This window comes from Drosophila hydei, unplaced genomic scaffold, assembly GCF_003285905.1.
Source record: "Drosophila hydei strain 15085-1641.00,03,60 unplaced genomic scaffold, DhydRS2 tig00008122-arrow-pilon, whole genome shotgun sequence".
NCBI classification, from domain to species: Eukaryota; Metazoa; Arthropoda; class Insecta; order Diptera; family Drosophilidae; genus Drosophila; species Drosophila hydei.
The window spans coordinates 5,376,478-5,659,012 of NW_022045833.1; the positions used below are offsets into that span (position 1 = coordinate 5,376,478).

General features: G+C 39.2%; 33 protein-coding genes and 1 long non-coding RNA gene across 47 annotated transcripts; 20 read left to right on the forward strand and 14 right to left on the reverse strand.

Moving 5' to 3' along the window:
• The first annotated feature begins 1,055 nt into the window (after positions 1-1,055).
• LOC111593846 (leucine-rich repeat neuronal protein 2) lies at positions 1,056-3,159 on the forward strand. Its single transcript, XM_023306892.2, has one exon. It carries the CDS (start codon positions 1,107-1,109, stop codon positions 2,538-2,540), a length of 1,434 nt encoding a protein of 477 aa, XP_023162660.2. The 5' UTR covers positions 1,056-1,106; the 3' UTR covers positions 2,541-3,159.
• An 822-nt stretch (positions 3,160-3,981) lies between these two features.
• On the forward strand, positions 3,982-5,189 carry LOC111593877 (venom allergen 3). Its single transcript, XM_023306942.2, has 4 exons — positions 3,982-4,175; positions 4,236-4,633; positions 4,704-4,858; positions 4,932-5,189. Exons 1-4 carry the CDS (start codon positions 3,990-3,992, stop codon positions 4,955-4,957), a joined length of 765 nt encoding a protein of 254 aa, XP_023162710.2. The 5' UTR covers positions 3,982-3,989; the 3' UTR covers positions 4,958-5,189.
• Positions 5,190-12,546: 7,357 nt separating this feature from the next.
• LOC111593883 (AF4/FMR2 family member 4) lies at positions 12,547-53,926 on the forward strand (the record flags this gene model as incomplete). The annotated part of the gene is made up of 7 exons (XM_023306949.2): positions 12,547-12,604; positions 35,484-35,882; positions 36,905-36,990; positions 37,057-37,805; positions 41,248-41,638; positions 41,695-42,088; positions 53,902-53,926. Coding segments are annotated over 6 exons (2,070 nt in total), but the record flags the coding sequence as incomplete, so codon positions are not given.
• On the reverse strand, positions 22,223-24,044 carry LOC111593852 (cytochrome P450 9c1). Its single transcript, XM_023306898.2, has 2 exons — positions 23,197-24,044; positions 22,223-23,133 (listed from the first exon to the last, which is right to left on the reverse strand). Exons 1-2 carry the CDS (start codon positions 23,923-23,925, stop codon positions 22,270-22,272), a joined length of 1,593 nt encoding a protein of 530 aa, XP_023162666.2. The 5' UTR covers positions 23,926-24,044; the 3' UTR covers positions 22,223-22,269.
• A 2,957-nt stretch (positions 53,927-56,883) lies between the features above and the next one.
• Positions 56,884-62,183, forward strand: LOC111593901. 2 transcript variants are annotated; one of them, XM_023306972.2, is made up of 3 exons: positions 56,884-56,973; positions 57,057-57,123; positions 61,764-62,183. In XM_023306972.2, exons 1-3 carry the CDS (start codon positions 56,911-56,913, stop codon positions 62,102-62,104), a joined length of 471 nt encoding a protein of 156 aa, XP_023162740.2. In that variant the 5' UTR covers positions 56,884-56,910; the 3' UTR covers positions 62,105-62,183. The 2 variants fall into 2 exon arrangements, with proteins under 2 accessions (XP_023162740.2, XP_023162739.2); XM_023306971.2 differs by lacking the exons at positions 56,884-56,973; positions 57,057-57,123 and adding exons at positions 58,223-58,718; positions 58,791-58,851 and having other exon boundaries at positions 61,764-62,180.
• Positions 58,916-61,598, reverse strand: LOC111593895 (uncharacterized aarF domain-containing protein kinase 1). Its single transcript, XM_023306963.2, has 4 exons — positions 61,369-61,598; positions 59,941-60,622; positions 59,331-59,882; positions 58,916-59,257 (listed from the first exon to the last, which is right to left on the reverse strand). The coding sequence occupies exons 2-4, from the start codon at positions 60,592-60,594 to the stop codon at positions 58,916-58,918; spliced, it is 1,548 nt and encodes a 515-aa protein (XP_023162731.2). The 5' UTR covers positions 60,595-60,622; positions 61,369-61,598.
• A 39-nt stretch (positions 62,184-62,222) lies between the features above and the next one.
• On the reverse strand, positions 62,223-64,138 carry LOC111593896. The gene is made up of 6 exons (XM_023306965.2): positions 64,069-64,138; positions 63,885-63,965; positions 63,552-63,818; positions 62,794-63,494; positions 62,501-62,722; positions 62,223-62,442 (listed from the first exon to the last, which is right to left on the reverse strand). The coding sequence occupies exons 2-6, from the start codon at positions 63,933-63,935 to the stop codon at positions 62,238-62,240; spliced, it is 1,446 nt and encodes a 481-aa protein (XP_023162733.2). The 5' UTR covers positions 63,936-63,965; positions 64,069-64,138; the 3' UTR covers positions 62,223-62,237.
• A 98-nt stretch (positions 64,139-64,236) lies between these two features.
• On the reverse strand, positions 64,237-66,335 carry LOC111593900. The gene is made up of 4 exons (XM_023306970.2): positions 65,889-66,335; positions 65,297-65,597; positions 65,114-65,232; positions 64,237-64,725 (listed from the first exon to the last, which is right to left on the reverse strand). Exons 1-4 carry the CDS (start codon positions 65,936-65,938, stop codon positions 64,515-64,517), a joined length of 681 nt encoding a protein of 226 aa, XP_023162738.1. The 5' UTR covers positions 65,939-66,335; the 3' UTR covers positions 64,237-64,514.
• A 59-nt stretch (positions 66,336-66,394) lies between these two features.
• On the forward strand, positions 66,395-68,574 carry LOC111593898 (peptidyl-prolyl cis-trans isomerase FKBP8). Its single transcript, XM_023306967.2, has 7 exons — positions 66,395-66,576; positions 66,665-67,183; positions 67,249-67,331; positions 67,399-67,540; positions 67,611-67,778; positions 67,848-68,078; positions 68,144-68,574. The coding sequence occupies exons 2-7, from the start codon at positions 66,671-66,673 to the stop codon at positions 68,219-68,221; spliced, it is 1,215 nt and encodes a 404-aa protein (XP_023162735.1). The 5' UTR covers positions 66,395-66,576; positions 66,665-66,670; the 3' UTR covers positions 68,222-68,574.
• Positions 68,575-68,654: 80 nt separating this feature from the next.
• Positions 68,655-70,123, forward strand: LOC111593899 (lysosomal aspartic protease). The gene is made up of 2 exons (XM_023306968.2): positions 68,655-69,686; positions 69,746-70,123. The coding sequence occupies exons 1-2, from the start codon at positions 68,784-68,786 to the stop codon at positions 70,004-70,006; spliced, it is 1,164 nt and encodes a 387-aa protein (XP_023162736.2). The 5' UTR covers positions 68,655-68,783; the 3' UTR covers positions 70,007-70,123.
• Positions 70,124-71,647: 1,524 nt separating this feature from the next.
• Positions 71,648-74,141, reverse strand: LOC111593897 ((Lyso)-N-acylphosphatidylethanolamine lipase). Its single transcript, XM_023306966.2, has 2 exons — positions 73,744-74,141; positions 71,648-73,031 (listed from the first exon to the last, which is right to left on the reverse strand). Exons 1-2 carry the CDS (start codon positions 73,822-73,824, stop codon positions 71,709-71,711), a joined length of 1,404 nt encoding a protein of 467 aa, XP_023162734.2. The 5' UTR covers positions 73,825-74,141; the 3' UTR covers positions 71,648-71,708.
• Positions 74,142-74,609: 468 nt separating this feature from the next.
• On the forward strand, positions 74,610-76,645 carry LOC111593832 (tubulin--tyrosine ligase-like protein 12). The gene has a single exon (XM_023306870.2). The coding sequence runs from the start codon at positions 74,673-74,675 to the stop codon at positions 76,569-76,571; it is 1,899 nt and encodes a 632-aa protein (XP_023162638.2). The 5' UTR covers positions 74,610-74,672; the 3' UTR covers positions 76,572-76,645.
• A 934-nt stretch (positions 76,646-77,579) lies between these two features.
• On the reverse strand, positions 77,580-85,727 carry LOC111593819 (activin receptor type-1). Of its 5 annotated transcripts, none has more exons than XM_030225153.1 (7): positions 80,090-80,154; positions 79,736-79,853; positions 79,354-79,429; positions 78,635-79,293; positions 78,167-78,577; positions 77,877-78,102; positions 77,580-77,816 (listed from the first exon to the last, which is right to left on the reverse strand). In XM_030225153.1, exons 1-7 carry the CDS (start codon positions 80,130-80,132, stop codon positions 77,667-77,669), a joined length of 1,683 nt encoding a protein of 560 aa, XP_030081013.1. In that variant the 5' UTR covers positions 80,133-80,154; the 3' UTR covers positions 77,580-77,666. The 5 variants fall into 5 exon arrangements, with proteins under 5 accessions (XP_030081013.1, XP_023162618.1, XP_023162617.1 ...); XM_023306850.2 differs by lacking the exon at positions 80,090-80,154 and adding an exon at positions 80,226-80,268 and having other exon boundaries at positions 77,581-77,816; XM_023306849.2 differs by lacking the exon at positions 80,090-80,154 and adding an exon at positions 80,360-80,479 and having other exon boundaries at positions 77,582-77,816.
• LOC111593818 (protein kintoun) lies at positions 82,192-86,165 on the forward strand. Its single transcript, XM_023306848.2, has 4 exons — positions 82,192-83,619; positions 83,698-84,856; positions 84,930-85,083; positions 85,720-86,165. The coding sequence occupies exons 1-4, from the start codon at positions 82,395-82,397 to the stop codon at positions 85,936-85,938; spliced, it is 2,757 nt and encodes a 918-aa protein (XP_023162616.2). The 5' UTR covers positions 82,192-82,394; the 3' UTR covers positions 85,939-86,165.
• A 1,080-nt stretch (positions 86,166-87,245) lies between these two features.
• Positions 87,246-94,574, reverse strand: LOC111593881 (DNA polymerase zeta catalytic subunit). Its single transcript, XM_030225152.1, has 14 exons — positions 94,359-94,574; positions 94,064-94,293; positions 93,752-93,996; positions 93,449-93,690; positions 92,942-93,380; positions 92,767-92,886; positions 92,294-92,707; positions 92,145-92,232; positions 91,976-92,083; positions 90,005-91,919; positions 89,142-89,941; positions 87,988-89,082; positions 87,700-87,927; positions 87,246-87,633 (listed from the first exon to the last, which is right to left on the reverse strand). The coding sequence occupies exons 1-14, from the start codon at positions 94,476-94,478 to the stop codon at positions 87,246-87,248; spliced, it is 6,432 nt and encodes a 2,143-aa protein (XP_030081012.1). The 5' UTR covers positions 94,479-94,574.
• A 596-nt stretch (positions 94,575-95,170) lies between these two features.
• On the forward strand, positions 95,171-95,687 carry LOC111595314 (sapecin). The gene has a single exon (XM_023308969.2). It carries the CDS (start codon positions 95,306-95,308, stop codon positions 95,678-95,680), a length of 375 nt encoding a protein of 124 aa, XP_023164737.2. The 5' UTR covers positions 95,171-95,305; the 3' UTR covers positions 95,681-95,687.
• A 2,117-nt stretch (positions 95,688-97,804) lies between these two features.
• On the reverse strand, positions 97,805-100,201 carry LOC111595319 (calcineurin subunit B type 2). The gene is made up of 4 exons (XM_023308976.2): positions 100,178-100,201; positions 100,002-100,041; positions 98,163-98,461; positions 97,805-98,096 (listed from the first exon to the last, which is right to left on the reverse strand). Exons 1-4 carry the CDS (start codon positions 100,178-100,180, stop codon positions 97,926-97,928), a joined length of 513 nt encoding a protein of 170 aa, XP_023164744.1. The 5' UTR covers positions 100,181-100,201; the 3' UTR covers positions 97,805-97,925.
• A 1,214-nt stretch (positions 100,202-101,415) lies between these two features.
• Positions 101,416-103,561, forward strand: LOC111595325 (kynurenine 3-monooxygenase). Its single transcript, XM_023308982.2, has 3 exons — positions 101,416-101,505; positions 102,197-103,255; positions 103,316-103,561. Exons 1-3 carry the CDS (start codon positions 101,416-101,418, stop codon positions 103,559-103,561), a joined length of 1,395 nt encoding a protein of 464 aa, XP_023164750.2.
• A 2,849-nt stretch (positions 103,562-106,410) lies between these two features.
• LOC111595321 lies at positions 106,411-108,564 on the forward strand. The gene is made up of 2 exons (XR_002751184.1): positions 106,411-106,894; positions 108,523-108,564. It is a non-coding gene; the product is annotated as an uncharacterized LOC111595321 (long non-coding RNA).
• A 37,954-nt stretch (positions 108,565-146,518) lies between these two features.
• Positions 146,519-177,045, forward strand: LOC111595322 (terminal nucleotidyltransferase 5C). Its single transcript, XM_023308980.2, has 2 exons — positions 146,519-146,700; positions 175,234-177,045. Exons 1-2 carry the CDS (start codon positions 146,569-146,571, stop codon positions 177,004-177,006), a joined length of 1,905 nt encoding a protein of 634 aa, XP_023164748.2. The 5' UTR covers positions 146,519-146,568; the 3' UTR covers positions 177,007-177,045.
• Positions 177,046-181,633: 4,588 nt separating this feature from the next.
• LOC111595320 (protein GDAP2 homolog) lies at positions 181,634-205,311 on the forward strand. Of its 6 annotated transcripts, none has more exons than XM_030225111.1 (13): positions 181,634-181,888; positions 191,589-191,667; positions 191,744-191,895; positions 191,962-192,104; positions 192,165-192,297; positions 192,371-192,480; positions 193,282-193,542; positions 196,238-196,365; positions 196,436-196,536; positions 204,448-204,601; positions 204,670-204,809; positions 204,903-205,101; positions 205,164-205,311. In XM_030225111.1, the coding sequence occupies exons 2-13, from the start codon at positions 191,593-191,595 to the stop codon at positions 205,206-205,208; spliced, it is 1,641 nt and encodes a 546-aa protein (XP_030080971.1). In that variant the 5' UTR covers positions 181,634-181,888; positions 191,589-191,592; the 3' UTR covers positions 205,209-205,311. The 6 variants fall into 6 exon arrangements, with proteins under 6 accessions (XP_030080971.1, XP_023164745.2, XP_030080972.1 ...); XM_023308977.2 differs by having other exon boundaries at positions 181,654-181,666; XM_030225112.1 differs by having other exon boundaries at positions 181,873-181,951.
• A 3,262-nt stretch (positions 205,312-208,573) lies between these two features.
• Positions 208,574-210,817, reverse strand: LOC111595315 (2-acylglycerol O-acyltransferase 2-A-like). The gene is made up of 6 exons (XM_023308970.2): positions 210,536-210,817; positions 209,865-209,962; positions 209,666-209,797; positions 209,260-209,601; positions 208,970-209,169; positions 208,574-208,901 (listed from the first exon to the last, which is right to left on the reverse strand). The coding sequence occupies exons 1-6, from the start codon at positions 210,659-210,661 to the stop codon at positions 208,744-208,746; spliced, it is 1,056 nt and encodes a 351-aa protein (XP_023164738.2). The 5' UTR covers positions 210,662-210,817; the 3' UTR covers positions 208,574-208,743.
• A 1,496-nt stretch (positions 210,818-212,313) lies between these two features.
• Positions 212,314-213,363, forward strand: LOC111595316 (S-adenosylmethionine sensor upstream of mTORC1). Its single transcript, XM_023308971.2, has one exon. It carries the CDS (start codon positions 212,451-212,453, stop codon positions 213,351-213,353), a length of 903 nt encoding a protein of 300 aa, XP_023164739.1. The 5' UTR covers positions 212,314-212,450; the 3' UTR covers positions 213,354-213,363.
• Positions 213,364-213,460: 97 nt separating this feature from the next.
• LOC111595318 (transcription factor grauzone) lies at positions 213,461-215,788 on the reverse strand. Its single transcript, XM_023308975.2, has 4 exons — positions 215,545-215,788; positions 214,251-215,482; positions 213,797-214,187; positions 213,461-213,730 (listed from the first exon to the last, which is right to left on the reverse strand). Exons 1-4 carry the CDS (start codon positions 215,662-215,664, stop codon positions 213,461-213,463), a joined length of 2,013 nt encoding a protein of 670 aa, XP_023164743.2. The 5' UTR covers positions 215,665-215,788.
• A 147-nt stretch (positions 215,789-215,935) lies between these two features.
• On the forward strand, positions 215,936-221,214 carry LOC111595317 (apolipoprotein D). The gene is made up of 5 exons (XM_030225103.1): positions 215,936-216,037; positions 217,427-217,830; positions 219,965-220,119; positions 220,755-220,827; positions 220,942-221,214. Exons 2-5 carry the CDS (start codon positions 217,657-217,659, stop codon positions 221,212-221,214), a joined length of 675 nt encoding a protein of 224 aa, XP_030080963.1. The 5' UTR covers positions 215,936-216,037; positions 217,427-217,656.
• Positions 221,215-221,247: 33 nt separating this feature from the next.
• On the forward strand, positions 221,248-222,114 carry LOC115483381 (apolipoprotein D-like). Its single transcript, XM_030225104.1, has 3 exons — positions 221,248-221,258; positions 221,617-221,689; positions 221,804-222,114. Exons 1-3 carry the CDS (start codon positions 221,248-221,250, stop codon positions 222,074-222,076), a joined length of 357 nt encoding a protein of 118 aa, XP_030080964.1. The 3' UTR covers positions 222,077-222,114.
• A 1,524-nt stretch (positions 222,115-223,638) lies between these two features.
• On the reverse strand, positions 223,639-226,376 carry LOC111595330 (tyrosine-protein kinase transmembrane receptor Ror2). Its single transcript, XM_023308990.2, has 4 exons — positions 225,674-226,376; positions 225,336-225,615; positions 225,030-225,272; positions 223,639-224,968 (listed from the first exon to the last, which is right to left on the reverse strand). Exons 1-4 carry the CDS (start codon positions 226,013-226,015, stop codon positions 223,710-223,712), a joined length of 2,124 nt encoding a protein of 707 aa, XP_023164758.1. The 5' UTR covers positions 226,016-226,376; the 3' UTR covers positions 223,639-223,709.
• A 53-nt stretch (positions 226,377-226,429) lies between these two features.
• Positions 226,430-227,745, reverse strand: LOC111595331. 2 transcript variants are annotated; one of them, XM_023308991.2, is made up of 3 exons: positions 227,561-227,745; positions 227,274-227,360; positions 226,430-226,603 (listed from the first exon to the last, which is right to left on the reverse strand). In XM_023308991.2, exons 1-3 carry the CDS (start codon positions 227,657-227,659, stop codon positions 226,502-226,504), a joined length of 288 nt encoding a protein of 95 aa, XP_023164759.2. In that variant the 5' UTR covers positions 227,660-227,745; the 3' UTR covers positions 226,430-226,501. The 2 variants fall into 2 exon arrangements, with proteins under 2 accessions (XP_023164759.2, XP_023164760.1); XM_023308992.2 differs by lacking the exon at positions 226,430-226,603 and adding an exon at positions 226,703-226,810 and having other exon boundaries at positions 227,561-227,742.
• Positions 227,746-227,811: 66 nt separating this feature from the next.
• LOC111595328 (tripeptidyl-peptidase 2) lies at positions 227,812-233,408 on the forward strand. Its single transcript, XM_023308988.2, has 14 exons — positions 227,812-228,275; positions 228,341-228,460; positions 228,522-228,858; positions 228,914-229,219; positions 229,284-229,527; positions 229,782-230,336; positions 230,406-230,527; positions 230,588-230,744; positions 230,801-231,006; positions 231,069-231,232; positions 231,287-231,398; positions 231,463-232,458; positions 232,518-232,848; positions 232,906-233,408. Exons 1-14 carry the CDS (start codon positions 228,015-228,017, stop codon positions 233,276-233,278), a joined length of 4,284 nt encoding a protein of 1,427 aa, XP_023164756.2. The 5' UTR covers positions 227,812-228,014; the 3' UTR covers positions 233,279-233,408.
• A 292-nt stretch (positions 233,409-233,700) lies between these two features.
• LOC111595326 (activated Cdc42 kinase-like) lies at positions 233,701-244,482 on the forward strand. Of its 2 annotated transcripts, XM_023308985.2 has the most exons (8): positions 233,701-233,737; positions 234,729-234,798; positions 235,128-235,533; positions 235,616-236,701; positions 236,768-237,501; positions 237,565-237,799; positions 242,149-243,627; positions 243,692-244,482. In XM_023308985.2, the coding sequence occupies exons 1-8, from the start codon at positions 233,734-233,736 to the stop codon at positions 243,881-243,883; spliced, it is 4,206 nt and encodes a 1,401-aa protein (XP_023164753.2). In that variant the 5' UTR covers positions 233,701-233,733; the 3' UTR covers positions 243,884-244,482. The 2 variants fall into 2 exon arrangements, with proteins under 2 accessions (XP_023164753.2, XP_023164751.2); XM_023308983.2 differs by lacking the exons at positions 242,149-243,627; positions 243,692-244,482 and adding an exon at positions 238,043-240,054.
• Positions 244,483-246,031: 1,549 nt separating this feature from the next.
• LOC111595327 (condensin complex subunit 3) lies at positions 246,032-251,833 on the reverse strand. 2 transcript variants are annotated; one of them, XM_023308987.2, is made up of 11 exons: positions 251,698-251,833; positions 251,422-251,573; positions 251,021-251,358; positions 250,759-250,935; positions 249,873-250,693; positions 249,162-249,810; positions 248,602-249,097; positions 248,162-248,541; positions 247,445-248,104; positions 247,222-247,371; positions 246,032-246,771 (listed from the first exon to the last, which is right to left on the reverse strand). In XM_023308987.2, the coding sequence occupies exons 3-11, from the start codon at positions 251,291-251,293 to the stop codon at positions 246,070-246,072; spliced, it is 4,308 nt and encodes a 1,435-aa protein (XP_023164755.2). In that variant the 5' UTR covers positions 251,294-251,358; positions 251,422-251,573; positions 251,698-251,833; the 3' UTR covers positions 246,032-246,069. The 2 variants fall into 2 exon arrangements, with proteins under 2 accessions (XP_023164755.2, XP_023164754.2); XM_023308986.2 differs by having other exon boundaries at positions 251,021-251,573.
• A 73-nt stretch (positions 251,834-251,906) lies between these two features.
• LOC111595329 lies at positions 251,907-255,082 on the forward strand. The gene is made up of 4 exons (XM_023308989.2): positions 251,907-253,437; positions 253,684-253,916; positions 254,035-254,428; positions 254,480-255,082. The coding sequence occupies exons 1-4, from the start codon at positions 251,974-251,976 to the stop codon at positions 254,987-254,989; spliced, it is 2,601 nt and encodes an 866-aa protein (XP_023164757.2). The 5' UTR covers positions 251,907-251,973; the 3' UTR covers positions 254,990-255,082.
• Positions 255,083-255,365: 283 nt separating this feature from the next.
• Positions 255,366-256,375, forward strand: LOC111595324. The gene is made up of 3 exons (XM_023308981.2): positions 255,366-255,536; positions 255,615-255,856; positions 255,918-256,375. Exons 1-3 carry the CDS (start codon positions 255,458-255,460, stop codon positions 256,233-256,235), a joined length of 639 nt encoding a protein of 212 aa, XP_023164749.1. The 5' UTR covers positions 255,366-255,457; the 3' UTR covers positions 256,236-256,375.
• Positions 256,376-264,731: 8,356 nt separating this feature from the next.
• Positions 264,732-267,951, reverse strand: LOC115483382. Its single transcript, XM_030225105.1, has 6 exons — positions 267,862-267,951; positions 265,707-265,881; positions 265,464-265,632; positions 265,251-265,388; positions 265,029-265,161; positions 264,732-264,860 (listed from the first exon to the last, which is right to left on the reverse strand). Exons 1-6 carry the CDS (start codon positions 267,949-267,951, stop codon positions 264,732-264,734), a joined length of 834 nt encoding a protein of 277 aa, XP_030080965.1.
• Positions 267,952-282,535: the final 14,584 nt, after the last annotated feature.

Genomic DNA, 282,535 nt, shown 5'->3' on the forward strand with positions numbered 1-282,535 from the left:
GACAATGACAATGACAATGACAATGACAATGACAATGACAATGACAATGACAATGACAATGACAATGACAATGACAATGACAATGACAATGACAATGACAATGACAATGACAATGACAATGACAATGACAATGACAATGACAATGACAATGACAATGACAATGACAATGACAATGACAATGACAATGACAATGACAATGACAATGACAATGACAATGACAATGACAATGACAATGACAATGACAATGACAATGACAATGACAATGACAATGACAATGACAATGACAATGACAATGACAATGACAATGACAATGACAATGACAATGACAATGACAATGACAATGACAATGACAATGACAATGACAATGACAATGACAATGACAATGACAATGACAATGACAATGACAATGACAATGACAATGACAATGACAATGACAATGACAATGACAATAACAATGACAATGACAATGACAATGACAATGACAATGACAATGACAATGACAATGACAATGACAATGACAATGACAATGACAATGACAATGACAATGACAATGACAATGACAATGACAATGACAATGACAATAATAATGCTAATGATAATTCCAATGATAATGACAATTACGGTTCTCATTTATGATATTGTCAATAATAATGATAATAATAATGAGTACAAAATTGAAAATGATAATGATAATAATACTGAATAAATGCCAATTATAATCATAGAGCCAATTACACTGCAGACAACTCAATAAGAACAATGCTTCGGTTAAGTTTATTCCACATAAGACTTCTATTGAGCCCTGTCCCTATGTCTGGCTCTCGCACTCGCTCTTTTCCTCTCGGTAATCGAAAACCTTAAACTATTAGAACAGCATTAAGCACAAGTATTTATATTTATATAGGTAAACATAACATTTATTACTGTCGCTCTGCATTCTTATTGGGCTTTCGGCGATTTGCCGTGGGCTGCGCTGCAAAGTCGCAGAGCTTTTGACACCGAACGATAAGATAAAACACTTATCACCAAATCGAGTGGCAGTGTCGCAGCAAATGAATCCAATACCTGATTGCTGGCAGTAGTAGTTCTGTCAAACTCGAAACTCCATGACGAAGCCGCTAACGTTGACAATGACGCACAGATCGAACTTTGGTCGCAGTCTGTTGATGCTAATCTGCCTGCTCTTGCTGGGTGCAAGCCGCAGCGAGCTCATCGATGCCAACGATGAGGATGTGGATCGCTTTTGCTATCCGGCTGCATTTAAGAATACTCGCCGCAGCTGCGAGTGCAGCAATGTGAGTGCCTCGCCTTGGGGCATGCGAGCTCTGCACATCGATTGCAGCTACAAGGACTTCAAGGCGGACGATTTGACAGAGCTGCTGCCGTTCTACATTGATACGTTGGATCTGTCGTGGAACAAGCTGAATCGTGCGCCCGCCTTGAACAGCGATAGCCTGCGCTTGCTCAACTTGATGCACAACAACATTAGCAGCATCGCCTCGAGCAATTTCGCTCGCGTTTTCAGCCTAAAGGAGCTGTACCTGGGCTGGAACAGCATCCAGCTGCTGGAGCCGCAAGCTTTCGCAGGCTTGCCACATTTGCAGGTCTTGAATTTGGCTCACAACAATCTGCACGCGCTGCCCGGCCAGATCTTTGCACCGCTGCTGGTGCTCCAGACGCTGGAGCTCTCCTGGAACCGGCAGCTCAATCAAACCAATGGCGTCGAGCTCTACAGCAGCTATGACATCAATCCGAAACTGAACACATTGCGTCTGGATGCGTGCGGCTTGAGTGAGTTGAAGCTGCCAATTGAGGCGCCTTTGCGTGAGCTTTCGCTGCGTCGCAATCTCTTCGTGCGTGTGCCCAGCCAGCTGCCCAGGCAGCTGGAGCGCCTGGATATAAGCGAGAATCTGTTGGAGCATCTGCTGCCGGTGGACACGGCCCGTCTTAGCCAGCTGCAGCAGCTCTATGTGGAGGACATGCCACTGCTGCAGAGCATAGCAGCGCATGCATTCGCCCAGCTGCAGCACGTGGAGGAAATGAGCTTCCAGAACAGTCGTCGTCTCAGCTGGCTGGATGGGGAGGCCTTCGTGCCGCTCGATGGCAACTTGACGCTGCCTCCGTTACGCACGCTCAGTTTTCGTGGCACTATGTTGCGTAATTTTAATGTCACTTTGTCACCGGTTTTTAGGCAACTTACCCAGCTGGATCTCAATGGTGTGCCGCTTCACTGTGACTGCCAGCTAGTCTGGCTAAAGGATCTAGCCATCCAAACGAATGGGCGCTGCCTGCGGCCGGCCAGAGTCAGGGGCTTGCTCATCTCCTCGGTGCGTCGCGATGAGTTCAGCTGCGAAAGGTGGCCCAGATGGGCATACGGCATGATTATTCTCGCTCTCATCGCACTTTGCTCCGCGGGCGTTTATCTAATTGTGATGGGACTGCGACCACATCGAGGTGTCACCATGCGCCGCAAGGTGGGCGCCGGCAGTCCCTATGCTCGTGTCACCATCGAACCCAATCGCCAGGAGAACTTTCACTAAAATCCAAGCAACTTTCTGCCTAGACTAAGCTCCAACTAAATAACTTAAGTCTGTGTTACATTTTTTCTACATATATATAAAGTTTAATAACTAAATGTTTGTCTAGACTTAGTATTTTCTATGGAAACAGGTGTTTAATCTTTGATTGATGCGTGGGCTGTTCCAGAAGTTTGCTGAACTGACGAACCTTAACATTAACAGTAACGGTGTTAACATTGGCAAGTGACGCTCTGCTTAACATTCAATGATTCTGTTAAATAACAGCGCTGGAAATAACATCTTAATTCAAATAACCATATTCTGCTAACAGTATAAAATATCAGAGTCTTTAACATTTGAGATCTATGTTAACTAATAGTACCACTTAATGTTATTAGATCTAAGCCTAACTGTCTGTTACAATTGTTTGCAATGTTAAATAACAGCCTCTGTATCATGGTCTGTTAATAACGTTATGAAGCTGCAGTGTCTAACTTACAATATCTATGTTAACTAACAGTACCAATTGCTCTCCTTCAATATATAGACATAACTATATTAACATTAATTTCATGTAGTCTACTGAACTTGTTTCACTGTAACATTAGTTAACTATGTTAATTAACAGCAGCCAAATTAGGAGCTATTACTAACATTACCAACTGATGCTCTCTTTAATATTCGACTTCTCTGTTCCATAAAAGTGTTTACTTGGGCAAGAGTCAATAACATTATGTAAACATTTGTTTGCTATGTTAATTAACATAGTTTATATATTCTATTTTTAAGTTATGGTATGAGGTATAAGCTGCATTGTAAAGAAAATATTAACTTGAGAAATGTTATTCTACAAACAATGAAATCAGTTTCTACTTCTATCTACGAACACTCGAAAACTTTTCAAACCACCTCTAGAAATATATTCAAACTAGCTTATCTATTGCATGGGCTTATCTTGGCCGCCGATGACTGTTCGCTATTTGATAATGGCTACGAATATTTGATTCTGAGTTCATTAGGTAAACAATATGGTAAAATGTTTGTGCTCAAAGAGAGAAATGAGAATTTCCAAAAATGAATTATTTCAATAGATGCAGTTAAAGGTAGCAACACCTAAAGTTGTTAACTTTTTGGTTTTTAGATTACAAGTAAAAATTTCAGATCAAATCTTGAATAGAGTCTAAGGCGAGTTCTGCCTAGCATTGAGTTCATATTAGATTATTAATATTTATGAAGTTGTTCCGAAGTTGTTAACAACTTTAGGTGTAAGCCACGTGAAGGCTATTGAGGCTGACAAAAGTATTGTGGCAATGTTTAGTTCTGAGCCTTAAGAACATTCTTCTCACTAGCATGGCTTATAGAATTATTAATGTCTAAATCCGTGTCTAAAAGCCGTAGGTGGCTCAAATCAATTCGGATGGCTCGGCGAGCCATGCTTATATAGAGCCCAGCTGCGCAAGATTTGGCTTAATGAGACTTGTAGCTATGCAGTGGCGCCACCTGTTGTTGTTGACTTGCAGTGCTGTGATCCTTGGCTGTGTCCGCTGTGATTTCAGGAATACAGGAGACTGCCACTCGAAGCATCCGCCCAAATACGATTCACCTGAGTACTGCCATGAGCCGCAGCAGCCGCATTTGGGCTGCAACAATAACAACGTGAGTAAAATGCATTTAATAAGCTCCATTTGGACCGATCGAAGCAACTTGAATTCACAGCAATGGGGCGCCAAATGCAAGGATAACGCTCAAATGGTTAATATCTCAACGGGCATGGCGACAACAATCGTGCGGCTAATGAATACCTATCGCAACATTGTGGCCAGGGGCACGTTTCATAATTTGCCGGCAGCTGGACGCATGAATAAGTTGGCTTGGGATGAGTCTTTGGCCGACTTGGCCCAGCTGGCGGCAAAGCGTTGCGTCATGGATCCAATTAGGAAAAGTTTCACAACGACGCTCGCCTCGAAGCCCGGTTACACGGCGATCCTGAACAAATATCCCAGTGACCAGAAACAGGATGTACTTAAAATAGTGAAATCACAATTGAAGACGTGGTACGACCAGTACATCTATGTGGATGCGGCGAGTCTGCTGTCGGGCACCACGCGCGCCGGGTAAGAAATATGCAAGTAACTGAAAATATGATCAAAATGAGTGAAATTGATTTCATTATTGATGCGGCAGTCATGAAATATCCCACTTCTTGCAACTCATAACCGGCATGAATAGTCGCGTTGGCTGCGCCATTTCCATCTTCAAAGAGGAATCATGGAATGTCCAGCTGATGATATGCTTATATGGTTGCAGTAAGCCCAAAAACTCTTTTACCTATGCCATAGGTAAGACGCCTGCCAATTTCTGTAAGTGCGGCGCTGCAGATAGCGAATTCAAAAACCTTTGCCCCTTCACCAGCGTCAAAGAGGACTGCGGCCTTCTGAACGAAGAGGGTTTCACAACTACAGAACGCGGCCAAACAACTACAGATCAGGACTATCTATATTGAGGGGTTGAGCTTGGCTGGTTAAGCTCCAGACACTCAAAGGGGTTGGTTACCTAGAGAATTACACTTGTGGCTTACACATTTTAAGCTAAGCAATTTACGCAAATAAATCCAATAAACAAATCTATAGACATCAATATACACAGCACAAAATCCCAAAATTAGACTCACGTTGATCTAGAGATTCAATAAGTTTTCTTTTAAATGACCAAGTGTAACGAATGTCTTAAGAAGTGTAACGAAAAATTGAAGAAAACGAAAAATCGAAGTGCCTCAGCTCAAGTGAAATTTGTGAGCTTAAGTGACTGTGGCGCCATCTATTGTTGAGTTCGTTTAGACATCTTATCTGACTTCCGCATGCAGCCCTATCTATGGCGCAGCAGGAAACTAGTTATGTAGTTTGCTATACGACGACTAGTGATTAAAGATATACGAGAAAGTATATACGAGGGTTGCTTAAAAAGTATAAAGTAAAGTAAAAATAGCTTGACTTGCTTGTTATATAATATAAAATGTCGTAATTCCTTTAACAATTATTTGTCTAGTTTAGCCAGTGGCAACTTTTCGTGCCAATCATCAAGAATAGCAAGAAGCAGAAGTAAAATCTATAGAGAGCTTAGACTGCTAATAATAGAATCGGAAAGTTCTTCAAATATATATATATATATATATATATATATATATTGTTATGTATGAAATTCTATTGTTCTAGAGTAAATTGAATTCAACTCATAAAACATTAACTAGATATTTATGCTGGGCTTTAATTTGGCTTTGCTGACTTTTATGATAAATGTTTTGTGTATGTGTGCTTGGTGTGCTTGTTGACTGTGAAGTGTTTTATCGATCACTGTTAATTGCATAACAGGCATTCAGCATTAATAATTGACGCACTCATTATTGTCATCGATATTTATTTATGCGCATTCCCAAGTGCTTCGACGGCTCATAAATCTTTTCAGCTACGTTCGCTCCCTCTCCCACTCGCCCCCTCCTTGTCGGTAAGGACTTCACGTCCTGCCAGTCTCTCTGCCTGAGTGTCTGTCCATTTTTGTATTTACGACCGAGGAGTATTAAAAACTTTATTATTATTAATATTGCGTTTCGATTCGTGCACAATTGACTGAACTCTGGCCCAATAAATTGTATTTGTTTGCAGACCACGACTGAGTGCGATTCCTCAATCCAATCCAATTGAATTCAATTCAATTGATTCCCATATGCCGGCAGTCAAATATTTGTTAATCTGTGCAACACAACTGCGTTTCCAATTGCAACCGACGCATGCAACGCACATTTCAAGCGAAAATCGCTTCCATAAATTTTATTCAAAAATTTCATTTTCATATGTTTTTAATTTTCATGAAATAAAAACCTTTTTCGCAGTTGCCATAAGTTTTTATTGAAAATAGTTTTACCTGAATTAAGTACATACTTCTTAAAGGCCAGCGAATAAGGTCTTCAAAATAAAAGAAAGAAAAGATTGACTTAAATTAATTGTCAAGTTCATTCTAGTTTAGGAAATTTATTATTTTTAGTAAACATTTTTCTATCAATGCAGTTTTAATCTCAAGGCAAAACAAGAGCTTTGGGCATCAAATGCCTAAAATAAACTTTTTGCAATTAGTTTAAGCACCCAAAATTCCTTAGTTTAAAAACATAGGTAACCTGGATTCGATAAAAGTTTTCAGAAACTTGCAGTAAAAAATTTCACTTACATTTTTTTAGAATACAAGTTTTTTAAAAGTTTTTTTTATTTTGAGTTTCAGCATAAGTAGTTTTATTTAAAATATTTATTATGTTTAGTCAACTGAATTAAAATATGTTTTAGCACACAAAATCTCAAGTCGATTGTGAATATTTAATAAAAACTAATTTTTAAAGGAAATGATTCCTGTGAAAAAATATAAGATATGAAGAAATATAAGATATGTTATTTAAAATTAGTAAAATTCTTTAAATTGTATTTTAATGTTTTGAAATATAATTTCTTTTAAAAACTTCTTGATTTAAGTAGTATTCTGGGTGCTTCAGGCAAAACTTTAATCCACAAAAAAGATTTAATTTAATAATTTTTGACACTTAAGTTTTACTGTGAAATGAGTCAAGCTACAAATGTTCTTAAAGACTTCGCTGCAAATATACCTAATATACCAACATATATATTTATATATATACATATATATGTATATACATAAGCGCCATTCCGTCTTTCGACAGGGTTATTTGCTAATTAAATTAACGCCAAATAGCATTAAAATTCTTGAATTTAATTAAAATTCACGTCTTAAAGCTTCGACTTTGGCTTGTTATTGTTTTGTTTTTGGCTTTGTTTTTGTTGTTGTTGCTTGCTGCTTAAGGCTGCGACTTAACTATAAGTAAATTTAGTAAAAGCTCTGTTGCCATTCCAATTGATGGGTATCTAGACGAGAGCGAGAGAGCCTTGCGTGGAGTGGAACACATTGTTGGTAAAACAATTGACATTTTAAATGTCAATTTTGATGCGTTTTTAAACCAAACACAATTCAAACTGAACGCAAACTTCAACGACAGTTTTTACGACTGATGAGTGCCTGTCTGTCGCTCTCTGTGCATGTGTGTGTGTGTGTGACACAGTCGTTGCGCCTATGTGTGCGTGTGTGCGTGTGAGTTCGTGTGAGCATAGGCAGCCCTGGTTTACTGTTTACTCCGAAATGGGCACAGTTTACAATCAGAGTGCACAGTGGGGTCAAAATAGATAATCTAGCATAGATATTTTTATACAATTTTACAGGGTATACAGAACTTGCTGCGCTTATAGAGATCGTTTGTTTTATAGGGTATACAAACCAAAATAATTTGTAATTAATATTGTTTTTACAGGGTATATAAGCAGCTGTTTTAGTATTAATAGGGTATATAAGCAAATCGCTTAGGGTAGCTTTACTGAACATATCAATAAGACTGAATTCATGTACTGCATGATTATTTTACAGTTTATACGCAAGGCCTATTTTACAGGGTATATGCGTGTGTTTTTTGATAAAGAACAAATTTTTAAAAATTAATTTCTTGTGGGATTATCTTCAAACTTAATCATTTTACAGTGTATATAAGCTCGTATTTGTTTTCATAATCTGACATAATGTCAGAAGACTTAAGCTTCCTTTACAAGATACTTGTTTAATAATAAATTAATAAAAATATAAATATATTTATTCCCTCACTTAGCCCTCATTTTACAGGGTATCAAGCAATAAATCTTATATACATTAGTCTTCCAATTTTTTTAGTAATAATATCAATTGCTTTATATGGCCTACGCTTAGCCCAACTAACCTAGTACCCTGCCCACCCCGCTCTGCTCTCTGCCATATTAAGTGGCCTCTCTTTGCGATTCTCACGAAGCATGCGCAGTGCTTGGCTGTGCCAGTGCCCCAGTGCCACGAGTTGCATGCACCGAAACGAGACGTGAGACTCCGAAAAATAGTAAAGGAAGAATGTTGGCAGCACCAGCAGCAGCGGCAGCGGCAGCAGCAGCAGCAGCAGCAGCTGGAAGCAGCATCACATTCAGATTCATAATTTGCCACAATCAGTTGAAGGCAGCACGCCAAAGGCAACGCACGCTAGCGCTTACGTCACGCTCTACGTTACTAACGGTATTAAATTATTACGTTTCGACAGTGCTTATGTTTACGTGTTCGTGTGTGTGTGCGTGTGTGTGTGTAAGGATAACGCGTTAGCCTTTAGGCGAGCGTGGTTGGCTTTAGGCCACGTTAATTGCGCACCTTCGCCCCACACCCAAATACCCTCTGCCTCCCACACAATTAGCCAGACATTTGGTTGGCTATAAAGCCGCTTAGATTGTTATTCATCTATAAATTATTATCGCTTAATGCCAATTGACAGCTGAGCCAGCATAAATAATACACGATAAAAAATCATTTTTCGCCCTGGCTCAAAGTAAAAAAAAATAAATTTAAAAATACAGCTTTGAGCTCTAGGGCTCTCTCAGGTTCTTATCATCAACATCAGGACAAACAAAAAAGAAGAAGAAGAAAACAAAAAAGACAATTCCCTGATGTCGCTTGTAGCGTTCCCGTTTGGGGAACCCCATTTGGGGAACTCTTGTCAGCCCGTTTCAATTTATCAGCAAAAATATCTGAGGAGCGTCGAGCCGAACATTATTAAAAATATAAACAAAACGAGTTGAGCCTTTAGTGACTTGTTCAACATACTCCAATTTATTTCTGTCAGTGCCTTATGATCGCATTTTGCATGTTCATTCGATTCGATTTGACTTTAGCTTTTAAATATCAGAAAAATTCTTTAATTTAAATTCACTTTTTTTTCCAAATTTCAAGCAAGTTTAACTTTTAGCCAGAATTCCAGAATATCTACTCAAATTTCAAAGTTTGAAAAATCAAGTTCAATAAATATTAAGCTCAAGCTTGTGCATATGTTAGATATTTTTGTGTAAAAAATTAAATCATTTGATTTAATTTTTGGGAAAAAAAATCTAAATTGCTTAAATATGTAAATAAGAGCTTCATATTTAAACTGAAAATTAAAAACCTTTTTATACGTTTAATAATAAAAAAATAATAAAGCAACTTTAGTTTACACCTTTAGATAGTTAAAATTTGATATAGCTAAATTTATTCAATTTTTTTTTATTTTTTAAAAGGCATTAAAAATTATAGAAATATACTTTAATCAAATAGATAAGATTTGCATAAATAAAATTTTTAAAAACTGATAGATATAGAAATAGATTTTTTATTTGATAAAACTAGATTACAAATTAAATGTGTTAATTTTATAGAGAACTTTAAGCCCAGCTATGATATTGATGTTTATAGACTTTCGCTATATATATAGAGATGGCCACCTTATAAAGTATTAAATTTTAAATTTACTCAGATATTTTATAATAGTTTCATGCTGACATTCCAAAATAGTATTTTCGATCAATCAACATATACATTTTTGTATATGTACAGTTTTCAGTCTAGAATCGAAAAGAAATGTAGCAAGTAAGGATATTCCGTTTAGATAAAGATACAAATATTCATATTTCAATATTCCACATAAAATAATTTTAGTATCATATATCTCTGTTTATATATATAATAGATGTAAATAGAGTATAGTATATATCTAGTATATTTATTTATTTTATATATAGTGTATATCTCTATACCTATGTAAAGCAAGTAAGATTTTCACCAATTCCTATCAAGAGCTATCCATCAATCAATAGATAGAAAATATATAAAAAATTTTAGATACAAATTTATATAGACAGAAATATTGATGATATCATATGCAAAGTACTGACAGCATCTATCTCAGATTAGTTACTTTTAGTCGCATTTAATGCCATATCCAATAAACTTGCTTACAAACCTGATATAAAGACTTATCTGCAGATAAATCAGCTTTTATTTAACTCTAGCTGAGCACCAAATTTGCATGTGTTTTCGAAGAGTTTTTTAATATACTTAGACCGATTTAAATAGGGCATTAGTTTATATATAGTCAGAGCTATTTTTGCTTTGCAGGCTGTTGGGCGCGTTTCACGTTTTAATATTATCCCTTTTTGCATTTATGAAATATTCAACGTTTATACGCATTCGTGAGTCGCTCTCTCTCCCACTCTCTCTCTCTGTGTCTCCCCGCAAATCTCTGCTACTTCCACTCTTACTCTTGCTGCTTGCTGAAGTCCTTGGCGACTGGCGGGCAGCTTTGATGTTGTTGCTGCTCAGCTTAGCCCCAATGCCAAGAGCGTGTGTATATATTGACAATGTGGCCAGGCTGATACAAAGTACACACACTCGCACACACACAGCTGTCTGCCTGCCTGCCTGCCAGGCTGCCTGATTATCTGTGCCAAAAAAAAAGGCAGCAACAAAATTGGCGCTGTGGCGCGATGCTAAAGTCAAATCGAGCTGCCAGATCCGATTCTATCTCCAACTGCGGACTCCGAGTCAAAGTCATGTTTATATAATGGCGCGCAGAGCAACTATTAACTGCCTGCGAGTCGCTGGCTGCGTGTTGTTCCGGCTGCTCTCTGCTCTGTTTGTTATTTATTGTAATGCCGCAACAGTCATAACACGCCCCCTTTTATACACACCCGTCAGCCCCACAGCCCACAGCCCACAGCACACAGGCAGCAACCACAGCAGCCATTAGATTTAATAAAGCAGCCACTGGAAAAGGAGTCAGACGATATCAGTTAGTCGCTCAGTTACGGGCATAATTATCCGACTGTCTGTCAGAGCTGAGCGACTGTTGGCCTCCAGCTTCCCCTGCTGCTCAAATGACACCAGCTGAAACTCCTAACTGAGGCTAAGATTAAACTTAAGTGAAATGGCATTCGAAATTAAGGCATACGAGTTGAGCTTACTCTACTTAAGCACGAGTAACTGTCTAGCATGTTAAGCCATGTCATTTTATTAAGCTTAAAGCTTCCAAAAGTCACTTCAAAATAATTTTAAATTCTACTTTCATCAGCATAGATATTAAAATTTTGAAATAAAAGCTACAAAAAAGTCATCTTAACAAGATAAACTTGATAAGAGCTGTAGTAGAACATATATAAATGCTTTCTACGACACTTGCTATCAGCATTGAGCTTAAAGCTTCTTAAAGTGGGAACTGAACCAGTTCAAGTACTGTTTACATCTGCACAGATGTCGAACTCCAACTTGAATGGCTCGAAGTTACATAAAATCTTCAGCTAATCTTAACAAATCTGAGAATAAATAATGAAAGCTGCTTAAAGCAATGATTAAACTTGAGTTGATAACTTGAAGTGATAACTCTCTTTAAGAGACTAATGAAGCCTAAAGCTTAAGCATTGTGTTCATACTTGATCTAACTAATTTGAAAAGCTTCGTAAAGCTTTTATACTAAATAAAAGCTTAGCTTAAGTATTATTAAAGCAACATTAAACAAGATTAAATTCAATTCATATTTATAGGATATTGCAGCTCAAACAAAAATCTTCTTAAATGCAGTAAAGCTCATTAAAGCTTCGTTAATATAAATAGAAACTAATACGTTTCAGTCAAGGCACAGCCTGCTAACTATCAAGCATTTAACACAACTGAGCTACAGGTAGTTAAGTTGATTGCTGCTCTGCTGCGACTACTTTGTAGGATTAATCCAATTAGGTTAAGCTGAATGACATTAGATCTTCATTAGCAGCTGGCACAAACGCGCCTAATGAAAAGTTCGTAAAAAAAAGTCGTAGAATTTAGGCCGTTAAACCGAAATGCGAATTGAGCTCAGCTGTCGCATAGAGACTCATTATACTTATTATCACACCTGCATTGGCCTCTCCCACACACACACGCACAGCAATTGTCAACGAAATTTGGTCCAGTTCCAATGCAAAGTGAGAAACGATAAGCAAAAGACAGTCGAAAGCGGCTAAAGGAGCTGTCGCTGCCAACGAGAGCAAGGACAGCCATAAAACGCCAACGCCAACGACGAAGACGACGACGACGAGGACAACGTCGAGGACGAAGACATTAACTTCATTTACGTCTCGCCACAGTTGAAATAAACGACTTTACGACACTGGCGGATTTGCTAAAAAGTAAGTTGAACCACGCCCCCTTCCATGACAGCCGCCTCATCGCAATCGCCAAATGGCACTTGGCCAAGCGATTTCTTTGCCGCATTTCTTACATTTTTTTTACTTTCATACTTTTTTTTACCTTTTCCTGCTTTCACCTGCCACAGGCTGCTGTTCATTAACGGCAGTTGTAGCAGGGGAGGCCAGGGGCACGGCGGGCGGCTTGCTGAATGATGTTAAAAAGCAGCGCCAGCTGCCAGTAACAACAACTTGAACGAAGTCTACTCAGCGACTTCCGGAACGCGACGCCATTCACGTTGACCGTTGCGCCGGATGTGCCGAGTTTTAGGTGTGCGTGCGCGCGTGTATGTGTGTGTTTGTAGATGCGTGTGTATTTGACTTTGAGTTCGAGTTGAGCGAATTCCACAAATTCGCTTTGTTGTTGGCCATAAATGCTTGACATTATTGCAATTTGCTGTGCGTTAGGCAAAGTATGCAGCTTACAATTTCTTTACTTTCTTTTCTGTCGTTTGCTTTTCTGCCTACAAAAGGCCAACTGGCAGCAGCAAAAAAAACTCAATTAACAAGTCATAGAAGAGTCAACAGATTGAAATTAAACTAGTTTACAGATTGTATAGCAGTTGCTGAGATGATTATAGCTAGCTCATTGAGCGTGTAACTAGCTCACCAATTGATTTACAGTTCATTTTAACTATATCAAAAGGGAATTTGTTAGTTGATTTACAGTCAGCTTTTATATGAATATATTTCCCTTATATTTCCCCACAAAACATTACATTTAGTAATTGCCCAAATAAATACCAGTTCCAACAAAGTACTTTAAATGTCCCTGCCTAACACAGCTGCTTATAGCTGTCATATGGTACTTTTTTATGCCCAGCTAAAAAAGTGTTTCTTCATTGACTTGGGAAATTTTATGTTCCTTATATTATTTAATTGCAATGTAAAGGAAATTCGACAATCTAGTTGGCATGTTCTATATGCCCAATTGGAACATCCAACAATCTTATCCGTTTGGATATTATATTTCCCTAGTCAAATCCAACTAGATCATAGCTATTAAGCTACAATTTGATGGTCTCGTTATTTACGCATGCACCGTTACTCATGCGCCCGCCCGCAGTGCTGATAACAACAAAAAACGCTTTGTTGGCCTTTGCGTTGCATACTTTGCGGCTGCGCTGTAAGCAAAACCGAATGCACAAAATGCATTTTAGCCCGTTCGCCTAGCAAATTGCCGCGGGCACACACAAATCACGCAACACCCGCACAGCACGCGCACACACACAACAATACTAAAGCCCAGCAGCAGCTGATGCATAAATATGCGGGGCAACTACTGCTACTGTGGCTGCTACTCTTGCGGCATTTGGCATTAAAGCAGCTTTGGGGCAGCGCAAAATAGAAATATTAAAAGCTGCTACCTGTCTGCCACATGCCACATGCCACATGCGCGCACCGTAACTGTGAGACCATGCAGCCAACAACAAAACTGTCACACAAATATGTGCCACATTCCACCTATCTCCGCTAGCTGCCCCGCCCACATATATATCCCTCATATAACATAGAACAGCCATCATCAGCCTGGCCCGAAAAGGATTTATGCTTTGCAACAGCAGCAGCAGCGCTTTTCATGCCATGACAATGACAATGCCACACACAGAGGCACAACTTTATGCTGGGCCTGGCTCAATGTGCATTAGACAATAACAATTACAGCGAAATTTGTACATTCCGAGTTTTTATGCTAATATCCAAGAGTCCATAGACTAGGCTACGCTGCGTGATCTTTATAAGTTCAAGTCTTATGTCATCATATATTATATAGCAATACCTAGTAATACTAGATACAAAATTCTAGCTATTTTTTTAGTGTTACATAAGTTTAAGTTAAAACAAAACAATGAAATATATTTTTAATATGCATGAAATGGGCTTAATTCAAGTCAATATCTTATGACATTTATATTGAAGCATGATTGATTTGGTTCAAGTTATAAGCTGAAACACAATACTATTACAGTCAACACAATCATGACCAAATTCTTATTAGAACAGATCTGAATCAATGGCTCAACTCTTATACAAATGAACTAGTTCAATGCTGTACTTTAACCTTATGCCTAAAGTTCTTAACTCTTAACAATTCTATATAGAAATTTGATTTTTATATACATTTTATTCTATATAGAAAATTATTTTTTTAGTCATTTAAGTTCATCAAAATGAACTACAAAGCGCAAAGTTCATTTGAACATGAATTCATTAAGACTTTAACTTGAATTTCAATTCAATCTGCCTTAGTCAAGAGCTAATCACTTTATATGTATCTAGTTCCTAAACATACCAAGCTTAAGAAATAAAGTTTCTCAAGCCTCAAAATAATTTCCCTTCAATATTAAGTAAAACAGACTTCACTGAAGTCCAAACACGCGCTATTCTCTGGCAAATCCATTTTGGTTTTTAAATGCAATCACTGTCGGCTGTCAGTGGCACGAAGTCAGCTAAGTGTGCTCCACGTGGAAGTGCCTGACTCGAAGATACCCGGAACACTGCAGACGAACTAACGAACAAACAGTTACAGTTACAGTTACAGTTTCAATGGACTCTAGGCATGGATAGTGAGAACTAATGTATGTAACCGACTAGCTAATACTTGTTCAAAGCAGCTAAATGTATATAAAATGCGAAGTCAAACAAAGCAAGCTGCCTTAGCACTCTATAAGCTGCGGCTACACTTGAGTATATAGAATGGCAAAGGCTCTAGGCTAGCCAATATACTCCCACTTTATGCACAACCTGAGGCAAGCCACAAGCCAGACCAGGAAGCAGAAATTTGTTGTCAACCAGCTGACGGGCAACATTTGAAATGTGTTTGCATTAAATAGAAGCCACGACTAAATAAAATTGTGTTGATTTTAATGCAAAACAGGAACTCTATATATATATAAATATGTATATATATATATATAATATATATACCTTTGTATGAAAACTTGTAAAGAAACTTGTGCTTCAGAATGCTTCAAATTATGTTGCTCCGTCAAGAGCGCCTTCTTCATATATGTTATATTTGCCTGCGCGCAGTTGCTTGGGTACTTATTGAATGTGCAACTTTAAGAGACGTTAAAAGCGGCCATATATGTATATGTATATGTATGTATATATATATATATATGTATATACATAATAAGCTGGCAACAAGCTGAAGAAGTAGTGGAAGCAGCAGCAGAACAAGAAACAATATTTTCAAGCCAAATAAAATGCTTAAAGCATATACAAAAAATAAAACACACACAAACACACACACACACACAATCAAAATAAAGCAAAACACAATATTTTCTTATAAGTGAAAGGCGAGGCAGTCGTTAGAGATGTGCGTTTGTGAGCTTAAGTTGCTAGGGATGGCAGCGCAGCAGAGGCAAATGCCTAACAATTTTCTTGGCTATAAAACTATAGCTAACATATATAGACATATAACCACCAAGAGATAGGCGAGCTGTGCTCAAAAAGTTACGCAAATTTCAAGTTTTCTCAACAGTTATTGATTTACTCACAAATAGCTATGAGCTGTTGCCTCTGTTTGTTTTTGCCATAAGAAAATCATTTTTTGTGATCTTATTCAGCTGCAGCTTTCGTCTGCTGACGTCAATTGTGACGTAGCCTCGTCCATTCTTGAGCCTCTTCAGTTTCATAGCACAAGAGTAGGTAGTACAAAGCACAGCTATGAGCAATAGGCATATTTTATGTGTTATATTTGAGCTAGAATTTGATACAGATTCTGTGCTGAATTTTTGGAATAGACAAAAATCGAAAACGAGTCCTAGCAAAACAGCATTCAAAATAGAACATAATGCCACAAGAAACTACGAAAGTAGAACATTCGTAATACTGTTTAAACAGAGCTTGTATTAAGCATGTATATATATATCGTATTATGTATATATATAGACATACATACATATATTTGTATATTTATAAATAGTCAACTTTACCATATTTTTTATTTTTTTTAATTGCTGTCTAGACAATAAACCACTTTGTTAACAATAACATTACGTAACCGGAGGGCTTGGGCTCCAATGAGATCAATCCATATATTTACCTACTTTACATATTTATCTATTTCTGTGGGGTAGGACATGAAATCTTTTGAGTCGCCTAGAGCATTGTCGTGCTTATGTAGTTTATTCATGTATCTGTTTGCATATAGTTGTATTTCTTCTTTAACAAGGGGCAGTTTAACATCTTTGGGAATATTATAATTAGTCACTTACCAGGGTGCACAAGTAATCATGTAATCTGAGAGTCTTGTTCTAGTATTGCTGTATAATTTCGATATTTATTTTTCATATCAAAACCATTTTGCGACTTTAACTTAAATATTTCAAATATTTTGATCATTTTGTGTACCACTTATAGATTATATATAGCTTCAAGTATACATATAGGAGATGAACATGATTCAGATAAACATGATTCACATCCATTTGTCACTGTTTTAATCCTTTTTATCCTGTGCTTTTCTTCATTTTTCTTGCATAACGCAAGGCTGCTTCGCAGCTCTAAAAATTAATATTTTATGCACATTTAATGTAAATCAAATAAATCTCTATATATGTGAAATATTAGCTCATATTCAAAACCTATAAAATATATATTTTTATTTATTAATTAATTTATCTACAAGACTTTTCTACACTTATTATTTCTATCTTCACTAAACAGTTTTCAACAGTCCAAACTCACGACTGCTAATGAGCTTAAGTATAATCAATATATCAATATATAATATATCCCGTTTCAATATACTATATATATGCTATTTACATGCTAACTTATTCAGTATGCATATGCTATATATTTATGGCAGATATATTGCCATAATATATTGTCTTGAAGCCATTCACAATTTAAGCTATTGATCACATGCTCCTATATGCAGCAGCACACCCCAAACAACACACACACAGATATATATATGTATATATATATATTTACTTATATATAGTAAAATGTTATCATATCGTGTTTATCGCAAAATGCCATGCACAGGGACAACCACAGCGCGGCAAGGGCTGAAGCCCACGCTCGCAGGATTTTGGCGACAATTCCCATTGTGGCCAAAAAAATGGTTGAAGCCAAGCGAGAAGCTGCCGCCTCTCTCTCTCTCACTCTCTGGCTGTCTGTCTCTTGCTCTCTCTCTTATTGTTATTGTTGTTGTTGCTATGATGACGCCGTTTTGGCTGTTATTATGCTTGGCATTATCATTGTATCGCCCTCGCCCTCGTTCTCTCTGAGCTGCCTTCCATGCCCCTTTTGTCTGCCACAGCTGACTTTAGCAATTTTTATTGTCCAAGTTCTTGTTATGCCCGTTCACAGCGTGACAGAAGCAGAGTGTATTGGTTGTTGCTAAAAGCTATGACATTTTTTTATAGATACCCAAATTGCTTGGTCCACTGAGACATCGAAGAGAACTCGTGTGAAACCTATATCTCCCACAGAGTTCAACTTCTCTTCAGGCCAGCCGGTATACCTCTTGGCTTATTGTTTAAGCCAGCTTGAGCATGACTTAACCTTCTCTTCCAAGCAGCCTGAATACCTCTTGACCTACACAAATTTTTGTACAATTTTTTAGAATTTATCTTTCTCACACCATGAACGCGCATTGTGCAGTCGGCTACGCCCAACAGCAACTGGCTTCGTTTCTCGTCAGTCTCAGTCTTTAAGGGTTGCAGGATATGCTTGGCGTCTGTCGGTCGCGGCGCCAAAGTTTTTGCCTTTCTTCTTTTTTATGACCTCTGTCAGCTAGAAGACGTTCCCCCAGCTGCTGGCTGCGCTAGGCTGATGCGACTGCTGCTGCTGCTGCTGCTAACCAGAATTGATTGATAAGCTTTTTGTAAACAGTGTCGAGTTTTGTTGCTTAGATTTGCACAGATTACGCATACGACGCGTTGACGGCGACTCTGCAAGCTAAACAAGTGCGCGAAGTCAGAGTACTCTAATCGGACATGTTCAACAACGAAATACCCTTAATGCCATGTCGAGCCGATATAGAAAATATTCTAATTTTTTGTAAGCAGTCTGCCAACTGTGAAGCACTTGATGATTGTGTAGTCTTGGCTTAATTTTACTAACTAAATTTGATGACTTCAGAGCTAAAGACGTGCAGATACTTAAATAAATGAAAATCAAATCGATTTTTATCGATTTTTGTAGAAATGTTAAAAACAAACTTGAGCTGGACTATAGGAGAGAGAAGTTAAGTTAAGCACTTCCAGCTGTCTATAAAGAGCTGCTCGAGGAACGATCGTGGGTTAGGCACAGACGGAGGAGCGGACATGTGGAAGGACAAACGGATGGATCTGTATATGGATGGACGAATTGAATAGACAGAACGACCAGGAACGACGAAGGAAACGACAGGCGAAAGAACAATCGGCTGGATAGATGGACGTAGAAAGAGACGAAACAGATAGGCGTAGGGACTCAGCTGTTGATCCTGATCAAAAATCGATGTCCACATCAGGCACATTCGAGCTCAGCAAGCCAATATGCCCCATGACAGCACACTCACTGGCTGCACAGGGGCATAAAAAGTAGCCCAGACTTTTGAGTTATCCTTGCAGCAGCTGCAGGTCTCTGACAAGGATATTAACATACTTCGGTCATAAAAACAACAAACAGCAAAACGGCAACAACAACTGAAAGAGCTTTGGCAATAAAAAAAAAAAAACAAAAAAAAAAGAAGAAGCAACAGCAACAAAAATTGCGCCACTAATTTGAACCACGTTGAAAGTTTTATGAACCAGCGGACCAAAGTTAAATATGCGGCTAATTACGTGTGTTACATTGTGTGTGCGAGTGTGTGTTGGCGTTGGTGTGTGTGTACAAGCTAATTGCATTTTTTTATCGCGCTATACGACTCTTTAATGACCCAACGCCAAGCAAAGCACTTGACCCCCAGTGAATACATCGTCCAAATGGCTAACTGGACGGCAAGTCCAATAAATCAAGCCGTGGAAGTTTATGAATTTTACGATTTTAACGAGTCCTTCAAGCAGTGAAATTATCTTAACTTTTGCAATAAGAACAGCAGAAAACTCTAAAAAAATAAATGTTTACTCACACTTCGATAGCTTAAGAAACTTTCACGACGATGTCAAACGTTTAAGAAACACAACAAAAAGAATTGCTAAAGTCGAGAAATTTACTTAAGAAATAACTTTGCTTTTCAAAAATAACAGAAACTAGTTGCCAAGGCTTGAACTTTTGCTGAGAGCAGCTTATCGATAGTAATACTAATCGATAGTTGATAGATAGAGATACTCTGTATCAGTGCCTCATCAATTGGTGAGAAGAGCGAGCTCATAATCAATAATTAGCAGCATAAGTATAATTCACACATCATTAGACTATCAATTATCGATAACTTTTATATATCGATTAAGAATTAATACTAATCTGCATATGCACCTCCCGTTTTGTAGCTGCACTCAATGGCAGAACTTTTTATACATAATGTATTTAGGCTAAGAATAAAGAAGAGTCATTACACAACTGAACGATACCACAGTCAAGTGTATTCACAATATTAATCGATATTTATATTTGTATATTGGAAAAGCAGTAACGAATCAGAAGCACGCTTCAGCTTTGATCTAATTCAAATTCTCTAAAAGAAGGCACCCTGAAATAATTTATATATATATATAAGCACAAGACAACTTATCGATAACAACATCAATGGATTATTGTAGACAATTAATATGCGCATCATCAATAAAAACAACTCTTTTGACTTTAATAATGAACCAGCTAATACCAGAGGGGCAAATTCAGCATTTAGTAAAAGCCAATTATTAAACAAATTTATCGATAATAGCTGCAAAACGATGAATGTATATTGTTACACAAAAAAGCAAATGAAAACAAATAAATCTTGAATAGCATAAAATAAAACACTTAACGACAAAACAAATCTGTCCAATGCCCAGCAAATTCACAAAGTCTAAAGTATATCGATAACATCAAATCAATGAAATGTTGAAATTTAATAAAACTACTTCACATATTCAATTTGCCTTTCAATTCGAAAAGTCTTTACATATTAGCAACAAGCGTAGAGCAGCATTTATGTAAATTTATCGATAACAGCCACAAACGATAGGCGCTAAAGTCAGCGTAATATATCTGTCAGTGCCGCGTTTCAAGCGCCAAAGTTCACGTCAACATATTAAATATTTTATAGACGCGAATCAGTTTATGTTTTTAAGTTTCCAGCGTGCGCATTTCTGTTGCTGCTGCTGCTGCTGCTGCTTCCATGCTGTTGCAAGCGCATTTTTTACGCGGTTTATGACACAAGTGAAATATAATTCATATTGTAACGAAAAAAAGCCAAAAAATTTTAATGCCGCCTGAAAAATAACGTCCAATAAATAATCCTTAATGTGCCTTTGTGTCCCATGTCCTGCGCGAACAACATGACTGTGTGTGGGTGGTCGTAGGTGTGCGTGTGTGTGTGACCCATACCTCAAACTTCAGCTCTTGCTCTTCTTCTTCTCCATCTTCTTTGCCACCTCCATACATTATTTTGCGCTGGTTTGTTGGCCCGCGTGTGATTTCGTTTTACACGTCTCTTGTTTTCTGTTGCGGCTTTTATATTCTTGTTGCTGTTGTAACCACAGTCGCCCAGTCATATATTCACACACACACACACACACATAGCTCTTGTCAAGTCGTGACAGTGTTATGACTCGCCTTGTCGCCGCTGCCACCAGCCATGTGCAACATTTGCCACGCCAAATTTGTCAGCTTTTCATCGCGAACAACAGCAAGTAGAAGAAGAGCAAAAAAAAACATAATAAATTGCCCGATTTTCCGGTTATATTTGTTTTTAATATATATTTTTGCATAATTTTATGCATGACTAGCCTTGAAAGCACTTAATGGGTTTGAGATTTAACCGCAATACGTGTTTCATGCGGCTTTAAAGGCACATCAAAGAATAGGCTGAGGTAATATCATATTAAAGGTTGCATGAAATGAACTGTGAAAGCAGCTTAAAGCTTTAATCCGACATAAGAGCTTCGAGCTCATAAAGCTTGGATTCGAAATGAACTTTGTGAACAGCTTAAAGCTTTTATTATCAGGTCATAAAGCTTGGATTTTAAATGCAAATATTAAGCAGCCTACAGCTCTCATTTAAAGAAAAAAATTATATAAAGTCGCTATGAGCTAGCAATAAAAGTAGATTGATTAAAGATGGAATATGAAAGAGCTTTTCGCACAGCTTTAAGCTTATATCGCTTGCTGAAAGTTCTTCCGCTTTATAAAAGAAATTGGAAAGACACATAAAAGCAAAGCGAAGCAGAAATTTTAAGTCTGAAAACAGCTTTTTAAAAAGCTTAGTTTAAAAATATCGACGAACAATCAACTTAAAGCTTTAATTTGATTAAACTACTCGAAAACATTAAGCTTTAAGCTGACTTGAAAATGAACTGTTTAAGGAATTTCAATTAAAATTAATGAAAACAAATTATTTTATTTATATTTTTATTGATTACATTAAAAAACTAAGAGCAAGCTGATATGCAAAGAGTATTAAAGCTTCAAGCGAAGCTTTAATCAGTTTGGGCTCAACAATCTGTTACTGCTGCTCAGTTTGACTTTTTCCTGGTCTCGAAGCGACACCAGAAGAGTTCACGTGGCTCCATGCGAAAGCCCTCGATGCTGGCCATCATGTCGCGAACAGTTCGCTCGGCGGGCCGCAGATGGAAGCGCAGCACCATTTGGTAGATGAGCGATTTGACTTCCATTAAAGCCAGTCGATTGCCAATGCAGCTGCGTTGACCCACGCCAAAGGGCACATACGTATTGGGTCGTATCTCATGTTTGTGCTCCTCGTCAAAGCGTTCGGGTCGAAACTTTTCCGGCTCCTCGAAATTATCCGGATCGTAATGGAGCGCTACAATGGGCACATGGACGAGGTCCCCCTTGCTCAGTTTCACGATCAATGCTCCCGCCTCATCTTTCAGCTCAAAGTCCGCCGAGCACATGCGATCAATGACAATAGCAGGCGGCCATTTGCGCAAGGATTCGGAGATAATGCAATCCAGATACTTCATGCCCATGAGGCTGTCGTAGTCCAGTGGCTTGCCCGCTAGCTGCTCCTCCACGGCCAGAATTTCCTCGTAAAGTTGCTGCTGTACTTCGGGATTCATGAGCAGCTCGTATGTGGTGAAGCTCAGGCAGGTGGAAACGGTCTCAAAGCCAGCGGAAAAGAAGAGCAGACACTGTGCCAATAGATCCACATCACTGAACGCAGCTGCATCCTGACTCAGCTGCTGACCCTGCTCCTCCTTCAGCTGCTGTTGCTGCTGTTCTGCTTGCTGCGCCTCCATCAGCAGCTGAATCATGTCAGGGCGCACAATGTTTTGCTCCCTGCGCTGCTCCATGGCGCCAAAGACCAGGCGTTTGAAGTAGGCCACATTATTCAAGTCGATAACAGGCACGCGCAGAGCCTGAAGAGAAGGAGCGGAATAAGTGAATAGAAGTTACAAGCCAATTAAAGGTCTTGGCCTTACCTTCATTATCTTGGGCATTACGATGTAGAGAAAGACCTTGATGCCGCCCCAGAAGCTGAATTGGAGTACCCGCTGGCCAAATGTGAAGAATTCATTCTGTTCATCCACGTAGCTGTTCACCTGCACGCCGAAGGCCGTCGAAGCAATCACATCGTTCGTATAGCGTGTAAAGAATTCCTTGAGCTCCAGCTCAATGCCCTCGCCTTCGCTCGTCCGTAGCTTGCGTTCCACATACTGCACAGCTTCCACATTGCAGCTGTTAATCAGTTCGAACATTAGACGAATTTTAACACCTGTGAAGGCAGGCGTCAAGGTTTTGCGCATCTGTTTCCAGCGTCGATCGCGCAGAGATAACAGCGATTTGGACATAACAGAAATATCGCCTGTGTCGTGCTCGTTGCCAATGCCCGGGCGATGATTGGTAAACGTATCGAAATGCTTGATGAACACCTGGCCTATCAAATCGCTATCCGATAGATAGTAGAGCGGCTCTCGTAGGTTGTATACTCCGTAGACCTTGTGCTGCTTCAGCCGCTGATGCAGCTGAATGCTGTGCCTCACATACGAATCGTTTCCAAGCATAACACTTAACGGCAAATTGCCGAAGAATGGCAGTGGCCGCTCATGGGCCACGCCCCGTCGCTTGAAGTATGCAAAACTGGATACGGACCATTTGTAGAACAGCGCGCCAAGAAACGTCAGCACAAAAAATAGCTCTACGAGCGCCATTAGAGGAGGGATGAAGCAAGCAGAGGATGTGAAGTCGAAGTGCGCAGAACTCAATTACCCAAACACTTTTCTTTGCGTCTTACTCAGCCGCCCGCTGAAACGCCACTAACCATAACAGCTACTGAGACGTGCGCTCAAACCGGCAAACTCTGTGCTTATGTGGGTGAGAGCGAAGCACTAAACGAAACGAACGTTAAGAGCATAACAGCTGGAGCGTTTGTCAAAGAGAGTAGCAGTGCGAGCGTGAGTCAAAGAGCATAGCAGCACGAGCAGTTGAAGAACTGAACAACACAAAAAAAAAAGAAAGAGCGCAGTAATGCGAACACTCAACGAACGTTAAGCACAAGCACGTGATGAGTGAGAAACTGAAAGAGAGTGCGAGTCATACAAGGGCAAAGTAACTCAGAAAATTAGCAGCAAATAACAAAACTTTGGTGTGTTCACTATGGCTAGCGCATATATAACAAACAATAACTTATTTAGACAACTAATTATATAAAGATTTTGATTGATAATCAATAAGGCAAAGATAGATAGAGAGATAGATTGATATTTATGTATATTTAAAATATTTAATATTCATATTCTTGTAACATTTCGTGTGATCAAATGCAGTCGACTCTCTTAAATTCTCTTTAAACAATCTACGTTTGTGGTGAGAGTGGGACATTTGAGGTGGGAGTCAGGCGCTGAACAGCGCGAAGCACACAATGTTATGACGCATGATATGAGTGTAAAAGAGACTGCACATTGTGCATTACATATAAATGTTTGACACACACACACGCAATTGTATAAGAAGTAATGCAAGCTTGTGTTCTCTTAAGGAAATTCTTATATACTTGGTTGGGATTTCTCTTTAATTTTTATGGACAATTTTTTTTCTTTTTGACAATTGACAATTATAGAAAAATAAATATTAAGAAATTGAAAACCTTATTCAAAAATTAATTAAGTCATTATTGTCTTGCATTTTAAACTTGACCAACTTATATTAGGCTTAATCAAAGATAATCAGGCTAAGTATTGTTCCTCTTTCATTTATCATAATTATATAAAATACTTAACGCAGTATTTGTCTCATTGCGACTCTGCACGCCAAATCAAAAATTTTAAACCACTCTCTAATTCACTTATGGCTTAAATATAACTTAATTTCAAAGCATTTCATTAGAAATGTGTTTTGAATTTAAAATGTCATTTGCAAAGCTGAAAGCTTTCTATATAAATCCATTTTGCAGTTTATGTCAAAGGAAAATTACCGCAAATTATGAAAATCTTCTGCAGTTGACAGACTTCATTTCGAAAGCAATACAAATTAATCTGTTATTCTGTGGTAAATCTAATATTCAGCATGTGTGGCTGATGCTGATGCTGCTGCTGTCACTCGTTGAGGAGTCCCAACTGATTTGTCATCAGAAACTGTCAGCAAGCAGCATCAACTAATTTCAACATTAATCCCCCTAAGTGACTCAACTATTTATTATAAAGGACTTTGTCAAACAAAGAAAACAAAATACAACAAACTCACAGACACACACTTACACCCATGTGGTTCAAGCTGTTGACAGCAGATGCACCACCATCTTGTGGGTACGTGCCCAAATCCAAAACCGAATCCAAATCCGTTACCTAAGCGACGACGACCTGTGCTCAAATGAAATAAAAGTTCGAGCAAAGCTTTGACACTGATCCAATACCTGAAAATGAGTGGGCTGCAACAAAAGTTTATCAACAAAGCAAACTGTTATACTTGACAATTCGAGTTTCAGAGTTGCCAACTAACTACATTTTTTTTTGTGTTGTAAAAATAATTCTAAAGAGAAAGACTATAAGAGTTGTAAAAGAGATAATATATTATATTATTATATTTGAGTTTCCAGAGTTGCCATCTAATGACAAAATATAAAAATTTTTGAAAAATTCTATATATTTGTATAACAGTTGCCATTGCAAATAAAAAAAACTCATATTAAAAAAACTGTTATACAATTTATAAATATGATATAATAAATTAAATTTTACAGAGCTCTATAAATTACCAAAGTAAATTTTTTGCATAAAAATTGAATTGACTAAAACGTAACGTTCTATACGATGATTAAATTTTTCCCTAGCTACAAACTTTAGGCACTTTTAAGAGTTTTTATATATAGTTCTACCATAAAAAGTCAAACTGTTATACGCATACTGTCAATTGTAAACCATTATACCATTAAATAAATATGTAAATGAAACTTTAAACTTTTCATAGACATATATTGCAAACACAATTCTTCAGGATGTCACAACCATTAGACGTTTGAGGACAATATATCTTAGCTATAACTAAACAATTGTGCCATAAATTTGCTGCTTATTTAACTGCTATAAAATAAAATTCATATTTCAGTGCACTTCATGACAAAATTTATCTTGTTATATAACTGCTTCGACTTACCCTCGTATATATTGATAACTACTTTAAGCAGTTGGCCTTTGTGGCAGCCACACAGCACTAATTCCAGTCGCAGTAGCAATTCGGTCAGCTTTAAGAACTTTTTGGCAAGCAAACTCGAAAAATCTTCGCTTTTTTATGTAATCAAATCACGTCTGAAACAAATGACAAAATTTGGTTGCATTTAGTGAATATTTAGTGTGTGCATGGGAATGAGTGTGAGTGAATGAGAGAGAGAGAGTGTGTGTATGTGTAGGGAGGTTAATGGAAGCGCTCGCCTGTATGTGTGTGGCAATTGGACACGCGCCAAGCGGTAGAAAATGAGAATCTATTGCCATGATGGGCAAGAAACGAGCGCAATCCAAAGGCAAATCTACAGAAATGCAAATGTCATTTGATTTGTCTCTCCCTCTCGCTCTTGCATTTGATTGCTGGCTCGCTCCTGCCTTGGCGCGTGCTTGGCTCAATCTCAACTCAACAATCCAGTGAAAAAGAAATGCGTAAAAATGCAAAGTAAGTGCGTTCAGCACACCGGCAATAAGTGATTGTCTATTGTGTGCCGAACGCATCCAGTTGCCAGCTGCCTTTATTGTTAGGCAAATATATATTTCTGTGAAATAAAACTTTAGCTACAAATAGAGCCAGCTCGCTCGTCATGAAAGAGATGCCGACACAGATAGCGACAGGGATAGAGATATATCTAATGTGTTTACATTGCCAGCAAACCAACAAAGAGCACGAAAACTTGCTAAAAAAAAAAAAATAAAAAAAAAACAAAGCAAAAAAATAAGACAAGAAAATTTCATCGTGTACTTCAAGTATTCTTCCGTTTTTTTTTTATGCCAATGCTGCTCTTGTTGTTGTTGCTGTACATTTCATCGCCATGTCCCGTTTGTGCCGTCTGTCCATATCCATGTCCTGCCGGCTGTCGCACGTTGTCCTCGGGGCCAGACCAATGCGAATTGGCTCCGGTTCTTGTTTTTTTGGTTTTCCCTTAGTTTTGCTGTCTTTTTTTCTTGTATACCCTGAACCCGCTAGAAGTGAGTAAATCGGGCATATTGCTTTTTGTAAGTTGATAACTGGGAGTAGTAGGCGTGGTCTACCTGTGTAAAGTTTAGATTCCTGAGAAGCAACGACTTCCCATTTGCTTCAGCTATGGTTTGTCTATCTGTCTGGCTATACCTCAAGCCATCTATTCGTATGCAACCTGGAATCTAAAAGAGCTAGAGCGCTAGATTAGTAGCTAAGTGGATGAAGGCTTGTCCGTTCGCCTGTCTATCCATTTGTCTGTCCTTCCGCCCGTCTGCCTATTTATCAGTTCTTCCATCTGCGTGTCTGCGTGTCTAAGAACTCACGCAACTCGGAGTCTATAAGAGCTAGAGAACTAGGCCATATGGACTTAGACTTCTTCTTGCGTCCATTCGTTTATCTGTCAACCCGTCAAAAAGCTCTCGTTGATCTCAAATACCAGAAAAGCTAAAAACTTGAGTTGAACTTCCTAAAACATGCGCATTTTAATTTCTTCACTTTCTTACATCCAAAGACAGAAACTAATGGGTATCTGCAAGTCAGACATGTTAACTGCCAGTCAGGCACTAAAACAGTCTTACTTGTTTTCTTTTTCTTGCTGTTTTATGTGCCATTTCCATTAGAATTCAAGTGCCGCAAGACTTGAAAGTGAACTGGCCCTCAAGGCTGCTCGTTAAGTGCGGCCACCTCTATCCCATTCTGGCTATCTCTCATGCTCTCTATATCTGTAATATGCGCTTTTATCAGCTGCTACCACACATTTGCTTTCTGCTTGGTTTTTAGCCAAATCAAACATCGCATCGCATCGCATCGCATCGCATCAAAGCAGAGCAAAGCAAGGCATTTGCTCTGTGGTATTTATACCAATTAGTCCAAATGTTTTGCTTTAATTAATTACGACTAATAACTGCTCTTCAATACGAGTAAACAACAGCAACAGCAACAACAACAACAAGCCACAACATAACAACAAATTCAACAACAAAACATGCGACAGCGCAAACATTTGCTTAGCTTCATGTAAATTTTACCCTCAGGCTAAGTGACTGTGCCTGTGTGTGTATGTGTGCGTGTGTGTGTGTGCCTGAGTGTGCGTGTGTATGTCTTTATGTATAAACACGCACTTGGCATATTTCTTAAATAATGCTTATCTGCTTTCGAGTGCCAGCTGGCCTTAAACATTTATGCCTCACAGTTCCGCCCGTGCCACCGGCTACTCGCCTCACCCCCGCCTCCCAGCCAACTTCTGCATTTAAACACAGCCTCCTGTATAATTTATTTGTTAGATTTTCATTAAAAAGTGTGCGCCGAAATCTGCGCTTGGTCAAAGAATTTAATAACTTTTGCTTGATTTTCGAACGAAAAATTCGTGTTTAACCTCACTTATGGCACAGCAGTTTTCCTTGCTGTGAGGGCTACAGCTGCGAAAGAATTTTAGACTTTTACTGTTTAGGCTGTAAATATTTGAGTCTTGCTAGCGTTTGACACAATTACCTTGCTTATTTAATGCATTTTCTAAACGTCACTAATTTATTACTAACCTAACCTAACTTTTTGTTTATTGTGCATGCTTGGACGTTTGTGTGCTGCTTAAGGCTATATCATTTGTTTATTTATTTATATTTCATGTTTCAATTATTTAGTATTTTTCGTAAGCCAACTTGAACTTAAGTAAATTATTGTTTATCTTACCTAACCTAACTTTTTACTCAGTTGGTACGAAGCCGCCATTTAGAAGGCATTTTTTGATAAAGTTCTTCTATTATTAAATATTTAAATAATAAATTTTTTCACTGGTTTTGACGATAATACCTAAGCTAACTTTTATTTAAATTGATAGGTAAATCAGAGCTTAAGTTTTGATGTTGGTAATTAATTTTTAAGTATTTGAGATAAAATTAAAATTTTAGTTATATTATATTATATATATATATATTATCTAAAATTATGCTTCTCACAATTTAAACAAAATTCTAACTTTAGCGCTTTATTTGAAGTAGATATAATACTTCTGCTATTTGGTTATACAACAACTAACGGATTTTAATTTAGCCTTCTACCTTCTGCACCTTAACTTATTTCAAATAAGTGCGAGTCATTCAGAGTTAATATTGAAATATATTGCTTATTCTTTTGTTCCTTCATTCATTTCCTTTCTATAACAAAGTTTCTCAACAAATTTGCTTCCCGTTACACTACACCCAATTCTCTAAATACAAATAGTCAATAGCCTAAACCACTTCCAGTTTACTTCAATTTCTGATTAGTCAAAGTCACAAGAGTTACTTATAAAATCATCTACAATTGCAACTTATCAAAGCGAAAGTTATTTGATTGCAATTTTCTCTATTTTTCCTCTATCAATTTTTCACCACTTTCTTATGCAGCTGCAAAAAGCAGTGAATCGAGCGCAGTTCTTATGCCCTTTTTATAAGCACATTACGTATACGCCAAGTGTTGCGCTGAGATATAAAATAACAGCAAAACGACGAGCCATGCTCCAAATCTACTTTGAATAACTGCTTATTGGAATGCCAAAAAGGATATAAATGTATTATATATACACACATACATATATATATATAAATTTATCTGGTTAGATAGATGTTTCAATGATAATCGCACCATAAAAACCTTGCAAACTGCAGACTAAAAAAATAAACCCTTTGCACTAGAGAGAGAGAGATATATATAGAGAGGAAGAGAGATAGGAACTAGTGTTGTTTGTATAGAAAAATAATTTATGGCTCGTTGTGGCAATTTTGTCGATATATACACACATATAGATATATATAAATCGCCGACAAACAAAAGAACAGCGCAAAATGCCAAAATTGCTGCATTTAAATGTTTATTTGGGGTTTTGAATTTCAAATTTATGATGCAAAACAAAAGCCGAACGCACAGACCGACTTAAATGATTGACCACATATTGTTTTCATATAATACTCTAGAAATGCCAGAAGTGGGCATAACTTTGCTATACATAAAAGACTAGCAGAACTAACAATGAACGAATAAAAGCTCTGACTATGCTGAGCTACCTAAAGCTAAGCTTGTCGTTGCCTTTTTGTCAGTACTCCACAAGTTTGGAGACTATTTAAGACCCATTGTTCACATTGCCATTCAAAATTAGCAAGAAAACATTCAGTTGAATGAATTATTTATAATAAGAATTAAGAAATATATAAAGTATATATAGGTATATATATATTCCCAAGGATTACTCACTAATATCTGATGTAAACAAATTCTTTGCGAGCTCCAAAGTTCTACAACTTCTTAAACAATCGCGCAACAAATCCAAAAACTTCTCCAACGACGTTTTCCAACACTAAACAATGACAATTTCATCCATATTCAGCTATTGCATGCAGTTGCTCTGACAAATTTTCTAATATTCTAGGATATTTTCCAGCACTCAAAAAAGCCAAATTTCATTTTTAAGCTTTTCTGGTTGCGCAGTAAATCCTGCTTTGGCAATAAATTGAATGCAACATTGCCAAAAACATCTGCATTAAAATATTAAAAACGCAATTTATAGTGTACGCTATATGTTTTGGGAGCTTCTTATTGATTTGTGTGGAAGCGGGAGGAGCAGAGCTCACTTCTCGACTGGAAAACACACCTGTGAATACGTGACCTTTCAATTTATGCGGGCAGCGAACCAAATCGAAAACATTTTTTATGTTCCTCCCATCAAATTTATGACCACTTGCTGAGCCTACACAGCTGCACACATGTGCGCCTCCTGGCCGCCACCAGCCCTCATTCATGCCAGATTCGATTTTCCCGGTTTGCCTGCAGCATTTTCAAAAATTTGTCTGACAAATATTTGCCTGCCAGGGCAAGCGCTGGCCATAAAGCGTTTTTCAAAACGGAAAAATAAAAATAGAAATGCTGTCATGGTCAGCGAGTTGAAAAGCGCCGTTAGAGTGAACAGCTTGATATAGCTGAAATTATGGCAAGTTTGCCGAAGCAGAAGCTAAATTTTCGCTTACAATTCTCAATTGGTTTTTGGTCACGCTAAACTAGTTTGCTTCAAATTGACATTTGGTATGGCCCAGTTGACTAGTTGTGGCCTGGCTGCGTTAGTTCGAGTCACAAATCACAGTCACATAGCTGGCTTAACTGCCCAACACACACATACGCACCCACACACTCACGCACATCACAGCTTTATCATACATCTGCCAGTCACACACCACATATGCGTCCGTCTCTCTCTCTGTGTGTGCACACTCATTCAAATTTATGCCTAAGCGCTGATTATGACAAATATGCCACGCTTCACTGGCTGCGACTCGCTGTCAGGTTTTGGTGGGGGCCTACGACCCAAAAAGTCGACCCCTTAAAGCGCTTATTGTGTTTCGCTTGGCCTGTTTTTTGCCTTCTGCTCGGTCATTTTACGCAAATCCCAAAATAAATACAAGTCCTTATTATTAGCATCAGTATACGCACACACACACGTACTCACACACGCCAACGCAGCCGAGCCCCAAATAAATAAAATAAACCAAAAGGCAGCAGGTCTCCCATGCTTTCCCAGTAATGACACATCAGCTGGAGTGAGCCGCTACTTCTTCTTCTTCTCGTTCTCTGGGCATCCCTCAACATGCGAGGCGATGCGTGTCAACAATTATAATGTGCAAATTGTTTGATGTATGTCACCTGCCACATTTGCTTTATTGCCGCTCATTAGAAATGCTCAGCCATCAGCTTTGCCAAGGCAGACAAATAGAGAGAAGAAAAAAAATAAATACAAATACAAATAAAAATACAAAATACGAACCCAAACACACACACACTCACACACCCAGCCACACCCACAGACGTATCAACAACGACTGACAACAATGACACCTTCCATTAATAGCTGTTCCGTTGATGTGTGTAATACTGACATACACTGTGAGAAAAGAGGAGTTAACAAAATTATGGAAAATATTTAAATAAATAAGCAATTAAGTCAAATATGTTAATGGTGTATATATGAAACAAATATAAAATGTTAAACATTTTTAAGAAACACTCTTAAAAGTAGGCTATAAATTTTGTTATTATCACTAGTCTTTGGCATATTTAAATACTTGAAATCTCAGATTACAAATTACAATTGATAACTAATTAAAAATTAAATGATCTTAAAACAAAATTTATTTTTTTCTTGGAATAAAGTTGAATTTTTTAAAATGATTATAACAAAAAATACAAAAGTAAACAACAAATCAATTGATATTTTTTTTATTTGCATATTGAATTATTATTATTGTTATTCAGTCTGATTGAAACTCATTAACAATAAAAATATATGAATATAGTACAAGTTTCTTATACTAAAATCATATAAACTCTCAATTGGCTTATATACTGAGCGCAAAATATATGATTTGAAAAAATATAAATAAATAAAAAATTAAACAATACTAAAAAAGAAATAAACTAAATAAAAAGTATTTTATTGAAATAAAATAATTTCAAGTTCATATTTTTTAATTTGATTCATATAGTTAATTCAATTAATTTAAAGTCTGGGAAGTCTCAATATGTAACCCTGCTCTAGAAAGGCGATAAAAATAATATAATATAATAATAAAATAATAAAACAAAATAATATAATAATAATGCAAAATTTGCATAAATAAAAAGTGATTTTAATATTATAATTAGCAATATAAAACAAGTATAATAAGCAGACTAAGGCTTCAGCTTCTATAAGTGTTTATAAACCGAACACATTAAGCAGATTTTCCTTAACATTATTCGAGCGACTTCTCTAGCAATTCCAGTGCATTTCTGGACAGCAAGAAGAAGTCTTTTAGCTTAACAAATTTTTGGCTTAAATACAAATTCGCTTGCTCCACTGTCTGCCTCTCTGTCTCATAGAGGTTTTAGCTGCGATTAATGACAGCGCATCACAATGATTTTGTCTGAATGCGAGCATAACACGGTATAAAATGGACGGAGTCAACTAGCTGTGACATTTTGATGAATGGAAACAGAATTCAGATGTGTTGTGTGTAGGTTGTGTGTGTGCTGTGCCGGAAAGAATAACCAAATAGCAATTTGGACACATGATTTTGCTTACAAATTGTTTTGGCTGGACAATTGTTGCGATATTTCAGTAATTTGTTGACTCTTGTCGTGTGGCTCTTGTGGAGTGGGCCCAAATATAACGTAGACGCATTTGCTGGCCATGAAACCAATCAGCGAGCTTAGCCGAATGATGAAAACCAAAAAATATAACAAACAGCCCATGGTTGCCAGCAACAATGGCATCCATAACTAAGCTCGGCTCTAAAAACCCAACAAAAGCAAGCAGAACAAACGAAGCAAACAGAACAAACAAACAAACAGTGCGAAACACGCCTGCTGTTGAGCATCAACGACTGCATAATACTCGTTCACTGAATGAATTCTGTTTTTCTACATCAAATTTATATGATATTTGCAGATTTATTTGCTGAAGAGTTGAAAACGTTTCCGTACTTCCCCATTCCTGACAACTAATGTAGGCATGGTTACATAATTTTAGATCTATTTGTAGAGAGCCTTAACAGTGATTCAAGCTCTAAGCTCTCTTAAATTGTGCGTATAGTTTTCTAATGAGTCTATATAAAATTGTAATTCTGCAGCTTAATTATATTAGAGATTAACTTCCAATGTGGCCAAAGAATAAATATTCCAAATTTCAGCTGTCTAGCTTCCAACTGTACACAAAAGCCAATATACTTCCTTTGCTCACTTATACTGAGCGAGTATTGAAAAAGGGGGGCAAAAGGATTATTTTTGATGATTTTGCGTGCCACAAAAACAAATTTGTAGCTTTTTTTACTGTTGTTGTTGTCTTCTCTTCTTTTTTTGGCTATTGTTAGTGCTCGGCCTGGCCATGGAGAGCAAAGCCAGATAACATTTAAACCGACTTTCTGGCTAAATATAAAAAAGGAAATAACGATGTATAGCGCTTTTTAATGGAGCTGGTAACAAGCGAAATGAATGAGCCGCAATCGGACTGCTCTTCATTTCAATGAACCGCCTTTCAAACGTAATTTCATTCCAGACCCACGCATTATCTGCGTCTGCCTTTGATGCCCTCTAAATAATGTTCTTATCAAAGGGTCGTTGCTATCTTAAGTGTTGTTCATCATTTTTTTGAAGGTTACGCAAAGTGATGCCATCAACTTAATTAATTGTACTTGGAAAAAACGAATCAAATGTTGACTACTGCACTAAAACAGTTGGATGTTGGACAGACTGAGCTGAGTAATTGTATACACAAGACATGAACTAAAATGGTATATAATATATTTATTATATAATATATTTATAAGCTTGAAATATACAAAAATTAGAGCTTGAATTGAAGAAACAAATTTAACGTTTTTATTTATATATATATAAATACGTTAAATATAAATATATATATATATATATATATATATATATATATATATATATATATATATATATATAAGCAGCTTATCAGCTTCTATAATAAAAACTTATCGCCATCGAAATTTCTTGTCCACAGTAATAAATTGACAAGCTTTCAAAGCTCATTAAAGCTATAGTCATGTATATAATAAGGAATAAATTATGCTAAGCACTTTGAGCTCTTTCTAAACTTTAAGGTTGAGCTTAAGCGTACATATTTGAAGTCTTCCTACACTTTACTGACACAATGTATATAGTTATACAGAAATTAGATTTCTTCTAATATAAATCAAAGGTTTTGATCCACACATAATAGAAAAAAGCCCCCGTACAGGGTATCTCTCAGTTGTCTTAATCTTGTTTCACTTCAGCTACAGAAGAGCTGAAAGCCAGCCAAGTAATATGAATAACAAAAAGTCCTTATGCGTGTCGACTCAGGCGGTAAGAAATAACAATAGCAACAACAGCAACAGCAACAAATACAAGCAGAAGAAGAAGCAGAAAATGCTCAGCATGTGCATTAAACAAATCTAAGACAACATTTCATGGGGCATTCATGAAACTTGTTTATTTTGGCTCAATATGCTAAGGCGCTCTAACCCACCTCATTCACTCACACTCACACTCACTCTCTTTCTCTTTCCATTTCATCCTTTAGACTTACAATCCTTGTGGCTAACGAGCTGGTTTGGCTCCTCCAACAACAACAACAGCAGTAGCAATAGGAGCAACAAGAAAAAGACGCAACAGCAACAACAGCGACGAGACGGCTTCGACAACGTCGATGCTGGCGTTTACACGCTACAGCAGCCGCATAAATTTCCGCTTCAATTGGACGTGTACGGCGGTAATTGCAGCTTTGATTACCAGCAACACGAGCTGCCATCCGGACATTACCAGCAACAACAACAACAACAACAGCAACAAGAGCAATCAACACTTTTCGTACAACAGCAAAAGCAGCTGAAAAACCGGCACAAAAGCCAGCGGGAGCAGTGGAAATTTTTAGGAATATCCTCAAATATCAACGAGACGAGATTTATTGAAAGTTCAGCGGGTAATGCAAAATAATAACAACCACAACAACAACAGCAACAATAATAATAAGAAATCACAGCTGTAGCAGTGCCTTCACGCCTTGCCATCAATCAAAATCCAAATTAATTTTCTTTTATTTTCACTTTCGTTTTCAATTTTCATTTACATTTTCTTCTGTTCTTTTTTTGTTCTTCTTATGATAACAGCAGGCGTTGATATTCGGCATCAGAAACAATTTTTTTGATTTCTGTGGCTAACAGAAATTTGCATACTTTTATTATTTGCTCGCATATTAAATGATTTCTCAGTTTGCGGCGGCTGCGCCCCAAAAAGTAGGCTACAATATTTTCAAATATTTAGCATATGAATTTTAAAAGCTGAAAAATGCAGCTTTAAAGTTTGTGAGCAGCTTAAAGCGCAGTACAAAGGAGATAAAACATTTTGGTAAGCAGCTTGGGCGAAGCGAGTGCGAAAGAATCAATTTAAACTTCTAGTGAGACAATTTAAAGAGTTTTTACTTTTGGCTATTCGTGAAATTATATAGAGGGTACATTATATTCTAACCAGAAAATATTAATTTTATATAGAATAATTGAGAAACATTTAATTTAATATATAATAATTGAGAGACATTTAAGCCGCCTTGCGAAGATATAAAAAAATGCATTTACGGATGAAGAACACTCAAAGAAATAAATTAGAAAAACGAAAAAAAAATTAAAAAAAAATATATTAAAAACTAATTAAAAAAAATAATAACAATTTAAAGAAAATATGTGACTTAGTAAATAGTTTTAAATACATTAAAAACAATTTAAAAGAAAAGGTATAAAAAACTTGTTGGGAAACAAATATTATATTATAAGATAATAGATTGTCGAATCTAGGTATAGGGATTATAGACAGCCTGAAAGAGTTATTATTTTAGTAAGATTTTTAAAATATAAATTTAATGCATTTATTATTATATTATTATTGTTATATTATATTTATACATATATGAAATATATATAAATTAAATTTACATTATTTATTATATAGCTTCAACAATGGACGATATGGTTTATCAGTGCAGCAATCAAAATTCTATTTACGTACTCAATGCCAGCTACAATCCAGCATTTGGCGTAAGTTTTCTTCATAAAAAATGTTGTAAGGTCGAATTGGTGTGGTCAAGTGTCGATATGTTGCAGAACTTTGGAGCAACAGCAGCAACAGGGCGTGAAATGAATGGCAGCAGCAGCAGCAGCAGCAGCAGCAGGACAACGGGCAACAGGACAAACAATTCAATTGGGGCAAGTTGTTCGAGTGCCGCATGCAGTTTGCAGCATAAATTCAAAAGTTTTGGCACAGCCAACGGCAACGGCAACGGCAACAGTTCGTCAGGAGCAACAGCAACGGCAGCAGCAATAGCAGCGGCAGCAGCACAAGCAGCAGCAACAGCAACAGTTGCTGTTGTCACAGCAACAACAAATCCGGTCGCTACATCAATGTCAACCGCAATGTGTTCACCGGCAACGGCAGCGCTACAGAAATTGTTCAATTGCAATGTGGCTTCCATTGGCGATGCCTGCCAAAATGTCAGCCACAGAAATCAGCAGCAGCAGAACCACAATAACAACAGCAACAACAATTGCCCAGTTGGGAGCCATAACAATGGTTGCCTGTCAGCGACAGGCTTGCATAGATGCCGCTGCGATACGCACGAGGGTGCTGCAGCTGCAACAGCAACAGCAACAACAACAGCTGCAGCAGCAGCAGCATCTGTTGGCGCTGTGGCCAATAGAAAGAAATGCACCAATGTCAAATCAACGCTTATTGCCAAGAAGACAAAGTTTCTGAAATTTCTCGAAGAAGAAAAATGGCGCAGCATCCAGCAGCAGCAGCAGCTGCTGACACCGGATGAGACGGAAGCTTGCGGCACCACACAGCAGCCCAGCAGGTAGGTGCCCTGTGCCCTGTGCCCTTTGCCTTTCACTACTCTGCGGCGAAAACTTATAAATTCTCATAAATGTTATAAGGCATATTGCGGTGCTAAAATTGTGGGCAACTTTTTATGGGGCACAAGTTTATTGGGCCAACGGAATTTGCCGAGTTTTCCCTCTCTATCTCCCTCCCTCACTATCTCTCTCTCTCTCTCTCAGCAAAGTATGCGCGAGCATGACAACAACTTTGTCATTAAGTTTGCCACGCAGATATGAAACTTGGTCCAAGTCCAAGTGAAGGCTATGCTTGCAAGAGCAGCTAAAGAAATCGAAAGTAAAATGATTTATCGAATTGAAAGCTTATCGATAACAGCACTGAAATGGAACGCGATTACAATAGAGAGAGCAAATTAGTTATGAACTATATGAAATATATGATACAATGAATTATTATATTATATATACTTTCGATTAAGCAATATGAAGATAAGCTATCGAATGGAAGCTCATCAATATCTAATTTGAAATGGAAAGTCATTATCGTAGGGTACGAAATATTGACAAGATAGGGACAAAGAGGGAGATATATAGAGAAGAAAACTGAGAAATAATCAATATAAAGATTCCAGAAATATTTTTATTATATGAGTATATATTTTTATAGTGTTGAATAACATAAGTAAACCAAGTGCTTGACACAACATTAACTGAAAGCTGTGTGTTTAAAATAAAGAGCATTAAAGTGTTGTTCAACACTACAAGCTGGCTATATAAGTTTATAGTGTTGAGCAGCACTTGAATGCTATTTCGTAGCGTTGAACAAGACTTAAAGCAGCTGATTGTAAGCACTAAACTAGCACAAAGCTGTCGTGTAAGCTCATAACAAATTCATTTTTATTTTGAGCACCATTTTGTAGTGTTGAAAAATACGAAAAGTGGCTGCTATTCAATATTGAGCGCACGTACTGCACTTTAATCTAATATTTATTGCTCATAAACTCTATTTTAATAGCGAAGTCATCAAATTCCCTATAAATATTAACTTTAAGCGAACGATTTAATATTTATTCGCATTGCGTTTGCCGCAGTAGCTGAGAGCGAGAGAGAGCTAGTGACAGAGAGTGAAAGCAAGTAGATGCTATGGTCATCATCAACACGTCTTGTGCCTTGGGAAAACACATCGCTTATGACAGTTTGTGCCGCAAAAATGAGCACAACTTGGGCGTTAACTTGTTTGCAGCTGAGCTGTCAGTTCACGTGGAGGCCCACTGCCGCCCTTAACGGCTGTTAAACGCATTCAATTAGCTGTTCACGGCCACATCGTGAACTCTAAGCCCAAGCCCCATACAATCTACACCTGCCACGCCCCCTTTTTAGCTGCGCCTCGGCTGTGTTGCATTGTTCATGAAGTCATAAGTTTTGATCACCAGCGCTTAACAGCGAGCAAAACTTTGTGCAGCTGGGTGGACGTGGGGCGGTAGGCGTGGCACCAAGTCCATGCTTTAGTTGGCTCAGCCATTTGTGAAATTGAAAAATTAACGCGCTAACTGAAAGTCGTTGAAGCGCTTAAAATGCCGATACCCTAAACTAAAAGCGAGAAAAGTGCTCCAGCTCGAGGCTCATAAAGTTGATTAAAATGCATGCCGCACACATGTGGCAGCTAGCAAAACTTGCAACAGCACCAACGTCGATATATTGAAGTGCAATAATCATATTTCAATAGCTAACGAGCTGCAGGGGATTGCTGGGCGTGGCAGCCATGAAAAGTTGCCAGCAAAAAAAAAAAAAATAAAAAAGTGACTGAAAAAGTGTGTCAGTCGGGCGTAATTGACTGCCTTATACCCGGTCTCTTTGTTGTTCAAGTGCAACTTTAATATAGAGACAGCCTTGCTTAAAACGTATATACTCTACCCACTTTGCGAACGAGTATAACAAAAAAGGTACAAATAATAAAATGTAAAAATTGCACTTTTCTAGCAGTCAAGCCCGCTGGCGTCTCCTTTACCTTCTCTGCGTTTCGCTCTCCTTCACACAAAAGGCCCAAAAATAAATTTTCCCTAAAGAAATGCCAGCGAGTCCTTGCGTAATAATGATGTCAAAGTGCAAAGCGTTGAATATTTCATTAATTGCAACTGAGTGGAGGAATATCGAGGGCGAGAGTGCGGGCAGCGGGGGCTGTCAGCAAAGTTCCTTTGATTTATTAGCAACTTTAATTAGAACAGAGCCGCTCTGCTGGGAAATGCAGTTGCCGCCTCATTTTCTTACAGTTGATCACAAGAGAAATTTCGCCACGCACATTCATCAAGGCAGAGCAGGGACCTGGCGACAACTCCATCAAGCTGCTTTCAAGTGTGCCCCAAAATAACTTTCTTCATATTTCTTTCTCTCTTTTTTTGTAAAGGAAAAATATTTTACGCAAAGTTTTGTCACTCACTTTTAGAACTATTTTGCATTTTTACGCAGCACCTCGCTGGCCCTCCTTCTCCTTCTCTCTCCGTCTCTATTCCTGATAAGAGGCACTTAGCATTAGGACAGGCAACTCCAATTTATAATATGCTGCAATGCAGTTGGTTTTCTTTTAACTAAATGGACCAGGTGTAACGGGCAGACAGGCTTAAAGTTCCAGCTGTCATGAGCAGCATCTGAGAGTGCTTAATAGCCTGGCAACCCAGAAGATGACCAGGATATGTATACGGCAAAAACTTAAGCTGAACTAAGTGAATTTATGGAATATAAGTGAAATCGATTTGATTAAAAATAAGTTAAATTTTAAATAAATTTAATTTTATAAATATTTTAATATTAATAAAAAAAGTGTATAAATATTAAAGATAAAATTAATAAGTAGAAAGAGAAAGCTTCTAACTTTGAGACAATTTTAAAATTGTCTATAAAACACGTAGAAGAACTTCAAGATACCCTGAAGCCTGAGCACAGGCACAGCTAGAATTCCTACCATTCAGACGAACATGGCTGATCCACAATATATATTTTCTAGGATCTGCTACGCCTCCAGCTGCCTGTTACAAACAGTTTCACAAGCCCATTATACACCCATTTCCCATTTCCAATGAGCAGAAAGAACAGAGATGCATAAAATAATAACTTACAATTCTATTTTACCTTCAATAACGTTCTCTTTTTTTACAAATTTAAAGCTATTTATATATTTTACTCAAGCCAAAAACAGTTTAAGTTCCCTTTGACTGTATTTAAATAGATCGACTTATGGCTGGGCTTAAATTAAATTGCGCTGAAAAGTATGCTACGTTTTATTTCAATTTGCATAGCTCCGTTTCTCGCGTGCCGAGTTTCCCTCTCTCCCTCTCTCTCTCTCTTGGGCTTCCTCATCTGCTACGCTTCCTGTGCTATGCTAGGTTCCTGTTCATTTGTGCATTGGGCGTTTAGTTTAGTCAACCAAAAGCTAAATACAGGACGAGAAAAAACTTTTCATTTCAGGGCCAACAGCAATGAGGCGGAGCTCAACAGCACAGCAACCATGTCGACGTCCACTTCAGCGGCCGCATCATCATCATTTGCGGCTCACTCAGCCAGCAAGGATAACAACAGCAACATGAAAAATCACAACAGCAACAACAACAACAGTCAAACAGGAGCAGAGCAAAATAAATTGAACAATTGGAGCATGCATAATGAGAGCAACAACAAGTTAGCTGAAGCCGAACGGAAGTTGGAGAGTCATAAACAACAACAACAACAACAACAACAGCAGCAGCAGCAGCAATTGACCAACAACAGGTCCTCGAGCTATGAACTGTACCAGGAGGCAGCAGATATACTAGGACTTAGCTGCAGCCTCTGTGATAATTGCCGTTGCTTGGACTGCCAGGTGAGTATTCGAATAGAAGTTTTTTAGTCCAAAGTACTCACTACGCATTTACACAGAGCGGCTATTTCGATTGCGCCGACGATGATGACGAAAGCTACTCGGAGCACTCATTGATGGATGAATACGATGAATACGACTATGGCTATAGCTACGAAGAGCAAATGCTGCTACTAGCTAATGCACATCATCAAGCTGAGCAGCAACAGCAGCTAAAGCTTTGTTATGCCGTCGATTGCCAAGAGAATTGCTGCAGCAAAGTTGAACAGGAGCAGAAGGATGGGGACGATGGGGAGGCGGAGGAATGCAAATCTTCTTCCGAGCATCGTTTGGCTATTGATTTTGATTTAATTAATGCAACCAGCAGCCAAGTACTGGAAAATTGTTCAACATTCAACGATTTAAGCTTATTGGATGCTGAACAGCAAGTGGAGCCATTTACGTAAATTTCAGGTAGGTCTAGACTCTAGCTCTATCTCTTTTATCTCTCTGTATGCCATCTTTTGCATGCCAAAAATACTATAAGCCATAATCCTCTGGCAAGGCAGCAGTGTCTATACAAGCTGCACACAAAATCATGTTTTGGGTTTTCCTTTCTGTCTTGCCTTACCAGGTGTTTAAGCCACATAGCTGTTTTGTAAGCCATTTCATACAATGTTCGTTTCGCAAAGCGCACTTTAAAGCTTTCGAAATAGTTTTCATCAATTTCGTAAAATTTAAATTTCATAACATACTTTTATCCAGCGGCTATGGAAGAACACTCTCATGCACTCGTAGTTTGCATTTGTAATTCGATGCTGGAACTAATTTCGAATAATTTATATGCGCAAAAATGTTTGCATAGCTTAATAAAACCAAATTTATATTTTTTGTAAATTAGTTTGTGTGCGCTAATGAGCTAAAGTTTGCTTTGGCGTATGCAACTGCATGTTCGAGCTCAAATTACATTTACAAGGGGGATAGCTGAAACTATTAATTATAAATAACTATTGCTTTTATCTGTATATAAATCAGCACTTCATATAATTTGTGTTCAGCTAATCTGATCTGATTTTTTGATAGGATGGATAGCCTATTGAGTTCATCATAAGTTTTGCTATACAAAATCAATTAGTTTCACTTTAGTTCAAATTTTGTTTATTAATCTGTCAATTTAAAGTTAATTTTTAAAAAAGTTTTGTTGTTTACTTTTTTATATATTTTTCTATGTATTTTTTTTTTATTACTTTTATATATTCTAATGATAAGAGCATTGTTCCTAGTCTGGAGTAAATTCTTTTTTTTTTTGCTTATATATATTTAAAAGCACAAGCTCAACTCATGAACCTTAATTACACCAATTCAATTAAGTCTTTTGTGAACTAGTTCCTTGTTGCAGTTCATTTAGCAGCAAGCTCAACTGCAGAGTAAACTTTTTTTACATTTCTCAAACTGAATTTGAAGTGCTCAACACAATTTGAAACAATTCACAAAAAATATGCTGCATAATAAAAATTTGCTAAATTTGCTAAATTTGCTAGGGCCAAAAATTCATATACCCCTTAATCAACGCTTTATAGAGTATGCCAACAACAAGAACAATGAGGTTTTTATGCAAAAGTAGCAAATTGCATTTTACACAAAACTAAATGCCTGCTGAGTTGGCAAAGCGCCACTTCTCAGCACGGCCAGCGGCGCTCTATGTGGGCGTGGCAGTGGTGGGCAAACGGGAACCGCAACACTGGCAATGCCAAAAAACCACTTGGCCAACTCAACCAGTTTATTGCTTTTAGCCCAGTTGTGCTTTCTGCTTGTTGTTGTTGTTGCTGTTTTTATTGAGGATTTTTAGCCGATTGTAGTATACGAGACGCAACAAAATTTTTGGCTGCACCCACAGTCCGCAGCATACGAACACCACTCGCCCAGCATCCACCGCCCCCCCTTCCCGACCCCCTTGGGCAAGGTCAGCAAATTTGATTTTACATAGTTCCATGGACAAGTGCCATTTCCATATTTGTGCGGAGCGCCACAAAGCAATATGCAAAAACAATTTTGATGTCCAAGTGCTGCGCTTTTTCCCCAAAATAAAAATACAAAAAAAAAAAAACGAATATCGTAAAAGCCATTTTCAAATTTATAATTTAATTGAGAGCAGCAAAATCAGTGAAATTGCATAGTGCACTAGCCAAATGAATATTTTAACAAAGCTTAAAATCCACAGCAACAAAAAAACTATAATCAAATAAATTTTCAATCAAGCTGCAACAGACGAGCTTTAGATGAATCCATTTGGAGCAGCAGAGTCAAATTATTTGGAATTGCAATCAAGTTGATGAGGTCATTTCTGTGTGCGCTTAGTTGTGCAGCAATTTAATCAGCTTTAAGCTCTAAAGAGCTTTTGGCATGCGTTCTTTACTCATTTTAGCCGGATTTATATTTCGATTAATCAATCAATTTTGGGTCATACATAAAAGAAATAGGAGTTCAAATTCCTAGAATTTGGAATATGTTTTCATAACAGAATACACAAAACACAATATTTTGTCGTAGAATGTTAAAAGTTTGTCGAAATCGATTTCTAATATAAGCTAACGCAGTTTAAGCTCCTTTTTTGTGATCTTAGTTTAAATAGAAATAGAAATTCAAAATTCAAAATACTTTCAAAGACACTTTAAGCCATATTTATTTATGGAAAAAGAAATAAAATAGGTAAGAGATATGCATTTTATATTTATTTGCTGCACTTTGCTGCAGCACAATGAACTAAAAGCTTGAAGTAGAGAAGAAAACTGAAGAAGGAAAGAGAAAAAATCTTAGCTATGAAAAATTCATTGCAATTCTCTCACAATGGCAAACGGCAAAAAGCAAATGGCTAAAAGCAAATGGCGAATGCCTTAAACTTAAATCGAATTACATTTAGCAAATGAAATTTCAAGCGTTCAAGCGCGCCGAAATCCTCGCCAGTGAAAAATGGCCTCAACAAGAGGCGCAATAAATAGAACGTTGTGAACGTTAAGCCCATTTAAGCCAAAAGAAAAGGGCGACGCTTCACACTGTGCATGAGAGTGCGTACACATGTGTGTGAGTGTGTGTGTGTGTCTCAGTTGGCTGGAGCGTGTGTGTTTGTGTGCCTTACCCAACCCACTCAACCAACAAAATGCCTCTGCGAAGTGCATTTGCTGTTGTTTAAACCAACAAGCGCAGCTGGCAAACCTATTACATTTTTTGGACTTGGCCGGCTGCCAGACATTGGGCAAAGACAATGCATTTTGGCTAGTGAAAAAAATGCACTTGCACACATAGGAGAAGAATGTAATAACAAATTTTTTGTTGTCTTTTAATTTATACGTGCTTAAAGTAAATGTCCCGAAAAAATTCCCCTCTCTCTCTCTCTCTCATTTGGGCATTTCTAACCTAAGGAAAGAATGCAATCGCGATCAGTCGTTCGACCTGTAAAGACGTGAATTCGAACAGCCTTCGCTTAAGCTCTACTGCTGCAGAGTTCTAAAAATAGAACTTTGCGGTGCATTCTTCAACGCAACAGCAACAAAAACCGCACACGCAGCGTTTTCTTATCGCTTGCTTCCGCGTAACTCAATTGCTTTAATTGCAATTTACGAAATTTCGTCGCTTGGCGCGAGTGCGCCTGCACTCAAAAGCACAATCCGCGATGACATCTAATGTCAATAACCTCGCTACAGCTGTAAAGGTAAATGCAGAAATGCAAGCCCAGCTTAACGTTGTGATGGCAAATAGGCAAGCCTCCATCATGCCAATAAACTCAAAAATAGATATCGCCTCCGTGCAAGGCATCACTAACAACAAAAACACGAAACGTAAACAGCCAAATTCACCAAAAACCATCAAGAAAAGGCTCATCTTCGACGAACCAAGCACCAGCAATGCAGCATTAATATCAGAAAATCGATTTTCACTGCTCGTAGAAGAAGATGAAGACTACAGCGAATCACCTGTAGCTCCAGAAGCCCCAGTATTGACCGACCAGCAAACTACACCGAAACCTCGTCCGCCCCCCATATGGTGTCCAAACATCAAGTCTGTGGCCCTACTTCAACAGATAATAGATAAAGTAATTGATGCTAAATCATACGTAATTAAGCCAAAGAAGAATAACATAGGTGTATTAACCCAATGCAGTGAGGACTATCGCAGAGTTATAGACCACTTTACTAAGCTGGAATTGGAGTTCCACTGCTACCAGCTTAAGGAGGACAAACCATATAGAGTCGTGTTCAAAGGGCTTCACTCCAGCACTGATACAACACTAATTAAAAAGGAATTGGAAACCAAAGGCCACACAATTACAAATGTGCACAACCCACTGAGCCGTATGGACAAAACACCGCTAAATATATTTTTTGTTGACGTGGCTCAGGCCCCCAACAACAAAGAAATTTTGGACATTCGAGTTGTCTGCAGGCAACGCTGCACAGTGGAACTGCCAAGAAGATACAACGACCTGACACAATGCCATCGCTGTCAAGAATTTGGACACACACAACGCTACTGCCACAAAGCTCCCAGATGTGTGCGTTGCGCCGGGAAACACGCATCCAAAGACTGCACCCGCGAAAAGGACCAGGCACCAACTTGTGTGCACTGTGAGTTACAGCACCCAGCCAACTATAAGGGCTGCCAAGTATACAAGCGGTTGCGCAAATTGCAATCCCCAGCACAAAAAAGGAGTCCCACACAAACACCGTCTACGGGTCCGAGTACTGCTTCCGAAATTACAAGGCCCCGGAGCATTACCCAAGCCACGAGCTTTGCAACGCCTATTAGTGGTGTTTCTTACGCACAGGCCGCTAGAGGTGGACCGTCAAATAAGAATACCACAAGTGACACTTTGTTCACTGAAATGCTTCAGCAACAACAACGTCAGTTTGACGCAATTAATGCCGAGCTCAAAGCGATGCGAGAAGTACAATCCCAACAAGCAACCATGCTAAACAGTTTAATGGCCATCATAACCAAGCTTGCCTACAAATAATGGCTTTACGTGTGGGTATCTGGAACGCCAATGGCCTGAGAAACAAGACTCAGGAACTGGCTGCGTTTCTCTCACAAGAAAACATAGATATAATGTTAATAACAGAAACTCATGAGTGCCCCACTACACAAATTTTCGGATACGAACACTATCAGGCTCATGGTGAAGGAGCAAACTGCTTTGGTGGATCCTCAATCCTCATACGAGCAACAATACCGCATACACCTTTACTGCCAATTTGCAACGCAACAATGCAGGTCTCAGCCATCACCCTGCCTACGTCTATTGGAGCGATCGAAGTTGCGTCAATTTATCTTCCGCCAAACACTGGTCTGTGTGATCATCACATGGAACAGGTTCTAGGCCAAAGGTTGAATAAGACCCTCATCGGCGGCGACTGGAATGGATGGCACCCATTTTGGGGAAGCAATAGTGCGAATCGTCGCGGAGAAGTCATATTTGAGGCGATTCAAAACTTACAATTCAGCATATTGGCGACTGGAGCCCCCACCCGTTACCCAATTAATGGACACAGGCCCTCGGCAATCGACTTCGCTGTCTACAAAGGCATCTGTGACCGGCAATTGACCATTGAAGAATCCTTGGACCTATCCTCTGACCACCTGCCACTAATAGTCACAATCCACGCGCAGCCACAGCCCTTGCCCATTAGGAAACAACTACTGCCAGCAGGATCAGATTTAGGAGTCTTTAGGCGCGAGCTCCATTACTCTTTGCACATAGAAATGGAACTTAACACTCCTGAAGACGTGGACTACGCAGCAAACAAACTGCAGGAAGAAATAGTCAAAGCTGCGCACCAAGCCGCCCCACCATCTTGCCAAACAAGACAACAGTCTCCGTACAACATCCCCCTCACCTTGGAGGCCCAACACCTACTAATACACAAAAGATGGGCCAGGAGACGCTGGTTAAGATTACGCACGCCTGATGCCAAATCCATGTACAACGAAGCCACGAGGCATCTTAAAGCTGCTCTCGCCCTGCTTCAAAAGAGGTGTATCAGCGATGCGCTGGTACGAGCTGAATCGCCCACTGACGCAGAGTTTCAATTATGGAAATTTACAAGAAAGCTCAAACGGCAGCCAATACGACGTCATCCCATTCGGAGCATTTCTGGTTCCTGGCACATTGGAGACGAAGCTCAAGCTGAGGCTTTTGCAAACCACCTTCAAGACCAATTCACGCCGGTGATTACCGCAGAGGCCTCAGAAATCGAAGCAACAGAAGACATCGTTCTCTCGCCCCTCCCAGCTGAAGACCAGATAACTGGATGTACAAAAGAAGAGGTTCTTGAACACATCAGAAGAGTGAAGGCAAAAAAATCCCCTGGATATGATCTAATAAACGGCAGAGTCCTTAGAGCACTGCCTGACTCCACCATAGACTACATAACTATGGTGTACAACGCCATGCTCCGCATCCGGCACTTTCCAGCCTGCTGGAAGCGCGCCGTGATTGTGATGATTCCTAAGCCTGGCAAACCCGTGGGAGAAATTGAGTCGTACAGACCAATTAGCCTGTTGCCAGTACTCTCCAAAATATTCGAAAGAATATTTCTGGAACGAGTACTGACACATCTGGGACGCCAGGAGGCCATTCCAAACCATCAGTTTGGCTTCAGGAGACAGCATGGAACACCGGAACAGGTTCACAGAGTTGTGCACCATATCCTTGGAGCCTTTGAAGAAAAGATGTACTGCTCTGCCGTCTTTTTAGACATCAAACAGGCGTTTGATCGAGTTTGGCACCTGGGACTGCTGCAGAAAGTGAGGACCACCCTTCCAGCCCCATTTTTCGCGTTGCTATCCTCATACCTTATTGGAAGAACCTTCCAAGTGTCAAGGGGGCAAACAGTATCCTTGACTAGACCAATTATGGCTGGAGTACCACAGGGTAGTGTTCTAGGCCCAACACTTTATACTTTATTCACAGGAGATATGCCAACTCCCGAGCCAAATATAGGAAGTACAGATGCAGTACTCATAGCGACCTATGCAGATGACACCGCCATCTTATCACGTCACGTATCTGCGCAAGAAGCTTCAGACTCACTACAAAAATATCTGGACTCTTTCGGACGCTGGGCAAAACGGTGGTGTATCACCATTAATGCACAAAAGTCTGTACATACTACCTTCGCCACTAGAAGAGGAGATTGCCCAAGCGTTGCATTGGGGCCCACTATTCCCAAAGCCTCAAAAGTAAAGTACCTTGGTATCACTCTTGACAGAAGGCTGACTTTTAAAGCGCACATAAGTCAAGTAACCTCAAAATGCAAAAGCAAGCTAAAAACCCTCGACTGGATGCTGAGAGCTTCAAGCAAGTTGTCTTACAGCAGCAAGGCCGCCATCTACAAGGCAATAGTTGTCCCAACCTTCGTATATGGTATCTCTCTATGGGGCTCCTCGGCGAAGACTACAAGGAACAAAATTCAGACCCTGCAGAATAAAGCACTACGCAGATGGACTGGAGCCAGCTGGTTTGTAAGAAACTCAGTCTTACATAGGGATTTAGCAATTCCCACAGTTGCTGAACTCATTGGGCGACACAGTTCAAGATACGCGGACAGACTTGCAGCGCATCCTAACCATCTCGCAAGCAACCTGGCTATAAACAACAATAGGCGAAGACTGAAGAGATTGCATCCTCTAGACAATATTAGAACTAATTAAGATAGTAGCTACAAGTGCAGAATAATTGGCATATCTGCCCTCCCATTAGTTAAGGTTTAGAGCTAAATGCGCTATAGAGTCTAAGACAATAAGCTGCAACAAAATAAAGAAATAAAAACGAAAAAAAAAAAAAAAAAAAAAAAGGAAAGAATGCACTTGCATTTAATTTATGCATGCTTAAACAAAATGTCCCGAAAGAAATTCCCAAATTTCCTTCTCGTCTCTGTCTCTTTTAGACATTTATGAGCATGCTAAAGATCAAGCATGTGTACGTATGTATATTCATACTAATTAATTTGGCGAGAGGAAAAAGCACTAGTCTATCAGAGACATAACTACAAATTAAATTTCCCTTCGCTCTCCAAGCCATTTATGAGCAAACTCATTAATCATCATAATTATGTACGTGTATGTTTGTTTGTAAGTGTGTATGTTCGTATATTTTCAATCATTTAATGATTAGAAATTACTTTATATATATGTATATTACCTACTTTCTTGTACGCCTTTCAAACAGCCTTAGACTAGATGAGTAATGATGTCGGCGTTGCTTTTCGAGTCCAATTGAGCACTTAACACACACTTTAATAGACACTACGCTATAAACAACAACAGGCAATGCTATAAAATTACACTTAAACAAATGAAATTTTACGTAACAAGCAGCGTCGAGGTTTGCAATTTTCAATTACACACGGTTGCACTGTGGTCGCAAAAAATAAAACCACACCATAAAAAAAATAAATTACACTTTCAATTTGAGATACGCGGCATTTTCTGTCTATTTACACACAACGCGTTGCTGCAAGAATACAAAGTAAAGAATACACAAATAACAGGATAAGCACGCTGGATCGAGATCGTGTGTGCGAGCGAGAAGAGAAAAAAGACTAAGAGAAGCGTCTGAGTAAATGCAAGTACTGAGCATAAGTATCGATAGGTAAATGACACTCAGTGCAATTCAGCGGGTTAAGCTCGATCAGGCTGTGCGAGTGAGATGGCAAGCTAGACTTGGAAACTATGGCATATATTTAATGCTTATATCGATAGGTTATGGGATACTTAGTGTAAAATTAATCATCGTTTGCGCACTGTGCGCCACTTGGCGGCAAATCCAAATGCACTCAAGGACCACAGCCACGCCCACGCGGTGTCTGCTGCCACAGTCGCTTAATGATGCTTGATTTAATTAATGCCACATTGGCCACGTGCACATGGCAAACGGGAAGGAAGTGGGCGGGCTGTGTATGTGTGTGTGAGTGGAACTTTGCAACAGTATGCGGCAATTGGAAATTGTAAACGCAGCGAGTAGAGGCAGTGCCAAGAGCTACAGCCACAGCCACAGCCATTTGCTGATGATGATAATTTATGGGCCCGAAGGGTTTTGCGGATTTCGCATTGGAACCTTATTTCCTCTTTGGGCGTGTACAAATATTTGCCCTGGTATTTCAAAACAGTGAGAGAGGGGCAGCAAGAGGGGTGCAGGGTCGGGGCTACGAAGATGGCATTAAGCATCAGGCACAACAAATTGTTTACAATATTTATTGTTTGCGACTGCGACTGTTGACAATGATGAAACGGCAACTTAATGCCCCACTCGTCTTATTGGAGCGAAATCAGCGCCAAGGCAACTTGACTTGACCAACACACACACACACGCACACTTGGGTAATTCCAATTGGAAGTCTCTAAAGCTCAAATGCCCAATACGCCGGGTAGCAGCACCAGCAGCAGCAGCAGCAGCAGCAATGGCGTCAATGCTCATTTCCGTCGACATATTTTCATTTCCTTTTACATTTTGGTTTTTTTGCTGTTTGCTCAAGGATTTGCAGGCCCAAGCCCTCCTGCTCCGCTGCCAAATTGTAATTCATTAAAGTTTATTGTACAACATTTTTGTTGACCTGTTTTTTTTTTTACATTTTATTTTTGCTGTTGTTTTTCGGGTCTTTTGGCTATAACTCGACCGCTTGACCATTATTATTTTTTGTTTTTGTTTTTGTCTTTTGTTTGTCCAATCTGCTTGGAGTGCAAACTTTTTGCCAATATCCTAAAAGTATAATTAAAAATGTTGGCTGATAAACAACGTAAGCAAAGGCTTGTAACGGACGGCTATGTGATGCCCTGTAAAAAGTGAAAACGGAATTACTGAATATGAATTTGAAAATGTTCTACAGCATTCTAAGTAAGTGCTGAATAGTTGCAAAATCAGCTGAATGACATACAAAGTTGCTGAATTCATGATAAATTACTGAATTCTAAATTTTATATATTTTCTGCACTGAATGAATAAAAATTTGCTGAATATTATTGTAAAATTATTGTAATAAATACAAATGTGCTAAATTATTTAACAATAGAGAAATCTGCTGAATATATTAATTTGCTGAATTTTATTTAAATTTAAATATTATCAAAATTCCATGAATTGTTAACTAATGAAAATATAATACGTAGCTGACAGCCTATAGCAACTTGCTAAATATTACTGAAAATAACTGAATTGGTAAATTGCAAATTCGCTGAATACCATGGAAATTAGCTGAATATCATAGAATATTGTTTATAGGCTGAATTTAAGGATCTTTGGGAATTCAGCGCATTATATAGGCGCATTGTTTTGGGGTAATTACAAACAAAATTTTGAAATATTTTGATTGTTTTCATTAACATAGCTAAGAAATTTTCTTAAAATTATAACTCTATTAAGCTCCGCTTAAAACCCTCAAATGTGGCGCTGCCTTTGGTTTTGTTTGTTTTGGCGTCCAAAATAAACAAAATTAATTTTTTTTGTTCATATTTTTGCTGAGCTAATTATAATTTATAATAAGCAGATGCTGTATATGTATGTGTGTGTGTATGAAAATTACGTGCAAATATCTCACGCGCCAACAAATTTTTACCAAATACATTAATGAAATTATTCAAAAAACTTTGCTCGAGTTGCTGCTACTGCTGCTGTTGTTGTTCAGATAATTGTTGTTGTAATTGCTGCTGTTGCTGTTGGTGTTGTTGTTATCAAAAAAGTAAGCAAACAAAAGCGGCAACAATTCGCACACTTTTGGCGCCAGCGGCTACGCAATTAATTTTACTTAACTTTATTCATGGACAAAATGAGGCACGTACCCGATAATGAAAGCCGCAGCAGACACGCCCACACGCCCCAACAACAAGGCCCATGCAGGCGGCAGACAACTGACAACCGACAGCAAGCAGCAGCCACAGCCACGCCCACACTAATTGTGCCAACAACTTGATTCCAGCTGAACGACTTACAACAGGCAAATGGACACAAAGTCAAAAAGGGGCTGGGGGCGTAGCTGGAGTTGCCAGACTATTCATAAAATTTGCACCACATAAAAAGGTTTTTATGACGTGTGTGTGTGTGTGTGTGGAGGGCGCCCGAAAAAGTATGCTATGCCATCTAATTGTAAAGGCATCAGCCACAAATTTGTGCGTGTGTTTGTGAGGGGGAAAGAGCGGGTAGAGCTGAAGAGAGAAATGCCCATACATATATTAGCATGTGTGTGTGTGCGTGAGAGGTATGCCCATACATATATTAGTTTGTATGTGAGTGTGTGCTCCTCAACTGCTGCAATTTCATAAATTTGAATTTCAAATTTAAGACATTGCTAGACACACAAGCACACATAGACACACTAAACAAAGTTTTGGCTGCGGCAAGTTACAAAGTTTCAATCCTCATGCAAATTGATTTGTGTCTTGTGTTTCTTTCACAATTTGCTCTACACTTTACCTTACAAACTATGTGAGTGTGTGCGTGTGTGCGTGCATATTTGATTAAGGTCTTATATGTTTGACATTTTAGTTAACAATGTTGGCTTAGGAACAACAACGACAACAGCACGCAACTATTAACAAGACAACAACATTCGCATTTAAATTCATTAAAATGTCACATAATATGCACAAACCATGCGAAATCAAAGGGAATTTTCAATTTTATATAGCATGCTTTTAGGCTTAGAGCTAAAATATGCTCTGCTTATGCGAAAAAATGAAAAGGCAATTTATATGGAAACAGCTTTCTCTCACTCGCACTCGCACTATCTACGCCTGCCACTCACATACAAAAAACCGTTGACCATGCATTTTTTTTATGTCTGTAAAACAATACAAAAGCAAATTTACACAATACATATCATATTTATGCTATGCTGTTTGCCATCATGCAAACAAAAAATATTCATATAATTTTATAAATATTTTTAAAATGCTCCACAAAATTCGGAAACAATGCGAGCAGCACGCAGAATTTAACAATTTTGATATCATACTTTCAGGCGGTGCATTAAAACATGCTAGGATATTTGCGCTTTAATCTGTGATAGACCATAAATAGGGGAAATACTTTTAAAGGAAATTATTTGATAAGAAATACCTCTCATTTTCATTTCCCTTGTGTTTATGTTCCTCTCGCACGCATTTAAATGTAAACTTATCTATTTTTTGCTAAAAAAAACCGTTGAAACACAATATTTATATAATATGCACGATATTTGTGCTACGCTACAATTAAGTAAACAAATAATATCATTTTTTTTACAATTTCTCTTTTGCAGTTAGACGAGCGATAAATCAATGGGAAATAAATATTTATATATATATATATATAAATATATATATATACATACATGCATACATATAGAGACAGAACGTAAATAAAAATGTCAGCTAATTAAATTTCAATTGAATTGAGGCATGTTAAATGCACGCAAATAGTAAACAAATACACACACACACATTCACGTTGTGTGTGTGTGATTTTTTTATTTACAGGCGAAGAGCAAAGCTTTATTTATTACAAAGAAAATTTTAAATAAATATATATACATATAGAAGAGAATTGAAATCAAATAGAAATCGATGCAAGATATAATATATTCCTTAATTAAATTCTCTTTTATTTGTTTATTTCCAAATACTGTGCCAAGTCTTAAAAACCATAAATTTAGAAATCTAGAATGTACTATAATAAAAAAATATTAACTGATAAATAAATGAAATTGATGTTAGTCATATATATATACACTATATATAAACCATATACTTAATGTGAGTAATTCAAATTGTTGTATGAAAAATGAAAAATACTAAAAACTTTTTCGTGTCTGGTGCTTTTTCCATTATTTGTTTTATTGATTTTAAATCGAAATATATATATATATGTTTGGAAAATCAATGAAAACTGAGTTTTATTTAAAACAAATTTAAAAAAAAAAAACAAACATTTTTATAAACATTATAAACATATATAAATTAAAACAAAAACATAAACATTTTTCATAAACATATGAAAATATAAATAAAAAAGAATGTATAAATAATGAATATAAAATATGATTTTAAAATAATTTTTTAAAATATTATACGAAAAAAGCTATAAAAAATTATAATTAATGATTATGGTGCCACTCACTCGATATTTAAATATATATTTAAGACCCAATATGGTAAGTGTAAATATTTAATGAAAAAATATGGAAACCTTCTTCAACAATCTATACAAACAGTAGTTCTACATAAAATGAAAAGTTATATATAATCTAAGATAGGTATTAGCTATTTTCATTTGGCTTACCAAATGATATCAGGTTTATGCTCAATATGATGATAGAGATGATTAGAGATGGAAACAGAGATAGAGTTAAAGATGGAGATATGTTCTCTATGCTCTTTTAGGTAAAAATGAAATCAGACTTTGCTTTTGAATAAGAGATACAATAAAATTAAGGAATTTATTCTTATTTTAAAGTAAACGTTTTTTATTTTAATTTTTTCCCCTTTTTCCGAAAGTCTAAAGCGATTTGCTAGACACAAAGTGGAAAAGCAAAAGCCCGAAGAGAACAAACACGTTGAAGGCCAGCCAACAGCAACACACATGCTGCATAATGCAATAATAAGAAAAAAGAAACGGCAACAACAGCTTAAGGATTTTTTTTCGTACGCCCAGGTGCACGTTCGCACCTGCCATAATTTATGTTCGAACCGCGGCTTTATGCAAATGAGCAGCAACACGGCGAAAATATCAGCCAGCGCAATGCACAAAAGAGCGATAATCATATGCGAGTCAGTGTGTAGGTGGGTGTGTGTCTATGTGTGTGTGTTGATTGCTTTGGGCCAGGTCAAGGTGCATCGCAGCCAAAAAGCCAGAGCGGCCATTCACTTTAATTAACGGTTAACGACTGCAACTGCTAGCTGCTGGCTGCTGGCTGCTACGTCTACGCAATTTGCTATACAAGTGTGGGCGGCGGGAGGGCTGGTAGGCGTGGCCAAACAGACAGCACGTCTCGCCTGTTGGCGGCTTTGCACAGCGATAACCCAAAAAGCCATAAACAGGCAAAAAGCGGAATGCAATCTGCTTATTGAAGTGAAGAGAAGGCCGCCAGAGCAAAAACCGAGATAAGGCAATGCCATGAAGAAGAAGAAGAATTAAAGTGAGTAGGGGATGAACGAACTACGAAATACCCTAGCTAAGAAACAAGGCAAGAAGAAGAATAACAAACTAATAATTATAGAAAAATAACTTCTGTGGCAGTTTATGTCGTCTTACAAGTGCATTAAGTTCCAATACTTATATGACGGCTGATAGTACCTATACTATATAGTTCCGAAGTGCAAATGATATGTAACTTAACAGCTCAGTGAGGGGCCTAACAAACATTGCACTTACAATGAGTCGACTACAATTTGCTGTCAGAAACATGTTTCAACGACAAATCATTTGCCTAGAGGAAGATGTATGGACAATATAGATAAAAACATATTCTTAAATATCTTGAAAAGTATTGAAATTTCAAATCAGATTCGATTCCTAGACTTAGAAGTCTATGATATATTCAGCTGATCTATGTCAACTTGTTAAGATGCTGCTACTCAGTAAAAGATTGTAAAATGTGCACCAAGAAAACGAAACAAAAAAGTCATTAAGCAACCGATTTTTCCTTTACAGCTATATGATATAGACAAACGATTTGGCTAAAAATTGTATCATATATAACAAACACTCTAAATCTGACGTATACCAAATTTAATGTCGATATATTAAATAACAAAAAAGTTGTAACAAGAAAAGCAGAAAAACAGGGATCTACATTTATATATATTTCTTCTTTAAATATGCTGTTATCTAGATGGTTGATAGCAGCGAAAATACCCGTTGGCAGCGCATGAAAAAGCTTAATAATATTAATTATTTTTATTAGCACGCAACAGCCAGCTAAATCCATTCGCAATCCGCAAGCCAAATCGAGTTGTCCTCACATAATTAGGCGAGCGCCCACGCAATTAAAGAGTGAGAAAGGTAGAGATAGTGAAAGAGAGAGCTAGCTCGCGAATCGATTTGGGTAGCTAAATAATTCTTGAAATACTGATTAAAATGTAATCAAATTCAACGCAAATAAACATATATAAACCTATATATATACCTCTATATATGTATCCATATTCATATCTTATCGTGGAACATGCGCCAGAGCTTACTGTGAATCATCAAGCTACTGCAAATCTGTGAAACAATCGAAATTTAGATACGTAAAACATTTGTTTAAAATTAGTAAAGTGCACTCCAAATGGATTCATCGGGTCTGCTGATTCTCTTGGCCATCGTATGCTTCTGCCTCTTCATCATACGCGTAAGTAACTGAGCTCCTATTACTATTATTATTACTATTATTACTGTTAATTGTTAATATTATATTTGACATTGCAATTGCAGTCGATTATGATTGCCTATCGGTTTTATATGCTCAAACAATTGAAGGAAATGTCGCAAGTCGACGAAGGTAAGCAAACATAATCGCAAATATTTGCACTAGTTTCTTATTCCATCGACAACGTCGTTAGAGATGGGCATAAATCGTGATTTCGTGTTCGTGACTTAAGAAATTTTTAGTAACAGCGGAAGGGACTATGAATGAATGACTATGCATGACTACATAAATGAATAGTCTAATTACTTATGTACGACTTTAATTACTCAAGTAATTAAGCATTACAATTTTAATTACTTAAGTAATTAAACATTACGACTTTAATTACATAAGTAATTAAGCTTAGCCCAATAACTTTGTTATTTATAATTAATAGCTCAAATATTTAAGTAGTCAAAATGAATTGCTTAATTACTTTAGTAATTATAGCTAATGCCATAAAATAATACTCTAGGACTTACACTCAAATCGTAATTACAACACAAGTAATTAGACATATTTAAAGTAAGTCCAAATAATGGCAATAATTATAAGTAATTAAATTCTTTTAAGTGTAAGTAATTAATTTATTTATTTAAGTGTAAGTAATTAATTAAAAATTAAATAAGTAAATTTAATTAAAAAACCAAAAATTTACTTAAATAATTAAATTGTTAAATTTACTTATTACATATTTCATAAGTTATACAAAAGTTATGTAGTCGATGCTTATAGTAGTCACGTTAATTATTTACCTCGTTAGATTCAGCCGCCTAATAAACCAAATAATTAAATTTTTAGTTTGAACAACATTCAAGCCCTATATAAGAAGTAATATATGCCAAAAACATCTTGACATACACAATATAAAAAATGATGGCTTTATTCATATTTATTCTACAATTAAGCTAATAGCTACAAGTTCTTTAATTAAACTCAAACATGAATCCATATCGTGGCGTGCCTGTTTCTCATAAACGAAAGTCCATACCTAAAGCTAACATTACACCTCCCAAAAAAAAAAACCAAACAGGGAACGTCTTGACAATAGAAAACTTGCTATAAATCATATAAACAGACAATAACACACATATAAAGATATCTTACATATATATCTTAAATATATATATATATCTGTATATATAAATATAGAAAGATACACGTTCACACAGCTAGTGTGTCATATGCACACATTTATCATAGCGCCTCATTAGATAAAGCTATGCCTTGCTGGAGGCGGCACGGGGGCTGGCGAACGGCTCACCAAACTTAAGCCCCTGGCCTAGGCACTGGTTTTTTTTTTTTGTCAACCTTATCAGCTAATGATTACAAAGCAAATATGTGCACCATGAGCCTGACCCATGGATGAGTGGTCGGTCGCCCATCAATTTTGGGGGCTTCAGTTCAATTTGAGCGGACACAACGAGTAGAAACTATATTTTTGAATGGCACCTGCAACGGCAAAAACAGCAGCGGCAGCAACCGCAGCCATAACAACGGCAGCCCCCATCACAATCTGGCCGATTAGCTCAAATATTAGCACCAGCACTTTGCTACCGTATTATAATGGCGATTCAGGAAACTATCCCTATTACGATCCGCAACCGGTGTATTTCTATTCGGGCTATGCATTCTACGTAGTGTTACTTTTTCTCTTCGTCATACTGATGCCACTTGTGGTTATAATGGTAACAAAATACTTAAATCTAATATATATGCTAAATTAGCTAATTTAACTCTTCAAACAACCACAAAATTAGAGTTCCCTGCAACGCAAGCGGCAGGAGAATGCACGCAGATTGGTCCTGCAGACACAACGAGGTAATTGATTTTTGTTTACTTTCATCCCATTTTAATTTGTACTTCAATTCAAGTGCTATCCATGCTAAAGCACCTGCTTGAGCGCCGCAAAAAATCCAAAATTAATTAAACCCAAATAGAGGTAATAGACATTCAGTTTGAATAGATCCCAGCGCTCGCGCAGCCTCAAATGCCAACGTTTCGCTGCCTCCGGCTGCTGGGCCCGCTGCTCCGCGTAGGAGGATTGCACACAGCACTTGGACATCACCCAAAAGGCGGTCATGCGATTCTGTGTACGCAACGTTGACTCAATGCCACGTATTAAATCGTTAGTCTTCAATATGAGCAGCATTTGGCGATCCACTTGCTCGAGCACATCCGAAATGTGGGGCAATACAAGCGACGTATTGCTCTGCAGCGTATTCTTCTGCAAAATGGAGAAGAAGAGAATAAGTAAGACAAATTTTCTACAAGAATCTTGAGCTTGTTGAGTATTTCACCTCTTCTTTGGAATATTTGACTTTGTTAATGCCCTGCATTAGCGTATCCCATGGTCGACCAGTCACCATGCAAACAAACAGGCCATACAGATCGCCTTTGATGCCTAACTGCTCGCTGTGCTGTCGCATTGATTTGCGATCAACGTTCAATATGCTCAGCCAAAGCTTTGAGTATTCATAGCGAAATTTATCAGTAAGATTCGCATAGAGTCCATGATCCAGCAAAACTATTTCCAAATTGTTTTTGGGCGTCTGTCGTACGAGTATGTTGCCCGGATGTGGATCACTGTGCACAAAGCCCGTGGAGAAGATCATCTCTGAGTAAAGTTGTCCGATCCTGTTAGCCACCTCAAATGCATCTATTTTATGTTGCCTAATGTAATCCAAATCCGTAACATGTCCGCCCTCCAGATATTCCATGACAAGCACACGCGATGTGCTCAGCTCCCAATATATTTTAGGCACACGCAGCCAACTATATTTCTTGAAGTGCTCGGCTACCTTTTCCGCATTTTTGCCTTCGTTCAGGAAGTCCAGCTCAATGGGCAGATTCTGGAAGCGACAAATTGTATGTAAGAGGTCTATAATCTCCCTTTAGTAGACGCATTACCTTTTTGGACTCCTCGACTAGCCATTGTATCTTGAAGTCGGGAAATATGCGCGCTAGCACTTTGACAGCTAATTCCATGGTTTTCATGTCCACGCGCGAGTTGCCTTTGACATATGGATGCTGCACCTTAACAGCCACAGTTTCACCTGTCTTCAGTCGTGCTTTGTGCACCTGTGCCAGTGACGCAGTGCCCAACGGCTCACGTTCGAAACTATCGAATAGATCCTCGGGATTACGTTTCAAATCCTGTCGTATGACCTTATATAAGTCCTCGATAGGATTCTGTGGCGCATCCGAATGAAGGACTTTCATTGTCTGCACAAACTCCTTGGGCAGCAGATATTCCAGTGCGCCAATATGCTGACCCACTTTGATATATACACCCTTATTTGTGCAGATGAGCTCGAGTAGCTTCTCAGCGGCGATTTTATGTACACGACTCTTTTCTGCTTTGTATTCCGGCGTCGTCTTGTCCCACTCCTTATAATAAAGCTCCCGCTTGTAGGTGAGCGCCACATCGACCACAGCGCAAGCTGAACGCGTCAAACGTACAATTCCGAGTGAATTCAGTTCATAGTCATTTGTATGGAGGCTCAGGCCAGTGCTAACGAGGCCAGCGCCAAGGGCGCCAAAGCCCAGCACGCGTCGTAGCATCTAAGACAGGTGTGAAGCACTGTTGAAGCTGCAAAGATAAAAAAGAATTATTTAAGGTTTATTTTAAATATTCTTCGCCAGCGCGAGCTGTGTTCAATGAACCGTTAAGTCAACAGGTTGTCATTCCGTTTCAGTGTCAACTGTTCAACCACAAAGGAACTAGCTCAGCAAAGATTTAACTTAGCTCTTTTCACATTAATTATATTCTAATCTGTCAGCTCGGCGCTGCGCGCAATGAACCGTTATATGAGTAGTTTATCATTCCTATTCTCTGACAGCCTTCTACTCCGAAGAACTAGTTCAAAACAAAAAACCTTTGGACTGAGGGACAGTTTAAAAAGTCAGCATTCAAATGTGCTTGAACTTTGATAGCCTTTAAATTGTTTTTTCTGCGTTCAAGCAATATTCAACTTGATAAAATGTAGAGCATTGGACGACTTCAGACACTTAACACCGAGTCTTTGACCCATAGTTGTAAACTTTCACTCATAATTGAGCTGCCAAAAAAAATTGGCAACACACAAGACAACGCAAGAAAATCATTTATCAAACACTTTACACTTTGTTAATATAAATTTCAATAATTAATTTGCTATAGGCGTTTAACCCAAAAACCTGTTGCAGCTGCATTGAGTCACTATTTACATATTTTGCCATCCAAAAACTTTCACCTTGTATTGGCTAAACAACGTCAGCAATTGTATTATTTGACTATTACATAAATGACTAATCGAAGTTTTCTGCCAAACTTCTTAGTCAAAGCGTTTCACTTACGATGTTTGTGCGCGCCTAAAAATATCTTAGTTGCAATACATGTGCTTGTTTACTAGTGACTGTTGTTAAGACTTACACACAAATATTAATAAAAGAAAAGAGAAGCAGCTTCAAATCTGCTGCTGCTTGCTCAGCTGCGCGCTACTGAACTGAGCTGTCAGCTGTTCGAGGCGCGTATGCAGTGCAACAGCTTAGAGTGACAAAAGTGTGAAACCGCTGTTATCGATAAGTGAAGACAAGCCGATAAATCACAATTTGAATTTAGCGCAAAAAAGAGATAAGATATATAACTAAAACTATTTGTAATTATGCTGATAAGAGATATTTATGTATATATCAATATTTGTAAACAGCAATTTATGTATATTTAAATATTTTCGTATTAAATTTCTCAGCACGACGTGAAATGGAAATAAGCGTCAACAACAACAATACAAACATGGGCAATGGCAGCGTTTGCCTTGAAGTGGACAACAACGACATGACCATATTGCCGAAGGGCATGGATCTACCGCCCAGCTACGATGAGGTCAACATCTGTAACAAGGATGGTAACTTAGGCGCCTCCACTCTGACCATCACAACGGACTTGGGATGCAGTAATCCAAATCTGGCAATAACAGCTTTAAATGAGCCGCCACCAGATTATCAAGGAACCATAGAGACTGTCGATGCTCCGACAACCACTACAACTATATCCACAACGACAGTTGTTTCTGTTATGCCCAGAATCTAAATATAAAAACAGCATTTCAAGTGTATTTCTATAATCTTACAACTATTATATATTTAACTTCAATACAAATTACACTTTATTAATTTTAACGAAAAAGAAAAAAAATAAAAAATAAAAAAATAAACTATTAACGCTAACAACGTAAGATTTCAGCCAAAGGTGGCCCAAATCTTCCATAGGGATCCTTGGGTAATATTAGTATATTATCGCACCACGAATATCCAATTACACGATTCTCAATGATCTTCTTAAAAGCAGCATTCTCATTGATGAGATCACGATAATTATCATTGGACACAACTGCCGCATTGCGCTCGTAAGCTAACTGAAGTATAAAACTGAAAAGAAAATTGTTGAGAGACAATATATAATAAAAATAGCTCCTTCAATATTTACCGATCATCGTAGCTGATGGCCTGTTGATTAGGTAAATTTTTACAGGGTGTAAATACAATGTTTCCATCCTTATACAATTGATCGAGCAGGGCCGGATTCGATGATTTGTTCGCGTTGCGTCGAAACAATGGAATGACAGCTTTTACATCGTGTCCCATCTTCTGAAAATACTCTATACAATATTTTATGCCTTCCGAAGAGAATACATTGGAGCGACCATGACTGTGAATGCAAAACGACAACAGAATAAAATTAGATTAGATTCGAAAAAATTCGGAGTAAAGAACGCTCACCCAAAGGCCACATTGCTGCCATCTATGATAATGGGACGTTTGTGAGTTATTGGCACATTTTCCTCTACACCTGGATTATATGTATTACTATTATAATCGGCGAGTTTCTTGCGTTCCGTTGAGGTAAATAAGCTTTCGTTCATCCGTTGTGTAGTCTTTCTTGGCGTCTTAGCAGCTCTTAATCCATCTTCTGTAGAGTTCATATGACGTCTTCGCTTTGGACTTAAATCATCACCATTGACCCTCGATAAGGGTATAAAGTCTTCTTGTATAAATATCACACTATCATCTAATAAATGCTGTGAAACGAGATTTTTACCATCTTCTTTGTTGGACTGATCAATAACAATGCTGTCATCAATGATTATGCAAGAAGTATCATTCGTTGATAATGGATTCGCAGTATTTGTGGCATAGTCAACGCTATTGTAGTTGGTCCCCCTCGCAAAATTTTCCCATAATTTATGCTCCCGCTTTTTATCCACTTCAAAACGACTAACTGTACCAATGTCTCCATCCATTTTGGTGCTAATTGGTTCCTTCGGTGACTCGTCGTCTGCGTCATCATCTGTATCTATAGTGATTTTAGCCATATCCGGTTCCAACACAATACAATCATCATCATCGCTACTCTCAATCTCTTCAATAATCTCGCCCTCTTCTGTTTTCTTCTTTAACAAACTGTTGGACCCAGCTGCCCGCTGCAATATTCTAAATAGTAAATGGTGTTTGGCAAGGTATTGTCTATATCTACTTACCTGAATCGTGGCATAAGACTTTGGTTTTGGCAATGACTGTTGGTGCTGATTTTGGCGTTGCGACTGACGTTGCTGATTTCGTTCTTGCTGCTGCTTTGCATATTGCCTGGCATATTGAAGTCGCAAATTTCTTTTGGCTCTGCATGAAGTAGGTGTGGCCTTGGCTTGTATATTAAGTGCACGACGTTTGATGGAGTTGGCAAGCTTCGCTGAATAGCTTCTATTTAAATTTGGTGGCGGTTTCCTCGTCTGCAAGCGCTTGAGCCTCTTTTGAAATAAGCTCAAAGTTAAGAAATAAAAGTAATCAATAATAATCATTAGTAATTAACTTACTTTAAACAAATGATCCTTAAACTTGCGGAATTGCGGTTGGTTCGACGGCATTGTGGTACAAGTATCGGTGTTAAATTGTAACTGACATCAGATGAAAAACATATGTATATTTATGTACATAGGTACACATATTAATATGGGTTTTTAAAAATTTGACATATTTAAACTTATTTTTCGTACTTACTGCGCATACTTTAAGGTGCTTTTTGAATAAAACTACAATTTGATCGGATTTTGATTATATATACATCGAGTTTTATTATTTAATCGCATGAACAGCTTACGTATGGCAATATCAGTTTACATTTATTTTGATTAAAATACCACTATGGTTAGACATTTAACAGAGGAATGGCATTAACTTAAATATGATTGGCGCATCGCTTGTAAATTCAGCTAGCTAAGATCGTTTATATCACTCGAATGATACACTTTAGATAAATCGGCTTCTTCTCAATGTCCACATCCTTCATCAATTAGATTAGAAAAAAATCCAGTTTCTTGACAACATTTAGTTATATAAAAAGGTAACACACACACAAATTTGTAGACAAAAGCTGCATATTGTATACTGTTGACTGGGAGTTCCTGATCCCTAATCGTTGACTAACTACTTTCCATCCAAACCGTTTACTGCTTAAGCTCACGTATCTCATTCCGTATATTGGCACGTGCCAGCTCCTCGTACTTCTCATGGTATTCTGTTGTTGCATATATGCATGGTATTAGCAACAGAGTCTCCAAGACCTTGACACGCATCATTTTATAGCTCTCATCATCCAGATTGGCGTATTCATGACGCAACAGTTGAGTATAGTGTTTATATTCCTCTGGCGGAGCACTGCAGATGACAGCAGAGCTTAGACTCTTCTTAGCGCATGAGCTAGTCGAGCGTGCACGACTAGGCAACTGCCCTGTATCCAGCTAACAACCAGTTGTCTAACTGGCCCTTTTGAATGAATTCTTCAGGGAGTCGGATGGAGTCTACCGAAGGATATTAATAGAATCTTGATTATCCACCCATTAGAGCTATCACTGTATATAAGGACACATAAACTAGTATAATTCCTTGTCCTGCTCAGATTTAATAGCCAATACTATATATAGGCAGACAGACAAGCTGGCAGTCGTGGCCAAAAAGTTGCACTGAGACAGGCATTGCTTATATCAAACATTTCTAAATCTTTTGGATACAGGACACATTTAAAGATCTTATATGTAGTACATACGCCAACACAACCAAATCAACATCCTGCAACAAATTGGCTTCGTCATCATGCGACCAGGTGACCTCATTGTCAGGCGTCTTGCGACCCAACAGATTGCAGACAAGCGACTTGGCATGCTCCTGCATTACATCATTTCGAATTTCATCAATAATGATACAATCTATATCTTATACATCTACTCACATCCTCAATCATAGCATCGCGACAAAATTCCTCGAACACTTCGCAATTCTGTTGCACACAGCTGCGATTGCCATCGAAGTGATAATATTGAAAGAAGGCAGCCAAAGCAATGCTCGGTGCACAGTCGGATAGATGCTCATGCTTGCGCTGCATCATCTCCTGCCAGTTGTGGTAGGCTCGAGTTGGACTATCTTCGCTCAGATGCTGTTCGATGCGTGCAAACCAGACATTGGTCACATCCTCCGGAACATCGTAGTGAGCACAGATATTACGCCAGATTTGCTCCATTTTCAAAGTATTTCTGTTTTATTTATTAGTTTTTTAGGTGGATTTAGTTACACTCTTTGGCCACTTTCGTTTCACAAATTTGCACTGATACAATTTACTAGAAATTTTTGTTCTGGAACTCGCGCAGTTTTTCACCCAAAAAAAAGCGTTCTCTCTTTGGTGTTTGGGGGACTGACGCATGCGCTATATGATTTCCAGCAACTGCGTCGGCCGCCCCTTAATAACAATCACAAAGAACCCCCAATAATCGCGACAAGTTAACTAATACATAACTAATAATAATTAACTGCAATTCAATACTCACTTCCATCTCCCGAGCTGCGCTGGAACAAGAGGCTCCTGGAAGCGCCTCATTTCCCATTGCCGCTGGGCACGTGTTTGTTTTTGATGCCGATTGATATATTGAAGTTCTTTTTTTTAGCGACGATTGGTGTTTGGCTTTTTTAGAGCGGTGCTTATGGATCTTCCATCTTTTTTTGCCGCCACCTTTATTTTTTTTGCCCATTATTTAAAATAGCAATAAATGTTGTTGCAAACAAAGCATATGTAGAATATAAAACAGAACGCAACAGCTGATTGGCGTTGCCACGATATCAAAAATCAAAATTAACCAAATAATTAAGCATAGTGTTTTTAAGACAAGTTTCAGTTGTATCATTACCCATCCACAAGTACAAAATAATTTTATGTCATCCGTTGGTATAATATAAATATCTATATCAACAAATTGAAAAAAAAAATATGTAAATACATGCCCATGACACTTTGATCATGTGATGTTGGCAACCCTGGCAATGTGAAATGTCAAATGTACTTGTGAAAGTAATCATTCCCAAACCTGAATTTTACTGTATAATTTCAAATAGTCAGTTAATTTCTAAAATTGTTGGGTCGTTTCAGTGCGCAAACGGTTGGAAAGTTTAGCACTTACAAAACAGTTAACGCCACTGATTGTTTATCCGCAATTAGTCCCAAATTGAACTACATTTAGAGTGAGTATCGATGGCTGTAGCCAAATTTGTTGGTTGGGTTTTTTGCCCTTTGTTCCATGTTTCAACGTTTTACGCATAAATCCGTCAGCTTAATATGGACATCGAAAAATCTAGCAGCAGCTCTTTTGAAGATCTAACCAATGCCGATGACACCAACGATATTCGGTCAACCCATTCCAATGTGGATGAATCCGAAACATCCGAAGCCGAATCGGCTCCAATGCAAAGTAGTAGCAATAGCGAAGTTAATACAAAGCAGCAAGATGAAGATATGGATGATGAAATCGAATGCGATATTTTGGGAAATAAACAGCTAATTAAGCGTATTATTAAAAAGGCACCAGCCAATGCCAAAAGACCCAATCGCGGTGATCTGGTAACGATCACATATACGGGTAAGTTGGAAGATGGCACCGTTGTAGAAAAGGAAGAGCGCTTCCAATGTCATGTGGGCGATTTCGAGGTGGTCCAAGGCTTAGATATGGTGCTGCCAATGATGCATGTTGGCGAAGTAGCACAAGTTAGCATCGATCAACGCTTCGGCTACGGCACCATAGGTCTTAAAACTGAAAATCCACCAGAAACTGTTATACCACCCAACACTAATGTAAGTGAAATGATTTGCTTATAATCCGATTCAAGTAAACAAGACATAAACCCTTTAAATTGCAGCTGATTTATGAATTAGAACTGGTTGACGTTAAGTTTGAGGACTTCGTTGATTTGAAATCTTTCGATGTTTTGCGTAAATATGGGTAATAGATAATAGATAACAGATAATACTTAAAAAGATATTGATATAAATTGTTTTTGGAAATGCAGTGCGAGGAAAAAAGAACGTGCTAATTTCTTTTACAAACGTGTAGAATACAACAATGCAATTCATCTGTATAGACGTGCGCTGGACTATTTGGATAATCGTGATGGTGATCCCGATGCTGAGTTTGGCAAAGAAGATCTAGAGGTAACGAACAATGAATAACTAATCAATAATGTTATTGATGTCACATATATTAATCAAATTTATTCCATAGCTATCCAACAGTGATTTGCAAAGTCTATTAGAAGATCGTCTTATTGTCTATAACAATTTGGCAATGGCTCAGATCAAAGTTGGAGCTTACGATGCTGCATTGCAGTCCGTGGAACATGTGCTACGTTGCCAGCCCAATAACCCCAAGGCCCTATATCGCAAGGGCAGAGTATGTTGAATACTTTTATTGTGTACGTGGCACTTAACAAATCTTTATCTCCCATTCGTTCCTTATCAGGTGCTCGAGGGCAAGAATGATACGCAAGGGGCAATCAAGCTGTTGCAGAAGGTTGCGACACTGGAGCCGGATAATAAATCTGTACAATCAGATTTGGCTAGACTCTTTATAAAGGCACGCCGAGATGAGCACAACGAAAAAGAAATGTACCAGAAAATGTTAGGTCAAGCTAAGAAAATGGAGCAAAAGACCAATGTTCGACAGAAAACACCCTTGGTAGATAATTCAAAAGTAAGCTGAAAGACAAAGCATTGATGATATTCCTTATTTGTCAATGTCCCTTCTTTTTTTTACAGTTAAAACTAATCGGATTTTTAATGGGCACCATTTTAATAGGAGTTGCTGGTGTAGCTATTTACCGCTACAAGTACTGATCAGGATAAAAATAAAGTATATTTTGCAAGTCGGTACTTTAAGCAATTTATAATGCATTTTAAAGAAGGAAACATCTATATATCTATGTCAAAATTATCAATGTTGGAAAATGGTTGCTTATAGTGATACCCTTTGAAATGCACAGAGAACGATTACTAGCACACTCAAAACAGTAACCATAAGTTAAGAGATTAGATAAAATTCAACAATTTATTGCAAATATATATATATATATACATGTGTGTATATATGTATATATATATTACAATTACAAAGCCTTTTGAAAACAAACGATGTAACATCGATTCAGATTTAACCCAAAATAAAATTGATCAAGTATTTATAAGTCAAAGAGCAAATTCAATTATTAAACATTAAGGGCGATTCATCCCTGGTTACACGACTTCTGGTATTTTTGGTCAAATTTAGCACATTTTGTTTGCTGAATCATTTTCACTGCTTCGCCGCAAATATTTAATTAGGTGCAACACAAACGGTTAAAATCCAATCAGTCAAGAGTGAATTTTACAACTTAAAACATTTCAATCGCTTGCAGTAGTCATGCAGAAGTCATTGCTACTAATTGCTGCTTGCCTAGCCGTAGCCTTGGCAGTGGAACCGCAACTCTTGCGAGTACCGTTAATCAAATTCCAATCTGCACGCCGGCATTTTGCAGAAGTCGGCACCGAGTTGCATCAATTGCGCATTAAATATGGCGCCGTCGCTGCTCCCGAACCGCTCTCCAATTATCTGGATGCCCAATACTATGGCCCTATATCGATTGGCTCACCGCCGCAAAATTTCAAAGTAGTTTTCGATACAGGCTCTTCCAATCTATGGGTGCCATCCAAAAAATGTCACCTGACCAACATCGCTTGCTTGATGCACAACAAATACGATGCCAGCAAATCGTCGACATACAGTAAGAACGGCACCGCATTCGATATACACTATGGCTCGGGCAGTTTGTCTGGTTACTTATCAAGCGACATAGTCAACATTGCCGGCTTGGATATCAAGGGTCAAACATTCGCTGAGGCTTTGAGTGAACCTGGTTTGGTCTTTGTCGCCGCCAAATTCGATGGTATCCTTGGATTGGGCTATAGTTCGATATCTGTGGATGGCGTTAAGCCACCATTTTACAGCATGTTCGAACAGAGTTTAATCGCGCAGCCGGTGTTTTCATTCTACTTGAATCGTGATCCCGCGGCGCCCGAAGGAGGTGAAATCATTTTCGGCGGCTCTGATACCAATCATTATACGGGCGATTTCACCTATTTGCCTGTAACACGCAAAGGTTACTGGCAAATCCAAATGGATTCCGCTCAAATAAATAATGTGGAGCTGTGCAAAGGTGGCTGTCAGGTAATTGCTGATACGGGCACTTCGCTAATCGCAGCACCTGTTGCCGAAGCCACCTCAATCAATCAGGCTATCGGAGGCACACCCATTGTGGGTGGACAGGTAAGAATGCTTCTTGCTGTTTACTGTTCATATATATACATAATTGTTAACTCTTCCAGTATATCGTCTCTTGTGACTTAATACCCAATTTGCCTGTCATCAAATTCGTACTGGGCGGCAAAACGTTTGAGCTGGAAGGGAAGGATTATATTTTACGCGTTGCTCAAATGGGAAAAACTATTTGTCTGTCCGGCTTCATGGGTATGGATATACCACCACCAAATGGTCCCCTCTGGATTCTGGGCGATGTCTTCATTGGCAAATACTATACTGAATTCGATATGGGCAATGACCGTGTTGGCTTTGCCGATGCCAAGTAGAGCAGTCTATCAAACCATTTTTATCAATTCTATTATATACACTTATAACCTAATGCAAAAGGCAACTTAACATTTATAATTGTAATCTATAACATGTGAAAAAATGCATATTGCTAGAAAGATTTTGCTACAATTCAAGAAGCAAATTAAACATAATAATTATAGTCCATTAAAATATGTTATTTTATGTAAACAAAATGTCTTTGTCTTTGTTGTCTGAGTTTTGCTTTCGTTAGTCACGAACCTTGGCTTATCAAGTGGCAAGTTAATTTTGTTTTTTTAATTCTCTTTGATAATTTTGTATATAGTCGACAGCTTTGTTTACTTCTTATATACATATACATTAACTTTCCAATGTATATTCCAGCGAAAGAGAGCCAATCTGTTTGTGCTCACATTGCATGACGACAAGTCGTAAATTAAACTGATCTGATATAGGAATCATATACACTATATACACTTAATTGCTGCAGTTATTTTGTATACACATAAGTATGATTGTTTATATGGCAAGCGCTTATAACAATGAGCTTTGCTGATAGTGCAAAATCTGGAAAATGAGCTGTTAAATAAATACACATGTAAATATAATATAATATATTTAACACTATGCAACAAGGCACTTAAATTTAGTTTCTATACATATGTTCATTAAAATTTGTGACGTTTAGATGCATTTCTTGAAAATTGCATAGAGAGGCGATATGGGGTGAGAGGTGGAGAGAACTGAACAAGATAACGAGCCATTATATATGAAACAGCTGGGTCAGCTATAATAGAAAAACTATATATGAGCGAGAAAACTGATACGTAGGAGACAGAGTTCGAGTCGTTTTATAGAAGGAAGCTAACATGCAAAAGAGAAACCCGCGGGAACTCAACGTTAGAAAACGAACTGTTATTTAAGAGAGTGAACGAAAGCAATCTATTATACAAGAGAGCAAACCGTTATATAAGAGAGCCAACTTTTATGCAAGAGAGTAAATATATAAAAGAAAGTGAAAATAAAGTGAGAAAGCAATTCGGCAAAAAGTGAGACAGCGATTGAAAATTTGAGCAAATAAGTTAAGATAATGAGTGCTCGATTTAGACATAGCTAAATTGCCATTCAGTGAGAGATCTACATTACTCAGTGAATAAAAATAGTTTTCACAGCTTTTGCTTATCAAAAAACTTTAAATAATTTTTTAAGTACATTTCCATATTATTGTAGATTGCAAAGCATGAATAATTGTGATTAGCTAAGCTAAAAGTTAAATCAATTTTGTTGTCTAGGCCACTGGGTTAGGTCGATGACTGCCGCTGTGAGTTGGACCGACGTCAAACGCCTGATACGGAATGAATTGTTTAGCCAAAGCGAGCTTTTAGGCGCAGTTGTGAAAAGAATACAGAATAAATGATTTATCAGAATTACTAAATGAAACTCTTGAACTTTGTTCAGAATAATATAGCACGCGTAATTAATCAGATTCGAGTACTGAATCACGCAGCAACGTTGGGTTGCGAAAGATTGTGTGAATGGACTTGAATGACAATAGAGAATAACAAACTAAAGAACTAAGATAAGACAACATTTAATACTAGGCAAAACAGGCTAATAATAAAGTTAAAAATAAAAAAAATAATAATAATAGACACATTATTGGTAAAGCAACATTTATAATAATATAAAGGCCGCCAAGAATATTCATTGCGCTTTCTCTCATTTTCGTTTCACATCGGCCAAATCTAATTTGTTGGTCTTTGTCTTTGTTACGGTTGTAGTTGCTTCTGCCGATGTTGCTGCAGCTGCCTCTCCACCTTTTGAAGCATCTTTTGATGTTGTGAATGTAACATCTTGGACAGCATCCGTCTGTGGTTTGATCTCCACGGATACCGCCGCTGCCCTCAAATTTGGCATGTCGTGCTCCTCATCCGATTCAGTTGAGTCACGGATTATCTGTATCGCTTCAACCACCGGCGGCAACTGCTGCAGCTGGCGCTCAATTTTATTGACTTTGTATATATCACAGGTCTCGTTGACGTAGCGATTGAATACGTCTGGCTTATCTGCATACACATGATGCCCGGCACCGGTCACGATCTTAATATCAACCAAATTAGTGCCCCTTTGAGATTTGATTTTCTCACCAGAAGCAGAATCAATCCAGCTACGTGAGCCGTAGATGAATGTGATGGGTATATCGCTACGTACATCCTTGATCCTATGGATCATTGGATGCTTGGCCCAGCCAAATGATTGCATCATGCTATGAAATGCCGATTCACCACTCGGTCGCTGGGCATTGCACTGATGTATATACTGGGGCAAGAGATTGATGTCCTCCTCGATGGTATGCTGGAACTTGCGCATAATATCGGGACGTGTCTTCTGAACCACCCACTGGCCAAACGGGCCGGCAGCCCGCAAGGCCCACAGTGGGTTCAATGGCGTTAAAACGCGTGCAATCGCACGTAACCACAAGGGAATCTGTTTAGTGTTGGTCGATTCGGCGGGTTTCTCGGGAAATCCCCATGGATCGGCCAGTATCAAATGTCTAACACGTTCCGGGTAACTCAGCGCGTAGCTGGATGCAATAAATCCACCCATGGAGTGACCCAACAGTATCATATCAGTTATATTCATTTCGCGACGCCATTCCTCAACCGATTTCACAAATTGCTTCTCACAGACCAGTGCATCTTTGGCAAACAGTGGTCTGGAGCTTCGTCCGAAGCCAAGTACATCCATTGCATAGACCGGGCGATCCTTGGCGAAGGCATCCAAATTCATAACCCATAAGGCAACGCCGGCGCCAAGACCATGCAGCAATACAAGGGGCACCTCCTTAGACTCTGTATTCATGCTCACCGTCCAAATCTTATCCGCATCGCCCACAGCTGGACCAATGTCCACGAAGAAGCCGCGGTAGGGCAACTTCAGATATGAAAGTATCTTCTTCTCTACGGCCCGTAGCATAGTTGGCGATGATGCTGTCCAGTTATGCCACCATTGCCAAAGGCTAAAGCCGTTAGTTTTCGAAACCTAAAATATTATTTTTGCATAAAAATTAAATACTGGAATTTGACTACGCATAAAACATGATTATCCGTTATGACAAATGTGTTGTGTGCTCCAATTATCTAATTTATCGAATTGTTTTTCTACATAAATGTAAAAGGGAATTTTGTTGTAAAATAAGCAGCTTTCGTTTTCCCATGTGTGATTAGAAAAATATCTAATATGATTAGACATAGGCAAATATATATATGTTGATAAAGCTCACGAATATATACATAAAACAACAAGAGTTTATAACCACTTAAATTTGGTATGTACTCTTATACTATTATGCCCTATAGATACTGTTCTACTTGTTAGCTGACGAACAAGGAATATTGTTATACTCATATATAGGCGAACAGTAATTGCTCACACTCACACATGCATACATACATTTATATGTTTATCTGCATACGTCATAGATTCTATGGCAAACGCGGAAGTGCCGCCAAATGGGCGTGGATTACCTAACGGACACAGTGATCGCGCCCACAGAAACTGCGCAGTTAGCTATGTATGTATGTTAGAATGTATGGATGTATGTAGGTATGTATGTAAGTATGTATGTATGTATATAAGTACAAACTTCTGTATATCATATTTCTTGATATTGACAGTTTGTTGTTTGACCTTTTCGGCATTAATATCAATGTATCAAAGTTATTCGAAATCCTTTTTCATTCAATTTGCTTACCTCAACGTCCATTGACCGAGCCTCTAGCGGAGCATCTGCAGGGCCTTCGGCTTGGTTTGGCAATGCCAGTGTGCCACTCATTTGATTGTATTTTTTCGCTTAGTATATATTCTCAGATGCTTTGCAGTTGTTAAATTTGAATGTTTGCCAGAAGAATGACAATTAATACTAGCAAATTTCTGCGACGTTGCAGCATTTGCGCGAATTTTGATAATCTTACATAGGCCAAGTTAACCCTTTTTTGGTCAAAAAAAAGGCCTGGTTAGTGTCGAGTTATGATGACTATGAATTTTTATTCTAAGCTAGCTTGCTGATTGTGTGGGTTTTTTGTATGGTTGTGTGTATGTGCAGCCGCCACTTTTGTGTAATTTTTGTCTAATGGTGAAATTGTATATTGTTGTCATTTATTTATATGTGCTCACCAAAAAGTTGACTGGAGCAACAGCTGTTCGGCAAACCGCAACCCTGACATATGTTCTGTGCTTGGTATTAAATTTTCTTTACAAATTACTGGCGCAATTTGAAAAAAAAATACTTACACAGTTCAATCACTTAATTAGTGCACAATTACTGAATAAAAGAATCTGTGATTTTTACAATTTATACAGATTTTCTAAACTTGTGATTGTTAATATTAATGTAAATGTTGTAAAAATACCAACTCTGTTCAGCAGCTGAACTAGCAGGGAGTCAGCAAATACGTTCAGCTCTATTACTCTCAAACTGTTAAAAATTTGCTTTTTTTGCCGCCTATCGATAGCGATTGAAATAATTGCGAAATTCAAATATTTCTTAGTCCTGGTCTTTAGTATTTTTAGTACTTACCAGCTAGTATATTTTCATTGTACTAAAATGTCAAAATATAAAAATATACCAACCATGTGAATTAGCCGGGCTGAGGCAGTGCCTTTTGTACCTTCGCAGGCGACATGGATGGAATTAACAAGTATAATGAATTTGTGGCTCTGCACAAACCTCAACTAGAATCCTCAGGAGTTCCTGTACATTTCTGGCCAGCACTCTATCGCAAACTTTGCATGGACAACTTTGATGCTGGCGAAGCTCTGCAGCTAATGCTCATCGACTACGACGAGGATGAGCAGGAGGAGGAAGACGACAAAACAAAACCAGTATTTGCTTTAGAAGTAGCACGAGAGCATGGCATCAAGGCAAGTGATCCGCAGGCTATATATTTAATAGACCATGTCTGGACATTTCGCTTCAAAACAGCTCGACAGCAATTGCTGCATTATCCACAGCTGACGGATCGCTTGTCCGCCATCATGGGCGTGGATCTGGAGCATGAGCAGCGCATCGATAAGATATTGAGACGCATATGGCGATATTGTCATGCCTACTCCATTGCTAGAGAAGGTTTGACCGACGAGGAACGTCTGCCCATTTGGTATGTGATGGATGAGGTTGGTTCCGCTGTCAATCATTCGGATGAGCCCAACTTTCGTTTGGTGCCGCTGCTGTACCTCACAACTCAAACCACTTACAGCGTGCTATTTCCCATAAAGGATTCGGTTCAGGGTACTCCAGTGACTCGAGATTTTGCTGAATATGTGTCTAATGATGCACCGCAGCGCTCCGCCTTGCTTCTGCCCTGGCAGGAGACGGACTTGAGTGAGGAAAGCTTTCTGCAGGTGGAACCCAGTGCTGATTACTTTGCCAGTGGCCACATACCAGAAACATATCCACGGGAGGAGGAGACATTGCCTGGATCTACGCCTCCTGTCCGTTGTGATCCCCTAAAGGTTTTTGCTCAATACAATCTGATACGTGAGCATTTAACAGCGCCTGAATTTATGCTAGTCGACAACAGAGAGGAGGCGGATGTGCTCTGGCTCACCTGTCATTTCAAGAATTTCGGAGAATTCGCTAGACAAACGCCACACAAATTCATAAATCAGTTTCCCTTTGAGTACGTCATAACCATTAAGGATCTGCTGGGTATTGTAGGGCGTCGTGCTGCCCTGGAGCATCACAATGTTGCCACGCTGGAGACTTACCCTGCCTGGTTGCCTACCACATACAATTTATCCACTGAGTTGCGTGAATTTGTGGCTTATTATCAACGAAGATCAGCAAAGGGCTTGGATAACCATTGGATTATCAAGCCCTGGAATCTCGCACGTGGTCTCGATACCTACATCACAAATAATATTAAGCAAATTGTGCGTTTGCCTGCAACCGGACCAAAGATAGCCCAGAAATATATTGAAAATCCTGTGCTGTTCAAACGCGAGGAGCTCAACGCCCAAGTCAAATTTGATGTGCGCTACGTGCTGCTGGTGAAGCGAGTGAAGCCTCTAGAGGCTTACGTACATCGCAAGTTCTTTTTGCGCTTTGCCAATCACGCCTTCTCCTTGGACAACTTTGACGACTACGAGAAGCATTATACGGTAATGAATTACCAGGAGCAGGCAGAGCTGCACCACATACAATGCGATGACTTCTTGGACATGTGGCAAGAGCAGTATCCTCAACACAATTGGGCGGCAGTGGAGGATCGTATCTGTGACATGCTGCACGAGGTGCTACAGTGCGCTAGCCAAGAGCTACCGCCTCGTGGTTTAGCGCCTTGTGCTCAGTCGAGAGCAGTTTATGCAGCAGACATAATGCTGGCCTGGACGGGCCAGACTGACGAGGAGAACCAGATGAGCATGCAGCCAAAGCTATTGGAGATCAACTGGACACCCGATTGCAAACGCGCTTGCGATTACTATCCCGATTTCTTCAACGACATATTCAAGCTGCTATTCCTCGACGAGCAGAACAACGAGACTTTCAGATTGCTGACAGAAAAGGAACATGACATGTAGATGTTAAAGGAGTATTCAACATGGAAACATTTATAATTCATCTGAAGTGTACACGAAGCGTAGACGGAAAAGATGTCGACCAAATTTTCTCGAACATTTTTTAAACACTAAAACATTGAATTATATGCTCATATATGTTGAAAGCATATATCTTATTAAATTTGTTTTTGAAAATAAAGTTCTATGTTATATATTACGAATTGGTAATATAATCGAAAGACATCTATGAAAAGATAGAAGAGATGCTAAATATATAAGTGCAGTAATTTATATTATCGCCGTCCGAGTCTAAACGATATTCGCCATGGATTCACTTGACAAATTATAGAATTTGTTTATTTTATTTTTACTTAACAATTAGGTTGTATTTTTTTTGTTGATAGTATCTTAAGTCATTTGTAAACTACATATACAACTTAATTAGCGCTCATTTGTACAGTATACAAAGTATTGTATATAGATAAATATATATATGTATATATGTATATATATATATATATATAACTTCTATATGTAGTTGGGAACTATTCACTTAACTAGGTGCACAATATGTTTCGTGTATGTGTTGAGTGTGTTTGATTGTTAGTTGTTTTCGTGTATGTGTCGCCAATTGCTTACATTCTCAATAACTCTATCATAGCTTGATAAGAAAAAAGAAATAATATAGCTGCTTAGATAGCTGTTGACGTTCAGTGTTCAGTGTTCGTAGGTGTATGACGTAAAAAGTGAGCTTAGAGGTAAATATATATAAAAATGTTTTTGCGTTTTGTTGTTTACCAATTCTTAATTGTAATGGCACTTGAAATGAAAATGATTAAAGTTTATATAAATGTAGGCGATTCGCATAACTTATAAAGTTGATACTTCTAGTCAAGTTAGATTTCTTCTTTATACATTTAAGGCAATTTGCAAGGCACAAAATTAAATATCGATTCATGCAGTTACAGACTAACGAAAAAGAGTACAATGAAAAATAAAACTTCAATATATAATGCATATGAATGAAACTTAGCCTTCTAGCAAAATGAACTCAACTAATGTCGCTTAAGACTAATTAAAAATAAAACTTAAGTTCCTAAAACATTAAACAAACTACTAAACGCATACTTCATCAAAGTCTAAACGTATCTTCTCATCAACGGAAGCTAATTTATGTATAGTCTTTTTAATGCGCAATGCTGGCAGACGAACATTCGGATTCTGATGCCAGCATTCCTTCATTAGCTTGGACATACCAGCCAGAAGCTGTAAGCGAAAGCAAAATTAGCAATTGTAGCATAATCTTTATAGTGTTATTATACTCACAGAATCTGAGCTCCAGCGATTAGGTATGGATGGTCTATAGTTGTCAATACAGACAACTTTGCGCATATCCTCAAAGCTGGGATCCATGGGCACCACATCATAGAAGGGTACCTTGTACTCCTCAGCAATACCACACGAAATAGTGCGGCGACAAACCTCCCAAAGAACCAAGCCAAAGGCGTAAATATCAGTGCGACGTAGTGCCTCAAAGCACTCCATGTCAATGCTAAAGAGTAAGGACAAAGAGTTACTTTAGCTGTTCAATAGTTACTTAGCTATAGTCTGTTTACCTCTCATCCAGTACTTCCGGTGCCATATACCGCTTAGTGCCCACTTTTGGATTATGTCCCAAATCTAATTGTCCTGTGACATGCGAGTGCGTAACTGCTAGACCAAAGTCAGCTATAACACAAGTTCCATTGGCAGTGACCAATATGTTCTTCGATTTCAAATCACGATGTGCCATTGCCGGCTTGCCCTCAGTGCCAAAGATTTCAGTGTGCAAGTGCACGAGTCCATTTGCAATCGACAAGCAAATCCAAATCATATCATTATGACTAAGTGCATTGCGGTTCAGATGATCGAAGAGCGAGCCTTGCGGATAGTAGTGAGTCATCAGCCAGAGCTGGGTGCAGGAGTTACGTGAGGTCATGTCAGAGCCAATGAAGCCTAGGATATTCTCGTGGCGCAGCAAAACAGTGCTGAAAGAGTTGAAAATAGTTAACTACAGCTCATAGTAATTCCAAGTGTTAGCTAACCTATAGATTTCGGTTTCACGTTTCCAAGACTCCTCATCACGACTGAAAAATATTTTGACGGCAATACTTTCGCCGTGCCAATGGCCGCGCCACACCTCACCGTACTTGCCACGACCAATGCACTCAATCAATGTCACCTGTTTGGCCAACGTGCGTTGCACCAGCAATGGCAGTCCTGAACCGGAACCGGAAGTAACCGAATGCTGCAAATATTCACGCAAAGTACTATCCCCGGCGCTAGTGGCGCGCAGCAATTCATCGTTAACCAAATACGATTCCGGATCCTGTTTAATGCGCGTTGCCGCAAGTCGCTTGCGATGGCTGCGACGCATAAAGTACACCGCCACAACGCCCATAAGTGTGATTATTATAAATGGTCCCAAAATTGCAGCGGCCATTTTGCTTATGTTGCTGCTGTCGGCTGTGATCACCACATCGCCGCGGACAAAAGGTGGCAACTCGGGGAATTCGCCATCATTGCAAAAATCGCTTGCACAGCAAACGATATTTATGAACTTTGCTGTATTGCGTTTCGAGGGGCCGTTGAACTTATTCAAAGCATTCTGATTACAAATCAACGGCAGCTGATCTTGGGATTTGGTGCAGCCGCGCGACACTAGCTCCTGACCAACGGCATCACGTGTACGTGATTTCCAGCACTGCAATTGAAATGCAAGAAATGAAAAATCAGATAGATTAGACAGGCCTTATTTACTCACCTGTATGGCATTCTGGCATGTATGGGCGTGTTGATTCGGATCGAGACAGGGTGGTTCACACGCAAAACATTTTAATCTGTGCATGTAAAATGTATCAGATTAGCAAAAAATTCAAAACATACAATTTGTATGTGTGTCTGTGGCTGTATGTGTGTGTGTGTGAGAGGGAAGCTTAATGAAACAGGCGGCCAAATGAATTTTACCTTCTTTTCATGCGTCGCTTACTCTTAACATGTCTTCTATTAAGGAGTGCAGCGTGTAAATAGATTGGTAGGTCATAAATTTAAGGGTGTTGGGATATAAGGGTGTAGCAATAGTTGTTAATTGTATTGCTTTAGCAATTAACTGTGAATGGAGGATGCGTTTAATTCAACTTAATTACCTCGGATGCGTTAACAAAGAGTTTTGTGGTATAGCTGGAAATTCTTTTCCGTTAATGTGCGGCGGCAATTCCATATCCATATCCTGTTGCTCATCTAACAAGAGTCCACTAATTTCCGCTGCAAGAACAACAAGAACAACAACACGGCCAATGAGTCTCACATATACACGCAACTGGCTAGAAATACTCAACGCACACATACGCAAACACATTTTTGTATACACAAATCAAATGCTAGCATATGTATGTATTTGTGTTTGTATTCGTATGTGTGTGTGTAGATTATAAATGCACTTTTATGCTATGCTCGCCCACATAAGCATTCTTATGCATTTATATAATACATAATTTTACAATTGGGCATTATTTTCATGTTGTTCACTGCACTTCGTGACATTTTTGTATAATACTTGTCTTTATTCGCGGCGCAATTGGTCAGAACAGTAGCATATGAAAACAAATTGTCGTCCAAACACACACATATACACACAAACAAATAAGCAGCGCGTAGGCATCATTTTTTCGAAGAAATATGCCGCTATGTAAGTCATACACTCGTGTTTATATGCAAATGTTTATGTTTCACATACATTATGTGACAATTAGACACATATTTTAACACACCTTTTGCATTTTTATATAAAAAAAATGACAACAGAAAAACCAAAAATAAATTTGACTCCATAGCCATTGTTTTTTTCCCAACACTAACAGCTCAACGTTAACCAACACCAACAGATATACATCGATGGCTGAGGTTACCCTAAAAATACGTTTACATTTAATTATAATGTTAACAGCAGTAATTTTGGGTGCCCATACTAAAAACTGTTAGGATAATACCAAATACTGTTAAAGATTACTATTTAAACCACTCGTCGTTATGTTGTTCAGGTCACACTGAGCCGGTCCTCAGCTTGCTTCGCCTGGAAAAAATTGATCAGCTGAAAAGTTTCTAGAATATCTAAACAAACGTCAAAGACAATATCACAGTAATTTTAACAGAAAAAATATAATATAAATATAAATTGGCTACTTTTAATAAATATCTAAGTACATACACTTATGTATTCACATACATATATTTTTTAGGTAAGTTTGACCTATGTGTACCTTTGCTCGTGTGTATGTGTAGTTGCTAGTAGAAATGCATTTGTGTGTGCACTAGTTCTATTGTTTTTTTTTTTCTCAAATTGTGATTGCTGTAAAAGCTGCTTAGTGGTCATTGACTTTCCTTATTGTGTTCAAGTTCATTTGGTTTGTCAACCTTATCTTACAACGACGCCTGTGCAATTCTCTCTGCAAATCCTGTTCAGTGGGCGTGTGCTAAACGGCTGCTGGTTTATTTGGGACCGGTTTCATCTAGTGGGCCACAAACTTTATGCAGAAAATCAATCAATTTCATATTCGTATCGATATTGATCAAACGCCGCATTTTATATATACACATACATGTGCTCCCCTTGGTCACGTAACTGTAATAATTTTTCCACATTTTCTTTTGCGCGTGTACACACAAACATGCACGCACACACACACACGCAGTCGCCGAGGGTCCTAAACATGTGCTTGTTTGCTGTTGTTGTCCCTTTTCTATCATTTTATTGTCCTTTTTATCTGGATATACGTGTATTTTGACAAGCCATCTCGTCAGTGCTGCGCAACACTAACAACGCGTACAGATTACACACACACATTATTTATATACAGAACATCGCTAAACAACAACAATAAAACGCAGACACAAACAATTGAGGGCAAGTGGTTGGTTAGCTGCCTCTGCTTATCTATCGTCGCTCCCTCCATTCCCTCTTGCTGTCCGCAAAACATTTGCCGGCGTTTCGATGCTCATTCGTAAAAGTTCGCTCGCGCCGCAAACATCCACACATCACACAGACACATACAAATACATACAGACCCTGATACGAAACGACGGTCACAACAAAACGGCAAACTACGCAGTACGTTTTAGCTAGAATAATAATAAAGCGATAGCCCCACTATGTCTATATTCTGTGCGCCTTCGTGTCCATTACATAATCTATGTAATTACACATTTCGGTGCTGCCAAAAAACTAAATTGCAACCGGCAAAATTTACTGAGAGAGGACAGAAAGAGACAGAGTGTAACCGTATGCGATTGAGAGACCAAGAGCTGTGTGTCTGAATATTGAATGTCGTCTTATATTTATATAAAAGGAGAAGCATATGTATATGTTATTAAATGCAGAGAATGAAGATTACGCACGGGCTTTGCCTATAGCGAGTTAAAAACCTACGACAATTGAGAGATAAGCGACTCATCGATTTTATATAGGTGTATTCATGCATGTGTGTGTTTCTTGAAGTGCATACGTCACAATGCGGCTTCTATCGATAATCAATTTCGCCAGTTATTGCATCAGCTGTCATTTATTAAATTACCATTTAACTCTCTCTTTCTATCTCTTTTCAGAATCCACTCGAACGAAAAAAACATCAGTAAACAACAGTTAATCGTGTTAGTTCTTGTTAGTTGTAAAATTATTTAAAGAGTGCAACAAGTGTTCCAAAGGAAATCTCTGCCGAATTGCGCGAGTTTGTAAAAGCAGTAGTGAGAGTGAGAGTGAGATAGTGCTAGTGCTAGTGAGAGTGAGTGCAGGTTTGAGGATCTGAAGCTATGTCCGCTTCCACTCGTAATAAACACTCAAAGATCCATGGTAATGAAAAATTGGATATTAGTACTGATGAATTTGACCGAATACGCGAAGCTTTGAAGAACGAGGAGTTTCGCAAATTGTTTTTCGATTACGTTGACGAAGTCCAGGATCCAGAGAATCGTAAGATCTACGAGCAAGAGATAACACAGCTGGAAAAGGAGCGCGGCGTTGACGTCACCTTTATACATCCGCAGCCGGGCTTCGTGATTAAATCATCGATTGATGGCGAACTAAAATGCTTCATTAATATTGCAAGCTCTACAGTTGTGGAACGGCCTAACAATGAGGTTTCAGTTAATTCTGAAACTGGCCGAAAGGGTCTTAGCTGGTCCATTCCAATGGCCCAGACACCGCCACGCGACGATCTCGATGCCAGTAACAAGCATTGCAAAGTCTTCGATGTTGTCTTCCATCCGGATGCACTGCATCTTGCTAAGCGCAACGCGCAGTTCCGTCAATGCGTCATAGATACCGCGCTCGATGGCGTGGAGCGTGAATATCATGTAAATTTGGATCGTGCCAATCTCAAATTTCCAAAGCTTGACTACAAGGGCATGGCCCATCCCACGGTGCTGCGTAAATTATCGAAAAATCCAACAGACGAGGAGAAGGAACCGCATCCCCTAGAGCACATGTACCCAAAGAAACCTGAGGCTGATGCTGGCCAGGCCAAGATCTTGCCAGTTAAGGAAAAAGTGACGCCCGTGCCATCATTTGCGGTGCCGAAATACAGCATCAAGCATAGCCATGACGTTGATTTGGCTGAATATACAGACGAACTGGATGCCAAGCTGCAGGTGACAATACCACGTGCTCTGGTTGTTGAAATTGAACTGCCGTTGCTCAACTCAACGGCGGATTGTCATTTGGATGTGACACAGAAGTCGATTTATCTGCTCAGCGAGCGACATGGCGCCAAATACAAATTGAAACTGGATTTGCCCTACACTGTAAACGATAAGGCTGGCAATGCACGTTTTGATACGGAGTACAGACGTTTGTGCATAACTTTGCCCGTGGTGCGTTCCACGCCAAGTCAAGAGCGCAACCTGCATGATACTGTGCGGATTCTCAGCCGCGAGGATAGCGGCGTGGAACTCAATTCGAATGGCGAATCGCCAGTCGAGGATGAGGAAGCTATTGTCGAGCTGAGTGAGCAGAGCCAAGAAAATGATTCCGATGCATGTAAGTACATATATATATACTATATATATATATATAGATCTGTTGTAATTCAGTTCGCTTTGATTTCCTTCCATTTAGTCCCACCTATTGCCGCTGTTTCGCCCCGCTCATTCCTAAAGAGTAATCTGCATTATCAGCTGCCCGCCCAGTTTAATTGCAACATTTTGGACAATGTAATTGTCTTTGTGCTGCACGTCTCGAATGTGCAACCGGACTCTGTGCAGACATTGCAGCAAGCACGCAGTCTGCACTTGCAATTCGCCTCCATGGGCACTGGCTATTATCCCACCCACTATGCGTTCCTAATGCAGCTGCCCGTTGAGGTGCAGCCCCAGCTGCATATCGATCATATCGAAGTTGATACTGGTGATGAAAATGTGGTTTTGAGGCTGACTATGAATGAGCCCTGCATGTCGCTGCCTAACTATCTGGCTGGACCTGATAGCAATGATCTCAAGGAATTTTCAGTGCTTGGTCATCATAGCAGCAATGAGGTAGGAACTGAGTTTGAGAACTGTGACTTGGTTTCGGAGAAGTCACTGCAGATTAGCATGGATCATAATAATGTGGAACACGCACTGGAAGTGACAATCGAACCTCAAGAAAATAAAGGTCCCTTAGACACAGTGGACAGTGTAGAACTGCTGCATGAGCACCAGCAAAATTTGCAACAGCAGCAGCATCAGAAAAAGCTGAATAAGAAGCAGCGCAAGCGCAACAAAAAGCAACGATCACTTTCCGAGTCCGCCTGTGAGGATCTAAAGTTAGCTCAAGAACATCATGAGCAAGTGCAGCAGCAGCAGCAGCAGAAAAAGAAGCAGCAACTGCAACTGCACCAGCAAAAGGCGAAAGATAATCACGTTCAAGAGCAGCCTGAAGATGCTTCTCCAGAGCGCCTTAAAAATGTCTCTCAGCCGATGGATACGCTGAAGCTGCCACGTCGCAAGCAGCGCAGCTTCTCAGAATGCAATGATAGCAGCCTCAGTAGCAGCTGCGTGCAACGTAGCATCTTGAAGCGTTTCAGTCGCTACGGACCCCATCCCTCCATCTCCGATAGCTGCTCATCCATTGATGATTGCTCTTCAACGTATTCATGCTCAGTGGATGCAGCCGGCACTGGGTTCTCACAATCGTTCGGTAGCATACCAGAGGAACGAGGTGGAGATGAGGATAATCTCTCAGAGAGCTGCAAGAAGACTGTTAGATTTAATGATCACATCATGAAGCAAGTGTTCAGGTGCGTCTAAATATAAAATGATTTCAATTGCAAACAATTCCATCTAATTGACAATTCGCATATCTATTTTTAGGCTCGACTCGAGCATACTGGGCCAACGAAAGAAGAATCAAAAGCGACGCGATTGCAAATTGCGCGCTCAACAGCGTCGCCTCAGCGAAGGCGACTCGGTCGATTACGTGGAGGTGGAATCCACACACGGGAATGGAGAGCAGCCCGCCCGCAAGGTAAACTTGTGATAGTAACTGATTGGCAACACCTTGTTAATTTGCCGATTTTAGAAGCTAATTGAATTAGTGCGGCAAATGCAAATATTGATTTACATATACAGCCATGTCTAGTTGGAGTGTTAAATTATCTATTGTTTGGTTAGAAATTTGGAATTTGGAATTTGAAGTCTTTTATGCGTGTAAGCTAGTTAAATATTTAACATAAATTGCAAATTAATTCGCAACTAAATGTGATAATTTAAACTAAAGCAAAGGGCGCATCAAATTGAACCAGTTTTCAGCAGTCTTATTGCGATTTAAGTTAAATCAGCTTAACTATTTATTAAATGAAGGTCACGACTTTAAATGATAATGGAATATTTGTGTTTACTTGCAATTCACGTGTAATTTAAGCAAATATTTAATTGAATGATGATGTCACTTGAGATTAGTTGGAAAATATAATAGTGCCAATTGCTGAAAGCTATTAAGCGTAAAGGGGAAATGTTAGTGAAAGCTGTTAGGCTTTAATCTTAAATGCGAGTAAATAGTATAACCTCTTTGTGTTGTAGGGTAATTCAGATACTCTTTAGTACAATGTATACACTTACATTCTTATCAAAAACGCACTAAAGATCCGTTTCCACCTTTCAGACCGCTACCAATGCACAGTATTTCAAAAATCATCCTCATGACAAGGAGAACAAGAAAATATCGCTGCATGATAGCGGCCTCGACTTAACCAATGGTTCCATCAACAAAAACAATCACAGCAACGAAAATGAAACTAAACGCAATGAAGCAGACACCAAGAATGCCATGATGTTTGAAATGGATGATGATGAGGACGAGAATGAGGCTGAGAATAATTAAAACAGAGCTCGAGCCACTCTTGATCAGCGAACTGTGCATGTGTTATTTTTCGAGGCAGGTTTTCAAAGGAATTTTTGAAACTACATTTATTAAACTAATTATATACAAACAACACTATATGTACTATTATTATTAACACTTTTTTTTTGAAACGAAGTTTTTGAATGAAAACGTGCTAAACGTTGTTTATCTAACAGGCGCTCAATTTAATAACCATATACAATTGAAAATTGTTTAGGTACATATATTTATAATAATAATAATGAATGATAAATCAGGGCTAACAAGAAAATCAAAATGAACAAAACTAAAATATAAATTCACTTGTGTACATGGTTATATACATACATAAATATAATTGTTATTTAATTTGGTTAAAAAGAAATTGGAAACAAATTGTTAAATTACAAAGTTCTCGTAATACTATTTTTTAGATCATACAAACACACGCATTACCATCTGATTACGTATACACAAGCACACACACATATATATATATACAAATATATATAAACATATTCACATTCACTAAAATAAATTTCATGAAATTTAATTTAAAAAAATGCAAATTACAAATGGAAACTAAACAATATCAATAGTTAACAGTGCGTATATGCAATAGACACACACACTCACACACATGCATACATAGTCTATAAGCTATTTACATATATATACTGGCTGCCGACACTAAATGTACGTGTAGTATTTTAACTTTTTTAAACAGCCGCAAGTTAAATATACAACAAAAAATATTAGTCTACGAGTGTCTACTTATTGGGTATGTAAAGTGCATAATTCCTATATTCCTATATATACACAGCAAAAGTGTATAAACCTTTTATACAATTCTCTTTTAATGTAAGGCCACCTACATTTCCGCTGCATCTTAACAGTCTGCTAAATACCATCGGCTGCTTAACAGTAACAGCCGCTTAGCAGTGGCAATGGCTCAACAGCTGCTAACGACGGCCCCCTAAGCACGCAATGAAATTTTTATTAATTTTGTGTTGCCTTGCTGCTATTTCTGTTTGCCTGTTATTTTAGTCGAATTTTCGTTCGAATTTAGCGAACCAGCAGACGAACTGGAATTTTTCGGCTGTTAAATTTTCAAAATGAATTGAGTGGCAATTATGCTTATTGATATTGATTATTTGTTTGTTATCTTGCAATTCAATTATTTTAACAATATAAAATTATTTAAAACCATTTTTCAATTTAACTGCCAACCAAATGTGCACAAATAACAAATGAAAACAAATAAACATACAAAGTATATACATATTTACAAAATAAACGAAGGCTAACTAGAAACGCTCCTCTAGCTGTTTCCGTATAAATGGCATCTGCTGCAGCTCTCGGCGTTTCACTTCCAACACATAGAGCACCGGGCAATCCAAAGAACCGCACTGCAGGTCACCCAATCTGCCACAACAAGCTTGGCATATCTGTTGGGTCAATCTGTAGCCACGGTCCAGCTGCGCAAGTTTTGCCTGGAGCGTGACCACGCATTTGTTTGGCATGCGCGCACACTCAGTACAGATACCCTCTTTGGTCTGGCGGCCGCACTCAATGATGCAGTTGGTCGTTGAGAAATATTGTGAAATGGTGGACTTGGCATTGCCGCGATTCAACAGCTCGCCGGCTGTCGAGAGGGCAGGTGTCATGAGCAGTTTGCGTGGCAAGTTGCTAAACCTGCAAACGATTTTGAATGGTTAGATATCGTGCTCCAGGACTAGAAGCTGAGGTTCATTCACTTACCAATCATTCACATCAGCTCCTATGAGCAGCAGACAGCGATTTAGTGGAGGTATGATAGCCTTGGTTATATAGTAAATCGCATTGATTTTGTAGCCTTCATTGGCCAGTATCTCGTGTGGACTACGCACCAAACGAATTAGCTGCATACCTGGCGGTCCATTGACGATGCAAAAGGGCACACGCTCGCCACGACGTGGCACGCGTCGGGGATCCTTTAACATCCATTTGCTGGGGGTATAGAATGAGATTTTGAGTGAATTGTTTATATATGTATTATTTTCTACTTACCGCGTCATCTCCAGTGCCGGCACACAGGCTGTGGGCTTGTAGCCATTCAGTCCGCGAAATTCCTTGGCAAAGATCAGATCCTGCAGATTGGCACGACCAGTGAGCAGCTTGGTGAATTGGCGGCACACGTACTGTTTGATTTGACTCACGTCTGCCGTTTCGAACAGCAATCGCAGCACCTTCTCCAGCATTTTGGCCACAGCTGGACAACCATCTCGTCGCACCGTTTCAATACCCTTCGCCTCATACACCGGCTCCCTTTGTTCTGGCGTCTCATACATGTAGCCGACATAACGTTTCTTAGTCTGCAACATGCACGGCTGATAGACCTTCTCCAGTTTCAGTTTAACCGGATGCGGATTCATTTCAGTTACTGCTTGAGCAATTTCCTCGCCTATGCGAAAGGCCTCAGCACGATCGCGTCCTGGCACGTGAACAAACATGGAATCCGTATCGCCATAAACAACACGCACATTCCACTTCTCATGCGTCTCCACCAATTTGATGGCACGCTCCAAGGTCTCGCGACCCTTGGATACTACTGAATCTCCCACTTCGACGGCGGGCATGCGTCCACTAAAATTGGCCGCCGTATAGCCATAGGTTACATTTGCCATCAGCTTCAAGCCCAATTGCCGAGAGTGGAGCACACGCTGCAACGCGGAGCTGTCGCGATGCAGCTTCATCGACTGCTTCACCATGAGACGCGTGTCCAGAATCTCGCTGAGCATGCGCGGCAATATGCCCTCGCGCACCTGCCGCTTAACAAAGACCACGCCACATGGCGAAATGGTGACCAGATCGCGTTCGAGCAACTGCTGCAGCAACTGCCGTGAGACACGCAACATCGAGGCACCAAATTCAAACGGAGTGCTGCTGCCCAGATGTTCCACACGGCCCAAGCACGTCGAGAAACAATAGTTGTAAGCTATAATCATGCTAGGATACAGACTTTGAAAGTCCAGCACGATGAGCGGATCAGCATAGAAACGTGACTCGGGCTCCATGATAAGTGCCAAATACTCTGGGGCACGCATGTGGGCGCGCTGCTGCACACTGGGCGAAAGTGGCACCAAATTCTTGGGCTTAGCAATGCTATAAATGAAAATTAGAATCAAAATTTATAACATTTATAGAGGAACCACTCGACCCACCGCAACATCATGCTCTCCACACGAAACTGTGAGCCTCGTGAGAGCACCTCATAGAACTGTATGCCAATCAGTTTGGCCATCTCACTCGTGCGACCCAGCAGATCCAACTGGTCGAGCAGCGCCAAGGTGCCCCTCACACGTTCCAAATAATACTCGAGCACAATCCAGCGGGTGCAAGGCGAGGCATACCAATCGCTCAAAGCACGCGGACTATGCCAGGGACAACGCTTGTGCAGGATGTGATACATTACGTTCTCGAAGCTGTACGAGGTGAGCGCAATCTCGGAGCGCATTAGACGCCAAACATCTAAAAGGATGCGACCACAGAGCTTCATCTCCACATCGAGATCTGTAAACGATTCACGATCTTCATCTACAAAGTCGCGCACCTTCTGGGTGGGCACACGGGACAGCAGGGGCGCAATATTGAAGCACAAATGCTTGGCACGCTCAATCACATAGCCCCAGGAGCTCATTTCGATCTCGTAGCCAGCATAGATGTCCGCATCCCAGCGTGTGCAGAGCGCAAGCAAAGCCTCAAATGCCTGAGCTTCGCTCTGCACCACCTGCAGCTCAATATCCGCATCCAGGCCATGATGACGTCCTTCTTTTAAAATATCCTGACCATCACTAACGATGATATAGCCGCAGGCTTTGCTAGGCAGCGACTGTGACTGCTCCGGCAAGCTGTGCTCTATGGCATAGAATAGGCAACGTATCTCATCATGTAACGGATCCGGCAGCAGTTCCCCACGCGTCGGCACAAACAGCTCCAGTGTCATGGTAGTCAAATAGTTGCACTGCGAAAATCAGTCAAGATAAATTGAACAGCTATACATATTAGGATTGCATCACTCACTCACCTCTATATCCGCTTTGGCCTGTTGTAAATTCTCCAGATTTACCTTAAAGCCGAAGGTGTTGTCCAGCGTGGCATTGGTTAGCCCGAAGCTGAGCTCATGACTATTGCGTCCGCTGCTGATACTCCTAACGAATGAACTGCGCTCCAGCGCCTCCAAGGCAGCATCGCTGCTCACGCTTTTCTCGCTGGATTGACTGCTGCCTGGCTGCTCATCCCGTGCTGCTTCAAATTGAAGTTTTGTGGCACGCTTAGAGCGCATCTTACTGCTCAGCGGTGTGCCCTTCAATTGGGGCTTGTCTGTGCCACTGTGCTGCGGCGTCTGTGACATGGGCGTTAGTGTTAGCCCACTGCAATTCAGGTCCCCATCCTCATCGCCACTGGCTCCACCCTCTGCTTCGACTTCATTAAGCATCATAGTTATTTTTTGACGCTTGACTTTTATAGGGCTGTCCACATCATTGCCTACAGGATGCAGCTCTTCCTTTCCGCCTTGGCGCTGCTTGTGCAGTTCCCTTGCTTTCAACCACAGTTTGGCATCCTGCCTGCTGGGCGGACTCATTGCTGGCTCCATGACCAGACGTTGCTCGCTGCTGAAGTACTCCCGCACCTGCTGCTCATTCCGATAGCGTTGCAACATAGCCGGTCCACCAATCGATACCAATTGCCTTCTGCGCCAGGCAGCCAGACCTTGATTGCTATTGAGAACGCAACTTTCGAAGGGCTCCAAATCGTTGAGCTTATTGCCAGGAATGCGCAATACCAAAAAACCCACCTCGGTCATTTTACTAACGTCGGCAGGATTGCTATAGTACGGTTGCTGGAACACATACTCGGGGCATATGTCCAATTTGCGACAGCTGTGCAATACCTCCTCATAACTGGGCGGCAACTCTAAGGGAGTTATCACAAATGTGTTGGGATCTGCAGAGTTGCTTGAACTCACGCCAGGCTTAGCCACGAGCTTCGTTTCCGCCGACAACTCTGGACTGTCTATGTCATCGCTGAATACAGATGGACTGTTTATAATCAACGAATGCTCATAGAAACTTTTCATTAGCTCTGGCGTGTTACAATCTATGCTACATGGACTACATTGTGGTGTGCCTATTGCTTCCTTTTCAGGTACATCTGCTGCTCCAACTTTTTCAGATTGAGTGGGAGTCGCAGGTATTGGCAATTGATTTATTGGAGTATGATTCATAGATCTCACTGGCATTGGACTTGGCAGGGTTCGACTTTTGGCACTTGACGCATTTTCATTCTCTAGCATTGAACTTGCTGGCGCTGGACTTCTTGCGCTCTCTGGTAGGGCACTTATTGAAGCTCGACTGCTTGCGCTCTCTGGTACTGGACTCGCTGCAGTTTGGCTCATAGAACTCTTTGGCATGGGACTTTCGGCAGCTCGACTCCTTAAACTCTCGTGCACTGGAATTGTTGCAGGTTGACTCTTTGTATTCGCTGCCAGTGAGTTCGCTGGAGTTTGGCTCCTAACACTCTTTGGTGTGGCTGGTGAATGGCTTTCTAATATTTTACTCTGAGGTGTCGCTCGTTTCGCCAGCAGCGATTCTCGAAAGCTGCGCCGTAAACGCCTCAAATTTGGCTTGGGTGTCGATCTATCGCTCTCTGTATCAGATACAATTGCCTCATCATCACTAGTCGTAGCAGGGGAATCTGCCAGCGGGCTAATCTTATCCAAATAGAGCTTTGGCTTAGGAACAGGTTTCTGCTCTACATCTTGTTTAGCTTTGTTGCGTGTACTGCGACGTGGTTGCTTCTGTTCGACTAGAGACTCCGCTGGCGATGCTGCAAAGACATTCGAAATGCTCGACATCTTCTGACGCGGCGTCAGAGAGCAAATAATGTGAGTTTTGTCCAAATCGCGTGTGCTACGGCGCGTGCTGCGACGTAGAGGAGTACTGAAAGCGGGAAAACTATTTAGAGGAACTTTAAAAAGAATAATAAGTAAGCCTACCAGTCATCCGCCTGTTGCAGGGCTTTCACTTCTGCGAAAGAGTCTGCAGAAATGGTCTTTCGCCGCAGCTCTGACATAGCTAGCTTTTTGCGAAGTGGTATAGCTGTGCTACATATGAAGGATATGCCATTATCGGTAAGAGTATAGTTTTATTTAAATGTGGTAATACCTCTTAACGTTCGACTCAAGCTGCTGGCTCAGGTGCTTCTTGATGGCGCTGCTAGCTAGCGCTGCAGTAGCAGCTGCATCCGATTGCTCTGTAATACAATACAAGGCTTAAGATTAATGAGTTTTTATCTGTAAGGTTTCCACACCTACTCTGTGCAGATCTATTGGTTATGATCAATGGTAGAGGCGCATATTTCTTGGCCACATTTGACTTGGGCGTGCGTGGCTGCTGCATGCTTATACGACTCTTGGGTGTCGTGGGCGTACGCGGTGAAGTGCGTTGTTGTGCCCTGGTCCTGGCTTTAGTGGGAGTGCGTTGCAATTGATCATCAGCGCCGTCGACTTGGGGCATCTCACGCTGCTGACTAGGCGCAGCATCAGGCTGACTCTGACTCTGACTGAGCTTAAGCAGCAGCTCATCAATATCATCGAGAGCAATGGAAAAGTCATGTGCAGTGCCAGCTGTGTTCTCTTCATCCGAGTTGTCACTTTCGTCATCAGACAGCGGCTGCTGTGTGGCTGCTGCAGCTGTTTGTTTGTCCAGCAACTCAGGCGTTAGCTCAACTGTAAAATAAATTGGAAATTAATTCAAGTATACATGGTTAAATTATGTAAGAGTTTACACTGTTTATGCTGCTGTGAGAGCTGCGCTAGCGAACTATCCAAATCGATGTGGGACTCATTTGCGTTCTGCTCCTCCAGCTGTTGCAGCACTTCAAGCAGCTCCAAGTCCTCCTCGCGCACTAAATTTAGATTCAATTAGTTATATATAATTTTATATATCGTCTATATGTTTACATGTAGCATCATGTGGCACTGGACCATTAGCTTGTTGTAGCAGCTCCTCATCGACTAACGTATCGTCCAAAAAGGCCGCTTCATCCTCGTTCTCAGCATCACGCACTAGACTATGCGCACTCCCGCTGCCCGATAGATGATTTTGTATAACAGATGCATTGACCAACTGCTGCTGCGCATCCTGACTGCATTCTTCTGGATAAACGGCGTTTACCAAAAGCTTTCGTAAATTAAATTGACGACGCTGTTCCTTGGCGCTTGTTTGCAGCGTGATATTTATATTGTTGATCTGTGTCTGATCGGCTAGAGTTTGTTCCCCGCTCACAGTTTGTTCCAAGGATAGCAGCTTGCTCTCTAGAGCAGCGCGATAGAAATTATCGCTCTCAGCTATTTCAACATTCGGGCGCTCCTGTGTGGGCGGCACTTGCAGCACAGGCAGCTGCAACCGAGGGACATTTATCAGTAAAATTAATGAGAAATTGGCATAAGTAAAGTTTCAACAGCTACCGCATTTAGTTTCTGGCTATCTGCGCCATAGCTCTCAGCCAGTTTCTGTCGTCGCACATGCTCATCATGCCAAATAGCCTCAATGCCGGGGTTTGTGTGCGTTGAAGTCGTTTTGGTGATCAACTGGAAGCGATTCAGTATAAAGTTTGAGCTAATATCTACTTCTAAAGCACTGCAGGCGACTTTCTTAACAGCAGTGGGATCCAAGAGCTGTTGCGGCTTCACATTCGCATACGCCACAACTGCAAGACAAGCGACAAGGAGTAAGGATTCCAAGCGAATAGATTATCTGTGATTCCATACCATCTTCCTCTGTTTGCCTACGAAATTTGACAATCTCAAGCGGCACATGCAAATAGCTCATGCCATACAAATTATAATCGATCATGAATTGCAGAATGTAGGGTACATGCGATTCGTGTGGATTGAAATTTTTGCTCAATATAGCGCCGCTTTGCAGTAAATTAGCTGCGCGTCGCACAAAGCGCGGATTGAACATGAAAATCTTAAAGTACTGATGCTCCGTGCGATGGTAGCCATAGAAGGGACTATAAAAGAGTAAAAGAAATAATACTTAAATATATATATACAAATATTTATGCATATATTGCTTACATTCCCTTAACCAATTGTATTTTGAAGACATGTTGCGCATTGGAATTGCCCTGCCCCAACGATATATTGATGGCCTTGTCCAAATGCATGGCTATTTGCAATATGCCCCGTTCCACAGTTTCAAAGTCCCGTTTATCGTAGGGTATATACAAGTAGGGAAAGACGCCATGCACATGCATGCAACATTTCTGGCCACTGGCATTCGCACCAAATATGCGCACAATGGGCACCTATTAGAAAAGAATATATATAGATCAGTAATATTATTGATTGTTGCCAAATTACTTGTATTTACGCGCTTTATTTCCTTGCCGCGCAGCTCAGAGTAACACGGATCGAGCCCAAATATAGGCTTTTCCATATAAAAATCGGCAATTACCAGCCGCAGCGAGAAAATGCCGTCTATGTCCGACATATTCTATTATTACTTTAGCATATATATTGGCGAAATACATAAAAATATCAGCACCGATTAACTTAAATCAACTTGTTTACTTTCTGTGCTCAGAAATGTTAGGGTTGGAAAAACTTTATTCGTCAACATTGTGAAATTCATCCACAAGTCGTTGTAGTACAAATAATTGGCGCCAAACGGTTCAAGGGCTGGAGAAAACATGCACTGGCAACGTTGTAGTTTGCAACTCTAATGACTCTCAACGAAACTTAACACTAATGACATTAATTTTTAAGAGAACTTAACGAATCTTAAAGTCACAACGTTTGCGAGTACTCAACGAAATTCAAAGTCGTGACAGCACGATTATTTGAAATATTTGGCGCCAATTTCGCTGTCAAGTTTATTATTTAGAGTATTTTCTGATTTTCATAGCAAACTTAAGCAATTCGATTTGTTCTTTTGAAAATTAAGAGGCTTTATACTTTAATTTTAATTGAATTACTTTATATTTATTATGACTAGCTGAGGGGAGAGTTAGAAAAAGCCTATACCTTATTTAAATTATTTATTGTCCATTGTCATCTGTTACGGAATAATTACTCAAGTGATATTGTCGCCTAAAAGTCCCCTTGTACGTGATCAACGTGTGTTTAAGAATACCACAGAGACAAAACTACCCAATGGGAATTCCGAAGGAATTCCCCTGGAGAATTCCGAAATTGAGCTCGCAGCTCACCGAAAGACAAAGGCGACGCGTGGCTGTATATAAACTAGGTGCACTGTCAGTTAAGATAAGTTGAGACAACAGTTCAACACCACAACCCAAGCCGCTATCAACATTTACCATGAAGTCGATCGTGTGCCTGACCTTGCTTGTCGTTGTAATGACTGTGGCAATAGCTCAGCCTGTGGTCAAGAAGCTGCCCATTGAGCTAAAGGAAGATACGATTGCACAGGAGGCCCAGGAGGAGCTGGGAACAACTCCACCACCTGTCGCAAAAGCTCTGCAAGCTGTGGAGCTAAAGGATGTGATCGCTACAGCTGCTGTGGAGGAGGTGCAAAATACCACACCTGTTGCTCATCAACGTCAAAAGCGTGCCACTTGCGATCTGCTCAGCTTCTGGAATGTGAAGAATACAGCCTGCGCTGCTCACTGTCTGGCCAAGCGCTTCAAGGGCGGCTATTGCAATAGCAAATCCGTTTGCGTTTGTCGTCATTGAAAATATCCCAAAAATGATAAAAATTTATTTAAACAATATTTAATAAATTAAATGAACATACTTTCATATAGTAGTTTATATATATATATTTTTTTATTTATTGCTTCGTCGAGCCGCCTCAATTGAGTTTTGCAAACAACAAAAATTGCAATTGTCTTTGCAGCGTTTATTTCTTTGTATCTTTTTGGCTCAGCTCGTTATAAATTGTTGTTAAAAAACAAAAAAAAAAATTGATTAGTTTTAGCTAACAAACATTTGTGAAATGGCGCAAAATGGTGCAAAAAGTTTCTTTTTTTTGCTAATTTTTATAAAAATTTATAACATGCATTTCGTTAATTTATTTAACTAGAGTTTCGTTTCATTTCGTGTTTTTTTGTCATATAAGTTTAAGTATAAAATTTGTTAATCAACCGTCATATGTATAAATATTCGATTTTGTTGTTATATATACATATACATATATATATAGTTTTATATACTAAGTTAACTTGGTTAGATTTAGTGGTTTGTTTTATTTTTATAATATATATTTTATGTATGCAATAAACATATTCATATTGAATTTTATAATTGAGAAAAATGTGTTAAATATATAATTATTTTTTTGAGTTTTATATGAACTTCGCATTTTTAAATATAATGATTTTATTTTTTATTTTATATCAAATCATTTGTTATATTTTTTAATTTATATCATTTTTTTTTTTTAATTTTTGTTTTAAGAAATTTGTTATTTATATTTTTTTGTATATTTTTAAATGCTTTTTTCAATATATAACTATAATTTTAATTTTTCATATGAGTTTTGTATGAAATAATCTGTTCATTTTGTTTTATATTTTTTAAATGATTTTTTAAACGTATAATTTGTTGCATTATTTTTGTATGAATTGATTTGTTTTAATATGTAATTTTTTTTTTGTAATTTTGTATAAAATAATTTAAAAGTTCTATATTTTCATATGAATTTTGAATGAAATAATTTGTATGTTTTTTATATATATAAATGAATTTTTTTAAATGAATATGAAATAATATTAATGTTTTTTTAAATAATTATTTTTGTACGAAAAAAGTGAATTTTTTAAATACATTTTTTAACGTTTTCTTTTCTAATAAAATTTTTTTTCTTTTGTATGAAATAATTCACTTTGTTGTTTAATATTTTTTAGATATATATATTTTTTTCTTTTTTTGTATTTATTTTGTATTAAATAATTTATTATTATTTTTTATATATATTTAAAAAGTTTTTAGTAAAAAAGAGTTAAGAACATATAGCACAGATTTGTTTTTTGATTTCTTTGTTGGTATGTGTATTAAAAGCTCCATAAATTAGAGTTTTATAAAGAGTATATAGATATATAATATAGTTATATTTATATATACTTTAAAGAGGCTAGCGAAGTTCTGAATTTTATTTTTTAGTTTTTTTTTGGCCAAATCACAGGAGAATTAGAAGTTGTTAGTAACAGAAAAGTCTAAGAGAGTTTATAAACAGATAGATATATATATGTATATATAAATTATAAATCAGACATGCACACACTCACACACACACACATTCATTTTTAGTTTAAAGCTTATGAACACACGAGATTTGCTTTTTGTGCTTGACCAAGTTTATCTTGTTATATTTTTAGGCCTCTCTCTCAATTTGTTTATAAATATGTATATTAATTTGTGTATAAAGATTGTATATTCAATTTTTATTAATTATTATAAAAAGAGCATAATTATATATTTAAAAAAACGCTCAACTTGCTTTATTTTTGCTTCTGTTTCAATTCTTCTTCAGTTTTTTTTCTGTTTTTGTATAAATTATGACTATATATTTATATATATTTAAGAAATATGTAAGTAGGAGGCGCACATTTTCATTATTTAATATTCTCTCTCTCTCTCTCTCTCTCTCTCTCTCTGTCTAAGAATTATTTGTGTTTTCTTTTTCCCTTCCTTTGACTTTACTTTACGACTTAGAAATACAACTTTTAACAGATTGTTTTGTTTCTCTTTTAGAAAGTGTGATATTAATTATTGAAAACAAATCAAAACTAAAATAGTAAACAAAAACAAGAATAAAATATATCAAAAATAAATAGTAACTAGTGAAAAAGATATTTATACACACATATATAAATAAAGATATATATATATGCATAAAGAAAAGGTAAACCTAAACGCATTTAGCTTCAGCTTGAGCTTCAGCTTTATCTTTGCCTCATTTGCAGCCCGGCCGCACCTCTTAGACATCTACAACCATCTTCTTGTGTATATCCGTGTTGCCAACGACCGAGCAGAATTCATCGAACGATATTTTGCCATCCTCATCCTTGTCCGCAAAGCCAATTGTCTTGTCCACAATCTGCTGCAGTTGCGTGTCTTTCAAATTGTTGCCAACCATCATTTTGAGTACCTGTTTGGTATATCCAATATACATATAAAGCTACGCTTATGCGACAATCTCATTTGATTCGCTCACCTGGAAGAGTTCGCCATTTGATATATAGCCATCGTTGTCCATGTCATAGATGCGGAAGGCAAAGCGCAGCTTTGACAATTTGTCGCCCTTCACGCTGAACTGGGAAACGCCTTGAATGAACTCCTTGAAGTCCACTTCGCCATTGCCGTCCGCATCGAAAATGTCGATCACGCGTTGCACGAGCGGATTCTGTTGCAGTTCCGGCAGCGACATGAACTCATCCACGCTCAATGCGCCCGAGTTGTCCAAATCCAATTTGCGAAAACGTTTGCCCAAACGACGAATCTCATCTGCATCGACTGAGAGAGAGAGAGAAAGGGATGGAGAGAGTTGTTATTAGTTTCATACGGAAACAGTTTCAACAAGGCAACCATTGCACGTGTGGTTGTCTACGCCCTGTATACGCTGTGCACCCTGTGCTGCTCGTGATCGTTTCTATTTATAGCTCACCCCCCCGCCAAGAGCCAAAATGACAATGAAAATGTTTATTGATATTCATAATATGCATAGGCTAATTAAAAATAGAGCAACTGTTAGCCAAATTGTGAATGCAAGCATTATGTTAATGACACTTGCTTACTTTCGATAAATAAATAAATCCAGTAATATCAAATGGAGAGTATATAATTTTAGCAGGTATGATTTAGATCATATGTATTAATTGTCATTCACGCATAATTTTAATTCCAATTCTAATTACAAGCGTCATACTAGCTTAAGTCATGCTTAACATATAACATCTATCATATTCAGTATCATCCCAGCACAAGTTCCAACTAGACACTTATTTTCAATCATAGTTTGTTTTCCAATACGAACGTCCCAATTAGAAAACATCAAGCAATCAAGTAATAAAAGTCACTCCAGCACAATTTATATTGAACTTACAACTGAAAAAATGAAGATACCCATTGAAAGTATTTATGAAGCACAATTCAGACTACAAAATAGCACAATAATAACTAAAAGATGCAAGTCTGCACACTATAGATTTCAATTCTAACACGACAATTAAATTGAAATATTTTTAGCAGTCCATACTTCAAAACCAACAAGTACCAGCATACCAGCAGAGTTATATATCCAATTGAAGCGCATTGCTTTACTAACTAGAATATTTTAACCAACCATACTAATAAATCTTATGGAAAGAGTTTCTTTTTGGCGTAAATACAATACAACAATACAATGCATCTAAATATATAAGCAATTCTTAATGCAATTTCAATAAGTTAAAAGGTATCACTCTACTGTATTACAAATTTCAATTTAAAATCTAAGCAGTATCATACTAATACAATTTCCATTTCCATTCAAAATCATTCCACTTAGCATACATTCCAATAAACACATAGTAGACAATAGCAAACAGACATCAATCAAGCACAATATTCACACTCCAACTGACTACCAAAGCCAATCTAATAGCTAAATAGCTATCAACTATCACTACGTCACAATTAACATTAAAAATTTATTGAACTAATCAGAATTCACATACCAATTTGAGTACATACACGTATCATCCTATTACAATTCACATTCCCGTTGGCGCACGGCTCAAACAAAAATAAACAAGTGTCACACTGGCACAATTCTCATATTCCAATTGGCAATAAATAAATACTGCTCCCATTGGACAAACAAGACACATAAAGTAACGCAAATAACTGTAAATGCAAAAGGCGTCCGTAAATTATTCGTTTGCACGCGTTCAAATTGTCTTTTGGATATTTCAAGTGTTTTAGCTACGTGGAATATGCATAAGCAGCTGGCCAAATTCCATTCAAATGACATTGACTATAGAAATTATATATAAATTTAAATTTATTAACTTACAATTTGAGCACATTTCCATGGGCAGCGACGTTTCATTTCCCTGCAATGCATACGTAAAGTTCGTATTAATAAATTTTGGTGAAACGAAAATTTGGCTTTTTGCATCTTGAAATTACAAAAAAACAGCCATAAAAGCACTTTTCTAGAATTTTTGTTATTTGGCAAAGTTTAATTACCATTTTGTATGTGTATGAGTGTTTGGCTTGAAAATGTAATTAGGTAAAAATGTATGAACACCAACAACAACAGCAGCTAGACGACCTTTATTTTTCTTATTGGCAATTTATAAAAGATTTGCACTTTTTTCTCGTTTATTTGGCGACTGCGACACACTTTTGTACACAATGGCGTCTGGCCATTCGCAGGTAACGCGCACAGAAAGTCAGCTGTTTTCTTTGGTGCAGAGTGACGAAAAAGACGCGTTCACCCTGTGGACTTTCACGTTTCACACTGGCATACAATTGGGCAGCAACTTTCTTATACAGCAAGCTATTAAGCGCATTAACGCAAATATGAGCAACCAGAGAGAGCATGGTGCGCAGTGCTGAAATGTAATATGAGACAAGAAGGCGAAGTTATTGCATAGATGAGAAAATATGAATGCTAATGGTATATATGAACTAAGAGAGCTGCATGTGAGCAATTAAAACATCTTACACTTTAGTATTAACCCAAATAGAAGAGAACACAACTGCGACGCAATGTCAGCGAACACAATTCGAAACGCAAATAGAGCTATGTTAACGCAAATTTGAGCACACATTGCTCTTTGTACTAAACGATAACTACTGCCAATGACAATCGAATTTATATCTTCGCTTTGGCAACGTTTTTTTAAACCAAAGACATTTCCGCATTTGTTTTATTGTGTTATTGCGCTATACTAAAAAGAGGTGCTGACACAAATGCATACCTGAATGGTGAATAATATGCAAGCCATCAGTAAAAATATGCAAATTGTTGTATCTAGATTATGCACAACAAACCAAACCAGAAATGTTCGAAAGTTTCTTTGCAAGCCTGAATAATGGGAATAAATTAACTTTTGAGTTTCCGTTGACCTAGAAGACAAACCATTGACAAATATAATCGTTTTGTAATGCCAACTTAGCTGAGACCTTATGACGATCAAGTTGCTCCAAATTGGATTGCCCTTTGATAACTGCCATCCACGGAAAGTGAAAACTCAACTGGGTATCGGCTGGCCCACTGAAGGGAATTGCGGCTAGACATTTGTAGAGCTTCCCTACTCGTCTCAGCATAGAGATAGCATTTACTGTCTTTCCGTATTATCATTATAGCAAACAGACTTGGCAACTGGCAGCCCATTTCGTTTCGGACGCGCCCAGCGTACGGTCGTCGCAGCCAACCAAAACCCACACTCCATCGCCAGCAACCACAAGTAGTCGACGACATGTCACAGAGCACAGCGAGCTATGTCTATGCAGATGGCAATGGAGCCGCAGCTACGAGACGAAAGGTGGCCATTGTAGGAGCTGGTCTGGTAAGTCGACTTTATCTACTGCTTATCGCAGGGGGGATTAGCTGGCAGCCGAAATAATATTTGGAACTCATTAAGCTATAACAAGGCCATCAAACTTCAAGCTCATCTGTTGAAAAAGTTTCAGCTGTATAGCCTTATAATGCTATATAAATACGATCTTATATATGATCTTCCACTTGTAAAGGCATGGCACATAAAGCTCTTTAGCAAGGTCTCAGATTACTGTATTTAGTATAATATAAGAGTATTGTATAAGTGTGTAAAGTATAAGTATCATATGAATCCATCAGCAGAATCATCTATGCAGTATAAGAGTTGCACATAAGAGCGTATAAGAGTCAAGTAACTACATACGTAAAATTGTATATGTAGTATAAGAGTTTTATATCACAGTCATGAAACTCACCTATATGTAAAACTCCGATATACCACATACATTAAGCTCATATGCAGAGTATAAGAGTGTGTCTTACAGAGTATAAGAGTGTCTTATAAAAGCTATTTAACTCGCTTATCCACTCTCATTTAACACTTCTAAGTAATTTAAGAATGTCTTCTAAGTATAAGAGTGTCGTACAAGAATATCGTATAACATTTGTCTGTAGCGTATAAGAGTTACATTTATCAATCAGCTTCTAGCGAGTCTAAGAGTGTCATATATCCTCTCTTATATTATCGTCTGCCTATGCAGGTGGGTTCATTGGCCGCTTTGAACTTTGCCCGCATGGGTCATGAGGTGCAGCTCTACGAATACCGTGAGGACATACGCCAGGCTCAGCTTGTGCAGGGACGCAGCATCAATTTAGCGCTGTCTCAACGTGGACGCAAGGCCTTGGCAGCCGTGGGCCTAGAGCAGCAGGTGCTGGCCACAGCGATACCCATGCGAGGACGCATGTTGCACAATGTCAAAGGGCGCACGAGCATTGTGCTCTACGATCCCTGCAACAATCAATGCTTGTACTCAGTGGGTCGCAAGCAGCTGAACGAGCTGCTGCTGAATGCCTGCGATGCCTTTCCCAATATTCAATGCCATTTCGAGCATAAGTTGATCAGTGCCAATATAAGAGAGGCACGTATGCAGTTCAAGCTGGGGACAGAAAGGCAGGCAGAGGAGCAGCTGATCTCTGTTGCCGCGGATTTGATTGTGGGCTGCGATGGCGCCTTCAGTGCGCTGCGGCAGCAGCTCGTGCGTCAGCCCGGCTTCAATTACTCGCAGGAGTATATTGGCACGGGCTACCTGGAGCTCTGCATACCTGCCAAGGACAATGAATTTCAAATGCCACCGAATTACTTGCACATCTGGCCGCGAGATTCCTTCATGATGATCGCATTGCCCAATCAGGATAAGTCCTTTACGGTCACTTTATCGATGCCCTTTGAGCTGTTTGGGCAATTGCAGACGCAGCAACAGCTGCTGGACTTCTTTCGCACTCACTATGTGGACGCACTGCCTCTGATTGGCGAGCAGCAGCTGATCAAGGACTTCTTCAAGTCACGTCCACAGCATTTGATGTCCGTTAAGTGCAAGCCGTATCACTATATGGATAAAGCTCTGATTTTAGGCGATGCTGCACATGCTATGGTACCCTACTATGGCCAGGGCATGAATGCGGGCATGGAGGATCTAACGCTGCTCAGCTCCATACTGAATCAGGAACTCCCGCTGGATGTTGCACTGGAGCAGTTTACGGAATCACGCTGGCAAGATGCCCATGCCATTTGTGATCTGGCCATGTACAACTATGTAGAGGTGTGAAAAGCTACTACATATCGACTTAGCTTCCACTTATCTATCTATTTTGCTTGACAGATGCGCGATTTAACCAAGCGCTGGTCGTTTCGCTGTCGCAAGTGGCTGGACACAACGCTGTTTCGCTTCTTTCCCAATCACTGGGTGCCGCTCTACAACAGCGTCTCCTTCACCAGCATGCCCTACAGTCAGTGCATTGCCAATCGTCAGTGGCAGGACCAGTTGTTGGGCAAAGTTCTTAGTGGAACAATCGTGCTGAGCTCATTGCTTGCTGCTGGCGCCATCTATGTGCGACGTTTTCGCTGAGCGATGGAGAGTTTGATCAAATTTGAAATGTACATTTGTTATAAATTATTTTGATTGATTTTATACTTATAAAGATCTTTCTTTACCATAAATTTACTTGTTTTATTCCCTAATATATACATATTTTTTGATTAAATATTATTTCTTACAATAACCAAACTGTTGTTGGCGCCATCTATGCGTGGTGTTTGCCTTCAACATGAAAATCATCCTCTCCTCAGTATGCAGCGCGCCATTGTTGCGAAAGCTTTTTTTACCGTTAACTGAGCAGGCTTAGAAATGTATAGTATATGAAGTGCAATAAATCATTAAGACAATCAGATAAATGCATTCAAATTAACTGTTGTCCCAAAGATTTGTCACTCAATAGAAAACCCGCGAAACTATGAGTGATAACAGAAGAAGGAATAAGAGTGAGCAATACATAGCGATTTTTGAGCCTGAAATTTTTTAGTTTTACATGTGTTGCGCTCTTATATTTGTTTATTTATATCAACCTTGTCTTATATTAGGCGTCGTCTTTGTGTGAAGTAAAATATTCGGATACAACTCAAATTAAAATTTCTTGTCATTTGCTTCGGATTCTTTTTCATTTTTATTTATATAAACAACATATTTCCTTATATGTCTAATATGTACAATTTGAACAGAATAAATGGCTCCCGTAGAAATATAAATATACATACTACGTATGTATATAAATGTGTGTATATTTGTATTTAGCGCGTGGTTAAAATACTACGCATCGCCTTTGGCAATCTAAACATTGTATGTGCATATATTTGGTTTTTATTTATTTCTATTTATTTTTGCTGCGTTTAAAAAGTCGATGGCATTGTGCAAAGCCAAAAATATGCCATGCTAGTGTACAATTGCATTCACGACCCACACACATTCACATAAATGTATGTACATAATGTACATAACACATGCATAGTTGTCTGTACATATTCTATGCTCTTCTCACGTATCACGTGTACCATCGAATGTTTATGTCGGATATCAATGAAAAGAAGAACGCATTTTGTTATGATTAACCTCACTTATTTGCTAATTAAATAGATAAAAACAAAATACATGTACATATTGTGTTTATGCGAATGGCAGCACTATAATTAAAAATGGCAGCACTGACACGCAAGGCCGACGCTTTCTCTTCACTCGCGCACGGTCGCTCTCCCACTCTCCCTCTCTTATTCAATGCCGACGCCGGCCGGTATTTCTTTATGACTCGCCAGCAATAATAACAACATTTTTCATTACACGAAATGCGTTGCCTGATCTTCACATTGAAAGCTCTCTCTATGACTGGCTCTCTCGCTCACATAGGCATGGACTTGCCAACAGCAAGGGCCAACCACATGTTAGCGAAAAACTGGGCTTAAAAGTGAAAACACAACAAAACAATGGACGAGCCAACTAACGACTGACCCAGTGCTGTCAGCACAGACAGAGTGTGCTGAGAGTGAGAGTGAGAGCAGACCACACTCACTCACTCTCTCTCAGAAAAGACTCGACTAATTGTTGTTATTTAAATGTGAATGTTTAACAGTACACACAAACATTTATATTTAATTAAAAACACTTATATACATACATGCTTATATAAATTTGCTCGCCGCCACACATGCATACAAACACATTTATGTACATAGATTTGGTTATTGTTGCTATATGCCGGCGGCGACTTAGTTATTTGTGAACTTTTTCGCTGCTCACTTTTTATATTTCGTTTTATTTTTTTGCTTTGATTTCAATTCTTGACTCTCTGCGGCACAGTGGTTTAAGTAGCATGGCAATCTTATTGACAAATCGAATTGGAATGAAAACGGCTTTGTAATTTTTCTCTTTTTATTTTAACGAAATATATATATATATATATGCGTATATATATGTATATGTAAATATATTATTTTTATGTAATTTTAGATATAATATAGTTTATGACAAGACTGAAACGTGTATTATACAAGTCCACAGATACTAACAGTTTGTTTGACCAATGGCATTGTCTTTGGCCCACAGTGCACTGTCGCTGCCGACGACGAGTAGCTGCCGCGATTTGTTCAAACATACGGTTTTGCTTAAGCAGCGGCCATCAGTTGCTCGTCACATGTTCGACACTCAAGTATAGACCAACAGCAGGTAACGGAAATTGTGCAGAAAATTGGACCAAACGACGATCAGTTCTGTGACCAACCAGCCCACAATCACAACCATTAACAGCAACAATATTTCCCGCTCATATTGTGCAAATTAAAAGTGGAAGATACGAGAGATTTAAACGAAAGCCGCAAAAAACTTGTGAGTGCTCTCTCGAATATATATGAATCGAGCTGTTAACATTTAAAACCCAACTAGTTGCCAACGCGCTGTTGCCGCCCACAACATTCTCGAAACTTTCTGAGCAACGTGCTTTGACCACACGCGTTTCTGTGTTGTGTTTTTTGCCTGTATGTGTGTGTGTGTGTGCTGGGAAAAGGAAAAACCAAAAACGAAAAGAATAAGAAAAACAATATAAGCAATTAAGGTTTTATTTGTCAGTCTATTAGTGTAGTTCAGTAAAAAGCGAGTGCAGTCATCTTGTCGGTTAGTGGCTTGCGCACGTTCACGTAATATTTCAAACAAATACAAATTTAACCATCGAACATAGTTTTGGGACCGCAGAATTGATCCGTCACCTTTACACCGGGTCGTCGCTGCATTTCCGATCTTGCTTCCACTCTCCCACTCTCTACAACATACATATTTTCCACATCTCTGTCTCACTCTCTCGCTGTCGCTCACCGATCTGTGTCGATACGTTGATTCTTTTTGCTTGCTGATTTATTTAAATACAGTGGCTGTGTGCTCTATTCAAATTCAACAAATAGAATATTTATCTGTGTGTGCGTGCTCTATATACAATCAAATATACATACATTTACATTAGTGTTACATATACACGTGAGCCAAAACGAACAGAGATTCAAATCGTGTAACCGTAACCAATAACGTCACTCCAACTGTAACGGTCAGCAACGCTGTCATCGCCGCACTCGCGCCTCTCTCTTTCACGAAGAAAGATAACAGCAAAAAAGAAAGAAACGCGGTGTAACGGTTGGCTCGTTATATGTTAGGCGCGTCTATCGTTATTTCGCGAATATTCGGCGTTCGTCGTCCTTGTTTATTGGCCGTGGTGTAAGCGATTTTCCTCGCTCTTTTTATCCATCACTTGTGTTCGTCTTTGCTATCGTCTACGTGTTTTGAGGAAAGTAAAATAGCGCAAATCGCGAACTGCTTGTTGAAAAATCGGATAATAATTAAAGCACGACTTATCGCTTAATTTACCAGGTAAATATTACAAGAAAACTATATCAAAATATCGAAACAATATGTGTACGTGATCGCGCTGCAGATGGCGCTGCCGGGTCTCGGATTGCCAAAAACAACGCCAACCACAAAGCGCCCACCCAACAAACGTACACGCAGTACACTCTCCCTCTCACTCTTTCTTTGCATGTGTGAATATGGTGTATTTGCACACGAGTATCTCTTGTTCATTTCTGTCATTTCCGGGCTTGGGCTGAAACAGAATTCACCTTCAGGCCGTTTGGGAACTTGGCCCTGACGGAAGTTTAAAGGCTTTCCTGTATAGTCTGGCATTAAAATCTGTGTTATATATATAAATATATATAAAAAGAACTACAACTGAAATATATATTTCATATAGCAGGCTACAAATACAAAGCATAAATTTGATCACAATTTCAATGACAAAATATTCATTTCAGTAACTTTAAACAGCATGTAATCAAAAAATTTTTAAATTCCGTTCTGATTGAGGAGATTTCTTGGACAATCCCTGAAGCTGTTTAGCTTTTGTCAGCCATTAACAAATCGCCAAATGCGAATCATATGCTAACCCATAAGTGTCAGCATGAAGAGCTATTTAAAGTTCCAGTTATCCAACCAAGGAGATTAGACAAATATTTCAAATAATCCAACAGTCTTCTATGAGGTAAAGTTTTGCCCAACAAAGATTATATGTATATCTATTTGCTATGACTAATTGCATTTATAGTCCAATTATGTTTCACTTTCCCATCACATTCATAATGAGTCTATTTTCTTGATATTTGTCAATGTTGTCATGCGGATTTTGATAAGATTTGGTGCATATACATTGTGATATATATATTTAGTAATTTCTCGAGAGTATTATACTAATTAAACCAGTAACTGGTGTAAACAATGACTTAAAGTATACTTGATATCTATATATTTACATATTGGGATTCCCAGTTAACAAACTTGCACTTTATGGCATAAAAATCCCCAATTCTTAGATGGCAAACTAATTAAGCGCTTTACCCCAGCCCATAATAAAAGCAATTGTGAATAACACACAAATACATAGACTTACACACACACACATATGCACATGCATAGGTTTAAAATCGTTTGGGAATGCAAAAACATTGCGATATACACGCACAAGCCTACCTAAACACATCAATATGATGTATATAGGTATGTATTTAAAAAAAACTTACATCATCTTCTTTTTGGCCTCAGAGAGGCAAAGCATACATAAAGCGAGAGACTGAGAAAGAGTGAAAGAGGGGAGAGCAATAGAAGCCAAAAATGACAAGCCAATGCTTTTGTTGTTGTTCTTGTCGAAAGTAATAGAAATTGCGCGTTGGAATTGGAAATGACGCCGACAACAACAACAGCAGCAAAACAATCGAAAACAAAACAACAAAAAATAACCGTAAACACGGCGCGCACTTTGCTTAACTTTGCTTTGCTTCCTTCCAACAACACACAAAAACTTAAGACAAGTGCGAAAGAAATGTGATAAACAGCAGGAAGGGAGCTAATGAGGGAATATACTAACACATAAAATAACAGTTAACTTTTGCAGTAATATAATAATTTTTGTTTTATTTTCTATCTGCATCTTTTTCATACATTGGCAGCATTAAATAGGGCAAACATTTAGAACAGAGGACGCAGTGAGAGAAAAAAAAGTGCATTCACGAAACAAAACGTCCGTCAGAGCCAGCGAAAGAAAAAAACAAGCAACAACTACTACTACAAAATACAGCAACAGCGACCACCAAACAGCAACAAGAACAACAGCAACAACAAGGCGCAATTTAATGAATTTTGTGATTATAAATATTTCAAAGGTACAACAAAAGCTCATTTAATAAAAAATCGCGGCATCGTGCACAACGCCAAACGGCAAAAACCCATCAAAAATAAAAAATCAAATAAAAACAAAAACAAATCAGCAAAAGAAAAAAACAATATAAAAGAAAATATCAAACGCACAAGAGCAACAACAAAACGTGGCAATAAGTAAACCGAAAGCTTTGGCAAGTTATTCAAAAAAAAAAACAAGCAAAGCAAGCCAGTGAGAGAGCAAAGTGTCCGAGCAGTGTGAGTGCGTGCGTGCGTGTGTGTTTGCTTGCTTGTGTGTGTGCGTGCCCAACTGCTTGAGTAATAGCAACAGTGAGAGTGTCGTGCGAGAGAGCGCAGAAGAGCGTTAGCTTAAGAGAGCGCCGAAGCAAAAGCAACAGTAATTCAACAGCAGCGCTCGTCAAGCACACAGCAACCAAAGCCAATTGCGCATAGAACAAGCACAGAGGCACATTTAGTAGCAGCGCAAACCCAATAAAAAAAAAATAAAACCAACATAAAAATAAAAGAAAATAAAAAATATATATTAATAAAAGTAAAAAATAACAAGAAAATAAAATCAACAAAAACGGGTGGAAAAGTTTTAAGTGCAACGACAACGTTACCGTTGTGAAAATGGTAAACAAAGCCCAAAGCAAACAGGCGAAGGCGGAAAAGGACAAACAAGCGACACAGCAACAGGAGAAGTCGCAACAGCAACAGGTGCTTCAAACTAACAAAACAAACATCGGCAGCAACAACAACAATAATAACAGCAACAACAGCAGCAACAACAACGACAACGACAACAATAACAAAGACAACAACAACAAAGACAACAGCGACAGCAATGGCAGCGGCAGCAATGGCAGCGGCAACGGCAATCAAATAAAAGCCAGCGAAAAGACCAAAAATGCAAACAAATGTAACAACCAAGCAGCGCGTGCCAAGGCGGGCAACAACAAAGCGCAGCAAAATCACCAACAGCAGCAGCAACAACAGCGCAGCAGCAAAAAGTCACGTCGTCAGCGACAGCAGCTATTCTTTCAGCCCCTAACACGCAGTAGTGGCAGCCAACAACAATTGCAGTTTAACAGCAACAGCAGCAGCAACAGATGCAGCAACACATCCATAACAGCTGCTGCAGCAGCAACAACATCAGCAACAACCACAGCACTTGTTACCAAAGTTAGCTCTGCGGATTTGTTAACAGCGGCCTTGACCGTGCCCTGTGCCAAATGCTCGAAGCCAGCAATGCTGCCTGGCCTGCTGCCCTCATCCGCCTCCACCAGCAGCGCCAGCTCGGAGGCCAGCAGCAGCAGTTACAGTAGCATTAGCAGCGCCAGCAGCAACAGCAGCAGCAGCGAGTTGCAGCAGCAACAGCAGCACCAGCTGCCACAGCCGCTGCAATTGGACACAGCAATCGTTTATACAGGCAAACAATATCGTAAATCCAAGTCCTATATGGGCGTCTCTCAATATGCAACAAAGGCAACAGCTAGCAACAACAGCAGCAACAGCAACGGTAACGGCAACGGCAGCAGCAGCAGCAGCAATATGTCCTACAGACGTTCGCAAAGCGATCGCCGCAACTCATTTGATCGCACTTTTGCGGAACGTAATCGAGATTTTGTGCCCATTGTACAGCCATTGCGTCCCGTTCTCTCCTCATCGAACATAGCAGGTGTCATAGCCAGCGCCAGCAAGTTGACAATCATCGAACGTTTCGGCAAAGGACGCCTCGCCTATCCCATTATGCAGGTGAGTCTAAACGACCTATGAACTATATATAAATATATATATACAGTTACTAATTGAGATTAGAAATCTGGAAACTTGTTTGATTAAATTTGTTTTTTTCTCATCTTATAAATTGGCTATAAACTGGCTGGCGTGATCAGATTTTATTTATAATAAAAGAATTTATTTGGCAATGGGAAAGACGAATTTTTACCTTGAGAAATAGATGACTGTCAATAGCTGGCGGAATCTGTTACATCGCTGACTCTTTCTCTCACTTAAGATATACATTAAAAAGCTCCTTTTGTCTATCATTGATATGGAATCAGTTTTTTTTATATAATTGAGGATTTTTCTTTAAAAACAGAAAATTCTAATACTGATTTTTTTCGCATTCAAGTAACTCTTATACTTGAAGTTGATAAGCAATCAGGTTTCAATTATAATTCTGGCAATTTCTTCAAGTAGAAATATATATATATTGGTCTAAGAAAAGCCTCAATACATGCCATAATTTCTATTTATAGATTAGATAACAGCAAAAAATAGTTAATAGAACTCTCTATTTTGCAACTCTTCTATTTAACAGTTGATATTCTCAGATCCATGAAATAATATGGCCTGACTGATCTATGATGAAGATTTTGCATTGACAAAGCGCTGTATTAAAGATATAATGCATAACTATTGTAGCAATATAGAATGCGTAATCTTTTGTAACTTTCCACTTCTGTTGCTGTCACACAAAGATTCGAGAAGTTCTTTTCTAATCAGCGCTACCGAAGGAAGCAGTTCTAATTAATGGCGTCAAAGCAGTTAAATGATAAGGCAGCCAAAAAGTAGTGAGAGCGAGAGAAAGACAGGAAGAGAAGAAAAGAGAGCCAGAGACAGAGAGAGAAAGAAAGAAAGGGAGTAGAAGACTAGAGTAGAGTGCAGAAGAGAGCTGCTGCCTCTGATTAGTCATCTCAATTCATTTTCAATGCAAATTGCATCACAGAATGAAATGAAGAAAAGATTCTATATAGAAAATAATACATATATATTACCTTTATAGTAGGCAGAGGTTAGTCAAGTTAAGTTGCTTTAAGTTTTTAATTTTTTTGTGCAATTTACTTGGAATTTATATTACGAAAAACTTGTTTATTTGCCTGGGGTCGGTAGTTGGTAAAGGCATTTGTTATCAATGCACATTTTGTGTCGTACATATAAATTTGCACTGGGCTAAAGACGAACCCACTTGTTGGGGTTTGTGTATTCAGTATATTACGTATACGACATACTTAACACATTTGTATTCTAATATTGTGTTACGCTCTGAAGAAGTTAGTGCAGAATTGAAAATATAATATAAACAAATATATAGTAATACAGATAATATATACTCGATCTGATATAAACAAATATATAGTAATACAGATAATATATACCTGATCAGCATTCTGTGTGAACTGAGCTCTATGTGAGGCAATTTGTACAAATGTCACTTGTTGTCAACTGCAAGACTTATGGCAAAAATGTGCACATCACTTTCCTATATCATATAGCTGTCATATAACTAAACTTCACTTAAATGAACCCAACCTATCAAAGTCTGATCGCTACTTTTGACAGCTATCATAGGTATATTTTAACTTTTAATGAGTAGCTATCTGACCCTCGACTAAACTTTTATATATTACGATAATTAATCATTCAGTATATAACTGTATAGCTATATATAGCTGCCATATTGTATAAAAGAGCTTTGGAACTTATCGTAGTCAGAATAACCATCATAGCTATATAAGTGCTTTCAAATAGTGTCTCGGCTTCCATTGTGAATTGCTCAATATATTTTATACCGTAGGAGTAGAGCCTACCAGCCTTAGTTTGAGGATCTGAACATATATCATAGTTGAGTAAACTTCTATGTCTTAAAAGATAATTTAGACTGATCGCCACTTGAGATCAGTATTTCATATAAGTGTTATATACAACTGATTAGCTTTAAAAGTTATGATATAGATCAGATATCAAAAGACATTTGAATTTAACAATTCTCACTGCAATATGTCCACTTTAATCAAAGGGTATCTCAGCTGCGACTAAGCTTTATGTCTTCGTTTATTTTGTTTTTTTTTTTGGGCTTAGATCTAACATTTTGTGTGTCGATTTTGACAGAGCAGCTTATTGGATTGATAGATATTTTCTTTAATGCGGAAATTGCAAAGCCTTGGAATATATTTAAGAAATCAAAACAACAAACAGCGTGTGTCTGCTGCATAGATGAGAAAACAAAATAGATATCTGTATATAAATAAAATAAGAAATTAAAAATAATAAAACTTTAACTAAAACATCTTATGCTAATTTTTCGAGCTTCTACGAAATCTGCATATGTGGAAAAATAGTATAGCCCAATATCGTTATCTAGTATATGAGTTTTAGCTACGTCAACCTCTGCTTCTTCTTCGTCGTCGTCTTCTACATTGATTAGCAGTTTTGTTGCCTGGTTTGTTATGTTACCTTTAAAGACATACCGAAAACTAGTTCTAAATGTATGCGAAAAGGGAAACTTGTTTTACCACTTGGGATACATTTGTCTCCAATGAAGATCGAGAGTAGAAAACGCAACAAAAAAATAAAAAAAGAATAAAAAATTCAAATTAAATTTTGTTTTGTTTCCTTTTTTTTATTTAAACAATTGACAGACATGTCAATAGTCACGAATTAAGCAACTTAGTTGAAACAACTGTCTGTCGCAAGCACCTGAAAGCTAAATAACACCTAACCTTCAAAAAATCTTTCCAAATAATCTTAACACACATTATAAAGCAAACACTTATTATTTCTTATTATGTTCATAGGTTGAGCCCATTTGCAAATGTGTCAACAGATGGTATAATTGTTTTGTGCCAGTGTAGGTAACAGACAGAAGTATATATATATACATATAGTTTGATAAGGGCTGAGTGGACACAGTTATGTCTGTCTGTCTTGTGATCGATGATCGCAGCGATAGACTGAAGGTGTGTAGACTTCATATTTGAAATATACTATACGTAACACAAGCTTCTATATATTATTAGTTAACGATTCCTTAAGATCGATAATTATCGATAAAAATCGATAATTTAATTTTGTTTTTAAGCGAAGAAGTGGTTTACTGTCTAGGTCCACGTGCTGAATACACAGATTTTGATTAACCTAAAGCATAACTGAAAGCTCAGAGCCACCGAATTAGTTAAGTAGATTTGCCAAAAAACGCATTTTTAATCTCTGATTTTGAATAACTTCTTATTCCGAAACTTGAGCTTTCGTATATACATGGATGAGCTTCATATACAAGCCGTTCAAAAATCTGCAAACGAAAGTTTGCTGAAAGTGGGTGATGTTGGAAGAAGAAGCTTCTGTGTGTGTAACTACTTTCAGCGTACAAAAAGCTCTGCTTAGAGTTTAGTGTATCTGCTAGTCTAGCACTTAAGTTGAATAGTATATTAACTAGATTTATATACCGGTTGAATCATTTAAGCTAGCTCTCGTTATCTCTTGTCTTCCGCTCTTTTTCGCGCTCTCTCTCTCTCTTTTCTAACGCTCTCTCACGTGAGCAGAGTTTTGCAAGCACAGTGGTTCGTGCTGTACAACACGTGGCAAATGCTGATCAACTGGCCAACGGAAATGAACTGACGTGAAGATAAGATAAACAGGCAACAGACTTGTTGCCATTTAAGCAAAAACAAAAACACTTTGTTCTCTCTCACTATATATATATATATATTAAACTAAACTACATATATATATTTATACATATATGTATGTATATAATGGGGAATTTTTTGAATCCAAGCTGAGCAATAGCTTTAAATATTCAGGCTGTCTTTGTTATCAGCAGCAAAATATATAAAAGATGTATAAAAAACAGAATAAAATTAAAAAATATTTAAAATAAATAATAATAAAAAACAACAATAATGAAACAAAACGTACAGACATTAGGTAGGCTTTTGCAAATATTGGAACTTTTGTTTCATTTTTGCTTACGTCAAGCAAACGACTTCAATCGATAATAGTATATGCATATATACACAGATGTACTAACAAATATATATATATATCTCATCTATATATTGATGATTATATAAAATTGATTTGTTATAATGGAAGTGGCCGTTAAAGCCTGAATGAAGTCAGTTATGATTCGTTTGAGACAAACAAGGCGTAGCTCCCTAATATTTCACTAATTAAATTTAAACAAAAAACATCTGCGATGTAGGACTTTAAAACACCTGCAGATTTGCTAATTTTTTTGCCCCATACATATATAAATATTAAATATATATGTATATATATGTAAGGCAATATATGAACTCGGACAACGACGTGCCTTAACGCACATATTTGAATTCTTCAATGAGCTATTTTTCCGGTAACAGGTTTATAAGACATTTTGGAATTTATTTATTTTTTATTAATGGAATAATACCCAAAATAATATATAAGATTTTTTGCATTTGTATTTTGTGATTATATTATATACCCAATAAATATCTGAAATCTCTTCAATATGCAAAAGTTGTTAAAGTTTATTTTTAGTTTTTGCTGTGGTATCTTTAAGTCTATCAGGCATGCTTATCAATTTATTTCTAAATATATTATAGCTCTTCAGTAAATATCAGAATATTTATGACGTTGATGCGTCTGTTTTTTTTGTTTACGGCATTCCAGCTTGTTTTTTTCGCAGATTGTTTGCAAATTTGTTTGCTTTTGTGTGTTGCAGCTATTTAAATGCAAATGGAGTATATGTGTGGTCTAGCTGCGTTATCGATAAGTGTAAATTAGGTTCAAGCCTAGTTGTTTCTTGTAGCATACTATTAAGCTGTTGGTTTTTGACTTGGATAAGATTTGAGAATTTGTTTGGTTCATCTTGGCTAAAAGATAGCAAAATAAGCTGTGTTAAAAATATATAAAATATAATAAATATATATTTTCACGTCATTTTCGCCCGGGTTCGGGTATTTCAAAAGTCGAGCATTTCGGGGCTTCAGCGTTAATTGTTTCACTTTATTTTTGCGTCAGCCGCAGCTGTGTGAATTTTGAGCCATGTTACCCCCTTACTCAAGTAATTACTTTCGCAAAACAAAAGCTAACAACTTGCGCTTATTATTATTATACTCATTAGAGGCACATAAAATGGGGTCGACTGGCTTTATGACACCGTATGAATAGCTGCTATAAATCGAGCTAATGAGTAGCTTAAACAAATTTATAACTTAAAATCAGAGCTCTTGATCCGGAGTATCTTCCAGTCAAGCACTCCCGTTTAATATACTCTCACTTGCTGTTTTTAACTTATAATAATTTGCGTCGTTAAATTTCTTGCTGACATGGCCAAAAAATAGGTTTCAAGAAGTGCCAAAGCAGCAGCAGTGAAGTGAAAAAATTCAGATAATGACCATAATAATAATGACAATGATGATAATAATAATTATTATTATGATAATGATAATTCCTATGATAATTTGTTATCACGTTTCGAACGTTCTGTGCCTTATCACAAGTAGAAGCCATGCAGAAAAAAAAGTACCAAAACAAAATATTTAATCAAAATAATATTTACCTACTTTAAATTTGAGCAAAAGTGAGTTCGTGGCTTAGAAAGTGCCACATGGGCCAAACTGTGCATTGTTTATGATTTGTTGTTCATTAAATAGAAATATTTACAATCGCTTGTTATTCAAAAGATTGGCTAAATGCCAGCTCATTGTCTTAAAAAGGTGTCAAAAACAAGAGTAAAATATTGTTTAAATAAATGCGGGAATCTACCTGATATGTGCTACAGGTGCGAACAGGATAAAAGAAAAAGACTAAAGAAAGAGACGGAAGGTCGAAATATATGCTAAAGGAAGAGGGAAGCAAAGGAAGGCAGAAGGAAGAGCCAAAGAAAGAGGTAGAGAAATTGAGGAAGAGAAAAATAAAGAAAAGAGCAAAAAAAGAAGAAAGAAATTCAGACAAGAAAGAGAATAATGATGATAGAGAGCAAGAGAGAAACAATAAAAAGGGAAGACAACGAGTATGAACAGAGAGAGCGGGAAGAGAGACTTGGAGGATAGGTATTAAAGGGCAAAGAGAACGAGATACTAGATACTAGAACTCTACAGTGACATTTCTAAATGCGTTATAAATACATTCATGACTCTATAATGGTATACTTATATATCTTAATTACACGAAACTTATAGGCCTTCTTTTACTTAGTCACTAATCCACCCTGACTACTTTATCAATAGGCCCTTTCCATGTACTCCTATACAACTTTCTGGTATTTACGTACTGATACTGACATAATACTATATATCTGTTTTTTAGGCTGACTATCACAATACATATATAGACTTCAGTTTTCATTATAATATGCCGCACAGCTCAGCATTTCGTACACTAATAAACTTATCAACTTATATTTGTCATGTGTTAAGATAGTCGTTTGATTAAACACTCAAACTCGAAAAATATACAATTTTTGAATACCTCTATGAAAATATTTAGATTCTAAAAAGTATGCACTAAAATATGATTAGCTGTAACTTAAAGAAATCTTTAAATCTTGCCTAAAACTAGGCAGCACTTTTTACACTAGCTCGATTTGAAAGCTCTGCTTAAAAGCTTGTCAAGCGACAAATAGTAGTCTTCAGCGTCTGTTGAGGGAGAGAGCAAAAAGCAGAGACGACAAGAAGACAAAACCCTAATTTGGCCTTTGATCAAATTGAGCTAATTAGAAGCTTTTGTGTAAGACGAGACATGGCACATTACATTACGTTACATTACCAAAACAATAAGAGACACAATTAGTGTCATTAGAAGAAGACAAAAGAGAGATAGAGAGAGTGGGAGAGTGGGAGAGGGACACAGACTGACCCGAGTTGACATGAGGCGAGCTATGCAATAATGTATGTGCCTTAAATTAAGTAGAGATTAGAAAAGTATATGAATGGAAGTATAAATATTTATATATATATATATAGAATATATATAAATATTTATATATATATGAATAAATATATATTTATGAGCTCAATGATAAGCCAAAAAAAGACTGAAATGAATTCAAATGTTTCTGCTTTCACATTGATAACAGACAAGAACCTCTCACAGATTATGCAGAATATCAATATATATAATATAAAATATTAATTTTTACTGAACTAAAGCAAAGCTCTTCAATGACAACTTCAACTTAATCAATTATTAATATATGTATATAGATACTTGAAACTTATTTTGTCTAAGCACTTGACTCGCATATTATGCAAAAACAATTTATCATCTTCTTCTTTTATGAAAGATTGCATCACAATTTTACTGTTGTTGCTTTTTTGACTTCAACTTTAATTTATCACTACATTTTTTCAAAGATAACTGTTGATTTTTTGGCACGTACTTTTAATACTCGCTCAGGAAGTGCAAAGAGGATATATTAGTTTTGTGTCATGTCTGTCTGAATGAATGCAAATAGTTATAAAAATGGACAAAATGTTATTCTATTTCGCTTGACCGAGTATCATACAGTCGTGTACGCCTGCCTGAACTGTTCTAACTTTTGTTGAACAAGTTTCTATCTTATGTAATATGTGAATAAATATGTTTAAATATTTTTGAAAAGTAATTAAAATTTTATTGCTTGTTTCTTGACATCAACTAAATCTTAAAAATTTTTTATGGACCGAAGATTATTTTAGAATTTAATTCTTTTAGTCGCTCTCCGTTTTACATCTATCTATATTTAATGAATGCTTGGTTATCGAAACTAGTCATAGGTAATATAGTTATCTTTCTCTTTAACAGTTATATAATGTTATCGAAATTTATTGCTTAGGTTATTTTAAGGGATTTATCACAAGATAAGATTGTAGGTTTATTCATTGAATCATTTAATTAAATGCACGTGTTATCGATTGCTGTACAGCTTGTCTAGTAATCGATAACTTAAAGTGGTTATAATCATATGATAAACCTGTCGAAATGTATATTTCCTGCTTTATTAAGCACCTGCAATCAAGTAGAATTAAACAGCTAAATTATCGATTACTGGCGCTATCGATTGTTATACAACTCATGGCAGCAGACGCATCGCATCTTAAGGATGTGAATGCTCACTTAAGTTTTGAATTTAATCACATAGCGACAAATGTATGCAAGGCATGCTACATGCAATGTTGTTGCTGCAGCTGACTGACGATGTTGTTTGTCTATGTTTGTGTTTTAACTAAAAGACAGACCGACGGACAAATGAACAGAGAGTAACAGACGGACAGAGAGTTGTTGATGTTGTTGTTGGTGGTTGTTGTTGTTGTTGTTGCTGCTGTTGTAGTTCTTTGTTCAAAATGCTTGCAATGCATTCGTGTGTGCACCTTTCAAATTTTTTCGCCTAATCTGAGCTCTCGACTTGCAATCGTCGCGTCGTCGTCGTTGTTGTTGTTGCAAGTAGTTGCTGCTGCTGCTGATGCAAGTTTGCCACACAGAGCAGAGGCGAGAAGGCCGCAAATGTATTTCTCATTTAAAGTCTTTTTTTGTTTTTAAATTTAGCAAATTGGTAAATTGTTTAAAAATATGTGTTTGGTTGTCAATTTGTAATTTTTTATATATAATAATTATGCAGAAACTTTCAAAATTGAAGCGCCGAAAGAGGCGTTTCAATTGGTATTTAAGGAGACATTTAACATTTTATGCACCGCTGACGTTTTTAGCCAGCTTTGGCTGACATTTAAGCCAGTCGGCCCAAACGAGCGTAGAGCAATCCATGGCTCAATGACACTAGCCGCAAGCTCCACTTGTAATGTATCAAGTATACATAACTTGCGGCCAAAGAGCAGCATTAACAAAGAAGGCGGTGCTTCAAAGCAATAAACACGAGAAGACTGCGAAAGAAAGAGAGTGAGTGGGAGCGAGAAGTAAGGGATTGTGAAGATTCGGAGAGTTGTTGTAAAAGAGTGAAGCGTTGAGGGAAAGTATAAGATGCATTGCAGTATTGTAAGCTAAGCACATTAAAGCTTTATACGAAAGTATGGGAAAGCCTCAAATAATTTATAGGAATAGCTTTAATCAAATAACACTAAGTTAAGATTTGAAAGGTATACGCTAGCCTTATTCAAATTGTTTTATATTCCTTGAAGCCTTTTAAAATATTAAAATACAAAGCTTTTAGTATATCTTGATCAATAACAACAAAGCTTTTGATAAGCAGAGTCGAATGTGAGCTATCTAGCTTGTTTAGGTAAAGTAAAAACTTTAAATTTAATTATCTCTATTGTTGAAAAAATGTCGCATACTTCTAGCAATTTGCAATTGTATGTGTAAAAACAAGTTACTTCCGCTAATTATCAAATTTTTTCAGCCACTCAGTTTCTGTTTCTGTTTACGTCTTTCTTCTATAAACATTAATGAAAAAAATACAAAAATTTAAAACTCGTAAAGGTTAAATCGAAATGTATTTCAGCCATCATGTTAATAATACGTATGGGGGCTTATTATTATACTTTTTGGCTCTGACTTGCAGAAATTATATCTATATATATAAATTAATATGTTGCTGGTCCAGCGATGAACTAGGCGTCGGTGGCAGGTCCAGCGTTGATCGGGTATTTATAGTCTTAATCAATAAGTTGCTGGTCCAGCTATGAGCTAGGCGTCGGTGGCAGGTCCAGCGTTGATCGGGTAATTATAATCTTCTTATGATGATTATGTTGGAGGGTTTGACTTCACCCCCTTTTCTATTAACTGGCCTTGTGGCTCAGCAATGATCAGAAATATAACAATTTGATTACGGCGGTGTGCCGGAGTAGTGCGGGTTTATTCTTCAAACTTCAATGCAAAACTGATTTTTAGCTACATAGAATATTTCACTTAAGCTAAGCCAAAACTCGCATCACACCACAATGTCATGGTCGGCAAGCCGACTCAGCAATCTTAGGCAATAACGGAAACTCTTGCAGTAAACAAAAGTATCTGGTTACCGCCGCTGACCATTGCAGTTATAGCGCGCTGATACAAAGTATGCAGTGTCGCAATTGCGAGGGCTGTTTCTTAACTTACGAAACACGCGATAGCGAGGGTTGGTTATAAACTTATGAAATACCCTATATTAAATGTTATGTGTTAACTACTCCCCCTTCAAGTGTAAGGCCGCCCTCGGCCGACCCAATTCCGGCGACGACTTCTCGTAATTGCTTCGCAGACTTCCTTGCGTCGATGAACCGCCAAAGGGTGAGGCCAATGCAGATTAAAGCACAGCATATACCTCCAATGATGAATGCCACACGATAAGCTTGATCAGTTCCGGCGTCTTTCTTGAATTGCTGTATCTCCTCCAAATTACGTTCATTTAAACGATGAAGATAAGGGAGGCTGAGGACATCTTGGCTGGCAGTGATGTTCAGCAAGGGAGAGTTGGCAATGCCCGGGACTCTATTGCGTACGTTGTTGTGGTTGTAAAACAGAGTCCCGTTGATCGCGACTCGGTCTCCGAACGTAATGAGATGCGTGCCGTGTACTTGGATTTCAGTGCCGTTATCCACCTGGATCCTTGCGGACCCGTCGTTAAGAATGATGATTCCATCATCTACGTGGGTGATTATTTCCAGGTTGCTCGGCTGGATTTCACAGTGTGCCGTGCCACCTGCATGGAGCTCTTTGGCACATGAACTCTCTAATGCCAGACGACAAAAGGTGGCTCCAGGTGAAGCGGTGCAACTCTGCAGTGTGTGGGTTTTTCCATCGCATTCGGCTATGACGTTGTCAGGCAATCGCAATATGAAATTCTTGTGAATGACAGGATAAATCGTAATTTTTCTGCAAGCTTGTTTAATCTTTGGGAATTTAATTATAAAATGTATAGTGTTAATGGATTGAAGGACTTTTACGGACGCAACGGACATAAGATCTCCTATGGGAGTGTTGGTGGGTTCCTCTAGCCAAATTGATTTCAAATCTGAGTGGTCCAAAATGTTTGGGCTAACAATGTTAGCCTTTGCAAGAGTAATAGCAAGCATTAAATTTTGCAACTCCATTACCAGCATTCTATTTCTAGACAATAGTGTCTCGAATAAATGGCTAGTGTCAACTTGTGAGTTTTTGGCTATCTTGAGAATCTTATTGACAGTGAATGTCAACTGGTTAAGCTGGTCTTGAACTCTAGTGTTTATTTCTATCTGTCTATTGTTGGCATTTACTAGCTGCCTTTCAGTAAATCTAGTCTGCTCTAAATCCCTGGCATCAGGTGTACCCGCCACAACCTTCAGTATAGACCCTAGGAAATCTAAACTTCTGGCGACTCTATGATGCGTGCCTAACGCCTCCAATAGGTCTTGTAGATGTACCGTGTCCACACTCAGAAGTTTTTTCATGTGGGATAGCGGGAACATGTCAATTAATTTGACCGTTTCTTCCACAATTCGCACGTATTCTGAGAGGTTTGCCGAGTGCCTAACGTAGGCGTATTCTTCCCATATCAAGATTTCGCCGTCGATGATGGGAATGTACTTGGCACGCGAGTAGTCGGTGACATGTGCCGAAGCCACTGATAAGAAAAGGAGTACTATGGATCCCAACCTGTGAAATAAGGTTGTTTCCTTTCTTTTTAGCAACCCTTTTTTTTTTTAAAAGGTTTGCCCACCACCAAAAATGTTTAATAAAAACTATGCCAAGTGGCTAACAGTAAATTGAAAAACTATATCTAACTTATACAAGTTTGCCTAGTGGCTTAAAAATAAAAAAAAACAAGAGTCATCTTAGGTTGTCCTTGTGGACCACCCTCCCTCTAATGAGGACCTCGGTCCCCAGGTCTGCATCCACGGCCTTCTCATCACATAAAGGTGTGAGTTTGTTTCCGAGTCGTCGGTTGGACTTGACCAAAACTTTGTCACCAACGTCAAAGACCCTATTCTGCCGATTTGCGTTCTCCCTAGCTCTAAGCGTCATCTGAGCGTTTCTGATCTTTTCTTGTATTTTCTCTTGTGGCTCATCTGGTTGAGCCTGAACCACATCAACTGGTCTCTGGTCGATGACCGAATGGATCGACTTATTGTACTCAGTTGTAGCCAGTAAAATGACTTCTACCGTGTCACTTATGCCCTTATCGATCTTTAGGCATCTGGCTAGCTCCAAGAGAGTGCTGTGAAAGCGCTCAACCTGTCCATTCGAGATGCTATGCAATGGTGGTGCATTTGAAATGCTGACCCCATAGTTGTTTGCGAGCATAGTCACGATGGTCTCTGAGTTCAATGACGGTTCATTGTCACAGTAGATGGATCTGGCTTTTGGATAAAAATTCATCAGCTGCATTAACGCTGGCTTCAGATCCACGATGGTTCTTGAAGGGACCGGTTGGACAATAGCAAACTTAGAGAACTTGTCGATGCAAGTGAGAAAGTATTTCCTGTCAGTGGAGAAAATGTCTATGTGTAACATCTCTCCTACATGTGAGGGTATCGGAGTTTCCCCAATCTCTTGTTTTTTGGGGTGTCTATCGTATTTAGCCCTAGCACATGTTTTGCAATTTAGTACTATCTCATTGGCTATTTTTGCCATCTTTGGAAAGTAGTACTCCGAGAGTACCTGCTTAATATTCTCTTGTGCAGCCCTATGGGCCCTATTATGTTCGGCCGTGAGAATTTCCCTTCTTTCTCCAACTGCCAATACGTCCACTACGCGATTTTTGCAGTGCCAGAACTTTGTGGCCGGGTATCTTCGAACCAATGTATCTTGTATCATTGCAAGCGTGTGTAAATTACAGTGGAGAGCATTCACGCATTTGGGTGAAACTACATCTTCGAGCTCGTCTAGCAGCGATTCGACGCAAGTATAGTTGACCAAGTGGCGTTTCTTATTTCCAAAAAGAATAAAACTTCGTTTTAAGGGGAAACGCGCCTCTTCTATAACTATTTGGTTTTGAAAACAGTTCAAGGGCTTATCTGTTGTCTCGATGGTGTTGGTAAGTGATACCTCACTGTGGATCGTTGCTGCGCAGGACTCAATCTCTTGTTCATTTACAGCGTTGAGCTGTTGTCTTGACAAGGCATCCGCAACCAGATTGTCCTTGCCAGGTTTATAGAAGATACGTGCATTAGACTCGTCAATGCGCGCTTTCCACCTTTTGATCTTCGCATTTGGATTGGATTCCGAAACTGCGAAGGTCAAGGGTTGATGGTCAGTGAAGACATTAATGTCTTTCACCCCATACAAATAGTGCCTTAACTTGGCAAGTGACCATACGATGGCCAATAACTCTCTCTCATTTGTTGCATAGTTAACCTCGCTGTCCTTCAATGTTCTTGAAATCATTGTTATAGGACGACCCTCTTGTGACAAAACTGCACCTATGCCGTGAGCCGAAGCATCGGTCGTTAGATCGAATGGCTTCTTAAAATCGGGGTACCTAAGCATTACATTCTCGGATGACAAAATATCGCGCAATTTCTGAAACGCCCTTTGCTGCACTTCAGAGAATTGAACTTTTATATTTCTGGACCTATGTTTACTGACTGTTCCATTTTCACCCTTCAAGATATTCGAGATGGGTCTTGCTATAGCGGCGAAGTCCCTAATGAAACATCTGTAATAACTTGCGAGGCCTAGAAATGATCTGACCTCGAACAGTGTTTTAGGTTCTGGATACTCTTGTATTGCCCTAACCTTTTCGGGATCCGTCGTGGCGCCAGTGCTGGTGACTATGAAACCAAGAAAGTTCACGCTTTTCTTAAAAAAACGTGATTTTTCGACGGAGACCCTCATGTTTGCTTCAAATAAGCTTTTTAGGACCCAATCCACGTGTTTAATGTGGGATTCCTCATCTTCTGAAAAGATGATTACGTCATCGACATAAACATAGCAGAATTTGCCAATCTGCTCTCGCAGTATGTCGTCGATGGTTCTTTGGAAGATGCTTGCTGCATTCTTTAATCCAAAGGGGAGTCTTTTGAACTCGTATTTCCCCCCGTTCACAGAGAAAGCGGTTTTTTCACGGTCGCGTTCAGCGAGTATGATCTGGTGATATCCAGACTTGAGGTCTAATGTTGAAAAGAATTTGGCTCTTCCCAAATTCCCCAATATCATTGATATATTTGGTATAGGGTATTTGTCAGGCACGGTTCTTTCGTTAAGTTTACGAAAGTCCATTACCAACCTCATTTTCCTATTGCCTGCTTCATCAGTACCCTTCTTGTCTACTACCCATATTGGGTTATTGTAGGGAGAGACGGACTTTTGAATTATATCATTTTTTAGCAGATCTTTGATTTCTTTGTTAACGAAATCAGCTGCTCCCATTGGATATGGGTAAAGCTTGGCATAGATCGGTTGCTCATCTGTGGTCCTAATGGTAGCCACGACTGATGTGTTATACGGCAACGCCTCGTCTGGGTCCGCAAAGGCCTTTTGTCTAGCTTTTAGCATTTTCAAAAAAGAACTTCTAGCTAAAGGGGATGCCTCTGCACAGTCTACATTCGTGAAATTTACATTTTTGCACGTGTGGAAGGTGATTTGTTCGACCTCCGTACCCCACTTAAGTTGTCCTGAAGCTAGACAAAGCGAAGCAGCTGCCTGCTTTAGCAGGTCAAGGCCTACAATCCCATCAAAAGTTGATAAGTCCGGCAGAATAAAAAAGGTTGCCTTTAACCCAAACATTGAAACAAAGCATTTGTGTGTGATTTGTGTCTCGCCGTGAATGGAATGAATTTTAAAGGGGGACTCTACCGAGCGGACGCCTTTCAACCCCTCGTGTGGCCGAATGAAATTCTTGGCCGCGCCCGTGTCTATGAGGAATCGCATGTCAGTCCCTGCTACTCTTCGTCTGATGACGGGTAGCAGGGATTTGCTCCTAAAAAATTGAGGGCTTCAGAGTCATAACTATCGTCATTGATTTGTGCCGCTGCGCTAGAGGCGGCATCAGCATACGCCTCTGCCCCCTGTCCCACGTCTTGTGTGACGTGATTCAGCCTCTGCTGATTCCTCTGACCGCTTGTGCGGTCAGATGCGGGGTGCTTCCTATTCGCGTAAGCAGGGGCCTGAGTGGGCTGCAAGACCCTTGAGAAGGAAGGATCGACCTCCATGGGCACCGGTGCGCCATTATTATTGTGCTGCCTGCTGCTTCGTTGGTCAGACTGCACTGGGGCCCTGCTTTGCTTGCTAAAGTGCGGATTCTTTGTACCGCTAGCTTGTGTTTCGGCTTGTTGCGAATGCCTCTCCTGTTGGTGACCCTGTGCTTTTGCATGCGGCTTGCGCTCTTTGTCTTCTAGACTTTTTGCGAAGTTAGCCGCGAATGCGTACCTTTCATGGTTTGACTCGACTTCTTGTGCGAGAGCTAGTGCTGAAGGCAAATCTCTGGGCTTTGCTGCAAAGAGCACGTCTGTAAGACTGCGCTTGAGACCCGATATGAACACACGCAACGCATCGTCGCGGAATTTTTCACATAGGCCCTTTGCTAAAGCCGGCTCATATGACATGTTAACTTTGTTAGTGAGAAGAGCGAGTTTCTTCTCCACCTCATCGTAATATTGAAGCAGGGACAGGCCACCTTGCCTCAAGGTACCTAATTCCTGTTCAATGACATGAATTGGTCTCTTGTCACTGTATGTGAAATCTAGGCGATTTATTATCGCATCAAAATTCAGTACAGTACCAAATGAGGCCAGCACCGCGTCTGCGGGGCCCCTAATCTTGCTTCTTATAATGATGACAGCCTGATAATGACGAGAACTGCCATTATGTGGTCTGAAGATCTCGTAAGCGGCTAATGCTGCCTGCCTCCAAGATACATAAGATTCCTGTGCTCCTGCGAACTCAGGTAAGCACTTGACGGCATCTAGCGGCTCGTCACAGTGAATATCGTTTCTAATTTCTATAGCAGAATATGCTACTACTTGTGGGGTGGCAAAGCTTGTTGCTGCTATTTGTTTAGCTAACTCATTAATTCTTTGAGTCAATGCTTGCTCCCTCTGCTGGTTTGCAGCGGCCTGTTCGGCTAAGGCATTGCTGATGGCCGTTCTTACTACTTCCCTAAGCTGATCTGGATCCATTCTATCTGATGGTGGAGGAACTGCCGGTATAAGTCTTGTAGACGGAACTCTGATACGAGTGTCACAGTCGGAATCTGAGTCGCTAGATTGCTCGCGAGGGCTTCTATATTGGCTGAACCGTGGCATGCGCAGGCCAGTGGCCGCGAAAAATTAAACGGGCCGTCAAAAGATGGGTCGAATTAGACACATAGAAAGTAACACTAAGTATTTTTATCAGCCTAAATTCTCAGAGCAGCCACTCTCACGTATTTCAGAAACTTGGTTCTGATTATTATAATCTAATCTGTTGCAATACGAAATACTCACTAGTACTAACAAATTTTTTATAAAGTAAATTTAAGAAATTTTGTGTTTGAAAAAAAAATGTTGGCTGGAGTATCCACTTACATGATTTAAATTCCAAAAAAAAAAAAAAAAATTTTTTTTTTTTTTTTTTTTTTTTTTTTTTTTTACGTTGGGCGCCAATTAATATGTTGCTGGTCCAGCGATGAACTAGGCGTCGGTGGCAGGTCCAGCGTTGATCGGGTATTTATAGTCTTAATCAATAAGTTGCTGGTCCAGCTATGAGCTAGGCGTCGGTGGCAGGTCCAGCGTTGATCGGGTAATTATAATCTTCTTATGATGATTATGTTGGAGGGTTTGACTTCACCCCCTTTTCTATTAACTGGCCTTGTGGCTCAGCAATGATCAGAAATATAACAATTTGATTACGGCGGTGTGCCGGAGTAGTGCGGGTTTATTCTTCAAACTTCAATGCAAAACTGATTTTTAGCTACATAGAATATTTCACTTAAGCTAAGCCAAAACTCGCATCACACCACAATGTCATGGTCGGCAAGCCGACTCAGCAATCTTAGGCAATAACGGAAACTCTTGCAGTAAACAAAAGTATCTGGTTACCGCCGCTGACCATTGCAGTTATAGCGCGCTGATACAAAGTATGCAGTGTCGCAATTGCGAGGGCTGTTTCTTAACTTACGAAACACGCGATAGCGAGGGTTGGTTATAAACTTATGAAATACCCTATATTAAATGTTATGTGTTAACTTATATATATATATAGATTCATATGTGAACAGTCGCACCAAATTCGTAAATACTATATTTAAAATTGATTGACGCCAATTTCAAAACAATTATGACAAAGCACATATTATTTTTTTATGAACTGGGTTAGGCTGTACAGTTGTGTTGCTTAATTTTCGCTGCGATGATTATGTAGCTAAATAATAGCTGTTTAGATAACCCTTAACTGTAAGCATAATAGTATACTCTAATATAGTATAGTTTTTAGTTTCTATAAATAAGTTTGAGTAAGAGAGATTAGATGATGAAGTTAGTTTATGAAATCTAAAAAAGTAGCTAGAAAATGATACCAGAAGAAGTTCAAAAACGAAAGTAGAAGAAAATGTTAGTAGAAAAGTCTCAAAGGTGAAGCTAAAACGAGCAAGAATAAAAAGCTAGAAAAAAAAAGCTCGAAGAAGTGAAAATCTAAATGAAAGGACTGAAAGAAAGCATAAGAGCTTAAAGCAAAAGTTATAAGAACGAGAAAAAAACGATAAAGTAAAATAACGTCTTGAAGATACGTTAGCAGAAGGAGAAAGAGGGATAAGTATAGGTTGTTTTAAGCTCTTTATGCTTTTAAAAGCTCAGATTGGGCCTGCAAAGTAGTACGCAAATCCCATCAAAAGCTTACTAATATAAGCTGAGCCTAGGGCACACATACTCAGTTGTAGACTATGACAAATTAAATGTTGTTGAGGCTGTGTTTAATTGTTTAAACGTCATCATTATTATTATTTTTGTTTTTTGATGAGTACGCTTAGATACCTGCTGGCTATATAGCCTCTATATAACACAGTTTTCAATTGACAGCTACACATGTCGACTTGTCAGTTTAGATATTTATTTAATCTTATTTTTTATACATACTTGTTTATCGTGCTCAAAGAGAGTATATTAGTTTTGTTTGGCCATAGGAAGGCAAAGTTTGGCGGAGCTGGAGATTTACAAAAGACTCCAAGTAGAGATTCGAGATTTATATTAAACAGATTTTTTAAGAAATTAATCAACATTTTAAGTTTTGTATCATGAACACGTATTATGCAGTCGGCCATGCCCAACTACAATGTATTTACTGGTTTGTTTTTCCTTAATAATTATCAATTCTCGAAGTCTCCGACTCAATTTGATAGAATCGTTTTATAAGTGCGCCGCAATTCTAATTGCTTCGACGTGGCTTTAAGTAGTGTTCAGGGTATTTCTAACTAACTGAGTCACATCTTTCTCTCTATCTCTCTCTCGCTCTCTCTTTCGTATCACGTGCTTCGATCGCAACTTCAATTAACATTGAAATAAAACTTCAACAAAACTATTAATCAAAAAGTTTTATGTTAGGTATCACTTTTTTTTCTTCTGTATTTTTTGTTTTTTGGAGCGCCACGTAGAATGCGGATGTTGTTTTGTGTGTTTCGAGTATCTTTTGTGAATTGTTTATATATATTTAGTCATATGTGTACATATGTATGCTCAGCTATCTGTAGATATATATCTGTGGCATCCACTTATGAATGGCTCCAAATATACTCCAAAATCATTTGCCTTGTTCCGCTATTGTATTTTGTATATCTCTCATTGAAAAAATGAACCTCCACGAGAAACCCCAACAACAAAAGACTTAAAAAAAAAACGGAGATTTTTTTATACATTTTTTTTTTTTTTAGCGATTTTTCAGTTACGCTTGCGTATTAAGCGCCGCTAATTCTTTTATTATTGCGACTGAATCGGTAAAAAGAGCTGCAAAAAGAAGAAAAAGAAAAAATAAAATATAAAAGAGTTGGAAGAGTTCGGAAGACTGCCTTCGGCAAGGTCGTTCTGCACACACACACACATATATATATATATATATATACATATACACATGCTATCTTATGGTATGTTTATATATGCTGCAATAACTGTCAGCATTATTTGCAGTAATACCCTAGGAAAGAGGATGCTATTTTCTATACAATGATGTATGCATTAAAGGGTTATGTTAGATATGTTATGGAATATATATGGTATATATGATATATGATTATGTTCATTATTGAAATAAATATAATAGATTATTACATATTAAATATTTAGAGCAATAAAATTAATATATTGTATGTAGGATCAAATTTTAATGTCGGAAGAACCCCCTAGCTGAACTGTATTTAAAATAAATCTTGTAGAAAATCTTCTTTCAAATCAAATAAACTTTATAATATGACATTTTGACAAATTTAGAGTCATTTCTATGCTTTAGTTTCCATGCTGTATTAACATTTTTAATGACTATTAGAGCATTCAATATTCGTCTAAAATCGTCTGGGTATGTATGTTTACGTTAAGTTGGGTCATTTCGTGGAACTTGCCAACGTCTCCTCGACGATGATCACAAATCTTGAGCAGTTATATTTATCTATATATACACATTAATCTACCATATGCATATATATATATATAATCATACATATATATATTTATATATCTATATCTGTCTTTAATTGTGCTTTGTTGTTAATTATTTTTCTTTGCCTGTCCAAATACCAAAAAACTTATGCCATATTATTAATACATAGTTTCATCAAGTCTTTTATAGAGTTATTTGGGCTAGGGTTACAAAAGCAACAAGAAATACCACTCAAAATGAGAGAAAACGAGCAATCGAGAGAGACAAAAGAACTAAAGAAAGAGAGAGGCAGAGACGCAAATATTTTCATGTTTTTGTTTAGTGTCCGTAGGTAATTAAGGTTTTACTTTATTATGGGTATTTCCAAGTTAAGTGCCTGGCTTTTAGGTAATTCAGGCTTCTAATTGGCTTTTATTAAGTGTTGTATTTTTTTTCGAAAGGTGAATATTAAAAACAAAGAGATATATAAAGCATAATAAACAAATTTGAATCAAATGGAAAAACTCTAGTTAAGAAGTTAAATACATGTGTGTAGGATGGATAGAAGGTATAGGTTAGTAGTGGTTAGATTGGTAGATAAAGAACAGATATCCAGACATAAAATGAAAAAAAAATGAATAAAAAATAGAATCAGAAAAGGATAGATGATCCAAAATATCATTCATATTCATATATGACAATATGTAATCTAAATTTAATTGAATTTATACTATAAATAATTCTCACCCGCTCTTTCAAAACATTTGTTGGTTAAGCAAAACATTTAAATTTGATCTGCAATTTAATCTAGAGTGGTTCAGAGTGAGAGCTTCGGCGGCTAATGGAAGCACATAAAGATAAGACTCTCTGATGTATCAGCACTTTCATCAGTCAAAGCTTTCGCTGTCAAGCTGTTAGCAAGCTCTGAGCAGAGCTGAGCTAAAGATATCAAATTTATATGTATATATACCACAGTATCTGAATAACTTAATCTATATAATTATAATTACTTAGCCTGAAATTTGTTTATCTTGAATTCCCTTGATCTGAATTCCCATTACACTTGAGTGTGCTTTATAATTGATTACAATTTTCGAATGTATTGATATTTATAATGAATTATATTATTTATAAGCTGATTAAGTTTACCTGCACATATAGATCTATTTATGTAGATACGGCCAGCTATGCAGGCAAAAAAAAACGCCAATTGCAAGAAATGAAAGGCACAGCCGAGCAGCCACAGCCACACTTTTAGGTTTGGTCGCATAAAAAGCTTATAAAAAGTTAAGAGATGTGGATATGCTTGACTAGCAAATACCCTGACTGTGTATTTATTTGTCTAAATATGAACAATTAGAAAAATTATCAACTCAGAAAGCTTTCTAAATAGTGAGCCTTAAACTTCCAAAGCTAGGCTTAATTAATTCAAAACATTTTCATCATTAAATTCCCTCCAAATAATTAATAATAATTAAATAATAATAATTTATTATTTATTTTTCTTTTTAATATTTTCCATTTTGTCTTATTTTGGTTTAAATATTTGATAGTTATTATTATTATTTTTTACCTAACGGATGAATCTATACACTATAAGCTCTGCCACGCCTTTTCTTACCTGTTACCTACATTTCAACAAAGGCAATATACTTTTTTTTTTCAAAAACCAATTTTCAATTCAGTTCGTGGTATAAAAAAGATACATCAATATAAAGCAGCAACGGCAACAACAGCAATACAATCCAATAGCCAAACTGCTTCAATGTCAATCCAATGCAGGTGGAGCTGCGCCCCAGCTTTCGGTTTCATTGGTCAAAATAAAAGTAAGAAAAACAAAACAAAATAAAAGATACAACGGAGCTTTGATTTATCTGTAACGTTCGTTAAAAAAAGTGAACAGAAACAAATACAAAATTTTTACTCAATCCGCTCGATTCGGTTAATTGTTTCGCTTTGGCTTATATATGTATATATATATATATTTTTTTTTTTTTTTTTTGGGTATTTTGTAATCGCTTTACGCTTGCTTTTTTACTGGATGCGGTTTAAGCGTTTGTTATTTCGAGTTTCTTCTATATGGAGTTCTCCTTTTCAGAAGTTTTTCGCTCAGATCCGGTTGGAAAGGATGTTTGTTGTAAGCTCTTTATTTGTTACTGGGCCATACGATTTGTGTATATTTATATATATAAGTATATATATAGTATATATATGTATATATACGTATAATTCTTATATAATTTATTTGGCTTCAAACTTGAACCGCACCCAATAGCGCAACCCAAATTCTTGACAGGTAGCTGCGCGTACACTGTGCAAAAATTAAAGCTTTATTATCAAGTTTTACAATTATATATTATATATTTACACAAAGTGGAGAAATGGCAATAGAATTTATTATATATCCATATTGTTTATGTATAATTGAATGATATATTATTATATCATTCGATATCAATATTGTTTTTAAAATTTCACCGAAGTGTTTTATTTGTTATACGTAGTTCGTTTGATTTACCAGAGATTAACTAATTATGTAGCAACTCACATTGAGTTTATTATTAGTTCTAACTATATACTAATTATATAACACTAACTTTGTAATACATCAATTTATATTCAGTATTTTACTTACTTAAAATAGCATCTGAAAAATTTAATTCACAATTTGTCATTTTTTGAAAGAAATTTTATGATGGAATGAAAGAAAGCAAAGAAATCTAGGTTCGTTCCATTCCATTGCATTCCTCTGTCACACTTTTAATTTCTTGCAGTGTCGCAGCACTTGTGATTTGTTCAGGTGCTCGCTGAAGGATTACAGTTGCCTCAAATTGAATTCGATTGGATTGGGTTTTAGGTTGAATTGGATTGGTCTGGGCCAGCAGCAACTGCAGTAGTAGCAGCAGCAGCAGCAGTCGCAGCCGCAGCCGCAGCAGCCGTAACAGCATCTTGGCAAGTCCAAGTTTTGAGTTCGTTGTCTGGCAAGTTGCAGCAGCAGCACCACCAGCAGCGGCGACTGCACTCAGCTTGTAAACTGGAAAGATCGGTTTCAGGTTTCAAGGACTTTTGGTGGACATTCACTTTTTTGAGACTGTAGCAGCCGCAGCAGCCACTGCTATGACTGCTGCATAGAACCACTAGCAAAGCTGACTGACGACTAGTTCAGCTACCTCACTCACTCACTCACACACACGTTCGCTCACTCGACTGACTGACTGACTGACTGGCACACTGAGCTGCATTTTATGCCATTCGAATTGCATTTTTTGTGGACCACGAGCGCAGCGCATGGGCAACTCCTACTACTCTACCCTACGCTTAAAGTAACCACAGCTGCCCTGTCTCTCCTCTTCCTCGCCTCCTGCCTTGTACTCGCCCTTGCAATTCAACAGGTTTCAGACAACAGAATTCGCAGCAGGTTAACTGGATCACGCATAATAATTGAGAAAGTGCAATGGAGCTTCCAGAAAATTTCCATAAAATTACCATAAAACTTCCATTGATTCCAATTCCAATTCCAATTTTAATGTTCCTCAATGTGCGTGTTTTAGTTTTCGTTTTCGTTTACGTTTGCGTTTTCGTTCTCGATCCATTTGAAAGTCATATTCGTAAGCTGTTGTTCTGTTATGGTGCTGATGGTGGTGGTTGCTGAAAAGCAACGGTACATTGTCTCTGTATTTGTTTTTGCATTTGCTTTTGTTTTTATTTCTGTATTTCTTTTTGTTCATTTGCAAATGATTTGCTTATTGCATTGAGAAGTCACAGCCGCAGTCGCAACCGCAGCCGTTGCCAGCGTCACATACTTGTCTCATTATACCCTATGGAAGTGTGACACGGGCATGGGGTATGTGCGATGTGAGAGTGAGCACAGAGACTAACTGGGCTAGTTGTATATGTATATTTAGATCGAATAATTAACAAAAATGTTAGCGTTTATTAACTTGACAGATCTAAAATTTCAGATTTAATGCACAGCAGCTATGACTTAAGTTTGGTAACTCCTACAATTTGAACTTTTCAGGGTATCTTAAAGTTTGTTAACATGTTTACTTAACTTTCAGACATTCTTGCTTCATATATTGTCACAGTTGTTGTCGTTGTGTAGTCATTGCAGTCATTACACAATAAATTTATAATACGAGTTTGTCAGTTTGTCGTCTCCTCCTCTCCCAAGTAATCTAAAAGGTTTGGTATGCCAGCCAGAAACCAATTGCTGCGCATCATCATTATCATCATCATTATTGTCATTATCAGTTCTAATGCTCTTTGGGAACTTGTTTAGTCTCGCGTTTTCGTTTCGTTTCATTTCGTTCCGTTGCGTGTTGTTGCTTTTCATAATGTTTCGTCTCGTTTCGTTTCGTTAAGTTTTGTTTTGTTTTGTTATTTTTTCAACCAAGGTGCAAACTTGATTCGCATTTGGCGTCGCATCTGCAATTTTGACATTTCGAGTCAACCTTGAAATCAAATGCGAGCTGCTTGCGAGCTGCTCTGCCTACCTTTTCGCAAACACATCACCCAACCCTCCTCCTCGCATCTTCCACCGCTGTTTAGACTCTTTGTCAACTCTCGATAACAGCCACTGACGCGCGCTTGGTTTCTATGTGTGTGTCTGTGTATGTGGCTCATAAAATTGAACAGTTTACGAGGTGATTGCCATGCAACAATATGGTTTGATTGGATTTCGTGTCTGCTGATGCAGATGCAGATGCTGATGCTATTGCGGTTCTGCTCTGCCCGAACTGACCGCAACTGGCGTCAAATAGTTTGCCTTAAAGGTCATTTGACCGACTGACTGCTCTTTGGCTTTGACATTGTACCACACATACACACAGAAGCACACACCGTGCACTCACTCACTTGTGGTCTCTTTACATTGACGTACTCTCTTACACACTCTTTCTGTCTTTTTCTTTCCCTCTCTCTCTCTCTCTCTGTGCCTCACACTATTTGAGCGCATTAACTGCGCAGTTCTTGTGCTAAGCTTTCACTCAAAACTTAGCGGCTATTTCTGTTACATTCGCACTCAAGGCTTGGGCATTTGCAAAGGTCAACAAAGGACTCGCGCATGACAGCACGCACACTCGCTCTCTTCCACACGCGCTCGCTTACTCTCTTTCCCTTGCCCAACAATTTTTATGAATGAAATGCAGGCAAGCGTACAGCAGGCGCGCTTTTTGGGTTCCACCCTCGTGCAATAAACAAACCTACGACAATTGTGTGTATGTGTATGGGTGTGCTTTTTATTATTTTACTGTTATTGTTGTTGTTGCTTTTTTCGGTGAATGAATGACGCAGTTTGCGGCATGTTGGAAGCTTCGCGACTCATTCACAATGACGTCAGCATGCGTAATTTTTCACTGTACCAGATTTTGCGTGGGCGTCAACCGACAAAACAAAGCAGCCAAACCACCCAAACCACCCATTGTCACCAGCCTGCACAGTATGTGTAAGCGGTAATCGCTGATTCCTAATCCTTCGCATTTATTGCGTTTGCTCTTTGCGATTAGATAACTTGGCTTTGCTGTTTGTATACCCTTTAACTCGCCATGGCAACTGCCTTATGGCCGCCAACACCTATTCTATCATCTACTTGCCTCACTCTCTTTTTCTTTTAGCCACTCGCCCACTCATAAGTTAAGCTAGTTTTGCTTAAATTGCGCTTAATTGAATGTCATGTTTCCGGTGGTGTAGCTGTCGCCATTGGGTCGCCACGCCCATACGCCTTTAGCAGGCGCCAGTCGTCGCCACATGTCGTACATGCTACAAGTCGCATGCCACATGCCGCATACCACATGCGATATGCAGCTCATACTCCTAATGCTCCAATTTGCTGTCTCAACCACCTTCCCATATGTCCGGATTGTGAACCAGCAAACCACAAGTGCGATTCTCCAGCTGGGGCTTCCATCGAGGCTTACGAGAGTTGGGCGTGGGCGCCTGTCGGCTGCCCAATGCCTCTTTCTTGTTGTTTTTGTTTTTTTTTCTATTCTTTCCATTTTACTCATTGAATTGGAGCCATGGCTGGAGCTTGTTGCTGCTGGCTCATTGATTTTTCATTACAGCAGGCATCATTGGAGCTTTGCCACGCTGACGAGCTGGCGTCAGCGATGTCAGCGCGTCAACAATCTGCCGATGAGTGAGTGTTGAGCGTCTTAAGCTCCCTCAGCTCCTTGACGACTTCTTGTGTGCGTCTGTGTGACTTTGAGTGAGTGCCACATTGCTCCAAGGATTTGTAAATGCTGTTCCGCGTGCTAGTTCCATGGGCAAACAGAAGGGATTTGTCCTTTAGCCAAAGGGACTTAACACGTATATCTATATGTATTTTGTGCTTTTTTCTAACCGGTTCAATAACGCATGAATATGGAAGAATACAGATGGGAATCGTAATGGATCTGTGTACCATTATGGCTTGATTCAATAAGTCAGTTGTGGCATTAAATGAATACTACGTGTTGAACTGGTTCCACGATAAAACAGTAAAATTTCATAAAGTAAAATTTAACTACTTTTCCGCCTTGCACTCTAATATGCAGCTACTACCTACAAATATCAAGAAATGAGATATAGTTGAGCTAAATCTAAACTAATTCTAAATCAAACCGAATCAAATGCGAGCGAACTGGTTCCGTGTAAGCCTGTGCATAGGCGCAACGAAAACATGAACCAGTTGGACGCTTTGGCAATTTTCGACTCTTTCTTTTACTTCCAACTGTTTTCGTTTCGAATTCAAAGAAAATTTGTTTGGAACTTGTAATATTTATTATAATTTTATTATTCAATTTTTCCTTGGCTATCGAAAACCCGTTAAATTTTCACTTTTGTAACGTCTAATTGGACTAATGTTCAATTTAATATATTTTTTCTCTTAATACTGCATCACGTTTTTCAAGCGATCATGTGATTTTGCTGTGCGACCTTTAGGAACCAGTATATATATGCAACTATTGAATATCAGGTTTATTTTAAGTACCTGTGCATAAAATTAGTCTACGAGACGAATTTTTTTGGGAATTTGTTAGCTTAAATATACAATATATGCAAATCGTATTTGAATAATATTATTTCTCTTAATCTTTTCCTTTTCGGGTCTTTCGTATTACAATGTAAACTGATTTGAATTTTATTTGTGATCAGTTGGAAAGAGCTAAGAGTTTTTTTTATTAAAGATTCAAATGTTTAACATAAATTACATAATATTTTTTATACATGGAGTTTAAATGATATGTGAAATAAAATTTAAAATTTCCATTGAGTAGAAATTTATTGAAGATTTGTAATTTATTATATAGAAATACTATATATGTATTGATAACAGGCTAATGTATATTTTTGATATAATGGATCCATATTTGTGATGATCTAAGAAATGTCTAAAAAGGTTCGAATACTGTTTGATGGTAAATTATTAAATAAGATAGATTTGCAATTGAATTTAAGACTTCGAATATTATAAATTCAATGTTCAACTGAACTAGTTCCGCACAGTAAAGCTTAATTTATCTTCGCATGCTGCGTTAGCGTATGCCACCGTTCGTTGTTAGTCGTTGCCTGTCTGGCTGTTTGGCATACTTTTCTTTTCTTTCTTTTCGTTTTTCGCATTTCGCTTTTCCAATTTTCTGTTTGCTTTTTTTTTCTTTTGCTGTTGGCGCATTTGGCGCAATGACGATATGCAGGCGGGGTTCTACGCAAGCGTTTTGTCTATTTTTAGATGGCAATTTGTAAATAGACTGGCAATAAGGAGGACCCTCAATCAAGTTAAGTCAAGGGTGTGTGTGTGCGTGTGTGCTTCAAGCTGATAAACATTAAATGCTTATCAACAAATTTTTGCCAACACTTTTTCGCACACACACACAGAGACAGAGACAGATACAGAGACAGTCGCCCACACAGAAAGACAGACACAGGAAATTGATGCCGTGATTCGAGGCTCTGACGTATTGTGGGCTTATATATATATATATATATATATATATATATATATATAGATGTGTGTATAAATACCCTGTAATCAACAGTTAAGACTTAAGAGAGAAAGAGAAAGATAGAGATAGAGAGTAACCGCCCATATGTTTAGACTATTAGCTATATGATATATATGTATAAATGATATTGACGTGTATAGACTATATATAAACAATAAGCTAAATATATATATAAATGATCTAAAGGGTATTTATGGTATAAATATAAAGCATAACTCCTTGACAGTTAAGTAAAGTAGTCGATTTGATTTATAAACTATAATTTATATATATCACTAATATTTAGATAGCTGCCTTATTATATTATAGAGTATCTACCAAAGCGTAAGGTAAAACTGTAGCCACAGTAGTACAATTTTGTTATAGGGTATCTATTAGTCGACCACTTCCATAGTCACTCAATGCTTTCATATTGTTAAGAGAGATATTCAAAATTAGAAAAACTATGATTCTGTTATAGGATATCTGTTAGTCGTGCAGGCACACATGCTCAATCATTGCTCTAGTGTTTTCTGGTCTTTCTTTGGGCTGTCTTTGGGTAACGCCTTTTGACGCCAGCCAAGCGGCAGGACATCAATTTCACGGTCATTTGTTTGGTTTGGAGCGGGGTTTTGGGTGGGTGGTATGAAGGGGCTTAGGCTTTTCTATCTCATATATGGCATAATTTACCGTTTTTTACCCATTTATTTTTTATTGCTTCTGTTGTTTGTGTATTTTGTTGAGTTGTGTTCACGCTTCGCCAAGTTTTCAAATGCGCCACAAAATGTTGAAGGCAACTTTCAATTTTATGTCGAGCCTCAAAAAATAAAAAAACGGCAGCAAATAATTGTTGTGCGTGTGTGTGCTAGTGTGTGTGTATGTGTATATGTGTATTATCAAATTGGTTCATGGCAATTCTTGTGCGTTGTTGTGGCAGCCACAAGCACGAGCTCGTTAACGCCGCCTAACGGAGGCTGTATGCCACGGAGGCGTTGCGCCAAGTGTTAGGACACAATTCAAACGATGCCAAATGCTGCTGCAGCAGCCGCAGCTGCAACCAGTTCCATTCTAATGCGCCTGCAAAGTGAGCGTTTGCCATGGATGCCGAAACAAGAGCTACACTGGACGAAATATTTGGGTAGCCGAATGAATGGGAAAGTAGATAGCTTTTATGAATATAGTTGTGCGTCAGACTGTCAGACTGTCACTGTTATACTGTTATACTGTTATACTGTTATACTGTTATACTGTTATACTGCCATACTGCCATACTGTTATACTGTTATACTGTTATACTGTTATACTGTTATACTGTTTACTGTTATACTATTATATTATTTTAATGCTGATATTCTCTTACACTGTTGCACTCTCATATACAGATCTGTGTACTAATGTATGTATCTACCTCTTGAAAGCTTAAGTAAATAACTGTGATACAGTTAATGTTACACAATATTCCTCATGCATATTTGAACCTGTATCTGAGTATCTGTGCTTGGTATAACAAATACAATATTAGGCTAACAAAAGCATTGTTTAGGGCTTTTTGCGAATGTATATTAAGATTCTTGAAGTGTAGCACAGTTGCATATGGTATACATATGTATATATATATATAAATATTCTATATGCATATATGTATCTGCCTTTAAGTATGTTTATAAGTCGAGAGCAGGCAGGCAGCTTTGTCGCTGCCCTTGGAGTCGTTTCTTGACGATGTAGCTGCCACAGAATTAAGGTCGTTTGTTGCCCGTTGTTGTTGCTCTCGTTGTTGATGTTACACGTTTGCCTGGCCTTTCGTTCTTTTCAGTCGTAAATTCGTTTTAGGGGGCAACGTGTCTGGAATTCAGGATGCGCATCTAAAGCTCAAGCAGCAACGCCCCCAGCGAACAGCAATTCACATTGCGTATACGTAATGTGTATGGCCCCAGTCACTGTTGGCTGTTGCTGCTGCAGTTGACTTTCACTTTTTATTTATTTTTTTTTTTTGCAATTGAAATTCTTGCATAAAGCCAATGTAATTAACGTGTATTACATAAGGCCAACAAAAGCCTGCGAAGACAAAAATATAAGAAATAAACAAAGAGTCGAGAGCAGCGGCAGCTGCTGCTGCTGCCTGGTCTAGCTTAAGCTGTCTGGCTTAATTCTTTGGCAAAATCCTCAAAAGATCTTTCTTTGCAGACACAACACACAGACTCAACACACACACACACATGCCTCTTAATTACACTCCCTTTTGGCTGGTTCGCTATGTAACTTGAGGCATTTCAGCAATTCACTTTGCATTCAGTCAACAATAAACGACATTCTTCTAACTTGTTGGCAATTGCAGCCATAACAACAACAACAACAACAACAACAACAGCTGGCAGCCAACACCCAGCTTAATACACACACACTCGCACAAGAATTAGTTTTTGTATTTAGTTACTGCCTTTTAGAAGTCTGGCAGCAAATGAGCTGTAACCAAGAAGCCAGCCAAAGAGACACACACACACACACATGCACACAACTGCTTTGTGTGTGTGTGTGCAGTCAATAACTAAACCAGTCTTGAAAGGTGTCTTTGTTGTTAACCTGGCATAGGCCGAACAACAGTTCAAACCAAGAGCAGCTCTCGTAGCTTTTGCGAGCCAGCAAACCAATCGACCACAACCACTCAGCCAAGTTAATAAAAACAACTACAACTTAAGACTAAATAAGCACAAGATTTGCTAAAGCACAGCTACTAAATACCCTGTACTTAGGCTGAATAACTTCTTTAGCAAAGCAGTTGAGCTTTCAACTTAAGCATCCAAGTGCAACAGCTAAGATAATATAGAGCCCTTAAATTTCTTCTTGCTTGACTTAAATATACCCTATAATTTGTGCAGCTTATATAAACTAAAAGTGTGCGAACATCTGCAATATTTAGCCGAAAAAAATCGTAATACCCTGAAAACTGAAGAATACCCTGTAGTTTATTTATTTATGAATATACAAACTATAAACAAATTGACATCTATGATAATTGCTTATATATATATTACAGATTCAAATATACCCTGTAATTTATGTGCAGTTTATATTTTAAAAGTTGCCTCCCATCATTCACAGCTATTCATAGAGCATTACGTATATATACCCTGTAATTTACAAGCTTGCATTAGTTCGGGTGTTTTTTAATATATATATTCATTAAATAAATAAAGAAATACATAAATGTTTTATGTTATCGATAACTATCGATTGTTAGTCAGGCAACATTTATCAATAAGAATTCATAGAATGTTATGCTGTTACTCGCCAGTTTTAAAGCTATCGATGAAACTTATCATATTCAACAAAAATATAATACAACCGATATTACGAACTAGTTGACTATCGATCAATTGGTTTATCGACTATTGGTAAATGCACAGTAATTGATCAACTCCTAGTTGTCCGTCCGTCTTAAGCTTACAGGGTATTTAAACTAAAACATTTTGGCCAACAAGTTCTACAAACTACAACGACGACAACGACAGCAACGGCGACGATAACTGCTGCTCTGCTGACGCCAGCTGCTGACGTCGACGTCAACGCAGTGAAGCGTGCGGCTATCGAGATGTTGACTTCGCTGCTGCGGCTGCTATAGTTGTTGTTGTTGTATTTTTTGGTTTGACTTGGGCTTGGACTTGGCTCTCGCTGATCTACGAGCAGCGCAGCACAGTAGGCGTGGCAAGGGGCGGCCACAAAAAACAACAACATTTTGATACAATTTATAAATGACTGCTTTGTATTTATCAAAAAAGTTGATGTTCTGCTGCCTCAGTTTTTTTATTCCTTTGTTTTTATTTTAGTTTATTTTATTTGATTTGATTTTTTTTTTGCTTTAATATTAATTTTTATTTGCAATTTGGGTTTGTTGGTATTCCATAGTCAGATTTCAGATGCATAAAATAGCAATTTAAACGTTTCTTGTTGTGTGTGCGGCTGACTGTGACTTGTTGTCTCCAGTGTGTGTGTACGTGTGTGTGTGTGTGTGTGTGCGTTTTTGAAAATCGAAAGCAAGGTCTTTTTATTCTGCGCAAAACACGCAGACAACAACTCGAGACAAGAAAAAAAAGACTGCCAACTGCTGTTGCTTGACTGTTCTTTAAGCTCCAGTTTTTAGTTTAGAACGTAATTTATATATATATTTATATATATAATAAACTGTATATATATATATATATATTTGTATGTATAGTTCAACAATTTTAGTTAACGCCCAAGTCACATGCAGAAATTCGCTTTTGTTTTAAACGACGACTTTATAAAATATATATATATATATAAATATATAAAATATCTGTTTTTCTTGCTTATTCCATTGTTTTACTATATATAGATATAGACGCCTTTCTATTTGCATTTATTTTCTATCTCTTGGGCACGTGTTGTGTTTGAATGCAGCGCGCCCTAATTGCAATTAGCCGAACGACAATTAGAGTAAATATAACACACACACACACACACATGCTCAGCTATTTGTTGTCAAGGGTAATGGGCCACATGAAAAAGAAAAGAACTTCGATAAGCAGCAGCTACTTCTAAATATAACTAAAAGACGAAATAAGAACAAGCAAGAACTTTGCGGCTGGGCGTCAACGACTGCTTAATGCGCGTTCAAGGCACTAGACTTAAGCTAAATGTATGCCAAATCAAGTTAGGCCGCTCAAGTTGAGCGTGCTCGACTCAGAGATACCCTGAACATGACAAGCGGATGGACGGACGAATAGTTCAAGTCTGCCAAACGGACGTATAATCTGCCAAGTCTGATAAATTCTTATCCAGCTGCAAGTTGGCTCTAAAATTGTGGCATTTCGTTGTGATTTGCCGCGCCTCTTTTGTTTCCACATACTTGTATCAATGCTCTTTCTGGTGGCAAACAGATAAAAAGCTTGATGAACATTCCACAAAACCCAAATACTCGCTTTATCACTTTTTGAGCGAGCATGGTGAGCCCTGTTTGCTTGTCGCTACTGTTGCTATCAGTAGCCTAGCAACAGCTGCTATATAGGCATTCATATAAATATATATAATATATATATATATATATATATATATATATATATATCATATTAAAAAAAAGCGAGAGCGAGTTCAGCGCACTCTTCTTGAAAGTAATGTAAATAATTCCTATTTAAATAGAACTTTTCATTTATAGATCCAGTTTAAGTATTAAGCAGCCTTTTTGTCAAGCCCTTTTTTATTTATTTTCAACATTCTTCAGTTCACATAACCATTTTACACTTGACACTCAATCGATATCGATAAGAACTTGCTGATAAACAATAAAAACAACTCGGAAACCCTTTTAAACAACGATGCTACAACGACTTATAAGTACATATAAGAAATGTAAGCAAAATTGAAATAGTTTCAAACAGATATTGATAAAAAATCATATGAATATTTGAGCTTTATGCCGTGGGGAAATTGTATCTATCTACAACTTTCATTATAGAAATATCTCGCTTTTTGACGGATTCTTCAATTCATGAAGATTTTGCTCTCTGCTTCAGTTTTTTATATCTTTATAAAAGTTCTACTTGAATTTATCTAACTATGAAGCTTATCAAAAATCATTTCATGTACAGTCGTTCAATCAATCGAATCAGCTATCAAAACTGGCTGCACACAATAATTGGCTTTTGTCTCTTAGCCAAGTTATAAAGAATACAATTTTCTATATACATATATATTTATATATATATTTGCTTTTTTCATTGCCATTGACTTTGACTTTTGATTATAGACACTCTACAAGTCTACAATCCAGCTATGTATATACACATGTATAGTATATGTCTATATGGCTTTAATTATATTAAATGAGTAGGTAGATAGATTGGATGCATAAATTAGTCAATGTCACCAAAAAAAAAAAAAATATATATATATATATTTAACTAATTTAATAGAGGATAGCCATGGAAAACAATTAAGGCAACAACTTTTCAGTGAATTTTGAACTTATAAAGAAGCAGGATTTTATGGCATATGAATACATATAATAAAATTATTCAAACAATTTTATAAATATTTTTATATATTATTAAAAAATTACTTTAATTGTAGGTACGCCCTTTATGTTTTTTTTAAATATATAGCGTTAATGAATAAAAGCCATTATTTTTTTTTTTTTGCGAAAAATTAAAAAAAAATATTATTTTTGCTTATAATATATAGATTGCAAACATACCCCTAATATTTATATTATATTTTTATAATTATTTATTTGATTGATAAATAAGAATTAACTCCAAGGATTACCCTTAATATTTTTCTTTTAAGAATTAGCATATGTCAAATTATATTTGAAGTGCAAAACACATTGTTGTTGTTGACTAAATGTCTAAAGAGACAAGTGCATAAGACGACTCGTTGAGCTCTTTTACAGAACGAGGGCCAGACGCTGCGAATGCGTGATATTTTGAATTTGTTTTCAAATGAGGATTAAGAAGATTTTCGAATGAAATATAAATATAGTTAGCGCAGTGCAATCTTTGCAAATAAACAATGCCAAAAATAAATAAGCAAAAGCAACAATAAACAGGCGACAAAATTGAACAAATCAACAAAAAAAATCGCATGCAAAGAAAACAAAAAATCCATTTTTACAGTTGTTTTTGCGGAGAGTTGTTATTGCTTTTGTCGTGGCTGCCATTTCGATACGCTTTAAAGTGAATTGCATTAATTACGCACACAGACACACATACGTAAACTGTGCGCTGGTGTGCGTGCGTGTGCACAATATTTATTTCTAATTAATTTAATTTTTGTTTTCGCTCGGCCGTCGCCGGTGCAGCTTTTTGTGAGTAGCCTAACTAGGCATTTGAGTGTATATGTGTATGAAACTGTGTGTGCGCTTGGGTCGCGTAGCTTTGGGTCGCGCATGAATTGAAAACAAAAAAAGAGCGGCGCACGAAATTCGTATAAGAAAACTTTTAGTGCAAAGCTTCGCTGTGAGCAGAGCAGCTTGTTTGCATGTGTGTGTATGTGTATGAGCATTTCTGACGTAATTCTGCTGCTGCCAAACGCACCAATACCAAAACACACACACAAACGCGTAGAGCACCATAACAATAAGCGCGTATAATTTGTGCTTCTTTGCTGCTGGTGCTGATCGAACGCAGCCGACGCCGCAGTTGTCAGCGTTGATACTGTTGTTGTTGCTCTGCGCGCCTTGCCGGTTTCGAAAATCCAAATAGCAACAACAGTAGCTAGCACCACCAGCAGCAGCAGCATAGCAACTAGTGTCGGTGGCGCAAATATAATTAAACTTTCGAATGGGATCAGCAGCAGCAGCAGCAGCGGCGGCGGCTATACCTAGAGCTAAAGCAACCGCAATGCTTGACAAGTTTTTTTTTCTTTTTTGTGTTTCTTTTTTGTTGTGCTTTTCACTCAATTCAAGAGTCGCACTTGTGCTTTTGAGAGCTTTGCTGTTGCGACCGCGTCCGTTGCTGACGCTGCCGCTGCCGCTGCCGACCGTCGCTGCTGCTGTTGCTGCCGCCGTTGCTGCTGTTGCTTGCGTTTTCACTCAATTGCCGTTTGCTTGGTTACCGCGTAGTCAAGTTTCATGCCACCAGCGATTGCCGTTGAATTCAGTCGTTCAACGAGAGTGACCGCGCACGAAAGCCCCAACAAGTCCACAGCGGAGCTGCACAAACAAAAAAAAAAGAGAAAAAAGATATTAAGAAACAAAGTTGTTAAAAGAATTCTTAAATATAGCTACAAACAAACAAACAAACAAACATACATACATACATACATATATATAGAGTGAGAATTAAGCAAATATATATATATAAACATACATATGTTGTATTTGTAGAGAGCAGCAGCAGCAATCATATTAATACGAGATCGATAACTTAGCGAACGAAGTTTGTGCTAAAAACAGACGACCCAAGCTTAATCAACATACAAATGCGTAGTGTATGCAAAATTCCGTGCATAAGCCACTGAAGCTAGCAAAAGAAGCAAGAGAAAAGAACGCTCACACAAGCGAGTCGAGAACATTCTAGAGAAACACACAGCGCTTACCGTTACATCCTAACAACATACGCTCGCCTATTGTCGTCAGCCTGTCAGCCTGCCTGCATACTCCTGCTCATTTGCTCGTTCTCTCTCACACTCTCTTTACGCCCTAGCAAAGCTGCGTACGTGCCTGGCTGGCCAAACATATGTTTGCTAGAGCAACAACAACGACAACAGCAATTGCAACAGAAGCTTCTCTATCAACTGGCGTTAAATCTAACATATGTTGGGCCGCCAGAGGCCGCTTCGCTCTAAAGTGCAGCTGTGTGCGTGTGTGCCAAAAAGCGTTTAACTAAAATAGAAGAAAGGAAGCAAAAAAGAAAATAAAATAAGAGAAGCGCGCAGAGTTTCGTTTCTATTTCGTGTGTGTTTTTATATATATTTCTTGTTTGCCTCTGTGTGCGTGCGCGAGTGTGTGTGTACAGTGTGTGCAGTGAACAAAATCAAGACAACAACAAGAAGAAGAGCAGCAGCAGCTAGTGCCAAGTGCAATTGAAAAGTTGTCACGCAGCGCCCCCCAACGGCCCGCGTACGCAACTGAAAAAGTGCGCACTTGAAATTTTTGTAACTCTTTTTTTGTGCAACATTTTTGTGCGGTTTTTGCCGCCCACAACAGATTTTTAAATGAAACCGGAAAATTGGCTCGACTCATCTGCCTCGACATCAGCAGCCGCAGCCGCAGCAGCTGCCGCTGCCGCAGCCGCCGCCGCCACCACCACTACCACCACAGCTGCAGCATCCTACAGTAATGCTAAGGTAAATGTCACGCCCAATAAAATTCGCCCCTCTCTCTGTGGCTACTGAGCTACCCCTACACCAGAGGTGGCCACCCACAAGTGGCTGCTATAGCCGCAACCACACCCACACACATACACACGCACAACCTATTTGCAACTGTAGCATATGGCGCTGAAAAGTTTGCCCCGTTGTGTAGCTCGTTAAAAATGTTGTTGTTTTTTATATGTATATTCCGCGTGCCCATTAAGAATGCTTAAAAAGGGGTATAAATATGCTGCTCAGCTGGCAGCAGGGGGCACATAGACGACATTGCGTCGCGTATATATATGATATACTCATTCTTGATCCATATGTCTTTTTGATTTTGCTGAATTTAAAAGCCAGAGCTGCAAAATATATTGGTAACAAATACGGTAACTGCTTTTTTCTTGCTTTTCGATAAATATCGATTTGGCGTTTCCAAGTAAACAAGGTGCAACAATTTTTGTGTCCATATGTTGGCTTATTATTTACCGTAAGAGAGGGCTAGTTACAATCAGCTGCTCTATAGTATATCTATAGTATATATATAATTCAGAAAATAAATACATACACTTAAAATATAATAATATATCGATAAATATTTATTCTCAATTTTTTAATTTTAGATGACATATTTAGTAAATTTATTATGTTTGCATAAATTGGTTTTTGTTTTTATTTTTAAAATTGACTTGGTATGTCATCGATAACAAATCGATTTCAGCTAACTTAACAGGGTATCTACTCTTCTATCTGGTCCATTTTGACATCTGTTTATGACATTTATCTAGCTCTTGCGTTGTGGTTCATTAAGTGCCAAGAATTTTGCTCAAAAACACAAACACGAAAAATCTTGTTTATCAGAGCCGTAAACAATTTTTCCAATCTCTTTAAGTGCGACAAATTTGAATTCAATTTCAATTTTCTATTACAATTTCAATTCGAATTCGAATTCGACTTCAAAACAAAAATTAAAATTGAAATTCAGTTTCAATAGACGAAATTGTTATGCTCATTCGATACGAAATGCGTGGCGCACAAACATATGCTTAACTCTTGATAAAAGACGAACGATTATATATACGAAACTACATATATGTGTCTATGTACTATATATAATGAGATATATATAGTTATATGAATATGCATATATATATCCGGGTTCATTAGCGTTGCGCGCAATGAAACCTAATGACTTGGTCAGTTTTTCGCATTTGCCAGGTTTTGCATTTAGTTTTTTTTATTTTTGTTTTTTTTTTTTTTTGTTTTGTTTTGTTAGCTAGGGGATGAGTTTCGTTCCGAGGGAGGGTTTGGTCTTTAGGCGGTTTTGGGTCACGTGTGACACACAGGCCCAATCCCCAGACACATTTCACAAGCGCAAATTACATTTTGACGCTGTGCAAACCCTCACTAATTACATTACATTACATTGCGCTTTAGACGATTGTCTGTGCGAGTGTGTGTGTGTGTGTGTGTGTGTATGTGTGCATATATATAACACTTGGCACCTATTTTGTATCTTTCTCCTCCCCCTGTTTGTTCGTTTATCTATTTGCAAGCAACGCACGTTTGCCAAACGCCGCCCAATTGGACTATCAATGGGAACTAGACACAATTTGTGAGACTTTATATAAAGCAAAGAAATATTTACATGTTTTCTATAAGGCGCTCCTCAAGATCTATATCTAATTTGATTTATTTTCAATTGCTTTGCTTGTGCAACTTTGTATAGAATTGTCGAACCAGGTCGAAACACAATATGAGATGTTTCTGAAAATATATTCATATACATTTTGTAGCTAAATAAATCAGTTTTGACATTATAATATCGTAATAGACATTTATGTATATAATATTATATATGCGATTGACCATAACTGTAATTCTTTAGCATAATAAATCTTTTTTGATACTGAAACTTATTTGAATATCCAACTATAGAACTATGGAGCTATAGAAAGTTCAGGCTAATTTTTGTAGCTTTTTTTTTGTATAAAACTTAGCTACCTTATGATAAACTTACTTTTAAATTTGTCTTTTATACTCAATTCTAGAAATATTTTTCGCTTAAATAAAATACCAGAAAAATAAATTCCTTAGCTTTGTTTTATATAAATGTAATATGAACTAACTGAAGCTTCTGCTTCATTGCCTTTTAGATTGACTCTTGCTTCTTAAGCTCTTTCAGTAATTTTTTCTCAGTGCATTGACTAACTCAAATCAAAGTTTTTTTTTGCAGAAAAACTTTATAGAAAACTAAGCTATAGCCACGTTTCTTAGTTCAAAACTTTATGCTGAAAGTTTTTAAAGAATTTCCTATATAATTTTTTTCTCAGTGTATATACTTCAGAATTCTTTTTTCCTCTATGTTAACAAAAGAAATTCTTTTAAGCTACAGCTGCATCTGTTAGTTCCATTTAAGAAATATATAGTTTAGCCAGAATTCCTATACAGTTTTTATATATTTTTCTTGCAGTGCAGCTGTGAATTGTTTTCCAGTTTGTGCAAATAAAACTTAGGACATCATTTTAATTGTGTAGCTCTAGTTTCATATAAAACTAAGCTACAATTGTTGCTGTGTAGCTCAGTGTGTTTCAGCCGAAGTTCTCATGCTCATTTTTCATATATCTTTTCGCTCAGTGCACTTACGAATACGTTGTCACAGACTTCTATGCCAACAATTTATTGTCTTTTTTCTGCTTGTTTTTTCCATTCTTTGCTCGTCGTTTATTTGTTTGTTTAAATTTTTTTAATGCAGCTTGTCTCTTCCTCTTCTTGAGTGTCAATTGATAATATCGATTGTGCTCGGCCACGTTGCATAGTTGTGGTATTTATTTATTTGTCTACGTTGTCGTTGCTACAAAAAAGAAATAAGCAAATATTTGAGTTTATTTGGAGCAAATGTTGTCAATAGACAGATATAGTTTATTGACTTTGAAGGGATCGGAGGGGGGGGGGGGGTATACTTATGAAACATGACAGCTGGGGCCTTTCCCCCCTACCAAATGCACACGCAATGCAAATTGTTTGTATGTCTTATAGATTGATGGAGCTCAATATGATCTACCTGATGTTTATCTCAAATTTTATTTTCTTTGTAGAGGTTAATAACCTGCTTTTTTATGTTAAATTAGCCAATCGCTCGGACAGCATCTACCTGTGATGAATATATGTGTGTGTGCGGCACACACGCTCCGTTATTGATGTTTGTTGGCTTCTGACCCCATTCAGAGTCATATTTATATATATATATATATATATATATGTATACAGCGACCAAATGTGTTCTTGTTCTGCTTGTTGTTGTTCTTTAAGCGCTTGGCACATGGCAAATAAATAATCCTAACTCTTTGCCTGCGGCACTTTTTCAACTTACATCTGGCTCTCTGCATCAGGTAAATGGCCTACGCATTCATTGTATTGTCATTCAGCATGAAGCCGCCAAGCAACAAGAAACAGCTAGGCTTATTGTTTTACGAGCTAAGAAAAAAATGAATTTATGCTTAAATTATAGAAGAAAGATCAAGATAAACCAAGCCCAAAAAAATGCTAGATTTGTTTTTGGATAAAAATGGAAAAAATAGAATTTGGAATAAATCATAATTAAAGGCATAAACATATATATGTGCATAATATATGTATATTTATAACAGCTGTCTTGCTAGCTCTGATTATAGCTTATGCATAGACATATATGGACATTGAAATTGATATTAGGCTTACGTCTTTGAATGTTTCTTATATTAAGTATACGCATTGAAGTGCGACTGAGTACTGAATGTTGTTCATGAAAATAGTAGTGACTACTAAAAAAGGACAATCAACTGTTTAAAATGTGGCTACACACATATATATTCTCTACTAAACTAGGATAATTATGATATGCAAAGAAGTCTTATGCCATGATTTTTTTCTTATAATACAAAGTTGTAAATAGCATTAAGTATTCGTATGTGTAACATGTAAGATATAGTAGAATGTTGATGAAATATGAGGCAAAAGGGTTTTTCAGTTATTTTCAATAAGAGTTAAAGGCTTTGAATACATAAAACTTATGTTAGTACATACGCATATCTATAAGATTCAATAAAGTGTACCTAAAAATCACGTAAATTAATAAAAAGTAGAAATATACATTGCAAATTTAGAGTTGGCTTATCAAATTGCGCTTTACTTATTTTTACTTATAATTCACAACTAGTTAAAGCACTCCAAAAGTAACTGTGCATACCTTGGCATAGATACATATTCAGAGTAAGCCACCCCAAACAGTTCATATTTGCATTTGGTCGATAAGTAATTGTGCCAAATTAGCTGTGGGCTCTAAGCACTGGAGTCTTTCTGTGTTGTTTGTTCATTTTCTTTTTACCAGATAGTCAAATAGGTAAACCCAAATAAAAAAAAAAAAAAAACCACAAATGTATGCAAATAAATGCAGCTCGGCACGGGGCTGGAAGTGTGGCACAAATGTGGGGCGTTCGATAATGCAAGAAACAGTCGAAATTACTGAAACTATCTGAGGGAAGTCGAACAAATAGATATATAATTGCTAGGCTCTGCTACGATTTAATAGATTATAATAGATCTTGCATAAGAAATGAACAGCTGAAAACACATAAAAACAGAAATTGGGAGCTCAAAATTGAAGCTGGCCAAAGAATTATCAAGTGTGTGTGTGTGTGTGTGTCATTAAATTTTTAAGATTTTTTTTGTTTTGCAAGTCACGAAGCCAAAAACCAAAGCGAATCGCACGCAAAACTGAATTTTGTTGCACTGTGCAATTAAATTTGTTTGTATTTTTTTTTTTTTTTTTGTGGCCTTAAGTCACAAAGTGCCACAATCAACAACAGCAACTACAACAATAAGTAAACAATGCAACTTGAGGTTGGGCAACAACTATTTGAAGAGTTTTGTGTATATGGGAAGCCTTTCTCCCATTGGCCGGAGTTGCGCTAAGCAGCTGTATAAATGGGCTAAACAGACATAAGTTTTTGGTATTTGTTGCACAAGAGGAAGCTTAACAAATAATGCTTAGAAATATTTAAACATTTCTTTATTTTATGCATGTTTGTTAATAATACCAAAGAAATTAGCTGAGCACAAGTAGAAAAAAAAATAAATAAAATTAGTAAAAATTCTTAAATAATTTGGAAAAAGTAACAATATCTGAAATTAATATTTTATACTTTATATAAGATACGGATACGGATACAGAAACAGATACAGATATAGATACAGTTACAAATACAGTTAAAAGAACCACTTAGCTTGCTATAAAATACCTTTCATATTCAATAGAGCAGTTTAGGTATATGAAATGCAGAAACATTCAAAAAGCCAAGTCAACTGGCTTTGCCATTGGCTTCCTCTGCATGCCTCTGCCATAACCATTTGAGAATTATAACAGAGCCAAATCGAGCGTTCTTTATATGTAAAGTTCCAAGTGGCATTAGAGTTCAACTTGAACCAGTGCCGTTCCCGGATTTGGTGGTTCGAGTCAGAGTTGATGCATGAGGGCAAAGCCGAATGACTGCCAAGCATTTGCTCTAGTTAATGCGCTTTTATCTATTGTTGTTGGTTTTGTTACTTATGTTGCTGCTGCTGTTATTGTCGATGTTGTTGCTGTTGTTATTGATTGTTAACCTTGAGCTGAGTATGCCGCCGCGTACACGGCGAAGGTCGCCAAGTGCGTTGTCCGTCGGGTATTTCATGCACAAACTAAATAGCTAAACAGCTAAATAGCTGTGAGCTCTAACACACAGACAGATAAATAGTATATATATATATGTGTGTGTATACTCTGGCTATATGCATTGGACTGTTTGGCATTAACATATGTGTAGCGCGATTTGACTTTGATTACATTATACGACGCAATGCGACGTCGAACTCGAACGTCAGCAAAATAAAAAGAAAAATTTGCATTGTTGTTGGTTAGCGTTCTAATTACAAATGGGCGCAGTTAAGCGCCAGTTGCCACTGCTGTTGTTGCTGCTTTTCGTATGCAGAAGCCAAAGCGTCAGTTAAGGACAAAAGCAGAATGAAAAGCCAAATGCTAATTTAATTAAGACTCAAAAGCTCAAGCAAGCGAGTAGTCAAGAGCCAAAGACAAAGACAAGGCTGTGTTGACATAGAGAGAGAGGGAGATAGAGGGATGTGCAGTTGGGAAGAGAGAGAGCGAAATGATGTGGTCCAAACAGTGAAAGGCATGTGACAAAACTATGTTAAGTTGAGGCGATGGATATAGATGGAGGGAAAGAAAGGAACTAATGTACACTAAGAGATGTCAAGAAGAGGAGAGGAAGACTAAAAGAGTGGAAGCGGGCGAGAGAAAAATCAAAGGCATGTTCTTAAGGCTGTGCTAAGTTTGGGAGACTTGGGAACAAATGCATATTGAGACACAGACAGAAGGCGAGAATGAACCAAAATACGGCTCGAAAAACCGTGAGTTGCAGCTACAAAAGCAAAACTCACTTGTTAGATACATTTGTATCTTTTGGCCAGCGGGCTAAGTAAATGCCATGCTCTTTACATATTTATTTAGGTACTCTTTAAAGCTATTTTCGGTCAGTCATAAAGAAAATATAAACATTAATTTACTACACAACAGATGTAAAAAAGTAGCTCGCAGTGCTTTGGGCTTAATATAAAAAATGTATATTTAGAAACAAATCAAATGCCTAATTAAACATAAACAAAAACTGCTTTGTCCATCAGCTCTGTTTACTTGTTTTCAACAGTTAAATCATATTACCATGGGAATTGTATGCATAATGTGAATTTATGTACAATGAGGCAATTAAACGGTTACTATACAGTTTCTTTATAACAGAATGTTATGGAAGTAAGTGGAAACTAAGCTCAATGAATTTTTTTTTTCAGATCATTTTTATTGTAAAGTATTTTTGAAGAAGTGCAGTCAAAGAACTCGCATACCAAAAATAAAAACTCTAGCATTAGCAGAAGCCCAGTTCGATGAGGTTATTTTGAATTACAATGGTTACCAAGTGTCAGATCGTAAACATATGGAAATATTTAAAAAAAAGTGCAGTTATAGAACTCGCATACCAAAAATAAAACCTCTCACTCTTATATAAGCCGAGTTCACTGAGGCTAGTATATAAAGCAGCTGCCTAAATGCTTCAGAGCTGAGCTATAAATAAAGAACTATAGCTCAAGAGCTTATATGCCAAAATATATTCAGTCTAGTTCTTATAGCAGCGGAGTTCAATGAGGCTGATTCAAGAGAGCGACAGCTGTTTTTATTTTTTATATGAAATATGTTTTGTTAATGTTCCCCTTTAGTATATGGCGCATTCATATCAGATAATCGCATAGTTTCGATAGGCCCAAAAAAGAAAGAAGTAAAATACAGCTGCAGCAGCTGTACAAATAGAGCCTATATAAATAATTGTTATTTCTCTCTTTCAACTAAAGTAGATCACAAATTTGTCGAAATTTCGAACTGAATTCGTTTGGATGACCAAAACAAGAATTTTCAGGTTTTTTTTTATGAATTAAAAAAAAACCAATTTATTTCAACACTTTTATTTAGTTTATTTATCTAATTTTTTTTTTTGGTTCGTTTGCCTTGAGCAACACAAAATTTGCGAATTTTTATTTAAATTTTTTGTTAATAGAATTCGTGTCCACTTTTAATTCGAGCGAGTTGTCAAGCGCTCAAGATTTTTATTTTCAGCCACATTCAATATTTTGTTGTTGTTAATGTTGATCTTCTTCTTCTTCTTCTTGTTATTGTTGTTGTTTTTTCTGTATATTTTTAAATAGCATTTCACATTTAGACGCGCCACGTAAATTATTTTATTTTAATTTTCAACTTTTGTTGACTTTTACATGAGCTGGCGTGACGTTCGTGTCACATTTTATGGCGCCCTCTGGGGATACTCTTATTTATAGAGAAAGAGTATTATGAATTTGTCTTTGGGTATGCCTAGGCGAATATGCTACTAGAGGAACTGAGTTCTTAATGACTTTTGTTTTGCAAATTATCTCGAGCGCAGGCTTAACATGTTTTTCCACAGTCTCGACAAGAATTAATATATTTTAACTTAAGTACAAAATAAAGATGATTCTCTAATGTTTTGCATTATATTTACATACATTGAAAGAGTATTTCACATTCGCTTTGCCAAATTTCAACAGTTTTTCACTTGCTGCCAATTGATTTCGAATGTAATTTGAATTATTTGAATAAACTGTTTATTGACGCCTGCGTTTGCATATTTTGTTTTCTTCTATTTGCAGGTAAGCTAATTCCACTGCCCACTGAATCACTCGAAACATATTTGAATAGTCTCTGAATCATTTGAATATTATTCAATTGCTGCAATCGTGTAAGTAAGCATCTTCGGCTTATGGCCGAGAGAAGAGAAATGAATGAGAGAAGCTGAGGATGAAAAAAACTCACTTTAATAACCACAAACGGTTGATGCGTTTCTTTTTTTTGATTTTATTATTTTCTGTTTGTTTTTGTGGCTGCTGTAAAATTTTTGGCCACAACAACAACGAAAAGTGTGAGGAAAAGCGCGTTTCCAAAAGATTTCACTTTCATGACGTTTAGTAGAAAGAAGAAGCGAGAAAAACGCATAAAAATATGCGCAAATGCAAATGGAAATGCCGACAAACGATAACCATTATTAGCTTTATTAGCTGGCCATTGTTATCGATAGACAAACTAATGAGCTCTTATCGATAACACGCAACAAAGACACATTAACAAATGTTGTCAACAAAATTAATTGACAATGAAAGAAAAGACCTAAATTAATAAAAAATAAATAATAAAAAATAAATAAATAGAGGAAAATTAAAAACATGTTTTGAAAAAAAAAACTTATAAATATTTAGGAAAAATTAACACTAAAAAATAGAACTGCATTTTGATAACAATATTAAAAAGATATAAATAGACAAAATAAATTAAATATATTCAATTATATTATAAAAATTATATATTGAATAATATTTTTAAAATTTTAAAAAATTCCTAATTATTTAACTATTTTTAAAATTTAAAAAAATTTAATATTTTTAAAAAAATTTTATCTAAAATATATTTTTTAAAAATATTAAATATTTAATTTAGATATATATATATATATATAAAAAAAGAAAAGTCTTCGCAGTCTAGTTGAATATATAAAAATAGTTTATAGTTGCCTAGGCTATACATAGCTCATAAACTGCTACACAGGGTTGCCAGACTCTACAAATTTAACCAAAAATGTTAAAAAAAGGAGGTGAACTGTGCACAAAAGCAACTTTCTTGATGAAAACTTTTTATTGTTATTAAATAAAAGATCCAATGGACGTTAGATAGATAATGAATGCTTGGCAATATTAAAAGCTTAACTCTATATATCTACCTGTTGCTAGCCACAAATGCAACTTGCGGCTGAATCTCACGAGTTGCAGTTGCAATCAGGTGGTTGCTGCTGCTGCTGCTGTTGTTGATTGTGGCGCAATGGTTTGGCATGTGCATGTGCATGACTTGGGGGCATTGTAACATACACACACAGGCAGCTTGTTGTGTGGTGCATGCTCATATTTTGTTGCTGTTGAGGCATTCAATTGCCACAGCAACTGCAACTGCAACTGCAACAGCAGCAGCTTTGTGGTTGAGTTTTTGTTTTGTATTTTTTATTTTGGTTGAAGCTGCTTTTGGGGTTGGGCATTGGCAATTGTTGTTTGTTTGTTTGCTAAGTGAAAAGCGTTGTTCAATGCTCATTTTCACCAGCAACTGTTGCTGCTGTTGCTACTGCCATTGCCGTGTGTTATCGCAAAAGTTCAACATGCTTTTTGCATGATGTGCATCATCATAAAAAATCGAAAAAAATAAAAAAGCAAAATCGCATTTAATGACTGACCCGTTGTGACACGCAATGTCCAGCACCCACAAAAACAGCGTCGATATGATGCCACATAGCAAATTATATATATATATATGTATGTATATGAAACAATGCAGTATAATCATATGCAGTAGGAGTCTAAAGTAATTACTGAATTCGCATCGCAGACTGCTCATTATTTCTCAGCCCACTTTTGAAGCCCTTTTCTTGGTGCCTTTCACTGAGCACAAACGCCCACAGAAACTGGCTTCAAGTAAAATAAAATGCAATCAAATCGATCTACAAGTTTGTGGGCACGTTTTCTGATGCCCTACATATATTGAAGGTGGATAAACGGGGTATGCTGTGATTGTTGACGTGTTTGTGACTGGCAGAAGGAGACTTGCTTGAGGTGCAGTAAGAGACCACCAAATATGCTATCATCTAGCTACTAAAGCTTTCAAAAATACCTGTACAAACTCCTGCACACAGGTCTTCAGGGCATCAACTAGTCGTGCACTTCCGTCTTAAGCTCTATTTTGTAAACTCTTAACTCGAAGCGCTCTAGGAAGTTACCCATAAAAATTATTTAACTTCGCCAAAATATTTAAAGCCAATTATTTTTGGCAAAAAATTATAAATAATTATAATAAATAATTTTAAAAATGCATTAACAATACAGAAAAAAAGAAGCAAGATAAATGTTTGTGGAAGAAAAAAAAAACAACGAAAAACTCCTTTCACTTTGTTGAAATCAAACGAAGCGCAGTTGCGGCTAATGCAGCTGTGTGTGTAGAATGTTTGCCATATTGCCACACATATATATATGTGTGAGTGTTGTATATATATATATATATATATATATATATATATAGCCTGGCATTTTTCAAAGTTCGACTGACACAGAGACCAACTAAAGCGCAACGAACAAACCGTAGCAAAGTCTGAAAAAAAAACGCGACGCGTTGAATGAACTTTTCGCAAAGGCAACAGCCACAGGCAGCTACTTTTTTTAATGCAGTAAAACAAAAGCTTTATATATATAAATATATATATATATATATATATATACATCTAGTGCTCGCTTAGTATTAGAATTGAAGTTAACGAAATTCAGTTTAAGGCCGTGTGAAATACTCAACGTAAGCACGCAGCGCGCCAGCTTGGATTTGTTAAGAGAAAAGCGTTTATAATAAGAATAAGTAAGCAATTGATGTTAAGGATGAAGTATATATACTGTTTTAATAGAGTATATATAACCTTATTTTATAACTGGCTAAAGTACTACTCAGTTGACTCAATACAGTCAATGTTTCTACAAGAATGTTAATTATCTTCAAACCTTCAACTAAATGAATTTCATTAACAAAACTTCAAAGATAAATTCTCTATACAAAATGCCGTTAACATTGAAAATTTAAGTTACATTCAGGGTTTTCCCTAGGAAACTCTTAAATGAAAATAAGTGTTGAAAAGAAGTCTATGGCTGCAATTTATGCGACAGTCAACGTCATCGCCAACGACGTTGTCGTTGTCGCCGCACGTGTCGTATGCGTAATGTGTTGAGCATCATAAATCAAGCATGAGATGTAAAGTAAAGCGCAAAGCAAAGCAAAAAGAAACAAGGAGAATAAAGAGTACTCGACTAGAGCGAACCGGAACACGCTCCGCCGTAATCCAATTTTGCGTTTTGTTGTGTTGTATCTGATGGATGCACTTGAGTACTTCTCGCGCTAAGTGGCTTTAGCTCGAGCCCGCAGAGAACTATAATTGAAATTGAATTTCTATTTTCAATAATATAATATAATATAAAAACTGTGTGTGGGGGCTGCAGCCACTGCGCTCCACTGCCTTCAACACATTTCAGTCTTAAGCTGATTAAAATTTATAGTTTAAGAGCAGCCCACGTTCATGTGGATGGATATAAATATAGGTATCTGGGAGTCAGAGGAGTACCAATTAAAAATTTCTCAAGAGCTGACAATAAGCAATTCGTTCAACTAGAAACGTATACAAATAACGAGTGTTTTTTCGGGGAGTGAACGGCTGGCAGATACCCTGAAATTGGCAATAAGCCATTAATGGAATGGAATGGGTACAGGTGGACAACATATGAATAATTCTATAGTTGTTGAGCTATAAAGCACGTTGTCATGCTTCCTGCTTACACTTACCTACATCTTAGCGAAAACAACATACCTCTTATATAGTTGCTTTCAATAGTTTCTAGAGTATAAAAAGTCGTGGGTTGTCTTTTTTCACAATTTGTTACACTTCAGAGTGCGCAAAAATATACATATATATATATTCTTTATATATATATACTTTTTTTACCCTATTTGATATTTTTACCTTCCTTTTTTATCTTAATTGACAGCATTACGTAATCGTCAAATTCTTGCTGTGTCCTCTTCTTCTTTTTTTGATCTCGAGTGCCTGTTGATAATGTGTTTATTTTGTTATTTATTTCTTCTTTTAATTAATTCAATTTCGATTTCGATTTCGTTTCATTTTCAATTTGTTTATGCGCCTTTTATGCTTTGATTCTAATTATACATAAATCTTGTCTGAACGGAAGCTAACATTATAAATAGAGTACAGGGAAATTGTGATTTATGTTGATTGGACAACGATGTTTCCTTTGTCTACTCATTAGTCAAAAGTCCAATGCGACGATAGTAGAAATACTGCTAAGGTCATTTAGCTGTGAGTTTGCCTAAACTGTTTGCGAATTCTAATGAAGAGCTTTTCGAAAGTGCCCGAGCGTTGTTTGCAGCTCAATCTATTTTGTATTAACAGCTCAAATATGTTAGGTTTAAGGCGAGCTTTTTCACGTTGCTCGTTTCTCTTTCTTCTTTTATTAAGTCTTTTTTATGTGTTCGTAATATAATTCGATGCACTTACTTATTGTCGTCACTGTCGGCAGTTCAACGGGGCAAATGAGGCCGGATTACATAATACTCGTTATAAAGTTTTTTTCTCTGCTTTTTCATTTTGATGGCCATAGCCAATTTTTAATGGCACGTAGCCAGCAGAGAGTCCGCAGCGCCGCACGTCGAAAGAAAGTGAAATTACGAAAATTCATAGACTTTGCATAGTTACGAAAGGAATCGAGACAGCTGGAAAGCAGCAGGCGGCGGGGCGGGCGGGGTAGGTAGGTAGGGCAGCTGTGGCGGTGCCACATTGGAGTTAGGGAGTGTACACAATATTGTCGAAATTATTATGTTAATAAAAAATGAAAGAAAAGCAACGAGCGAAAGAAAGAAAAAAATTAAAAATTTGTAATGCAGTTCAGTGGATTGCGAGATAGGCTAATCGGAAATTCAAACACGTCAAGTAGACATGGTTTGACCCGCAACAAACAAATTGATTATACAAGTGCTTTTTGCTGAATGAAAATAGTATAATGTCTATCATATATATATAAAATATATAGTAATTTATATATATATAGTTGTGATTAGTAAAAATTAACACAAAGAATAGTTTGATTATAATTGAGCTGAGTTGATTAAACTATTTCAATTTGCATTTGGAAAGCTCGAATTGTTTAAGGGCAGAGTCGATAAAAGTTGAAAACTAAATAACATTGTATATAACAAAATGTAAAAAGTACTTAAACTCTACTTAAGTAAAACCTTATCAAAGACAAACTAATTTATAATTCCCAAGTAGTTTAAGCGAGTGCTAAGTAATGTTGAAAGCAGAAACGCCAAGAGGGAAGTAATAACATAGATATAAATAGGGAGATGGAGAGAAAAATCGAAGAAGAGGCAGGAAAAAGGAAGTCTTGAGAGAGTCAATGCATTAATTGATTTAATGAAGGTTCAGATAAGGCTTTTAATAATACAAATTAATTTATAATTCTCAACTAGCTTAAGCAAACCTTTAGTATTAGAGAGAGTGAAAGATAGAGCGAGTTCACGAATCAGACTTTAAGTTAAACTTTTTCTATAACTACATGTATTTAGAACTTTCGAATTTCTTCGTTCTACCCATTAAAATAGTATTATATATACATTTAGTAAGTGTTTCTTTGTTGTAGAGCCTGCCTCCTCTATCTCTCGTTACGTTCGGCTTTGCACGTGCTGTCAGCTTGACTTGGGTCTTAGTCTAATGAACCTTTGGGCTGTGATTGATGTTGATAAGCGAATCGTACTATATACTATATGCTATATACTATATAATACGTACTATATGTATATATGGGTATACTATATGGTCTGTGTGTGTGTGCAAGTCCATTTATGAACCGTAAAAATTGTTTGTGCCAGCACTTAACGCCGGACTTCATATATTTGAAAGCTGTTGCCGTCTAGCTGCAGCTCTGTCGCACCTGCATGCTGGCCATATGCCTGATGCTGTCTCTTTCACACCACTCGAGTGCAATAAACTCACGTCGCGTCTTGACATTTTGCGCTGACAAGCGAAAGAAAGAAGCAAAATCACAAAAAAAAAAAGAAATAAAAAAAAACGTAAATTAAATAATAAAAAAATTAAATTTAAACAATAAATTTACAAAGATGGCACAAATAAATATATATATATATATGTATATAAAGTCAAGCCGAGCTCTGTGCTCTCTCCCTCTCTGTGTGTGAAAGTCACTTAACTCAATCTTGAGAAAAATGCATAAATCATATGCAGGCAACACGTGTTGGCAGCGGCAATCCCCAGATTCTTTAGCATTAGTCAGGCAAAATATATATATATCAATATATAGATATCGTACAAACAACATATTAATAGCTATAGCAAAACTCATTGGCATATTTATAGCAACACTAACACATGTATATATAGTTAGCCCACATAGCACACACACACGCATAAATTGCTTGCGTGGGTTGTAATTTTAATGAACAAAATATACATATTTATATAGAGATGTTTCACTATAATATTCATATATATAGACGTGTCGGTTATTACTAATCAGACACCTATAAGGTGAGACAGCTGCCTGTCTGTGTAGCTAATTGAAGTATCTTGTCGTCTAGAGACTTGCCTCAGCCTTATAAGCTATAACTATTTGAGAATTATAGTTGATTATATAAAAACACAGGCGAGGCTAGTGGACCTAGAGCTTGGTAGCGATTGATTGATGTGCATTTATAGATATATGGTTAAGTTTCAGTTATATCTTATATATTCATATAGAACTAACTGAATCTAGAACACGAGCACAAATACACAAACACAGCCATTCTTTGATATTGTTGAAACAACTGTTTCTCGACTACATTTATCGAATACAGCTGACATTTTGTGCAATACAATATTTTGTTTATTGCTTAGCTGGCATCTGTGCCCATTTGCTTTGTAGAAGCATAAACTAGCTTTGAACTGAAAATTGTTGTTTTCATGTATTTTTAATACAAGCTGTAAGAATTCTTATTGAAGCATATGTTGATCGAGCTGCTATTCAAGTGGCATTTCAATACTATAAAATACTAAATGACTTGTGGTTTTAACAAAAGTATAGTTAAAGCTTAAAGGGAGCTTAAGCAACAATTCAGTTATAATTCTCAAGTAGGCAGAGATAGAAAGAGAAGAAGAAAGATAGAAACTGCGATATTAGAGTAGTGAGGAAATAATTAGAGAAGATGATGCCATAGAGACAAAGAGAGTGAGAAGGAGAGAGAGAGGAGAGAAAGTGAAAAAGAGAAGACAAGCAACGGAGTAGATTGAGAAAGGAAGTTGTATAGTTGATATTTACAATTCTCAAATATTTTAGGCTCAAAGATGAGCGTATTGTATGAGATACAAAAAGTACCGTCATAGCACTTACAATAAAATGAATTTATAATTCCCAAAGAGTTCAAACAAATACTTTCTGTAAGAGGTATACAGAGCGACACAGAAATAGAGGCTGGAGGTTTCCGCTCGACTTTCCCTGTAACTATATGCATCTAGATCTTGCGACTGCTTGATACACATACATATGTATGTACGTCCCATGTGGCTTGTATCTGGAAGTAATCTATGCATTGGTAACTTCACTGCTCGCTTCACTTTGCATCCCATTAGAGTTGTGTGTGACACGTGCCTAGCCTCAAGCCAATTATTGTGCTAAAACAGCTGGAAGGTTTTTGCAGTTGTCTATCGATTGAATATAATTAAGCGATTACATATGTGCCGTAAACTCTTTAGTATTTATTTATTGCTGCTCTGTCTCACTGTCTATATGTGTTTCTAACTCTAAAGTTTAATTGCGTATTGCACGTTTTGGCTTTGATATTATTATTTTTTTTTTTTTTTTTACTATTCAATTCGGTGTTTGTGTTCTGTTTCCCATTGTTTTATGGCGTGACTTGACGAAATATCATGCAGCCAGTAATTACAGCTATAAAATGACAGATGAATATCTGTAGCTCTTCTGTGTGTATAATGTCTATGATTGATTTCCGAAAGATACAAATACTCTATGCACAAACACACTGTGCTCATATGTTGTTGAGTCCTCTTTGAAATCCATTAAAAACGGCTTTTAAGCGAAGCGCAAAGATACTTTAGAAGGTGAAAGACCTTGTGTTGCAGCTGTGCATCAGAGTATCGATGCTTTGTAAACTTTGTATGTCAGTGCTGAAGGTATGTATGTCCTGTAAGCGCGAGATGAATAGGTATTGAAGCAAGTTTTCTGTACCATCTCAGCCAAAATCCATTATATACAGGGTATAGATACCTTAGATGGCGACGAAGTTTACACTTAAGCAGAGCTTATTGTAGAGAAAATGTTTTAGATTTAGATTCAAGTGAATGGAAATATTTAGAATACAATACAGGGTATATATGCCTAAGAAGGTCGTCAGCTTCTTTCGTCAAATGCCTTGGGTTAAATGTCTTCAGAGTTGTTGAGCGAGAGCTTTAAGTAGAGACAAATATTTTTGAATCAATAATGAATCGACTTCAAAACAATTTTCTTATACTTTGTAAGACATAATTCATTTTCTACAGGGTATGAGAAATGGCAGCTCAAATAGAAAGTGTAAAAAATATTGTTTTATTCAGTATGATTCATCTTATCTGAGAAAATTGATATATGAATAGATTAACTTACAAGTTCAAGCAGTTTTTAAGCGAGGCTGTACGATGCAGTTGTTTGTAGATCGAAGTTCTTAGCATCGGCTCAAGGGATATGTAAACAGCTAATCGTAGATAGTCGCTTATATTTGGATCAAGCCATATTATAACCATTGCTGAAACAAATTCTATAATTGATGCATTAGATCTGAAACTGAGCTGCCTGATATCATTGAGTAAAGTATAAAAGTAGACAGAGATTTCAGATATATCTATCTATTTATTATTTACCATATTTCACATCTATCTATTAGCTATTAAAACTATCATTTACTTTCCATACTCCTTTTCGAAACTATCTACTGCAGATCTTCTATAACTTTGTAGAATTTGTCTACTCATCGAGCATTAATTTGTAGCTTGATTTTCATAGCACTTCAGCTGCAGTTTTAGACCTTGTTTCAAGATAGATTTCTCTTGCTTTTGTTTACCTTTTAATATAGTTGTTTTATTTTTCGTTTTGTTTGTATTGTCGATTGTCATGCGAATTGGCGACCGCCTCTGTATTGTAATTAAAAATTGATAAATGATGATTTCGTGCCACCAATGTTCTCGGGGTTTGTCTGTGCTATCAATTACTTCCTGAGCTGAGAGAACTAACTGAGTTGATGCAACAATCTAATTGAACTTGACATATCAGTTTACATTCATATATATATAGTTATAGTATTTATCTGAAAGTTGCATCTGCTGCAGCGCCTTCACTTTGTAATTATAAACGTGATCATATTAATTATTATTGCTTCCAACTAAAAAGTCGCTATCTAATCAGGCAACTGCATGGGGCACAACAACTGCAAATGTTTTTCTTTTGCCATTAGCAAATTGTTTTCTTAGCTTCGATTCGGAAAGTTTGCCATGAACGAGAATCGAACCCGAAACCTATTTCGTCTTCTGACGTAAACAAACGGCTGTCGCCTGTTTTTGTTGCATTTCCATCAAATAATAGTTATGACTAACTAAATTAAGTATAATGAGAAATAATGATAGGAAATATGTGAACAATTTAGAAAGAGAAAGAAAAATTATTGCATAAGCTTAACAAAGCAGAGATGGATATGGATATGAAAGTGAAAGAGAGAAAGAAAACGACAGAAGAGTTTGAAAGAAAGCGAGAGTAGATTGCAGACTTAGAAGTTAAAGTAAGAGTAACCTATATAGAGATGGTCAGAAAGACAATGACAGATCGCAAGTATATAGAAGAGAGAAAAAGATTAAATTTTAAAATGAAGTAAATGAGAAATAGAGAATAAAAGAAATTGCATATACTAAGATAAATTAAAGTAAAATAAAGTAATTGCATATAGCTGAGTCAGCTTATGCTACGCATTTGTAATTGTGATCACTTATGCCTAGGCAAAGCCGTAACCAGTTGAGAATTACAACACAGCAAAGCAATTAAAGCGCAGAATGAGGCTAACTGTGCTCCATGTACACATGACAACTAATGCTTATCGCCCTCTCTATAAGGGCCTGGCCTAGAAGAATACCGAATTGCCCCAATCGAATGTTTGTTGTTATTAACAGTTATTAAGAGATACGAGAAATGCTTCTTGGAATTTGCCTTTTAACTTATCTTTCATTTTCATTTGCAGGTAAATAACACACACCCAGACAGTTGTTCGTTGGTAATGTATACAACTACAGCCAGCTTATTAATAATAATAGTATTTAAAAATATTTGCACAAATGCGTTCGCAATTTGCACGTCAGTATTTGCTTTAAAATCTGTTTGTTATCGGGTTCCTATGAGTATCTTAACAGATACCAGCATTTTGGCATTGCCCAAATCGAGTGAAACAAGCAAAAGCTTTGATAGAAGTTATTTGGCATGGTAGTATTAGCTATATATATTGCAATTGCTATGGGCATTTCGCAGATATATTTTGACTAATGGGAAATAAACAAGAAATTAGAGAGATAGATATATCTTTCTCCTATCTAAAACTCAATTTCTTTCATAAATTAGATCAAAATGAAAAGATTAAGAAATGTCATATGTATATGTTTATATATATAGTCATAATCCAGATAATTTGCATAGCTATAATTAGTAGGATTATGTTCTTTATATAATGAGTTATTAATACTTTTTTTGCCGACTTTCTAATTAATTTTTTTTTTATGGCAATCAATGCAAATTGTTTAGCAGGTTTTTTTTTGCTAGCCATAAATTTTTGGCGTTTTTTTTATGCAATTTAATTTTCACACAGTGCTAAATAATAACAAGAGTGTTCTAAACGGGAGTGAACGACTGAGGAATACTCTGCAAGTTCGTAATTTGTGAATATGCAAGAGGCAGACGAAAGAAATGCTGAACGATATTTGTAGAGATTTAGGTAGAAGATAGAGAGGGAGTTGTTCAAGGAGTGTTTGGTCTAGACGCAGGTGAATGACTAGCAGTTACCCTGTAAAGACTATGATCTTAAAAATATTTAAATAATGGGTTAAGATAGCTAAAGTGTGTAGTACTTGAGTTTTGCGTGGACTTAAGTAGAATCTAAAGCTTGCAACTTTAAGAGAGACTCGAAGATATGCCCTGGGAAGAATATAATATGATTAAGTATAAGTTAAAAAAGGTTGGAATTTAGCTTTTAAGATGTGCGACAAAATGTTGAACAGAAATTTGTAAACGATATTAATTGATTACTTTGAAATTGAAGAAGTTATCGATAGTTTGAAACAGACTGTGAACTGCGCTAGCCACAGGTTAATATACATTGTTTTTATACCTTATACAGAGACAATGTTCGACTAAATTAGACTAAGTCGACTCTTGGATCCCAATGATATAAGAAATGCAATATATCAATAGATATACTCCTTGGGCTCAGCCGTGCCTCATTCTCTTGTTATGTGTTATCGATTTCAGGCTAAAGTTATCGATTGATTGAAACCAACTTAATCTGAGCGTGCTATGGGTAGACCTAAATCAAAAGGACAGATAGACGTATATACCCAAAGACAAAGATTAACAGACGACAGACAGACAGACGACAGACAGATCGATAGACTGCGGCCAAGTCAACTCGACTGTTGATACCCTTTTACAATATCCATAAAAATTTATGATTCCGCCTACATCGTCTTCTACCTTGCAACACAAGCAATATGCACTGTTTCCCCATATGCATAGGGTATACAACGTTTTAATGACAAATACTTTGATGTGTGCGTTGATCAATTAGAGTCGCTTCTTTTTTTTTTTGGTGGTAGATTATATAACTGTCGCAGTGTCTGGCCCAACTCAGTTTTTTTTGTTTCTGTTATCTAAATTTAGGCATAAAAATGCAGCGCAGCTAGTGATAAAGAAAGAAAAGGAAAAGGCAGAAAGCGAAGAAAACGGAACAAGACAAGACAAAAAAAAGTAATTTAATTATTCAAATTTATTTTTGGTGTCGTGCTATTGTCGTAAATATAGCCTCGTGCTTGTGCCGCAGTTAGAGGGCCCCTCACGCTCCCTTGCACCTTGCAGCTGGCCCACCTGGGCTCACCTGGTCACGTTTTGCGTAGCGTCGGGTCAAGATTAACTGAAAACTAATACAAGCAAGCGAAGCGACGTCAAACGAAAGCCATATCAATAAGACAAGACGTACGCATTGACATACAATACGAGTTGATACCCTGTAATAAGACATGTGCAGGGCTGGGCAGTGGCGGCGGCTCTCTTATCAAAGTCACCAAAAATTCATTTCCGTCACACTTCCAAATTCTCGCAGTGTGCGCGGCTGCACTTTCATTTTCGCTGTGTCCGGCAAAGGCCGTCGCGCCACGCCTCGCCGCCCACTATGCCAAAGGTATGTGTAACTATGCCAAAAAAAAAAAAAAAAACAGAAAAATAAAACCGCAAGTGAATCTCTTGTTGTTGCGGCGTCTTGGCCTGGCTCTAAACAAGGCTTTGACTTGGCTCGTACGTCGGGCCGCGTCGCGTCGCCCGCCTAGTTGTATAATTGAATTGTAGTCCGGCGCGTATACACGTATTTGAAATGTCGGTCGAACCGGTTTCAATTTGGCACTTGCTGCCAAGCCCGGCATAATAATTAAGCCTCATTTGCATCGTGTGGAAGGCGCGCTAGAATTCGATTCAATTCAATTCAATTCGATTTGATTCGATTCGATTTTGGTATTGCGATTGGAATTGGAACTCGCGATGGCCAAGCTTTGAATCGCACTTTCGTTGGCACATAAACAGCACCAGCAACAGCAACAACAACAACCAGAACAACAACAACAACAATAGACACAAATAAATCAAGTAACTAAAATAGCCTCGACCATGTCTATAGTCTGATTGTTGGGGGAATGTCTAGAAAATAGCCTTGTGACAGGGTTTTTCTTGTTTTTTTTTTTGGTATAATGTTAGTACACTGTAAAAAAGTTGAGTATAAAGTAAATATGCTTACATGAATTATAGAATTGATAATCTAAATTTGCATGAAAAGCGAAGCACAACTTGGCTTCTTTGTAGGCCCTGCTATTATTAGCCATTAAAATTATTTTACACTGAAAAAAAAGATATATTTCATTAGTAAGGAACGCAAAAGGCAACATTTCGAATGAATTATTTTTTATTAGATTTAGTTAGCTTGAATTCGTTTTGTGTTTAATAGATAATAATAATAGATCAATAATAATAAAAAGCTGTATTACACTGAGAGAAAAAGGATTCAGCTTATATAGCTAAATATGAAATTAAGTAAAATAAAGCATTTGACTACTAAGCTTTCGAGTTGGCCTATATATAATAGTAAAAATATTATATATATAATATAAATAACATGAATAGTTCAAATTGCTCATTGGGATTGAGCGAATTTAAACTCATATTTAATAAGCATATAGTAATCACATTTCTCAACTATTAGTTACATGAATTTATAGCTATCATTAGACTGGCGTGAGCGACTCGTATTTCATATGCGCTTAAACTGCTTGGGAATTGTAAAAAGCGCTTTCAAGGCTTCGCTTAATGGATTTGTGTATATCACATAAATTATATATAACATATAATTAATCAGTTGCGGTGTCTGGCATTAACTAAATTTTTCTGGAATTTCAATGCAAGTCAGGCAATTGCAAGCGACAGACACAAGATACAGCAAGAGATAGCGGGAGAGTGCGAGAACGAGAGAGGGAGAGCAAACAAAAACAATGCTAAAACTTATTAGGTCAGGGTCACACTGAATGTCTTGTGACTGACTGCCACACTGAAGCGAATGCACGAGTCTCTTGCCAAAGACAACGCCATCAACGGCAGCAGCAGCAACAAGTGGTGTCTATGGATACAACTAGAGATACAGATACAGATACAGATACAGATACAGATACATAGCTTACAGATACATGCAATAAATGGCATTAATAATAGAGCCAAGGCAGAGCAGCGGCATGGATGGAGCGAGAGGTGCCGAGGCAGGGGCTTAAGCGAAGCGGAGACACGCAAAAGTTGCGGCTGTTTGTAATGCAGTGCAGCCAAAAGTATCTCTGTGCATGTGTGTGTATCTGCAAGATACATTAGCGAGCTGTGGCTGAAATTAAAGTTTTGTGCAGTGCTTACTTGTGCAAAGGGGCAAACCATCCATCATAAAGGCTGAAAAAACAAACATTAATCTTTTGAATTGCGTTACTTGTTGAGTTTGTGTGTGTGTGTCTGTGTGTATGTGTGTGTATATATTTTTGGGTGTGTGCAGAGTTTTTGTTGTTGTTGTTGCTGTTGATTTGAGCCGCTGATTAACATTGAACCACGGGCCAGCAGCCAGCAGCCAGCAGCATTCACAATAAATGCCGATCATTGCGTTCTCCATCGAAATGCCAAAGTAACGGTACATGCATATATATGTATATAATTCTGTGTGTGTGTATAAAGCTTGCTATTTACGATTATGCCTGCGAAATTGAAAGGCCAACACAATTTAAATGACAAACAAAAAATACAAAAACAATGCAATTAAAAAAATTATGAATACACATATAAAAAAAGCAAAAATATATGGCAATTATTATTAAACAGTTTAATTATAAAAATATTTATATATCTACATTTGTTTTTTTTTTTTATATTGTTGTGCTGGTAATCTATTTTCGGCTAGCGAGCTTTAGCATTACATAATTTCATTTTTTTTGTCTGCGCTGAGCCGTGATCAGCGCTTGAATTAGAATTCAAAGCTTTGTTGTTGCTGCATTTACAGCTTATCTTTGTGTTTGCTTCATCAGCTGCTGCATTGTGTTTGAGCTTTGGGCTCTGTGTGTGGCTGTGTGTGTGTGTGCGTTCGTTTGTTTGTGTACATATTTCCTTTCTAAGCGGCGCACGCTTATCAGCTTTTGTCCATTTGTCGGGCCTCATTGCGGTTGATTTGTTTTTCGGTTGTTAATGGCGCGCAAGTGGGTGAGAGAGAGGGACAGGCAGTGGTCTAGCGGGTAATTAGTAAAAAATAGCAATCTAAAAATAAACTGGACACAGCAAAAGCAAACGTCAAAAGAAACGAAACAGCAAAAGAAGTATTTAAACAATTTGCGTTGCGGCAGCAACGGCAAACGGCAACGGCAACAGTAAAAACAACGAAAACGAAAACTTGTTTGCACAAACACAAAAGCTTTTTGATTTTGCCTTTGCATGGAAATTAAATAAATGTACAAAATAATGAAATCGAAAACGCGCAAGCAGCAAAAATGCAGCACAAATAAGGTAGAAAAAAGCAGCACACATACACAAGCAGAGTGCATGATCGCGCTATCAGCTGAGCGGTCGAATGAGTGAGTGAGCGAGCAAGGCATCGAGCAAATGAGTGAGTCAGTTAGTGAGTCGCATTGCAGCGGACAGCGACCGACTAACCGAGAGTCTGTCAGAATCTACCTGCAGCACGCTATGTTTATGCTTGCCCTTCTCACACAAAAAACTCACTCAAAGCCTGTGCGCCGCAGTCGGCGTTCAGTCGCTGCAGCGCGACAGCGACAGAGACGGCGCCTGCTCTCTCAACCACCACTTGCGCTCAATAAAACTCACTCGAACGGCGTCGTGACGTCAGCTGCTGGCAGAAAAAGCTTTTTATTTGGGTTTGCTGTGCGCGCCGTCACTCGCCGCCGCTCACTCGCGAATATTCTAATAAGCATTTCAATTCATTTCGTTTTCAAACGCGCAACGCAACGCAACGCAAACGCTTGGCAAAAACCGGAGCTCGCGGCGCATTAGCTTCAAAATTTTTGAACCAAAATTATCATAACAGTTTTTGTGGCGTTCAATTAATATTATAAGCATAAATTCATATGTATGCAAGTGGTGCGTGATATTTAAAGTGAAAAGTGCATGATATAAATCGCAACAGTTTAATTGAATAATTATCGATAGAAGCAAAGTTAAAAAAAAAAAAAAAAACAAAAGAAAAGAAATAAAAACACGCAGCTACAAAAAAGAGAAGAAAACGTAAATCAAAGCAAATTGTACGCGGGTGCGTCGTCTTCGCTTGTTTTTTTTTTTTTTGAAAAAAAAAAAACGGTAATTGCTGCTTGCCATTGTATCCCCTCACCCCTCACTCACTTTGTCTTTGCAATACTTTGGCTGCTTCTACACGGAATCCATATTTGTTTTTGCGTTTTGGACATTACCACGCACACACACAGACACACAGAGGCACACGCATAGGCACAGCTGCTAAGTTACACTTGTTTGAGCTGACTTTCTGCTCGTGTAGTTGTTGTTGCTGTTGTTGTTTTTCTCTTTTTCTTTTTGCTGCGGCTATGGCTGTGGCTGCTGCCGTAGAAAGAAGAAAAAACAACGATTTTCACTTTTATTTGAGACCAGTCGTAAGTCTGTCTAGGCCAGCAGGCACGCCATAGACCGATTCACCTGTTTGCGTGTCTCTCTCGCTCTTTCTGTGTCTGTGTGTGTGTGTGTTTGTCGCTATGCAATCCAATTGCAGCCAAAACAACATAATTATCATCATGATCAGCATCGTTATCATGTTAAGACATAATGAAGTTTAACCATTCATAATAATAATGAGCAGCAAAATACAAAAAAATGCCAAGAAGAAATTGGTGAAAATTGCAGCGTACATTTATTACACACACACACACACACACACACACACATGCATATACGTACATATACGAATTAAAAGTTCAACATATACATTGCAAATATATATTGTGAAATTCACAAAAAAAGAAGTGGTAAATGCCAAATAGCAAAAATAGTTTTTTACTTGCCTTTTATCACAGCTAATTAAAAAAAATATTTTTATAGACACAGCTCTTATCTGGCATGCAAAAAAATATATAAATTAAAGCAAAAATTGTGTCAAAAAATTACCAAAAAAAATGAAATTAAATTGCATAAAATGTTTTATAGAAAAATAGTGAAAAAAGTGTACATTTAATTAAAAAAAAACACTAGAAAAAGAAAGTAAAGAAGTTACGAAAGAAATTAAATGGAAAAGTGTAAAAAAAATGAAATAATTTCTGTGTTTGTGTCTCATGAAAATGCAATAAACAATTAAAAAATTAACAATTAAATATAGTAAATTGTATGCCAGACAGCAATTAATAAATAAATAATTGCATGAAAAGAGAAGAGCGGAAGAGCGGAGAGAGAGAAAGAGAGAGAGATGTTACTTAACACTATACAACACAGATAAAGCACTCTGCTAGAGAAATCAACTGAAAATATATGTATATGAATAAAGCGAGAAACCTTGAAGAAGAAACAGCACAAATAGAAATAATATCACGCAGAACTTAATGTTTATGCGGCTCGCTATTATCATGATATCATGCAGAAACGAAGATCCGCTAAACAGTGTTAGAACCTAATTAGGTATTTAATGAACGTACTTGCTGTGCTTCTCAAATCGTTTAAAGGAATCATAAAAATAAAAACAATCTCAAAGCGTTTCACAGCCATACAGAAAAAAAAAACAAATAAAATATTCATAGATTATGTGATCTAAGCTAATTAGTGAATCTGTTGAATTAAATATGCGATGCGTCATCTAATTTGATATAGCTGCTGTTGCTGCTATTTGCCCTTTCGCTTTTAGCTGCATTCAACTATAAACCGTATATATAAATTTACTCCATATGGAGGGCAATCAAGATATAGATAAAACCAAGTTTATGATCAAACGAATGAGCTGGAATGTTGCAGATAAATCTCTTAACAGCTTTCAACTGATAAGCAGAACGGAAGTAATAAAACCAAAGCACTGAGCATCATGATAAAATAGAAAGCTAAGGAAATGATAAAAACAATGCAGAAGACGAAGAAGAAGAACAAGTTGAAGACAACAGAAACAAGGTCAACTTGTTGTAAATTGTCTGATAAGGGAAATAAGTGAAAACATGTAAAAAACGTTGCGGTCGAGCGCAATTGACTGCGTAATACGCGTTCGCGGTGCAAAAACAATTAAATTTGAACTGTAGAACAGCTTGAAAGTGTCAAGTCTGTCAAGTCAATAGAGCTCAAAACAGAATTTTATTTATACAGAACACTATATAGTCGTTTCCGTCTTGTCAAGCTTCAAGTAGGCTCAGCTCTATATTTTTTCATTGATCCATAGATGAAGTCTCAACAGTAAATTCCGCTCTGAAACTGTATAAAATGCAGTCTATGTCAGTTTATATATCTACTATATGTTTTTATACATATGGCATGGGCCTAGATATAGATAATTTATAATTATAATACTCGGAAATATATTCAAAAATTCTTAGTCTCTTAAATAATATCGTTCAAGAGTACTAGGGTCTATACCGATTTGCCTAGCTAAAGATAGCAATGAGTAATTGCAAACAGATGGACAGACAACTTCAATAATCGAACCCAATATACTCTATTTGCTAACTGAGCGAGTATAAAGATAGCTAGAAAGCAAACTGATAAAACATTTGACAATAATAAGTATTTTTAATCAATGTTATTTGCACGTGTAAACGTGTTAGTTATATATATATATATGTATTGAACTATATATATATATGGGTCTTGTATATGTATGTCAATATATATATATATATATGTATTGAACTATATATATATATGGGTCTTGTATATGTATGTCAATATATATATATATATATATATGTCGTCTCCATGTATATTGTGAATCATTCGCACGCAAGAATCTACTCGAATTGGTTTATGGATGTTGGCATATTTGCACGCAGCTAAACGCACAGCATATCTGATATACAGACATATATATATATAAATATATATATACACACACTCAGGCAAATGCTCGACCAGCAGCGAGTTATGCTAGAATTTTTAATATATTTTTTTTTGATAAAATAGGCACGCAAATGCAAATATAAGGAATGAAAGCAAGGAGAACAAAAAGAAACAAAAAAGTAGATAGAAACGAAAAACGATAAAGATAGAGATAGAGCGAGATATAGCATGGCCGCTGGCCCAGACCCAGACCCAGACACAGATCTAAACCCAGACCCAGACCCAGTCCCAGTCGCAGACCGAGACCCCGACCCATATGCCGATAAAAATGTAATAGAAAGGCGGGAGGGCGTTCACAAAGCATCGATAACAATGCGGAAATTTGAAAAACCAAAAGGAAAACGTACAAGATTTTCAAATCTAAAGGCAAAGAAAGAAAGAAACATATGTGGCCCAGAGCAAAGGCAGAAAAGTTAAACGCTGCGGCTGTCGCACAATAATAATAAACAAATAAATTAACCAAAAAAAAGAAGCGAAATAAACAACAAATTAAATGTGTGTGGGAATATAAACCAAGTGAATATCTTTCTGTGTCTGTGTCTGTGTCTGTGTGTGTGGGTGGGTAAGCTGGCATAGCAGCAGGTAAAAGGCCTGCCACACACACACCCAGCGCTCAATTTGAGCAAATTTAAAGCAAATTAATTAATTAAGAAAAAAAAAACGCGCTCCCCATTGGGGGCTATAAAAAATATTACGGCATTGGCGCAATAAAACGTAAAAAAAAAACAAATAATAAGCTAAATAAATATTAAGGTTTTTTTTTAACAAGAATTCATGAATTAGAATCTGAATTAGATGTAAAGATAAAAGCTTAAAAAGTGATTTGTAGCAACTCAAGCAGCGCGACTCTTCATGAGAATTCAAATGAATCTCATCTAGAAAAAGCTACAAATATTAAGATAATCACTAAAAGTGATTTAAAGCTTTGCTCCAAGTGCTGAGTGTGGGATAAGTGAACTAGAAAATGATTTATGCACAAAAAATTTGACTTTAAATGCTATGCATTAGCATAATATTTATAAGTAGTCACGCTTTTGAGACAGCTTTAAGGAGCTTACGATGATGAGCATAAGAATTGCAAGAATTACTGTTCTGAAAGCTGCTTCTTTGAAAGAACTTCAAAAATGTTGAGGAATTTTTTTAAAGAAAGCTCATTAAAGCTTTAAGTATGTGTTGTCAATAGGAAATTGTAAAAGCTTGCAACTGTTATGTAACTCAAATAAATTTGCAAGCTCATTAAATCTTTTAGCAAAAGCTCTGCTACCGATTGCATCTCCTTTTTCAACATAAATCCGATTCATATCTAAGTATATTTAGCTCTAATCACGCAGTTACTAATAAAAGCTCTTCTCTTCTTCTTCGTTATAGTGCGGGACACTAGACGGAGCCGCCGAACCACTATTTCATCAGCAGCGCAACAACAGAATGGACGTCTATCAGATTGACGATGGTTTCCACTCGGATGGAGGCACTGAAACGCCGCCTCCATCGCCCAGCTCGGGGTCCTCGATAGCTTCTACATCGGACCATGGCTCGCTGGAGAGTGTTGATACAGGCGGAACACAGAGGCTGGCGGTGCTATCATTCGAACAGGTGCGCAAGCTGCACACTGTTATGGACGAGAAGGTGGCCATACATGGACGCGGTAACTTTCCGACACTGGAGGTGACACTGAAGGATTTGGTCAATTCGGTGCGTCGCAAATTGGAGGCGGATGTGAATAGCGGCGGTGCCGGTGTCCTGGTCAAGGACATTCGCCTGAATGGCGGCGCAGCTAGTCATGTGCTGGCCAGCGAAGATCAGCCATACAACGATCTTGATCTGATCTTTGCCATCGAGCTAAGCTCACCGCGTGTCTTCGATCGCGTTAAGACCGCCGTGCTGAACACTCTGCTCGACCTGATGCCCGAGGGCGTGTGCAAGCGCCGCATCTACACATGCAGCCTGAAGGAGGCCTACGTGGGCAAAATGGTGAAGGTCAATAATAATAATGATGGGGATCGTTGGTCGCTCATCTCGCTGGGCAACTCGCCGGGTCACAAGAATGTCGAGCTCAAATTTGTCGACACGATGCGTCGCCAGTTTGAGTTCTCCGTGGATTCATTCCAAATCGTCTTGGATTCACTCTTGCTGTTCTACGATTGCGTCGCCTTGCCCATATCGGAGAATTTCTATCCCACGGTGGTGGGCGAATCGGTCTACGGTGACTTCCAGGAGGCGCTATATCATTTGCAAAAGAAACTGATCTCAACGCGACAGCCGGAGGAGATACGCGGCGGTGGTCTGCTGAAATACTGTAATCTATTGGTACGCAACTATACGGCTGTCGACTCGCAGCTGATCAAGACGCTGGAGCGGTACATGTGCTCGCGGTTCTTTATCGATTTCCCCGACATCAATACGCAGACAACGAAACTGGAGGCCTACTTGCGCAATCATTTCTGGGGCATCGAGGAGGAGCCGCTCCAGTATGAGTACCTAATGTATTTATATAATGTTGTTGAAATGTCCACTGTCTGTCTGATGGGGCATGAGCGTCGTCAGACTCTGTCGCTCATCCTGTCGCTGGCCAATCAGGTGAAGCAGCAACAGGAGCACCAGTATCAGCAGCAACAGCAGCAGCAGCAACATCATCACCAGCAACAGCAACAGCACCATCACCAGCAGCAGCAGCAGCAGCAGCAGCATCATCACCATCATCATCACCATCAGCAGCAGCAGCATGCAGCATACCTGCAACAGCAGCAACAGCAACAGCAGCACCAGCAACAGCAGTTGGACTCGCAGCAAACACAATCGTCGCCTGTTTTGGCTTTGGTATCGGCAACGCCATCGCAGCAGGCGCCGCAAACGCAAACGATCTATGTGCAACAGGCAGCGCCGGCTAATGCCACCATATGCTGCAGCAATACGTCGGTCGGAGCAGGAGCAGGCACAGCAACGGCAGTGGCAACAGCCGCAGCACCAGTTGCGGCCACCGCAGCCAATGCAGCAGCAACTGTTGCCGATGCACAGCAACAGACGCAGACTATTCAGATACAGGCGGGTCCGCCGGGCTTGATCTATGCCAATGGCGTTTACTATGCACCTGTGATACCCAGCACCATTTGCACATGCAATTCGACCTGGTTGAGCACGTGATTGGAACAGCAGCAGCAGCAGCAGCAGCAGCAGCCACAACAGCAACTCGAACCACAGCAGCAGCAGCAACAACAACAACAGCAACAACAGCAACAGCAGCAACAACAACAACAACAACAGCAACACTTTAACAACAGCAACAACTATAGCGGAGCAGAGCAGGAGGGCAGTTTGGTGCTAATGCAGCAGCAGATCAACAGTATGCCAGTTTACAAGCTGCAGCAGCAACAGTTGAGCAAGAAGCAGAAGAAGAAGCACAAGAAGCAGCAGCAACAACAGCAGAGAAAGGAGCAACAGCAGCAGCAACAATTGGTGTTGGATACGTACAGCGGACAATTTGCATATTTCTATCCGCACGACGGTTCAGCGCCCAGTTTGCTGTTGCTCGGCGAGGATACATACTTGAATGTGACAACGGCGCAACAGCAATATATCTAAAGGCAGTGGGGCAGATGAAACATATATATATATAAATATATATGTGTGTATATATGTGTATATATATGTATATATATATATATGTATATATGTATATGGATCGATATATATATATATATGTGTATCGATATATATATATATGCATACATATGGATCGATATATATATATATATATATATATATATATAAGAATTGTATTTAGATTTTGGCAGATTCGTTTAAGAACTTTCTCCGTCTAAACTCTCTACAAAGAAATTGTGCTGCAAAATATGTTGAGCTTGATGTTAATTGATGTAGCCACACACTAACACACACACACACACACACACATTTGACTGAAGAGCCGCTGTTTAGGACGTTCGCTGGTTCAACGGGCAGCCAAAAAAATTAACTTTGCTTATAAATCAGGACATGCCAACAACAATACACACACACACACACACACACACACCCACACACACACCTACACCTACACCTACATGCTAGTTACATAAACCACAAAAAATAGCCATTTTTTTTTTCTTTAAAAAAAAATTTTTTTTTTGTCTTTAAGCGTCGCTCAAAAAAATTTCCTTGTATCGCAAAAAATACAAACCTCAGCAAAGAAACTCGACTTGTATACGATAACAACACCACAACAACGACAACACAACAACAAAAAATAATAATTCTTACAATTTTTGCTAATTTCAGAAAAAAAAACTTATAAAAAAAAAAACAACTACAATACGAATAATAATAATAACAACGATAACAGGAAAACACTTCACACACACCATTTACTGCTCGCAAAACACGTTTAAGATATTTTGATTTTGTAATAAATAAAAAAAATTAAAATTGCGACGCAACACACTAAAAAAAAATTAATTAATTTTTTATTATTAACTTTTTGATTTTTACAGCTCAATGAACCAAGCAAAACTATCCATCTACAACTGTATCACACACACACACACACACTTATATATATATATATATATATATATATATATATATATAGATATATCATATATTATTTTATAATCCTTTTTGAATTTGTTTGATTATATATATATGGATATATATGTATATATATATGCAATAAGAGAAATTCCAAGCAAATTATCTACGAACATATATATTTATATACATATATATATGAAACATAAATACAATATATACTATATAGGGAAATAACTACATGAAAATACTAAAAAAATACTAAACAATATAATTTACAAAAGGCAGATATGATGACATGTATATATATATATAAATATCTATATATATATACATACAAATGTAATTCTTAGTCCAATTTTTAGCTGTCTAAATTGACATAAAAATAATAATTATAATCGATATGCATTGTATTTATATATTGTATATGATTTAACATTAATGTTAACCTAAATGCTAATTGTAAATGTTTTCTTTTTGGCATAGAGATATATGCTCCATATATATAGATATATATAGGGCGAAAAAGCAGTTAAATGAAAAGCGTAACGAAATGTATCTCAGCTCAATGTGTGGGGAAGGGGGTAACAACAACAACAACAACAGCAAAAAGCTAAACTGTAACTGGAAAATGGAAAATATTGAAAATACTGAAAATATATAATGTTAACCAGAAAACGAAAAAAGAAAATCTCTAAAAAAAATCAACAATTTTTTACTTAACAAATTTTTTAAACTGAATGAGAAAAGATTGAAGAAAACTTTGCTACAATATTTTCAGTGTTTTTTTAAATATATATTTATATATATATATAGGAATATATGAATACATAACTGTAAAAGTGTAGTTTAGAGCAATAAGTAATAACTAAATGTAAAACTAATTATGTATATCTAGTTAACAGCAGCAGTAAAAATGATTGTTTGATTGATTGTGATTGAGAGTGTGAATGTTTTCTTTTCTGTCTTTGTTTAGAAATTGCTTTCGGCTTTTGTTTGTTAAAGAAAAACAGAAAAATGAAGGAAAACTACTGGGTGATAATTTATGAATGATTCAACTGATATATATGTAAAGCATGTTATACTAAAAGATAATATATATAGATATATGTATATATATGATTGTCTATTGTCATGAAAAAATATTCAATGAAAGACAACAAAAAAGCAAAAAGAAACACAAAAAATTGTTTATGCTATGTTTCCTCTGTAAATCTTAACAGTGCTGTTAAAAGTTAACTATCAGACTGTTAACACTGCTGTTAGCAGTTACACTCTTAACTGCAATGTTAACTGTTAACTGTTAATGTTAGTGTTAACTGTGCTGTTACAACTAACACTCAAACTGTTAACTTCACTTAATTTGCGTTTAACATATTTTTCTTTTAATTATTAATTAATTTTGTAACTTTTGGTTAAGTTTTGTTTCTTTTTGAACCTTTTTTGTAACTTGTATTAAATAATAATTAGTTTTAAAATATTTTGTGCAAACTGATTGATGTGTATATGTATATGTGTGTATGGTTGTATGTGTGTGTGTGTGTGCGTACGTGCGTGAATGTGTGTGTTTGTATCCCAAAGCAAAATTTAGGAAAAACAGAAAATCACAAAATGCAAATTTTGGGCAAGAAACTTTGAAACACCGCTCACCGCCTGGCTGCATGACTTATATATATATATCTATATATATATATATAAACATATACAAATATACATATACACACATAAATATATATATATATATAGCTTAGTAGCTATATAAGAAAGCAAAAAAGAAGAGAGCGAATGCTTAAAAGCTGAGCAAAATCGCATTGAAGTCGATGATGATGATGATAAATAGAGCGAATAGTCTGTAAGTGTGTAGAGAATATATAAAAAAAAAAAAAAAACAACAAGAAAACCATTTAAAAAAATACATAAATATATATTAAAAATGTAATTTTAAATTTGTACTAAACAAAAATCAAATGTAAATTAGAAAAACAAAAATGCAAAAAAAGCAAATCAAAATGAAATGAAATCAAATCAAATCAAATCAATCAACAATCTTATTGAGATTTGTATATAATATGATAATTATGCTATAATCTACTAAATATATATATGTATATCTAATTAAATACACACACAGATACACTACACACACACACATAGCTACACACGTCTACAACCATATATATACTATATAAATATTACATATTACAAATCATATATATATTTATATATATATATATGTATATATTATATAAATAATCTTAATTATATATTATTATTATTATGTATGTATCTACAACAACAATTTACCATATACATATTACTTCTGTGCGCTTCTTGCGATCGTAAGGAATTTCAATAAAAAAAAAACAAGAAAAATACCTAAAAAGTATAAAACCAACGAAAAATACAAAAAAATAAAATATAATTTACAAATTGCATTTATTTATTTCACAAATGACAGGCGCCGTCTCTATCTTCCTTTCTCTACCTCGCCTTCTCCTTCCCCCTCTCCTTCGTTTTCGCTCCTCGCTAGCCATTGGCTATTTATCATTGGTTACGACGATTCACGTTGTGCTTCCTCCTTTCCAATTGGTGTTTGTTTTTTTTTTCTTTTTTGATATTTGCTGATTATGACAGTTACGGCTAACGGTATACCAAGTGCAGCTGCATCTTCAACTGCAGCTGGGAACTCACTTTCGCCTGTTCGCACAAACATTTTCGTTTGCTTGTTTATTGTATAATGTCATGTTTGGCCACAGCAACTGCAACAACAGCAACTCAGGCGACAACTTATGTCCGTATTATTGGTCTTTGCTCTTGGCCACTTCAACCCGGCTGTATTAATAAAGTTGCAACGTAAATATAAAATATGACAAGAGCGTATAAATATAGTTTGATAATTTGAGAACAATAAAAGCGGACCTAATATAAAGCAAATACAATATGCAAAAAGCTTCTTTTCAAAATAAAATCAAGTCATATCTGCGCGCCAACGAAACTCTACAATTATATACTAACACAAAGAGTACGAAAATACATTTAAAAAGAAATTTTTATGATATATACAAACATTCAAGTTTGGTCACACTGAGCGCTAAGAAGCTAAAGCTTTTGCAATGCGCACACAAACGCTAGCCAGCTTTTTGTCATGTAGCGTATTAGTATTTAATTTTTTTTTCAGTGATATGGCCAACCGAATTTGTCAATTTTTAGCGCTAAACGGTTACGGCTGGCAAAGTCTCAACTCGAGCTTTCAGTGTCGAACGTGGATTCGTGACGAGCGGTGGGTAGTAGCGACGTGTTTGCGCCAGTTTAATTTGCAACACACACACATACACACAAAACACTATAAAACACACACATAAACACAAAAATAAAAAAGTGCACAAAGTGAAGTTTAAACCATAAAGCAACAAAAAGTGCGTGTAAAAAACAACAGAAGCAACTAGGCATCAAGTGCTGGGAAGTGCGTAAATTGTGAAACGAGTTGTATTCATTGAGAAAAGTGCGTAAAAATTAAACTAAAGCAATCAGGTTTTCATTTCAATACATATACACATACATACATGTAAGCATGCATATATATGTACACTCGTAGAGTTACCTGCCACACACACACGCACACACACAGAGAACTGACTGCCGCATTTTTTTCTGCTTTACTATACCCGTCTCCCCCTTCCACTCCACAGCGTACGTATGCGTGCGTATTTGCGTTTGTATATGTGTGGCTGTGTGTGTGGAAGCATTTTTAATGGCTTTGGCTTTTCTTTTGGGTGTTTTCATTTTGTAAAAGTCGCCAAAGCCGTTTAAGTGTGTATGTGCGCTTAAGTGGGTGTGCAGTTGAGTTTCTAGCGCTATATAGATCTTTACTAATATAACAGTAAGTTTTGGCTGTTATACAATAGAAGCATTATTGAGCACAAGCCGAACACACACTCGCATATCTATGTACAATATAAAAGAATTACACACACACACACAAATATATAGCTGGGTGGGTAACGTATCAAACGTAACCTTCACAGCTTGTGCAATGGCTTTGCTAACAAAACTCTGCAGAGGCAGACGCTGCCTTTGCCGCCGCCAGTACAGCTGAGTAACAATTCATAAGAAAGAGAGAGCAAAACAACAAACTAACTGTTAGTTGACGCCATTCAAAAGCTAATTAATATTGCTTGCTGAGCGTTGTTTAGAATTGAGCAAAAATGTGCAGTTGTTTTTTTTTTGTTTTGTTCTCAAAGCTTTTTCTATTCTACGTGCAGCTCAATGCATTAAGAATTGATGTCCATGTGCATAATTAAAAGAGTTATGAATAGAAAAAGACAACAGGCAACATACATAGACAAATGAATATACATATATACACACATGCACATACATATGTCTATGCTTGTCTGTGGTTGTGCAGAATTCCAAGTTAAATTGCAAACCCAAGGCCTAGCTTTATATTCTATTAGACCAGGTGCATGATAGCCCACAAACATGTCCTACATATGGGTTAGCTGTGCACATCTATGTACATATATACATACGGGCATATATGTGTGTGCACCTCCCACAACTGATTAATTGTCAGCGTTGGTAGACACCCAACTCCCTGCTGCTATCCAATTATTTACAATTTCCTTGCCAATGCCATTGGACTAATGCACCCATGTACTTTGTACACTCTGTTTATTCAATAACATATTTACCCAGTGCACCCTGTAGCTGTTATACCCCGCTTGAGTGCGCTTCTGCAGCTCAATTATCAAATGCTTTTAAGGCGCTCTTAAGGTGGTGTAAGGTTACAATAGGTGGCGTTTTCGTTGCGCTAAGCGCACTACTAGATCTTGTATATATGTGGAAATGCCAAGGGTATATACTTATAAATATGTCTATATAGATATATAGTATAAAGTTAATGCACAGTTAAGGCTTCAGTTTGGAGTCCATTTGTATAAATATGTATTTCTATACAATCAAAACCTGTTAATAACTTTATTAGAAAGTAATATGTTTAGACTCGGCACAGTGGGCATTGCTTGAAATTTGATAAAATTCTTTTAAGCGTTTATTTATTGCTAAATATAGGGATCATCTATTGAGCTACTTGTTAAACAATTATAATATAAAAATATTTACCATAAAAAAACAATTTATGCCCACTGTGCGCGTTCAATAAAAATGATTGCCATTACGATTATAATTATTATTAATAAGCAGCTTAGGTAGAAAAATGGAACTTACGACTGTGCGGGCCAAGGGAAGTACAAAGTCGACACATTTTGATAACAATTATTGGATATATATATGAGGGTCACAGTTGACTGCTTAATGGCAATAAAACAGCGTATTATATGTTGATCAAATGTCCATAAAAGTGCAGTTAGTGCAATTAAAGAGACAAATTGGGCAGTCGAAAAGTGACATCAGTCGGAGAACCTTAAATTCTGAACATGAATGATTGATCTGGTCAATATGGCAAAGGCAGAGCGGAAACTCTACGCAGTACTGATTGAAGAGTCGGAAATCGCGCGCGAGACACGAACTAAGACCGAGCCCACAAAGCGCGACGAATGACGCATTCAAAATAAATATAAACAAGCCCCAACGACAAACACAACAACAACAACAACAACAACAAATGCTGAAAAAACAATAAGAAGCGCATTTAATACAGTTGACGTTGAAAGCTAAGCGTCGAAATTCAAAGATAAACAAATCGAACGTTCGCTGACTGGTACAGCAATAAAAACAGAAACAAAAAGTTGGCATTGTCATTCGGTATGCCCAATACTATAGGCCATACTCGGGTGGCAATGCCCTCCCTTCTGCTGTTCTGCTGCTTACCTGGCGTCACTTACGTTTGCCTTTTGGTCTCTTTATGGACGGAGATCAAAAAAGAAAAAAAAGCAATAAGAATAAGAAACCAAAGGACAATGCCAACAGGCCGTATACGTAATGTTGTGTTCCGTGCCAAGCGCAGCAGTTGCCGTATGCACGAATACGACCCAAAATACAGTTATATTCACCTGTACACATATACGTATTTATATACCTGATTTGGTCATGGGTAAGCAGGCCATAAGACCTGTTAGTATTAGTCCTTGGCAGTCCTTGGGCATGTGGGCGACAAAAATTTCGCATTGATTATGCAACAGTTTTTGTTTTTTAGCGGATTGAGCGAGTAGCGTAAACAAAACTCAGCAACGCGACCAAAAATCATATAAAACTTGAACGAAATAAAACAATCGTAAGAGAGGGCAGCTGGTGTAACAGAGGAAATGTCCTGGGAATCGACAGTCAACGTAAGAGTTGAAGAGACTTACGAAAGCATGATCGATACAGCAAGTGTTCTGTGCATGGAAAGGCTTTAAGTTTAAGCTAATATATAATATATAATATATAAATTTCAGCTGAATTTAAGCTGCTTTCAACTGTAATTAAAATAAGTATTCCAGTAGAACTTGTAGACATTTGCTGGCTATGATTCAAAGGGTTCTCTCGGTATCTTCTTAAAATGTTAAACCTGTTTATCCCAACTGAGTCACATATTTTGCAGAAAATGTAGGTCAAATGTTATAAATAAAGCTTTTATTAGGCACTTTTGAAAGCTGCATAAAAAATTAATTTAAGTTCCATTAACTGAAATAAAAACTTGTATCTTGAGCTTTATATTTGATACATATAAAAGTGACAACAGTGAAAAGTCATAAGATTTGTCATACAGAAATAATCTTGTGAAATAGTTTCACTTTGTTGAACAGACATATTTAACATGCATGTTAAGCTATGTTTATTATTATCTGATATTGAAATGCAGCATTGAATGATATATTTGAATTAAAATTAATTAAATTCATTAATTAAAATTTAAGTAGTCAACTTGAGCTGTTTTAAATATAGCAACAATTTCGAGTCGCACAAGGTCTAACATGCATGTTAAATTATTGAGCAGAAAGTTAACTTAAAATACAAAAATAATAAAAGTATAAGTAAAGTGAAATATTGAAATTTGGTTCTAGTAGAGAATCGAATTATTTAACTGGATGTTAAATAACTTATGTTTATTATTTAACTTGTATCCACTCAACTTGATCTATCTTAAAGACAGATCTTTTTCACTTAACCTTGAGCAACAATCAACTGGAAATCTCAACATTTTAACATGCATGTTAAATGTAAATTGTTCTACAGCAACTGATCAGTTTTGCATGTTTTCGTTTTATAATCTAGCCACTTATATAGGACAATTACCAATTACTGTCTGAAACTTATTAGATATGTGCAATTTTACGCTTATCGTATCCACTCTCCATTGCCTTCGTAATTGTCTAGGGGTAAAAAAACAAAATGACGATTCCACGTGGAACAGTTTGACATATAGAAGCGACGTGAACAAGCTACTGACTGCGTTCTACTATAGTATAATTGACTCTAGCATGTCAACGTCAACAACAAGCCAAGGAGTAGACAACAACAACAACAACAACAAACCCAAATTGAACAACAAATACAAATTCTTAGTCGCGGCAGTTTCTGTTTCAGTTAAATGTGGGCTGTCCGCATGGGCGTGGCATTTGCGTTTTACTCATTTCTAATGCATTGCCATTCCATTTTGACATTTAACTGCCTTACACGCGGCGTATACGTAATATGGTCGAACTAGCCTTACGACTGGACTGGATTGATGGCCGATTATCCATCAAAATCTCAGTAGGCACAAATATTTCTAAAATGTAAACTATATAATGATGATGATGTGATCATGTCTGACGCACGGCAACACACACACACACACACACACACGCACCCACCCACACACACACACATACACATGCAGAACTATTAGCAAGATTATGACCAAGTTTTTTTTTGTGTTGACGGCATTTGTTTGCCTTAAGCTTTAAAGTAGACGAGGCGCGTTTATCCAAGCCAAGTTAAGACGTAATTCATTCAAGAGTCAACAAAAACACACACACACACACACACACACACATACACACACAGGCACACACAAAAGCATGTGTCAATTGCTTTGGCTACAAAATTTGCTTTTACAATGAATTTACACTAACAGCAAAAGCAACTTTAAGCTCTCTCTTTCTCCCACTACCTCTCTCTCTCTGTCACGCTCTGTCTTTGCTCTTCTCTATCTCTTGTTAGCTTTAATATTTGTCAATTTTGATTTACTGCTCAGACCAGCTTGACTTCTATACAGGGTGTGTCTTGGCATAGCACAGAAATAAAAACTGTAAACAAATGCAATAAATCGCAGCATACACTAGTTAATACAAACGATTATATATGGGTACATGTATGATTAATGTATATATATATATAAATATATATATAAATCTGACTAGTAAACGTTAAATAGCAAACCAATCGCTATGCATTTTGACTTGACTCAACTTTATAACTTTGTAATGCATTCTGGCCTCTTAGTCTTAGTTTATAAATCACTGTATATTTTAATTAGTATAACATTCATTGTTTATTATTATTTACAGTTTGAAAGCTTAAAAGATTAAATGCCAGCTGAAGTTTCGCTTAAATAAAAATAGGTAGACAAAGTCCATAAAGTATTTATTTTCATGGCAAGCTGTCAGGCTGGAAATCTCTCCTGCCTGTCTGTATATATAGTAGTCTGTCTGTCTATATGTCTTTTTTGCCATAAAACTCGAAGTGTGCAAAGGCTAAATATAAATATAAACGCGCAGATCAAAGTTTGTTTCAATATTTGATAAATAGATTATCTAGCTATAAACAGAAGAGTACACAAATGTTATGTACTCTATACACTTTCGTTAGTTCCCATCAATTTGCCAAGATTCATATCGAACTTCACTCTGTTAAATATAACTCGCAACTTTTAACAGCTCAACTGACCAAATTTGGTATGTAGACTCAGCTCACGTAAAGTAAGTACATATAAAAAAGGTACTTCACTTGAGGTGGCATAAAAAGGAGTGATACAGATCATTTATGTGGGCATCTATAGGAATGATCTCTGTGTAGTATTATTAGCTTATGTTAGCCTAGAGAACTAATTGAAAACGGCATGACTCTTCTTTGAGACACCTTCTAGACACCTTCTGCATCTAAATTATATAGAGACAGTTGTTAGTCAGTTAACAAAGAATATATAAGAGCTTATCTGCAAAGTCTCAGCCAACCTTCAGTTCGAGACCCTACAAACAGCTCTGTGACTCTGCTTTGTTTCATTATCTCTCCCATTTGACAAAAAAGAACAAGAACAAATTATTTTTATATATTATTATTTTATATTAATATCATTATTATTATTAATATTATAAATTATTGTTATATATTTCTTAAGATTCTCTTCAATGACCTAACTTCCTTCTACTCTGCTCTATCCATTTCGTGAGGAAGCTTGAAGTAGTTGCGAGTTCAAAAAGAACTTCTTCATCAACACTATATTTAGATAATTAATCAGCTTTGTGTTTTGTTGTTAGACAAAGTAAAGTCTCATCCAGACACTTGTGTATTTTACGTTCAACTTTGACGTAGATCTACGGCTTCCGCGACTGTCAGCCAGTTGGCTAAGGCAAACTCCGAAATTCTGTTTGCCAAGTCAAGCCGAGTCATGGGAATTAATAGATCAGACGAGACAAAACAAATAAGCGAGCCCTGGGAATGAAGTTACTTGAAAACAATTTATAATATAAAAAATAATCTGTTAATTCGCAATTAAACTTTAACGGAAAAAACCCGTGACATGGCTAAAAAGCTTTATTTATATTTAAATACTGAGAAAAACCAACTCTAAACAAGTTTTTTAATAGACAAGTGAATCTTAGTCATTAACTTAAATAACATATTTAATTAGTATATACTAATTATAGATATAATTAATATATTAATTAGTAATTTTACATAAGCTAGATCTAGAGTTTAGTTAGTTAAGTCTTATTGAAAACAAGTTAAATACTCGGGAGTATTCGACTAGTAAATATCCTGAACCTTTTGTATAAGGATCTGCTTAAGGATCAGCCCTGGCTAGATTGATTCAACTCTTTGGTCTGATTAATTATGATATATATACTATGCCATGCCTACTTCTGTCTGTTATATATATTTTCTTCCTACTCCGATAAGCAAGTTACTTCAGTTGCAGCACTATTAAATAGACTTTCCAGCTCATTTATCTTTTCAAAAGCTTTTGTAATCTGTAATTTGTTACAATTTAGCTTAAGATTGCGATCTGCTTTAATGCCACTTCAAAGCATGCTAAGTAATCTCAGTTCGTTTAAAATCAGCTTTTTGCTCTTTATTCATTAGCAAAGCTAAAAAAACTAGCGTTAATGGAACTGCCTGCTAATGTATATTCATTATAATAAGATATAAATTGAAGGAATATATTGTTTTGGGCTTGTTATTGCAGGTGAAATAAATTTAAATATTTACCTTATATCAATTGTCTTACCTTCGTGAGGTAAACAAAGTTTGTATTGCATAAGTCGAGCTTTAAGAGCTAATCTCGTGGGGTGTTCCCCGAATCAGGTTCGCTCGGAACTCATTTGTATTTGTTATTTCCATTTTAATGGCAGCTACAGTGAACACTTGTCGAACAGAGATGACGCTGATTACTCTGACAACGCTGCATATTTGTTAGTGTTTACTGTACGGCAGTCTGTACGCTTTGTTGGGTATTACGTAGGCTGTGCACACCCTATATTCAGTTAAATTTTAATTCAGCTTACTTAAACAAATAACACTTGCTTAAACAAATAACTAAATTGTTATGCTAATAATTCTAATTTCGGGTATTCGCTTGTTTATGTTATTTACTCGCTAATAACTATTCTACTTAGCATTTATTCAGTCATATTGTTGGGTATTTTTCTAGTCGTGTATTGCCCTAACAAAACTTGAAGCTCTTTTACTTTCTAGCTAGAGCTACTCGCTAATAAGAAGGCATTTTATTTTTGTTTAACTGTAATTGTGGACAATTGTCGTTCTATAAAGATATATAATTATATCTTAACTTTCATTTTGATTGGGTATTTTACTAGCTGGGCATACTCTAGCTTAGTTCATATTGTGAATTGAAATGCAAACGATTTGCAGATGAATTTATCAAAGTATGTGTATATAATTTAGTATAATGTTGCGTAGGTGTGAGAAAGAGGCAGAACGATAGCGAGAAAGAGAGGCTGAGAATGTGTGCATTGAAGTGCGTGTGCAGCGTGTCCATTGTGCTGCGCTTTTGTTATCAGACGCACTCGAAAATAGCACCTTGAGCCAGATTACAGAAGCCAATTTAGGACAAAATGCTGGAGCAACACACACAGACACACAAATATATATATATATATTAATATATATATATAAACTATATGCTTGCAGTTTTGCATCTACCTCTGCAAAAGGGCAAAGTTCAACTGGGGGAGAAAGAGAGCGCGAGCTGGAGAGAGGAAGCGCTGCTCGGGCCACTCTGGCTGGTATGGCAATTAGAAAAGGCAGCGCGTTGCAAGGGCTTTGGGCATTGCACCTTTGTTTTTGCACCTGCCATTCAGCGCGTGTGACGCACATGCCATAAATAGAGCATCAAGTGGAAGAGAGCAGCAGCAGCTAGCTCGAGATAGATGTGACGTTCACTCAATTGTTCAGCTGGAATCTAACTAAATGCATTTTGTATTCTATTATTCGCAAAGTGAAACAAAATTGTTGTGCCCCAAACAGAATAGAAAAGAATAAAAAACAAGTTCGTTGACGCTTTTTGCATAGCTCTTTACCTGGCTGAGTCAGAGTTTTAGATAAGGTGAGTGGACCCATAGATTCGCTTTGGACCAGTTTGAGCCGGCAACAGCTGACGTTTGGCAATAAGAAAACAGGCCGTTAGCTTGGCCCGCAGCTTATCGAGTTGCAAAGCAAAATATTAATGAAATTGTTTTGAACGTTTTGTTTATCGGTTCAGGTTCTTTAAATTTATTTCAAAGATAAATATGTGTAGAATGTGGTTTCGTATTGCTTGTGGACAGCTGTGAGCACATAGAGTAGAGATATTCCCGCTTATTGTAAGCAAAATAAGATAAGAGCTAGAATGTCTTTGCTAGAATTTATGTACATAGATCGTAAGCCAATGAATAACCTGTAAACATGTGGCAGCTTACAGAGTAGAGGTATTCCCGCCATAATTAGATAAGAAAACCTTTTCAAGATCTTCTCCACATAGCTACGAAGCCAATGAGTAACCTGCAAATAGCTGCAAGCCTTTAGGGTAAAGGTATTCCCGCAGCTTGTTATCTTAAATGATAAAATTCTTTTTAAATGTGCATAGATCATGTCAGTTAATGTTATATATTTAAAATACAAACAATATATATATATATAAAATAAAAATAAAAATATATATGAGTTCATATAGAAGAGGTATTCTTGAGTCTGAATAAGCATATTCTTATAGATATAAGCACTCGCTAGATCATCTGTGCATAGATCATAAGCCATTGCACAATCTGTAAACGTCTGGGTGCATTTAGAGTAGAGATATTCCTGTAGTGTGTCATGATAATATCATATGTCAGTAAACATTTTGGGACATAAAATGTAGAGGTATTCCCACAGTTTCTAATCATAATGGGATAAGCCAATGGTTTGTCTGTAAGCATCTTGCGAGCACATTAAATATAAATAATCTTGTATTCGTATCGACATAAGCTAAGAGATTTATTGCTGAATCATATGTAAATCAGAGCATAGGTTCTTAGGCCACTTTTATGTAGAAATTTATGTAAAAATGCAGCTTAATTTGAGCTGCAGATGAATACAAATTCAACTTTAAAATATCACATTTTCTTCTAAAAAACCTTTGGGAGCGATTTTTATTTGGAATTTCTCTAATCAGCGTGATTTGAACTTTAGCATTGTTTTTATATATCCTATAAAATATTACCGTGTTCAGATAAACAAAAGTTCTCCGAGATCATATCTATGCAGACGGCATAAAGGCATTGTTACTGTATCATAAAATAATAATAAAGCTAATCTATATAGTGCTTAAGCTTGCTTTGAGTCTGCATATCCACTAACTTCTTTTAGTGCTGCTATAAAATATTCCTCGAATTTGTTGTTTCTATTTGGCCATCTCTACACTGTTTACCTTGGCCTACACACAGTTTACACACACTCATTTGTCATACCATCAACCGTAAACATGAACTCGTCTTATAATTCCCAATCAATTATAGCGCAATGCGTCTCGACACGAACTCAAATGTGGACTTCAAAGCGTTCGATTCCAGCTCCAGCACCAGCAACAGCTCATGTGTAAGTCATCAGTTGAAGCGCCCTGATAACGCATATAACTAAGCTTAGTTTCTTGTTCTCTTCTAATCGTAATTAGCTTGTCAAATTGGATAATTTGGCCACTTGGGGTGGCTCACAGAAGACGGACACACGGCTGCCCCTGACGGACTATTCAACGCTCGGCGGACCGCGGCACAACTGCAGTCCCTTTCCCCTATCCAAAGATGTCAATAATCGTTTTGTTATTTGGTAGGCAAACTCAACTAGCTAATACTCACTCCGACTCACTCTCTCTCTCTCTCTCTCGCTGAATAGGGATGGCGATATGACCACACTGGATGTGGACGCCATCACGAACAGCAGCGATGAAACCCTGACTGAAAGCAATAGCATATCGGAGCGCATTATTGCCGTTGCGGGCAATCAGCTCAAAGAGGAACTGAGCACAACTGTAAAGGGTAAATACATACAGACTCATATCTGACAGTTGCCCGAACTATATGATCCCAATCTTATAGAGTGCCGCATTGGTGATGTGCGCGTTACGCGTGGATACAATCTGCCAGCCAAGTATGTTCTGCACACTGTTGCACCCGCCTACAAGGAGAAGCTCAAAACAGCTGCCGAGAATGCGCTGCACTGTTGCTACAGGTTGGCCTGACTATATGTTATGCTATATATGAATAGAGATTAATCTCTCTCCTTTTATGTATTATTCATATAGAAATGTTCTGTGCAAGGCCAAGGAGCTGAATTTGCGCACCATCGCCGTTTGCAATGTGAGTGGCAATCAGAAGACCTTTCCAGCCGATATCGCTGCGCACATTGCCCTGCGTGAGTAAAGCAACTTGAAAGCAAATCTGGCAAAAACAATACTGATCTGATTCGATGCGATATAGTTAGTATAAGTGCAAGTCTAGAGTGTTCTAGTTGCTATAGAATTTGAGGCTCGTTCACGCTGTCTGCCCAATTGTCTGTTTGTATGTTTATCAGCTGTAGAGCTTGCTCTCTCTCTTGCTTATGAATCAGCTTATATTTTAGTCATATTAGTCAATGATTATCTGCTAGCATCTGTTTGTGTATGCCAACTCACAGCACAATCTATTTTGATCAATGTCTAATGGACTTTAAAACTTTTGGGTTTTAGAAACCAAAAACTGATTCACTAAGCACTCAACTCTTAACCCGTGAAATTCTTAGATAACTTACATTTATTATGGCTTAGCAATTAGCCAATTGCAATATCCATTTGACATGTCTCTTCATATATTCATATTAAGTCACTGACTTATGGCTAAGCTCATAGCAAGTCTAAAATCTGTATATATATCTTATTGAGTAACTGTTTCCTTAACAAATTTTGCTCAAGTTGTAGCTGTAGCTATGTATTCGAAGATATATATCATTACTCAAGAATTTCTTTAGACTTAGCTACCATAGACTAAACGCTTTGGCTTCACACTTTCTTACAATTCCCAAACAGTTTATGCCATAAATGGTTCAAGAATAGCTTACCTCAGCTGAGTTATCCTTTTCTATCTGTCAAGCTTTATCAAATCATTAATGTTTATAGCCGCCATAACTATAAAAATTAATTGAATTGTATCTCATTTGCTATCTCTTGACACTTTACAGGCACAATTCGACGCTTTCTGGACAAATTTACACAGCAGGTTGTGATACTGTGCGTCAATAGCAGCGAGCGCGGCACGTATGAGGTGTTGGCGCCGCTCTACTTTCCGCGCGATCAGCTGGAGGAGCGCAGTGCACTGTGGCAGCTGCCCAAGGATACGGGCGGTGAGCTCGGCGAGCCACAGCATCCCGATCCGGATCGTCAAATACGCATCATACGCAATCCGCAGCACAGTCACAGTGCGCATATGCGTCATCGACAAGGTGAGCTGTGCTGAAACAATGACGTTTGTGGGTTAACACTTATCGGTTATCAGTTATCAGTTATCAGTTATCGCTTTGCTGTTATCAGTTTTTGCTGTATTTCTGTGCCTTGGCTATCTTTTGGCTCGGTCTAGTAGAGCATGAGCCTTGAGCTGATTGCTTTGTTGTTAGCCCCTCGACAGCTGCCGATAATGTCGATGTCGATAAGATTAGACAACACACACACAGGCGTATGCTTGATATATGGTTGTGCGTTCCATTCCCAATCGGAATCCGAGTTCGTTCAAAATACCTGCAGGCCCATTGCTAGGGCTTCAGTTACGTTTTGAAGACGCCAACGCGTGGTCAGCCAAACGGTAAAAAAAGCTAAAAGCGGCGATTCTCCAAGTGATTTTCATTGTTCACAGCTGATTTAACTAAATTGCGTTTCAATCGAAACAGTTTAGCTCAACATTTGTAAGTGCAACTACAAAATACCCGGCAATAAGATCAAACTAAGTTCGTATATCAATCGAATTGTGGTGTGAGACAGCAGCTGCAGCAAAAGCAACAACAGCATTAAATTGTTTTTCAAATTACGTGTCTAAATCTGATATACAGTTTGGGAAACATTTTCAAGCCAACTCATTCGAGCGAATGACGTCAGCAATGACGTTGCAGCTGCCAAAGGCAAAGTTTTGCTTCGAAAGTGTTGCATACTTTGGGGCTGAACAGAAATTCAATTGAAATAAAGGGAAATTGGAAGTCGAAACACCTGCCATAGCTGTGTATAGATTGAAGCTTAATAGGCTAACAAGCCTCTAGTTGAAACAAGCTGGAATGCTCTGATGGCTTAAATAGATAAAACAGAGTGGGCTCTAGTTGGAAGTGCTCGACTAGCAGCTATTCTGACTCGCCTGTTTATGTTGTCTGCAACCGCTTCGAAGCAAGATAATAATAGAATGTTCAGCGCATAAATATGTCATTCAAATATGCTAATAAAATCTTCGACATTAGTTTTCTGTAAACTATTCAAAAATAACCAAAATATAAGATATTCAATATCTGAAATATTTGAAATTTCTCTATTCATTACAAGAGGCCAAGAAATATTTGATGTCTCTAGTCTAAATGGTGTTTATGACGTGCTTTAAAATCCAATTCAAAATATTGAATTTGATTTGTATTAAGCAAATGATATAAGATAGCGGAAAAGGTTAGAATGAGGCATAACTGTACATATGCACATCTTGATACAATATATTTATATATTATTACTAATCAACAAATTAAAAACGAACAATCGAAATGTAAGCAGCTTGTCCGCATAGGTTTTTCAAGAGGCGCTCGTTTCTGTTATCAACGCTCTTCGCTATCATCTGCTGTTACGTCGTCTACTTTCTACCCCGCTTTAACCAGTTGAGAATTGTAGAGTTTGCGCTTTTGCAAGCAAGTAAAGCCAGTTTGCCACTTCTTGCGTGCTGACAAAAAGCTGTAAAGTGAGAGAGCGTTGTGAAAACCTTTTCTTTAAGCCAGGCTAAATAAAATGGGTAAGGGTAATATAATAGGTTTGATATTGGTTTAGAGATTGGTATTTAATAGCTTGAAAAATCAATGTCTGCAATTTCTATTTCGATTGCCAAGATTCTTAAAACTTGGATAAGTGTTTTTACTTTTAGTGATGGATGGATATATTGAGCTATGGACAAGAAAATATCATTCAACCACATTTAATGTTGGCTTGCTAGAGTTCCCTTTATGACTTTGCTCTAGCAGCCAGTTAAAGTTGCCTTGTTGTTGCTCTGATGCTCCGACTCAGCATTAAGCACAAGTTTTACTGTTGGAGTTTTCTGTCCATCTTGATATTGTTCTCTTGCTAGAGTTTTGTTTATTTTATAAAGTTTCGTTTCCTTTTTAGAGCTCTCTTTGAAATGCTCTTTCTTCATTGAGTTTTCTCTCTAATTTTCCGTCTAGTCAAGGTCTCCTTCTGGATCTCTAATACGCCCTCTCAGCTTCTGCTGCTCTGCATCTCTGTAGCTAATTAATAGCTACGCAGCACTGCTTCTGCGTTTTGATTTAAGTCCGCACGTAACGCAAGTTTATCAAAGCAAATCAAAGTGAAGCATTTAAATTAACTGCGCGTCTTATCACGACAGTTTGTTAAGATTAGTGTTGGCCATGTTTTGAACTAATGTTGTTGTTGTTGTTGTTTCCGCTGCTGCTGTCATCTTGGCGAAATTCATTTTGGCCCACTTAAATCATGTCAACTTTAGTAAACAACGCAGCGCGCTTATCGCCCCAACTGATGCCCGCTCCAGCATCAGAGCACTTAGCTCTGCCCACCTCTGTGTAGCGGGCGTCTCTGCTGTCTCCTGCGTGCTCTCACGCTGAGTTATCCAATGCTGTCGCTGTCTCTGTCTGTGTCTCTGCTCGCGTCGCAGCTGCCTAAAGCGACGTCCGCAAAGCTGTCGACGCCTGCGTCGCTTTCAGTTGATATCAAATTACGCAGCACTGAAGTTGAGATTGGGCAGCACAAAACTCGGATCTGTGCATTGGGCTGCAGCATTGATAACCAAAGCAAAACAACAAAAACAACAACAAAACATGATAAACAATTCATTCGAGTTCTCCTGTAAATGCTTTGGCATCATAACAAATACGCCTCAATATACTAAACAGTTCTCTCTCTCTCTCTCTGTTTACGTCTCTCTCACAGCTGACGACGATTCAGACGTTAGTCCACACGACATGGAGGGCAATAGCTCAGATCTGGAATACGGCGCCAGGGACATGAATGGCCTTAGCCTAAATTCCTACAGCAGCGGGCTGCAGGCACAGCTACAGGTGCGTTAATTAACACTTCAGCTCCGCATGCGTCTGCTTAATATGTCTCTCGCTCTCTCCTTTGATATAGCGCGATCTGGACAGACAGCATTTACTGAGCGATCGTCCCAGAGCTGGCCTCTATGAGAGCGTCGTTGCTGAAGGCATCGAGGGCATGGAACATCAAGAGAGGTGAGTGTTAGTCAGTAAAAGAGTCGAAGAGTCGAAGAAGCAGAGAGTGCAGCTGGCTTCAGATCTTCGACAGCTGCTAACTCAAGCACTCAACAAGTTAATGTATTAAGCGTGCCAGCAAATATTTATTTTCTATAATTAATTGTAAATAATAAGAGTTACTATTGCATGGAGTTTGTCAGTTGTCAGTTGTATTCAAATATATTGATGCAGTATTACTTGTACTCTACCTTCGGTATCTCCGCCTCATAATATTACACCTTACTCTACTCTCCTCCCCAGCTCCAGCAGCTCATATATTATTCTCCACTTCCTCTTGAGCTTCTTTTTCTGCTACTACTACTTCGAATCTTACTCCTCTTTCTCTTTCTTCTATACTCCATTCTCATCTGACTACTACATCCTCTTCCTCCTACAAGTCTTCTTACTCATACTCACTTCTAATACTCCCCTTCTACCCACTACTCCTATCCTTTTCCTGCTCCTCCTGCTAATACTCCTCTTCCACCTACTATTCCCCTTTCCTTTTCAGCTTTTCCTAATATTACTCCTCTCCCGCTTTCTGCTCTTCCTCCTACTACTACAGCTTTTCCTTCTTTTTCTACATCCTTCTCATAGTCCTGGTTCTTCGCTTCTTTTCCTTCCTACTTTTTCTCCTTGTTCCTGATTTCTCCTTCTCTTTCGCCTCTTTGCATGTCATTGTTTCAGTCTACCGCCTTCTTCCCTTCAGAGAACGCAGAGAAACTTGATATATAGACATAAGTATAGGCAATGTGGTAGATCGTTTTTATCAATAGTAAGAGTTATAGATGAGTCCTATACAAAGAGATCTAGAGATCTATAGATCGAATAATACATCTAACTATAAGCAAACATTTATATTTCATAAGAAAAATCTCCCATTTCAAATGCCTTTAAGACATGATCGGATGCATGATCGTAGCATTAGTATATTGTATCATTATAAGGAAACGTGCAAATTCCTTAAAACAAATTTACAAATTTTCTACGCAGTATCAAATGATATTTGGGGCTATTGAACACTTAATTGGAGCGAAACTTGCTGCAGAGTTATTATCATCTCAGTTTAGTCTAGTTCTCTAATGCCTGTGCTAGGTGCTTACCCTGTGGGCAGGTGTCAAGAGCTTCAGGTAAACAGTTCTCAGGTGTTGTTGCTTGCGTCATTAACTACATATTGTTTGTCCATTTGCAAGTCGACTTCCATTGCCATTGTCGACGGCTGTCGTCTGCAGCTCATAAAAGTGTCTCCCGCCTCTGCGCCGCTTAGTTGGCCACATAAACACATTTTGTAATATCATTCGTAATACTCTTAAATAAATAGAATTCGTGTGTATTTAGCGTGCGCGTGCCGGAAATATCTTAAGCGTCTAACAAATGACTTCTTTGACCGGGCTTTCTCTTTGACTGCGCCTTTCTCGAGCTGTGCCTCGCCACTGTCCCTGCCTCTGGCCCGGTCCTGGCTCTGGCATTTGTATTGCCTATGCAAATTTTTACAGGACATTGGCACGCAAGTGCCGCGAATCGTGGTATTCCTCCCCAGCACTGCACCCCTTGACCAGCGTCGCTACGTCACTAGCCCAATGACGTCATTGTCGGACAGCCAACGACGTCATCGTTTGCATGTTCCTAGAACAAAGCAATATTTGTCTTGAGCTCGCGCTAAGTATAAACTTCTAATTATATCGTTGCACGTGTCGAAATCGAGTTTGAGCTATTTCAGCAATCATTGCAATCATATTAATCTATATATAAATATCTAGTTATAGTTGATAATAATAGAAATTAAGCATACGACACGTGGTCAGTGTCGAGACACTATTTCTTCTAGATAGAAGAAGGGAACTGTTCTTATAAATAATTTCTATTTATATAGCTCTAAGAATAGCTATAGATTTATATGTTTATATTTTTTTTGTATCTATAATAATATTTGAGTAGATTTCTATTTCGCTGCGTCTAAAACTAGTTTCTCTTTTGTTCGTTTTTCATTACTGCTTTAACCACCCTCGCTGACATTTTTTTTAGTTTTAACCTTAGCCTTTATCTTTATTACGTCTTGATTTGCATTTCTCACTATTTATTCCGTACCCATAACCAAATCAAATCGAAGAATTCACTGCGAATTATTCGCATAAAATTAAAAAAACTTTTGGGTTTTCAACTTGAAATTCAGTTATTTTTTATTTTGTTTCGCTGTCAACTCAATTATGATTATCTACCCATCCAAATTCCAACGCAGATTCCCCGACTTTGTAGAGCTCTATATATGCAATTAGCACTCAACTCTGACAGTTCATTGAATGCAACCGCAAATTTGGTTACATTTACACCATATCGTGTGTCATCGCATTTTGTTGCCATTTAAATCGTAAATTAATCTACATATATATGTATATTTTATAAATCAGTTAACTGCCATATCTTAATACATATTTATATATGTGTATGTGTGGCTGTCTGTTTAAATATGTAAACAGGCGAGGCTTTTTGGCTGCGGCAAACAGTTCAATGCATTTAGATGAGTTCACAGTATGTTGCCCTGTTTATACCCTGTGAGTTAAAACTTTGTATAGGGTATATGCTAGTCTTAGGCATACTATATTATGGAGTTGGAATTCTTTTATTTTTATCTAGTAAAGTATCACATATATATATGCCTATTTATGTATTGCTAATGACAACTATGCCTTTATTTACTCGTCGAGCATTTACGACTTTGGCATTCACTTATAGCTTATGACATACATGCCCCGACTTGCCTGCAGGGTATCGCTAGGTCGACTATTGCCGCACGCTCATAGCATTTTAATACGGCGCCATCGCTTGGCCTGTTTGTTTTATTTGCATTAGTTTAAATGGAAATTGCGCATACGTCATGTTGGCGCTGTCCAAAAAAAGTACCACAAACAAAAATCAACACGCGAAAGTTGAACGATTCAACGGATTCTGCTGGACAGTTCAAAGCAGACACGCTATATGCATCATGCGATTGGCGGCTGTCAGGCAATCAGGCAGGCAGTCAGTCAGTCAATCAGTCATGCCATGCCATGTCCTTGGAGAAGCAGAAACTACGCTCACATACAATTGTTATTGTTATTGTTGCTGCCATTGCCTCTGCCACTGCTTCTGCTGTTGATGTCATTGTACAGCTGCAAAGGGGCAGCTGCGCAGAGAGTAAAGAGTAGAATGAAGAAAGTAAAGAAGCATTTGTGTGTGTGTGTGTGTGTGTGAGAGCGAGCGAGCACGAATGTCTGTGCACTTCCTGCTGGGCGCTGCGCTGTATACTTCACTCTCTTGGTGTACACATAAGCCAACAGACAGAGAGAGAGAAGCAGTCAGAGAGAGCGGATATTTGAGAGAGCGCATTTGGAGCAGGCTGTGGGCAGCGTTCGGCATTCGAAAAGAGCTGAACGGCATTTGTTCAGTCGAGAAACGCAGCTCGTGGCGTCTGGTCGTGTGTGCTCTAGAAACGATTTGATTGAGTTTGGACCAACTGATTTATATAAACTCAATACTTCTATATACAATATATATATACATCGTACTAGTAGCTATATAAAAACAATATTTTCGGTTCATAAGCATTTATTATTGTCTTGACGCGGCTTCCTTCCACGCAACGCAAAAGGCTGGCAAAAGTAGCTGCCACATTTCGAAAAATAAAAAAAAAAGCAAAACTAAAATAAAATAAAATATTGGGAATTCTATTTATAAAGGCACAAACGTAATTGAAAGACGCGAAACGTCTGCGCCATTTGCGTCAATTAACAAGAAAGTGCACTAAAGGCAAATAGGCATAATTCCATAAAGTTCTACGTTTCGCTCGATCGATAAAAACTGTAAAAGGCAAAACACACACAACAACAGCAACAACAATAACAACAAGAACATAATTGAACAAGAACTAGCAAAAGCAAAGCAGCTTAACCAGCAACCCACCCACCCAAGCAACTAAAACCCCATCAACCACAATGACAATGCTCGAGGGCATGACGTCCATAGACTTGGGCTCCAGTCCCATGCAGGAGACCACTGGGGACATAATGTCAGCCGATGAGCTCATGGAGACGCCAGAGGAGAGGTAAACAAATTCAATAAAAAGAAAGCCAAATCAATTCAGACAACCCAAGCGTTCGACTCACAACACGCTCTTTGCCCGATGTCGTTTGGCATTTCTCTATATATTCAATTTTAGTATTGCTGCTTTTTTTTAATTGCGTGACGTCATTTATGTGTGTGGGAGAGAGCTCCGGCTCGAAACTCCCCTTTCAAATTTAATTTGACTTTGCTCAACTTCAACTAGTTGTCGTCTACTCCGAAGGCTGTTCGATGAGGTAGGTCCTTTCTAGACAGCCCATCAGCAGCGTCATGCATTATTGAAAGCACGTTTACGACCCTGAGCATAGGCATGGAACACCCAGCTACCTATCTGTCGAACTATCTAGCGACCATGCCTACATTACCTGTCAATTTCAAAATTGAACAATAGCATGCAACTTACGGTGAGGCGGAGCGGCTAGAGCAGCCGTAGCTACAGTAGTAACTCGTTGGGCAGGCATAGAAAACAAAGTTAACAGAGCTCAGTTCTAGTAAGGTAGAGAAAAGGTAGAGGGACATAGAAAGTATAAGTAAAATGAAAAACATAAGACAGAGGGAAGTAGAGAAGGGCTCTGAAGGATGATTGAGCCAATTAATAATATTTGTTAAGATAATAAATTCGCTTTAAGCTGATTTTACTGTAGCTAATGCGCATTTGCTAATTTCCTGATTTAATAACTGATTTCTTAATTTAGCTAAACAACAAATTTAATGAAAACAAATATAAATGCGAGCGAATTTCACACGCGAATTGCTTATAATCAATGTACTATAAAATAAACAGGTTATAGTTTGGTTAATAGTAGAGTATATAGAGAATAACAATATAGAGAATATTAATAGAGGACAATTTAGAGAATTTTAGAGAGCTATTAAGAGTTAACAGCTTGAGTAGAAGAGTTTATTGCATAGAAGAGGATGAAGTAAGCTGAGTTAATATAAAAATTTGCTGTAAATAGTATACTTAGTGAATAGAAGAGTATGCAACATGATATTTATACTTAAAAAATATAAGAAGTAGTAGGCTAAAGAAGTAGAAGTCTAAGCTGCATTTGGCATACTTAAAGAATAGAAGAGTGCACAGAATGCCGTATACTTAACGAGTATAAGAAGATGCAGCATGCAGAGTATAGAGCTAATCGAAGCGTTCGTAGTAGGCAGAAGAGTAGAAAGCAGGCTGAAGTTAGTATAAGAGCCTGTAATGTTGTGTAAAGTTCTTAGCGAGTATAAGTACGCCAAGTAGACGTCAATTTTGTATACAGTTACTCAAGAGTTTTGAGTGAAAGACGTCTTATACTACTTCTACTGCAAAAAGTCAACGAAAAACTGTATGCTTGGCGAGTATAAGAAGATACCTTAAGCAGCAAACAGAATTAATAGAAGAGTTTATACTATGACAGCTCAGTGAGTAGAAGATAATGACGCATGCTAAGTGTTATGTAGAAGCCTAGACAGAATGCAGTATTCGGTTTGTTTGGAGTATATGGTATAGTATATGTACTTTCCTTATATGTGGATAATCAATGTACGTAAATATACGTCACTCTCAGCATATGAAGAGTATGGATTACCGTTAAGTGAAGTGTATACGAAATGCAGTATACTAAGTTAATAGAAGAGTTCATACATATAGCATGCATTTATCTCTAATATATATGTATTTGTTGCTCTTGTTTGCATATTGCGTCACAATGCGTCACATTCGCTTTATAGCAGCGGGAGCAAACTTTTATCTTAATCTGTGCTGTGAGGATGCGTTGCAGATGCTGTCGTTAGTGATCTTATCAGCTTAGGGGCTTATCACTCGCACAACAGCTGCTACCGGAGTTAACTGCGTCACTTTGCACCAGGAACAAACACGCAAACAGCATTTACAATCAGTAAGGCGTGTGCCAGCAAAATAGAAATACGAAATTGGTTAATTAACACCTTTTAGCACCTGAATTTATAACAGAAGTCAATGCTTGACTTAAATGAGTCAGTCAGGTTTTTTACTGAAAATAGTCTGAAATTTTAGCTAAAAATAAAATAGAAATTTATTAGAAATTAGAGGTTGTTTCAAGTTGAGATTGTCTGGCTTTTTATCTTGATTATGTTAACAAACGGTCAGAGCTGTTGTTAATAGTATGTTAAGTTGTTAACAGAGAACATGGCAGGCAACTGTTATACGACTGTTAATGCTCAAGCTCCTCTCTTTAGCTATAGAACTGCAGAATGTAAACAATAAATTGTCACAGAATTTTCCTCTTGTAAATTGTTGTCTGAAATTGTTGTCAACTCTAATGTGTTAATGTCTATCTGGTAGCGCTGCTGTCAATAAATATAACTCCCTTAATTACTGTATAACAGTTGACTAGGTGCTGGGAAAGGCCAGCTGTAGAACAGTTTATAATCAGAGCACATATAAGTGTATATAACAGTATATCTATCTGTTATCAAACAGAACTGTATAACAGTTGTATTTAGTTTCTGTTTGCTGTTAACAGTCCATTGGGCTGTTGTCTTCAAACGCAAGCAGACAACTGTAATAATAACCAGTATTCATGAAATTCCCTACATTTTAATTGCTCAGCTAAAGAAAGTATTTATATATGTATCTAATTTCTAGTTTAATTAGTAAAAGCATAATTGCGTGCTCCCGCTTTTTGTTGGAGCTTATCGCACAAATATTTACTTTAAATTTAGTACAACAATAAAGCCAAAAGTAGAAACCGACTTGTGACCAGGTAAACAGCGTTCAGCTCATAAAACTGGGTACAAACTTTTCTAAATATTTATAATCCAAAAGCGGACAAATACGCTCGAATGTTGAAGTGAATGTTCGTGTGAATGCGAATGCGAATGCGAATGCGAATGTGTGTTATGAATTCGTAAGCAGCTCAGCAAGGTAAACATAATTACGATTACTGCGAGCTGAGAGCTGCGAGTGACTCGTGCTCATCTGATCTACCGGATCAGTTGACGAAGACTTAAACAAACACTTAATAACAAGCTGAGTGTGTGGTGTGCACTGGGGAGTGCACGACTAGCAGCTGCCCTACAGCTTAACAATAGGCTAATTCACTGCACATATAAACAAAAGTACACATACACACACACACACACACATGCATGCACTCACTGCTTGCGCTCACTCCTTATAGAGACCACACCATGTGAAATTAGTCACTAACTGGCTTGGACTCTAGTTGCACGATTTCAATGAAATTTTCAGCACAAAGAAAATAGACTTGGATATTTATATATTTAAAAAGAGTTTTTGTAACCTGAACCCATTAAAAAGGAGAACTCAGAACGAAATGATTTTATTTTTCAATTCATTTCTGGGGCATAGGCTTAAATCCCAAGTATTTATTATTGTTTATTCATTACAACGAATGAAATGTGTTCTACTTTTTAAGAACTTTAAGTTCTGCTTAAAAAACAAGAAAAAATATATATTTTTAACGATATAACAGAAATGTGTGGAGTTATCGAAAGAAAGATATGAATTGTTACTGCATAAGAATATATATAACAAAATGCAAGTCTCTCGCTTTATAAGTTCGTAGAGTCTATACGAAGTCGGAGCTATAGATCGAAGCAGTTCTTAGCACTGATGAACAATATAAACACATCTGACTCACTTCTACTGCTGCCCACGCCTAGGCAAAAAATCAATATACTCCTACCTAACCAGAGTATACCAAACTTAAGAGCCTAGAAACTAGGCCTATAAGCCATTAGCACATACGTGTAATGAACAATGTTTATACATAATATAAATATCAATAAATCGTTTGCTTGTTACAGATACGAACGTCTGCTGCAGCGCGCACAAGTTGAGGATTTGAACGAAGTGTCTGGCATCGGCTGTCTATATCAGAGTGGAGTGGATCGTCTGGGCAGACCTGTGATTGTGTTCTGTGGCAAATGGTTTCCAGCACAGAACATTGACCTGGAGAAGGTGCAGTTAACCACCTTTATGGCCAAAACTATTGCTAACTAATATGCTATTTGTATGCTATATTGCAGGCACTGCTGTATCTGATAAAACTGCTCGATCCGATTGTCAAAGGCGATTATGTCATTGCCTACTTCCACACGCTCACATCCACAAACAACTATCCATCGTTGCACTGGCTCAGAGAGGTCTACAGCGTGTTGCCCTACAAGTGAGTGCACAGATAAAGACAAAGCCCATATACCCGCTTTGCACTTTGCGAGCGAGCATTCGAATAACGTCTATTTACGATCCTTCTCAATAGATACAAGAAGAATCTGAAGGCCTTCTACATAGTGCACCCCACATTCTGGACTAAAATGATGACCTGGTGGTTCACCACGTTTATGGCACCTGCCATCAAGGCGAAGGTGCACTCGCTGCCAGGCGTTGAGCACTTGTATTCGGCCATAACGAAGGATCAGCTGGAAATACCCGCCTATATAACCGAATATGATATGGCAGTGCGTACTCTAAACATATATCAACTAAATTTACCTTTACTCATTCCATTTCTCTCTTCTAGACCAATGGCCTGCATTATTTTAACCCTGTGCCGACTGCCTCGTAGATGTCAGCCATTGTGGCTGTCTAGAGGCAGCTGTAAACCACCAGATATATAATACACATAGTTATACACATTATACACACACATACACACACACACACACACACACACGTATATACAGACGTATATTGAAATTTTTTATAAATTTTATAGAATTGTACTCTTTGTTTTCTTATTATAAATTGTAAGTCGAAACATTTGTTTTTTGTTTTCAATTGTTGAAGTCGTTTTTGAGTAGGTATTAACCCAAATGGAATGCGAGCTGATCAAGTGTAGAACTAGAGGAATATATATATATATAAACTATATATATAAACTAAATTCAAATGTTATCCAAAGTAAAAGAAAAACATGTTAAAACATTCTTATGAAAGTGCATGAGAAACAAAAATTTTGTTGATTTGCTAAAGAACAAAAACTTAAAAAAAATTAACAACAAATTAGAAAAGCTAAAACAAATTGAGAATTCGATTAGCATTGTTTGTAGTTAAACAAAAATAACTAAATTATAATATACAACTAAATTGTATTACGGCCTATGTACTTCTATATAGTGCTATATCTTTAACTGTATTATCTCTTGCGAGAGCGCGAGAAGAAAATCCCCCCAAAACCAAGAAAACAAATACGTACATACTATATAAATTCAATTGTAATGAAATTATGAAATTATGAAATTATATATACACTAATTATACACACTAAAAACCAAAAATAAAAATAAAGATAAAAACTATATATATATAAATATATATACATACGTTGCAATAAATAAAAGAGAAGGAAAACCCCCGAACGAAACATGCATAATATATATATTTTAAAAGAATTGTTAAACGAAATGAAAACCTTTTGTAGATACTAATTATAAAAATATAAAAAAGATTAATTAAAATTAATTTAGAGCTCAAATAAGGCCCGCAATTGAAACACCAAAAGAAGCATCAAAAATTAAACTAACAATTAATAAATGTTCAATGTTAAAAATGGTTTAAAATGGTTTAAGCCAACATCAACACACACAAACTCACACACATTTATATAAAGCTAAGTCCTTGTTAATCTTCCATGCACCTTTTGCGCTCAAAAATGAAAAAACCAAAAAACTAGTAAAAAAAATTGGCAGTCGGATGCAGTCGATTGCATCATACTCGTTCACAAGTGAAGCTTTTCAATTAGAAAGCAGCTTCGTCTGAAGGTCAAACTTTGTGTGTCCAGTGGAGCTTGACTCAGCTGGTAGAACTTGTAGGGTTCTCAGACTTATCACATTCCAATGCAAGCAGCAGACAACAAATTCGTTCGCCTCGAGCTGGTAGAGGGGCTCAGCTAAGAGGCAACTTCAAAGACAATTAATGAGAGCAGAGCAAGAGTATATACATGATCTGTATACACTCGAGCAATATACCTCAATTTAGCTGATCTAAGCTGTAGTATATTCGCCAGCCTTAAGGCTGGACAGTCAGGTGACAAGCCAATATACTCTCTTCACGCTTGCTGAACGCGTATGCAAAAAGCATTAATTAACTAATTCCTTAACTTTTTTTCTCGAACTTATCTAAAGCACGTTTCACAACATATTATGTCGATTGGTAAACAAAAATTAAGAATAAACAGTGCGTATACCTAATGCGTGCGTATACTTAATGTAATCTAATCTAATGTAGCTAAAGAAATTACAAACTTTTTTCAATTAGGGCAAACGCGCGCAAAGCAAAATCAATTCTCGAATGCTGAATACTAGAAAAAGAAGAAAACAAATCAACTTTCAAAAAACCTATAAATATCATAAAAGCAACAAAAAAGTTAAAAAAAAAACACCAAGAAGCAGAACAATTTAAGCGAATTACATTAAAAAAAAAAAAACAAAAAAAGAAGTAAAAAAATGCACTCAGGGATTGATTTAAACAAAAACCAAAAACAAAATAGAAAAAGAGGAAGATGAAGAAGGAGAATACCACAAGAGAAACCCAAAAAATATTTAGATAATACGCTTTTTTGGAAGCACAGCGAATATCGTAAAACCTTTTTGCAAAACACACAAATCGGCTGCCTGGCTAGTACCTAAAGAACTAAATGTAGAAATAGAATTCAAATGAGAGCTATAGCATTTAACTATATGATATGATACATTATGATATGATATATGATATGAGAAATTAGCAAAATGTTTTTTAGGCTCTTTAAAGAAAATCTTTGAACAATTGTAATTGTAATTGTAAACATCATCAAAAATTTATGCCAAAAAATGCAAAAAAGAAAAAGAAAACAAAATTTTTGTATTGCTAAATTGAAAACAAATTTATATTTATATAGTTGGAATATATAGCAATTGAATTGCTTCTACCACATGCATACATATATATAAACATATATTTTTGTCACCCACACACACACGTGCATAACTAGAATCCCAATTATACAACAAAAAGATATATATATATATATAGAAAAAAAAGGAGAGTTATAGGTAAAAAATGCAGCCCACAGAATATAATTTTTGAAAACTACAAACTACAAAAAGATAATCATATATACATATATATATACGAGATATATATATATATTTGTTATAGCCTAACTGCATTTTCTATAAGCTACCAAGTGTGTCAGATATGCCAGATATACAAATTAGTAATCCGATCCCAAGTCCAACTAAATGCCAAGTGCTCCTTCTACAGCAAAGATTCCTAAATCGATTTTAGTTCTTCAATTCCTTGTAGATAATTTATAATAATTTAGTAATTCGGAAGCCAACTACAATTAATTAGGCAACAAGAAACATGATAGCAAAAGAAATTACTATAATTCATTTCATTTGATTTAGTGAAAGCTTTAGTAAAAACTTTTTTAATCGGAAAGTGATTTGTTGCTAAAGAACGGATGGAAGAAAGATAGAAAAATTTAATTGTACCTTAATTGAAGATTCTGCGATTGAATTTAGTGTAGCATAATATTGTATTTTTAACAAATTCCTTATAGTTATTAATTGTTAAACCAAATGAGAAGAGAAAAAACCAAAATTCTATTTAGTATTTAGAACCTATCTAATATATATATATAAACCAAATGAAAAGTTAATGGCACAAAACACTAAAGCAACAAGAGAACAAAAAAACATTTAGTTAAGTTTTCCAAATATGAAATTTCGAATCCTCCTCCTCGTTTTTCTTTTTGTATATAATATTTATGTACGAAGTAACAAATTTAATTGGTAAATTAATAATTAATAATAATATTAATAAAAAGAACATACGCTTTCGTTAAAATTAACCAACTAACCTTCTTTATTGTGTACAATTGCTAATTAATAACTACAAACTAAAAGCGTAGACAAATGCTTAAAAACTTAAAATCACTAACAATTGCACCTTAAATAGTAATCCTGAAATTTTTTTTGGTTTTTAATTTTGGTTTTAATTTTGTCATTTGAAAAGCAGCACAAGCTTTTAGTGTGACCTTCTTTGCTTTTGAATGAAAATCCCCAAAGACTATATATTTTGTGAACGAGTTGGCAGTCCCAAACAGTTGAATCGGGTGTTTAGTTTATAATTAGTTGTGTGTTTGACGCGTTCGGCAAGTATTTAGCTTTATGTTCTTCAAACAACTCCTCCAATGCTTTCATTACCTTGCCGTGCAACTCGTCAACATAGGCAGCATCCGGATTAGCATTCTTCACGACATCAATTGGCGCGCCAACTAAAAGGCAATGAACCAGCCCGTAGATTAGTTTATACGAGGATCGAGTATTTTTCAGGTCTACTTACTAACTTGTACGATTGGCCGGCGATAAGGCACAACGCCGAAGGGATAATGGAAGATGTCCCGACCCAAGGGTATAAGCGGTGCTATGCCCGTTTGCTTCTTTACTGCAATCTGAAAGTTACGCAGTTTCGAACCAGGTGGATTGGCCACCTGCTGGAAGATGTCAACTTCACCAAATGAAATACTGGGAACAATTGCAGATCTATTCATAAGAGACAAAGAGAGACGAAGATAGTTGAAAGCAATGGAAGAGTTATACAGTTAATTTTCCTCTCGCCGTCTGTCTATTTACCCTGTACGCACGGCCATCTTTACAAAGCCCTTGCGACTCTTGAGCGTTAATATATATTGGCCGGGATGTGAGTCGAGCGCCTCCTGTGCACCGCCTACCAAAATAGCCACCGCATTGGAGGTGAAGCCATCGCGGTTGTCGGAATGTTTCGGATCATTAGACTTGGTGAGGAAGTACATCAGCGACTCCTTTGACACGGAGATCAGCCCCCAGCATCGTAGGAAATGCCGCAGAAAAGGTGTGACAAAATGCTGATTAAGTGTGCCCACCTTTGGACGCACCTTGGGGAACAGCTTGAGCCATACACTAATATCGAAAGCCATATTGATACAAATTCCGGTGCTGCAAGTAAGTCATATAATATATATATGTATTGCTGATAAGATATCTTAATGCAAGTAGCTACCCAAGTATGCCGTGTGGAAAGCTAGCTATTATGTAGTTTTTATTGGGCGGCAGTTCGGCAGTCTTAATCAATTGAACGGGAAAGTAATTACGATATATACGACTTATAACGTTGTCGCGCATTAGCATGCAGCTGGAAGCAATAATGTATAATGTGATGTTTATTGGGAAAATATCAATTCGTCATAACTTAGACATACCCATTGCCATCTACGGGGGAGTGATTGAATTTGTGCCGCACGTATATAATGGCCGTATAGATGATCAACACACTGCGTACCATATAGCCGCCAAAGAACTGTAATAAAATATAAGTGATAGATATGCACATATGTACATATATAAATATGTAAGAACCTACAGCATATGCTCTCTTCCAAACCCTCTCTCTTCTCTCCCTCTTCTAAAGTTTTGCTACAGCTCCCACCCGAACTATTTGCAAGCGCTTTTAATTAGCGTGAGAGTTAAAGCGATCGAGTGAGACGGCTGCTCACACTTACTTACTTTCAAATACTTTATCTCTCTCTCGCTCTCTCTTTCATATGAATTGTGTACGATTGTATGTGTATATACGCATGCATATTTAAACTTTCTATTTTCCTTCTTTCCTTCCATGACAGTAGGATTTCAAACTAGTTAAAGCGTTTGCCCTGCTTATATAAAATGTTGATTTTCTAATTGATTATTTTTAGAAACGGTATTAGAACGTTGACACCATTCAAGATAACTTTATCACAGCACGCACACACATATATAGGTAGTTCTTTACCTATTTGCCCTCGAACATATTTATCGTGTTACTGCTACTAAGTTTGTCCTGGCAAGCCGCGGCAGTTCGCTTTGATGTACTCTTTGGGTACTGTGTACTTACCAATAGAATAAGTGAGGCGTATAATGAGTTCAGAGGCAATGTGAAGAAGAACGACGTAAAGGCGGCCATGACAACAAGTTCCAGGCACGTATATCCGGCGCCCTTAATAGACGATATGATCTTCATGTTGAACTCTGTGTGTAACTAGGAGGAGTAAGGAGTAGACAGTAGCGAGTAGAGTAGAGTTGACCAGAGGGCAGACACGCCTCAGTTGACTTCCCATCAACGACTGAGCAGTCGCACAAATGTTCAATGCGTTCTTATCCTTATCGCTAGCTGTGCAGAGAGACCATCGGACATCGCTTTTAACACTTTAAGAACGCATTTTAGTGATAATTATTTAGCGATAAGTTTTGGCTGGCATTGATAAAGTGCCCCCATGCACTAAAATATTTTTTCTATTATCTAAAATATTTTCGAAAGTATTTTACAATTGTAAATGCTTTTCGGAACATACAGGTGATAAGCCGGTCCTTATCAATAAACTGGATAGGCAAACTTAAGTTTAACTAACTAGAGTGGGTTAATATATAGATATATATAAACTGCGTCGTTGTTATATCATCTATTCTTGTTGCTATAGGCATAAGAAAAGTAAGCCTTTATGTGTCACATATTCTACAAATTTATATGTGTCAATATATGTCTATATACCCCACTCAGTCTTGACCTTTAGAACAGATTCGCTTTCATAAAAACGGACACACATACAGAATGTCTAAGTACAGCAGTTGAATGTTCCGTAAAATTGAGTTGTGTGTAGGGTTCAGATAAGAAATTTGAGCAAATAGTTCTACAACAAATAGACAAATGTCTGCTAATAGGCTGGTTTTCTATTCTTATCAATATATGTGAATGGGCCATCGGCTTATTTGCTTTGTCATGCTTAATCATGATGTAAATAAATTCATGAATATATGAACTGCACATGTAAAAGTTTTTGTTGCATTACACTCGACTCGTTCTATATAATAGTTATATATACTGGTTGAACTTGGTATTACATTGCTACGTTACATTCAACCGGTTTGAAGCGATTCTCAAGCAAAAGCGAAGTGCATTTAATTTGAAAATAGATTTACTGGTTCATGTTTTTATCACTGTTTATAATGATTCACACTTTTTAATTTGCGCACTAATAAAGTGCAATACATTAAACAATGCTTAATGTTTATTTTTTTTAACAACTGGCGAAAACATTTTTTTTCAATTAGTCCATACAATTAAATTAAAATTCAGCTTTTATAGCTACTGTTAATTTCTGTTTTTTGAACTCACAGTAAAACCCGAATATGCATTTACTATTCTACACATATTATTTGTATATATATATTATTATTATAATCCCTGCATTGCATTTGAGATTCACTTGGTATGGTTTGAAAAACTTGCCGCTTGATCGATCGGTTGCCAATTGTGACTTAATAGCTAAGCACTGGAAATTTTAAATTTGAGATATATCTGGTCACACTTGGCATTCAAACTTTACCGCTCTTAAACAATATGAAATATTCTAAATTGTATGGCTATTTTTTATATTGATACTAACACCAATGTTACCGAAACAAAGCCTCCGTTGGAATTATCTTTATATGTATTACATACATATATACTATAATTTTCCTGCACTCGGCTGAGATGCACTTATTGGTTTTACTAAAGTTTCGGCTTGACCAACTGACAAGTGTGACCTAATTTGAAAGCACTGCAAATGGCAAAATATTCATTTTGCAAACGGTCACACTATTGTTTACATGCGCTGTTGCGCTTTGCACACATGAATTACAGTGGTGGCAATTATAAAATACAGGTATACAGGTGTGTAAATATCGCTCATCTCAATTATATACACACATTTGTTGCGCCTCGGGAAAAATTATAAAAAAAAAGTTAAATTAAATTAAAAAAATAAACGATGGCCACAGAGGAGCATCAACGCTTGGCCAACATTGTGAAGAGCTGTCACGAGAGCTTAAGACAACTCACAAAATTATATGGGGCAGAGCGGGCCTGGCAGGAGCATACAGCACCCCACAATGCAGAAAAGCTGGCTGAATATGCAGATGCAATGCAGCAACTTGCAGGCATATGGGAAACGAACACCAGTAAGACGGAATTGCAAGCGCGTAGTCGCATCAAATGGGCCATTGACTATATTACCAAGTACTTCTATACCGAGGGCATCTATCTACAAAAGCGACAGCGAGAGCAACGCTTGCTAGCCTCCTACAATGAGCTGGCGGCTTCGGAATGCGCCTACATGGCTGAGCCGCCAGACAGGGTGCGGGTGCTGGACGTAGGCAGCTGCTTCAATCCCTTTGGAAATACACCACATCTCGAGGTGACAGCCATTGATCTCTGTCCCGCACCTGGAGCTCTAGTACTGCAGGCAGACTTTCTCACAGTGGGCGTGGACGCCAGCTTGAAGCAACCGGAGATAACCGATCAAAGCGTGAAAAGCTTACCTGCTGGCTACTATCATTGTGTCATATTCAGCCTCCTGCTAGAGTATATGCCTAGTGCGGAGCAGCGTTTGATCTGTTGCCAGAAGGCCTACGAACTGCTGGGTCCGGAGGGAATTCTAGTCATCATCACGCCCGATTCACAGCACGTGGGAAAGAATGCTAGCATCATGAAGAACTGGCGATTTGCTCTGGCCAAGCTGGGCCTGCTTCGCGTGCGGTTCGAGAAGCTGCCCCATATCACATGCATGGTCTTTCGTCGAGCAATTAGTCAGCATTTGTCGCAGCACTGGGCGAGCGTGCACCGCGAGGAGGGCATCTGTGAGACGATTCGCATTCCACAGGACGATCATTAAATAGCCATAATCTCTTAACTGTAATCTATGAATGTGTACTTGTATCAGCTTTATATTTATGAGTTCTTTCTTTCTTAACTATTTCTAAATATGACATAAATAGTTACTTAAATACTATTACTATTGTTGCAGTTGTTTGTTTCCTGATTCTGGGTAGAAGCAGAGGTGGACTCAGCGGTTTGTCGCTTCTTCATGGCCGTTGTGGCACCCACTGCTTGTTGCATTATGTTCGGTGGCAGTGGCTTCTTGCGATCCGCCTCCCATTCGGCACGATGCAAGCGCTGCCGATGCTTGTACATGTTGGCATTCGAGAAGAACGTCTGCGGGCAATTCGGACAGGTGTACAGAACCTCGCCTGTGTGCGTAGACGTGTGCTCCTGCAATACACATAGATAAATAAGCAAAGATTCATTGAGTTTGCTTTGCTTGAATTATCCACTTACTCTTAAGTCCTGTGGCCTCTTGAACGCCTTCTCGCACATAGTGCATCGAAACTTTCGCTCGCACTGATGATTGTGGTATATATGGCGTTTGAGCGCTCGCGAATTCGTGGACTTCTTGTCACAGATGTGGCATCGATGCTCACCACCAGGCGGTTCATGCACCGTGCTCATGTGCTGCTTAAGCCCTGACAAGTGGCGCAGCCAAGTGCCACATATTTCGCATTGCACGGGATCGGGCTTGGGTCGTGGCTTATCGGAATGCTCCAATTCATGGTGTTTCTTAAGGTTCGCCTGAGAGCGCAACGTCTTGCCGCACTTATCGCAAATTATGGCAGTTTCTGGATCATGCATATAGCGTAAATGTTCCTTGAGCTTCCGTTCCGTGGGCACTCTGTAAAAGGCAAAAACAAGGCGTTTAGTATTACGTATAAACTCTAGCTCAAAGTTAACCAACTTCTTATTGCACTCTGGGCAGGTGTATTTGAAATCCGACTTGGGCACATGCTTGGACACATTGTGATACTCCACAGCAGCCTTTGTAGTAAAGCATTTGGGACATTTATCACATTGATACATGCGTTTATCCTTTGCATCCGATTGCGGATTCGTGTGCGTTTGTTCGTGCGTCTCGAGTGTTTTGGAATCTTGGAATATGCGACCGCATTGTGTGCACATAAAGTGCTCAGGATTCTTGTGGACCAGAACATGTTCGGCCAATGCGCGGCGTATGTGAAATTTGCGACCACAGCAGGCGATAAATCCACTCTCAATGTTGTGGGACATGCGCTGATGGCGACGCATGTCCCCGAAATTGGGCACCAGTAGATTACAGACATGACATGGCAGCTTCTTGAAGAAATCAAATATGATCTCATCGAACTCGTTTTGTTGCGCTTTCCGCTTCTCAATCTCCTCGCGGCTCATTCGAACAGGTGGAATCAGAGGCTTAGGACGTTTACGATACTTCTTCGGCTTGACTACAACACGTTTGGGTATCTCTGCATAGCGTTCCTCTGGCTCAATGTCCGGCAAACTGTTGCCCGAGTCGGTGTCGCTGCTTTCACTCGAGCTGGCGCTATCCTCAGTTCCCAGCACTGCCTCCGCAGCCACAAAGTCCATGTCATTGTCATTGTCATCTTCGGAGTCCTGCTCGTTTTTCATGCAGCTGGTCGGCGATGCCGGCGGTGTTTTTGACCGTCGTCCACGTCGCGAACTGCGACGTAACTGATGTCCTTTGACAGCCTTCGGTGCAGATGCTTTTTGTTCCAAAAACTCCGCTAATGGTATGTCGCCATCGGAATCACTGCCGACGGTAGACTGTTCGTTTTTAATGCGTCGCTTAGCACTCGCTGGATACTCAGTACTTGCTCTTTTTGCAGCTGAGCTCTTCTCCTCCAGTAACTGCTCTTCGAGCATTTCCAGCTTTGGCAGCGGCTCGAGTTCGTTCACCTCCACTTTGACATCGCCAGTGGCAAAGAAATCCTCAGCCAGTGCATCTAGTTCACCGCCAAATGCCAATGGATTTGCTGCCTCCGATTCGTCACAAAACTCAATGTGCACATTCTTCACGTCGCAGCGTCTCTCCTGATGGGCATTGTAAACTCGCTGATAGAATTCATTGAAGCTGCTCACGCACTCCCAGCATTGGCGACATATTTGTGCATGCTCACCAGTTGCGCTGCTCAACTGCAAATAGTTTGCAAATGAAAAAGGAAAAGCGCTACTAAGTAAAATATTGGCGCCTTTACCTCAAGCCAAAAATGTTTGTTTATTGTTTGGCAAATGTTAAGCCGCACACCAAGCTCGGAGAATATTTGATAGGATTCAGCATTGTTGCAGCAGCGAAAACAAAGCACACACGCTGCCATGGCCTTGTTCTACTGTTGTTTTTTTTTTTGCGCTTATGCAGCCGCCATTCGTTTATAGCAAAAAGAAATTTGTTTAAAACCAAAAAAAAAACAAATTGTTTTCTATTTGTTGACAGTGGACAGATATATGGAGGTTGGCTGATAACTTGCTATCGATTTCTTTCGACAGTGTGTGCACTTTCGTTAAATGTTTGCCATCACGCGACGGTCACACTGTTGGCAATTCAAATACATTTACGATAAACAGCAGCCAGTACATTTCCAACGGTCGTGCGGTGTGGTTGTAGTCTATGATGCTACTCTATTGTCGGCAAACAATAATTTGAAAAGGAAAAGACTTTCTAGTGCTAAAGAATACGCAGCAAACAATAATGTAAACAAAAAGATAACACAAATACAATAACTACTTGTAGCCAATTGAAATAACAAAGAAATAATAGCGTAATTTCGCATTTGCCTAGTCAGCTTAATAACTACATAAATATATGTAATTGAATGAAACGCTTTTTGTGTGTGTTTTTTTATGTTTATTGTTGCTGTTTTTGTTTGTCTGTCTGCAAAAATTAACACTCGACTCACTGCCAATTTTCATTGCCTGCTAATGGCTAAAATAACTTGTTAGTTATTACAAAATTTGACTGGAAGTGTGTTATGAAAGAGTTTAGCTAAATATACTTCCTTTATTTAGCCTGTGGAGTATTCACTATATACAAATCTATATTTCCTTTACTTCCACTGTTGCTGTTACAGTTGACTTGAACTTGAGCCAATTCAATTGTTTAATAACAGCTGCTTTGCAAAAGCATTTTATAAACAATTTCATGACGCATGCAACAATCGACTTCCTTTGTTGCACCTTTTACTTTTTTTTATGAATGAATGAATGAATGCGCAATATTCACCTGTTCGTGCGGTAGTTGCCACCCAACTAGTTGCAGTAGCATTTGCTGCTGCGGCATGCCACATGCATTTGCCACTTACAATACAGCTCTATGTGTGTGGCAGCCAGCTCGTTTCGTTTCGCATCGCATAGCCTGCTTTAGTCTGGTTTTTTTCTCAATACCCTTTATTTATTGATGAAATGGGAAATGGGAAAAGGGTATATGAGTTCTTGTTAGAAAAAGAGCTAAAGGGATGAAAAGGAAAGAGAAAAGTGAACGGATAGATAAATCAATAGAAAAGCAAAGAGCAGAAATGAGATGAAAAAAACTATAGAGAAGAGAACACACAAGAGAAAGAGAAAGAGGAGAGAAGGCACTCGAAAAGTAGAAGAACAGAAGAAAGGTCATGAGGCAAGAAGAGGAAACAAAAGAAGAGAAGAGAAGAAAAAAAGAAGGGTCAAAAAGGTAATAGGAGAAAAGGTAAAGGAAATAGGAAGATAAAAGCAAAAGATTATAAAAAGAAGATAAGAAAAGATGACAATAGAAGATATGTGTAGAGCAGATAACACATTAAATGTAAAGAAGAAGAAAAAGAGATGAGATCAGGGGACTAGAGACCTTGGTCAGGGTATCTACAAGTCAGGCACTGCCGACTAGAGACTGTTACTAGTTTTTACCAATTTTCTTTTACGTAACACTTAGCCAAGGCACGAGCCAACCTACTTTAAGTATGTATATATATGTATATATATATAGTTTTTTGTGTTTATTTGAAAGAGCATTTCATTTTCACTCTGCACAAATTTGTTGCACTGGACAAAGTCAAGCTTGAGCCGAGCACGTTTTTATTATCGCACATTTCTACCACGGAATATTAATAGGTACATCGACCAGCGACAATAAAACAGCAAAGCAAAAAGCAAGCAACAAAAACAAAAACAAAAACAAAAAAAGGAAATGAAAATTTAGCTGCTGCGTTCATTGGCCAACTGACATCCAAAAACCAGAGGCTCCACTGTGCATAATCAAGTGAATCGAATCGTCAAATAAATTAAGCATTCTAAGCAGAACAATCAAAGCCGAGAAACTGTGCCAAACTGTGCCCTAATACATGCCCAGATATACTCCATTTGCAAACATGCATCAACTGAAATTTTGCACAATTTCGCGTATTTGGCTTTTGTCAAGCGTTTTATTGCTATTCACATTTGTGGAAGAGACAAAGGCTTATGGATTTGGACGTTGCCCGAAGTATCCATCCATGCCAAAGTTCAATATGAGTCGAGTAAGTTACCCTCACATATTAAACAAATAAGCAATAAAGCAAAGTGTTTATATACAGTAAAATATGCATTAACGAACAGCCTTATTTAGTTGAGCTCACTGGTTGTTGGACTCTGCAAAACTATATTAAATTCCCACAAAAGAAGAAGAAGAAGAAAAGTAAAGCAGTGCACAATTTCTGTGTAAATACGCAGGCAGAAAGGGGCGTGGACGAAGCCTTATATACTTCATCAGAATCAACCTTGAAGTCTATAGTCGCTTTCCTTCATGCGTCTTGCTGTCTGTAGAGTCGAAAATTATTGCATTTTTTTACTAGAAGAAGTAACCTTCGTACGCCTCGACCCTTAGCCATCTTCGAACACTTTTCATACTCTTTGCAAAACCTAGATTCGATTACTCATGAAGCGAAATGCCTGGGGCATAGCCCATCCCAAGCGCGGCGCCTCTAAACATTCCTTCAACTGAGACTTGCTAAGTTAATTAACACTCTCGCAGATAGAGTTCTCACGAAGTTCTTCTCTCATCCATCGCTCTGCTACCATTCAAACTCTCTCGCTACGACTTGGCCGTTCGCCCTTTGGCAGATTTCACTGTATGGTTTTGGCATATTTGCCAAATAATAACAAAAACCAAAACAAAAAGATGTGAAATTTTCCATTAATGACCACAAGGCGTCGCTTGTTGTGTTTGCTTTGTTTCGTTATAGATTGTGCATAAAGTTGAACTTGAACCAATTTTTAAAGTCTGCAACAATGTAAAAGTGCAAACCAGTTTACAGCCAAGCGGCCATAAAAGCTTTATACATTTTATAAGCACATCCACATATAGATATATAAGTTTTTATACATTTATATGTCTATATTTATTTGGCTGACAAACAATTCAATTCAACTTCTTTTAGCGCAGTCAAGAAGCCACTTCAAGACTTCAAGGACGGCCCCGATGGGAGCAAAGATCACAGAGATCTCTGCTGCTGCTGCTACTGCAGTTGTTGTTGTCTGCTGACTGCTGTCTGTCGTTGAGCAAACTAGAAAACAGCTTAAATCAATTTAGCTGGCCAATTATATTAATCATACGCCTAGTGCAGCGAGCGAGATTTGAACCTACGAACACATTTAGCTGGCCGCCTTGAGGCGCACTCAAAGTTCCATTCGCGCGCTTTGGAAACGCAACAAATTACCATATCCACATAGCATAATAAACTAGTGAGAGTTAACAAAGCGAGCCGAAGCAGCGCCCAGCTGCTTAGAGATGGGTGCGACTGAAGGCTGAAGAGAAACAGTCAGCAGTAGCAATCCATAGACAGCTAGAGAAGTTCTAAGTCAATTCCATTTAATCTCTTCCAAGACTGAAGAGTGACAGTCAGCCTATGAATAGCAAAAGAAGTTCTTAGTTGATTCAATTTTAATTTCCTTCTGCTAGCTACTAAATAAGTGAAAGGAAGAGCATGATAAAGCATATCGCTTCCACTTTCGAAACTTCTCTTGACATATTAATGCCCTGCGTGTTATCTCGTGCATGTTGCGTGTCACGTTATCCGCTTTAGCTGCTGCGGCTGCTGCTGCATTTGACTCTCTGTTGTGGCCCCTAATTGGATGATAAGTCTTCGTCGCCTTCAATTGAGCTGCTGATAAGTTCGCTTTGACATGATTCGGCTCAAGCGGGGAGCAAAGACCTCGAGCTTAAGAATAATTATGCAGCGACGGCCTTAATGACTGGCAACTAGTAGTTAGCAGTTAGCAGTTAGCAGTTAGCAGCTATCAGTGGCAGCGGCTACTGGGCAGTGCCTGAGAGCAGCCGCAAAAACCAGTTTACGAAAACAAAATGAAATAAATACAAAAATACTTGAAATGTTTATGTTTTACGCAGCGACCGAAGGCAGTTATTTATTTCTCTTCTCTTTTTTATTTTTATTTTGAATCATTTTTTTGCTTTTGTTTAATAGTAACCCAGTTAAATGCTGACTCATCGGCGTACAAAGAGAAACGCAGCTTGAAATTCTTATTGAAACTAAATTATTATTTTGGACCAGCTACGCTCTTTTTATAGATAACTTAGATAACTTCATAGACCACCCACTGTCTTATCGATGTCATATCTAAAAGAATTTATATTTTCATTTCTATTTCTCACAGGTACTCGGCCACTGGTACGAGGTGGAGCGCTCTTTCTATTTGCCAGAAATCGCCTCCGGCTGCACCACATTTGAGTTTCAGCCCTACAGCAAAGCGGAGCTCTCCAAATTTAATAATTTTAAAGTGGAGGTGGCAATCAAGACTGTCAATCGCATGTGAGTAGAAGGAGAGAGCTGAGATCTGGGCTAAGAGAGAAAGAAAGAATGGGAAATAGAAGAAATAGAGATAATTTGAGAAAGAGGGGACGAAACACAGTAAGAGAGAGCGATAGAGACCAATAGTGAGGCATAGGGAGTGGGTTATAAAGAGGAACTCAGAGATATTGGAAAATAAAAGACAGAGTTAAACAAAGAGCGAGAGATAGAGAGAGAATGACTTAGAAGAACAAATTGAGAGAGATACAAAGAGATACAGTAGAGATAGAGAGAGAGGTAGGTAGAAAGAGAAAGTGAGCGAGTGAGAGAAAGAGAGATAGACAGACACAGAGATAAATAGAGAAATAGATACATATATATTTATTGGGGCAGAGAAAGGGAGAAAGAGAAAAAGAAAAATGAAGATACAGAGAAAAATCTAGAGTAACACTGAAAAAAGAGCGGAAGAGAAACCTAAACGTATTCTTGAGTGAGAGATATAGAGAAATTTGATGGAAGGGAACAAAAGCAACAAATAAGAAAAGAGATAATCCGGGAAAAAGGCGGAAAGAATCAGAGGAGAAGGGAGAACAAGAGAGAGCCGCTTAAGAAAATGTGTTTATCAAGACTTTTATAAATTTGTTCTCATTTTTTAGTACTGGCAATCCGAATGTGAATCTGGGCTATGCCACGCCAGAGAACAGCAAGTCCTCCATTATGGACTTTAAGGTAAGTCTACCAAATATTTTCATTCATATACCATTGGTGGGGCTGTGCTGCATATGATAATCATTATCATCATCATCGAAATTGCTAATTATCACTATAAACAAACCATCGCAGTTCAACACACGTTTTCCGGAGGTGATTGCCCGTCTACTGCCCGGCTCCGGCAAGTACCAGGTGCTCTATACTGACTATGAGAATTATGCCATCCTGTGGTCATGCGGCAGCATCGGATCGCTTGGCCATGCGGATCAGATTTGGATACTGGGACGTGAAACGGACTTTGTCGTGGAGATACGTGAGAAGATCTACGATGTGCTCAAGCGACTGTCCCTCGACCCGGAGCGGCTGGTGCTCAGCAAAAACACCAACTGCCCCAAAATCAACTAATATATATATATATACTAATATGTATACAACTGAATGAGAGAGAGGTAGGTAGAAAGAGAAAGTGAGCGAGTGAGAGAAAGAGAGATAGACAGACACAGAGATAAATAGAGAAATAGATACATATATATTTATTGGGGCAGAGAAAGGGAGAAAGAGAAAAAGAAAAATGAAGATACAGAGAAAAATCTAGAGTAACACTGAAAAAAGAGCGGAAGAGAAACCTAAACGTATTCTTGAGTGAGAGATATAGAGAAATTTGATGGAAGGGAACAAAAGCAACAAATAAGAAAAGAGATAATCCGGGAAAAGGCGGAAAGAATCAGAGGAGAAGGGAGAACAAGAGAGAGCCGCTTAAGAAAATGTGTTTATCAAGACTTTTATAAATTTGTTCTCATTTTTTAGTACTGGCAATCCGAATGTGAATCTGGGCTATGCCACGCCAGAGAACAGCAAGTCCTCCATTATGGACTTTAAGGTAAGTCTACCAAATATTTTCATTCATATACCATTGGTGGGGCTGTGCTGCATATGATAATCATTATCATCATCATCGAAATTGCTAATTATCACTATAAACAAACCATCGCAGTTCAACACACGTTTTCCGGAGGTGATTGCCCGTCTACTGCCCGGCTCCGGCAAGTACCAGGTGCTCTATACTGACTATGAGAATTATGCCATCCTGTGGTCATGCGGCAGCATCGGATCGCTTGGCCATGCGGATCAGATTTGGATACTGGGACGTGAAACGGACTTTGTCGTGGAGATACGTGAGAAGATCTACGATGTGCTCAAGCGACTGTCCCTCGACCCGGAGCGGCTGGTGCTCAGCAAAAACACCAACTGCCCCAAAATCAACTAATATATATATATATACTAATATGTATACAAACTGAATTAAGTATAATATTGAATCTATTTAGGTTTCTGTGATATCGCAAAGCTCGAGCTTCGCGTCTTTGTTTTGCGAAACAAATATATATACTATGAATATATGTGAAAAGTGATATTTGCGTGGGTTTTCAGAACAGAAAAGTTCAGATTTGCCAATTATTATAGAGACTCTAATTAATTTGATATATATATATGTAAAACTTGCCAATCCACAAATTGGGAAAACATCTTTTTTTAGTCGCAATACGAAAGGGAAACAAGTTGGAAGTGTTCTGAAAATGTCGAAGTTGTGGCTCTTGTTGCTTATATCTTTGCTTATAAATATGCTGCAGATGTCATCTGCACGAGGAGGAGGAGGGCATGGCGGAGGAGGGCATGGCGGAGGAGGGCATGGCGGAGGAGGCCATGGTGGAGGAGGTCGAGGAGGTGGTCGTGGAGGCTTTGGAGGCGGAAGACCTGGTGGCTTTGGTGGCGGAAGACCTGGTGGCTTTGGTGGCGGAAGACCTGGTGGCTTTGGAAGACCTGGCTTTGGAGGACCTCCTAGAGGTGGCTTTGGAGGACCACCCAGAGGCATCAGAGGTGGCTACGGTGGCTATCGAGGAGGCTTTAGACCCTATGGCTATGGTGGCATAGGACTAGGCGTGCTGCCACTGCCCGTGCCGGTGCCTGTGAGCTATCCATGTCGGCGCGCATATCCCTATGACTACTACTACGACGATTATTACTGTTAGATGGAAAGATAGCTCTTGGTTTGATTATGAAAGTTATATTATACAAATTACATTAACATTTTCAGTTACAAGATTATTATGTAAATGTCCTAAGAAATTGAGGCTGTAGACAGTTCTCTAAATATTTGATATTTTCATATTTATATAGATAGATTCGTAGATTCGTAGATTCATAGATTCCTTATTGTTTTGATGGTCTTCGGTGTTTATTTGTTTGTTTCATATTCGTTTGCATGGACCGGTCCCAAGTGTTTGCGCTTAAGTCTAAATAAAAACCGATTGCAATTCAATCCACAATGCATGTATATATATATATATATATATATATATGTATATATGTATGTATTTTTGTATATATTGTTAGTGAATTAAACTTAGGTGTCTACGGACTAGATATGAGATACGAGTACCAATAAATAATGGCTGACTTGTGATGCATTCGTTGTGTTAAAGTAAATATATCGTAATTATTATAATAATAAGTTATCGTACTTAATGCAAATATGGAGTGCTTTGGATATCATGCAGTAACTAGCAAAAGATAATGGCATACGGGAAATGAGGTCGGAACTGAGGAAGTTCTCAAGGGGAAGCCGTCAAGGAAACATGCCAAAAAGTTTATACAAAAACAAATAAGAATTCCAAAGACTTGTGTGAGCTAAGAAACTATTTTGTTTAACTCCGTACATTGATTATATTACTGCTAAGTTAAGTCTGTGTATGTGTGTGTGTGTGTGGGTGTGCGTGTGCGTGTGTATGCTCCGGAAGACAGTCTGGAGAGCATTGAGTTTACGGATACGGATACGGATTCGTTGAGATGATGTGTTCAAACAATGACGGAATTTCGATTTCGTTTTCGATTTGCTCAGCCTATAGCATCGCCTTGCACTCGCTCTCAGCGATGCTGTGCTGAATGCAATGACTGATCTCCGCAAAGCCAGGTCGTTCGCTTGGCTTGCTGTTCCAGCAGCGCCGCATTAGAGCGTAAACGGAGAGCGGCGTATTGTCCGGACAGCCGAGCACATTGCCCTCCTTGATGTACTTGATGACCTCGGCGTGCGTCAGCCCAAAGTAGGGCTGCAAAGCAAAGGAGAAGATCTCCCACAAGCAGATGCCAAAGGCCCACACATCCGACTCCAGGGAGAACTTATTGTACAGTATGCTCTCGATGGGCATCCAGCGTATGGGTATGACATCGTTCTCATCGCCCTTGTAGTAGTCCTGCAGATAGATCTTGTGCGAGAGACCGAAGTCCGCTATCTTCACGGTCATTTGCTCGTTGATGAGGCAGTTGCGCGTGGCCAGGTCGCGATGCACGAACTTGCGTTCGGCTAGGTAAAGCATGCCCGAGGCCACATCCGAGGCCATGTGGAGTAGCTGCAGCTCCTCTAGCTGTTGGCGATTGCGCGGCTGGGCTTGATGTGTGGCATAGGGAGAGCAGGCGCGCAGAAATTCACTCAAGTCACCCGGCGACATGTACTCGAAGAGCAGACACATGGGACGCCCCAAGGCGCAAACGCCCAATAGCTTCACAATGTTCGCATGATCGAACTCGGCCAGAAGGCAGGCCTCGCGTTCGAAGTCCGTTTGCATTTGATCGCTGGCGTCGTCTTTCAGCATTTTGACAGCCACCAGCAGCTCCTCATTGCCAGGCACCAGACCCGGCGCCTTGGCCTGAAAGACACGTCCGAAAGCGCCTTGGCCCAACGAGCGCACATAGACAATCTCTCCTCGCGGATATTCCAGCTTCTCCAGCCGTGCGTTCAGCTTCGTCTTCGGCTCCTGCTGCACCGCAGCTGTCGTCGTCAGCATCACACAGTTGACGCTGTGTATGGTCGCAGTGCTGCGTATGGTGCCACACTTGATGCTCGTGGGCGCAAAGCCAGTGGAGCCGAGTGTTTCCCGACTGGCTGACAAATTGGCGCTGCACTCCCCATGCACAGCCTGCGACTGTGGCTGCGCGTAATCCTTGGGCTTGGACAGCTTGTAGGCGAGCAGTATAATCAGATGCAGGGCCACAATGCCCAGGAAGCCAATGCCAGCGAGAAGAAATATCATCGAGGGCGTAAAGAACTCCTCCATTTTAATGGGCGTACTCAGATCCTTGGCACTCGGGTCCACATAGTCAGCTGCAAAGGCAACAGATTCATTTAGCTACATTTCAGAGTAACGCAATCGAGATAAACCTACGACAAAGTGGTATATCGCAATGCTGCCAGCGCACAGATTCATCTAGGGTGTAGCACCAGGGATGGGGCTCCTCGCCGCCTGCATTGCGGCAATAGTTCTCGCCCTCAGTTAGCTGCTGAAATACCAGAGGAGGCTGTATGTGCTTATGCGGATACTGTGTATCCCAGCGCTGGCAGGGTATGCCCGACTTGGTCACATTCATGCTGCCCAGATAATAACGTCCGTTGCCATTGCGACAGTCATCTAGAAAAGCGACGATATTAGTGCAAATCCAGGAAAGGCGAGCCTCTGGGCGTTGCTACTTACAGCTAACCTCCGACTCCTTGATCTCGGTCAGACCTATGTACGAGCAGCTGGGCCAGCGCATGCTGGCATCATATTGAGGTAAAGCTGTACAATTGGGCAGTCGAAAGTGTGCGCGACTCTTGAGGTACATATTGCGTTCCCGCTTCTCCTCAATCAAGACCCAATCATTGTAGCAGAACTGCAAATGCGTTGCCTGGCAATCCTCGAAGCAGAGCGGCGCCTTGATGGCTCGGCCATTCTCAACGTGACAGCGTGGAAAGGCATAAGCACAAAGCATTTTCTGCAACGAAAGAGAATGACAACTTAGTCTCTTGAGCATGGGAAGTGCATTGGCCTACCTCGGCTGCCTCGCGACACAGTCCGCTCAAGTCAACAATTAGCTCGTCCCAGAGTGCTGTGGTGATCTGCTCATTGCGCCAGCCGCCCGACGGATCCTCCAGGCTATACCACACCGGCCCAGTGATGAACTGTTTGCACACCTTGCCATTGTACGGTGCACAATAGCCCTTCTCCTCTCGCTCCCGCTCGTACTCGCTGTTGTGGTGTCGCTGATGGTGGCGTCTCGCCGGCTCTTCTATGTCGATGGCATTTTGGGAATTACCGTTTGCTTCGCATGTAAACAAAAACACGCAAAGCCCAACAAACACATACACAAAACTTTCAATATCCCTAACCAGCATGGCTGCCCTGTGTGTGTGTGTGTGTGTGTGTGGGTGGGTGTGGGTGTGCGTGTGTTTATATCTCTGTATATGTAAATACTTTTAGATGCAGCTTTTGTGTGCGCCTTGCGCTTTTGTTTGCTTCCACTTTACAATTTGCCAATAACTTCAATCGCCCTCTTTTAGGCACCCTCTAAACACATTTGCGCACACATTTTCAGAGATTTGTCTATTATTTTGAGCACTTTTGAAGATGCTGGTGAAACTCAAATAGTAAAAATCGGGAGGCGCATCGAACTGTATACGCCGTACGCTCGCCTCTGTCGACGCCTTTTTCCAGAATACCACCAAAAAGTTGGGTTGACAGCCCAATTGGGGGAAGCGTCCCCATAGGGGTGGTTTTTATGCACAGGCAACAACAAGAACAGGGTTGTTTCTTGCGTCCAGTTTATTCCAGTTGTTTACAAAGCTCAACAACATAAATCATTATTTCAAATAAACTTAAAATTAGTTCTGTTCTTGACTTTTTATCTTCTCTTCTTTTTTGATTTCACCCTCTTTCTCTTTCTTCTTTTCTGCGTCATCTTCATCTTGTACTGCCTCCAGACCCTGAAATTAAATTAACTCAAGCATCGATAGCAGAAACTCTAAAACTCTACAAAAATACTAATTGAATAATATATTTCAAATTTTAACTTTAACGTCAATTCAATTTCGTTTTGTAAATTTATTATTCACTTTTTGCACTTAAGCTTAACAGAATTTCAACTAGATTTACATTTACTTCCTATCCTCATCTGGTATAGCGTGAAGACCCTGTAAGAGAATGAAACATATTCTCGAGTTTTCAAAATATTGAAGCGCAACTTTTAATGATTATTAGGCAGTGCGGGCAACATAAGGGTTAAATGAAGAAGCATGATCTTGATCGACATACGTTCAGGAAATTATAATTATAATAATGGGATTTGTTAAATCTTGGCGAAACATGAAATTAGTTAGGAAATTCGTGCAACATGTGGATTAAATCAAGAATAATAGTTATTAGTTATCGAAACGTTGCAAGATAATTAGTGAAACTTAAGTATTAAGGGAAAATGTTATATTAAATGATCACAGAGATTATTATGGGTTTAAATATTACTAAGCGATTAAATGTATATGTTTGCATGTTACAAACATAAGGAAATAAAATGAGATCAACAAAATTATACACAAATGTACCAGGTAGACTGCTGCTTGGCGTGCATACGAAACTAATATTAGAGATATCACTTACGTTCATAATGTAGGGATTGTCGGTCAGTCGGAAATCGCGCTGATACATAACACGGTCGAAGCGTTCGTCCATATTGCGGCGGTAGGCCTACAAGCAACCAAATAACAAATTATAATAACACAATAGCTGAGAGTGTGTGTGCGTGTGTATGTTGTTTCAGATAGAATTTCAATGCATTTGACTACTCTAAAAACGCGTCTCTAAATTATGTTTTTCAAATTACGTCTAGTGCACAATCAACGTAGAGTATTATATAAGAATTTTTTGTTATTCCAACGAGCACTTACATTTCCCAATGTCAGCTTCTGCAGACCATACATTGCGTATATGGGCACGGAGAGTGCCACGGTAATGATTCCGGCGGCTGGTAAGATTTCGAACCACATTTTGACTGTGACACCAAATTTATTGTGTTATTTTGCAATTAAAAAAACACTGCCAAGTGTTAAAGAGACGGACAGCTGTTATATTCGATTGTCTATCGATGTATCGATAGACCCAAACAATAATGACATTAGATTTTACATGAAATTATAATCAGAGTGCAATTCACTTCTGTATTTTAAAAGGCGTCGCCTAACTAAAAGAATTGTTTTCTTTCGAAACTAAACTATTCACGGCTTAAATAAACGAAGTTAAATTTCGATAAATACCTTGTCAGGCGTTGCGACACTGTTAACTTTAAGCAGCTGAACTGTGTGAAAGTGTGGCAACGCAAAAACCCCTAAAATACACACACGTATGCAAAGAGAACCCGAATTACCGCAAAATCATTCTATTAAAGGTGCAACAAAGCTAGAGCGCAGGCAACATTCATCGTATCAAGAACGCGAAGAGAAGAATAACGTACTAAGTGCGCGCATCGATCAAATCCAACAAAAGACAAATCATACAAAAGACTATACTACGTTGAGAAACGACAGCAGAGAAAATAATTTATTCGAGAACATGGCTAGCAACTTAAGCGGCATTGTCGAGTCATCATTTCCTACGGCAGCTTTGGTACGCGAAAATATTATATTGGCTGTGGGAAGATTTATACGAAATTGTTATTATTTTGATGTTAGGTGCCGAAGGCTGAGACTGGCGTGCTGAACTTCTTGCAGAAGTATCCAGACTACGATGGTCGAGATGTAACAATCGCCATTTTCGATTCTGGTGTAGATCCCCGTGCAACGGGGCTTGAAGTAAGTACCTGTCAAAAACATCAGTTGACATTTTCAGTTATTTTTATTATTTATTTAATAGACTTTGTGCGATGGCACAACGGTGAAAGTGATCGAGCGATTCGACTGCTCGGGCTGCGGCGATGTGGATATGACCAAGAAGTTGATCCCTAATGAGAATGGAATTTTGAAGGGCTTGTCTGGTCGTTCGCTCAAGTTCAGTCCCGAGCTGCTGGCCCTCAACACGGACAAGGAGCGCGCAGTGCGCGTTGGCTTGAAGAGTTTCAACGATTTGGTACCAGCCAAAGTGCGCGATAATATTGTCGCCCAAGCTAAGCTCAAGAACTGGGACAAGCCACACAAAACTGCCACGGCGAATGCCAGCCGAAAGATTGTAGAATTTGAGTCTCAAAATCCAGGTTAGTCAACGGTAATTCAATTGCTGAATACTTAAATAAATAATCTGCTCTGCAGGTGAAGCGGCTAAGCTGCCCTGGGACAAGAAGATAGTCAAGGAGAACCTGGACTTTGAATTGGAAATGCTCAACAGTTATGAGAAGCTGTACAGCGAGGTGAGGACCTCCTATGACTGCGTACTTATGCCAACTGAACAGGGCTGGCTTACCATCATTGATACCACAGAGGAGGGCGATCTGGCTAAAGCATTGCACATTCGCGAATACACCAAGACGCACGAGACGAAAAATGTTGATGATTTCCTCTCAATTTCGGTCAATGTTCACGACGACGGCAATGTGCTGGAACTTGTGGGCATGTGCTGTAAGTAGAAGTAGTCTATCAACAACTAGTCATCAACTAAAGTTTTTCGTTTGTCAATCGACAGCTCCTCATGGCACTCACGTCGCTTCTATTGCCAGTGGCAATCACAAGTCGAGAGACATTGATGGAGTTGCGCCCAATGCTAAGATTGTGTCCATTACCATTGGCGATGGTCGTTTGGGCTCAATGGAAACTGGTACGGCGCTTGTTCGTGGCATTATGAAGGTGATGGAGTTGTGTCGCGAGGGTCGGCAGATCGATGTGATCAACATGAGCTATGGCGAGCACTCGAACTGGTCTAACTCCGGGTAAGCAATGGCTACCATGTAGCAGCTAGAGCATGACAATTGTCATTTTTAGCAAGATTGATGAACTCGAGAAAAAGCGTAGAAGAATCAAGATAAGGTCGCTGAGGTAAATCTGTTATTCGATTCAAACTCATGCCCAACTCCTGTTTACACTTCTCTTACTCGATAGTAACACCATTAATTTTGTTGGCTTAGGTTGCTAAACTATCTGAGTGTTTGTCACACTTTAATTGTTACTCTCCACTTCTTTGCAGTCGCATTGGTGAGCTGATGAACGAGATTGTCAATAAGTACGGCGTTGTCTGGGTTGCTTCGGCAGGTAACCATGGACCAGCTCTCAGCACAGTTGGTACTCCTCCTGACATCAGCCAACCCAGCTTGATAGGTGTGGGCGCCTACGTTTCGCCACAGATGATGGAAGCCGAGTATGCGATGCGCGAGAAGTTGCCTGGCAATGTTTACACCTGGACATCACGCGACCCCTGCATCGATGGCGGACAGGGCGTAACGGTGTGCGCACCAGGAGGTGCCATAACATCCGTGCCGCAGTTCACCATGAGCAAGTCGCAGCTGATGAATGGTACGAGCATGGCAGCACCTCATGTGGCTGGTGCAGTGGCTTTACTCATTTCCGGGCTAAAGCAGCAGAAGATAAAGTATTCGCCCTATAGTATTAAGCGGGCTATAAGTGTCACGGCAACAAAGCTCAACTATGTGGATCCCTATGCACAGGGCCACGGACTACTGAATGTGGAGACGGCATTTGAGCATTTGGTTGAGCATCGTCATTCTAACGACAATATGTTGCGGTAAATAGACCTTTCCTTCGACATGGATTTCAATCATTTTTGATTTTTTGTTCCCCCTGGTCGTTGCAGATTCTCTGTGCGCGTGGGCTCCAACCAAGCAAAGGGCATTCATCTGCGCGATGGCGTGCAGCGCAAGTTCATCGACTTCAATGTCAACATTGAGCCTGTCTATTTCAATGACAAGGAAGTCGGTAAGTTGTAGACTAGGCAGTTTTCTCATACACGTAATAACGGTTTTGCCTTTCCTTTAGATCCAAAGAACAAATTCAATTTTAATGTGCGCCTAAGTCTTGTGCCGTCGCAGTCTTGGGTGCAGTGTGGAACGTTTCTGGACCTTAGCTATGGAGTTCGCTCGATTGTCGTTCGAATTGATCCGACTAGCCTGCAGCCAGGTGTGCACAGTGCTGTGTAAGTAGCCCTAACTATCAAGAATATATTGTATATTAACTATTTCAACAATACAGCGTTCGTGCTTATGATACCGCCAACATACAGAAAGGTCCATTGTTTGAAATACCTGTTACGGTGGTGCAGCCCCATGTATTGGTAGACACCCAAAATACGCCCATATTTGAGCCGACTTCAAGTAGGGCGGATAAGAGCATTGAATTTCAACCCAATACGATTCAAAGGGACTTTATTCAAGTGCCGGACAAGGCTACCTGGGCAGGTGAATATATGCTAAAAGATTTTTATGTAAGTCAGCTTGAAACCTATATCTACTCTTTATAGTTCTGCGCTTGCGCCTAACTGATCCCAACCGAGGTAACGACGTTGGCAAGTTCTTCTTACACACAAATCAACTGCTGCCAAATCAATCTTGCCGTAAGCTGGAAACCATGAAGATTATTGGCGTCAATTCGGAATTTGAGGCCACGGCTACCTTCCGGGTGAAGGTGAGAAAAAATAAAGTTTATCGTCGAGTCTATTATTGAAAATCTGTCTTGCAGGCCAACAAAATACTAGAGCTGTGTATAGCCAAATACTGGTCGAATCATGGCCAGAGCCATTTGAAATACAGCCTCGAGTTTCATGGCGTGTCAGCACAAAATCCCAATGCATGTAAATACAGTCCCTTGCTCGACTCTTTCAATAATATCTGAATATCTTAACCATTTTTTGTTAGATGTCATGCACGCTGGTCGTGGCATACACAAGCTGGAAATTGGTGCACTGGTGTCCGAGGAGATTCAACCTTTGCTGCAGCTGAAGACTGCTGCTGTTGTGTTGAAGCCAACCGAGGCAAAGATCTCGCCATTGAGTGCCACTCGCGATGTCATACCAGAAGGCAGGCAGATTTATCAGAATATGCTCGTCTACAATCTTAACGTGAGCAAGGCAGGAGAGGTGGCGTTGTATGCACCACTGTTTAACGATTTGCTTTACGAATCGGAGTTTGAGTCGCAGATGTGGATGCTATTCGATATCAACAAAACGTTGGTGGCCACCGGCGACGCGCACTCGCACACTTTCTTCACAAAGCTGGAAAAGGGAGAATATACTGTGCGACTGCAGGTGCGGCATGAGAAGCGTGAGTTGCTTGAAAAAATTGCGGAGGCCAATCTCATTGCTGTCTACAAGTTGTCCAATATGCTGTCTCTCGATTTTTACGACAGCTACAACCAGAGCGTTGTTGCTGGCCGTAAAATAACATCTGCCAAAGTGCGAGAGACCAGTAAAATGCTATACGTTGCACCAATTGGCCAGGAAAAGCTCACCAAGGCCAATTTACCGGCGCAATGCGCCTGGCTGAGCGGCAATCTAATCTTCCCCAAGGACGAAGGCGGCCGTCGTATTGACCTGCATCCGTTCACGTACATACTAAATCCGGCTGAGAAGAAATCGACATCAAATGGTGCCGCTAATGGAGCTGCTGCAAACAATACCAATCCAGCAGCAGCTGCTGCTTCCACAAATGGAGTCAAGCCCAAGCCAGCTTCCACCATCCAGGGAGCCACAAGTGCTGCAAATTCAGCCGGCGGCGATGGAGTCACGCTGCAAACCGAAGTTCCCGCCAATGCTAACAGCGGCGCGCCTTGTTCGCCACAAAAGGGCAAAACAAGCGCCGACGATTATGCCGAGAGCCTGCGTGATTTTCAATGTTCGCACATTGCCAAGTGTGGTAAGTGCAAGTACCGTCTTATAAAAGCCTGTCTGGAATTATACAAATATTTTTCTTAGAACTTGAAAAGGCAGAGAAGATATACAACGATGTTGTTGCCGCACATCCCAAGCATTTGCCGGCCCATTTGCAGTTAATCCAAAACATCGAATCGAGCGAGTTGAAGACCCAGTTGCCGTTCACATTTGTGGCATCCCAACAGGACAGCAGCAAAGAGGGTGACAATGTCAATGTGGATAAGCCGAAGGAAGATCATCAGAAGCAACGTGCGGCCTTGGAGCGTATTGTCAAGCTGGCAGATATTGTAATCAAAGAAACAGATGTCGACGCCCTGCTCTCTTACTATGGTATTAAGAACGACACGCGTTCAGATGCAGCCAAAATCAAGACGTAAGTAAACGAACGTAAAGACGCACATTTAAACTTATATATAATATGATACTGTAGCAATATGGACAAACAGAAGAATAATCTCATTGAAGCCTTGGTGAAGAAGGGCATCGCACTCGCCAAGCTCTGTGTGATCGATGATAATATGAAAGATCATTTGGTTGACTTAAACGAGGTCTACACAGACATTATCAAGTTCATCGACGCCAACGATAGCAAAGCTATCCAATTCTCCATTTGGCATGCTTTTGCGCATAATCATTATGGACGCATGTACAAATACGTGACAAAGATGATTGAGGAAAAACGCACACGAGAACTCTACGAGGAGATGGCTGCCATTAATTGCGCAATGGGCTACGAGCATACAAAGACTGTCATAGATCGCATGGCTGTCAGCTTCTTCCCGGGCAGTTTCCGTTTGTTCTAAGAAGTGATCGATGAAAGTTTTTATGCAGTTAGCGAAAGTATCTTATTGAATGCACATTTTTAATCTTCTCATTGTTTTATTTGTATTGCAAAACGTGAAGTAACCATACTAAATATATATAATGTACATGAATTCAGTATGCTTCCAATTTAAAAAACGTGTTTTTATGAGTAATAAAAATTATAAGGAATTTTGGATTAACTTTGCAATGCTAAGCAAATTTGAACGCTGCAGTTAATAATGTTGGTGCTCAGCTGTTTTTCGCAAAACGTAATTATTTGTTTACATGTAAAACTCATCATGGCACTGTACATTAACAGAAAAGTGGGACCATACAATAGCATTCTATAAAGTTAGTATTTTTTATTATTGCGATTAGGTATTTTCTGCTTTATAGTTTAAGCTCACACTGGTGAAGATGCAGTACTCCCAAACAATGCACACGCAAAAATAAAATGGGTAAGATTGAGTTAAAAAGTGCAAATGTTTATTGAAAAAGTTGCTGATAGTGTAAACTAACCCCGAAGAAGAATTTGTATGATAAAAAGTGACAGTATAAAATGAAAATGAAAGAGTTTTCGATGCAGGAAAAAACTGTGTCTGCTACGTAGTTGTAGCTTCCGTGCACGTATGTATGTGAGTGCGGTATAAGTGTATGTGTGCGTACGCGTGTGTATTGACCGATCGATTTTATTTTGCAAATTCAAGGACAACTGCAAATCCTGCGGGATAGCTTGTCGGTTTAATTATAGAAGATGTAAACGGGCGGCCTTAAAAGCAACATTTACAACACATAAATGCGTCATCATTGCAGCAACTGCAACTGCAATAACAAACAGTCAAGCGGATGTGGACAGTTTCCATGGAATTTATTATCTCAATGAATGCCGAATGCCGCGTTGATGACTCAAATTGCAAATCCAGAGGTTTTTTAACGGACATTATCAACCAATCTGTGTACACACAAAACAAAAACATACATATATATGTACAAATGTGTGTATGTACATGTGTTGCGCGTTGTTTCCTTTACAAAGGCAAACAAAAAAAGACAAATGCTGCGGGTTGAGGCCAGCAGCAGCAACGGCAATCAGAATTTTGTGTCAGTGCGTGTATATATGTATATTTAAGTGTATGCGAGTGTGTGTGTGTACGAGGTGGGACTGAAAGATAAAGATATTGAAATGAAAGAATACAAATATTTTAAGGCTGCCACATGAGGGCGCCACTGCCATCAAAGTCAAACAAATGTGTTGGCGTCGTTGCTAGTGGGTGTAAAAGAAATCCATACCACCCACATACACGCACCACTCCATATACCGCACACATGCATAAAAACAGACTGGAGTGCAGCTGTTGTTGGTTCATCGGCTACGTCGCATGCATACTTAAGTTAAATGTGCATTTATAAAAACGAATTTATTTTTATATTTATATGTATCTTCTCCAGAGTGCCCACAAATTGATTTATATGAATTCCTCACCGAGTCCGAATTGCAGCAATACTACAATGCCATCAAGTGAGTTGTGTGACCCAAATAGACCATAGTGTATGTAGCAAGGTATGCTGATCACAAATGCGAGCAAATTTAAATTTCCCCATTTGTGTTAGTTAAGGGAGTCATGAAGTGCAATAAAGTTATTAGTATTTTTTAATACTTTTATTGCCATAACTTAATACCGATTCGTAGAGCATATGTATCGATATGGGTATTTTGACACCAGTGCGGCAAAAGGAAAGGGAAGAAAAGAGCATTTGTGTGATCTGCATGCAAAGCTAAGCTTTGACAAACACGTGACTCATTTAAAATTGTCGTTTGGTTCATTTGTTTCTTTTTTGTGGACCCAGAAACGAATTAAAAATAACGAATGCAGCTCAATTTAAATACGCATCAGATGAGGATTTACGTTTCATTGGCCTGTCGAGGCCGGAAATACGAAGACTGCGCAAGTTCTATGAAAAGCATTTCCCCCACAGTTACCTCAGCAAAATCAAGCGCCTGTTACAAGCGCCCGCCACTATTGTGAAGCGCGAAGATGGGGCTGGGGCTGGTGGGCAGGCAACAAATGAGAACAGCGCCGCTGCAGGGACGACCAACACAGCGACGCGCAATGGCGGCAGCAGCTCGCCGGGCAGCAAGGTGCCCAACAACAAGCACATCATACCGGCTGATTCGATTAGCGTTAATAAACAGCTGGGCATCGGGGAGTTTGGCATTGTGCAGCAGGGCGTTTGGACGAATGGCAGCGAGCGGGTGAGTACAATGTCTGAGCCCCCACTCTCAAGGGCTTCCGGTTGAATTGAGTAATTAATTTTGACTGCTGATTGCTGCACAGATTCAAGTGGCCATCAAGTGCTTGTGCCGCGAGCGCATGCAATCGAATCCCATGGAATTTCTCAAGGAGGCAGCCATAATGCATTCAATTGAGCACGAAAACATTGTGCGCTTGTATGGCGTGGTGCTGGCCACCGATTCCCTGATGCTTGTCACAGAGCTGGCCCATCTACGTTCCTTACTCGAGTGCCTTAAGGATTCCGGCTTGCGCGTCAGCTTTCTCACAATACCCACGCTCTGTGAGTTTGCGCTGCAGATTTGCAATGGCATGCGCTATCTGGAGCAAAAGCGACTGATACATAGGGATTTGGCAGCACGGAATATACTGGTCTTTAGCAAGGACAAGGTGAAGATTTCGGACTTTGGGCTATCACGAGCCCTGGGTGTGGGCAAAGACTACTACAAAACAAACTTCAATGTGAATCTAAAGCTGCCAATTGCCTGGTGTGCACCCGAATGCATCAATTACTTGCGCTTCACCAACGCCTCCGATGTTTGGGCATATGGCGTTTGCCTCTGGGAGATGTTTTCATATGGCTTTCAACCCTGGGCGGCACTGACTGGTCTACAGATACTGGAAGCTATCGACTCGCCCAATTATCAGCGCCTCGAGCAGCCTGACTGCTGTCCACGCGAATATTACACTTTAATGATGAAGTGCTGGCAGGACGATGTCGCCAAGCGGCCCAAGTTTAGCGAAATCTACGAACAACTGCCTGATATGAAGCCCGAACAGCTAAAGGCCGTTGTGAACTGCGTGGAGCCAAAAAAAGATCATTTGTTGTATCGCCAAGGCGATATCATAACTGTACTTGATCGCAACACTGGCACGCCTTTCTGGAAAGGAGTTTTGAGCACCGGAAAGACCGGATTCTTCAATCCCTCAAATACTGTCGCTTTTTTGGAGGGTCTGCCCTGCTCTTCCAATCGCGATTCTTTTAGTCGTGTCGGCGACCATCGCATTAGCAAGCGCAAATTGCGTACGGAAATGATTTCGAAGCCCCAGAATGATTTTAAGCACACCGGACATGTTGGCATTGATGGCGCCACTTTCGGCGACATTGCCTTCCTCGGCAGCTCTCAAAATGTAAATCAAATAACAAATAAGATTCTGGTTTTTACGTATGCTCACCTGTTTCTATTTCTCTTGCAGTACAATCATGTGCCCAAACAGATTGTGACGCCCTACAAACCGTCGGAGGACATTGAGCAGACGCCACTGCTGCTTCCTCCGACGCCCACCAGTCCCGACTCACTGCAAACGGCCAGCGGTTATTTCCCAGAGGGTGCCGGCACCTCTATGAATCCCACATTTATTCCCTCCACGGAGCACACGCCCAAACTAATACCTAGCAATGGGCACAGCTCATTTGACTTTGCCGGCTCCACAAATCCCTTTGCTTCTCACACTTTGGATGAGGAGCAGCTCGCCTATGCGCTGCAGAACAACAATTATGGCGCCGATGGCAAGAGCATCCACTCGGAGCCCAACTGGCGGGCCAGTTCACGTAATACGACTGACGATCCACACGAATATCACGAAATATCTGACGATGAGATTGCTGGAGATAAGCTTGACTTCGGTCCCTCGCTGTTGGATGAGATCAACTCGATGTTTGGCTCAATTAGCGGCGCCTCTGGCAGTCAGCCAAAGTCACCCGACTTCGATCATGTGAACACAAAGAACGAATTCGCTGAGATGTCTGCAAAGTTCAATCACAAAAGCGGCGACAGTAATGGCAACAAGCATGGTCATGGACATGGCCATGGATTGCTGCCCACGTTGTCCAAGAAGAAGGCAGCAACGGGCACTGTAAAGCCCATTTCGGTCAAGGATGAAAAAATACTGAACCACGCCATCGAAATGGCCAATGAGATTAGCGCCAGGTGCGTTATTCTTGACTTATATGGTATATATAGCTTGACTCATTTCCTATTTCTCTTACACAGATCCATGATTGATTTGGTTACTGATCATGCGCCAGCTACGCACAGTCCGAAGCGCAAGTTCAGTTTTCGTTTTCCGCATTTAAGTAGCGGCAGTGGCGGTGGCGGGGACAAGTCAAGTGGGGTTTTGGGTGGTGCTGCAGGCAGCTCTGCGCTTACGCCCACCCATGGCAATGCCTCGCCTTTCTCAAAGAAGAAGAACTTTACAGAGGAGCTGCAGAGCATACCCGATATACAGGTGAGCTTTAATTAGATTAGATCGACTACTGAGTCCTATGCTAAGTTAATGTAGAGCTAGTTTGGATATTGAAGTGATGTTATGTTTGCTAATCTGGAGGTCTCTTTCTTGTCTACACTCTGCTCTCTTTTCTTCATCATTCGCATTGGCGCGCTCCGTTCATTCCCTTTGCTTTGTTTTGGTTGTCCAATTTGTTCGTTTTTCTTTGCCTTTCGTTTCGTTTTCCCCTCACACATCAAGCAGCGCTTTCGATCGCTAAGCGAGATCAAGAACAGCTCCGACCTGCGCATACCCATCTTTGACAAGGAGAGCTCCGACTTTCTATTTGAGAAGTCCCGCGAGATACTCAGCCGCCCGCTGAACAGAGATCTGAATAACGAGGACTCCAGAGAGCGCGAGCCCAAGAGCATCAATGATAATATTATGGATATTGAGAATACTTTGAAGGCGCTCAATCTCGACTTTATGCACACGTACACGGAGCTGGACAAGAGCGACTCAAACGACACCATTTTGAATGATCAGCTGCCACAGCTGGTGGGGTCCTTGGATGATGGAATCAGCAGTGCCACCGGCAGCCTGAAGTCCGCTGTCTACAGCTACAGCAATGGGGTGCAGACGATGTTTGACTTCAATGCAGCCACCAGTCATCTGGATAAGCATCTGCAGTATATGCATAATCAGGCGCAGCTGCACTGCCAGCAGCCGGAGCAGCAGAAGCTAATCGAGGACAAGCGCAGCAGCACCCCAGATACGGGCTTCGCGTCGCGGGATACGAACATCTCGTTATCGCGCCGCAGCAGCCAGAAGAGCAGCTACAGCCCGCAGGAGAGTTACTTTCCAATGAAGAGCGATGTGCTGTACAGTGCCCCGCCTGTGGTGATGAGCAGTGGGTACGAGCGCTTTGGCAATGGCCACACTAAGCAGATGCTGGCCAGCGCCTCGCCCGTCAAGTCTTGTTTGAATGCCAGCAGCAACTCGGTGTATGCAGCGGCTGCCAAAAGTCATCGTCAGCGTTCCACTTCCTTTAATGAGAGCTTCCAGCCCATTTCGCCGGTGTTGTCGGATGCCAAGCATCGGCAGTTTCGACAGGAGTCACTGCATCAGCAGCAACAACTAGCCCATCACCTGTCACAGCAGCAGCAGCAGCAGCAGCAGGTGCCACTGCCCAGACGTTCTGCCTCCTATAAGCCGCGCTCGATACGGGCGCGCACATTGCGCCGGCTTAGCTACAATCCAATGACACTCGACTCCAGCAGCTCATCCAGCGGCGAGGAGCCAACGAAGCCAAGCTTGGCCCGCTCCGAGTGTGATATACGCGCACGCGTTGCAGGCAGCTCCAGCAGCTCGCTGTGTCGTCGTCGTCGGGCGGGTCTGAATCGGCAGGTGCAGTCCGCCTGCCAGGATGAGCGAGAGACCATCATATCGCCACGCCAGCTGTACGGCTCCAACTCCAGCATCAAGTCAGCGCCTCACTACAATCTGGGCGGCAACAGGCGCAGCTTCCATCGACCTGGCACTGGCTACGAACAGTTCCACTATGACGAGCGCATCTACGACTTTGGGGGACGCGGACCGGGCAATAATTACACAGCGCAGATGGCGCAGCATACGCTGCTAACGGCCACGCAATCGCAGAAGCTTAGTTCCGGCTCGGGATCCTCCTCGGCGGCTTCCTCTGCCGTGGCCACCTACCGCACTGCCACGTCTGCAACTGTAGTGCAGCAGCGACCTATGAGCGGGGTTACGCTGCACGAGTTCGACATTAGTCGGCTCACGGGCAAGAGTCCCACGTCGACCAATTATGTGGGTAGCTCACCGGACGAGCTGAAACAGCAGCGAGACAGCCAGGTCCAGAGCCTGACGCAGCTGGCAGTGAAGCAACAGCTGCCAGTGAAGCCGCAGAGACCCACAGAGTTCCATTGGCCCGAGAAGATTCACGTCTCAGCTGTGCAGCAGCACGAGATGCATTGGCGACAGCTCAAGCAGCAGCAACAGCAACAGCAGCAGCAGCAACTGCTGCAGCCTCAGCAGTTGCCACTGGTGACAACGGCGCGTGACTCGAGCGACAGCAGCTCCTCATCCAGCACCGAGAGCGGAGATGAGTTTCAATTTCGGCGGGAGTTCGTTGCGCCACGGATTCCGCCAAGTCCGGCTCCATAACTAAGGAAAATGCTGAAATATGTTCTCAATTTACTATTCGGGCATGTGCTGTCGGATTAGGGCGTTGCCACGCCCCCACACAGTGTGTGTGTGTGTGCGTTTGAGCGTGTGGTTTGTGTGTGTTGTAGTGTGGTGTGTGTCGCAAGGTGTGTGTGTGTGGGTGGGAGTGTCGGAAGAGTAAATTGTAGAAATATTTACAGCCAATATTTATTAGCGTTTACATAACCTATATATATTATCGATATATATATATATATATTTTGGATTTGAATATTTGAGAGCGTGCCTTATTCGGAAACACGGAAGACCTCTCATAAACGGATGATAATAATAAACGTAATTTGCAGTTACAGTTACAGTTACAGTTACACAGCTGCAGATGCAGTCTACAGTTACAGATTCAGATACATTTCAATTCAATTGAGATTTAACATAAGCAATACGCAAGTCAAGTTCAGGGGCAGCCGCCCCGTCCCCCGCCCACTCCGAAAACAGCTCAATAATAACTAAAGCAATACTAACTAGTCGCAACATATAGTAATAAAGCGGATAACGAAAAAGGACATTAGAAAGTCAGAGCGAAACTTCGGCTGTTCGAAGATTCAATAGCCTTGCAAGCATTTGATATATAAATATATATAGATATATGAAAGTCTGCCAACTGATTCCAAATGGGTTATTTTAGTTGTCCGACAAGCTAAAGCTGTGCAAGGATATCTATGAAACGGAAACTTGGAAAAACAAAGACTCGAATACGATTTAGCTAAACACTCAACTCAACAAAAGGCTTCCAGGTCAAGGCTGCTCTGACGAAAATGTGCTTGAACGAGGCACTGGCAACAAATAGATATTAAAAGACAAAAACAAAACCCTAATGAATTTCCTAAAGATCTCAGATATCACTATTAATTATCATCCACAAAACAGAGCTTGGTTGTCAGAGGAATCGTTGCAAGTAGAAGATCAAAGTGAGGAAAACTAAAAGAAATGAGAGGAGGGAGGAAAGCAGTATTAGCATTTCATTATACACAGGACACTCAGAAAACACCTCACATATCTATATGACAGGGTATTCAAATGAACAACAACAACAACAACACACACAGCTACAACAACAACAACAGTCATCGAAAACACACACAAACACACGCACACTCAACCGTTGACAATCCTTCATTGAAAACACCATTCCCAAAAAAAAAAATTAAAAAATTCTATCATAAAAAAAATATATAAAAAATTGTCCGAAAAAAAAGAAGAAAAGATAACTCGTACATATGCAAATGTGTATTATGTGCCATATCCTTACGCTTGCATTTTTACTATACTATACTATATTATGATCGATATACATACATACATACCTACTATATGGGAGTCGCGCATACCCTGTAAGAGAGACGGGGTATATGGGCTACTTTCGCATATTCAGAGATTTTCAAGTCAAACAATTTTTTTTGATATCTTAGAGCTCCACGTGAGCACTACGAACTTGAATAATGTATTCGAATTAAACGATTTGTCGCATTCTGTGCATTTATTGATAAAGATAACCGAAATACAAAGAAGAAGAAAAACAAAAACAAAAACAAAATTACTTATATACAAAGTTTATATACATACTTACCTATATATAATTACAAATTCATATACATACATATATATTCATATCTTAAAGAAGATCTAAAATATATTAAACTACCAAAAAATGATATTCTAAAGCATGCGTTCGAAGCGTTTCAAAACCTAAATGAGAAAATCTAAACCTAAACTTAAACTTAAACTTAAACTAAAATCTGAAATCGAAAATCGAAAATCTAAAAAGAAAACTTTTTCCAAGTATTATATATACATATTTAAAAAACAAATCGACGAAGAAGAAGAGAAGAAAGAAAAAGAAAATTTATTAAAAGTTTGCATTCTAAGAACCAAACAGAAAACCAATTGGTAATCAAAAAAGTTGTGTATATTTAAAGGGATTTAATAAAGCAAAAGACAAAAAGAACTTCTTTATAGATCTATTATGATATTTCATTAATATTTATGTACAAATTATATATTATGTTGTTTCATTTAGCATTTGTGTTAAGCTCTTTGTATCACTTTCTTTTTTGTTTTTATTTTTGTTTATTATTTAAACTTATTTCTGTGCTTTTCTCCTCTTTTCCCCATTTGAATGTTCACAGGCGCTGATTGGCGAGGAGGGCCGCGAGGCGTACAACAGCCTGATTGAGCGCAAGGGCATGCTGGACATTGGCTCCAGTCCGGCTGCCACGTTGCTGCGCCACATGGACACGGATGAGTTTGAGCTGATGAATGCCAAGACGCTGCCGCGTCGTTTGGGCAGTCAACTCAGCTATCCGCTCACAGCTGCTGCTGCTGCACCAGCTCCTGCTGCAGAGCCATCCGCTGCGGCTGCGACTGCGACTGCGGACTGTGCACGTCCGTTGCAGCGGCTGCAGCCACCGCGACCCATGACGCTGCCTACGCGAGGCGCGGCTCAGCGAGTGCGTCGCGCCGAACAGGCGAGCGTCGTAGAACGGCAGAGCGATGAGAATCGCAATGAATCGTGCGAGAGTCCCAGCTACATGACACACGCCAGCTACAAGTTTCCTGAGCCACAGGAGACGAATGCCTTGCCGCTGCCATCACGCGAGGGCAAGAAGCAGGTGAAGACCAGCGCCAAGCGACACGTGCGCAAATATCCGCTCATCATCCCAGCGAATGGTGTGCAGCGCACGCTCAGCAAGCTGGCAGACTTTGGTGATGCATCGCCACAGCCGCAGCAACAGACGCATCCGCAGCACCAGCAGCAGACCCGCTCCATTGAGGTGGTGGCTGCTGTGCGCTCTAGCAGCGTGCGTCGTCGACCCGATGCCCGGGAGTACGAGAATATGCCAGCCATAGCAGGCGAAGCATCTGCCGCGCATACCTACCAGAATCTCGATAAGCTGGACAAGCAGGCGCCTGCCGATGCGGCTGGGCTGACGGACAGCGCCTCGCTGCAGTTCGAGTCCATACTGGAGGGGGACATGAGCAAGGAGGACATGGTATTGCAGTCACCAGACGTGACCGACGGCTTCTACAACTTCTCCATACAAAAGGAGCATTACAACAAGAGCAAGGATGTCGGCTTCGAGCCTGCTCAAGTCCGGGGGGGTCTTTATGTGAACGACGATGAGTTGCGCAACCTGGACAAGCCGCTGGCTAGCAGCAATAGCTCCACCACCTTGGACTCTGCAGCAGTGCCTCAGGAGATGGCGCCAACTGCAGCCACAGCAGCAGCGGCGGTGGCCGCAGCAGCAGCAGCAACGACTGCAGCAGCAACTGAGGAACCTTTGGAGAGCAGTTGCTCGCGGCGCTTGGCCAGTGCCGACAATGAGCTCGCGGGTAATGCACTCTTCAAAAAGGTGCGCGCTTCCGTTAACCAGGCCATGAATCGAAGCTCCATCAATGGCAACGAGGTGGCGAACAACAACTCAGTGCCTGCGTCAAAGCCCCAAACAGAGGCGGAATATTTTGCAGCAACTGCGGCACGTTTGGCCGACTCCAATTCCGTAAGCTGTGAGGATTTACTGGAGTTCTCCGACAAGAAGCCACGCGGCTGCGAACGTGGCGTCGACTCTGACGAAGTGCGCATCATGGTCAAAGTACTGGGCAAGGACGTAAGTTCAGTTCAAAATTCCTTTTCATCTACCTTAGCTAAAGTATTTCGTGTATTCCACACAGAGCACACCTACACGCTGCCTGGGCGCCCTGGAGTTCATCAATTGGGACGTCCACAAGTCCATTAAGTTGATCAAGCTGCAGAACATACTTGCTGAGACGAATCTTAGTCTGTCCGCTGCATACGAAGCGCTACAGCAGCAGGAGTGGGATCTGCACACAACGGCCGTCAAGCTGAAGGGAGTCAAGCTCTGAGCAATGCGCAAATCGATATATAGATATATAAATATATCATATATTATTTAGATATAAGTGCACACAAACCATGTGCCTGTTGGAAACAACATCATTCTTGGCCTTATTGTCTATGTTTCTAATTGAACACTAAGCATTTAAAGTTCAATATCCTCTATTATATAGTACTATAGTATATAGGACATCCTTAACTCAAACTCAATCACTGCTCAAAATATGTTTCTATTGTATTTCATACTCCTTTCCTACTGTATGAACGAATCTCAGCATGTACTTATCTAATAATGCAATGTATCTAGTTCTTAATTGTACTATGTTAATCTCTATAGCCAGTTTTTCAATCAAAACAGATCAAAAGGATCAATTACCATTAACTAATCCCATTGCTGGCTAGATATGTGGTAAATCATCCTGCAAAGGAGTGCCACGACTCGTTTGCAGCTAAAAATTGTATAAACTGCCACACTCGGTGGCATATGCATCACATGTGTGCAACAGCCACCAGCAGATAGAGCTGCAGCAACAACGCCAGTTAGCGCTAAGGACATAAATATGTAGTGCCTAAAACTGTACGAATTAAGCTTAAAATAAACGAAACAAACTGATTTTTTCTTTAATTTCTAAACCACAAGGACGATTTTAAGCGATTTGACCAGTTGATACTTCTGGTGAGCCCAATTAATTTGACGCCTTAATCGGCATCTTTCTTTAAAAAAAATAGTTCTCTCTATCTCAACTCCTTAAAGGACTTTCGTTCTTGCTGTCGGTAATTATTACTTATGCCACAAGGACACCATTTGGTTCAAAGAACAACCCAAAAGTCATTCAAATGGCTAAGTTATTCAAAATGTTTAGCATTTTTGAAAATTTTTCGAAATTTTTGGTGGAATTCTGAACATCCTTAAATGCTATTTGAAAGTCCTAATTTTTACGTGTTCCTGACCTTCACGTGTCGCCAAAATCATGCACATTAATCACATGCCACAGCTGCAGCCACAATGCCAGTTAGCGCAAAGAAAATAAACATGTCCCGAAAACTGTGTGAATTCGCTTAAAATATACGCAAAAACTCTAAATTTTGCATTTACTCCTAAACCACAAGGACGATTTTGATGAAATTTGACCAGTTGGTACTCCTGGTGACCCCAATTAATTTGACGCTTTAATCGCCAGGATACGCAAGGATACGGCCGAGTTATAAGCATTTTTCTTTTAAAAAATGCTCCACTTTATCTCAGCTTCCTGAAGGACTTTCGTCCTTGTTGTAGCTAATTCCTAATCTGTGCCACAAGGACACCATTTAGTTCAAAGGGCATCCCAAAAGTCATCCAAATGGCCAAGTTATTTGCGATTTTTGGCCATTTTGACAATTTTTCGACCATATCCCTTATAAAAATTTACGTCGAAATTTTTTGTGGAATCCTGGAAATCCTTGAATGCCGATCGATAGTCCTGAACTGTACAAGTTCAAAAAGGTATATATCGCCAAAATCCTAAAGGATATAGGTGAGTTATGGACATATATAAATGTCCTTATTTAGAAAAATAGCTCAAACTCGGCTATATCCTTACGGATTTTTGCGAGACATGGTGCGATAGGATCGTATGGGCATACTACATCTATTGCCATTACAAATTTGTGCCGTTATCTAAGGATGAATATATATCCTTTTTACACATAATCTTTATAGCTCCTGCATCTTCTCGCACATTGTCAAGAGTCCTGTGTCAAACGATAGGTATTCTCCAGGACTAATAACTACCCAAAGGATATTAAGATCGTCCAGCCAGCTGCTGAGTTATTACTATTTTTTTGTTTGTTACAGATATATTAAAGTCCTGGATTCCTAGATGACCCCATAAATTTTTGGTGGCGGTCGATAGAAATTGTCCTTACAATACTAAGGCACTAAGTCCTTGCATCCTGTGCAAGGAAGTCACTGTGCTACAACTATTTTTGTGCAATATTTACAATTGCTCTCAACCGTATCCTTACCGATATTTAAAGGATATATCTCGACTTAATTTACACTTACATTTGTTTAAATAAATATATTCAAACATGACACGTATTATACATGAAACTTACAAGGTTAATGAACATCTAAAACAGATAAAATATTAAAAATATATCTTAATCGAGTAAATTACACAAAACGAAGGGGTGGGGGTCAGAGGAATGGAGACTATTTGTGACGGGTGCGGCTTGCTATGGGGGCTTCTGCTCCACTCAATCGGGTTCGCAGCGTGGAGCGCTTTGAACTGTTTGTGTGTACTGGGCTTCGTTCGGTGGCGTTGCGTTTTTTGTGTGCTGCTTTGTCCTGGCGTACGCGCTTCGGTGTGGATACCTTGAGTTGATCTTCGGTCATGCTCAGCTCTTGGGACACACGTTTGCGGGTCATGCACATGGTATTCATACGCAGTTTGCGCGCCGAATGACGCGTTAATATCCTGGAGACGGGCGTGCTGCTGTTCAGATGGGATGCGGACCGTCTTCTGCTAGCCTGCGGCGACTTGTGATTAGACTTTGAGGCTGCTGTTGGGGCTGTTGCTGGTGGAGGTACAGATACTGATACTGGTACAGGTACAGCTGTTGCAGGTGCCGTGTTCTCCTTGATAGAGGAACAGCTGCTGTCCGTGGGACTGGCTGTGCTCTTTGATGCTGATGTCGCCTTTTCCGCTGGAGCAGCCATTGTCACGCTGCTGCGTCTTCTGGTCACTGGTTTCGCATCAAGTCGTTGCTGTTTGCGCAGATGCGAGATGCGTTCCGAGGACTTTGGCGAATCGCAGGAGGACGGTGAAGATGTCGTTGCACTCACCGACTTGCGTAGTACACGTTTGCGTCCATTGCGCAACGGCGTTTGTATATCGAGGTGAAGCACTTTAAGCTACAAAATCACAAAAGAAAAACAAGATAAATTAAAAAAAGTAAAACAGAAAGCTAATTTAAATAGGCTACTAACTTGCACTAACTAAATAATATTGAACTTATGTGCGGCTTATATTAGTAGACCGGGGCGTAAAGAAAACGACGTTTTGTTTTTGTTTTGTTGAATTGTTAAAAACGTGTTTTTTTTCAGTTCTTTTTTTCAGTCAATGCCAAGTGCATATTGTTTATCATTTGTGCTTAAATTAAACAATGTTCAGGATTTATCTTGGATTATCATCATTTGTTACAGTCTACGTTTTAAACTAAAGCGAATATTATTTTTCGTTTTTGCTGTCTGCTGTCTGCTACTGCTACTGATTGCCTTGCTCTTGATCTGGCTTTGGCTCGAGGACTGGGATTGGGACTGTCGCACTGCCTAGAGCTGCAAGCGCAAGCGCGCGGTACTCACTTTGCTGCCCGTTGGCGATTTGCGCACGCTGCCATTCGCGTTTCGATTGCGCATCGAGCGCAGACGCAGGTGACTCGCATTTACCGCTGTGCTCACTTCTGGCAATGTTTCTGTAGGCGAATCCACAATTATTTCCTCCGATTCATTGCCCTGCACAGAGAAGAAAGCAAAATGCGACTGTTTAGTTTAAGAATTTGACTTGAAGTTGAAGTGAAACACTTACCGACTGGTCTCGAACAGGACTAACCACTTCAACGATTTCGTCTTCGCCTTGAGATTCCACATCCACAAATATATTCTCTTCATCCGCATCAGGTGCTACAACTTTAGTTGATTCGGTCTCTTTTTCGGGCGTTTTTGAGGCACGCGCTATTGCCCGTTCTAGCCGCTGTTTGGTTTTATCCCTACGCAGATAGCGTCGACTGATTTCTTTTACTTCCTGTTGCTGCTTCTCCAATGCCTCCGCTTCTGACGCTGCTGGCGTTTGGGACTCGCCTATGCTTTCGCTATCCGAGGTGTAAAGCGAACGTCGCAAGAACCTCAAGCCAACCTGGTTCTTGGCACCAAAAGTAGTTAGCACAGGTTCCGAAGTCGCTGGCGGGACAGGTGCCGCTTCTGTTGCTGCTGATTCCGTGGCTGCTGCTGTCCCTGCTGTAGTAGCGTCTACAGGTGCAGTGATTTCGCTCTCGGCAACAGCTTGCGCTGCAGGCAGCTGCGCAGGACCCTCCGATGTGGATGCAATTGTTGCTGTGATACTCTCACACTCCTCGGCATCCGCATCGCTGTCATTGCCATCGGGCTTGCGAGCAGGAGGCATGAAGCTGCCGTTTAGCATCTTCTTAAAATCTTCAATGTTTTTAATCATCCGCGGCTCCAGTTCACACTGCAATACAAAGTTGATTCACACAACAGTTAAAACACATTGTTTAAGTTCACTTACGGCGGCAAGCTTGTCGGCCAGCTCATGCATTTCGTCCTTCAGCTGGGAATTGTTGAGCACATTCAGCTTGAGCGCGGTCAGCTCTTTGGTCAGCAGGCGACACATCTCCTTGCGCTCCGTGTAGAAGTTGTGTATGTAGTTCAGAAAACTGAGTGCAATGCGGTTGTGTATATTGCTCTGAGGCGTGCTCGACACTTGCGTTGTTAGGTCGATGAAGAACTTGGTTACATGATCGGGCAGCACATCGTTCAGCACAGAATCGTAGCTGCAGTTCATCACAGACCACACAATGGGCAGCAGGCATGGCTCCAGTAAGTGCTGCAGCTTTTGCTCCACAATATTCTCAAAGAACATACTAAGCACCTGGTTAATTATGGGCTCTACAAGCAATAGGAATCAGTTTAGAAATAGGTTATATTATTATTATTTCTTGTATTTACCCGTGCTTGGATTGAAGTAGCGCTTGAGCAGCTTCTCCAGCACTTCAGGGCGATTGTCTAGATGGCCACGCAGAACTAGGCGACAAAGGCCACGCACAATAGCCAGCAGGATGTTCTTGTCCACAACCTTCTCGACAAAGAAGCCCATCATGCTAATGATGTCCGCATTTTGATCGCTGCTTTGCGATTGATTTCTATCCTCTTCGCCCTCGAAGTCCTGCATGGTGAACAACATGCGCCGATTCGATTTGGGGACCGCAACGGATTGACTCATGTCCATAAAGAAGTCGATACCGTAGTGATCCATTTGTTCGCAAACGCACTGTGCGGATATTTCGCAAAGGCGCAAATTGTTGTTCTTGTAGAACTCATCGACCAGCACGTCGAACACTTCCTTGGTGTACGCCTCGTACAGAATGCTGAACGTGGTGCCGCACTTCATGGACCACTCGAAGATATCCTGCTCCGTCGAAGGCAAATAGCGGCAAATGAAGTCCTGCAATTACAAATGGAAATGGATGTAATGTTTGCTCTAAAATCATATATAGGAGCCGCATTACCTTGTATAGCTTGCATAAGCTGGGATTCAAGCTGTGCACATGCTCAGAGGCGACCATGTAAAAGGATATGTATAATCCCTTGAGGACTCGCTCCTGTTTCGACAGCTTAGGTCGTGTGGGCAACTGCAGCTCGCCATGTTTCTCGAGCAGCGGCTGTATCAGATCTCTATATTCATCCGTCACAATCATCCGTTCATTGGTAACAGCCTGTGCACGCATATATTCCTTTTGCCTGACAAAGTTCTCCTCCATCTCTTCCAGATCAAGAATTCTCACTTTCAGCGACCTGATCTTCATGACCAACGATGTTTCCACATTCTCAAGCAACATATCCGTCAACTCACGATCGTGCACCAAATCGTTTTGCTTCGTATGCAGCTCGCATATGTCATAGATAATAGTTAGAAAATATTGCATACGGGCGGTCACATCGCTCACCAGCTGCTCCATGCAGCGAACGAGCACGGCCACGATTTTGGGATCCAGCAGGCATTCTCTCAGCAGATGCGATATTAGCTCCTTTAGATTGTCACGTCCAATTTCATCCCCCAGATCGTAAGTCTCCAGCATTTCCACTAAAGAGAGGAGCATGCTCTGAAACTCGATCTGAGCAAATTTGTCCATATCTGACTTCTGGAATTGACAGAATCTAACGACGACAAAGATTAGTTGAAGTCGAATTCAGTATTTGCATATGCAATAGGCACTCACTTCTTAACATAGTCACAGAAGATGCTTAGCTCTGGGAGCACTAGTTCAAATTCGTCTGCTTGGATCTTTTGAAAGTAGCCACTGAGGCACTGCCAGTAGAGGACGAGCTCGACAGTGAGCGACTCGGGTGGCACACAACAGTGCAGCTCACAGTCTTCGGTGAGGGGCAGCTGGGCAAGCAAATCACTATGGTCTTTGTGTTGCTCAAAGATCACGAAAAGCATCTGGCGAGCGACTCGTCGAAAGCGCAAGAGTTCATCCTCAGTGGAGTCGAGCTTTAGAGCAGCCACCAGCTGTACATAATTATGCTGATACGATTCGATCCAGGCCTTCAGCATGTATTTAATCACATTCTTGCGCACAGTCTCGGAGCTGTCGTTCAGTCCGCGCTCAATGAGCGTCAGACGCTGAGATACCTTGTAGGAGCGTACAGGATAGTTGCACATGTTGATGTACGTGTGACGACGCACCTTCTCATCCACGTCCCACAGACGTTGCAGTATGTGCGGCACGGTCAAGTAATTGCGACCCATGCACGAAATGATGCACTGCCTCACACTGGACGAGGGATCCGCGCTCAAGTGATACTGATAGGCGCATAAGACCTGATCGTTGGGATGATCGGGCACCTGCAGGCGCTGCATTGCGAGCACAGCCTCTTTACGCACACTGGGCGAGATATCCTTCAGCCTGTCCAGCATATAGTAAAGTATCTGATCGCATTGCGAGTCATCGAGCGCAGCATATGGACCGAGATGTTTTAGTATGAGATTCACAAAGAAACAGATGCGATATCGTATGTGTGGGCTATTCGAAATTGTCTGCAAAAAAAAGCAAACAAAATGTGTAAAAACCCAATTGATAAGAAAGTACAGTAGACACTCACCGATAGTAGCCACGAAAAGGTTTCGGCTAACAGCGGATGTGTTTTCTCCGATTCGAAGCTGGTGACGAACTTGGCACAGAAAGCGAGCGCGGTATTTCCATACTCATTGCTGTCATCTGCCTCCAGAATGGTTTTGAACATCTGGATGAATGTGTAGATGAAGGCATCGTGATCCAGCTGGAATAGAGCATAATTACAGTTAGACTACAATTCCAGCACAGCAACCTGCCTGCCTGCCTGCCTGCTGAGCACAACAACATACCTTGGAGTACAGTTGCTTCATTTCCTTGATGTAGCGCTTGTGAAATGTTTCTGAATTTTGCGCATTCGAGAGGATTGTGTACATTGGCCCTTGACCTGCATAGCGCTGTTCGCTGGCATTGTTGCTGCTGTTGCAGTTGCTGTTGTTTCTGCTGCTGCAAGTCGCAACTGTATTCGATGTGGAGGCAGCATCGGTGCTGCCCTGCTCCTCCGTATTTTCCTTTTCTTTATTTTTTTTGTTGCGCTTCGCATTCGCCCGGACCTTTTTGACCATTGTATTTGTTTTTCCAGCTCTTCACTTTAACGATTTTTCTTAGCTTTTCTTATCTAACTTAATTGCTTTTTTGCTTAATTTATTAGTTTGTCTATTAATTAATTCAAATTGTACACGGCGCAGCTTACTTTACTTTTTCTTGTTAAATGCCAGCGAACAAACACAAGCGTCGCGTTCTTTTGCGCTATGTTTTCCACCCCATTCGCGCTGCCGTTAATATGTTTCATCTTTTTCAATCGCCGGAGCTGCCAACTTGTTGCAAACGCTGCATCGATCACAACTGCTGACGGTTATGTTCAAAATTAAATTTGAAAATTATAAACATATTTCTATTTATAATTCGATAAGTAAATATTAATATTGAAAAATATTTCAATTTGATAATAAAGAGGCATTTTCCTTACAAAAGGTTGTTTATGCTTTAAATGTGATGAGAAAAGCCATGTCAGGCAGCTCATTTCCATTAGCCGTGCTGCGTGACAATTGCTATCGGCTATACAACCATTTCGAATTCTTTTCAATGAGAATTTGCACTTTTTTTACATTATATGAACTGGTAAAAGGAATTTCGAAATAAATCATATCTCTTTTAAATTGTATGAAATAATGCCACTTCAACGCCTTTTCAGTCAGTTACTAAGGAAATCCTTAGAGAATTCAATGATTACTGTTAAATAAAAATGTCGAACGGAACAAAGCGAGTTTACGACGCTCGCGCTAAATATCCCGATCGTGGCAAAACCACTGAAAATTCGTTTAGCGTTCTGAATGTTTCTATAAAAAATCTGCAAACTGCCCTATTGCTGCTTAGCTCCACGGAGGAACCCGTCCTTCAAGCTGTGCTCAGTCATTTGGCAGAGTTTGCTCGCAAGCAGGATCTAAATATATTTGAGCTAAAGCAGCATCTACTGCTGGAGATTCTAATTGATAAGGAACTATTTATCAATGCGGACAGTGTGATAATTCGACGTTTTGCTTTATTTCTCATCACGGTCATCTTGGACAACACGGAACTGGGAGAATATGATGCGGAGAAGACGACGCAGCTGCTCGATGTGGCCTTCAGATTCTATTTAAAAGAGGTCGACGAGTTCTGCATCGAGTATCTGACCTATATAGTAAACTTGTGCCTGCGCGATCCGAAGGTCGCACAGACTATAATTGAGAACATTGAGTTCCTGGAGAAGTTCAAGAATATATTTGTTAGCTCGGATAATCCCGACACGGTTCTTAATTCCATTGAGGCATTGCATAAGATTTTGCAAGTTCAGAGCGCCGAGGAGATGCTAGAGTTTACCACGCTGCCGGGATTCCCGGTCGATCGCATTGTCTGTGAGCTGACCAACGAGTTCCTCGAGATACGTTTGGCTTCCATCAAGGTGCTGAAGACGTTGCTGGCCGATACCAGCGAAGACAGTGTCTTCGATGGTCTTCAACGTTGTTTCTTTGTGCTACAACAGCTGGTGAAGGCCTTCTGCCTGGATCCCAAGGCTCCAGATGCCCTTGGCATCATCGAGGTGCTAGCCACTGCCTTGCGTTCGGCGAAAATGACAAAGCTGTTCTTCGAGCAGAATCTCTTCGATCAGATGGTGGAGAACTTGAAGGAGATTATGGATACTTTGCCATCCGAGGTTGTCTGTGCCATCATCTCGATATTCGCTGAGACAGCCAAGTATCAAAAATATCTGCCTCGCATCCATCAAGCAGACATTACGAACATGTTCATCAAGTGCCTGATGAAGAGCAAACACGAGCCTGCTCCCTTTGTTATCATGGGTATCACTCGCCTGATCGCCCATCCGGAGGCACTCCGTGCAATCATTGGCGAGTATGCTCATGGTGCCATGTTACGGCTAATTAACTTGTTTCGCGCACCTGATGTGTCCATCAAGACACGGGAACAGGCAGCCGAGCTGATCGGAAGTCTGTTGGTTCACGCATTCCGCATCACAGCTGACCAGTTAATAGATCTCGACATATGTGACGCATTAACAACTACCCTAAAGCAGGGATTGCCTGAACTATCGATCGATTTAATACTGTCGCTGCTGGCGATTATCGAGAGTTTGGCTGACAATGACGAGTATCGCGCGATTATGGGCCAAAATGTAGCGCTCACTGAACAGATTGCCCAGCTTCTTATGGTAAATATCATGTATATCTGCTATCTAGTTGGACTTATCGATATACATGTTCATCGATATTCTAATAGCGATACACTCGCTTATCGATTTACAGTTATATCATTTTAATCGAAATATTAACCATACAGACGTTGATATATAGATATATATGTTTATCGATACAAATTTTGTTTGTCACATTTGATTTTTAACGTTGATCGATTCTCTTTATCTATTTAAACTTATCGATTGTCCACTCTTTAACAGCGCTCGTACGCTCACTCAATATTGGTCCATAACATATTTCGTTGTCTTTGTACTATTATCGATGAGGAACCCGTTCGTGAGATTCTACTCGCCAATTACATAGTGTCTTCAATGAAGCGCGCCCTGAAATCTCTTTCAAATCTGGTGAAGACAGCTGTTACCAATTTTATATTGCAGACGACACGGTTCAATGAGTTCGTTGATGCCTACATCGATCGAGGCATCCTGCAGGTGTAAGTTGATCGAGTATTCAAGCGCAGCCAACTTAATAGGGCCAGTCAGTAGACCAGTGTTGCCACAGCGCTGATAACTCTTATTTGCCTTGAGGCTCATTCAGTTATTTCGTCACAGCTTGATGCTCTTCCAGAAGCATGCATTTTGTGTTTCCACGTGGGGTCCGGCAATCGAGAGCATTTTATCCAAGTGCCCGACCATGAAGTTCTGCATTCGCAATTACCTGGGCTTTACGGACATTACGGCTGGGAAGGATTTCTATGTGTCGAAGCGTAAGTTCGACGATTTCTGTTGCTTTCAGGCCATATTGCGATTCGATTGCTCGCCGCTAGAGACAGTGCTGGTGGTAAATTTTGACCGGCCGACAGAATTAGAAGCAGATGTAGTCTGTGTGCCCTCACATTGCCTGCACGCGGCCGACGTTTCGGGCGATCAGAAGTGGTCATATTGCAAGCGGCCAGCTGATAGAAAGCTGCCTGAATACCTCGAAGCTCTCAATGAGACACTGGCCGTGAGTATCTTAGGCCCTGCTAAACCTAGCTAACAGTATTTTTCCGCTCAGTTGAACGGCCTTGTGGAGAACCCGGACAAAATCAGACGCAGCATCGACTTTGAGAATGTGGCCAAACGCAGCAAGATTATAGCCGAAGCTGTGAATAGCGTCATGGGCGAGGATATCAAGATCTTGGACATTAATACAACGGAAGAGTGCTCCCGCCATACGGTGCGCTGTCATCTGGAGCATCTGCGTCAGGTGTACCACACCAATTTCATACCGATCGGCGAGGTGCGCAGCGGCTGTCAGTTTGAGCGTGCTATTCTCTTCAAGGCCTTTGCCGATCAAATCGGTTTGCCCTGCACGCTGCAGCGCAGTGTCGATGGTCGCATGCTCTACAACGAGGTGCCACTGCCTCTCGAAATGGACAAGGATGTGCATTGTGATCAGAAGACTCTCAAATTTATGCCCTGGCGCATGCTGCGTCCCACTCACATTGTCGATCTCATGTACAACGTAGGCGAACTGTATCCCATGCAAAGTCGCCAGGCCTTGCAATATTTGCGCCTCTATTGAGGCCCAAATGTGTAACAGATTTCATTGTTTATTGATTATTCCAAAATTTTAATGTGTACCTACTAATAAATAACCAGAATCAATGGATTGGGTCAAGCGTCTATATAATTAGCTATCTTTTAATATTTACTTGTGATTGTTTTGTTCTCCTTTTTCGCCCTTTTCACTATAGTTTGATTCTCTATCTGGAAGTTTTTTTCGACTGTCCGGGATTTAGATTCAGCTTTCGCCTGTAAAATTCTCAACTTGTTCATGCTGCAGTCACTGGGTTTGTGTCTTTGCTAACCTATGGTTCTGCGCGCCAGTGCGCATGACTCTCTTTTGACAGCTCTTGCATCTCTGACATTCGCTGTCAAATGAAGTGGTTTAACCTCCGCACATAAACAAAAGTTTTCTTAGTCTCTTATAGAATAGCATTTCCAGCTGGCTGAGAAGGCGTCCAATTGTGGTCCAATTGGCGGCCACAATATGTCCAGAGCGCTTCTCACGCTCGCCTACTTTGTGCTCACCTATTGCTCCATTGTATTCACAGCTTGCGTCAATAACGGTAAGTGAAGCGACCTTCAAGCCTCACCTCAACTCGCCAAGGGGAAAATCAATAAAGTTTTGCAATTGCTTTGTTTAGTGACTGGCACAGCCACTACTGGCAGCTCGGCCGCATCGGGACCCAACTCCGCGGGCAGCCTGAGCACCTCGCTGACCAGTGGCGGACACATACATCGCACCGCAGCGGCCATTGAACGGGTGAACAAACTCTGGTGCTATGCCTGCGATACCATGGACGATGGGCCGGGCTGTGTGGATGTGCTCGAACGGAATGAGACGTCCTTGATGAAGAAATGTCAGGGCGAAGAGTTCATCTGCATGGTAGGAACTATTACGCGTATGGCCGCATAAGTGCCCTAACACTCTCTCCTTTTTGCTAAAGGTCAAACGCTTCTCGTACACTACAAGTACTGAGAACTCGACGAGTTCGCCCAAGATGTGGTCGTTGGATCGTCGCTGCGCTGTGAACTGTGAACCCGGTTGCATTGTGATCGGTGAACGCACCAAGCTCTATGCGTGCACATCCTGTTGCGAGGAGTCCTTTTGCAATACGGGTCGGGGTGGCGCTGCTGGCATCTTTCATCGGGAGGCCACGGGCATTGGTACGCGCCTCTTTTGGCTCGCTGCCCCCTGTCTGGTCAACATATCGCTAATGCTTTACAAACGGCATGCCGGCCAAGCGCTCACCCAACTGCAGTAGTACCTCGATATTGAATTAAGTTCTTCCTTGCTCAACATAAACAATTTCAACTCGCTCAACGAGTTTATCTGCCCCTCACTTAAAACCCTATTTTACCTAGAAATAGATTAAGATATACTACTACGTACTATGTACTGTACTCAGCCTTCACACTTCACGATCTGTGCTTGTGTTAGCCAAATGATTAAGGTGTGATAATAAAGGAATCCAAGTGTCAAAATATGAAAGCTTTGCTAATTAAGTTTTCAATCTGTCACAACTAGTTTCAGCTGCTAGTTTAGTAGATACTTTCGTGTCTAAGATAGCCATATTTGTATGATCATTGGGCTTAATGCTCTTTAAGTTTTAATAAGGAACTCTCTGTACCTCGGCGCTGAGGCCAGTTGTGCACTTATAGATTTCTCTGCAGTGATCTTATAGATTTTTGATTATATTCTTTCATATACTTCATGTATCTTATGTTCGTATCCTTCTCTCACAAGGTACTCAAAGTTAGATGCAAATTCTAAATGCATTAAAATTTTATCTCCTATCAGAATTTGCCACTGCATTTAAATTTAGAGCCGATTATTATTATTGCTCTGGAGAACAATTATAATTATCTGAATTGCTAACTGCTATTCTGATATTCTCTCTACAATTGATTCAGTTCACGGTCCCTCCACACATGGTCTGCATTCATTTCCACACACTTCCTATGCCATTTGGGTACATGTGTAGTCCTTTATCCGCTTAGTTGCCGTACTTCAAGCTCCTGAAACCGTTCATTTGGTTTGGTGAATTGCATTACATATCCGTCTGGCCGAGAGTGTCCCTTCTTCCACTCTCCTGCTGCATGCATCCGCCTCTCGCATCCGACAGTCCATATTTCCCACATCATTCACAATCGTGCACATCCGCCCACTTGGCCACTCAAGCCTCACTCTGGGTGGCATTTCCGGGCAGCCAACTTACTACTTGCAGCATGAATTATTTATTGGACAAAGTATTCATAAGCAGACAAAGTGGGTTAGCAGTGGGGGAGCTGGGCGTAGCAGCGACTGGGCTGGAGTAGTTGGAGCTTCTAATCAGCTTCACTCTAATCCTCGCCTCCTCTTCGGCTAATAGGGTTGCCATTAAGAGCAGATTCTTGGCAGATACATATATGGAGGCGTGGCCAGCTCACTTAGTTTAGTGTAGAGAACTCTCTCCCACACACAATTTGTTTTCATCTGTGGACAACTTTCTCTTTGACTTTTAGTTTGTTACATCTCCAGGGCCCAATTGCAATTGTTTTTTCTGGGCTGCCTGTGAGTTATGGCCATAAAGCAAGCAGCTACATCTTGGCTAATAAACCAGAAGACAAATCTGTGCATTTTGTTGCTTAATTTACATAAATGGCCAGCAGCAAATAGGCTGCCCATTCGTAGGAGACTAGAAGACCAGGCCAGGCACTTGGTCTTGGTGTGCCGCAGCGCATTCATCATGAAGAGAGCTGCTCGAGTAGGGGTTGCCGGGGGAAGGGTGGTGGGATAGGGAAGTTGCTGGTTGTCCCCTCTAGTCTATTGGCTTTTTGCTTTATGTGTATGTGTTTTGGCGTTTATTTTGCGGCTTTCATGTCGTAAATCTTCATCAGACGGCAAATTACGTGGTTGCCAGTCAGCCAGCAGTAACGCAGGTTCTCCACACTTTCTCTTACTCACTCTACCTTTCTCCGACTCTCACTCTTTCTGTCTCTGTCTGTTCGTCTGGGCCCAGTTTTTGCAGCGGCATATCTGGTAAACAATAAACTGACCGCAATGCCTGGCATTCGGCCTGTGGGTGGTAAAAACAATAAAGCGGTGACAAAAACCAAACAAACAACAGCAACAACAGCAGTAACAGCAGCAGCAACAACAACAACCAGCAGCAACATCCCATTGACAACAGTTTCATTTATGAAAAATAATAGCCGAAGCGGCAGCAATATGCGAAATTTATTATTATATTTGCGTTGCGCCACAAAAATGCAAACGTTACCAACGCCTGCACCACATCCAGCTCCTGCTCAGTCTCTTAATGTTGACCCAGACCTCAATATAAAGGTTCCCGGTTGATTCGTTGTCAGTGCGCACGATGCCAATGGGCAGCTGGAGTACGGCGGCAACATTCAGAAGCAATAGTAGGAGAAGGAGCAGCAGCAGCAGCAGCAGCAGCAGCAGCAGCAGCAGCAGCAATAAGGCTGCGCAGCAATTGTTATTGTTGTTTTTGATGTTGCTGCTGCTGCTGTTCTTTGTTGTTGTTCGTTTTATTCATTCATTATTATTGCTACTTTGGCGTTGTTGTTTTGCTGTGTGATTGCTGGCGACACGCTTATGTTGTTGCTGTGCTGCTTGCTCGTTATTATTGTTGCTGCTGCTGCTGCTGCTCTTGTTGTTGCTTCGGCAAGTTCACAAAGAAATTTCAATTAAAATGCAACAATGCCGCACTCCATCATCAGCGTGCCAAGCTGACAAACAGCGCACATAGCGCCCTCCCGCCTCGTCTCTCTCGCTCTCACGCTTGCTTGCAGTGTTGTGCAACGGAATGTAACAAACGCTAGTAAAAAAAACTAGCCACCCAATTGCTGAAACAGCCAGCCGCAAAGTGCAGTTGCCAATTCAGTGGGTTGCTTTAAGAGTTACAAATGGTCAAGGTAAATATTATATTAATTTTTATAGTCTTGAAGCAAACAGCTTATGAGTCTCCCGCACATTACACTGTACAGCTCTTACTTAGTTAAAGATTTTCTTCTATAAAGTTCACGTTCTTTCTTCTCCCCATTTAAGTGGAACATTTCAATAATCAATTTCGGTTAATCGCAAATTAAGGTTACGCTCTTAAGCTCACTTCAGTTGCATATTATTTGAAGCTTCATAACAGCTTAGCTGTATCAAAACAAAAACAGCTTCGACCCCCTTGACTCAGTTCGCCTGCCCTCAGTCTGTCTTCCTCTCAACTTCTCCGTAAGTCCCGCCCTGTGCTCGACTCTTTAGTCAAGCAACTATGTTGATTGTTATTGCTGCTGCAGCCTTGCGTCCCGTTGCCTGATTCCTGGCTTTGGAGTGATAAATCTTTGTCGCCAAGCAAATACGAAAAACACGGCGGCAACTGCAACCGAAGCGAGCAATAGCCAAGGCCAAACAGGCGTAACATTCCGGCAAGCAGCCATGCCAAACATTTTGTTGTTGCCCGTGGAGCAGTCCCAGTCCCAGTCCCAGTCCCAGTCCCAGTCTCCCCAATTCCCCTTAGCCCGTGGCACAGCGAACGTGTAATTAAAACTTTCGAGCAAGCAGCCACGCAACTACAGCTACAATTGACTGACTGCCAGGCAGCCAGCCAGTCTGCCTGGCTGTCTCTCTCTCTCTCTCTGTCTCCCTCTCTTTCTATATGCCAGCCTGGCTGTCCCCTTAACTGTCTCCCCATAGCAAAAGCTGTTGCTGCTGTCAGTTTTTTGGCGCCTTGTTTTCAGCTGCTCTTTAATAAAGTTTTGCCCCCGTGGATCCTTGATTGGATCACAGCCAAATGCAGCTGACATTGATGGTGCCTGACCTAAGCTTGAGCCTGGCTGCTCCTGCTGCTGATGCTTCAGTGGCTCCTGTGCGGTGTGATTTGCGTAAATGATTTTGATGGATTTGATGGGATTTGAGCGCAAGTTTTTATGCAGCAAACCCCAAACCCTTCGCAGCTGTGAAATGGGTTTTGCGAGCAGCAAAGCTCTCAAGCTGATTACCAACCAGCTCAAAGCTTTGCCGCACTATCTGTGTGTGTGTGTGTGTGCGTGTATTGGTTAAGCTTTAGTTTTCTTCACTTTGGCTTTAATTCTCGCCATTTCCTGGACATGGACACGAAAATGCACTACACACAAATTAGAGTGCGAAAAAAGGGGGCGAGACGAGATTGCGTCGAGCAGCGCGTGTTGCAAATTGATTTTTTGTGTCTGCCTCGTTGCCATTTGCCACTTGCTCCACATGCTGCAAGCGCGTAATCTCTTAAAGCTCTACTCCTCTTCCGATTCTCTATCTTTCGCTTGCACCTTCTCTGGCTACATGAATTTGCATATTAATCTAGCCAAGAGCAGCCGCTCCAACGACCCCAAAATTACACGAACTACACATTTTGGTTTGTCACCTCTTTCTCTCTTACTCTCTCTCTCTGTCTCTCTCTACATGTATGTTGTGAGCCGCTTTTGGCAATCGCCTAGCCTTCAAGCCTCCCTCTCGTCTCCTAAATGTATGCAAATGAGTACAACGGCAGCTGCTCTCAAGGCGACTTAACGCCTGCTTAATGAACATAAATTAGTCACCAGGTGTCACCAGGTAACACGCGGCCCTTGTCTCCATGGAGCTACGCACGCACTCAAATTTCAATTTGTAATTTATGCCTAAAGTAAGTTGCGCTATTTATAATAATTAACAATTTGTAGTTCACAATAGATGAGCTGGAGAATAGGCCTAAGCGACTTTAGTCAGGGTCAGAGTCGACATCTAGCTTAGTTATTCGAATTAGTTAGTTAATAATAATAAAAATAGTTAAAATAATAATAATAACTTTAATATATTCTACGCTTTTATAACACAAAGTTATGCCATCTGGCAACGCCAAAAAAAAACTGCAAAATGCACTTATTAAGTTGGCTGCGCCTCAATTTATGCAAGTTATGCTCTATCCATTGGCCCCTTATTGTGCGCAATCAAGTTGAATTCATATGATTAACAACCAATTTGACCGATTCGCGCTCTCCATTACGGATATACGAGTGCACATATGTAGATATATAAATATATATATATATATATATTACATATATACGCGATTCGCAGTTGGTTGATTGGGCATTCGCTTGAGTGGCTGCCATAATACAATTTGTTGCACATCCGGTTTGGAGTCCACTCGAATTTCCTCGCTTCGGCCACTTTGATGCAATTAGTTTTGTGAGTATTTCGTATGCACGTAATGTGACTCAACGGCAATTCAGAGTTGATTGATGGGGTATCCATTCGCGTAGCGATTGGATGTGAGTATACTCATGAATATTGAATGGTTACATGCCAGCCATAATCGCATTTCGATTGGCCTCGCTTTAATCGACAGCCGACAGTTGGGGTATTTTTTTAATTGCCCGCTCTCCGCTCGTTTTCGATTTGTTATTATTTTCCTAATGGACTTTGCCCTGGCAGCCAGCGGAAGAGCTGCTCAAACACTTGAAAGTGTATCCAATGATTAAAGTTTTGACCCCATTTCGACTCAGTTTATTGACTCTTGTCTTCAATTACAGTTTGCTAATCATTGCCTTTGGCTCATTACAATTGTCATTCCCGTTGACTGCCCGCGCTCCATCACGCCCGCCCTCTCTGCTGTCAGCGGACGTACAGCAGTGCGTTTAATGGCCTTCTCTGCTAACCCCTCACTTGAGGGTCTATGCTACTTGACCGCAATGAAATCAATGGCAAACACACACACACATACACACACGCACACACCTACACACACAGCAGCCATGGCTGATGTGAGGGGTGTTAAAACCGCGGGAACATGGCATTCCACGGATCTCGCATTGAATGCCACAAGGGCGGAACTGGTTCACTAGCTAGCTGCTTATGTGAAGTGCTGCCAAATTCCACACAAAAGCCCATGTCGGTCAGCCTGACCAGGCTCACAGGACGACAGAGCGACAGGAGGATAACAGGATAACTGGGTAACACAGGCAACAAAGGCAACATCCGTTGGCGACTTCCGTTTGTCTCGCTCTGCGGCTGACAGGAAGCAATCAATAGTGTAATGGCAGACAAAAGCATCCGCCATAGTTTGGCACTTTGGTCTGACAGGAACTGCACCAGCAGATCCTAAAACCTGTCCAGCCAGCAGCACAGGCAGATTAAGCAAAAAGAAACGAAGGAAAAAAACCAGCGAAATCCGAATGCAAAAACAAAACTAAAATCACCAGACAGTTGTGCAATTTGTCAACCTTTGCCGAGGGCGCCTTCTCTGGCGCCCCGCTGCTCTATTTCCCCCTACCTGACTAGACTTAAGCCCGTCGCACATTCAATTTTCCCCTAGATATCCCTCCCTGTTGGCTTTGTCGCAAATGTAAATAATGCGTTTTAATCAAAAGAACAACAGTGAAAAATCCATTAACGGCGTACGTGCCGCACCCCCAGTTGCTCCACTTGCCCCGTTGGGGACACACTTAACCCCTGCCCTTTCCCTCATTTCGCTTGTGCCTAGGCTTAACTTTTCGCATGCTGCGCGCGTCATTTGCAGGTTGATTTACAAATTTCTTTAATGGGGCGACGACAACATTTTTAATTAGCACCTGTTCAGGTCGCATGAATCTCTTTCTTAATCTCCATAAAATACTCTAGCCAGGGCGTGCTCCATGGAAATTAATTTCCAACTGTGCGGTGTCTATACTCAGCTCTCTTTCCCTCGACTTCTCAACTGTTCCGCTTCCGTGCCTCACGCACTTTTCCAACTTTGCCCCCAAATGATACCATTCGGATACGTCGCGTGGCCTGGAGGTGAAGTTGACTCTGCTGCCGCCTTAACCCATTCGCTTCTTCTACTTACTCTCGACTGCTTTAACCGCAGCAGCCACTTAAGCTTTCCTCTCCCACTCTCTCCCTCTCTTAGCCCCTCCCCCTTCCCTAACCCACTTAAGCTTACTCCTGATCCAATATCCTAATGCTTTTCTATGTTTGTTGCTTCGCTTGCAGTAGCTAGCTCCTACTTTGGTTTCCTTCCATGTGCGCCCACTCGTATTGGAGGCCTTTGTTGTTGCTGTTGCAATAATATTTTGCAAGTGTTTCTAAACAAGCACAAAGTCATGTTTCAACAGCTGTAGTCTGGCTTCTTCTTCTTCTGGCTGCTGTTTTTATTGTTATTTACCCTTCACTACTTCAGCCCCCGCGTTGTGCCTTTTGCTGTAATTGTTGTATGTCAGTCCCCGCAGTCGTTAGCTAAACTTTCGCTGAACATTAAAGCAATTTGGCCAACATTTATAGACTGATTTAATAGAATCAAAAGGGAGTCGGCAAGAGGGATGTTGTTGGCAAAGGAAGCCCCACACAAATGAGATATTTCCACACAAGTGAGCAGATCAGAGCCGACAACATTTCAGTGTGTGTGCACTTGGATATAATTGTTTGGCTAAATGAGTGCGTCGCTCCTATGCTCGCCATCCCCCCACCTATTCCCTTTGCCTAGTGCTTCACAAGCACTCGCATGAGTGAGAGGGTAGCTAGTGCGGTTTGGGTTTATAACAAGAGAACAGCAATAATTATGGCAAACACTCCCTTCACCCACAGAGCCATATGCAATTTTGGGGCTCCACTTTTGTATAAATTCACTTAATTCCTCGTCCTTCCCCATAGAGCGGCCAGCAGATAGCGGCAAATGGATATGACTCTTGGTGCTGTGCATTATCCCAGACATCCAGATATGCCAGATATCCATGTGAGAGAGTGAATGGGAATTTATTTGTGTGTGAGGCGAGTGCCTAGCTGCTCCCCAGTCAAATGGCTCGAAACGGTTGCCATAATGAGGATGAAATTGAAGTCTAAACAAACAGAAATCGTTTGGGCAAATAGCAGAGGCCAGGAACAGCTGGAGGAATGTTAAGGAATAAGCAGCAAGTAAAAATACAAAGGAGTCTCCATGGAAATTGAATATTTAATTATGCGTCGATGGAAATTGCGTCTCGAGATGGTGACGAAAATGGCCCAAACAATCATGAGAATGGCGACAGAGTGAGGGAGAAGGTGCGACACTTTGTTGTCTAGGAAAAATGTAAGCGTCGCTTGGGTCTGTGAAATGTTTTTGCCAGAGAAATAGAAAAGAAGAAGCTGCTAAATAATTTATTCTAATTTGCGACAGATTTGCCAAGGCCAAGAAGCTAAAATGTCAGAGGGATTCCCTGAATATATAAAAACAAGCGAGGGACGGAGAGAGAGAGGATGGCAGGAAGAAATGTATAAAAAGTTTTGTAGGCTATCATAAAATTAATTTGAGGGGAATCGTAGCAGACATTCTTAAGGTTTGATAGCTGCCTCGTAGGGATTCATCTGCGGCTTTTGGTTAGTTTAAATTTAGTTTACTAATTTGCACCCTGCGAGTATCTCAGCTGGAAGAAAAACAAAGGGATGAGTAAGCAGAGTATGAAGCACCTTCCGCTTATCTAAACAAACTCACACGCTTCCCCCAGCTACTCTCCACTCACATATAAGAGCGCGTATCTCCGTAATTCTTATTTGCTTTCAGTGTGTGTGGAGGTCGTGGCACGGGCTACGTGAGCGCCAGGCAAAACTTGCCCCAACTCTCAGCAACCCCACTGAATTCAACTAGGACTGGCAGCCTGGCAGCCTGGCAGCCTTGCAGCCTTGCAGCCTGGCACCCTGGTGGGTGGAAAGGAGAGTCCCATATTTATGAATGGCTCTTGTTTCGAGTTTAACGCACTTCGGGAGCTTTATCAGCTCGTAAATATAAATTAGAATTTAATTTTTATCGACGTGGAAAGGTGGCTCGAGTCGGGATTTGTATGTGGACGTAGACGCAGCTGCTGCCTTGGGAGCAATCGTCTGGTCTGGTGTGGTGAGTGCCGCAAATTGGCAGCGGAGTGGATCTGGTGGCCTAGGCAACAGAGCGACCGAACATCAACGGGATTCATATCCATTTGTGCTTGGCACGTGTCGCAACATATCAAAGGCATTGATTTACCTGAGGGCAGTTGGTTGCTCGATTCAACCCCCTTGGAGGTAATTCATGTGGCCACAGAATCAGATGGAGATTGGGACTCACCTGGGTTAGCTGCGAGGAGGCGTAGTAAGAAATCCTCGAGGGACATACCGATTCTGGCTTCGAGTAAATGGTCTCGCCGGCCTGGTTGCCCATTGGCAGCAGGGCGGTGGCATAGGGTGTGGGCTGCGGAAGCCTGTAGGGAAATGAATAGTTCGGAGGTCGATGAAAAAGGGATGGGATTATTGAAGGTGGAAAAACTTACGGTCGAATATGCTGCAGGACTTTTTGGTCTCCGTTGGATATTTGTTGAGGCTGGCAATGGTCGCGTAGGAGCCGGTGGCACTCGGGGGCCGTCCGAGAGGATCAAGGCGAATGAACACGTTCTGATGGCTGCCATAACCTGCTGTTGTGAAGCTGGTGCTAAGAATGGAATGGAAATGAAGAGTTAATAGTAAGGTAGATAATTAAATTGATGCGCCAATCTATCAGACTTACTGTAGCGAATCCTGGCGTAGCTGCTTGCGAGCCCGCACATACATCATGCTAGCCACAAGGCCTACGGCCAGGACTAAGCCCAAAGCACAGGCGGCGGCGCTCATCAGTGCTGGGCCCTGGGAGGGAGCGTGGGCAGGGGCAGGTGACTGATTCGGCTCAGGTGAGATGCCTGCGATAGTTATGCCAATGGAAATGAGATATAAGCGAATGACAATTGGTTATGATAGAGCATTGAGAGCTTACCTTTGGCACAGATCTTGTTGCGCTTGAAGTGGAGTCGGGTGTCGTTAAACCGGGGAGGCCCTTGCACTACCATGTTGACATTGACCGGCAGTTGGAGGCTGGCATTGCCCGTGCACGGGAACGACTCGATCTCCTGCGGCACAACGCTTTTGTGGGGGTGCAGAGTGCGTCCATGCTAATTGTATAACGGAGTTGTCAGTGAGTCTGTCAGTTAATGGAGTGCAAATCAAATTTTGATGTCAGGTAGAAGAGGTGGGTCAGGTGGCTTACCGGATAAGCGATGAGACTGTGCTAGGAGAACACCAGCTAGGGGACATCTAACGAAACAGGGATACTAAAGTGCATCGCATATGTGTTAATGGCTCCCCCGTGCACATAGCACAAATTCTCTAACTCTGCGAATGATAACAGCGAATAGATAGCATAGTGAGGATGAGATGAGGTTGCCGATGCATTGCAGGCATGAAGAGAAAGTTTATTTCACAATTTGCTTTGTTACAGCTTCCCCTTGGAGTCCCTTCCTAGGATTTTCTACTGCTGTGCAAACTTTGTGCATTCTGTGTTTACTTTCCTCGCAGTTGATGGCTCTCTCTCTCTCTCTCTACCCTTCGGCTCTATATACCTTTCAACTTGAACGGAAATTGATTTCCTCGACAACTCTGGGGGGTTGGAAGTGGGTTTGCAGTGGGTGAGCGAAGTTCGGTAAACAAAAACCAAGACACAATAATGATCGAAATCGAATCCGTCACCAGCAGGCGACAATGCAAAGGGCGTCAATTGGTTCTCGCTCTCAAATGAAGCGCGACAGACGTCCGAGGGGAACGAAGGAAACGAAGGGATTTGTGTGGGGTGAGACGAGATATTAAAAGGTGTCAAGTATCGTCTAACTCGATTCGAGACGAGACCAGGCGAGACAGCGACAAACTCATCATCATGCTTCGCTTTGTGTAACTTTAACTAGCTTCGGGAACGTCCTAATCTCTGACCCCGGCCCTGGAAGCTCTAAGCCTCCGTCTCTCACTCTATTGGCAGTGAAAGCCGAGCTGTTCGAGTTAAAAAGACGTGAAATTAAATTTCTTCATCCGCCTTCATTGTTGTCTCTGCCTCCGCCTTATTCCCCCAGCTCCCTTCTATCCCTCTTAGTGGGTTGCTTTATGTTGCATCATTTACTCCCTGGGATCAGGCCTCGCTTTGCATTGAAAGTCGCAAATGCTGTTTACTCTCCTTAACTTGACTGCCAGGCCTCCTCTTCCCCTCTTCCCCACTTCCCCAGTTCCCCATTCATTCTTTTGACTGTGCGTCTGTGCCGGATGTTGAGTGTTGCGCTTCCGGTGGAAGCAGAGGCAGAGGCAGAGGCAGAAGGAAAGAAGCGCGTATGTGCGTGCATTTAGGAGAGCGCTCTCTGTATTCTTAAAACAATTTCAAATCCAATTATAGAACAAGAAAAAGCATTTTTCGTTAGCTTCCATCTACTGACGAGTCTAAGAACTTCCCCAATTCTTATGCCGTTTTCCTTTACAGTTTCATTTTGTTTTTGAATTCGAAATTGTTATGCACCCCGCTGACTATCCTTCAGGCACCCAAAGCGTGCTACTTTCCTTTTACATTTTCCGGTTTCCGCCAGCAAACTGCACAGAAATAGAGCAAAGGAAATAAACTAGAGAGAGAGAATAGGGGCTGCAATTGACTCGACTTTGATCCCTTCTTATTCATCCATTTTGGGAAATACGCCACAGACTAAACAAAAAACACAAACACAACCTCAAAGTGGCTCACATTAAATATGCACAAACACACGAAAAGGACAATGTCACTAAGCTCGGGCGCAGTTGTAGGACAACAATGATGAAAGCTTAGACAAGGTGCCATCAGAGCGAGCAGAGCACAAAGGCAAAGCCGAGGGAATGCACTTCTGGCTTAATTAATTCAGTTTTGATTGCAAACGGATGTGATTCACTCTCAAGGAGACTTTCAACTTTTCGATTGGCCTCTTTAGCGAATTTAAGCTACAGCCTGAAAGCAGCTTTAATTTTCGTGAGATCCTTTTGGTTCTGCAACCGGAGATAAAAAGGACAGCCAACTTGGTTACGGGTCCAAGTCTAGCTCCGTCGAACTTTGGCCGTCTTTCATATCACGCGCCTTGCACAGCGCCAACTTTGCCGTCGCCTTGCAAAGTTTTTAGCTCGTTCAGGAGTCCCAGTGCCTTGCCCCAGATAGTTCCCCTTGTCGCCTGGCTCTGCACCATAATTATAATACCTGCGATTGTCTGAATGGCTTCGCCACACACACGTGACGCTGCAACCGCAGACGCTCGCTCGCAGAGGTGGAGAGCAAGGATTTGGTGGATGGAGTATCTCGGAGCGGCAGAAGGACCGTGGTTCGGCTTTGACAATAGCATCACACAATTTGCATAAAAGATTAAGAGGATAATTAGTGTCATTAGCTGAGCAGCCGCTTTGAAGCAGTGCAACGCTGTGCATTCCCTGAAATTATCATCTTGTCTTTCGACTGTCGCCTGTCTCCTGTCGCCTGCCTCTGTCCTCTTTCCCCTTTCCTGCTGCCTAGGTGACACCTCGACATGGCTTATCCCTTTGCAATGAATGCAGTTCTTTTAATAGCCTTCCCCTTCGCCTTCGTTGCTTGAATCAAAATCGAGCTCGACATTTAATTGGCACAGTTTAAGAACTGCTCACGCCTTCTCTGTCTGCTTTTCTCGCCTTGCTCAGCAGTAAAGAGAATCGACCCTTCTCTATTGAAGGAGGGAGTGGGCAAAAAAGGTCGAGGGTTGCTTTATTAACGTGGCGATTTTCGGGCTGTTTTCTATTCATTAAAAATAATTTTCTTTTGCATTAACTTTTAATTTAAAGGGAAATTTTTGAGCCAAAAAGGTGGGAGAATGCTCTAGACCTAGAAACAAGTCCTGTTCGAGCTTGGGCTCCTGTTCGCTCTCAAGAAATGTGCACATCAAAGTGAAACTTGTTGAAATTGCATTTTTACGCACCCTTGCACAGCACGGAGCAGGTGGGGGTGGTAAGGGGGGCCACCCTCCCTGACTGGTGGCTGAAGCTGGTGTCGCTGGCAACTGTGGGTCGAAAATTGCTCGTTGCTGGGACGACACGAGGCAATGGAAGGCAGAGCGGAAAATCTTCAGCAAAAGCGTAAAAAATATTTAATTTTAATGTTGTCGTCACTCCATCGGAAGAAATCGAGATATTTATATATATATCAGTGTAGTTAGGAGTTGCCAGAAAAGAAATCGTTTTACTCATGTTTACAGCTCGCTTTATGGAACAAACTTTCCAATTGTGAGTTGAGGGAACAGGAAGAGGCAGAGGACGGCGTTTGGAATAGCAGAGCGAACTCTATACTCGATTTTTATTGTGGGAATGCATCACGTCAATCACAGTCACGCAATGAAGGAACTGCCAGAGAGTGAAGCTATTCGAGAAATGCGTATGCTGAATAAGGGAGGAGGAACTGAAACAGGGAGAGAATCGGCATTTGGAACGGGGACTGGGCGATGGAGATGGAGATGGAGATGGAGATGGAGCTGGGTCATGCAGCCGTTACACGCATTCCACTTGAACAAATAGCCATAGAGACATATGCAGAGGAAGAAGAGGAGCCCTGAAAATAAATCATGCAATGGCATGTCGCAGTTGGAGGAAAGAGAAGATGGGCGAGTGATTGCCGAGGGGGTGCGAGGCGAGCTGGGCGGGTCAGTTTGTTTGATTTCATTCTGCTTGTTAATTTTGAAATGGAAAACAAGCCCAGAGGGAGGCAAATATTATAAGGGAGGGGTGTTAACTGGTCGTTAAAAGCATAACGAGCTTTGTGGATGGAGATGATGAAGTAAAGGCAAGTGAGAAAAGGAATCTATGGGAATCGCGCACAGCGCAGCACAGGAAATTACAAAGAGCAACAAACAAAGTGGAAGATTCTTTGAGCTGTCGCTAATGAAATCCGATTTGCATTCAAAGATGTAAAAGAGGTGAGGGACCAGCGCATGCTTTGTGAAGTGTCAATTGCCCGGGCGAGTAGTGCATGGCTCAGCGAACTTGAATGCAATCTCAGAGAGGGCCACACAGAGATAGCGAATGAGAAAGAGAGCCAAGCTGAGCGAAGAGGAGGCCAAAGGGTGCTGGAGCTGACCCAGTGACGTGGGCGACAGCTGCAGCTCAAAGTTGTTCGCCCATTCATCAATCTCGGATTCATGTGGCACTTGTGTGGATTATTTTTATGCTGTTCAACTAATTGAAGTGCCGTGATTCGGCGATTAGGAGCGACTGGACTGGGACTAGGACTAGGACTAGGAGTACGATTGAGCCTGCATAATGAGATTGAAGCATTTTGCTTCAATTACAGTTAAGTGCCGGAAAATGCTGTGCACAGCTAACGCATGAATGATGGACTGGTGGCTAAGGGGAGACAGAGGGAGAGGAGGAACCGCCTTGGCTCACATTTTGGAGCCATGAGCCATTAATCAACGAGAGGCAAGCAACACGACGTCATTCCACCTTGGCACGCCGAATGAATGCCTATTACTGTAACTATTTTCGAGGACATGAATTGGGCAGGAGCTGGGACCGGGACTGGGGCTAGGGCTGGGCCTGGCACAAGGTCGATCTGGAGGCACTTGAATAGCTGGCGCCATCAATAACGAGGCCTCGCGTCGAGCAAAACAGCAAACCAAACAACAAAATGCGCCGCACCGGACTGTGAAGTCGTTAGCAGATGGAGCAAGGAGTGAGGGAGGGGAAACTTAGCGGAGTAGGAGGTGGACTACTTGCAGCTGTCAACAGGGTGGCAAAGGTGCGAGGGTGGCTCCGTCTGCAGCCGGAAATCGATTTGTGTGGATTTGTTTTCTTTCGTGTTTTCGCGTAACTTTTGTGGTTGTCCAACCCCTCGCCTGCTTCTTCTTCTTCTACATCGTCCTCGCCGTCGTCATGGTCAACAATTATTTTGGAACTATTAATGACTGCGACGTGGTCTGTGCCTAAACCCCCGCCTTAACTTTGTTTGTTTGTTTTCCCGGCTGAGGAGCAATGAATTTGTCCCGTCGCACTTTGCCATTCAACTATTAATCATATCAGTGGGGCGGAGTTCCGACGTCCCAACGATTACTTTCAAATCGAAATGAGATTGCCCTACCCCCGCATATGTTTCTCATACGAACTTACCCATCAGCTTCATCACCTCGTGGTGACTGATGAAAATGTTGAGATATCCGCTGACCGAAGGTAACTGCCAAGTGAGCAGCGCAGTCCAGAGGAGCTGCAGCAGCAGACAGCGGCTGTTGGCCATAATGAACATGAGGAGCTCCTCCGCTCTTCTCTTGTCAATGTTATGTTGTGGAAGATGCTTATCTGCCTGGGATACGTGCAGTTAATAACTTGTCAGTGCATGTGACGCCGCAATTGGCGCTCATTTCAAGGGGGAGTGGCGTTCCCCTTTGGCTTTGTGACAGCCAATTTCAATGTGTGACCATTGAAGCGTTCCGGAGGCACAGACGAGACTCTTCCTTTCGGTTTTGATTTGGTTGCCAGTTGCCAGTTGCCAGTGGGCAAACAGGCAACGCGGCTCTAAAAGATGCGTTAAAATCAAATTCCGGGAACGGCAATGGCAACGGCAACGGCAACTGCTGCTAACAGTTCCGGATGCAACCACAAAGCGACGAGCAGAGCTCGACGAAATTTGTGTCTGGTAAATTTTGGAACTTTTCAGCCGCTGCAGCCTCTGTCCCTGTTCAACTTTTCCAGTTTTGTTTTTGTTGCGGTTGCGTCTGTTGTTGTTGTTTTTGTTGTTGCTGCTGCTGAATTCGGCTGTCGACTGCAAGTGGCATCAGCATTTTCGCATCTGACTCTGAACGACTTTCGTTAGCTTTTTTATTGGCCAGCTTCCACCCTTCTCTGTGGCTCGTTCTCTTCTGACCAACTGCTACTCTTGCTGGTGGCTTAGCTCGTCACGTTGGCAACGGCTCGCCCGTTGGTCAGTAGCCAGAGCCAGTTGTTGGTGTCGAGCATGTGTCCTGGTTGTCCTCCTTGTCCAGCTGGTCCTGGTGGCCTTTTTGTGTCGTCTGCTCGACTGCTCGACTGCTTGTCCAGCTGGCCAGCTGCTGCGTTCGAAACAGAGTCCTGTTGAATAGAAAGTGATTTAGTTGAGTTTTCGGACAGGAGTCGAGTGGTTGGTGACACTGTGTGTGGTGTGTGGTTGGAGAGAGGAGTGCGTGTGGTGCTGTGGTTGAGTGGCTTTATTGTTTGTTTCAAAAATAATTTGTGAATGTGCTCAAAGAAAGTTTTCTGCCTGCAAAAGTAATTACAAAGTTGAAAAAAGATTAACAGCTTACAGGAACGCACATCGAGAACTTCTGCAGAAAGGGGGCAGCTGGGGAGGCGTGGCAGTTGGGGTAGCCTCTGCTGATTAAAAGTCACACGAGTTGCTTCGACTGGTGTTTTAATAAATTCGTGTTAATATTTTGTGTGTTTTCCACTTTTTAAATTATTCAGGGGGAAAAGGAGGGAAAATAGGAAAAGTTTTGCGTTGCAGAAATGTTTGTGTGGATTTTGTGGTTCAAGTGGTTCTCTGCTCCCTTCCCCCGTTCTTGCTTCTGATTTCAACCTTCTGCTGCTTGCGTGTGGAATTCCAGGTGCAGTTAGAAACAAAACCAGAACCAAAATCAAAACATTCGGCCAGGTGGAAAGTCAAGAGTTGGCATGGAAATGGAAATGTAAGGAAGAGGAAGAGGCAGAGGCAGAGGCGGAGTGGGTGCAGCAGTCAAGTGCCTCCAAAATGAAATTGTTGCCAAGAAACCGACCTCCATTTCCACCTGCTGGCACTTGTTACCACGCTCACTGCAGCTGCTTCTGCTCTTTCTCCTGCTGCTCCTACTGCTGCCTCCTCCAATCTCCATGGCTGCATATTGGGAATTGTTGCTGGGTTTTTTGGCCGCAATAAAAATCGAAATCAGAAAACTTTGTTGCTTCAACGAAAAGTGCGGAAAGTCTTGCAATGCGCGGTCAAGCCAGCTGTGGGCGTGGCAGCAATGCAGCCGTGGCATGCGGAATGTGGAACGTTGAATATGCCAGAGATTTAATTAAACTTATCTACGATGAAGGAAAAAGCCGCAAGGAAGAGACAGGCGACGACTCACTTGATTAAGAGCCAGATCATCATGACGTCAACTACCGCTGAGATCCCTGCCACAGCTCAGGCTGAAGCTGAAGCTGAGGCCGATGCCATTCAGCAGATTCATTAATAATTCAAAAGACAAATAACAAAATGAAAGTGCACATGTGTGTACAGAGATGGGTGTGTGTGTGTCTCCTGTGTGTATTTGTGTTGACATTGCGAGCAATGTAACTGATTTAAATGGAGCAGCAGACAAACAGCCGGCAGCCAAGCAGTCAAGCAGCCAAGCAGCTCGCCTCATCTGTCTGGTGAAGCCGCAAGTCGCGAGCGCGTGGCAAACACTCAGAGTGAGCTGGCAATCGAGGAGGAGCTGCACATCATCATCGATAACATATTAACGACGTCAACTCAATCATAATCAAAAGCAAGGATAAGAGGGGGAGGAAGGGGGAGAAGGTGTTTGTCTACCGAAAGGGGACAGGAACAGGAACAGGGACAGCGAGTTGTCTGTTGGCTGTCGTAAAACTGGGGAGCCAATGCTGAAAATTTTCTGCTTAGTCACACGCATCATCAGTCTGGGTATCCACGCCTAGACACAGCTGCCACGCCTCCCTCGCTTCCCTCGCCCGCCCACTCGCCTTAGTGACAAATTGAGCTACGGGCTTTGTCTATGAAAGCTAGAAGATGATGCCTGGGCTGGCTGCTGCTGATGATGACGTGAGTTCTGGCAGTTGTGACAAAAACGAAAAACTTTTCAATTACATGATTTGGCGTCTAATGAATAATCATATCCCCCACCTCGGTATCAGGCTAAGCATTATCATTAGCTGCATGCCATGGCACCCCCTTTCGCAATATTTATTGATGTTTCTTTCTATTCTCGTTGCTATTTCCATTGTGGGCGTTTTTGCCTGGGGGCGTGTCAGGCAGCGAGGCAGTCGGGCGTTCAGTCAGTCTTGTTTCAATTATAAAATGGCTTTCGCTTCTAATTGAATCTGTTCGTCGGGGAGTTAAGCTAAGTAAATGTTATTGCCCCCGTCAATTTCCATTAGTAGCTCCGATCCCAGAGCTTCTCCATGGCGACTTTAATTGCGAGGCAGACCACGTTGTCATTGCCGTCGGGCCTGGGATTGGCCGTCGGGGCTGTTGAGCTTTCAATTATTTTAGTTATCAAAATGTACGCACAGGTAAGCCAGGTGGAATCTAGAATTTAGAGTATGTGCGGCATACATTCATGCTGTGGCTGTCTAATTTCAGCCTGGCAAATGGAAATTCATCTAGCATAAGCTTCAATTTCTCTGCTTATTTAAGTGCTCGAAATCGATTCCTGCAATTTGAGATAAACAAAACAATGCAAACAATACGAGATATCGAAAAATCCACTTGACTTGCGTTGCAATGCCAGCGGAATTTTAGCAGAGCCAACGGCTGTTTGCTCATTTGGCAAATAGTTTTCAATGCTCGTTGATGCTGTGAAAACAGAGTATATACGTGGCAGTATCTACTGCCCGAATAGAGTGATTAGAGTGGCTACAAATGGCTAATGGCATAGGCGGGAAGTAATGTCTATGGCAAAAAGTGGGCATGGCAAGTCAGTGAGTCTATATCTATAACAGTTTATGATTCAGCATCATAGTTTATTGCAGTTGGAACACTAATGAACTCTTCTAGAGACCTTTTGAGCAAATTTTACTCGACTATGAAACTTAGCTTTCTGCTCGAATTGTTTATTTGTGATCAGAATTTGAGTATCTCTGTCTTGGGATAGGATATCATAATAATAATAATAATTAATAATAATAATAATAATAATAATAATAATTATAATAATAATAATAAATATAATAATAATAATAATAATAATAATAATAATAATAATAATAATAATAATTGTAGCAATTGATATTAAAATATTAGAAAGATTATTAAATATATAAAACATTTAACTTAGGCAAATTCGGAAATGTGTGATCTACGGCTTGAATTCTCACCTCGAAATATTGCCATAGGATCACTTTTGACATTAGCTACAGCTGAATCAGTTCACTAGAAATTCCAGGTATTCATTTCATCATAATCTAATATTTGGCTCTGTTTATACCGTCAACAGGCATTGGCGAGTTGGTAACGCCTTACGGCGTAGCACTTACTTGATTCGGCTCAGTTTCGGCCCACAAAAAGTATCGAATAGCCTTTCAACTTTGTTTTATGAGTGTTCATTGTTTTTAGTCGGAATAGCCGCTGGTACAGCTGCTGTCCGTTTACTTTAATGCTTGCCACACACCCACACAAATTTTCAACAAAAAACAAGTGCGGAAAACGCAATGCGAGCCGCCAGCAGAGGATAAAACGGGAATGAACTTCATTAAACTCGCGTAAAATGTTAAACACAAAATTAAAACGAACACAAAATGGCAGCAATAACGAGTTCTATACTGTTCAGATATATATCTGTATATGTATATGGGGGTGTATATAGAGTCACGATCTCACACCCGAAAATGCTCGACAAATTTAAAGCAATAAATTTTGATAACTGATTAAAAATAACGAGCGACATTCGAGCTTTTGTTTACCTGCCAAGCGGCTGGCTGCTAAATGCTCATACAGCCTAGGCTGACGGGGTATATTAGTTGAAAGAACAGCTCTTAAAAGCAAAACTTTCAAGTGTATAAGCTTTAAGGATTGCTATATGTTCAGTCAGTCAGTTTTACAGGTATTTTACAAGATATATTTATTGAGCATATGGACAAAAGCTTCTACATAAAGTACTTTGTACTTTAATATAGTATATTTAATATCAGCTCCAAGGTATATCTTATTTATATACCATATATACCTTTTATATAAGCACTACTTCTGCTATGATTCTAGAACTATCTATTAAAGGCATATCAAAACGATTCGCAATATATAAAGCTTATATTCTGAACATAAATTACAAAGTATCTTCTAGTTAAGCTTAAAAAGTTTTGGACTTAATTACAGGGTATACTACTGCGTCATATAATTTATATGAGCTAACATTGTATCTACTTTAACTTAACAGCCTTCCAGCATTCACTTTTAGGCACTTCTTTGACATTACAGAGTATCTCTGAGTCCAGCACAAGTTGAGAACATGTTTAATTGCGCATTATACGTTGGTCAACAGGGTAGCAACATATTGCTGTTGTTGTTTGCTACACCCAAATCGAAACATTTTTGTTTTTCCAGCTAATTTGTATGGGCAATTAATTTACATTAGGCATGGGCAGTCAAGCAGGAGCCGGACGAATGGAAGCAGACGCTATTGTTGAAGTTGGACTAACCTGCCAGGTAATGGCCCCTACAACATTTGTCACATAAAATCTAATAATAACCAGGCAGAGTCATAAAAGAAACAGACATTTAGAAGCGGAATGAGAAGAGCAAAGTGGACACAAAAGTTAAGCTGGAAAAATTTGTTTTGATTGTCGATTAAATCAGGTTAAATATTATAGTCGACTGAAAGCAACGGTATAATGCTCGTTCACAGGCAAGATATAAATCAAATAAAAAAAATAGAAAATGTATAAACTTTATAATTTATAAGATCCCAACTGATTCAAACATTCAAGGAATACATTATTTTTCGATATGTCACAGCTTCAGGGATATATAAAACAATTTTTTTCCATTTTTAGATGAGATCATCAGCAGCCTGCTTATCAGATCTCGGTCAATAGCCCACTTGAAATGCATACCTATTTGCCACATAATAAATGACGGAGTCAAGCTCTTAACTTTTTACCTGGTTATTAGTAAATATTCCAAATATAAAGTATTCATCTTCAATATGAACATTATTCAAAACCAATATACCCACTTTTCAGCTCTTGAGCAGGTATTGTAATGCACTTAAAGCGAATCCATATTAATTAATTTAAAAATCCGATTCAATATAAATACAAAATATGCTTTTATAATATTATAAATTTAAATGCAAATGAGCATAATCAAATTTAATATTGTATAATAATTTCTCTCTCGCTCTAGCTCTTTCTGTCTCTCTCACTCTCTCTGATGTGTGGGCGTCGCTGCATTAGTGCGCTTTAAAGTTGCAAGGCTCTCGCTTTAAATGCAGTTCATGTGTGCTGCAACATTGTGAAAGCTCTTTGTATAATATATTCTATAATGTCTTTTGTTATTATGACTTACAAAACTGATAGAATAAATCTAGATGGTATATTATAATGTATACATAATACATGATATATATTCAATGACACGACGAGTTTCTGGTCGTTGTCATCGTTTTTTATACCCTCCATTGGCAATGTGTAAAGAGGGTATGTTGTTTTGTGGCGTGGCGCAGCTGTTAAAGTATATACAGCAATATAATCTAGAATCTTAAAATTTAGATGATTATCTGCCAATAATTTATCTTATTTCCTTCCTATTAATGTTATTGGAGATAAAACTGATAGACTATAAAAGCTAGAAACAAGTTGCATTGGTAAATAGATTCCTGATGGTAAGTAGATTATACTATCCACTGCCAAGTGCTGGACTTCAGTAGTCACATAAGTCAAACGACAGCTTTGCACTAGCTTCGCGGTATCTCATAGTCAGTCACTGCCCACTGGAGGACTGTTATTCGCTTTAGCTGAGAGCTTTTGGGATTTGGAAAAGCGTAAATGTGATTATCATGCAGGATAACGTAACGAAGGACCACGACCACCTGCCATTGGGAGCGTTGCAGCCATTTGGCATGAAATACAACCTCAATTACGTTTTATAACTCAACACTCGCCCTTAGCTGGGAATTTTCAATATTATATAGCTGAATTTATTGTGCGACACAAGCGACAAAGTGACACAAACGCCAGCTAAGCGACACACACACCAGAGAACACTCCCACTCAAATAGACACAGCGAGAGAGAGAGAGAGAGAGAGAGACAGACACCGAGAGACATAGGTCTGGGCAGTCTTTTTATCTGCCAAGTGCTACCATAAAAATATCTCGGATTTCAAACTTGGCAAACGAGCAGCAGCCACTTTAAAGCGCACAAGAGAACTTGAGCTAAAAGCCAAGCTACGCCAATCTATGCCAGGCCAGAGCACAGCCTCCTCCGCTCCGTACAATGGGCAATAATCATTGATTTATGGCTGTCATTTCGGTTATTAAACTGAAATTTCTTTTTTAAGCAAATCTCAACTGGCAGCCACTGTCTAGCTGCCTGCGCCCGCTGCCTCTCACTTTCTCTGTCTGCAAGGCAAACGAACTTTTGATAGCATTTGGAAATTATGCTGCTCCACTTGGCCTACTCATCGCTCTCGTGTCCTCTTGACCTGGCTAAGATGAAAATTGAAATATTCGACTCGTTAAGCTGTGTCCGTGCCTAATCTATGCCTATTCCGAAGCCTAAGCTCACTCAATGGAACCGAAGCCACAACAAAAACGAAGCGATGAGCGTGAAAGTCGACTGCATGTGACGTGCAGATACCCTGTAAATTAACTTAGTGCGATTAGCTAGAGAATATTGAATTCTCATCTTAGATTGTGGTATGTTCCATGCGCATACCCTGTAAACTAACAACAGCCGTTTTCCAATAGGCTTAGCTTAAGCAGATATTTCTGATGTATTTTGTGAGCACGCCGAAAGTTTCTTGCTTTTTAGGCTTCTGAGCTGCCAGAGTTTCCTTTTCTTGTAGTTTGCAAACTGAATACCCAATACACTCATATTCCTAGAGTGTGTTATAAAAATCAGCATAAGCTTTATGAGTGGCTCATTTCTGTTGCACTTGGACTATTGTTGTTGTTGCTGTTTATGAGGCACATCGAAGCTAAAGGCACTTAGTGGCCATTCAATCAAGCCAAAGGGCGTTGTTGGCTAGGAAAGTGGCGCAGGGGCAGGCGCGCATTGAAAAGTGTCCAAGCGCAGCGAAAAAATTTGCATAATTTTCCTTTGAAAGGCAGGGGAGCGGGTGCCGAGTATTAGGGCAAAAGCGGGTCAGTTGTTTGCCATTACTTTAGGGCCAGCGCCACTAATCTCTGGCATATTTCAATTAGTGTCAGCATTTTTGGATTTTTTTTCTGTTCAGTACAAACACTGTGGAACACGCCCCCAAAAATTACTAGCCCTAAACAGTCCACAAACATGCCTTCTTGTGCTTCTCCTTCTACTCCTCCTCATGCTCGCCCTGTCGTTAACTGCCCACAAAAGCAAAGTAGAGAACCACATACATGAAAACTGGTCACGCAATGCTGCGGTTATTGGGTGACAGCTCACAAACTAACACATAGCTAAACACACACACGCGCACACACCACACACACACACGTGCACTTCTACATAATAAACAGGACTTAGAATGATGCATGATTCTGATAGACAGTGAGATATCCTGTAACTAAGTGTCTGCAGAACTGATAGAAGGCAAGATAAGAGCGTAGGGCAGACATTTGTAAGATGAGAATATAGAAAACATATATATCGAAATGATATATATATATATATCTATATATAGAGGCTACTTTAACATGTTGACAGAGGTAAATAAATGAAAATATATAAATTTATTTTATTATTTATTTCATTGCATAGACATTAGTTTTTAGTACTTAAAGGATTTGCCAAGTGGAGTGGAAGGATGTAACATCTTCATAACATCAACAGCAAGCAAGAGGCTAGTCTTACAATTATCAATTGTATGAAGAATCTAAGATTTAGATTAGCTTTTTGAAGATTATTACACACTTCAGTATTTTCCCAAAAATAAATATTTGCAAATTTATTTTTAAAAAGCTTAACAAGCGAATAATATTTTATAATTCTTCAATAAATATTTAAGAATCGAAAAATATTTATGGAACTTATATAAATGTCTATAGATCAATAGAGCTATTAGAAAATTCATTGAAACTGGTTTTAGTATTATTCTAAAATACAGAGTATTAAATATTTGTTTGCTTATTGTGTGAAACGGGTCGACAACTGTCTGTTTGCTGAAACGTTTGGGTGTGTTAGACAAACATACACACACGTGTCCACATATAGACACACACACACACACACACACATGAACGCACATGAACGCACATTAAAAGCGCACTTATCAAAACGCAATCAGCTCAAATTCTGTTTTTGCTGTTTTCATTGTCAGCAAAAGGATTGAGATTGTATATATATATATACACATGCATATAAGTATGTATGTGTGTGTGCGTTATAATAGCTGTTGTTGCCATGTTTAAGCATTTTTGAAGTGTCCAACCGGCATTTCCGCTTTCCGCTCAGCAGATTACATTTCAGGTAAACACGAGCTGAAAATAAATTAAATAACTCGCAAAAGGTGTTAGAAATGGGTTAAAATCTCGGATGCCAGCCCCATTTCCAGGCACATAATCAAATGTGGCTGCGCGTGACAAGCGAGCCGAAAAAGAAGACTTTAACTTTAAGGCGCTTTAAGGCACAACATTTATCGATTGTCGAGTGGGAAACGCTTTGCCCCAGGCTTAGCGCTGCACAGTTGTCGCAGACACACCGTAGAGCCCATCATCTGGCAGACAACTAACGAAATTTGTTTACATAACAAAAGCTGAAAAAAAATGAACGCAAAACCCAAGCGTGGTCACATGCGCATTGCCTGCCAAACCGAAATCCTCCCACGCTTACGACTTGCAACTGTTGCGCCTTGTTTCAATGTTTCCTTTTTGATTTTTTCTATTTCTGTGCCATGCAAATGGAGTCTAATCCAATCTGGCTGGCATCAAACTGATATATATCGTATATGCATATATATTCGCATAACTAATTGGCCAACACAAAAGCCGGGCTCAAATTTGATTACGCCAAACACATGCAGCCAGACAAATTGGACAACTTGTCCAAGCCAATTACCAAGCGACCGTTGCGACCGTTGCGACGTCACGTCCATCACAACGTTCGTCGTATCGTTCTCCAATTTTGATTTGATTTCGATTTCGATGCTGCATGAAATTTAATTAAAAAGCGTTTGGCTGGAAAATACTTTTGAAAAACTCTGCAAACGCGTCTCATTAGCAGCAAAAGCCCCAAATACCAAAAACTTTTTCCTTAAATTGCTGTGACAGCCTCAGCAAGAGGCAAAACTTTTAATTAAAGCAAACGAGTGCTGAAAAAACACAATAAATTGAAATTCATTAAAAAACGCACACAAAAATAATTGAAAACATTCAAGCTGTGCGATGGAAAACCCTTTTTACCATTTGCTGACATCAGATCTATTGTTTACACGTGCAATTGTAGATGGAGAAAATGGAAGATTTTAGAGTTGAAGCCAGCAGGCGCCACGTGTGGCCATTAAGTGTCGGCCAAGTAAATTGCAGGCGATAAGACTCTGATTTAAGAGGAGGACGGGGGCAAGGCTTCAGAGCAACAGCAACAGCTACAGCTACAGCTACTGATAGCTGATAAGCTCATAGGCAGGCAGAACCACTAAGCCACCAGACGTGCTCTTATCAGCGAGCCAACCACCCAGGGACACGCCCACTTTACAATAATGAGTCCAGTCAAAGCACACAAAAACCAAGCACAGTTGAAATGGAAGGTTAAGCGTGCCCCATGCAACAACTGTGAATGAAAAGCTGCACAGAAGGATAACAATAAGCAACAACAACAACAATTGAGAGACGCTTAAACAGTTGCAGGAACTGCAAAAAAGCTGCAATAGAGTGGCAAAGTTCACACCAACCCCAGCGTTGAGGAGGATGGAGGAGTGGGAGGGCGCAGAGAAGGAAGTGTAAGTGGTAAAACCCAAAGCGGTCTAAGGATAAAGAAAAGGATAATAATGTGAATGCGAGAGCAAAAACAAATATGTGAGACTTCATCTGTGGCTGCAACTGTGTGTCTAAGGAATGTGTGTGTGTGTGTTGGGTGTGTGTGGCAGGCGCACGCGAGGCGAGGCAAGGCAAAACAACAAATAGTGAGCAGAAAACAGAAAATAGAATCAAATCGCAATAAAACGAAACGGAATCCTCTTAATGCGCCATGTAAACAAAATGGGCACGTGACCCGCAGGAGGGCGACCTACCCCCTTAGCCCACTATGTTTCGCCTTATCCCCCACCAAAATTTGTGTCCTGCTGGCGCCGGACAAATTGCCTCGTGAAGTAATCCTGCCAGGCAGCAGATGCAGCTGCAGAGGAGAGGAGGAGTCTCGTGGCGCCTTCATAAAATTCAGAGAGTCTCGAGTAGTTCCCGAAGAAGCAGCTTGGGGAGTCGAGATGGAGGCTAAAGAATAATTCACAGCTGACCGAGCAGTGTGAATGCACTTGCCAGTTGCTCATCCTATTTATCCTGGAGCACAGTTATCAGAGTCCTTGAATGGCTGTCAAGTTGCGGTCGCTTTACAAATCGTTGCAAATTCTCAGATCAAATATTTTAGAAGAAGAGGAAGAAGAAGAAGAGTGTGCAACAATATAAAAGATGTATCTGATGTGTCGGCTGAGAGTCCGTTGCCGCAGTCCACAACAAAAGCAACGCAAGCTCGGACAGTTCCTTCTGCCTCTGCCCCACTGCCTGTTGCTGCCACATTTTGGGTCATTTCCTTCATTGCTTCAACACATTGCACTTGCATTGTCAGCTGCGAAGAGAGGGGAAATATTGGAAGATGGGCAGATGGGCAACTGCTGTCATTTACAGTAAAACTGCCTTTAAAGGATATCAAATGTGCCGAGTAGCGAACGAAGAAGGAG

Bases quoted from the DNA above. Each gene is read 5' to 3' on its own strand.
- LOC111593846 (XM_023306892.2), top strand. From the start codon at position 1,107: ATGACGAAGCCGCTAACGTTGACAATGACGCACAGATCGAACTTTGGT.
- LOC111593877 (XM_023306942.2), top strand. From the start codon at position 3,990: ATGAGACTTGTAGCTATGCAGTGGCGCCACCTGTTGTTGTTGACTTGC. The intron at 4,176-4,235 runs GTGAGTAAAATG...TTGAATTCACAG, and splicing joins TGGGCTGCAACAATAACAAC to CAATGGGGCGCCAAATGCAA. The intron at 4,634-4,703 runs GTAAGAAATATG...TTGATGCGGCAG, and splicing joins TCGGGCACCACGCGCGCCGG to TCATGAAATATCCCACTTCT.
- LOC111593852 (XM_023306898.2), bottom strand. From the start codon at position 23,925: ATGGCGCTCGTAGAGCTATTTTTTGTGCTGACGTTTCTTGGCGCGCTG. The intron at 23,134-23,196 runs GTAAGGCCAAGA...CCTTCTCTTCAG, and splicing joins TAATGCCCAAGATAATGAAG to GCTCTGCGCGTGCCTGTTAT.
- LOC111593901 (XM_023306971.2), top strand. From the start codon at position 58,476: ATGGCACCTGCAACGGCAAAAACAGCAGCGGCAGCAACCGCAGCCATA. The intron at 58,719-58,790 runs GTAACAAAATAC...CCACAAAATTAG, and splicing joins TGCCACTTGTGGTTATAATG to AGTTCCCTGCAACGCAAGCG. The intron at 58,852-61,763 runs GTAATTGATTTT...TAAATTTCTCAG, and splicing joins GGTCCTGCAGACACAACGAG to CACGACGTGAAATGGAAATA.
- LOC111593895 (XM_023306963.2), bottom strand. From the start codon at position 60,594: ATGCTACGACGCGTGCTGGGCTTTGGCGCCCTTGGCGCTGGCCTCGTT. The intron at 59,883-59,940 runs GTAATGCGTCTA...TGTCGCTTCCAG, and splicing joins TAGTCGAGGAGTCCAAAAAG to AATCTGCCCATTGAGCTGGA. The intron at 59,258-59,330 runs GTGAAATACTCA...TCCATTTTGCAG, and splicing joins TCAAATATTCCAAAGAAGAG to AAGAATACGCTGCAGAGCAA.
- LOC111593896 (XM_023306965.2), bottom strand. From the start codon at position 63,935: ATGCCGTCGAACCAACCGCAATTCCGCAAGTTTAAGGATCATTTGTTT. The intron at 62,723-62,793 runs GTGAGCGTTCTT...TTGCATTCACAG, and splicing joins GGCAGCAATGTGGCCTTTGG to TCATGGTCGCTCCAATGTAT. The intron at 62,443-62,500 runs GTAAATATTGAA...TTTTCTTTTCAG, and splicing joins GCCATCAGCTACGATGATCG to TTTTATACTTCAGTTAGCTT.
- LOC111593900 (XM_023306970.2), bottom strand. From the start codon at position 65,938: ATGAGGCGCTTCCAGGAGCCTCTTGTTCCAGCGCAGCTCGGGAGATGG. The intron at 65,233-65,296 runs GTGAGTAGATGT...GATGTAATGCAG, and splicing joins GCGATGCTATGATTGAGGAT to GAGCATGCCAAGTCGCTTGT. The intron at 64,726-65,113 runs GTATGTACTACA...TGTCATCTGCAG, and splicing joins GTTGATTTGGTTGTGTTGGC to TGCTCCGCCAGAGGAATATA.
- LOC111593898 (XM_023306967.2), top strand. From the start codon at position 66,671: ATGGACATCGAAAAATCTAGCAGCAGCTCTTTTGAAGATCTAACCAAT. The intron at 67,332-67,398 runs GTAATAGATAAT...TTGGAAATGCAG, and splicing joins GATGTTTTGCGTAAATATGG to TGCGAGGAAAAAAGAACGTG. The intron at 67,779-67,847 runs GTATGTTGAATA...GTTCCTTATCAG, and splicing joins CCCTATATCGCAAGGGCAGA to GTGCTCGAGGGCAAGAATGA.
- LOC111593899 (XM_023306968.2), top strand. From the start codon at position 68,784: ATGCAGAAGTCATTGCTACTAATTGCTGCTTGCCTAGCCGTAGCCTTG. The intron at 69,687-69,745 runs GTAAGAATGCTT...TAACTCTTCCAG, and splicing joins CACCCATTGTGGGTGGACAG to TATATCGTCTCTTGTGACTT.
- LOC111593897 (XM_023306966.2), bottom strand. From the start codon at position 73,824: ATGAGTGGCACACTGGCATTGCCAAACCAAGCCGAAGGCCCTGCAGAT. The intron at 73,032-73,743 runs GTAAGCAAATTG...ATAATATTTTAG, and splicing joins CTCGGTCAATGGACGTTGAG to GTTTCGAAAACTAACGGCTT.
- LOC111593832 (XM_023306870.2), top strand. From the start codon at position 74,673: ATGGATGGAATTAACAAGTATAATGAATTTGTGGCTCTGCACAAACCT.
- LOC111593819 (XM_023306849.2), bottom strand. From the start codon at position 80,426: ATGGCTATGGAGTCAAATTTATTTTTGGTTTTTCTGTTGTCATTTTTT. The intron at 79,430-79,735 runs GTAATTAAGTTG...TTACATGCACAG, and splicing joins TCTTTGTTAACGCATCCGAG to ATTAAAATGTTTTGCGTGTG. The intron at 79,294-79,353 runs GTGAGTAAATAA...TTTCAATTGCAG, and splicing joins CATGCCAGAATGCCATACAG to TGCTGGAAATCACGTACACG.
- LOC111593818 (XM_023306848.2), top strand. From the start codon at position 82,395: ATGTCCGCTTCCACTCGTAATAAACACTCAAAGATCCATGGTAATGAA. The intron at 83,620-83,697 runs GTAAGTACATAT...CCTTCCATTTAG, and splicing joins AGAAAATGATTCCGATGCAT to TCCCACCTATTGCCGCTGTT. The intron at 85,084-85,719 runs GTAAACTTGTGA...TCCACCTTTCAG, and splicing joins GAGAGCAGCCCGCCCGCAAG to ACCGCTACCAATGCACAGTA.
- LOC111593881 (XM_030225152.1), bottom strand. From the start codon at position 94,478: ATGTCGGACATAGACGGCATTTTCTCGCTGCGGCTGGTAATTGCCGAT. The intron at 92,887-92,941 runs GTAAACATATAG...ATCTAAATTTAG, and splicing joins AGTGCCACATGATGCTACAT to TGCGCGAGGAGGACTTGGAG. The intron at 91,920-91,975 runs GTAGGCTTACTT...TCCCGCTTTCAG, and splicing joins CTGCAACAGGCGGATGACTG to TACTCCTCTACGTCGCAGCA.
- LOC111595314 (XM_023308969.2), top strand. From the start codon at position 95,306: ATGAAGTCGATCGTGTGCCTGACCTTGCTTGTCGTTGTAATGACTGTG.
- LOC111595319 (XM_023308976.2), bottom strand. The intron at 98,462-100,001 runs GTAAGTTAATAA...TCTCTCTCTCAG, and splicing joins CATGGAAATGTGCTCAAATT to TCGATGCAGATGAGATTCGT. The intron at 98,097-98,162 runs GTGAGCGAATCA...TATACCAAACAG, and splicing joins CAAATGGCGAACTCTTCCAG to GTACTCAAAATGATGGTTGG.
- LOC111595325 (XM_023308982.2), top strand. From the start codon at position 101,416: ATGTCACAGAGCACAGCGAGCTATGTCTATGCAGATGGCAATGGAGCC. The intron at 101,506-102,196 runs GTAAGTCGACTT...CTGCCTATGCAG, and splicing joins CCATTGTAGGAGCTGGTCTG to GTGGGTTCATTGGCCGCTTT. The intron at 103,256-103,315 runs GTGTGAAAAGCT...TTTGCTTGACAG, and splicing joins CCATGTACAACTATGTAGAG to ATGCGCGATTTAACCAAGCG.
- LOC111595322 (XM_023308980.2), top strand. From the start codon at position 146,569: ATGAAACCGGAAAATTGGCTCGACTCATCTGCCTCGACATCAGCAGCC. The intron at 146,701-175,233 runs GTAAATGTCACG...TCTTCGTTATAG, and splicing joins CATCCTACAGTAATGCTAAG to TGCGGGACACTAGACGGAGC.
- LOC111595320 (XM_030225111.1), top strand. From the start codon at position 191,593: ATGCGTCTCGACACGAACTCAAATGTGGACTTCAAAGCGTTCGATTCC. The intron at 192,481-193,281 runs GTGAGTAAAGCA...GACACTTTACAG, and splicing joins CGCTGCGCACATTGCCCTGC to GCACAATTCGACGCTTTCTG. The intron at 193,543-196,237 runs GTGAGCTGTGCT...TCTCTCTCACAG, and splicing joins GCATATGCGTCATCGACAAG to CTGACGACGATTCAGACGTT.
- LOC111595315 (XM_023308970.2), bottom strand. From the start codon at position 210,661: ATGAAGATCATATCGTCTATTAAGGGCGCCGGATATACGTGCCTGGAA. The intron at 209,798-209,864 runs GTATGTCTAAGT...TATTGCTTCCAG, and splicing joins TCCCCCGTAGATGGCAATGG to CTGCATGCTAATGCGCGACA. The intron at 208,902-208,969 runs GTAAGTAGACCT...ATTGCCTTTTAG, and splicing joins CCGGCCAATCGTACAAGTTA to TTGGCGCGCCAATTGATGTC.
- LOC111595316 (XM_023308971.2), top strand. From the start codon at position 212,451: ATGGCCACAGAGGAGCATCAACGCTTGGCCAACATTGTGAAGAGCTGT.
- LOC111595318 (XM_023308975.2), bottom strand. From the start codon at position 215,664: ATGGCAGCGTGTGTGCTTTGTTTTCGCTGCTGCAACAATGCTGAATCC. The intron at 215,483-215,544 runs GTAAAGGCGCCA...AACTATTTGCAG, and splicing joins ACAAACATTTTTGGCTTGAG to TTGAGCAGCGCAACTGGTGA. The intron at 214,188-214,250 runs GTTGGTTAACTT...TGCCTTTTACAG, and splicing joins TGCCCAGAGTGCAATAAGAA to AGTGCCCACGGAACGGAAGC.
- LOC111595317 (XM_030225103.1), top strand. From the start codon at position 217,657: ATGCCCAGATATACTCCATTTGCAAACATGCATCAACTGAAATTTTGC. The intron at 217,831-219,964 runs GTAAGTTACCCT...TATTTCTCACAG, and splicing joins CAAAGTTCAATATGAGTCGA to GTACTCGGCCACTGGTACGA. The intron at 220,828-220,941 runs GTAAGTCTACCA...AAACCATCGCAG, and splicing joins CCTCCATTATGGACTTTAAG to TTCAACACACGTTTTCCGGA.
- LOC115483381 (XM_030225104.1), top strand. The intron at 221,690-221,803 runs GTAAGTCTACCA...AAACCATCGCAG, and splicing joins CCTCCATTATGGACTTTAAG to TTCAACACACGTTTTCCGGA.
- LOC111595330 (XM_023308990.2), bottom strand. From the start codon at position 226,015: ATGCTGGTTAGGGATATTGAAAGTTTTGTGTATGTGTTTGTTGGGCTT. The intron at 225,273-225,335 runs GTAAGTAGCAAC...TCGCTTTTCTAG, and splicing joins CAAGGAGTCGGAGGTTAGCT to ATGACTGTCGCAATGGCAAC. The intron at 224,969-225,029 runs GTAGGTTTATCT...TTGCCTTTGCAG, and splicing joins TTGCGATATACCACTTTGTC to CTGACTATGTGGACCCGAGT.
- LOC111595331 (XM_023308991.2), bottom strand. From the start codon at position 227,659: ATGTGGTTCGAAATCTTACCAGCCGCCGGAATCATTACCGTGGCACTC. The intron at 227,361-227,560 runs GTAAGTGCTCGT...GGTTGCTTGTAG, and splicing joins AGAAGCTGACATTGGGAAAT to GCCTACCGCCGCAATATGGA. The intron at 226,604-227,273 runs GTAAGTGATATC...ATTTAATTTCAG, and splicing joins ACAATCCCTACATTATGAAC to GGTCTGGAGGCAGTACAAGA.
- LOC111595328 (XM_023308988.2), top strand. From the start codon at position 228,015: ATGCAAAGAGAACCCGAATTACCGCAAAATCATTCTATTAAAGGTGCA. The intron at 231,233-231,286 runs GTGAGAAAAAAT...TCTGTCTTGCAG, and splicing joins CGGCTACCTTCCGGGTGAAG to GCCAACAAAATACTAGAGCT. The intron at 232,459-232,517 runs GTAAGTGCAAGT...TATTTTTCTTAG, and splicing joins TTCGCACATTGCCAAGTGTG to AACTTGAAAAGGCAGAGAAG.
- LOC111595326 (XM_023308983.2), top strand. The intron at 236,702-236,767 runs GTAAATCAAATA...TTTCTCTTGCAG, and splicing joins TCCTCGGCAGCTCTCAAAAT to TACAATCATGTGCCCAAACA. The intron at 237,800-238,042 runs GTGAGCTTTAAT...CACATCAAGCAG, and splicing joins AGAGCATACCCGATATACAG to CGCTTTCGATCGCTAAGCGA.
- LOC111595327 (XM_023308987.2), bottom strand. From the start codon at position 251,293: ATGGTCAAAAAGGTCCGGGCGAATGCGAAGCGCAACAAAAAAAATAAA. The intron at 250,694-250,758 runs GTGAGTGTCTAC...TTTTTTTTGCAG, and splicing joins CCTTTTCGTGGCTACTATCG to ACAATTTCGAATAGCCCACA. The intron at 246,772-247,221 runs GTGAGTACCGCG...GTGATTTTGTAG, and splicing joins AATCGCCAACGGGCAGCAAA to CTTAAAGTGCTTCACCTCGA.
- LOC111595329 (XM_023308989.2), top strand. From the start codon at position 251,974: ATGTCGAACGGAACAAAGCGAGTTTACGACGCTCGCGCTAAATATCCC. The intron at 253,438-253,683 runs GTAAATATCATG...ACTCTTTAACAG, and splicing joins AGATTGCCCAGCTTCTTATG to CGCTCGTACGCTCACTCAAT. The intron at 254,429-254,479 runs GTGAGTATCTTA...TTTTCCGCTCAG, and splicing joins CTCTCAATGAGACACTGGCC to TTGAACGGCCTTGTGGAGAA.
- LOC111595324 (XM_023308981.2), top strand. From the start codon at position 255,458: ATGTCCAGAGCGCTTCTCACGCTCGCCTACTTTGTGCTCACCTATTGC. The intron at 255,537-255,614 runs GTAAGTGAAGCG...TGCTTTGTTTAG, and splicing joins CACAGCTTGCGTCAATAACG to TGACTGGCACAGCCACTACT. The intron at 255,857-255,917 runs GTAGGAACTATT...TTTTTGCTAAAG, and splicing joins GCGAAGAGTTCATCTGCATG to GTCAAACGCTTCTCGTACAC.
- LOC115483382 (XM_030225105.1), bottom strand. From the start codon at position 267,951: ATGGTGCAGAGCCAGGCGACAAGGGGAACTATCTGGGGCAAGGCACTG. The intron at 265,633-265,706 runs GTAAGCTCTCAA...TAACTATCGCAG, and splicing joins CAACAAGATCTGTGCCAAAG to GCATCTCACCTGAGCCGAAT. The intron at 265,162-265,250 runs GTCCTGCAGCAT...ATTTCCCTACAG, and splicing joins TATCCAACGGAGACCAAAAA to GCTTCCGCAGCCCACACCCT.